This window comes from Oryzias latipes, chromosome 10 (assembly GCF_002234675.1).
Source record: "Oryzias latipes chromosome 10, ASM223467v1".
NCBI classification, from domain to species: domain Eukaryota; kingdom Metazoa; phylum Chordata; class Actinopteri; order Beloniformes; family Adrianichthyidae; genus Oryzias; species Oryzias latipes.
Window position 1 is genome coordinate 16567985 of NC_019868.2, and position 288358 is coordinate 16856342.

General features: G+C 39.0%; 7 protein-coding genes and 1 long non-coding RNA gene across 11 annotated transcripts; 7 read left to right on the forward strand and 1 right to left on the reverse strand.

The window, feature by feature from the left end:
• Positions 1 to 54190: 54190 nt before the first annotated feature.
• LOC101157225 (A disintegrin and metalloproteinase with thrombospondin motifs 2) lies at positions 54191 to 197908 on the forward strand. 3 transcript variants are annotated; one of them, XM_023959231.1, is made up of 22 exons: positions 54191 to 54664; positions 56424 to 56824; positions 122955 to 123132; positions 164127 to 164332; positions 177722 to 177805; positions 179209 to 179365; positions 180045 to 180150; positions 180359 to 180502; positions 182133 to 182265; positions 182952 to 182981; positions 184606 to 184719; positions 184824 to 184969; positions 185513 to 185673; positions 187192 to 187325; positions 187402 to 187525; positions 187912 to 187992; positions 188088 to 188260; positions 188353 to 188645; positions 188728 to 188935; positions 189429 to 189558; positions 190524 to 190610; positions 194432 to 197908. In XM_023959231.1, the coding sequence occupies exons 1-22, from the start codon at positions 54577 to 54579 to the stop codon at positions 196768 to 196770; spliced, it is 5517 nt and encodes a 1838-aa protein (XP_023814999.1). In that variant the 5' UTR covers positions 54191 to 54576; the 3' UTR covers positions 196771 to 197908. The 3 variants fall into 3 exon arrangements, with proteins under 3 accessions (XP_023814999.1, XP_023815000.1, XP_023815001.1); XM_023959232.1 differs by lacking the exon at positions 182952 to 182981; XM_023959233.1 differs by lacking the exon at positions 194432 to 197908 and having other exon boundaries at positions 54198 to 54664; positions 190524 to 191248.
• A 9212-nt stretch (positions 197909 to 207120) lies between these two features.
• LOC101157463 lies at positions 207121 to 208603 on the forward strand. Its single transcript, XM_020706623.2, has 2 exons — positions 207121 to 207139; positions 207602 to 208603. The coding sequence occupies exon 2, from the start codon at positions 207604 to 207606 to the stop codon at positions 208318 to 208320; it is 717 nt and encodes a 238-aa protein (XP_020562282.1). The 5' UTR covers positions 207121 to 207139; positions 207602 to 207603; the 3' UTR covers positions 208321 to 208603.
• Positions 208604 to 217661: 9058 nt separating this feature from the next.
• On the forward strand, positions 217662 to 218506 carry LOC101157707 (C-X-C motif chemokine 6-like). The gene is made up of 4 exons (XM_004073478.4): positions 217662 to 217841; positions 217954 to 218074; positions 218204 to 218281; positions 218374 to 218506. Exons 1-4 carry the CDS (start codon positions 217778 to 217780, stop codon positions 218450 to 218452), a joined length of 342 nt encoding a protein of 113 aa, XP_004073526.1. The 5' UTR covers positions 217662 to 217777; the 3' UTR covers positions 218453 to 218506.
• Positions 218507 to 221049: 2543 nt separating this feature from the next.
• LOC101160668 (putative monooxygenase p33MONOX) lies at positions 221050 to 228120 on the forward strand. Of its 2 annotated transcripts, none has more exons than XM_011480255.3 (8): positions 221050 to 221258; positions 221852 to 221920; positions 222031 to 222215; positions 222347 to 222458; positions 223110 to 223234; positions 226451 to 226605; positions 226697 to 226878; positions 227051 to 228120. In XM_011480255.3, the coding sequence occupies exons 2-8, from the start codon at positions 221893 to 221895 to the stop codon at positions 227236 to 227238; spliced, it is 975 nt and encodes a 324-aa protein (XP_011478557.1). In that variant the 5' UTR covers positions 221050 to 221258; positions 221852 to 221892; the 3' UTR covers positions 227239 to 228120. The 2 variants fall into 2 exon arrangements, with proteins under 2 accessions (XP_011478557.1, XP_004073363.1); XM_004073315.4 differs by having other exon boundaries at positions 221051 to 221258; positions 226454 to 226605.
• Positions 228121 to 236441: 8321 nt separating this feature from the next.
• On the forward strand, positions 236442 to 252526 carry LOC101160918 (glutamine--fructose-6-phosphate aminotransferase [isomerizing] 2). The gene is made up of 19 exons (XM_004073316.3): positions 236442 to 236557; positions 237393 to 237500; positions 238336 to 238443; positions 239311 to 239436; positions 240483 to 240541; positions 241273 to 241407; positions 241851 to 241912; positions 243833 to 243912; positions 245559 to 245670; positions 245808 to 245971; positions 246433 to 246528; positions 246708 to 246805; positions 246938 to 247058; positions 247309 to 247466; positions 247795 to 247909; positions 249050 to 249177; positions 249323 to 249490; positions 249599 to 249760; positions 251515 to 252526. Exons 1-19 carry the CDS (start codon positions 236551 to 236553, stop codon positions 251557 to 251559), a joined length of 2052 nt encoding a protein of 683 aa, XP_004073364.1. The 5' UTR covers positions 236442 to 236550; the 3' UTR covers positions 251560 to 252526.
• Positions 252527 to 254237: 1711 nt separating this feature from the next.
• Positions 254238 to 267819, forward strand: LOC101157952 (mitogen-activated protein kinase 9). The gene is made up of 12 exons (XM_004073479.4): positions 254238 to 254456; positions 257599 to 257745; positions 257831 to 257960; positions 258593 to 258651; positions 258853 to 258991; positions 259377 to 259542; positions 263106 to 263177; positions 263918 to 264100; positions 265095 to 265219; positions 265317 to 265380; positions 265862 to 265933; positions 266190 to 267819. The coding sequence occupies exons 2-12, from the start codon at positions 257630 to 257632 to the stop codon at positions 266324 to 266326; spliced, it is 1263 nt and encodes a 420-aa protein (XP_004073527.1). The 5' UTR covers positions 254238 to 254456; positions 257599 to 257629; the 3' UTR covers positions 266327 to 267819.
• Positions 267622 to 272147, reverse strand: LOC101161317. The gene is made up of 2 exons (XM_004073318.4): positions 270381 to 272147; positions 267622 to 268138 (listed from the first exon to the last, which is right to left on the reverse strand). Exons 1-2 carry the CDS (start codon positions 271283 to 271285, stop codon positions 267901 to 267903), a joined length of 1143 nt encoding a protein of 380 aa, XP_004073366.1. The 5' UTR covers positions 271286 to 272147; the 3' UTR covers positions 267622 to 267900.
• On the forward strand, positions 269271 to 270454 carry LOC110015758. Its single transcript, XR_002291005.2, has 3 exons — positions 269271 to 269520; positions 270147 to 270269; positions 270365 to 270454. It is a non-coding gene; the product is annotated as an uncharacterized LOC110015758 (long non-coding RNA).
• Positions 272148 to 288358: the final 16211 nt, after the last annotated feature.

Below are 288358 nucleotides of genomic sequence, written 5' to 3' on the forward strand. Positions count from 1 at the left end.
GAAAAACAGTTTGGATTTGCGAGATCGTGTCAGCCAGGAAAAAGCAACATAAACTTATCTGAAGAATAAAATAACACGTGATAAAAGTTATGAATAGGCAGAGGAGAGTGCTGCGATAGCTCTGAACTTGCTGGGCATGTAAGAAGAATTGGGGCAGGCGTAAAGACCTTATTAAATAAAAAGAAAAGAAAGAGGATGCACCGACAGACGAGCACACCTGCTCGCAAAAGCACACATGCATGACAACTTGAGCGGTAACAACCCTGCCACCGCCGTATATCCTTCACAGACAGCACAGGAGAACAAGGCTGCTCGTCTGTAAAGCCATGCCAGGAATTCACAGCAGGAATTTCATGCAGAGAAGCAAGAACTATCTGTAAAAACCAACAAGAAGAACAACAATTGCTGCGTGATAACAGCACATTTTTCCCCTTTATCTGGTAAAAAAAAAGTGTTTTCCCTACAGTGTATGTTTGTTCAACTCCAGTGATTTATTGAAAACCCTAAGAGTTAACGACAGTCGCCTTACATTGCCCGACAGCCTTGCTGACTTTTTGTTGTTATTTTCTCCTCACCATCTTGTCGTGAGTCACAGAGCACTGAGCACATGGTGACTGAAACTCTGCAGCCGAGCAGGGTTGCTGTCCCTCATCTCTTCCAGTGAGCTGTCGCCCAGCAAGTTAATTATTTTGTGTTGCGATCTGGCTCAGGTGCTATCTGTGCTAATTGTTGTGAGACTGAACAGCATTTGCCTGTTGCTCCAGGTGTCACGTGTCTGGGTCAGAGGGCTTCTGGGGAGGCTGTTTTACGAGGGTCCTTTTGCAAATTTTTGTCATTTTAGTCAAAAGCCATGAAGAAGTTTCTGCAGCATTATGGAAAGTTTTATCATAACAATTTCTAGCCTGACTACTGTTGGGCAAAGGCAGGGCACACCCTGGACACACAATCCCACACAACTAGGGACAATTTGGAGAACTCAATCAACCTATGAAGCATGTCTTTGGACTTAAGAGGAAGCTGGGGTGTCTGGTGAAAGCCCACATGAGAACATGCAAACTCCACACAGAAATGTCCCAGCTGGGATTTGAACCAGGGCTTTGTCGAGTGACGCAAAGGCGCCAACCACTGCTCACTGCATAGCCAAATAGCGTTTTGGAAGGCAAAAAAAGAAAAGAAAAACAGAGACGACTTTGGTGGGCAAATAGGTAATTTTAAAATCTGAGGTTTTTGAAGGAGTTCAAGACTGATTGTTGAAACTTTCATGCAGCCTCACTCTTCTGCATGACAGGCTGCGGTATCTCCTGCCTGAAAGTAGAATCCATGGGGTGGGTGAGGGGGGGTCCCTGGTGATCTGTGTTGCCCTCGTTAGGGTTTTGCCGGGTTCCTGAATCCTACTGAATTTTCTTTTGCTCCTAACGTGACAAACAGTAAGAAATCCTTCGGGGGTTGACAAACATTTTAAGCATCACTCATTTGTAATTTGCAAAACTGTTGGGTGCAATGTAAGTCCCTCGTTTTTCATCCTCTTACTGCAGCTGCGTTTGGCTACCATGGGCTGTGTTGCAGTGGGCCATGGATGTGCAATCAGCTGCTGGTTTGAGTTGAGGTTTAGTTACAGTTAGATGGAGGATCCTGTGTTAAGCTTCTGCCAGTTCCTCGTGCAAAATACTCTGCTGAACTGTTGAATTGCAAAGAATTTTTTGTTGCAGCATCGAGACCCTATGAAACTGCTTTTTCCTCGATTCTGTTCTCTGGTTTTTGGCCAGCACCAGCCAGTAATGCAGCTTGAAATCACAAACCATGAGGTTAATATTCCTGCATGCTGGTGTGGTCTTTACAACGTTTTGCACAAACTAATCCACATTTCCAAAACTAAGCCAGGCTTTAGATCAGCTTCTCATTGTTTTTTTGAGGCCACGATAGTAAAATAAATATTTGGTTGATCCAGAATGAGGCAGGCAGCATGGAGCCTTCTTAATGAGCACTGTCGCTTGTCAGGTTGTGATTTGAATGTTATTTTCTTCATTTACCTGGTCTTCAGTGTGCCTGCGTGGTTTCTTTCTTCCCACATCTTCCACATCATGCACCTTAGGTTGAATCTAACTGTCTGTAGGCGTTTGTCATGTTTTTTTCGGATGTCGGTTTTGACTGAGGCATGTTTTTTGGTTTTTGTTTGAGGTGGTCCGAAACTTTATAATACAGAAAAGTTATCAAACATAGTCACATTCACCTCAATGTCTTTATTAACTCTATGGAAACATAGGCTTGCAGGGATGTGCAAGTCCCAGTCTCGAGGGCTGGTGTGTCTGCATGCTTTCCAGATATCCAAGCTCTGCTTATGACTGATAACCTGGCTCAAGTGCTCAGCCAATTAGAAAATGCCAGAGCAGGGTGTGTTGGAAAACATGCTAGAATGCGGCCCTCTAGGCCTGGAGTGGCCCAACCTTGGCTGCACAGTTGCGCATTGGTTAGCGTTCTCACCCCACACTGAGAAGTCCAAATGCTTCAGGTTAAATGATTTCTCCAAATTGTCCCAAGATGGGAGTGGGTGGCTGTGCGACAGGCTGGCGATCTGTCTGGGGTGTACCCTCCCTTTAGCCTGGTGAGGCTCTGGCAGCCCTGTAACCCCAGAAGTGGACTAAGAAAACGGATGGATGCATGAAGAAAATATAGGCTAGACATGTGGCTATTTATCTTTATATTAAACCTATTTTAAACTGATTTTAGTTTCACAATTTTTCACTTTAAAGGAGCTTCCCAACCTGCACTCTATCCTGAGTAAAGGACCCTCATTTGGGTTTTTTATTTTCCTCCATTCATTCAGGCCGCAAAAACATTGGAAAGTTGTTAGTGTTTAAGCAGAAATTGAATACTAACAATATTAATGTCATTAAGATCTGTATTGCAAGTAAAAAACAAAAAATAACAGGCATTTAATCACAAAGTGCATTATTGCAGACAGGTTTTCTGTTAGGCCTGATGAAGCTGTTCATTAATGTTGCAGACTGCATGGCGTGATGTGCCTGCCATCTCCAACCTCATCACCCTTTTGGTCTCTCAGAAAAAGTGCAGTATTGCTTTGGCATCCAAAAAAATGAACATGTTGCGACTTGAAGTTAGGTAGTTGGGGGAGAGAGAACTTCTGAAATTCATTGTGCAGCTTTTTAGCGACACTGAACCGTGAACATCTGATTGTTCAATTATTTTGCTGCTGTCACTGAAGCCGTTTGTTGCAGTTGATGCTGCTGCTGTTTGGGTTTGTGGGAGAGAACTGAAGTCCAATGTGAGAGGTTACTGGTTGCGGTTGTCCCTTTGTTTACTGTTGTTGAGTCTGTTATATTTATAGACACAGCAGTGCCTGTTTCCTCTAATTATACCATGGATACCATAGGGACAATTGCAGATATGACTGGCTGGCTTTCCATTGCATTTGCAGCTGTTTTCTTCGCTGTTTGATAACAGACTTTTGGTGCATCTTTTTCTTTTCTGCAGAGGCTGGTTAAGTATCTGAAACATGTAAACATACAAAGTATTATTCCTTCAAAATAAAATAATATTCAGATAGAATTAAAAGCAAGCCACTCAAATAATTACCCAAGTAATAGTTTAACCAATTTTATGGTTTTAAACTTAAAATGAAATATTATTACACAAAACTAAAGTTCTTTTTTAAATTCTGGTATTTCTAAACATTTAAATTTATATATACAAAACAAATGATTCTTTTTTTTTTGTTGATGACCTACATGGTGGTGTTGTGGTCAGGGCTCTTGCCTCACAATGAGAAGAGTCTGTGAAAATCGCATCTGGGTTCTTTTTGTGGGGAGTTTACATGTTCTCACTGTGCATGCCTGGGTTTTCTCTAGGTTCATAGGTTAATGGTGATTCTAAATTATTGTTTTACATCCTTAGATTAATGGTAACTAAACAGACACAGCTCATTAAAGCCAATTAAGAGTGCAATCAATGTTGTTAAATTGTGCTTTAAAACTATTCAAAAGTGTTCCCAGTGGTCTTTTAATTATGGGGATGCCGTTTTTTTTTTTTTTTTTTTTTTTTTTTTTGCCAAAATCAAAAACCTGCAGGTGTTTTCTAAAATACATTTTCTGCAGAGCGGCAGTAGTTTATTAAAAAATTCAAGTAATGAGATTGGATGAGATGAATGAGATAGTTAGCACGAAGAAACCCCCCTTCCCCTCCCTATTGCTGAGAGCTCTCTGTTTACATGCTGTCCTGTTTACAGTCCTTCACTCCTTCAACCTAACAATATTGGTGCAACAAAAATGGCGAGCAATATTGGAGCTATCCAGTTATATGTTTAAAGCCAGATAGCAGCTCAGACGAGGAATGAAAGATGTCCATGGATCTACAGTGGTTGTCAAAAGTTTCCATACAATTGTAAAGTACATAATGTCATGGGTGTCTTGAGTTTCCAGTTATTTCTTAGACTCTGATTTTTCTCTGATAGAGTGATAGGAACAGGCTTGACTGTGGACACTGACACCTGTGTTCCATCAGCTTCTAATTCTTGGCAGATCTGCTTTTTGGTGGTTCTTGATTGACTCTTCACACTTCTGACCAATTTTCTCTCAGCAGCAGGTAATAGTTTGCATTTTCTTTCCTATCATGGTGGTGATAAAACAGTGCATTTTATACTTAACAAATATTTGCACTGTTGCTCTTGGGACCTAGGCTGCTTTCTAATGGCTCCTGGTGACTTTCCTGACTTGTTCAAGTCAATGACTCGCTTTTTCAGATCCATCCTGATCTCCTTTAACTTTCCCATTGTAGTGTTTCTGGGCATTTTTATCTATTGAGCCCCATTTAACAGTGTGAGAGAAGTCACCAGCTGTAGTCACTCATAATTACAGGCAAAAGGTTAAGAGGCTATGCTATGAAGCTCATTTTCATTGAGACAACTCTCTGAGTAACCAAAATTGCTAATTCATGTTGCTGTATGTATATTTTTGACCCAGCAGATTTGGTTGCATTTTCAATTGACTCATAACAAAATCGTAAAAGAACCAAACTTCATGAATGTGTTTCGTGACCTAAAAGTATCTGTTCCAATCACCGTATCAGAAAAAAATCCGAGTTGCAGAAATAACTGGAAAACCAAGACAACCCTGACTTTGTGTACTTTACAAGTGTATGTAAACATTTGACCACCACTGTCTGCAAGTGGATGCATCAGAATGGAGCTGAGCAGGGAGCTTGAGGCCCACCCAGTGTATTTTCTACATCACAAATAAGCCATTTTTCCAGCTGCTTTTTTTCCATTTGCTCCTGATTCACAACAGATTTAAACAAAGAAATACTCAGAAATGTTAATCTTAATTTTCTTTATATATGTCCTCTATCATGACAAATGCCACAAGCACAATTTTCATTTTAGTGGGTCTTTAAGAAGTACAGGTTTCAGAAAAACAACGTAACCTTTTAAGAACCGAGCTAATATGTGAGCTCACCCTCTACGCATGCAGTCACAGGGCCCTAGTTAAGCAGAATTAACTATAATAATTTATAACCCAAAACGGGATGTCAATGCATGTGGACGCCAGGTCTTAAGAGGTTAAGTAGTATAAATGAGATAATGTTACTTGTCACTACCAACCTCAGCTTTTCTAAACACTAACATTTGAGTGTTTTTAACAGTTTACACGTATTGCTGTGTTTTTCATAAAGACACATATCTGAAATGTTCATGCAATTCAGGAGTGAAAGCCTCCATTATCTTCCAATTCTCAGCTACAGACTCTGGAATGTTCTCTAATCAACCTTAATTATAGTTTCCCAGACTCTACTGCTCTCAGGTCTGTTCCCATCCAGGCTCCAAGCTCAGCAGCTCCTGAAACACCTTATCATATTTATCTCAATGTACAAACCTGCACACAAATACCAAAATGCACAAACTTTTGCAATTGCTTTTCAAGCTCCAGAAACCTAGACACATTTAAGCATTTTGTTGTGTGTTTTACAACTGTTGGCAACAAATGCTGCAAGGCACCAACAGAAACCATGGCCAGATGTCATTTATACATCTCAATTTGACATTGCTGTCTGTGGTGTAAAACTGTTGACCTCACACTAGCATGTAAACAACCGTTTTTTGATCTGGTCAAAAGCCTGAAAGATAATTCAGTCCAGATCAGGCCAAAGCACACATATGTGCAGCACGGATGTTATTGACGCACTTTGGAAGCCCAGCTGACATGTTTTTCAAATAATGCATGCGTTCTGAAGGGGTCCTGGAGGGGTCAGGGAGATCTGACAGGAGGGAAAAAAAAATAGCCTGACATGACTTTAAGATGTACATCAGATCTGTGTCTGTCCACAAACTGACACCCACACGAGGTTTCATGTTCATGCATGATCAATTTGGCTCAGAAAGTCTTTGTTGGAAAAGGGATGAATGCAGTTCAGCAGCTGTAGATAAACAATGCTTCCATATAAGCGCTTAATCGTTTTTTTTTTTGCTGCGTTGGGTTAGATGTGTGATAAATCTTTTGTTAGCAGCCTTCCGCACATCAGGTTCAGAAAGCTCTTTCTTCGCTGTACCTTTCTGCAGCTCTGACAGCTGGCTCACTCCTCTCTATGTTGCCTTGATCTTGGCTTCCAGCCTTCTTCTCCATGGGGGGCACCTCCTTATGTTCTGAGCAGTTCATCTTGTAGCCGAGCATTTCTGGGAGAACTCCTCCAGCAATGCAGATTAACTTTTACAATTCAACAATGGTCCCAGTAGGTTTGTATGTACAATATGTTAACATTTGCAAACTGTCTTTAACAATTTGGGTGTCATTCTTCTGCAGTCACTTGAAAACAGACTAATCTGAGTGGAACAAAAACACTAAATGAACAGGAAAGGGCAGCAGGAAACACATCTTAATGATCAAGATGTGAGAAACTACTGCTCTAACCATATTTAAAAGTTTAAAATCTGGAAAAAAAATTATTTTTATGGGTAAAAAAACAAAAATGTGGCTTTAAAAATGTGGAAAAAATTACATTTTTTGTCTTGTGTATAGGTGTGTTTTTCCCAATCAAACCAAAAGGTTGGAGTTTTGTGCCTTTCATGCTGGCAAATAGACTAACAATTTAGGAGTTACAAGCAATGATTTCTAATTAGCCTAATATGACTCAATGAGTTATGTCAGACACACTGCTGAGCATTAACAAACAGAACAAAAAGCTATTTTAAAGAGAGACAACCATGATATACAAGGCTTACAAGCTCAGAAAAATGTAAAATAGTCCCACAGATCTCAACTTGTGTTTCAACCTTTGGATGGCTTGGTTGGATCCACATGGAAACCAATATTCATCCAGCATTTTAAAAACATTTCATTTCGGTCCTGATACAGTACAGACCAAACGTTTGGACACACCTTCCCATTCATTTGAATGAGAAAGTGTGTGCAAACTTTTGGTCTGTGCTGTACTTCTGGTGTCAGTACAAACACAATATATGTTGATTGCTGGTGTGATTGACACAAATTTGAGTCACACACAAGCTGGTGACAAAGGTTAAGTCATAGCATATTGAAAATTGTCCTATGCCAAAATATGAGCCTATTTTGTAAAATACAAATGACACGATCTGATTCATCTTAACTTGCATAACAAGCCATCTAGTGGTTACCTGGTGAACTGACCAGGTTTCATTTAGTTTTTGTCTTGAAAAACTTCAAACAGGATGAGCAAAAGTTGACTTCAAAGTGTTTAAACTGCTAGGTAGTTGTTCTTGATGTACCAAAGCCTGGTCACAGATGTCTGTTTTGGTGCAGACACTGCACTTTGGGGGGGCTTAGACAGGCAAGAAATGTACATCTTTGGTGTCTTGGTAATGCACGGCAATGCCAGTTGATGTGTGTTGTTTCTTTGCCAGCATCATCCTCCTAGGCTTTTCAGTCGTTTTTTTCTCATAGTGGTTGTTAGAGTTAAATAATTATCATTTGCTTGCACACTATATCTCCATAATATGATTGTCTCATTTCTATCTTTCAGTAAGAAAACAATGACCTGAAAAGTTGTGATTATACGAGAATATGATGTTCTTGTTGTTTCTGATTAAATGACCCACATTCATGTCTGCAACCTTCAGTTTTCAATAAAAGAAGGCTCCATGCACTAGGATGGCAGAACTCCTCTGTGACAGTTCGCGCTGTCACAGACCGATTCTCCTTCTGCAGAAGTCTAGCAAAAGTTCTCATCTCCTGTGTGGTTCTTCTCTTTATTAAGGAAAAAGTCAGAACCCTGACAGTGGTCTAACAATTAAATGAAACTAATGTAACATTTATAAACATTACTTCACTTTAATTGTAGTTGGTGGCCAACCATGATTACTTACTTATTGTAGAACTACAAAAAAATCAAGTTATTGAGTGCATACAGATTATTTAAAATGTGCAACATCTGCTTGTTTTGGTTTAAAATCTATGAGGCGCACTGAAGTGGACTTCAGTTCATAGGCTTCTTCAGAAAAAGCAAATAAAATGGGCTCAATCTACTTCATGCAGATGGAACATTTTGCGTTTGCATTTGGTGGGAGTTTGACTTAAATGCTGCTTTCATGTTTCTTACTGACCAAGGAGTTTCTGACTCTGTCAACAATGGCCAGCCGATGTATCAATATAGTGTCACAAAAACATACCCCCCCCCCACACACACAAAATGACAAAAGCTTGTCAAAAACGTGAAAGAGTTAAACATATTACAATAGGTCTTCAGACTGATGTATGAGTGGTTCACATTGACAGCGTTTACACTCAAAAGCCATAATTACTGTTTTATTTTCTGTTAGGTGCTGCTTCATTACTTAAAATCATAATTACTTTCTGATTCATGGTCCTTATGTTTTAATTCCTTATAGTTCTGTATTTGAATGGGAACAATTTTTCCCAGATAGACATCTATGACAACCCTGAAACAATTGTGACTTAAAATAACATTTCCCCTGCCTTCTGCTACAAGATAGGTCAGATTAGATAACTGCTTTACTGATTATTCCGTCTGTCACACATGCTTAAACTGATAGAGTTTGCTGGCAAGGATCCTGCTCCTGCTCTAGTTATAGTTGACAGGCCTTGAGCATCCTACCTGCGTGTTCCTGCCAGTTCTCTGACTGATGATGTATGGCATCCTAGCAGATGAAGCTGCCAAGTGAGCTTCTCACAATCCTCCTTCGGGACTCTGGCGCTGTGCTGGTAAATTCAGGCATAGAAAGCGGCACCTTTGCCGTTATGAGGCGACTGTGTTTGGCTGAGGACATGGATGCCAGCTGTTGTTTCACAACTGCACTTTCGGTGACTCTAAACCAAACGGTATCCTTTCTTTTTTTAAGCAGGAATTGACAAATTATTTGCTGAGACAGGGAGCTGCAGTAAAAACAAAAAAAAAGTAGCAGAGTAGCTGAGGTGAGAAGAAATAATGATGCAGCTGGCGTGTGAACCTCAGAGAATTCTGGGAAAAGCGCATTTGTGTCCTGTGACAGAGATCAAATGTTGACTCTGCTGTCACGAGAGCAGGGAAAGGGCTTTGACTGCACAAAAAATGCCACTATCGATCACTTATTGCAGCTTCATCTTCCTTTGTTTTGAGGCCGACATTGTCTCCATTCAGCTCATTCAGCTCATTGATCTTTCTTCTCAGCTTTCATGTGTTTGCTGAGTGTAGACGGCTGTTTTGGGGATTTTCTTTGAGTCTGTGTGTGAACAGCTCTGTATTTTCTTATACCCCAGTTGATAAACAGAACAGTAGATTATAGCTTGGGTAAAGGATTACCTAATAGGGTGGCAGGAAAAATCAGTACTTTGACACATCTGGATGATTCTGAATCAACGATTAAAGACCGAATATTAAAATTGAAAAATATTAGAAAAAACAGAAGCAAAAAAAGAGAAAGTTAAATATGCTGAACAGAAGAAATTTGGCTTCAATAAAATTGGTGGTGTGAGTAACTTGGGCATAAGTCATGCTGTATGTAAGATGCAGCACACAAAGATAAAATATGTAGAAAATGCCAACAAAAAAATCATCAATGTCATTTTTGGAGTGATTCTGTCAACTACAGGTCTAATGAAAAAGTATTAGTGAAACTTTCACTCTTTTCATAAATGATCAAACAAATTAAAGCTGTGAGTGGTGTTGTTTGGTCCTCAAGAGCTACCTGCCCCCCTCCTGACCTGGCCTCGCTGGATACACGGCCCTCATTCTCCCCCTGTGTCGCTGCCACCCTAGTAAGCGCTGCATGTGACAAATTCATGGAAAAAAAAACACTTTCTTCCATACTGCAACTTTTCTGTTGGTTTTATTTCCATAGCAACCCGTTTATTTTTGGATCGTCTGGGGGTGAATAACAGGTCAATGTAACTTTTTGAAGAATCTGCTAAATTACATTTTTGGATTTCTCTGGCAACTGAGGTCTTTTTGTTAACCATGTTATGTCATATCATTTTGTTCAGCTCAAGCCAATAATTCATCTTTTAGATTTAAACAATATTCCAAGTCCAAAATGTGCAAACAACATTGAAACTCCATTCTTGGAAGCTCCCCACGCAAACACCATTCTAGATAGATAAATATTTATTTACTGTCATTATCACCAGAACAATGAAACTCAAAATACAACTTTTAAAGCAAAACATTTTCCGAAGTAGCTTCCCAGTAATACTTGAGGAGTTATGATGTTATACATCGAAATTCCTTGGAGGGGTTTAAATTTATAGCTGATACCAAAGGCGATTTAAAAAAAAAAAAACATATCAAGGTTGCAGCATCTTCCTGAGGTCAAAGTTCAATGAAAAACTTCTGTTGTGGTTGTAGACTTGACCTTGTGGCATGCGTGAGAATTCTTTTTAAGATCGCTCCAACTAAAGTTATCTTTTTCATATTGTGTGAAAAGGTGAAAACTGACAAATTTCACACTTTGCCAAAGACTTCCGTCTGTTGGCCATCCTATAATAATTTTTAAACTTCCTTTGGATATTCCATACATCCAACCCTTACATCCATACAACCCTTACATCCAATCCATACTTGTTTTTCAAATGTATTTTTTGAACGTTCACTATGCTTAATCCTACAGCACTATCGCTGAGTGATTTTCCCCCGAGCAAGGAATGGGTGGACCAAAGACCAAGTTTCATTTTATAATTTGTTGGGAATTTTTTGTTCTCAAATTCCAAAATTTTCAGTCATTTTTGAGCATGTTTTTAGGAACTCCCTATGTTTATCTTTTACATTTTGTTACACATACCACAGTTGAAAATGAGAGAAAACCAATCTAGTTTATCCCGTGTTGTCATGTTATGATCTATTTTTTATGGCAAGTACTTTTTGTGGGCATATTATATCTGGTAAAAATTACCTGGCAAAAGTGATGGTGTGACTTTTTATAGCAAAAGTTTTCTAGGGTTAAAATTAATTTTCACAATGTAATAGGTGCATGGATTTTGGTGAGTTTATGACTTTGTGGCAGGGGTGAAATTTTCACTCAAACCCACAGTAGGATAGAAGAATTGCAAAAAATTCTGGTCTTTGTTCTCCATGACTGCTTTGGACCTTAATGAATTCAAGCCAATATAGTGAAGTCAAATTCTGTGAAGGGAAATGAAAGGACCGACAGCTCTTCTGTCTTCAACACGGAAACCAGCAGGGCGTCATTCCTTTTTGTCCGTTCACACGGCTGTCCCGACACTTTCTTTTGACACAAACGAAAGTCATGACATCAGTGGTGACGCAGGTGGCACAGTTGCGTGGCGCTTAGATATTTAGCACCAGCATCTTACATCACTTTACCCAAATTTCAGAGGATTGGCAGCTACAGTGAAATGAGTTTGAAACAAGAGTCAGAGCAAAAATAAACTTAATTCAATCGGGTTTCAGAATTTTCATTGCTCAAAATTGTCTCCTAAATCCAAAAAGTTGCAAATCGGTCATCGGTCAGGATGGATAACTTATTTTTAGATTAATGAGCACTTTTCAATAAGGAAAACGCATTTAAAATCCAGAACTTTTGCAACGTAGCTTTTGTTGCTGTGAAGCACATATTTTTTACCGTCCTGTAACGGCACAGGGAAACTCTGCTGTTTGAGAGAAGATGATTAACCATTCTTCTCTGACCTGTTCAACCAAACACGCAGCTCAGGTCAGCCGATTAGCTGCTTCTTTCCTTCCAGCTCAGAGAAGTGTTTGCGATTGTTTCTAACACAATTTTTTTGTATCAGTTGCATTAACTTTTTGGATAATTTACATCAATAAATAACCTAAAACAAATAAAAGTTTTACCCCTGACTTACTGATGCTGTGAACAGACAGTTTCTTTGTGCTTGTTTTCTTTTAATAACGACATTTACCTTTCTTTTTTTACAGTTTTCTTGTGATAACGGCATTCACTATTGCATTATAACGATAGCAAATTGCATTTTTCCCTCACAATGCTGATTTCCGCATTCTTTTCAACAAGCAATGAAACACTATATGAATTTGAAAAAGCAAAAAGATGGACACTGCAGCCATTTAAAAATGCATAATCCCTGTAGGCAGGAGACAGTTTTCCAACTTTCCAGAAAAACATCCCATAGTACAGTGCACTGAGGCGGAGTGAAACGGGGACAGATCACAGAGAGGTTTAAATGTCTGTTGTGTAAGCAATGGGAGCCTTTGAACTGCCTCTTCCTGCCACACAAAGACTGAGGATACCTGAACACACTCCCCTGCCATCTATTTAACCCACGCTGAGTGACACCAAAGTGTCGTCACAAACCCGTCTATTAGCTTGACCTTGCATGTGTTCTTGCAAAAATTGCCAATCAGCCTCTAAGGTCCCACCTGCCAGTGCAAAGCAGAAATGCCAGAAAACAGTAAGATGGCATCCTCTGGTCCAATTGACCTCCAAAAAAGTTGAAAGGGAGATGTTACTGTGCCTGGATTTAGAATGGATGGTGAACACCAAGCCATGGGATAACGAAGCACAAGGCTTTGTGATGGTTGGTCCCTGCTCACGCCACACGATGTACCTGGTTCTTCTCATCTGGCCCTCCCCAGATTGAGCTGTAGCTGCAGACAGCGGGTCACACAGACAAACATACCGACAAAGACGGATGAAACACTTGAGAGGAGGAATGAAATGAGACGACAAGAAAAAGTGCAAGAGGGACTAAGGAGGGATGGTGTGACATTGGCAGAGAATAGAGATCTCAGCACTGTCAGTCTCCTTGTCCTCTCTCAGGGCTGATAGATGCTCCAGAGCTCTTCTGAGGTCTAATGATCCCCCTGCAGGTGTCAAAGCCTTATTTCCTCACATGTGTGACAGCAGGTGAGCTCACATTTTCATGAATCCTTTGCTCTTCATAGGTTTGTATGATTTCAGAACAGTAAAATATTTGTTAAGATTTGACTTCTGCAAAACTAGCAAGATTTTGTCTTTTTGGGTTGTTTTTTTTTGCCACAACATTCTCTTAATCGAACCCTCTGCACAGCCTTTGATCTATATTTCAGACACCCAGAGTTCATGTTCAGAATAGAAAAAGGTATCACAAACTTGACACTACTGTCTCATTAAAACCGGCAATGCTGTTCATAAATTATTTCAAGCCGAGGAGAGCTGCGGCCCGGAGGGTTTTGGAGGAGACTTTAAGCCAAGCAGAGACCAGTTCACACCTTAAATAAAGATTAAGTGAGGGAAGAGGAAGGATGGATACCTGAAGCTTACCGCAGGAGCTGCAGTCTGGTGTTCAGGATTCATGATTTATTTCTGCCGATCTGCAAAGTAAGATATTGATCCTGAAATTTGCCTTTGTCACTATGTGGACATTTTAAACTGGCAAACTGTCATTTTATATACAAACCAACGCTACACATCTGACCTTGGCTTTGCACACCTGGAAACACCCTTGAGACTGAATTTAATAAGGTGTAGTCCCTACATGTAGAAACAACAGACTTTGGACCCCTTGCTCGTGGCGTCACAGGGCCAGCATAAAAAAAAAAAAAACTCTCTGCCATTTGAGGAGTCTAACAGTGGGAGTCGACCAAAGAGTGTCATTGACAAGGATCTTTGTCATGTCGATTTTTTTTTTTTTGCCATGTTCACCCGACTGCCTGCCTTTGATCAGATCTCTCTCTCTCTCTATTGTTAAGCATTGGTACCAGATAAAACCCAAACGGCATCCATTCCTAAATATGTATTGCTTTAAGAAAAATAAAATGTGTAACCAAAAGCCTACATGATACATTATGTTCACAACAGAGTCTGGTCGCAACTCTTGGCTTCTGTCCTTCCTGTTTGACTGGTTTTCTGTCTTCATCCTGCGGAAAATAGTAAAAAGAGACACTTGAATTTGGAGTTTTTCTGTTGTGACAACCGACAGCAATGCCTTTGATCAATGATGAGATTATTGAGTTAGTTTATAACTTGAATAACCTGCACTACAGCAAAACTATCATGAAAAAAAAAATCAAGGCCATGTTAATTAAAGGCAGTCGAGCAAGTAATAGCTGCTCTACTGTAACAGCACTGAGTAATTGCTGCTTAGTTCTCAAAAGAAGTCTATGGGATTTTGGAACCTGCAGGTACCCCCTGTTTAGAGTGCAAGGGGGGAAGGGTTGCTCAGTCCAGTTCTCATATTCATTTGATGGTTGAAACATGTAGCCTACATTTCTATACAAAGAAGACTAAACACATAAGATTTATTCCACTTTCTAAGCGCCCCCTAGTGGGATTTGTAGTTGCTCTGCAGATGGATTGTAATTGCTCTCCCTCACTTAATCATGAAAAGTGAGTCCTGGTTCCAGCAAACATTTGCCTGGATGACCCATTACACCAAACTGGTTGTTTTTATCAACCCTTACTTGCTTTACAAAACTAACTGTTCCTGCTTGCTTTTTTAACAACAAACATCATAACAATTGTCAAATGTACATTTTGGTGAACAAGTGCTCACAAATGTGTTTTGGACTGACCTGCATAGTCTCTATATAAGTTAAAACAAATTCTTTGTTTCCACATCTATTTTGGCAAGATAAGAAAACTCCAATTGCATGTAACTGTATTTCTAAATCTCAGCTCCCATAGAGGACATTGCTGTGTCTGAAGCTCAGAGAGCAGAAAACCTTTCAAAATGTTGGGACTTTTCCTAAAGTAGAGGCCAGACCTGCCAAAGTTGGATAAAGTGCTATAAACGAGGAAAAAAGAAGCTTTAAAGAAAGTCCGAGCTCCGTCTGGCGACCGGTGTTGATTGAACCACCGTCAGGACGGGGTTTTGCTTTCTTAGAGCGTGTGACGGAAATAAGATGGGCAAAAGGAGACAAAACTTGTATAGTGGTGATTAGCCACTAACTCATACTGTGAGGAACAATTATATATTCCAGAGGCTTCCACAGGGGCCATTAATAAAATATGTGTCTATTTGAGCTTGTATGAAATTTCAAACAGAGCTCTCATTAAAAATTGACAGGAACTTTTTAAATTTCAGTTGTAAATACATCAGTTGTATTGCTGCTCCTGAAAAGTTTTGCAGCTTCACCTTTGGTGTCAAGGGTCAAATTTGTCCTTGTTGAGATTATTTCATTTAAGGGAATGTAATTTGAAAGCAGCCCAATCTGACTTTAATGAGAACAGATAAAAACAAGATGAGGTCTACAAGGTGTGAACACCTTCTTTAGAAACTCCTCTTCTCGTTGCTCACAAAAGCACTTTCGCGCCAAACCCCCTGCTTTCCTCGCATTTCCATGGAAACCTGTGTTGCAGGAGCGGAGAACTCAAGGACAGCTGTTTGGCGAGCCAATCCTCTTGTGTCACATGTCCTATCATCCCTCCTCCTTTAAGTCAGCCGTCGCTACCCAGAAAAGTCTTTGAAATGTGAAGTATGTGGGACAGAACACGACACATGTCGGTATTTGTCTTTTGGCCTGCTCTAGATTTGGTAAATCTGCAGAGCATGCTGTGTTTGCATGTTTACTTGGGTGTGTGTCAGTGTGCAAGTACCACATGTTTGGCTGCTTTGTGTAGAAGAACAGACACAAACACAGGCATACACCAATATGGTCTCCGGACGAGGAGAACAGAGTGTCCTGACTTCTTTTTTCCGACACTAAGCTTCACAAACGACGGAAGGAAGAGGTTGCACAGAGTTTTCAGTAGAAGGCTGTAGATCAATTTTACAAAAGAGATTTGATGTTTTCTCTTTTATGAAACTGGCGCAGTAAGAGTTTTGATTAACAGTATCACGCTTTTCACATCAGGAAGGATCAGAGAATTTATATTTCTTTGTGAAAAATAAACAGTTAGATTTTTATTACAGGCTGTTGTTGCATCAAACCAAAGACATGCAACAGAAGGAACATACAAAGTTCCATATTTTCCGCAGTAGGGTCGTATAGGATTGTAAGGCACACCGTTAATGATTGGTCTATTTTTGAACTTTTGTCATATTTAAGATGCACCAAACTATAAGGCACTTTGAGCTCAAAAAAATGAGACCATCAGTCATTCAGACTTTATTATCTGTGTTCACAGTAACTCTATAACTTGTTTGTAACACGCTAAACGTTAGCTACGTTTGAAGCAAAAGCCAAGCTAGCATATTCACAAAATATTATTTCCAACTCTTTCTGATAAAACAAATGTTACTGTGACTAAACGCTAACTCCCAATCTTGTTAGAAAAATGTAAAACAAACAAAAAAACAGTTTGACACTGCTACACGTTAGACACTTTGACTTATTCACACTAAAACTCAACTTTGTTTGCAACTGGTGAAAGAAAACCGACAGACAGCAGTGTATCTCTGAAAAAAAATCTTTAACATCAATAAGAACAACAACCAGAATTCAGTTTACAAAGCTCTCTGAATTATAGAGCCCACTGTTATTTTCGGAAAAAAAATTCAGATTTTTAAATGCACCCTATAGTGCAGTAAATACTGTGGTACTTTATTTTATTACTTTAAAATGTTTTTTTATTTTATTTTATTGTGGTTATGTAGAGGTGGTTGCACTGAAATACTCAGATAAGAGTCTGGGAAGCAGATGGACAATGGAATTTTTTTAATAAAACCCAAACAAGAGAATACCAAGACGAAGCTGCTGAGACACAATGAAAAACTGACTGATTAATGACAGACAACTAATGACCGGGGAGATACTGAAAGAAACCAACTGCTTTGGAGCTAAATTCCTCTGTGTGGAAACAATACCTATCGAAAAACACGGCTATTTTTTTAAATTCATTTTATTCTTTTTAGCTTTTATTAGGAATTCATTTGCTTTTCTAAATATTTTACACATTACTTATAAAACTTTTTCAACTTTTTTTCCTTACACTTTAAGTAAAAACTTTGATCCTTATGGTTTCAAAGTACTGTACAAATAAAGAAGTCAGTTATCTGCTGCATCGTGGTTTTAATGTGCTGCAGTGTCCTAAATAAAGTGCTTTTACATCCTAAAAAAATGATCGGATAGTGTGGATGCAAGACTTCAATTTGAAAAAAAAGGGTGTAATAATTCAATCTGATTCACTGACCTTAAGCGGATTTAAGACATCTTTAGCCAAAAATTCAATGTGTGTCTCAGAGATAAATGCTGAACAGTGCAAATTATTGTTTTTGATGTAAGATAATCCAGGCGAGTCAGTTTAGCTCGTGCTGGTTTGTGGCGCCTTCCGTCTATGAAACCTGGGTTCAAATCCGGGCTGCTCCCTATTCCCTTCTCTGCTGCTGTGCCGGTCCCCAGCCCGGTTAAATTGAGAGGGTTGCGTCAGGAAGGGCATCTGGCGTAAAACATTGCCAAGTTCACCATGCAACTCATCCTCAACAGGGAGGTTGTTTCACTGTGGCAACCCCTGATGGGAAAAATCCAAAAGAGAAGGCAGAAGATGTAAGATAATCAAGTGGAAAAACAATTTCTACAAACAAGAATAAATGTCAAATCCATTCACATTTCAGTTTCCTTTTGGCAAAAACTTTGAATTTTGCAAATATATGTAACCATACAGTATGGTAGAAAGTTCAATGTTGTTTCCACATATTTGACTGTTATGGCTTGATCATTTGTTGCTGCCATCACATGTGTTGTTCGATGTGATGCACTTGATCGTAAAATACAACTTCCATGTCTTATTCCAAATAGTATTTTCCAAAATTGATATAATTAATTAATTTTATTTTGAAGTTATTTTATAATTTCAATAGGTTGATTTGATTAACAACTTGCCTCAGACAGATTGATCTGGTTGGACCGTAGGAATAAAAATCAGTTCATTGATTTGGTCAATTAATAGTTACACCGTAATTGGAAAATGTAATTATTTGAGAAAAGTTCTGAGTGTAGACTTAGGTTCATGTTGGGTTTATCACACGCTTAGCAGCGTGGTCCTCTACAGTTTCAGATACTTGCGTGACTTTTTGCACCAACCCAGCAATGTTGTTGTTGTTTTTTTTCTATCTTTCTTTGACAATTATATTTGTTACTAAAGCTTAAACTTATTAGAGATGAGAAAAGAAAAAAAAACCTAAGCATTACCCTTATCATTTGTTTGGATGTGACATTATATGCATCTCCTTATGTTCTACATATTATGAGCTGCATGGGTCCAGATACACATACATGCATACTCAAGCTGTTGTGGCCCCCTATGGTACTTATACCATATGTTACCCCTAGAAGAAGCTGCTTCAGATGGTTGCTATGTAAAGGGATGTGTCTCATGTCATGCTACAGGAATCAGAAAAGTGCACTCTCAGCTATCCCCTCCCCCTGTTATTTACATGCTTTTGCGCGCCCATAGCACTCATCACCATCACATGTGTATTTTCATTAAATTTCAACTCGTAAAACTATAATTAATTCATAAGATTCTGGTGTAAATTCTGGCATTTTGATGTTGTCTTGGTAATAGACTGATTAGAGGAATGGAGAGTTCTAATAAGATCCATGCACATCTGCATGGCAACCAACCCTTGTCTGCAATGCTCTTATGTCACTTTTCTAACTTCAGGCATCACAATCTTATTCTCCTTTAGAATTTCCCCTGAAGCAGCCAGCACCTAGAGACTTTCAGACTAAACAAAAATACAATACACGAAATGAAAAAGACGGAAATTTTGAGAGGAAAGGGTGATATAGCACTTTGTGTTATGCTTTTATATGAAAAGTGCTATACAAATAAATGCCATATGAATAAAGTTTGACTGATTGATTGCTTTTTATTTTTTGCTGTGGTTTATAAAATATAAAACGGTAAAAAAAAATGTTTTACAAAATTCTCCAACAGTGTTGGATGGTTCCATGTTCCCACTTTGCAAGCTGTTAAAAAAATCAGAAAGGTCACAAAAGAATTGTTTTTTTTTACTGATAATTCTCTAGAGTGGGAATGTATTGCTTTGAATTAGTGTTGAAAATGTGTCGTTTAGTTCAGTTTTTCAAGTTGGACATCATTGATGCATGAAATCTGAAGAGTAAAAAACTTTCAAAACAAAGGCAGATAAACTAAAAGTAAGAGAGTGAAGATCTTTTGTTTGGCAGGACTTTCAAAATAAATGCATCCTCATCTGACCAGATGATCTCTAATGTAGATTTGCATGTAAGCCACGGTGTGGGTACCGGATATTCTTGGGTTGCTGGATGTTCTCAGGGTCCTTCGGGGTCCTTCCAATGAGTTATTTCACTAGAGGAGACATCATGTGGTTCCTCATGGGAGGAGAGCACCGCCATCTTGGTGAGGTCAAGTTTTGAAGACCAAACCACTTTTTATAACATTTAATAAAGAGCTCTGTTTTTACTTTCAATCACTTCATTATATTAAAAAGAAGAATGGCTTGAAATTGCTTAGTTTTGTTCAGAAATACAAACTTCACGAGTACCCCTAACTTAGACTATTTAGATTTTTTCTATGTTCCTTTATTTTATTTTACTTATGTTTTTATTTATTTGCGTGTTATGTTCATTGTTTCTTTTTTTTCCCTCTATTCTTTATTTTCTATGTTAATATGTTATGTTTGGCAATGGTGACTGATCTTCGAAGCAATATTCATTACATTGTTATTGTTCGTTGTTAACATTAATGTTATTGTTAATGTATGATACCGCAATTGTCAATAAAGTTTTAAAAAAACTTAGCGACGTTAACTCATTGGTCGTGGCAACTTACAGCCAATCAAATGGTGTGATGTCATCATTGGTCGAAGGGCCCCGAAGGACCCCGAGAATATCCGGCAACCCGAGAACATCTGGTACACACAACGGAACACCCTTATTTTACCCAGAAACCCTCTGTTTTCATGCCCGGTAAACTTCAAGTTTGTAAAAATCCTGCTAGATTCTTTTCGAATAAAAAAAAAAAAGCAAGAGAAAATTGAAAAACACACAACAGGTCACACACTTGGCTTAGTGGAATGTTACTTCGTGTAAAAGCTGTAAGACTACAACTGAGCTCCAATTACCTAGTTCAGTTAATGAGTTATAAAACGCAAAGAGCCTCTTAAAAAGGGATAAAATGTCTTTGAAAAATCCTAAATAGTTTTACCTGAAGGGAAAAATTCAAAACTTTTTTTATTTTTTTATTATTGATTGGTTCTCATTATATCATATACGAGGACTATTGCTACCATATAAATTTCCTTACAGGATACAAGATTTAATGGAAAACATTTTTTTTTAAAGAGTTGCATCTGTCATGCTTTATCACTGTCTACTTTGACCCTGTCTGTGTGCACACGACAATGAAAAAACATGGATTGTGAGTGGACCACATTAAAAAAACACTTTTTTTTATGACAGATTTTCTCCCAGAGTCAAAACTATCATTATAAATATGATTAAGATGATAATTACAGTAACATTTAAAAAAAAAAAAGTTTAACATTAAAACCACACAGATTTGAATTTCGGGGCCAAAAATGCATAAATATACGCTTTTTACAGTGGAATATTTAAAAAAATGTAACTGTCCTGAGAGTAGAGTTTCCTCACAGTAAACACACGGGATGAGCTAATGCTGCAAGTCACTAAGGATTGAGATGACTTCAACAACAATGTTTATCTATTCAAACTGTGTAAATATGCTCAGACTGAAAATAGGGCAGCCACTGGACAGAAAAAACAAGCTAGTAAAACAAACGTCTTGCTCTGCACCTGTATATTCATCTAATTTACTCTCCGCTATGACACCAAACTTGTGACATTTCATGCTGTGCTGCACAGTTTCTGACATGATACATGGGTCCCTCCAAAATTATATGATGCACACGTGGTAAAGTCAGAGACAAACATTTCCAGGCACAGAAGAGAAAAAAAAAAGTCTGATGGGAAAAAAATTCTGTACCTCACTGAATGTCCAAAACAGGTTCAAAGATATAAATAAATCACAGCACAACACCTTGAGTTGTGTCTCTGCTGTATATTTAATGACCAGCTGCTGTGTCCTGGGCTGAAGTGTGACCCAGAAATCTAGACACAACATGACACACAACTCCAGACACTTCCCAGTCCTAAGAAAGACTGACTGCACAACTTCTTACACTGAAGTTTAAAGTCTTTTCAAACCAAGGATTAATGCCAACGTTACTTTCACCATCACACAGAGCCAATTGTCTTGAAACTTCTTGAAGTTTATTGTCTTTTTAAATTAGATTATTTTGGTTTTCCTCCCACAACATTTTATGAACCCCATGTTTAAAAACAGTTATTAATGTGATCAAAATAAAGCTTTGAATATAGCTTGACCCCCATTGTGCAGTTTTATTTAAAAAATCTTTATAGATTTTTCTCTTTTCAGCAGTAATAACAAATAGTACTTGACTAAATTGATTTATCCCCCCAAAAATGTTTTCAAATCTATTGCAAAACTGCCATTTTTCTTTCTTAGAACTGAACAGATTCTGTGAATCTTAGCCTTTTGTAAACAACATTTCAGGTCAGCCTTGATGTCATCACACTCAGGAGATTTATATTTGATTTAAAAAAACATAAAATTGAGTAAAATCAAATGTGCAAGTATAAATCTCCTGAAGTGGCTGCATGTTTTGACATCAGAGAGGCTTCAACCCCTGAATTTTTGCTGAGGATTCTATAAGATTAAAAAAAAGGGTTGTATAAACCAAAAAAGGATCACAATTGTTTAAATTTTGCATTAGGATTCACAAAGTCAAAGCAAAACTGCAAAAATATCGACATCCCTTTAAGCTATGCAATTAAAATCATTTCCTGGAAAAACAAACCTCTTGGACTTGGGCCCCTTTTGAACTAACCGATTCAATTGTAACTGTGTCCATCCTTCTCATTGTGTATTCCTTATTGTTTAATGCCTAACCCACTTGCTCCTCATCTCTCCCGCTCTTCATGGCACTTTGTTTGTGTTGGGTTCTTGGCATGAATGGCATTGCCTCCATATGGAAGTGTTCAGGAGATGATATAGAACATATGTGACCCTGGCTCACTGGCTGCACTCTGTGGTGATCACACGGTGCCATTAATGGTAGGGAGGAGAAACAAGAAGGGCATGTATAATTGCTCTAAGCTAGGGAGACATTGTGAAAGGAGGCAAAAGAAGAGGAGATGGTGTTGGGTACATTGTGTCCTGCCGGAGCTCAGTGTGTGTTTGTGTGTGTTCACACCACCTACCTGGTTACTTCTCAGCAGTAATTTCCGCTGAACTGAAACAGAAAGGCCAGGTAACCTCAGACTTCAACATGCTCACACTGTTTGCTTTGATTCTTACACCAGTGGGCACAATTTTCACAAATTAATTTGGTTTAAGCCATTACATAATGAGATCTGTCAAGAACTATTAACTTGCTGCTCCAACGAGAAATACTGCCCGATTGAAGGCAGTGATTACGTAATGTTCAGCCACCTCAACAACAGCTTGCTAAAGCCTGAGTTTGAGGTTTTTAAGGCTGTGAAGACATGCGCTGATGTCATGCAGCCTGAATGAAATACAAGACTCCATTTTCCACACACGGTCTCCCAGAGTTTGACTCTGTTTTCGCGATTGCTAGTCTTCCACCTTGGCTGGTGGAAGGATTTGGCCATGCTGCAGTTATTTCGGTTCAGCTTGTGAAAGTCAGCAGAGCTCAGCTTTATTTCTCACAAAACGCTAACTTTAAAGAGGACGGCTCCCATTAAGCTATTTCATTGGAACCGCTGGGCCGAGCAACATTGTCAGCTTACATTCCAGTAATGTAGATTTATCTTTTTACGAAAAAGTGGTACCATTTGAACTTGAACATCAATGTTTTCTAAATTAAAAGTTGTCAAATCAGATTTCCGGCTGGCTGTGGTGCAGAGGTAGAGCGGTCGATCTCTGATCGGAAGATCGCAGGTGTGGTTTTTGCTTTGCTCGCCCATGTGTCCTTGGGCAAAACACTGAACCCCACATTGTTCCTGGTGGTTATAGGTTGGCGCCAGTGTTTGGCAGTGTGTGAATGTTTTTGTGCATGTTTGAATGGGACTGTGACTGTAAAGCACTTTGGGTCTTCAAGGAGGGTAAAGAAGCACTAGTTACTGTAAGTATTCACCATTTACTGTTGTTAATGTTCACAACATGTCACAAAAACTATTATATAGAGAAAAATGATTATTACAGTTGTTCACATCCATCATTGGTTGTAAAGCAGCCCTCCATTGAGCCAAACTGAGCTTTCAAACTGAGCACATACTGTATTTTACCACACTAAAAAACACACTTTAAGACACACTTTAATGAAAATTGTGTTTTTGGTGTTTTTTTACATGTTTTGTGACATTTTTCTCATGATGGATGACATGTAAAAAGAAAATTAACTGAAATAGGCGGTCTAAAGTCTTACAGCTCCTTCCCATTCTGATGCGTCCACTTGCAGAAAATTACATCCATTAACGTCTCCATTTTCCTCCTCCAAGATGGCATCTGGCTCAAAACTGTACAGCTGGATAGCTCCAATATGGGTCGCTGTTTTTGTTGCCCTGCTAATGTTAGCTTGGGGTTACAATGGGTTGTAAGCTATAGCAGGGTTAGGGTGGGATATCAGCGGAGGCTTTCTTCCGCGCCAGTGGTCCCACCCACAACTCAGAGGTGAATTTCTAATGAACTACTGCTGCTCTGCAGAAAACGTCTTATGAAACGACATAGGTTATTAGATCTTGGCTAAAAATGGTATAATAATCACAATCAGAAGACTACTGGGAATACTTTTAAAATAGATACAAATATAGTTGGAACGAGACTTTAAATGATGTCTGGCTAGAAAGTCAGCACTCAAAGGGATTCGCCTCGTTAAGTGTTTTACATAAATTTCCTGCCATGTTTGAAAATGTTTTACATTCATTCTCATTCCTTTTTCTGTTCGCAGGTGTCTTTCTATTAATTAATGGTTTTACAGCAGACTGCACTTGAGCTGTACAGATTATTGTCAGAAGTGTGGACAGACCTGCAGCTTCCCAAGTGTGTGCCTACATGCTTGAAGAAATGAAAGGGGCATACCAAAAATAAGATGGATTTTCTGCATTTTTTGTCTATATCTTCACAGCATTTGCTCAAATAAAAATGCTTAAGTGAATGAACACTTAAGGACCAGTTCATAGATGTTAAAACAATAATTCTAACCATGAATCAGTCATTTTTCAAGTTAGTAGAGACCTGTGTGAAGTATGTTACATAAACTAACAAATAATACAAAAGCTTACTGTCCAAAGAAAAGAGTATTTTGGGCAATTATGACACCTTTATTGTTGTTTATCTCCTAATTTATTCATCTTTACAGTGACCCCCCCCCCCCCCCCAAAAAAAAAAAAAAAAAAAAAAACTTTCAGAAAATAGGACATTTTTTCATTTAAATCTTCTTGCTGTAATTTATTAAAGTGTGATAATGAAAATTATTTAAAGAAATTCAATTGTTCATGCAGAATCCATACTTTTGGGGGAAACACAACCCAAGATTAATGTAAGGAAATATTAATGAAATAAATATTATAACAAAACATTGTAAAAGCAATGCTTCGGAGAAAAAGGCAGCGTGATAAGCTGGAGAAACATTGGGTGAGGGGAAAGATGGCAGCCAGCAGAAAGAGACAGACAGTGCTTGTTTGCTCAGGCATTGATTCGGGGCCCCTTGAGGCAGCATTTTCCATTTACCGATTTGTGTCTTTCCTGCACATCCTCACCTCCGCCCATCTTCCCTCAGATCATTCGCAGGGAACAAACAACGTCGCTCGGGAACACCAGACCCTTGGTTGCCAGGCAACCACACACTGACTTGATGGAGTGGAGGTAACTTCAGAGGCCTGTGTAAGAACATTATCAAGGTTGTTATTAAACTTGAGTCCCAATAACCCCCCAATCCCTCTAAGCACACACACACACCCAACACACAAACATCCCAAATAAACTGGTGACACACTATTATTACTTATATTTACTGAACTGATTAAACTGGTAAACTTTTCTTCTTTACCTGAATAACTACTAACAGATGGCCATTAAAGTTCATGAGACTTGTATTTGAGTCTTTTACTATATTTGCTAAACTTCTCTTGAACCACTTTTTCTGGTTTCTAATGGGCTAAAGAGGATGCAGTTCCGCTTTCCACCCCGTAAAAGTGTGGGTTTGAAAATAACAGTGCCATTTATTGATTAAAGGGAGATGATAATTGCCGCTGCTGCCTTTAATTTACTTCTGTGTCACATGAAGCTAGGCTATTGAAGCAAAAGTTTGCATAGGTTCCACTCTCCTCAAGTCATTCATTTCAGTTTTTGCTTTAAGACTAACTATTTTCGGTCCAGGTTAGGATTTTTCTTCCCTTTGGTTTTCCACTTGTCCCAAGTGTGTCCAAACGGTGACTGTTGGTTTATTTCAATAAGTCCTTTATTGTTGTCATTGCAGTTGTTTACCTTCCATCTATTATAATACTCTTATCCAAGTTTGGACCACAAGGGCTTATTCAAAGCATTAAATCCAAGACTTCCGTCACATGTGACCATTTATTTCAGCTAAAAAAACGTCTCCAATGTGACTAGAGTATGCCACAGGACCTCCACCGGGTTGGCCAAGCCCACAGTATCTCCAAAGTGAGGGGTCAAGGGGAATTTTTACCAGATGAACACATTATTTATTCCTGTTCCACTGTGGATGTGGAAAATGAAAGGCTCTATTTGAGCCCCTACTTGATGACTTTCTTTAAATAGGATACTCCTTCAAGAGTTGTAGAGCTCATCATAACTCTGATGCAGACAAAACAATAGTCTTAGTCTTTTCATGACAAGAAGGATCTCTGTTCACTTATTGTACAAAAGTCGGTGTGATTTAGTATGCTCTGCAAGGACCTTGTACATTGTAAGTAGAAAATATGGTGTAGTAAGAAGGTATAGGTCCTTGTAAGTCCATGAAAGAGGTCTTGTGATTCATATTTTTTTTCAGATTTGTTTAATGTTGAAGCTTGATGTTTATATAATCTTTTAAAAAAATATTGTTACTTGTGAAATTACTTTTTTTTCTAAAAACCTTAAAGTCCACAGAGAAAATAAAGAATATACAGCATTTGCTGCAAATACACACCAAATGTTTTTTTTTTTTTTGCGTGAAGTACAGTAAAAGATACTTCAGTCTTTACAAAAAAACACCTAAAAAGAGAGACACATTTTCCAATTTGGTTTCTGTACATTAGCACAGTGAATTTTAAAAAGCCACCTGACTGGAACTTTTGGGGAGGATCAGATTTCCAATTCCTCTTGGCCTTGCTTTTGCTCCTCTACCTAAATGGGCTCTAAAGCAATTCAACAGGGTCGCCATGGCAAAACAAGCCCTGACCAATGGCTTAAGTGTTGCAGGCGTTCTAGCAGCTGACTTGATTCAATATATGTGAGGCTGAACGTTCAATAAAGAACAAATCACACTGTTATTAGCTTTATGTCTGTCACCATGAAATAACCGTAGTGATTTAGAACAGTTGGTCACAAACAGAAATATTTTAAAATAATGAAATAAATACAACGGCTGGTGAGATCCTTTGTTTGAGGAATAGGTGAAAAGTGTGAGATGAGATTGTGGCAAATGGAAAGGCTCTCACTCTCGTGTTTTGTGTGAAGTGGTGGCAGTTTTTTAGCACTTCCTCATCGCAGCTTCATTCACACGTTGGCCCCTTTTTCAAAACTGCTGTCGACAAAGACGTAACCCCGTTTGAGGAGATGTAGGGAGGAGTCTGCAGGCTTTCTTCCTGAGAAGTTCTTCTCAAGCTTAAATACATACAGTCAGGACCATAAATATTTGGACAGAGACACATTCTTTCTAATCTATTTTCTGTACATTACCACAGTGAATTTTAAATAAAACAACTCAGATGCCATTGAAGTGCAGACTTTCAGCTTTTATTCCATGGGTTAAACAAAAAGATTGCATGAAAATGTGAAAAACGTTTAAACACAATCCCTTCATTTCATGGGCTCGTAAGTAATTGGACAAATGAAATAACTGAAAACAAAATGGTCATTACTAATATTTTGTTGAAAGCCCTTTGTTGGCAATAACAGCCTGAAGTCTTGAACTCATGGACATCACCAGATGCTGGGTTTTCTCCTTCTGAATGCTCTGCCAGGCCTTTACTGCAGCGGCTTTCAGTTGCTGTTTGTTTGTGGGCCTTTCTGTCTGAAGTTTAGTCTTCAACAAGTGAAATGCATGCTCAATTGGGTTAAGATCAGGTGACTGACTTGGCCATTCAAGAATATTCCACTTCTTTGCTTTAATACACTCCTGAGTAGCTTTGGCTGTATGTTTTGGGTCGTTGTCCATCTGTATTATGAAACGCCGCCCAATCAGTTTTGCTGTATTCACCTGGATCTGCGCAGACAGTCTGTCTCTGAACACCTCAGAATTCATTGGGCTGCTTCTGTCCTGTGTCACGTCATCAATAAACACTAGTGTCCCAGTGCCACTAGCAGCCATGCACGCCCAGACCATCACACTGCCTCCACAGCGTTTTACTGATGATGTAGTGTGCTTTGGATCATGAGCCTCTCCACGCCTTCTCCATACTTTTCTCTTGCCATCATTCTGGTAGAGGTTGATTTTGGTTTCATCTGTCCAAAGAATGTTTTTCCAGAACTGTACTGGCTTTTTTAGATGCTTTTTAGCAAAGTCCAACCTACCTTTCCTATCCTTGAGGCTTATGAGTGGCTTGGATCTTGCAGTGTACCCTCTGGATCTACTTTCATGCCGTCTTCTTTTTATGGTAGACTTGGATATTGATACGCCTACCTCCTGGAGAGTGTTGTTCACTTAGTTGGTTGTTGTGAACGGGTTCCTCTTCACCATGGAAATGATTCTGCCATCATCCACCAATGTTGTCTTCCGTAGACGTCCAGGTCTTTTTGCGTTGCTGAGTTCACCAGTGCATTCTTTCTTTCTCAGGATGTACCACACTGTTGATTTTGCCACTCCTAATACTGTAGCAATTTCTCACATGTTTTTTTGTTTTGTTTTCTCAGCTTAATAATGGCTCCTTTCACCTGCATGGAGAGCTCCTTTGACCGCATGTTGCCTGTTCACAGCAAAATCTTAAAAATGCAAGAACGGGTCCTCTAATCAACTCCAGGCCTTTTCTCTGCTTCACTCCTAATGACATAACAAGGGAATTGCCCACACCTGCCCACGCAATAGCATGGAAGTCAATTGTCCAATTACTTAGGAGTCCATGAAATGAAGGGATTGTGTTTAAAAAATGCTTTAGTTTTTCCCATTTTTATGCAATCTTTTTGTTCAACCCATTGAATAAAAACTGAAAGTCTGCACTTCATTGGCATCTGAGTTGTTTTATTTAACCCTCCTGTTATGTTCGTTTGTGAGGAACAGAGATGATGTTCCTGGGTCAATTTGACCCGGTGACGGTTTTATCAATTAAAAGATGTCTGAAACCCAAAAAATCCTAACAAGCAGTGTGAATATGTCATTACAAACTTCATTACTAATTATTGTATCAAAACTTAGTGAAATGGTGTTCCTTACCTCTAACAGCTAGTGGTTGAATTTTAAGATAATTCACTCGTTTTTCTTAATAACCTTGGTCCTGCCTCACAGATTGGCCTGGGGCCAAAATATGCATGTTTGCATTTTGTTTCTTTTTAACACACTGTGTGTGGGCTGACTATTGACTATTGAAGGCTAATATTAAGCAATTACAGGTCACTGGTCTTTCCTTAAAGGCTATTTTTAACCACAGAGGTAAGAAAAAAAACAGAAAAAACAGTCAAAAATTTTTAAATATGAATTTTTTTTTTAAATAACCAGAACATCTGTCAATGGGTTGAGAAAAATGGTCTTAAAATTATTATTTTAAGACAAAAAACATCATTAAGACATGATGAGATTATTTTGCTATTGAAAACTTTCTTGATACACTTGTTTCCTTGCAAGACAGAAAATATGACTTTTATATATATATATATATATACATACAATGTATATTGAAAAAATAAATAAAATTGTTGTAAATTGATAATATTTTGAACATTTTCTCTTAATTACAAGTAGTTTAGACACACTTTCTTGGGTTAAAGAGTATTTTCTTCCATTCATCAAGTTTTTTATACCCACTGATTCCTTTAGGGTCCCATCAGATGAAGGCCAGGTACACCCAATTTGCCAGTCCATCGCAAGGCCACACAGAGACAGACAGCCACACACATACTCACAGTCACACCCAAAGGAGAATTTAGAATATCCAATTAACCTATCAAGTATGTTTTTGGACTGTGGGAGGAAGCTAGAGTACCTGGAGAAAACCCACGCATGCATGAGGAGAATCTCCACACAGAAAGGATCCTGCCGGGATTCAAACAAGGGCCTTCTTGTTGTGAGGTGAGAGTGCAAACCACTACACCACCCTGCAGCTCATATTCTTCTACATTTACACTTGTTTAGAATAGAATTCGTAGCATCTAGTTGTCTTCTCAAACCAAAAAGAGTACAGATTTAATGTACTGTAGTTTATGCTGACAATCCTTTCAGGATTCTCCTCCAGCCACAGTAGCATCTAAGACTTGGTGAAGTTTATTGAGAAGAATTGCTTAAAGGGAGCTATGCTGAATGAGAACATGGATGTTTGTGTACTTTGTTGGTTTGGAGTTTTTCTCTGTGTACCTTGGCAGCAGCTGGATGATGATAAATGAGCATCAGCATCGGGTCAGTGTTTCAACAGCTGGAGAGTATTTCTTTCCGAGAATGAGTAGTGTCTGTCTTCATCATACCACTACACATTTTTGATTTCCAGAAGCTTTCAAGTCATTGGTAAATTTTCACAGACAATATAATTTCATGGTACAATGTTGATATGCTTACAGCAGTTGTTCTCTGCCCCAACTCAGAAATGTTTCATGTTGACTTTCAAATTGGTATGTTTCTTCTGGAGGACATTCTGGACTCCTGATGTGAGAAAATCTCAGGACTTTCACACAGTTTTCCTTTCAGCAAACGTTTTTTTACTTTGTGTGCTGTGGTGTGGACCGAACAAGAAACCCTGTCCAGTATCAAAGCAAGAAATTCTGCTCACTGAATTAGGAAGTTGGATGGGTAAGTGTGTTTGCTGTGCTATTTTAATAATATGAAGACTCTGACTTAGTAGATTTATCAAGACGTTCTTGAAGTGTGAATTTTGGTCTTTAAGTGCTCTTTTAATACATTTTAAAAGTATTCCCTTTTAATTATGATGATGAATTTATGTACAAAAATATTCTAGGCGAAGGCCCTAAAATCTCTCCATCCATTTTCTGAACCCACTTGATTCTTTTTATTTCTTTGTGGCTTCACAGGGTTGCTGGAGCCTATCCCAGCTACTATTGGGCGAAGGCAGGGTACATCCTTGACTGATTACCAGTCCATCACATGGGAACATGGTCACACACATTCACATTCACACCTAGGACCAAATTACAATCAGCAATTAACCTCTGAAGCATGTTTTTGGACTGAAGGGGGAACCAGAGTGCCCAGAGGAAACCCACAACAACAAGGAGAACATGCAAATGGAACCTTCTTGCTGTGAGGTAAGAGTGCTAACCACAACACCATCATGCAGCCCTGGCCCCCAAAATGCTCAAATGTTTTTTAAAAATTCATTATAGTCAATTAAGAACCTTGTTTTTTTTTTCAGTTTCTTGTCATGTTTTCACACCACACGGTAACCAAGCAATTATTTTTCAAACTTTTTACAGTTTTTTAACGTGTAAGAGGCTAAATTAATTATATGTTCAAAGCCTATTGTCCTTATTTTTTTAAATCAGAAAAGTGTAACAGAAAGTGAAAGTTGTGAGGAAAGACTGATTTAGGCATTTTTCTAGGTTTGAAGTTATGTCACCATCATCATAACAGTAAAAATACAAGTTCAAAGTTGATTATTTAAAGTAATCCTAAAAAATAAATATTAATAACAGGGATCATGTAGTTTGATGTATTTAATAACCTAATTGGAACTTATTTGATAGTCTATTTATAAAGTAAGCAGTGTCTGTGGGAGTGGGGCTGCGTTGGTGGGGGTAAAATACCTGAAGGCATGACCTTTTGGAAAAATGTTATCATTTCTCAGAAAAAGCCTTTGAATAAAAGGCACTAAAGACATAAAGATTCTTCAGCTGTCTGCAGTATGTTCTTCTACTCTGTATGGAAGACAGATGTTTTAGTAAACAGCACCAAGGGTGTCTCTGAGTGTGTATTTTCTGCTGCAAAGCTGTGCTTTAATTCCACAAAAACACAGAGATCTCGATCTAGAGATAATGTGAGACACACTTATACTGTTTCACCTCTAAAGCATCTCAATTAATGAGGAAGAGGTGTCCATCCTGGCAGCGGTGACGTGATTGTCCTGAGTAAAGTTACTTCTGGAGAATTAAAGACAGATATAGCTGAGGACTCTGCTAAGATGAAAGGTATGCCTGATGCGTTCTGGTCTGTTTTTAAGTCTGAAGTACTCACTGAACTCCGTTTGAACTCACATATTGTCTCTCGAGGAGCATGTTTTTCTGTTCTTGTGAGGACCAGGAACCCTGCATGCTTGTGTGGTCGGAGTTTTAAGGGGAATCAATCGCTCAAAGGGGAGGTTTAAAGCCAAAGTATGGATTTTTATTCCTATGAGATTAAAGAGAATAACAATTATGTCATTTTACATAGGGGTGCAGGTTATACTAAGGTGGAACATGTTAGTAATATTTTTCTTCTTTATTATGCATTTTTTGGCTGCTGCGACTTGTACTATGCGGCAGCAACTTTCTCTGGGCTTTTATTCTGATAGTCTTGTCTCTGCCACTTTTTGGCCCTGCAATGCAATGTACCCCTGTTCAATCCTGACCTCACACCACATTTTCTGATCTGCTTCCTTGCTTCCTTCCTAGTGTTTTCTGTCTATGCTCAAAGTAAGTAATCTTTTAAATTCAAGTTGGTCCCATCTGCTCAGTGGTTTCTTAAATGGGTGTACTAACAGATCTTTTCCATAAAGGGCAGCATGCAAGTCATCTGTCAAAACAGCTTACAGCACACATGTAGAGCGAAAACGGACATTTTCCTTTCAAAAGGATCCAATTCTCTTCCAGCAGTTGTAAATAGTTTTGATGTGTCACCAACTTAAGTACTGTAGGTAAACCAGATAACAGCATAAGATGAATACATTTTAATGTTGAGAAAGCCAAGCCTATTTAAAGCTATAATTTTCCTAAAAACGGGTGTGGTTAAGCTCTGAGTGATACTTGAAATATGGTATAATATTGAAAATCTTACTTAAAATCTGGAGGGGAATGTTTCCAGATGTGTAACTCATGCTGTTCTGCCTTTTTTCTCAATTAAATCTAAAACTGCAAGTAAAAAAAAAAAAAAAAAAAAAAAAAAAAAAAAACATCTGCCGATGCTTTACAGAGGCTTTAACTAGTAATCGTTGAGCGCTTTCATCATAAATCCTCTCAAACTGTGACAGAAATTTGACCAGGCCATTAACAAAATGTTCCAAAAGTTTGATTTTCTTCTGAATGTCTAAAAGGACAGAATAACGCTCTGTTGAGAAACTTAATCTAAAGGTGCATCTAAACACACATTTAAAGATTGTGCAACTGACAGAACAACCCCTCCCACAGCCTACAAACACACTTGAGTTGCAGCCATGGCAATAGTTTTTTTCCCTCCTGTTTTAATTAGAGGAAAAGATCAGAGAAATGCCAAGTGTCAATACTGCAGAGAAGGAGAATATGGCAACAGCGACCTTTTAGAGCTCCCTGATCTTTTATAATGTCAGGAATGGAGCATCTTGTTCTTTTTTGCCATAAGTTTATGCCCTCTGCCACACCCCCACATGGAAATATCGAGAACTGCAGAAAATAACAAAGCGCCATCGTATTCCCTTAGCTTTGATAAATGTTATATTTTATTGTTTTTGAAAACTGCTACAATAGACTTTAACATTAATGTATTCATTCAAACAAAAATGAATAAAAAAATTTTTTTCATATGGCATAGGTTTATTTTTTTCTTTGTTTTCTTTTATTTAGTTGGATCCAGTTTTACATTAGGAGCTGCGCTTTGTTGCAAAATGTTCCAGGTTTCATGCTCTTTATATTTTTTTATTTTCCCAAAAGCTGCAAGGAGGAGAGGAAATAACCCGCCCAGGGCCAAAAGGCCCAATCTCTGCAGGAGTAGCCCTTTCCTGTGTTTGCCACAAGATGGCTAGCAGAAGCGTTTGCCTCAGGCTGTGGGTCAAGGGAGGATTGAGTCCAGGTCAAATTGAAGGTGGACTCGCCTGCAAATCTTAAATTATAGTTAAAAGATTGAATTTCAATTGTGAGTAAAATGAAAAAAAAAAACATTGTTGTTGTGTTTGTTCTGCAGTTTTTGCTTCAAGAAGTACATCCACACTGTGAAATGGGATTATCTCTCTGCTGTTGCTGTTGATTTTTCGGTGCAACACGATAAGAGTTTTAACAGCCTTTTGGCGACAAACAGAACAGTTATGGCAAAAGGCCACATCTATGCAATCAGAGATGAGAAGCATAAAAGAAAAATACAGTTTGAGGAAAAAGACATCGAAGTGGACAAGTAGTAGAAGTTGATATCTTTAGATTCTTGGATACATGTGTGTGTGTTATCATATTCCTGTTTGACTGCCATCTGAGTGAGTTGTCCTGGCTGGTAACTTATGTTTGTTTAGCTGTGAATTCTTCCTTCAGATTCAGTAAATCACATTCTGGTTATCTGGCCAGAACCACCAGTTATATCATTGATTTCACCAGACATCAAATACCGAGCACAATTACTATAACTACTGTTACTTTAACTATTTTAGTTGATGTTTTTTTTAATGTATATATATATAAGCATATAACCTAATTTCCCATGAAAAAAAGCAAAACACAGTATTGCAATGATAGAAAATATACAATACGCATACATATATATTTTAGTATATTTATTAAAGATCTATGTACCGGTACATATATCTTTATACATCTATATTTTAGTTGTGATTTGCTGATGCTGCATTCACACCGCCCTCGCCAAACCGCATTCAAGCGTCCACTTCTAATATAAAGTCTATATAAAATGCTTCGCGGGTTTTCGCGTTGCTACGTAAGTTCTCAAGACCATTTTCAGGCTCTAAGTACAGAACATGTGACCATTAAACACTCATTCCAGTTAAAGCAGATCCACCTTTGATCAATCGGGGACTTGGAATTGGTCATGACTTTTGAATGAAATCCAATTTGTGACGGATATCCCAACCATTTGAAAATTGATCATTTAGCATAAATTAGTAATTGTGGTTTGTGTCCTGCTGGAATTCTATTCCAAGTCTTTTATATGTTGGAATAGAGCAGTGAAAGAAAAAGTCTGGAGAAAGGTTCACGAGATTTGCACTGCTTTGACATTTCACACCAAGCCTCTTACAACTGAAGGTGACGGACATGCGTTAGTAAACAAAAGAAGAAGAAGAGAATCCCCTCCCTGCTTATCCAATGTGAACAACAAGGGCTTTCTACCATTCAGAATCCTACGTTTCCTGCTTTTTTGATAGCATGTCACATGTCCGCTGTGAACGTAACTTTAGATAGATCAAAATCATTGACAAGGGTTTTAGCATCTTGTATGTGAAGTTATCATTCCTGTCAAAAAGGAAAAAAAAATGTTTGAGATGTTTTCTTTTACTCTGTTGGAGGTTTCTTTCAGCACGACTTTGAAACCTTGGTCCTAAAAACACAAGATTTTTCTTTTCCTGAAAGCACAGTCCTCCAGGACAACACCCGTGTTATCAGTGTGTCAAAAAAAGGGATACACCTCCCTGAAAAGCGTTTCTTCCTTTCTTTGCATCTCTTATCAACCGAGGGAATGTTTTGAGCTCCTAGACATACCTTTATGCTAAAGCTGTCCTTTCTTTTGAAACCTAAGTGATGATGAATCAAAGTCTGAAACAATGCCTCAAATAATCTTTTTTAGGTTTAGAAAAATAGTCTTTAACCATTTTTTTTCAAGGAAAATATGATTATCAGTCAGTTTGTGATGGTCACACACAGACAAAGACGACAGCAAGAAAAGAGGTTTTATAAATAGCGTTGCCGTGTGAGAAACAGACTTTGCGAGGCCAAAGGGACACGAAGGGGGTGTTTGGATCAGCACTGGCAGTACACTCTGTAATTGTGTGTGTAAGCTCATGCATATTCGGGGCCCAGATGGACTATAATAAGGTTACTTGGAAAGAAGAAAAGACTCGTGTTGTTTGGGAAATAGACTTTCATGCATGACACATTGAAAAGTGTGACATGTATGTAGGAAAAGCACAGGAAAACCTTCTTTACAAGATGTTTTATACTTTTATGCATCTGCCAAATATCAAATAAAAAAATGCAAATAAAGACACATGACCTTTAAGTAGTGTAGATACAAATAGACGTTTTGTTCACAATTGTGCTGGAACTCCCTGTACATGTTTCAGAAGTGGGCAGGTGGATAGAAATCAATCAGGTAAACTAGGTCAGGTGAGAAGGACGGAAGACTCTGGAAGTCTCTAAGGAGCAGGCCTTCCTTCAATATTGAAAATGGCTTCAGAAAGATCCATCAACAAAATGCCAGTGGCTTTTCCCCGAGCTGCAGAAAACACACCAGGTATCCACTAGGTTTTTGATGCACAAACAAATGTTGACCCGTCTTTATTGTTAGAGGTGCCTGGTAGTCAAAACAAGTTACACAACATGGGATCCAGGGTCCCATAATCTCTCATCTCGCATCCTCAGTGATGGAGCCTGGCATCACAGTGGAGTTACTGGAATTTCCCATCTGGCTTATAATCACCCAGATTTACAGATGACCATCTTTGTGCTCAAAAACTTAAAGCAGCATCAAAAGTAAGACAGCAGGGAGCAGGGACAACTTTCCGTCCTACTCCCAATACCTTAATCAACAACGTCTTATAATACAACGAGGAATAATGAAGCACACAATTAAATCAATGAAATCCACCTCTCTGTGATGAAAACAAACATTTTCACTTGTGCACCATTATTAGATCTTAAGACTTAAAATCACAAGCTCCGTCGTGGTTTGATTGCACATCAGCACAGATTATTTTGTATCCTTGGCTTTTGCAAGTCAGAGTGTGAGACAATGTGTTGTTCTGCATGAGCTGCAGGGCAGCTCCATAAAGTTTAATTACATGTTGCATTCCCTGTGGAAGGGCTGAGATTACATTAAATTAAATTATGTTGGGATGAATAAAATGTTTCTGCGCTGTGGAGAATTTACACCCACTGTCGTTTAAATATATATGTAAGAGCACAGCTGCACACACAAGCAGTAGGATGCGGTGCTACTAAAGGCATGGAAACAGTTTCAACTGCAGTTTGCTCAAAGGGACAAAAGCTTTTTCACTGCATCTTGTCAGATTCAATTTTTAGTCTGCACTTTTTTAAGGGACTGAACAAACTGCTCTAACACAAACCTGCACAAAAAACTTTTTATTTTATTGTTTGAAAGGATTTTTTTCTCCATCATTTCACTGCTTTTACCTAAACTGATAGAACAGAAATTTCTCCTCCTTCTTTGAAAATCCAACCTTTGCAGCTCATAAATACAGGTTCAGTAGTTGCTGATTTTCTTTGGTCATATTGTCATTTCCTCCACTATAAGGCCCCTCAATTTTCTTTTTCAAAAAACACCAGTGCACCTTACAATCTATGACACCACCCTGACATCGACGTGTTCTCCCTACCATGACAAAGGTGGATGAAGGTGGAAAGATTTCATGTAATCCCTGGACACCAGTGAAGATCACAAATCATTGAAGAAAAAAGGTTCAGAGCACTGTCTAGTGGGTCTAGATGACCCAACTCCCAATGTTAAAGTGCCCAGGATAGCACAAGGGTTAAAAATTAAGTCTAGTTGTGCTTACTGATGTTATGATGATCTTATGATTTTGAAAAGTACACGATGCTCTGTCATTGTTCAATCAGGGACTCTGATGTGGTAGTGATCTATGGATGGCATACCGTTTAATTCACTGAAGTGCCAACCGTTTGCAAATTGATCATGAAGGATAAATTAATAGTTGTGGTTTGTGTCCAGAGGGGCACCAAGTCTTCTATATATTGGAATAGAGCTCTGAAAGAAAAAGCCTGGAGTAAGATTCACAAGATTTGCACTGATTCGACATTTCGCACCAAGCCTCTTCCACCTGTAGGTGGCGGATGTGCGCTGATCGGGAGGCCACAGTGTGAACACTATATTTAAAACGTTAGTTCACGAACATGCATCACATGGCCGATGTAAATGTAGCGTAACGTTTGTTTTAGCGGTATCAGTCTGTTTCCTTACAAAGAGGTACAGGGTAACTCCTAACAATTTTGGGAGTTACATGTGTTTTAAATATGCTAACAATGTATAGCGTGTTACGTAAAAGTTTTACAGTTACTGAGAAAGTAGTTAAATAAAGTACTGACAGACCTATCTCTGACTCTTTTGCCCTTGTTTAACACACTTTATAATTCTGTGCACCTTATATGACATAAGTTTGAAAATAGGTCATTCATTGACGTTTCGCCTTATCATGGGGAAAATACTGTAGATTGCGGGACTGATGGTAGCTTAGCCTACATTTAGTATTTTTTTCTATTTAAAATACGTCTTCCTCCTTGGATCTAAAGGAAAATGAGCATAACATTTCTCCTTCCTCCTGGAATTTGTCAGCTACTTTATCAGCTCCTAAAGAAATGTCCACAAGCAAGGCAATGATTTTTTTATGTTTTTATTTGTTGTGTTATATGAGACTGACAGCAGCTGTATAAAGTTGGAAAAGGAACTGATGTGAGATGAAGCCAAAACACATTCCTGCATGCTGCAGAAATGCAAAACAATGAGCCAAAAGAAAATCTCCGAGGCTCAAAGGGGAGAAAGCTGCACCGTTAAACTGAAACCGGGGTGTGTCATTTTAACATTGCTTCTTTCACATTTGATCAGCGCTTTGTCAAAAGAAAAACACCAAAACTTCAAAAAGGAAAACAGGTTACAGTAACTACAAGTATTAGGTTTGAAAACCAGAAGGCAGGTGATGCAGTGACCTCAACACAACCCTCCTGCTCCCTCATATGAACTCCTCTTTTTGCATAAACACAATCTGCTGCTCCTGCTTGGACCAATTACAACGAGGGATTCAAAATAATGCATTTGTCAGTCCCTGTTCTCCTCTCCTTCAGTGGCACAAATGGCAATAATATTAAGCAGATCGTGCTCAAAACAGACACTTTCTTAATTTGCCTTGTTTATGATGTGTGTTCATATCCTGTTAGGAATACATTTAAAAAAGAGAGAAAATCTGTTATCCCGTGTGATGAACGCTACGGATAAAAATGTTGGATCTTCTTTAAAAAAAGGCTGTTTCTGGCTCTGAGAGCAATTTCTGGCTATTTATAAATGATTACAAGACGTAAGCTTAATTGGGATTAGAGCAGTAATTATGTTTTATTGTCATAGTCATAAAGTACGACACATTTTACTCTTAGCTGCGTTAATCTGAGGATAAGTGTTTAGACAAATTTAGGTTGGAACATTGAGCCTAAAAGAAACTCAAAGAGCTTTTCCACTCCTTATGTGTTTGGGCTTGATGTGACGTGTTCTTTGGAGCATTCTTGTCATATTTCTAGCACCCATAGAAAAGCAGGAAAAAAAGAGCAGTTTTGTCAGAGCAGATAGTGTTTCCATATGTTTCTTTTTTCAATCTGTTTTTTTTGTGACTGCATTTTTTCCTTTTTGCAAGGAAACGGGGATAGAGTTTGGATATCAGAATCAGCCCACGTGTGATCTTTGTGTCCAGGCGGAAGTTACCAGCTGTGACCGATTTAAATGACATCCACGGACTAAAAAAAGGAAGGGACACTTTCTTTCTTTGCAACTTCAGCTTTTGCATGCTGCTCATGAAGTCCTTGTGGTTTAGGAGAAACATCCCCTTTGGATTTATTTCATTAAGAATAATTTATGAATCTTTTGTGATTTTAGTTCATTACATATACACTACAGTTCATAGGGTTGGGGTCACCCAAACAATTTTGTGTTTTCAATGAAAAGTTGCACATTTATTTACCAAATGAGATGTGCAAAGAATAGAAAATATAGTTAAGACATTGACAAGGTTAGAAATAATGATATTTACTTGATCTTTTTTCCTTCCGTTCCTTTGGCATTGTGACAGAGCACACGTCTGTCATGGTGTGAGAGCTTAATAAAGTGAATTTGTTTTTGACAGTGTCAGTGGGTGCACACACTGTTCAGCTGTAAGGTTCCAACAGCTATAGCAATTCACTTTGTTTAGTTTTTTGTAGTCACCTGATTTTGGTTGTTCTTAGTGTTTTATTTGTTTACTTCCTGGTTTCTTAGGAGCACTTCCTGTATCCAGGAAGTCCTTTAGACCCACCTATTGTTTTGGTTTTCTTTGACAGGCCTATTTTAAATTCAAAATATTGTCTTTTTATTTTGCATTATTGTTTAAAGATCTTTGTTAAATTGAAGACATATTTTTGTTAATTTATGTTGCATTTGTTACAAGTAAAATGCATGAATATGAATGGTCTTTTGTTTCTTAGGATGTGTTTGATTAATAATTGGGTTGGTTTGGTAAGGCAACCACCTATAAAAGAGGACGTCTTTTCAAAATGGAGGTCTCCTTTTTGTTGTCTGGCTTCCGTGGTGCTGCATTGTAGGGTGCTTCCCTGCCTTAGTGTTCTGAATGGATGCATGTTTCTCACTTTTAAATAAGAGCACCTTGACTTTTTGTGTTTGTTCATTTAGCTGTTAGTTTGTTGAGGTAATCTGGAGCAGTGTCACCTCACTCTACTAGAATCCCAAATAGCTGGATGGGCACTTCCTTGGGATCGTATGGTCAAGCTGCTCCCACAAGAACTAAATGGGGTTCAGATCTGGTGACTGCGCTGGCCACTCTATTGTAGATAGAGCAGCTGCCTTCTTCTCTAAATAGTTCTTGCACAATTTGGAGGAGTGGTTTGGGTCATTGTCCTGTTGTAGGATGAAATTGCTCCAATCAAGCGCAGTCCACTGGGTGTGACTAACGTTGCAAAACAGAGTCATAGCCTTCATCATTCAAAGTCCTTTTTACCCTGGACAAATCTCAACCTTACCAGCACTAATGCAACCCCGGACCATCGTTTTACCCCCACCTTGCTTGACAGATGGTGTCAGGCACTGTTCCAGCATCTTTCCAGTTGTTCTGCGTCTCACAAAAGTTCTTCTGTGTGATCTAAACACTTCAAACTTTGATGTGTCCGTCCATAACAATTTTTTCCAATCTTCCTCTCTCTAAGTGTCACAGGGGGATTTTAAATAAAGCTGTGTTTCTGTTGGATTGCATGCCTATCTTTAAATGGTCTTCAAAGCAGCTATTTACATGGAAAAAAACATGTTTTCCTTTGACAACTGTACTTTGCCAAACAACCAAATAGCTTGATATGTAGATGACAGTGATGGGCCGTCAGGGCCCTCAAGGCCTTCTCTGAAGGCCTGAAAGAAATATCTGAATCGTGTGTTAATCATGTTTTGTCCATGCATACTCATTAAATCATTCCAAATTGTCTGTCCATTCCCTTTTATTGTGTTTATGATGGCTATGCTGCTTCCAGACAGACATATTTTTATATTGAAGCATTTAACCAATCGCATTTCAGCTGTCTTCTGTTGCCAGGGTCAGAGCTAAAGAGGCCTTCACCATAAGTTCTGAAGGCCCTGCAATGCAAAATCAATGTTGGTCATCCATTACTTTTAACCAATCAGAATTTGAGTTGGTATCAGCAGGGCCTTCTAGCAGGCTTAGGCAACATCACAGTATTCAGACCTTCTGATTGGATACAAGTTTCAGGAAGACAGGAAAAATTTCCCACGTGCAGCCTTGTCCAACTTGACACAGAGCCACGGAGAACTTTTTGATCCGTCTCGGTTAAAAACAGAGTTGACAGTGATGTACTCCATGGACGATTTTGCAGGAAAATCTTTTCTTAAAATAACCTTATTTTTTATGAGTGAAATGATAATATCTTAATAAATGATATTCCAAATTTATGTGGTCATTGTCAATAATTTTTTTTGCTGGCTGTAGTTGCAAAACGAGATTTGTTTACTGTTTTGTTTATTCAGTTTATCTAGAGGCATAAAAATAGTTAATGAGGGGTTGAGTGATTCTGACGTAGCACTACTGAAGGCCCAGGTGTGTAATGCATGGTCCACCACTTGTTTTTAATAGTACAATCATAAAAAGTCATTAGTACAAATAAATCAGGTTTACAACAGCCTTAGAAATGAGTGTTGGGTATTCCATACACACACAAAAAAATCCTCCAGCAAAGAGGTGACATTTAGTCAACTTTAATTTGAATAAAGATGACAGTTTGTGAATTGGGAATTAGCTGGTCTCTTGGAAAATCAATTGATTCTTAATTTACATCCTCCCTCTCTTTCTTTCTTTTTTCTCTTTTCATATTGTTCTTTTCCTCCACCTGTTGTACTCTCTGAATCTATGTGGCTCTGAACTCCCCTCATTCATCATCTTCCATCTTTGCAGATGCCCCAATTTGTCAAGCATTGACCTCAGGAGCTCACCCTGATCACGTCAATCAGTTGACCTTTCCCCTCTGACACCAGGACCTGCTGTAAATGCAGCCCGAGCAAAGATCCAGGAACACCCACCACTGTTGCTACTTTCACGTCCACAGCAAAGGTTCACCTTCGACATTGCATGTTAAGGAATTCCATTTTTAGGTTTTCACCTCTATTAAGAACAGTTTGAAATGTTCAAACACAGAAAAATGGGTTCTTGGCGCTGACAGCTGGAACAATGTCTTTCTTTGGATGTCATCAGTCATGAAAGATCAGGAGTGTCTCTAATACGAAACTAACAAATTTTCAATTTTTTTACAAAAAATTGAAAGAAAAAAATTTCCACTGAGATTAATAAAAAATAAAGTGATGCAATTGCAGCAAGCATTAATTTGAAAATAAAATTGCCATTGCACCAGGAGCCTATAGTGAAGGCCTTAAACAGGGAATGAAGGTGGTTTTCAGCTAAGCCAGGGCAAGGCTACATGGAACAATATTGCCTCCAATTTATTATAAAGCCGGTATAATAAAGCAGAACAGGTAGAGTCTCTCAATTCATATAAGGCCAGGAAGGCAAACAAAGACAGAGAATCACACAGAGTGGGAGAAAAATAAACAGACGTATATAAAAAAAAGTCAGTAAAAGATAATGAAGGAATATTAGAATATGATGTTGAAGAGCTGGGGCAACCAGCTGTCACATCTTATGTGATGAAGAGCCAATGATATTACTGAAGAGAGACACCTCCTGCAGGGAGCAACTGTGAAAAAAGGAATACAATAATTTGTGGGTAACAAACAAAAAAAAAACATGAGTTTTGTGACATTTGATGATGGAAAACAATTCAAAACACACACAAATTTGGAACTCAGATGCTCTTCCAATAGGAATTCTTGTGCTGAATAGACTATTATATTCATGTTCCGTACTTTTTGTAGTTTGTCCGGGGGTGCGTATTTTCTTTTAAATTACAATCATGCATTCCCTTTTTTTACAACTAACAACCACTGGAGGGCACTAAAGGCACAACCGACAAACACAGAAGAAGAGCCAGCCTCAGCGGAATTGTTTAAAACCCTTGTGCTATCTTAGATGACCCCACCCTTACATCGACGTGTTCTCCCTACCATGACAAAGGTGGATGAAGGTGGAAAGATTTCATGTAATCCATGGACACCAGTGAAGATCACAAATCATTGAAGAAAAAAGGTTCAGAGCACTGTCTAGTGGGTCTAGATGACCCAACTCCCAATGTTAAAGTGCCAAGGATAGCACAAGGGTTACAAGTGACACAGGCGATGAAGAGTTCAGTGGATTTAATCATTCAAAGTGATACAAAGGGTTTCATTGACTTGTTAGTATTTATGCTATTGTTGTCTGAATGATTATTCATATGCTGCACATGCGTCAATACTTATTCCAATCCTCCTATATTTCATGAAGCTAAATACGGTTATGATGTTGAAGCATGCCAATATTCAGACAATAATAACATAACAACAACAATAGTATAGCAATACAAAACATATTTGAAAAAGAGCACCAACCATCTATGCCAGGGAAGGTTCTCATTCATCCAGGTGACGGTGTCGTGAAGTTGAGTCATAGCAACTGGAAGATTTTAAGTCCAGTTTTTGTCATGTTCCTGTTAATGTTGGAAACTTACACAATACTAAACATTTCTAGAGTGTTTTGGAGTACTGGGGTTTCTGGGGTGGATAATCAATTTGTCATGTCTTATAGGGTTGCAATGTTTCCTCTTTCACATGCTGTTTTCACTTTGGGCATCAGTTTCTTTCTTTTTTTTCTCGTTTGTTTAGTCCTACAGCATCTGTAAAGTCTTCATTTATGTTTCATTTGTGTTTGTTCCTGTAAGATTTTTGACTTCTGTAAAACCCTTGACTTGTCTTTGAACTGCAGAAATTTCATCACAATCGACCTTGGTTTGTTGTGGCTGCTTTCAGTCTTTCCAGTACGGTGTACTTTTTCCAACTCAACATCACATGAAAACTGCGACTTTTTCTCAATGAATTGTTTGACTTTTTCCTCTGAATCAGCCCATGGTTCTCCTGGTGTCTTAACAACTGCCTCAAAGATACAATTACTCCTCCTTGGTTGACCTTCAAAATATTCTAGTTGGTCTGAGACTGTTAAACAACTGTCACAAAGGTTCATAATATTATCTTGCATAGTTTTGCTACAGTCCCCATGTTTCTGCATGTTTAATTTTATTTCATCGACTTCCTTTTGCATGAATTGAAGGTTTGTTTTAATGCCTTGTACATCATTAGTGATCACATCGAGTCTAGCATAGGATATTTCCATAATTCATTTTTCAAACCCTATGAAGTTTTCTTTCTGCTGTTGTAGCAGTGATGTAATGATATATTTTTGTTCCTGCAAGAGTTTTTGTACCTGCTCAAGAGACACATAGTCATCCTAAGCTTCTGGTTTCTTTGGTGGCATTGTGTCAAGTTGTGGGTCAGTCTATCCCAGCTGTGTAATCCTTATAGTTCAGGGGTCACCAACCCTGTGCCCGCGGGCGCCAGTGCGCCCGCGAGCACCCCTTGTGGCGCCCGCAGGGAATGCACCCAAAAAAAATCTTTTTTTTTTTTTTTTATTGAAGCAAATATTCAACAAACAACCACGGCATGTCTGTCAATGACAACAATATCAATTCTGAGATAAAGGTAGACAAAGAAAACCCAAATATGTAAACAAATATAACTTAAAAAATAATCACTAAAAGTAAGGGTCTATTACAAAAGTTTAAATAGATCAAATAAATTACACAATTTCTGGACATTCTTATGATTCATGTAATGTAAAGATTTTGAGAATAGGTTGAGGTGGTTGAGTAATCCATTAATGTGAGGATTAATATTCCTGTCTGTTTTTATTTACATTTATGTTTAAAAAGTTAAAATTAAGTTAAAGTTTTAAAGGTTTAAAAGTTTAGCTTTAGTGTGTTCAATAAATATTTATCTTGTCCGGCTGCAACCTAAAGTCTGTTTTGAAATTAGGCTCCCTCTGCAACTGAGTTTGACCCCCCCCCCCCCCCCCCCCCCCCCCCCCCCCCTGTAATACGAGTCTAGAAAATTCATGCAAGTTTTTGTGTGTAAAATGAGCAAATAAAAATAGGGCACACAAAAGGAAGTCCTCAAATTGTGTTGTTTTTTTTTGGGGGGGGGCTAGGAGGTTTTTAGTGGCGCCCTTCATACCACTTGGTGCCCATGAAATAGCCCTCGGTCTCAAAAAGGTTGGTGAACCCTGTTATAGTTGATAAGTTCTACGGTAGATACTTAGTGGTAAATTGGACGCTTGCCGGGTTTGGTGATGGGCCACGCCGGGCTGTGATGGGTCGCCCCAGCCTCAGTGAAGGCCACATGTGGCTCAGTGATTGGCTGCACCGAGCTCGGGGGTGGGCGATGCCGGTCTCAGTGATCGGCCATGTCAGGTTAAGTGGTAGAATGCCCCAAGCTTGGTGAAGGCTGCATTGAGGTAGGTAAAAGCCGCAATACGCTCAGTAATGGGCTGCACCAGCCACGTGGGCTCAGTGTTAGGTCAAGCCGGGCTCAGTGAAGGCCTGGTTGGGCTCAGTGATCGGCCGCGTTGGGCTTAGCAATAGGCCGCCCCAGACTGGTGGAAGGTAGCTCGGTGGTTAGCTGTGCCTATCTCTGTGAAGGGCCGTCATTGGGCTCAGTGAAGGAACATTAACTGACACGAACGCTAAATTCTTCCATGAATAGCAATTCTTCAGGCTATTGTTGACATTTAACACATTTAGCTCCATCATTTAGCTCCAATTTTTTTTCAAAACCTTAAGTCGTAAACGTATAATCTCTGACATTTTCTGCTTGCCATACTTTGAAACTCCAAGCACTCTTAGGCACACATTTCTACTCTTGTTTAAACAGTCATGAGTGCTTAAAGTGCAGAAACAAGGCAAAACATAATTATTTATCAAAGTTGAGGAAAAAAAATCAGATGCCTAAAACATACATGTATTAATGCAAAGTTTCCAATTTAATATTTTTACATTTTTTTCCCGTAATCCCTGGATTTACGTTGACCTTCCCACAGTGGAGCAGCTTAAATTTAGGGAGATGACTCTGCTCTCTGCTGGCATGTTCTTGGTGGGATGGAGGTGCTGAGGGAATTACAGGGCAACACCGCTCTCAATCACCCACACTGATTTCTTCTGGTCTCTTGCTGTGGTCAGTGACACAATATTCTCATCAAGACAATGATTCAAAGCATAAGGCAAAAACAAATCCTTATAATCTTCTTACCGAGACGAAAATAAAAAGTAATAATTTATACTTGGTCCCGGAAAGAGTATAACAAAATGGCTTCATTCCCACAACAGCTGGTAGGGGTTTTTCTATTTCCTTTTTATTTAATTTGGAAATCTGATAGAAAAAAACCCACACACCTTCATGCACCAGATTCACTATAATCCCTCTTCAGAGAGGGCACAGAGCCCGATCAGATCAGTTTAGTGAATAAACGGAGGCGTGACACAGGCACTCCATCTGAGCTGTGATAACATTTTGACCCTAAACAGCCATCCGTGTACAACGCTTAGTGTATCAGTGAAACCACCAGGAAAACACTTGGTGGCTTAAATTCAGATACATATGAAAAGTGGTTACATTATCCAAACATAACGTAAAGAGAATCACATATGTACTGAATAGCATTTGGCCACATGTGATCAGATAAAAACCATAAATTAACTAAACCGTAAAGGAAAAAGAAGATAATATAAACATGAGTCAAGTCTCTAATCACAGCTATGCTTTGGGTGTAAAATAGCAAACAAATGTTTTGATTTAGACTATAGAAAACGTGATATATGTATGTGCAGACATGAAATAATAACAGTGTGGTTTGAGGTTCGATTTTGACTCACTGAGTTGATCTCCTCTGCGGGTCACTGTTGTTGACGGGAGTCTTAAGCCCAGCTTTACAATAAACCCTGAGCTGGGAAGTAATAATTGTTTGCACCATAGGCAGATTGGATAATCTCTGACGTCACCAAAAGAATTTTGAAAATCAGAAATTAAGCCTATGCTAGAAGCGCCTTGACTAGAAGTTACTTCGTCCAAATGATTACAGCAATGCCACAAGTGTATACTGCAGCACCACAAAACACACTCTGGCCAGCGCAGCAACTAGTCCAGGGGAACAGATCTCGGACAAGCCCCCAAACGTGTCATGACCTTAGGCCCAACACCTCCAACTTCCTTTGCAAGCAAGAAAGACCATAACACATGAGCAAGAGGAGACTGTGCATGACATTTGGTTATGAGGGATTAAGTTAATCTGTGTCCTGCAGAAAAAGTTAAGAAAAGGAAAGAAAAGTTAGAAAACCAAAAAGAGGTATGTACGGAGCCCGTGTCCTGACATTAAGATATAAAAATATATCTTGTTCCCACAGATTAATATCTTGTTCCCACAGGTTATTATGTCGTTCGCACGAAATACTATTCCGTTCCCACAAGATACTATTCCGTTCCCACAAGATACTATTGCGTTCCCTCAAAATACTATTCCGTTCCCTCGAAATGATTAACTCGTGCGAACGCAATAATTATGTCGTTCGAACGCAATAATTAATCCGTTCGAACGCAATAATTATTCACGTCATAAGTCATTCACGCGGATATGCTCTCTGTACGCCGGCAAAAGCCGCTTTCAGCGGTAACTTCCGTGTCTCTGTGACCCATATTCGTTCAAAAAAGGAACATGAAAAACAAAAATGATCACTTTATTACCGTCTCAATGAATATAAGAAAAATATCAAAAGATTTATGATAACTAGGCTGCTTTGTCATACGATAGCTCCTGCTAGGCTACTACTAGCTCCGCCGCAGAGCTCTCTGATCATGTATGCCGGCATTTGGGCAACTGGCTGGTCTGTTGTCAGACAGCTGATATTGTAGTTTAGGGTCGAATAGGAATAATAATATTCAGGACTTGTCTTTTATTAACTTTAGCAGTCAGTATCTTTACATTCGAAGGCTATTAGGCTACATGCTAACTGACTAGCCGATCATTTCCTGTTATTAATTTACGTCATAGATTTACAGCAGATACCTTCACATTTCTGTCTGTGTGTGTCTCATTACATTGCATTGAAGACACGGAGGATGTTTAGAGAACAGATTTATTTATTTCAAAAAGCACAGAAGCATCCGATGTAAATCTATGACGTAAATTAATAACAGGAAATGATCGGCTAGTCAGTTAGCATGTAGCCTAATAGCCTTCGAATGTAAAGATACTGACTGCTAAAGTTAATAAAAGACAAGTCCTGAATATTATTATTCCTATTCGACCCTAAACTACAATATCAGCTGTCTGACAACAGACCAGCCAGTTGCCCAAATGCCGGCATACATGATCAGAGAGCTCTGCGGCGGAGCTAGTAGTAGCCTAGCAGGAGCTATCGTATGACAAAGCAGCCTAGTTATCATAAATCTTTTGATATTTTTCTTATATTCATTGAGACGGTAATAAAGTGATCATTTTTGTTTTTCATGTTCCTTTTTTGAACGAATATGGGTCACAGAGACACGGAAGTTACCGCTGAAAGCGGCTTTTGCCGGCGTACAGAGAGCATATCCGCGTGAATGACTTATGACGTGAATAATTATTGCGTTCGAACGGATTAATTATTGCGTTCGAACGACATAATTATTGCGTTCGCACGAGTTAATCATTTCGAGGGAACGGAATAGTATTTTGAGGGAACGCAATAGTATCTTGTGGGAACGGAATAGTATTTCGTGCGAACTACATAATAACATGTGGGAACAAGATATTAATCTGTGGGAACAAGATATAGTTTTTATATCTTAATGTCAGGACACGGGCTCCGTAGGTATGAAATAAAATAACCAAAGAAAAACCAGGACCTTGGCCAAAAAAAAACAAAAGTGGCAAAGTGACCGACGGTGACTGATCATCAGAGTCAGTACCTCCGCCCTAAAAAAATACAATTAATCAAATAAAAACAAGCAAACAGAGTTACCAGATTCACTGGCAAACCAAAATAAAAAAACAATACTCTTATCAGTACTGAAGATGAGAGAAGTAACGACGAGACAACTTGCCTGACATGTTGACTGAATCTGTTGTCATATCACACCCCTCTCCAGCTGACACTCTCACTAGCTAAAAAACAGATGAGCTTATTAAACACACATGTGCTTGGTACAAGCGCACCTGTTCCAGGAGCAGCAGGAAGGGAAGAGAAGCTCAGGTAGCCAGGTAACATCATTAATTCCTTTATGTTACTCCTTCTACTATTTATCTTCTATTTTGATTTAACTGAACATTTTGATACACAAATGCTTTAAGCATCAATTTAAACCAATATTTTCTAAGCTCCTCAGTCCTTGAAGTTACCAGTGCCTTAGCTACAAACACTGAATCGAGTGATTTTGATCTTTTATAAAACACAGGAATTCAGCTGTCTCTGATTATAGACATTTTCATATTGAAATAGGGCTTAACCCTAGTTGATTCATTGAAAAACTCCAAGTGAGAGACTATAAATGCAGTAGATTTGTATGTGTGTCTCATTGTTTGCAAACCTTCAGTTTTGCTCCCTGGGCACTGATGTTTGTGCAAAGTTAGTTGGACTGACTTTCAGCAGCCACCTGTGTCAGGGCTCATGATTTATGCCTGATGCACTGTCACAGGCCTTTGATGCCTCATCATGTAACCTCTCAGAGACACAGGCCACACCTGTCCTTGTGCTTCTAAGGTATGCTAATGCATGCAGACACATGGTGGCCGGCTGCCTGACCTTGGTAGGACAGTAGATGTCATTGGAGAGACTGGTCATGGCCGCCCTGCAGGACACTTTCTGGCATATGCTCACTCAGCATATCCCTGAACACGAGCACTTCGACAAATCTGTCGGTGTGTCAGTTATCCGATGCTCAGTCGGATCACACCAGCATCTAGTATGTGAAAAAAGCTAAATATTTGTCTTAATTTCAAGTCTTTAGAGCTTGTCTTGATCATAAAAGGATAAAAATGATAAGGGCAGTTTTCATTATTTTTTCTGGGTACCTGTCTGTACTAGTGTTGTGACTTGTTGCTGACTGACAAATCACAGAAGTAGAAGTGAGTAAACTAAAAGTTGTAAATAAAGTCAGTTTTAAAAACATTTGTCATGAAAAAAGAATCACTGGCAACATGTAGAAAGCAGAACAGATTTGCTCCACTTCTCTAAGCATGGAGCTCTTTTTCTACTCACAATCTGTTTGCACATGCACAGGCAGTGGACATTTGAACACCCACCTCCCAGACATACACGCGGACATGTGCCGGCTCAAACAGCCCCCTTCTCTGCCAAAGCCACCATGATAACCTCCACAAACACAAGACTTTGCATGTCTGTTAGTCTAGGAAGAGGGATATTATTGTCTGCCTCTCCGCTACGCCTTCCAAGTGCACTTTTCAAGGTGCAGGGCTTGGCATCTCCATAGCAACAGTGAAGCCACCAGAAACAGAAAGAGGGAGGGAAAGGTGGGTGTGGGGGTTTGAAGCGATGGAGGAAGAAGAAATGGGCGACAACAGTGTTGTTCGCGGAGTGTGTGGTTGAGGTGTGTGTTTGTGTGTGTGTGTGAAGGGGGGGGTACTTCATAGCTTCTGACAGCCACTGAGGGCACACAGACTCGGGAACACGCTGACATCTGTGTGTCGTGACGGCGGCGAGAGCTAAAAGCAAAGAGGGAGTGGCCTTTTTTTTTTTTTTTTTCTGGAAACGTTTGTGTTTGTATCTGAAGTGACATCTTTTCTACTGTGTTCCAGAACAAATTTCACAACAGTCAGTGGGAAAGCCCAGCTGCTGTAATCTTGATGCTTGATGAAGGATGACCTCTCACTTTCAGTGAAAGGGTCACTCTCTGGGTTTGTGAGGAACAGACCTCCAGGTATTGCTGGAGCGTGTTTACACGATCATGCTGGCTCAGATATGTCCACCTTTGTAGATTCTCCCCTACTTCCTCTGTTTTTTTTATGTGACCTTCTGTCCACTATGGCCACTTTTGCCTGTCTGCTCTCCTTAGTGCTTTTAGCTCATAATATTTAAATTGCTGTTTTTAAGTGTTAACTTATTTTGTGTTCTGGAGTTTTATTGTTGTATGTTTGTTTTTACTTACTTTTGTACTGTGAGGCGACCTTGAGTGCCCAGGAAGGCGCCATATAAATAACATTTATTATTACTATTATTATTATTAAAATCATGTGAAATGACTAAATAACAATAAAGATATAACAAAATTTACTTAACCCTGTAAAGCCCATTCCATCAAACAATTAACAAAAAATGTAGGTTCTTCTTCTAAAACAATAAAACATGTTTAACCCTTTGGGGAAATTCACAAAACAAAATTTGCAATACAATTTTTAAATGAGATGTATCACTTACGATACATTAATAATTTGTTAAGTTTTTACTCACAACAATGTAAGATTAAAATTCAAAAATATTGACATCGGGTTCAGGACACAAGCACCTTATTTACCCACTGTCTCACACATTTTTGACTTGGTGTAGCTGTTTTATAAAAGGGCTAACTATAAACGAACTTTGCATTCTTTAAATCCAGCAAGTAGTTCTTTTAAAAATGATTAGCAATTGATGAGTTATTGTTACCAAAAAGTTTGGAAAATCAGCACAACTTTTCCCACCAAAAGTCTTTTTTAAATTTCATGGAAGCAAATATTTTGAAATAAGCAGGAAAAGCCATTCTACTGCCCCTAGTGGAATGATGATGAACTACAGGGCAGAAAAAAAAGGAAAAACAAATAAATTGAGATACAATGTGTGCCTCTTTTAATTTAAACTTAACACAAAAAAAAAAGGATTCATGAAACCCAAAATTCCTTTACTTGTTTGATGTTTTTAATTTTGAGTCTCATATTTGCAGTCATGAAATAATTTTATTTTTCACATCCACTCATGTGAAAAATGAAATTATTTCATGACTGCAAATATGGGAATCAAAACAAATAAATAAAAACTGTTATTTTTGGCAAATTAGATAATTAATTTTGTTTGAAAAAAGGGTATATTTGCTTAAATTGACACTTTTTTTAGATACAAATTCAAAATTGAGCTTTTTATTGACATTACTTTCAGCTGCAGCTTAAGATAAGATTAAAGATTAAATTATACAAATTGTGTTTTTATTTATTTATTTTTTACTTTTTTTGATTAGCATTGAGGATTTTTTTTAAAGCAGAATCTTTTATCTTGTGGTTTAAAAGTTCCTTTAAAAAATTCCTAATATGTAAACATGTCTAAAAACTTTGGATGTTTCCCACGATTGTTGAAGATAAAAGATAAAGCAGTTTTTGCTAAATTCATGGGCAGCAGACTGCAGACATTTTCGTGCCATGAAGGTCATGTGCCACAGAAACGGGATAAAACTGAGCCCCGAAGACAATAATTGAACAAAATGAGAAGATTGACTTTAGAGTGACTTTGAAAATGAAACTATAATACTCATTTCTAAAAGGCAATGTGTGCTTTTTATATAGTGTTCAAAAAGGCTACTGTTTGAAACCTTTTTAAGAGTAGAGGAGTTTGATAAAACATAAAGACCAATAATCCAAAACCATCTGAACAAAATCAAATGCAGCAATTTGGTGAAATTGTCCTTGAAAAAAGACATTTTAGTCTTCTGCATAGCAAAAAAAATATATATTTAAAAAAAAGTTCAGGTTAGATGAAGACAAATATTGAAATTTGCACAACCAATAAACCACAATTCATATTAGGGATATGTTGCATGTGTGGTTTTAAGAATGAAATTGAGAAATAATTTTACCAAAAAGATTGATATTTTTATGTAGGATTGATTCTATAAATTTATCACCTTTATGTTAAATTTATGTTGCTTATGTTTATTGAATGTCACTTTTAAACGTTTTTATTTCTCGCTCACCAAAGAAGAGATTTGTTTGTGAGAATCACTTTAAATCACTGTTGACCTCTTAGGTCTCTTAAAGTTAAGAATGGTCTGTTAAGGATTAATATCCATGTATGATTTGATTAAAAGGTTTGATGTATGTTTTCAGTTTCCCTCAAATAAAAAATAAATAAATAGAAAAAAAAATCAGTTTCAAATTATGTGCTATAAATATGCATGGTTTTTCTCCAATGCTATATGGGGCATGGTGGAAGTCAAGATTTTATTAATTTCTCATAAAAAATAAAAGTATGTGAGGTCAGTCCCATTTTTCTTATGGTTTGATTTTTTTTTTTTTTTAATTTTTCTTTAGATTTTTTTCAGAAGTTATTGTAAGATAGAATAAGAATTATTCATTATTTCAATTTCATTTCAAATATTCCCTGCATTTAGTCCATCCATTTAATTGATTGCAAACTTCAAAATAAAAATAAATAAATAAATGGGGACATTTCTTCATGAATTCAACTGTTGTTTAATTTACACGATTTTGCATTAGAACTGTAATTATTTTAAGTAATTTTATGATTGTTTCGTGGTTAAAAAAATGCTGACTGATCATCAACACTGACATGGTGAGATATGTTCTAAAACTTTGATCGTGATCTTTTGACCTATACTTGTCCCCCTGACATTAGTGGGGATTTTACTCAGAGGAACTTTGTTTTTTCATCTCTGTCTTTTCAAATTAGGTTCATCAAAGCAAGTAAATCCCAAATAGAAAACAACAACAAAAAGTTGATAATTGTGTGTTTAGAAGTTTGCGATGAGCTTCACATTAGTTACTGAGAGCAGAAAATGATGTGCAAATCGAGAGCAGTGTGGGTCGCTGCTTCAGCGGCTTCACTCTTTTCTAACTGCAAATTGGACCCTTGGGTCCTGCAAAGACGGCGTGCGCTTCCAGCAGCAGCCGCGTGGCGCGCTGGTGCTCGGGCAAATCCGGAGTGTTTGGATGGAGCAGTCAAAGTTTATCGTGGGCTTTCTGTCGCGCGGGTGAAGCGTGGGACAGAGAGTTGAGTGGCAGTAGTAACCACAAAGACACATAAAAAAGGACTTGAAGGGGACGTCTAACCCTGAAGGTGAGAAGAAGGCGAGATGCGCTCCCGTCTCACCTCGGAGGCGCATGGGTGGTGGGTGGGAGACAGTCAGATGCCCGGCGCTGTGCGCGTGTGGGGGTGGTGTCAGAGCACCGGTGGGAAAGAATAAGGGGAGCACGCCCACTTTCAGAGAAGAGTTGAGAGGAGAGAGGCGCGGAACGGAAAGAAAAGGAAGAGTTGAGAGAGGAAGAGAGATAGGAAAAAGACCTCGACGGAGAGGAGGAGGAGGAGGAGGAGAGAGGAGGGGGGAGGAGAGCTCCGTCTCTCCCGGTGCACTTGGCAGTCTAGTTGCGGGCTGCTGTGCTGTTGCTGTCGTGGCGTAGCTGGTTGCGCCAGGCGGGGAACTTCACCGCACTGGAGCCCGGAGTCCCACTCTCCCACCCGCGCAGTTCGGAGCTGCCATGGCTCTCCCGCCAGGATTTGCCGTGATCATGATTCTGCCGGCCTTCCTGCTGCACACCAGCGGCCTATACATCGCCAGTAGCGTTGGTGAGTCCAGTGCGCTTCAGCGTGGTCACTGTTTACACTCCGTATCTGCTGATCTCCTTATCAGCGGGGCTCCTGGCGCGCTCCACAAAAAGGCTGCAGCTTCTTGAGGAAGCGCAGCCTCCTCTTTAATGTTTTAACAATAATTTTTCTGTGGGTTTAAAAATAACACTGTTTTGAACTTCTGTCCGTCTTCTACCCACACTTTCCAAGCGGTGCAAGAGGCTTGCTTTCTGTTTCCACCCGTCTCCTCTTCTGCACGGGATACTCCTCTGCGTGGAGTGTAAAGGGCATCTCAGATGCGCCGGTGTGCTGTGCAGGCAAAGCATGTGATCCAGCCGCTGTCGCATCTATCGATCTGTCACTGAACGCTGGAGTCAGATTTCAGGCTGTCGATCAGACTTTTATCGAAGCCTCCCCTCTGACAGATGAGCAGAAAGCTTGGTTTTCATCATTGGATAAACTTTATCCACGGAGAGAGGTCGGCTGTGGCGGTGCAGGTGTCTGATGAGACTGACACCAGAGGATGGCCTTTAGGCTCGGATTGAGTGTGGATGATGGGAGGTTAAAAAAAAAAGATAGAAGCTGTTTCTGTGATGTTCAAATGACAAATGTCGCGCGCTGGTTTTTGTGCGCCATGATCTTTTACACAAATGAAACGCAAACATCTGAAGGAATGTACGTCTTTGTTTTATTCATTCATTCATTCATTCATTCATTCATTCATTCATTCATTCATTCATTCATTCATTCATTCATTCATTCATTCATTCATTCATTCATTCATTCGAGCAGTATTTTTATTCGTTCTTGCATAAATATCCCGGCGGGGTAATCACTGTGCACACTGACGCTGAAGCTGCGGTTTACGCCTCAGTCTTTCCTGTTGACGATGGAAGGGCACAGGAGATGTCAGGAGCGCAGCGCGCACTGCTGAGACTGCTGTTTCCAAACGTACACGCGTGCACACATGGGATGGGGGGGGGGGGGGGTCGCCTCTGGGTTCATGGGTGGGGCTGCGTGCGCCTGGCACAGGCCCGGATTTAGCCACCCCCACTATGGGATGCAGGTAGAATATCAGGTTGGGCAAGTCCGGCTGTGCTGACACTTTGGGGTGTCAAATCCCTCTGAGTCCCTAAAATGAAAGAACTATGTTTTCATCATATCAGTTCATCTATCCTTATATCTATATCATATAGGTTTATACTGAATGCATTTACCAGGCTTGGGATAGGCAAAATCATGACCCCGGTTTATGCCCCGTTGAGGCTGCCTTTATCCTTCTTTTTCATTTGATGTCAGTCTGTCCATGTTTTTGCCATTTATTTATGGAAGTAAAAGAAGAATGAAAGTAAAAAAAAATAGAGACGATTTTATTTGTTGTCATTTTTTTTCCCTTAAATTTGATGTGGATCATTGTAGGCCATCCCAATTGAGGAAAACAATCTGTGAATTTAGGAGAGCACTGCTGCCCCCTTGCCCATGCCTGTGTCTGGGGGGTAGATCTGACAAGGTGTATTTAACCCATTTTGGGCTTCACTTTAGTAAACCCTATAAAGAAACAATATCAAATCTGGTGATTTTGCTCCCGTCTCCTTTTTTTCTATTCTTAAATTCCATCTGTTCCTGTTAATCCATCCTATATCCAACTGATTTTTTTCCCCACATTTCCACTACATGTTTTATTTTCATGTATCTAATAAAAATATACTCTCTCATTTTTCCACTCCCCCCCTTCCCTACCCAACTGCCCCTCTCCCAGACTCCCTGCAGCATGTCCTGGGGGAGTATGGACTGGTGAGGCCAATCAGTGTGGATGCAGAGGGCCGCTTTCTGTCGCACGCCGTTTCATCTAGACGTGCTGCAGCGGGGCAGTCCCGTAGGCGCCGGAGGAGGGAGGTAGGAGAAGGCGACACAGAGTGGGAAGGACCAAAAAGAGCTGAGGAGGAAAAGCTTTACTACAACGTCACAGTCTTTGGCCGGGAGTTCCACCTGCGCTTGCGCCACAATGCCAGGCTGGTGGCTCCTGGAGCTAAGATGGAGTGGCATGATGACAGCGACAACATCCGTTACACCGAGCCGCTGCACGGCGAAGACCTGTATGTGGGCGACATCACGGACACGCCGGGGGCCACTGTAGCTATCAGCAACTATGACGGCCTGGTGAGTGGAAGCTGTGCATTATGTGATCCACTTGTATGCAGGGCTGAAGGAACATCAGGGTCCCAAAGGGAGGAGATCGATTCAAATCCAAGGAATTTTAGCTTTGTTGGCCCTAAAGCTCTTGGGGTCAAATTTTCAATTTGATACTATTTATTTCATTTCTTAGAAAATTAAGGGAGAAAGGCTTAAAATGTTTGAGAGATAAGATCATGCTTGTCACTGTCTTCACTTTCACGTTAAGTGCGGCTGACCCCGGCACTTTTTCCAGTTGAAAATGTTTTGTTCCTTGCACAGCAATGCCCAAAGAGCCTGCAATGCTTTTAATAGAGCTGATGATGGAAAAGGAAAAAGAGGAAGGAGACGGTAAACAGTTGGTGAACGGCTGTCAGTACAAGGGTGAAGTGAGATACAGACAGTGTGAAGACTGCATGGGAACAGAGATGAGAGGATGCAGAGTGATGGAGACGGGTGCTTGAAGAGACACTGTGGAGGGGATAAATGTGAAAGAATAAAAAAAAAGGCAAGAAAATGCAAAGAAATATGCAGGGAAATATTGAGATGTGAATGTAGATGTGGGAGGGGGTTGCTTCATTAGCAAAAAAGTGTTCATTAGTCTGCCAAATCAGTCTTCCACTGAAGCTGAGCAGCAGCAACTGGATCTGTTTAGGTTTGAGGACGCTGGGGACTGCGGTAGCAGCTGAAAGAGCAGGCAAGAAGCCAGGACAGCACATGCCTGACATGCTCACTTAGTCTGACACCAGCCAGCAGCAGCAGCAGCAGCAGCAGCAGCAGCAGCAGCAGCAGCAGCAGCAGCAGCAGCAGCAGCAGCAGCAGCAGCTCACCACGGCTGCTTTCAGCTCCAGACTGTCATTTCAGGACTCAACCCCAATCTGGTGGTGAGGTTGTTGTCAAATTTGACTCGTGGCGGATCACAGGTCAAGTCAGGGCCCATCATTGCTTTGTTGATGGCTCTCCTGCCCCAGATTTTTGAGAGAGGATTCCCGTTTTAAGGTGTGCCTTATGTAGATTGCACACTAAAGCAACAGTCTGCTCTCTGTAATCTTTTCTCTGTCCATATTGGTGATGAAAAGATTAACTTGTGGGTTTGACTTTAAATAATAAAAAAAAAATGAGAACAAAAGCTAAACTCTTACAGAAAGAGTCACTAGACCAGTTATTTCCAAGAGATTCACCAATATTTGAGCAACGAAATGAGATAATCAGAAAATCTAAAAAATAATTCTAAAATGGGGAAAAGAATCTACTAGAAAAACAAACAAAACAGAAATATCTACCTAAGAGCTGGTCTTATAGACAGTGCACTTTCTGTGTAGTAAATAAATGTGTGAAAAAACAGATGAAACACATGAGAAACAGGGTAAATATTTTAAAATCTTTTTATATTCATTCATGTTTTGCTGCCATTACATGTTGTCCGCTGTGATGCACTTGGTCAATTTTATGTTATAGGAAAATAAACCTACCATGCCTCAATCCAAATGGTATTTTCCAATATTGATATGTAATCAATTATTTAGCTTTTAAATGATTTTGTGTTGGTATTGGTCGATTCAATTAGCCACCTGCCTCTGACACATTGATCTGGTTGGATGGTAGGAATATAAATCGATTCAGTGATAAAGTCAATTAATTGTCACACCCCCATTATGTATATACAATTTATGGTCATTATTCTGTTGAACATTTTTTTATTGCTTTTGTGTTCAATCAAGAGGATGAAACTTCAGGCGGCTCAAAAAGAAGAAAATAAATCTCTTTATTAATAAAACTAAATGTAGCTACTATAGTCACTTAGTTCTCTGCATGGCAAGAAGGAGGCATCGCAGTGCACAGCGTGTTAACAGGCCAGCATGTGTGTTCTTGTCTTAAGAGCGGGGCCAAACAAAATTAATCTGCTGCTGAGAGCACGTTTCCATGTTTCTGTGTGTAATGACTGGACTGCAGCATGAATCAACAACACAAAACGCAAAAGCTTACTGGGTTTCATCTTTGTTTGGGTTTGTTTAGCGTTTCTGCAAGTAATAAAATCAATGGTTGGGTTTTGCTTTTTCCATTTTCAACTTTGGGCTTTTATTTTTTGGTTCAAGTTAAAGAAAAAAAAAAACATTGTTTGTGTCTGAATTCCTTCACTACTATATTGTGCGTTCACCATTTTGTAGAGCTGTCCAAATCCACAATTCCAAAATCGAGTGCTCTAGAAATTTCCCAGAAGTCTCTGCGAAATGCATTGCGTTTTAAAGATCCTTCATGTGAAAAAAAAAAAGTGTTTACATTTTTTAAAATAAAACCTGCTATGTTTTTATCATCAGAACACGGTGGATTTACAGTATAAATAGTTTTCGTAAAATGTTCATATTTGTTAGTCTGTGACGTCAAATTTGGCATTTTTTTAATTAAAAAGGAGTGAGCACGGTGTCCGAATTGCTTTTAAAATCCAGGGCATTGAATAGTCCCGCACTATATACCGGTAGTTTTTTTTAGTAGTTAGGAAGTGGGAGGGAATTCGGTCGCAACCGTTAGGGCTGTTATTATTTTTTTAATAGAATTTATTGGCTGATGCTTAAACGTACAAGGACAATGAATTGGAAAAATGAAAACAATTCACCTTAAAATTGACCATAGAATCTTAACTTATCACAAAACTTCAAGGTAAAATCAGAAGGATTTTTTTCAGCATAGTGTTTATGGTATCATGCTACATTACCAAAAAAATGTAATAAAAAAAAAACAGTGCAAGCAAAACAGAAATCCTGCAGATCCCCCCCCCCCCCCCCCCCCCCCAATACCCTGCAGATTCAAGACAAATATAGCATTAAACAAAAGATCTCAGGTCTTGTTGCATCTGTGAGTGTGTCTGTCTTTGTGTATGTCAAAGAGAGCCTTTGGCCATAGCTGCAGGCTCTTCCTTTAGTGTTTGTTCAGAGACTGTTGACTATGATGGCCTGATTTTCGTGCACATGTGGGTGTGAGGTCAGGTGCAGTCATGCATGTGTGCGTTTTTTTGCCATCTCATGGGGAATTTAAAGTGTCAGTAGATCTCCTGGTTTGGGGAAGATGCACAGGCCACAGTGACGGCTGCTCAAGAGTTACAGCGTTATTGCTTTAGAATTGGACAGCATTTTGCAGCTATGAAATTTCAGATGCTTTTTATTCTTTATCAGAAAAAATCATTTTGATTTCTGTGAAGCTTGTTTAGATTTGATGAAGGACAGCCTTTGCACAGTCGTTCTAAGAGCCCACATCCATGTGTGTGTCTCTCATTCACGTCTGTGGATTGACAAGGTGAAGTAGTTTTATCCTTGTAAAAAAAAACAGACTGAAAGTAATGTTGAATGTGATAAGTAGTTCTGCAAAGTGCGGAATGCGACTTATTTCGAGTCTAAATACTCATCGTGTGAGCCAATGACAGAGACGCCTTTTAAAAAGCTGCTTTCACGAGGAAAAGTGGTCAGACAGAAGATGAATCTTCAAATCCCAGACCAAACAGATGCATTAAAAGCTGAATTTCAGAGGTAAAACTTGGCACGACAGCCAGGAGGGTCTGAGAGTAACTTTGGCTAAATAATTAAATTCATCCATTGGTAGGGCTGCATTTCACTGCTATGAAAAGCAGATTTTTCCCAGATTTGATTCAATTTATTGTGGTTCAGTTACAAGTTAATGTTTTTGATAATATTTCTGATCTAAATTTATTATTTTTTGCCTCCAAAATTCAAAATGCACGCAGGGAGTAAATTAAACCAATGAAAGGAAAACTTGAAACAAAAAAATGAAGACATATTTAATGAAAACTACCATACTTCAGACTATTATAAAAGCTGTTTTTGTGAAGAAAAAGCATAGGATAAACAAATCGATTGATTTAATAAATAGATATAGCATTTTTCTAAGTGAAAATCAATTCAAATGGTCGATTTTTAAACCTCTACCCTGCCAGCTGGCTTGGTGGTTTGACACAAATCCATGTTGTGGAATCGCCGGATACACGTTCTCTCACTATAGCACCTCACTTCCAGGTGTCTGCCTCTGGTGTTTGTAGTCTCCAGTTAATCAGCAGGTTCGGAATAATGGTGCGGGAGTAATAGTTTGCGGAGAGAACAAAAGGCAGGACAGGTCAGCGAAGACATGAGACATGCAAATAGGCCAGTGGTCCAGCAGGATGACAAATGATGGTCCTGTCTCTGACAGAGGAAGTGTGTGTCGCCTGTTATCTTTGTTTTATTTATGCTTGCAAACCAGGTGGACGCACACCTGGAAAGCCGCACACAGCTGGAATGCAGGATGCCTGCTGACTCGTATGTATGTGATAAACGCACTACAAATATACATCAAACGGCAAAAACAAAAAGCAGCACAAAGGCTAAGTTTTCTCTAAAGGGTCTTTGCTGCGCTGCACGACAAAAAAAAGGTGGTGTGCACATTTCTTTTCCTGAACCCATCCCTCACTCCGCCTCTCTTGCTCTTCTTGGCCAGCAGCGATGGGAACAAGCAGGAGAGCTCTCCTAATGATGCTAATAAAAGAGTCAAGAAAACGGCAGAGAAGGAAAAAGACAAAGAATGTGGCAGACAGCTTTTTGCTCCCAGACACCCACAATCCAGAACTCTGACAATTTATTTTTTATTTTTGAAGGAGCAGCATTTGTCTGTTTTTAGCAGCAGTTCCAGTCTTGAGCATTTATCACACTAGTAGCTTTATGGAGGTGGATGATTCCCGGTGGCGACCCCCAAAGGGAGCAGTCGAAAGGTAAAGAGGCGTTAAACGTCAAAGGTATCGCCTGCTGTCTGGGCAGAGGGGACGATTAATTAACCCTGGTTCTATATAGGTGTTTAGCTTTCAATGCCTCTCCCTTTGAAGCCCAGTGTTTCATACCATATTTGTACCAAGAAATTCTGCAGGGCAGCAGTTTGACTTAGTGCTTTTTGTGTTCAGTCTGGTTTATTGGTGCATATTTACTTTATTTTCTGTGCTGTCACACTGCTTTTAACCCCCCCCCCCCCCCCCCCCGGGGGAGCAGCTGACAGGTTGTTTTTTTTTAAATGTTTCCAAGTGTGGTTCACTGACCGAAGCACTTGCCTGTTATGAATGTGTCTAAAATGGATGCTTCAACAAATCTGATCAACTTGAAAATTAAACAAAGACTGAGCAACTTTAGATCATGTATTCAATTTTGGATTTACTCATTTACCTACAATGTTAACTTAGACCCAAGAATGTCCATTTTCAATGGCAGAATCCACATTTACAAATAGGTCAGGAGACCATCCATAATAAGAGCTTTGACTGGTTAATTATTTCTACTAAATACTTTAAGTGAGTTTAACAAACAGATGTTTGATTCTGTTTTCTGAAGTATTTTGTGAAAGAATTTTCCCTTTTCCAAGAACTGCAGAGGACCTCCCAGATGGTTCTGGTAAACATACCATCTGATCCATCAGTCACAACAATCACGTTGGATCTTTTTGCTACCTTTTTAAAAAAAAATCTAAAACACTGATTTCACTTATTCAACTGAAGTCTCTCAGAGTTGCTGAAAAGTTGCAACCTCAGATCCACTACAAATTGCTGTTTTATAGTAGAGCATCATCAAACACTTCGACTTCCTGTTTGAAGCTGGCTTAAAATCTAAAGTTACTTTGTCTGAATCAGATCATCACAATATGGCAAGAGCAGGGTAACCAAGAGTGCAAGCGGAAGCTCCCTGATCTGCGCCATCCAGCGTGCACAAGCTCAGATGTGGTAGAAGAGAAGAAGGCATGTTGCTGCGTTGTCCGCACACACTTTAAGTACGTCCAAGGCTGGATTTTTGATGTTGGCTGCACGTATTTAAAATTAAGCTTAAAGTTGAAGTCCCATTTGCTGTCACGTGCGTTTTCCGCAGTTGTGTTCTTTCTCTGTCCGAGATTGAAGGCTCGCTGTTTCGCATTAACCAGTGAGGGTAAAAATGAAATTTAAGGGACCTTTTTTTTTATTATTCTCTTGCTGAAAATAAGAAAAATATCAAGTTCAGGAGTAATCGCGATCACTCCACCTCCATCGGCCCTGCGACAGACTGTCCAGGCTCTACCAGCCTCACATGCGCAAAGTTGAGTCCCTGATTGCCAGAGTTCTGATTTTGTTTTTTTACCCGCTGTGGCTGGTAGCCCAAATTGCGCTGCTCAAATTATGCTCCTGCCATACCTTTGCGCCACACGTTGCTCAAATTGCGCTGCAGGACCTCAAATGGCGTCTGTACCATTGAGTTAACATTGAAACTGGCCGCCACTGCCACACGAATCTCGTGCTGTGAACGCAGCTTTACCCTAACTCATAATCCTAAACTTAACCCTTCCTCTGGGTCATTGAGGCCAAGAAAAAAGTTCAGCACTGGCCGCACGTATTTGGGAAATAAGGTACGAATAGTCAGTTTCTTTCTGGCATTTCATTTTAATTTCTGTGCTAGCATCAATTCAGTTATGAGTGCTGCTTGCTGATGCAATGCAGCATAAATTATAATGAAATTCAAAGCTGCAAAGATAAATGAACAGGATAATCAATTTCACAATACTAAATGCGATCGTGACATTATTTTTCATCTTCATCCATGAAGAACTTTGTCATCTATGTTATCTATTTATAAAAAGCCCTTTAAATTGAACAAAAGAAAAAAGTTGGTAAAGTTAAAAAAGATAGGTCTTCAAACTAAATCACGGTGTTCTGATTATAAAAGCCTGCCTGTTAATTTTTTGTCGTAAAGTAATGACTTAATTTTTGCACAGTTCAGGGTCGGATGAGTGTTTGCTTATGTGAGCAGAGGGGGACACAAATCACAGGGAAACCCCCGGATTCACAGTAAATGTTGGGCGACATGGACGATTGCACCAGTCATGCCCCTGGAATACACTCAGTCATTACTTCCACATTAGGAGTCGATAAAAAAGGCAGCTGAGAGCAGTGCCAACCCGCTGATTCATCCAGCCACCCCGGCAGTAAAACCCGGTCAGGTGGAGCCACTGACTGGGTCCCATCGCCGAGTTATTCCACCCCTTGTTACACGATAAGCAGCTCTCAACGATAATCAGCTCAAATTGAAATGATGACATCAATTACAGCACGAGCGCACAGCTGTTATTGACCCCGGCACTCACTGGCTGTGTGGAGGAGAGTGTGGACAGACGGAAAAATGGTCGAGGAGAGAGGCCTGCAGGAACCACGGGGCTGGAGGGAAGGCCTACACCAAGACGGCGGATGAATGAAGAAGAAAAAAAAGGAAAAATCATTCACAGCAAGAGAAACATGCTCTCAGTGTGTAATTGTAGGTTCCACCCTGCAATGTAGCTCCACTCAAACATACAATTACTCAATCTAGAGCTATTATGAGAATCAGAGGAAGAGAAGCAGAGGGAGAGAGGTACAGTCAGTTAGAGTAAACACATTCTGAGGAATGCTACGAGTGCTTTTACCAGAGCTGTGATTACTGCTGCACTTAACCAGCCCTCTTTGTCTCATTCTCTGTCACTCACAGACTGCTGGCTCAGATTATCTGAGTGGTTAAAAATAATGGGATTATCAAAGGGAAGACAAGGGTATTATGTCTTCAAAAACTGGATAACGCAAAGGCCTCTGTGTCTTTCTGAAGATGAGAATTGATTTTCATGAATGGATATCACGAAAATAAAAAGCACACATTTTTTCCTATTTTTTTGTTTAGTCACTCGTCTTCATTTGTTTAGACTGAAGTGCGCAACCTGAGTCTTCTGAGTCACATCTGGCTCTTTCAGCCCTCCATTGTAGCTCGCAGGTTAAAGAAAAAATAACACGTTTTTAATTTTAAAAATAAATGTAAATAGTAAGTAACTAGTATAGTAAAAACAAGTAATGTAAACTATCTCAAACTTCATTCAACTCAAGCATTCTCAAATGTTCTGACAGATTTCTGCCATGCTGCTTACCACAGAAAATTAATTTGAGGTTAATAAACACAACCCAAAATAAGGTGCAGCGGTAAAATACATTTATTAATTAGTACCCATAATATATAATCAATATATTTTTTATCTAAGAGTTAGATTAAAATTCTACTTGTTGTGAAAAGTCTCATTTCGAGGTATTATTTAAATTTGTCAATCTCACTTTGTGGCACAAAGTGAGATTAAGTTTTTAAAATGGTCAACTTTTTGTAAAAAAATTATAAAAACAATGTCAAAGTACTTATAATAGATACAATGGATACTGTATTTCTTTTGTAAAGGACCATGGTATAAGCGGGGTAATGCCCTTTGAGGTGTGCAGTATAGGAAATTAATAGATGTTGCACAAGCAACCGCCTGACGTAATCGGGCCTCCACGATGTACATGAATTTATGAAAATGAATACTTCATCTGGCATTGTTCCTTATAGTAGTTAAAGATTAAATAGGTGATTATAGTGATGAAAAACACATTGCACTAATATATCTGTAATTAAATAACTGAGATTAACGAAATAAATAAACACCCCTAGTCAGAAGTTGGCATTAAGCTAAAGCTAAACCACAGGGAGAATCAGGACATCCAGCTCAAACAGACAGACTGACCAGTCATGGAACAGCGCTTCTCCCTACACAAAGTGTGTCTGGGTTCACATGAAATTACCCACATTTTTGGCTTTGAAAATTTTAATGTAGCATTTAGGGGTGTATTGATACACATAGTTGAACAGAACCGTTTTGGTACGGCAGTTTCGGTTCGGTACGTTTTTTCTTTTTTTTTCCGCGTATTCATTCTAATGATCCAGCTGCTTTTGGTTCCTGGCAGCTAAAAGTTTTTCTTATTTTATTAAGCAGATCACCTACATAGGCGAATTTTATTTTTTGTTATATAAAACCAATCAATGCATTTTATAAGTAATTTTTTTCTGCCTTAGTTTTTTTGTACCGAAAAAATACGATAGATAGATAGATAGATAGATAGATAGATAGATAGATAGATAGATAGATAGATAGATAGATAGATAGATAGATAGATAGATAGATAGATAGATAGAAACTTTATTAATCTCCCAAGGGAGAAATTCAGGTGTCTGGCAGCAAAACACACACAATAAATAACAATAAAATAATAGTTCATAAAATAGCAGTTCATGTCAGGCAGAGTTGTTAAACAGCAGTACCGAGACCAATCAGGGAACCGAGCCCTAGGAAATTCTGAACCGAGTTACACCCCTAGTAGCATTTGATGTTGTCCCTCAGAAAATCCTGTGGGAGTTGGGCCGCTGTCCTACACGTTTTCCAAAAGACCTGCCATGGTAGATTCTTATCAAACACACCTGATCAGTATGTAGGGACAGGTTTCTGAAAAACCAACAGGATGTCAGCCCTCCAGGCCTAGATTCATGACACCCCTGTGCTATTAGAACACAAGGTCCGGGACCCCCTACTATGTTCTATCCACCCTTTTAGAACAAGAAAAAGGATTTTAATTTGTATTGCCTACAGTAAGTCAAACCAGGATGCTTGATGACCCGCATTCGTTCAATACCTGATGTGTTCATCATGGTGGTCAGAAAGACAAAACTGTAGCATAGAGATGGTGCTCTGTGAGCAGGCTTTAGTCTAGTTAGCATTGAATGCAAAATGACCAGTAGGGAGCAGAAAGGAACAGACAAATGGAAAATAGTTCAAATGTCTGAATGAAATATCAAGTTAAAAAAAGTTATAAGACACATTTTACACTATTTTAGACTATTGCTCTGGCCTTTGAGTATCTTTATGAGCTTAACAAACAATGAAATGAAAAAATATGAAAATCGTCTAAAGATGGAGGGAAGATATGCCAAAGAGGAGAACGAGAATCTGCTTGGTGTGTTTTGCTCTCATGAGATACAAGACTCTACATTTTGTGCTCCTGACTGTAAAAATCCAAAGCTGTTGGCCCTAAACGTTAAAACGTGAAAGAAGTGGATTGAGTTCATTTGGGAAAGTGGCTGTGTCTCATTAGGAGTACCACAGATAGGCAGAGCTGCTGTCTTGATTTTCAGGACGGCTGATTTGCAACTCTGACCCCACTAATCTAATTATGAAGTCTGACACTGTTCTAACCATTTATCTGGGAGACAGTGCAAGCGTGAGCATGCATGTTCTACAGGGTATTTTTTTGTTTTGTTATTTTTTTATAAAAAAACATGTTTCTATGCCTGGCTGATGACTGAGAGTCAGCCCATCAGTTTGTCAGGATTCAGGGTCATGTAGGAAATTGATTGATGCTCGACGCAATAGCATTTCTGTCTGTCCTTCCAGCCTCTGTGGATCTTCTCAGAAGCTAGACGAGAAATCATGCCGCATCTTAACAAGGCTTCTGCATGAACACCCATGACTGAGCTGCGCCGTGTCTCCAGTGGCTGTCTTTCCTCCCATTTACTTGTCAGGAAGTTTTCCCACCCCCTAATAATCCTTAAAAAGCATTATGGGAGACAGAGGAAGAAATGCACTGGAGGGGGAGTTGTCCAGTGCAACATCATAACATCTACACCTGAGCTCTGTCCAGTGATGCTTCTAAAAAATTTCCATCTGGGATCAGATGAAACAAGAAATTTAGGATGACACACCAAACGATTTTTTGGTTTAGCCCAACCATGGCTGGAAATTCAATTATTTCACCCAGATCTGAGAAATCATTTTAAGGAAAGAAAAGCCTTTAAGATTATTTTTAACACACCTTGATTTTATTTCAGAATTTTCTCTTGAATGGAACTAAATAATAAAAAAAACAGACTGTTTTTAAAACAAAATAAATTATTCAAAGCAAAGAAAAAAGTACACGCCTTTCAAAAAAAATGGAGTCTGAAATCAGAATTAGACGCTAACATTTAAATTTTGGACTGTTTTTTACTTCTTGTAACGAGGACATTTTATAAATAAAAAAGACTGAAAAAAGCAGAGCTGAATGAAATGTGTGTTGCAACGAGATTAATAATTAAGCTTTAAAAAAAATACTATTTTGTTTTATTTTATGAAGATTTACAATGACCTGCAAAAGCAATTTTTAGCTAAACTCCTTTGATTATTGAAATGCAAAGTTACATTTCAGGAAACTTGTTAAGGCAATATTTATTTGATTACAGGCATGTCCAAAGTCCGGCCTATGGGCTAAATGCGGCCCACATTTAAATTTATACCGGTTCCTATCATGAAACCAAACATATGCGGCCTTGAGCCTTAAGGGCCAAATTTGTTTGTTTCTAGTATTTCTGAATTATCTCTGTGTGTGTGTGTATGTATGTTTATACAGTACATATATATATAATTTGATGTTGATGAAAGTTCATTTTATTTCTGGTCTACACATTACAATAAACAGTAGTTTTAGTTAAAATGTATTTAGATGTATTTCTGTTTATGTTAAACAAAAAGTATCCCACAGCAAGAACATTTTTATTAAACTTGCTTTGAATATTATTATAAGGGTTCAAACAATGTTTGACCCTCATTAATTTTGACAGCACCAAATCTGTCCCTCTTTGGGTGAGGGGCATGTCCCTTGGGTGATGAGCAGTTTTTTAGAAGATGCCAGGCACCACCGGTTTAAAATATTGCTGGGTGGAAATTCAATGTTTATGCCATCTTTTAAATCCAAGGTTGCTGGTTCAGTTCAAGGGCAGAAACTCCTCAATAAATCAGTCACTAGCTGTGATCTGTTTGGTCGGTGTTGTTCTGTCATGTTTATGTGTTCTGTCATTTAACAAAGCACAGCTTCCCTGTCTTTGTTTCCATATGTGTGTGGATGAAAGTCTTTTTTCTTTTCTTTCTGTTGCATGTGTCAAAGTTGAAACTCACACTTTATCATATTTTACTTGTTTAACTCAATTTTTCAAATTTGTATTTCTTGTTTGAGAAACAAATGTGGGGAATTTTAACAGAGCAGGATATGTAATATATTATATAATAAAATACTGTTTTCTAATAACTGCCTCTGTGGGGGCTGAAGTGAAGCGGCCGAAATAAAGCAAAACATCTAGTGCTTTGATCAGAGTGACTGATTGTCTGCCAACTTGTACATAGAAAGCTTTGGATACTGCAATAATATAACCTCCCAGCCAAGATATAATGTAGATTCTGAGAGGAATTTATCCATGTAAAGCACTGTGTGAGACTTTAAGATGTTTGAAATCCTTTGATTTTAGAGACATTGCCAGGAGAGTCAAAAATAGCTTGGTTAACATTTTTCTTATCTAGCTAAAGGGATGTTTATTGTTGTATAGAAAATGGGGGTGCATCTGTGAAGTCTTCAGCTACACCAGGCATGTGACGTGCATTAAAGAATGCTCTAAATGGGCAACCTTGAAAGTGTGTTTAGCCCATGACGTTCACACTGGACACGCAGGGAGGGGCTTCTACTTCTTTTTCTTTTACTTCTTCTTACCAGTGCATGTCCGCCACCTGCAGTTGAAAGAGGCTTGGTGTAAAATATCAAAGCGGTGCAAATCTTGTGTATGTTGCTCCAGGCTTTTTTCTTTCACAGCTCTATTTCAAAATGAATGACTTGGTGTTATATAATTCTGTCTGAACACAAACCGCAATTATTAATTTCTCATCCAAGATCGGTTGTCAAACGGTTGGCACTTCAGTGAATTAAAAAGTGTAAAATATATGTCACTACCAAATCAGAGACCCTGATTGGTCTAAGTTTCACCTGTTTCAACTTTCAAGTGGCATTCAATGGCCGCATGTTTTGTAAGAAGATTTTGAAAATTGTCTTTAAAATGTGCCTAGCAACACATGAATGCAAGGATTTGGAACGCTGAAGCCCATGCATTTACAAAGACCTTTTATTGTAACTGGGCTCTTGAACACACTTGTGCATGAAGTTTTTAAAATGATGAATGAACAAAAGATTGAGAGAGTAAAACTTGATATGAATAAAAATGAACAATTTTCAGTGAGCAAATCTCCACAAAAGTAAAAGATCATTTGACATAAAAAAAAATTCAATACCATTGTAAAATATGCTAATAGGCTGGATGCTGCTTTACTAAGGGAACTTGGGAACAATCCCATCTGACTTTGCAGGGTTGGTGTGCAGCCTGGTTTGGACATAGCACTTAGAGACAACCTCAATGAGCTCATGTCTTTAGCATGTTGAAGATTTCTAAACTCACATAAACCTTTGTATCTTTCAGTTATTTAGGTGTGATGGATGAAAAGCTGTACAGTCTGTTTTTGAGATAAATGGTGATAAAGGCTGTTATCTTATTTTTTACTACTGTTATTTTATATTGAAAAAATTTCCCCCTTTTTTACTTGTCCCTGTCTCTCATTCACGGTTGCAACATCTGGAAAGAGCATTATTTAATGACTCATAAGAGGAAAGTCCTTAAGGATGAAGTCATTTCTCTATCAAACTTGAAAGTTGATCTTATTATGAATTCTTCCCACTCCCTTTCAGGCATGTTAGGGGTTATAGTATTTATAAAGATATTCCATGAGTGGTTATGGAATGTGAGCTTAAATTTGTGAAATGTAGTCCTATAGACTACTAGAACAGCACATTCACTGACTTGAACTGTTAGAATGCTATTATACCAGTAAGTCTAGTGTGAAAACAACTTTGGATCATCCTGCTACATAGAAAAAATTAAGCAGAAAAGTGTGATGAAGACAACCATGCCTAAGTAGTACAATTAAATGTCCATACCTAAATTGGCTAGCAAAAAACTAGACCCCTTGTCTGGAGTGGTACACTATCAAATTAATGCCATGAGAACAAACTGGATGAGATTCAGTCTCATGGAACAAAGAAACAAATCAACAATGTTCAGAAGCTAGTGGATTTTAGAAGATAACACACTATTAGGACATCCTAAAATAACCTTCACAGTGGCACACATCCAAGAAAGGGTCATAGGTAGAAAGAACAGGACAGCATCTTGGCTGACACGACACACACCTCCCGGCAACAGAAGCTGACAGAACTATAGAAGTGCCTGGATGCATAACTGAAGCACCTGGTTGTGAATGGGACCCACCCTGAAGGGCAGACAGTCCTTATCTCAAAGGATCCCAAAAATGGAACAGCCCCATCCTAAATCGGCCCAACCACCAGCCTCTGCACACCTTGGAAGCCTCTGTCATTTCCAATAAAATGTGAACTTTTGTGATCTCCTGTGTGAATGTGAAATGACCCAGAAGTGACCAGCATGCGCAGAAGAATACTCAACGGTGAACAACGTCACTCGTTGTTTGCGGAAGTAGCTAACATTAACAATAAATGTCAACAACAGTGTTGTCACCCCAAATATGAATCAAATCGGTGACCTCGCTTTCCTTCCACTGACTGGTCTCAGCAGCATCGTCCGCCATTGTTGATGTTCATGTTCTCGATCCTCCCTACTTCTACACAGAATTATGACGTTTGTAGCGTCTCAATGACGTACGGGTCGGATACACGTGGCCTGGCTGTTCAGACGGAGGTCGCATTTCAAAAGATTGGATACGAATCGGATTCAGGACCACACACCCAAGTGGTCTGGGTCACATTTAAAAAGATCGGATTTGTGTCGTTCAGACTGTCATGAAAAGATCAGATACAGGTCGCATAGGGGCAAAAAAATTGGAATTGGGTCGTTTCAGCCTGCAGTGTAAACGTAACCATGGATAACAGACCAGACAGGAAAATGAGGAAGGTGAAGGCACCAGTGCTCCCTGTGACCCCTAAACTTGATGAATGGGTGAGATTCCAGGAACCATGTGCTTTGTCCAGAAGGAACAGCTTAAGTACCGTGCAACACCAGAGGACACAAACTTTAAAAGGAATCAGATTTTTCCAGAATATGGATTGGTATCGTTTTGTGGAAGATGTGGTCTTTCTACTTGATGGTATCTGTTGTCAGGAAACAACAAAAATAACCTCAAGGCTAATAGCTCAACAGTTAACATACCTACATTTTAAAATACAGTGGTTCTAACTTTAGAAAATCTTAAAATGTTTTACTTTCTCCAGCTCTGGAATCAACCTCATAAGATGACAGCTTTATAAACAATTAGTTTTTATACTTTTTTTTGTCTTGTCAGGAACTGGTGGCGGAGGACACAAATGCAGGAGACCTAGCTTGGTGGCGGAATCTCAAACATTTGATAAATAAACTGAAACATGACAAAACTATGGGTGCAGCATAAGGGTGACAAAGCAGAACAGATGACCTGACAATTAGGAACTGAAAAACCAGACTCTTAAATAGACTTAGTGTAATTAACTAACTGAAGACAGCTGTGAATGATTAACCTAAACCTGGAGTGACTGACAAGGGACAACTCAGAACATGACTAAAAACACAACTTAAAAATGTTCCACAGTAAAATGCGCACCTAAAAGCTGTTTCTGTTTTTTAAATGACAATGCGCCTTAAATGGCATATACTTATGCAGCGCTTTACTACATTTTGAGAAGCCTCAACACACTTTACAGCCTCATTCACCATGCACACACTCATTCACAGACTGATTGCGGCTCCGCTGCCGAACGTGGAGTTCAGTGTCTTGCCCAAGAACAATTCGAGGAGAACCGAACCTCTGATCTTCCAATCAGAGGTTACTCTACTTCTTGACCATCGCTGCCATATCGTAAATACGCGAACATTGCTAACGCTTCTAACGTGGCTGACATGTAGCTTATACAAACAAGTTCTAAATTTATGAACACAGTTAAGAAAGTCTGATCGACTCTTTTGTCTCACTTAATGCGCCTTATAGTTCGGTGCGGCTTGTATATGGCACCATTTCAAAAGAAAACCATTCATTGATGGTTATAATCTGGTGCCCTCTATAGTACTGGAATTTGGGTACTTATGATGGAGGCTCAGACATCTTTTCCTCCTTAAATGTTCTGTATCTCCTTCAAGTCAGCCTTTGGGTTGATGAAGCATCATATGAACACTGCAGTTAGTTTTTTCGTCCTGTACAGTTCATGTTTGGCTTTAAGTATTCTTCAAATAAAAACAGATTAGTTTTTATGTCTGAAAGACATGGCATGTGGACTCTATTCATTTGAGAAAAAGAACATTTAAAATTCGATTTTTTCTAATGTTAGTCAAAACTATGGACATGTGTAAACGGCATATGCTTATTCATACGTATATATTCTTACACTGCTTCACTTACAGAGCCCTGATTGACAGCATCAGCACAAAGGGGAAATTAGTTTCTTTTTTTTCTTTTTTTTTAACCACATATGCTAATCCGTGTGTCTGCTCCTTATAAGCGGACACACAGACTCACCAAGGAGATGACACTTATTGTAAGGCCGTGCTCCATCTCCACAGTTTATGTTTATTCCTCTTCCTCACCTGCAACACAATCCCTCCCCTTTCTGAGTGAAGTGGCACAGCTCAATCCAGAGGAGCAACATTACAGGCCCTCACAATGGCTAGATGCATGGGACTCACAGCACGGTGAGAAGGGGAGTGGGAATATCTAATGAGGAGCAGGTTGCATGAGCAGTGAAACACCAGAATTAGGTGGAGAGCAGGGTCTAAAGGGGGCAACTGAGCAGAGAGTATGTTTTTTTCCCCCTCTCTTCAGTTCTTTTTCTCTCCTCTCCTTTCCCAGCATCAGGGATTCTTTAGTCCTGGTTTGAGTCCAGCTGACTCTCAAGTGATGTGATATGACCTCTTCCCTTTTGCTGGTGTGTGGCTGAATCTCATCACTTAACTGTGGTTCTTTTCTCAGTTTTTCACACAGGTTTATAAAACCAGTTTAATGCTTTTTTCCCCTGTTTTTGTCTTCTTTTATTTTTGCAGATAAAAGCAACAAAAAATGGTACAGAAGTTAAATTATATGTATAAAAATTATAATGACCCAATGAGAATCTATTAAGAGACACACAAGTTAACTATGCAGGCAGTATGCAGGCAGTAGTGTGTCCAGCTTCAGAGATAGGTTGGGTGACAAATGCAAAGAAGGTTGAAAGTGCAGATGCAACTGCACTACAGGTTGTTCATCTGCCATGCCTTCTGAATGTCTGTGTTTAGGTCCAAATGACATTTCAGTGTAGAATGTGTAAAAAAAGTAGCATGTTTATTATTAAAATTTGAAATTTGAAAATGTATTATATGAGGTACTTTGAATAAAACAGAAAAATGAAAAAGAAAGAGCACTTTTTATTTCTTTTGTGCACTGCAATTAACTGGAAAACTGTCCAGTATGCACCCTACCATTGCCCATAACTGGATATGCTCCATTCCAAAACTCTGCCTACAAGTATAGACATGAAAACAAAACCCTGCAAACCATAAGGTCAAAACCTAAGAATAAAAGCTGTTAGGTTTTTTCTTTTGGCTGCTTCATGGGTATCCAAATCATGCACTTTGTACATGGCTCGTATCTGGGGTTGGGGTGAGGGGATGCCCAGAACTCCTAGGTAGTGATGAGGTGCTCGTCTGGGGCTGTGGACGCTCTTCTGGGGCGGGGCCCCGCGTTGGGCCCTCCCGGTGCGGCAGGGGGGCTGCTCTCCATGTTGGGCTGGAGCTGCACTCTCTGTCCCCCCCATGCCTCCCTGCTCTTTGGCTTTGGGGGCCCCCGTGGCGGTCCTGCTGGCCCTGGCCTGGGTGGCGGATGTGATCGCCCGGGGGGGGCGGTTGTTCTATATCTGCTACTGTGTGGGTGTTGGGGGGGGGGGGGGGGGGGTCTAGCTGCTGCTGCTGTGGGGGTCTTGGTGTGGGGATGCCTGGGCACTCTCCCTCCTTCTTTTTACATTCCATCATCCATTTTAGAAGAACATAAACACTCACCTGAGCACAGGTGTTAGCTCACCTTTGCACTAATAGTTTGCATGATTGAATGAAATGTTTCACACTAGTTGGTTTGAATGCATAGGTATGCATGTGTGAACATTATTTGTATTGTGTACATGTTGACATGTGAACATTTTTGGAGCCAACAGGTTTGTGTGTGGCATTTGGGTGTGTGTGGACAGACCCCGCCCTTATAGACTTATATTACTTTTGAACCTCACTGTAATGATTATAACCGTCCAGAAACTTGTTGCTTTATGCTCCTTCATGGTCCCCCCCCCCCCCCCCCCCTTCTATAATCACCCTCCTACACCCCCCCCCCCCCCCTTCTCTAACATCCCTCTCTGTTATTCCCTCCTTTCCTTTTGTGTTTGGTCCAACACATTTTCAAATATGATTAAAATCAATAAAGTTTGGCATTGATTACAAAAGGGGTTTATTCAGACATACCTCTGGTCTGTCAGAAGATTCATAACCCCTGTTGTTAAAGTAAAATATGTCCAACACAAGAGGCATTCAGCTCTCATCTGTCTGCCCAGCTGTTGGACAGGACAAGTTAAAAAATAAATAAAAAAAAGACTAAAGTTGCAGGGCTGAACCTGAAAGGGGCCCTTCTACAGTATATTTCACACATTTATGACACAGTTCTGTTTTGTCTTCCTTATTCTTCTGTTTCTCTGTGCATGTTGGCTATGGCTCTCCTGGAGGACTCCCCCCTCTCTCTGGTGGCTCTCCATGGAGTGGCACACAGCTGCCTGCACTTTATGTTAATTTGTTTGAGCTGTATTTAAGTGCTTCTGTTACTGCACTCTGTGTCGGAGTGTAGCTTATGTTTAGTTTCTAGCTCCAGCACATCTTGATTATTTTGTTTTCTGGTGTTGTGTTCTGTTATGTTGTGGGTTTTTCCCACCTAGGGTGGCGCTTTTTGTAATTACCGGTAAATAAGTTCTCACTGTGGCTTGTCACCTGGTCCTGCATCTGGGTCATCCTGATACCCCCATGACAATTTATTATTGCAATTACAAACACGGGCCTAATGTTACGTACACACTGGGCATGTGAACGTGCTGAACGCGGGTTCTTTTAGCACACAGTGTTCCCACTAGACTCGCTATACTCATGCATAAACTCACAGTTAGGAGAGGCTTTGCAAAATGCTGAAGTGGTGCAAATCCTGCTAATCTTGTTCCAGGCTAAAATGAAATGAAATAAATGAAAGACCTGGAGTCACAGAATTCTGTCCGGACACAAACTGCAATTATTAATTTCTCCTCCGTGATCAATTTGAAAATTGGCACTTCCGTGAATTGAAAAGGACGCCATCCACTACCAAATCTGACTCTCAGATTGGTCAAAGTTCAACTAATATCAACATTCAATGTGCATTCAATGGCCGCACGTTTTGATCGTGGGTGTTTTGAACACAAAAGCTTGAAACGGAAGTTTACAAAAACTTTTCATAAGAAGTTGTGGCTTGAATGCGTGTTGCCGAGGCCGGTATGAACGTAGCATGAGGTGTATGAAACTCATTACAATTATAGCATTTTTAAGAACAAACAAAACTAAACCACATGGCACTTGCTCATACTTTTTTTCTCTTAAAAATGCTATGGCAGTTTTGTGTGAAAAGAGTGTCCTGTGAAGATGACAGGAAAAGTTAGGATCGGGGGGAAGGGTGCTCAGATCTTCAGTGTCTGCTGTGTTTTATTCTTCCTGCTGTTCCACAGCACGATTATCTACCTTCTGCCCTTTTCTGAGCTCTTTCCCTTCTTTTCATCCAGCGTGTAGAGGTCATAGCCCCAACTGAGCAGCAAGCTGTTGTTGCCTTAAACGCACTTCTCCTCCTCGGTGACTTGATTGATCATGTTGCTCTGCATATGGATAATCACATAAGGAAGATCACAGACAACATTTAAACACTGCAGTGAAAAGGATTTATTTCATGAGCATTCCTGCTTTTACTTTCTTGTTTTGCAATCTGAACGCAATTACTTCCTGTGATGCAATCATAAATAGAGATATTTAAAAAAAACACTCTGCTTGATCCCAGCCGTGCATTTTGGATAACAGTCAGTTGACATTATCTTAAATGCTTATTAAAATGTAAAAATGTGCTGTAACATCATCTCACGATACCTTTTTGCATCCTTCCTGATGTTTTTAAGATTAAGGAATGCAATATTACTTTTGTGGCAGTTTTACAAAGATTAATAAAAGGCACAGATACAAAGAAAGTCCTAGATTTCACAACTTGTTCATTTATCATTTTTTGAAGGAGTTTTATTTTTACCTTTTGTTAATCTGCGCTGAAAACTAGTTAATACTTAAGTGTATTAACAACACTTTAATTTGAGAACTGAAGCCTGCATTAGGATGAAATCTTTTTTTTTTTTTTTACAAACACATACATTGGTGAGTTACTAATATTCCTGGCAACCTTTTTCTTCAATATAGATAATAAATAAACAAAGTTAAAGTTGCATAACATCCAGACCCATAAGTAGACCCAGATGTTCTTGTTTTGATTCCCCATCTGGGTGTTGATTTATTAAGACATTTTAGAACGTTGAATGATTTATGAATGTGGCCGAAATGTGACTCAAAACTTTCTGTCATTTCAGATTTCTAACCTAGGAAGTATGCTAGTGCTTTTTTTCTTAATTTTAACAATTTTTATTATTAATTTGTTAATGTTAAAGTCTAACTCCGATCTTCTTTTAATATATTTTAAGTGTTCTCAGTGGTTAATTATGATTATGCCGTTTTTGGCCAAAATAAAAAAAAAAAAAACACAAAAATTGTCCTTTTCAAGGATATATTTTCCACAGAGCCAGGAGAACAGAAGATATTTACCTCTGAGTTGTGGGTGGGACTGCTGGTGCAGAGCAGGCCCGCCCCCGTTTCCCATTATCCATCTGTTCAATCAAACTCCGGCTAGCTTACAGTCCTTGACAGTCCCAACCTTACATAACTGTTGCATCACAAATGGCAAGTAATGTTAGTGCTATCCAGCTAAAAAAAAATTCCAGCTGCATTTTTTTGTCTGCTCCTGATTCACAACTTGAATAAAGAAATACTCAGAAATGCAATTTTAAACTTAATCTCCATCAATCATCCGAATATTACTACATGGACATGTTAACACCCAAAACAGGATTTTTTTATTTTTTTTTCAGAGTGGGTCTTTAATGTGTAATTTAATTTAATTGGTAAATGTGACCAACATCTAACCCAAGCCCTGATTTCTATCTGTTAAGGTCTGTGACCAAGTGTTCTTCACAATTTTAACGATTTTTATTTGTTTATGTTTATTGTATGAATTTTTGTTACTACAGTCAAAAATAGGGCATTTTGTAAAGATTTTGAGCAATTTTATGTTTCTACAGTTTGGAAGCGTAAATCTGTGGATTTTTAATTTTTTTTATTGAATGCATTTCACTGTTCAGTAAAAACACGAGCACTGGGAGCTTTGCCTGTGGAATGTAATAGTTTAGTCTCATTTCTTCTCAACTGCTGCTTGACATTGAAGCAGTCTTTTTTTAGACAGCAGCAACTCTGAAGCTCATTTCTTAGTGTCTAGAGAAAGAGGGGTGGGTGAATCAGGGGTTGGGTGGGGTGGGGGGTAATTTGGTTAGAGGAGGTAACTATGAGATATGGCAGAGAGGAAACCAGGCTTTTTGACACAGCCACTCGCTGGGGCTGCGCTGTGATGTATAATAGCAATACAAATAAGCTCGCAAGGAGAGCACGCAGAAACAACACACACATGCACAAATACACACCTGTGCGCGTGCACACACTGAAATTGAAGCGATAGGCTTTCCTTCCACCATGTGAAGCCTGCGTGCTCTCAGAATTGATGTCGGCTTGATCTCTGTGAAAGTATTAACATGAAAAAGAAGAATGTCTTTTTAGCAAAAAAAAAAAAAAACACAACTTTCGCAAAAGACTCTTAGGTCATTTTTTAAACGGTTTTTAAAGTATTGTTGCATTACTTTTTTCAAAACAACCAATAGCATTTGGCTCAAAGCAGACAGGAAAAGAGGCTGGTTGCCTTTTAGACACTGGGAGTCCATTTAAACTGAGTCTTGTTGTCTCTGATTCTAATTGAGGGCAATTGAGGAGTGTGTTGCTCCTTTGTAGATACAATCTCTTCTCTGGATAAGAAAAGGTGTGAATTACAATGTTCGGGGAGGTTTATGTGCATGTGTGTTTGGTAAATTTAGTCAATGTGTGTGCGGTTGCAAATATTTGTTTGTTTTAAAGGAACAGGGTTCCCCCGTGATTGTCGGTTTGATAGCTTGCCACATCTTTTATTTTTCTGGAGGTGAGTTTTGTCAGAGGAAATTTCGTATACATTTTCTACCTGTTTTTTGCTTGTGAAGTGCTGTTTGCAGATCTGGGATTAGAGGTTCTTGCCAAACCCTTTTTGATCAGACATTTGAATGAAAGTGCGTCAGTGGTTTCATCGGCGCCCCCACAAATGTATGCAACATTCTCATGCATGCATTCACAAACTTGTAGGGATTCAGGCTACACACACATATCTAAGTGTGTGTTTGCAATATACTTTGTATTTGCTTTATAGTGGAAAAACCTTGTAAGGATAACAAAAAGAAAAGTCTGCTTTCATTTCGTAATTAGTGTTTTTATTATTCAACAGGATGATGACAGGTAAGTAAAACATTGTAAAAATGTGATGTAAAACAAGATGATGTAACTTCTATGTTCCCACCAAGGTTGAGATTGGGTCCAGCTGTGCTGAACAGCTGTCTAGAGCAACATTTTTATTAGATGGCATTTCTACAAAATCTTGAGGTTGCCCTATGGGAATATAGACTTTTTTTTTGTCATTTTTTTATGTTTGGGGAAAAAAGCCCTAGATTGTGATGTTGTTTTTATTGAAATACAAAAAGTTTTACTAAAAAAGAATTGGCATAAATGTAATTCTATAAAGTTTAAAGACTCATAACGACCATCTTTTGTACGCTCAAAATCGTTCCCAGTGGTCTTTTAATTATGATTATGCTGTTTTTTGACCACAATATTAAAACCTGCGTCATTTTCTAGGACACAGTTCCTGCAGGGCGGCTGTACTTCATTAGAAATATGCCTCTGAGTTTTGGGCAGGACTGTTGGGATGGACTAACTCTACTCTCACTTTCCATCATCCATCTTTTTACACTCAATCCCGCTAGCCAATCATAATCCCTACGCTAACATTAAAAAAATGCTATCCAGCCGTACAGTTTTGACAAGACAAGAAACCAAAGACCCACATAGATCTGCAAATGGATCAGAATGAAACAGAGCAGGGAGCTTGGGGCTCACCCAGCTTATTTTCTCTCTCACAAATGCAATCTTTTTCAAACAATATTTTTTGTCTATTCCCGATTTAGAACAGTTGAATAAAGAAATATTCAGAAATGCAATTTCACTCTTAATTTTCTTAATCATCAGAATAGGCCACAAGAACATGTTAAAAACACTGATTTCAAGCCATTGCTTTTTGTAAACCATTCAGTCTCATCCAACTATATTTTATGACATTTTTTGTGTTTTTTGACAAAATATCTCTTTATAATTTTTAGTATTTACAATAAACACCATGTTTATTGTAAGGTCAAAATCCAAATTTGCTTTGTTTGTGAGTATAACTTTTTTCAGTCAACTAAATAAAAAATAGCTAGGTAAGAAAATTAATAAATCTGGGTTTGTAACAAACAGTGTAATCGAGTTCTGTGTGTAAGAAATGTAGTCTGGAAGAAACATGGCGTTGTTTTGTTTTAGACAACTTCTTTCAAATATGCTGTCTTATTGTAAACATAGCTTTTTAGTGATGTGCAACAGGATTTCAAAGCTACTGTTGCCTATTTAGTTTTTCATCCCCAATGTAGGAAACAGTTTCACATTCTCGTTTGGAACTCTTGTTATTTGCGGTGACATGACTGATAATTTAAATTGAATGACAGGGTTCACAAAGGGGGAATTGTTTCTCCTAAAGCTGTTTGGATTTGATCAAAACCCTAAATTGTGTTTTATTAGTAGAGAGCTTTAGAGATTTGGCCAATGGGTGGTGCCAACAAAACTCCCTTTACTTTTTCCCATCCAATTAGATGGGATAAACATCAGTTAACAGAGCTGCATCAATTCAAGGTGAATTTTAGCTGTTCAGAATCTTGTCGATGACACCAGAGATGATAGGTCCAAATGAAATGTGGCCATGGATCTCATGCGCCTTGACCCAAAAGTCCACTTTTCTTGTCCACGGAGGTTGTTCTGGGCTCTACAGTCACAATTCATGTTATTCATGTCCTGAATTTGTCATAACTTCTCTGTCAGCATTCAGGAAGGTTGTATAGAGACTGTTGAGCTTTGACTTCTGAATTTTCTACTGAATATTCTTATAACAATTAGACTTTACATTCAAAAGTCTAATTATCTACCTTTTTTGATATATGGAAATAATCCATTTCCACTTTACCTTCAAAATATTTGTCTAGAATTTTTTTTTAATATTCCCAGACGACGACCTTTCTCCTACGATTGTCCATGTTTAGCGCTCTGTACACTGCACAGAACACAGTTACTTTGACCCCTTATAAAGACACAGTCCAATGAAAATTGTGTGTCTTACATGTTCTTTTGGGATTTTTCTTTAATGAAAAAGATTTCTTTATAAAAGTCATTGTGAATCAGGAGTAGACTAAAAAAAAGGCAGTTGAAAAAGGCTTGCAGTTGTGACGTAGAAGCTGCCATCGGCAGGCAGCAAGCTCCACTTCATTTGGATACATCTACTTGTAGACAACTACGGTAGATGGACGTGTAAACAAAGGGGTAAAGGGAAGTAGGGGCAGTCTTGCTCCCAGCAAACAGACTTGTCCACAACTCAGAGGCAAATTTCTAATGAACTCCTGCTGCTCTGCAGATAATATGTCCTAGAAAACAACACGCAAGATTTTTTTCATTTATTCATTAAACAACATAATCGTATTTAAAAACCAGTCCAGTTCTGTTTCATCATCTTTTTTCATCATCAAAATAAATGTTTTTAATTTGATTGAAATTTGAATGGTATATAATCATACAATAGATTGGTATGTATGCACACACAATCTACATTGTAAAAATTGCAAAAAAAAAAATCAAATTTTTTCCAGTTTTCTTACAACAAAAATAATTAGAACTTGTGATTTATCAGAGATAAATAATTGGAATGAAAAGTATTTTGAAACAAAAGGCAACAGCAGATAGATTTCATGCGTATAAAAAGACATTTGTGTTTGTGAATGTCTTTCGGTTCCTTGTTTCAGTCCTTGATGAATCCAAAATGGTCTAAGTACTTTTGATAAATTGAAGAGAACAGCAATCTCTGCCCCTGTATCTCTAGCAGAGTTTGGAGCATGTCTAGGAATACTCTCTTTCAATTTGTCTTTGAGTGTCATGAATGCAAGGGTTCTCGAGGCCTTCCTTTGTCATGGAAACACCAATTTTTAATCTGGTGACTTTAAACACATCAAACCAGCTAACTGCCTCAATCACTAATGAATGCAGCATGTCATAACAGATACTCCACTGCTGTCTCATGAAAGAATCAAGTTTTTTTTTGCAATAGATTAAACACAGATTGTTTTGTGATATATTCTCAATGCTAATATTTGTTTAAAAGAAAGGGCTGAGGGTGAAAAAAAAACATACATGAGGTTTTTCAAATAATTGACCTGATGTTAGGATGTGGAACATTTGGGGAAACTCCAGTATGCCTTTATAGAATCACGTGTTCCTGACAACTTAAACTTTTTCATCTACTTCCACCTTTAATACTTGCCTGTGATCTTTCGTGTGTTTGTTTTTATCAAAAAGAATGTAAAAATCAAGACTTTGGCCACACCCTTTTCTCCACAAGCGGCTGTGTTGGTATCCCATGGCTACCGATGGTAACCTTGGTGATACCGGTGGAGATATGCTGCAGTCAGTGGGCGTTGCCAAGGCGTGATAGGAAAGCATAGTTGGAGCGTGTGTGTGGGTGTGTGTGTACATTCATGTTTATGGGCGATATAGTCTAAGATCATGGCAGCAAAGACAGCCAGAGCCTTGAGTTTGACATATCCTTTGATGACGGCAGTGGCATTTGAGCAGCCACACTTGCACACACTCTCACACAAAGACACACACATTTGCAAAAAGGGGAAGAGGTAGAGATTAAAGAAGAAAAAAACTTTTTAATATGAAAGAGCAGCATTCAAGTTCAGGGAAGGTTTTAAAAAAAACGAAAAACAATTAATATTCTAAAGAAGGCAGACTGCAAAACGAGGTGTTCTCTAGGGTTTTTATAGGTTTATTGTCTGCTTGGATGATCTAAAATGGTTATAGTTTTCCTTCTTAACCCGACAGAACCAGAACCAAATTGCCTTATAAATGACTTATAAATGACTTATAAATGACTGTGCTTGATCAACAGTTTTGTTCTCCTACTGCATCTCCACAGAGATTCAGCCACACACTTCTATATCTGACAGGCTATTACGATTGGATAACGCAATAATCAATAGAGAAATTAGCATCTTGAATTGTGTAAAAGAATTGCAGCTTCAGCTTAAAATACTTAATGCACATTTTAGAATGCAGCTGTGAGTTAAATTAAATTAATTTAATTTTCAATATTTTAAATTGGTTTTCAGACTACTTTTAACTGCAAAAAAAGCAGTATAGACCCCAAAGAGGAGCTTTCACTTGCTCAACTCTTCACATTTGGGTACTTTATACTTGTCCCGAACTCCAGGGCTTTTTAATGTCAAATCCCTCTAGGGGGACAAAGTACAAGGAACAGAGGAGTGGAGTGGAGGAGATGCAGTTGTAGAGTGGAGTTAGAAACTTTCCACAGAGGGTTGAGGAGGAGGCCAGTAAAGCTCACTCATCTGTCAAACACTCACAGCGTCTGTCTTCCAGCAGACAGACTCCGTTGGCCGGGGCTTTCTTCATCAACACATTAGCAATATGCCGCAGCCAGCAGTTCTGAGTTACTACACTAACACAACAGACGCTCTCCAGAGACTGGGGTAAAAGTGGGGAGCTCATGTGAACAACTCAAAGACCAGCTGCAGACAAAACCTACAACTGAAGTCTTAAACTCTGCTTCATCTTCGTTTTCCCCTTTCTCACTGATGTCCTTATCTTTTTTTTTTCTTTTCCTCCCGACCTACCACAATAGAAAGAGGTCATTACGAGATTTCCCCCAAGGTTTGTTATAATCAAATATTTGACCTAATGAAGGAATTTAATTACTAGTTGCTTAGCACTGGAGGTGTCAAATTACTTCCCTCCTTTTTTGATTTTCTCAGCAATTTATCACCATTCTGACAGCAAGGTGTGCATACTTCTGTGGTTCTGTGTGCGTGTGTGCTACATGACAGAGTGTAAAAATATTCTTTGAAGCAGCATGGTGAAGGAATGAGCATGGACCTGTGTACAAATGTTTAGTTAGCATGTCATTTGGGACTGAGGAAGCAGACAGGCTTGTTGGGGGGGGGCATCTAAACTATGCTAATGCCCATTCTTTTTTCTGCTGCACTTTGCATTCTTTGTAGGATGTGTCCAGGAAATGCAATGCTGTGCGCTGCTTGCTATTCATCTGAGAAGGTCAAACAGCCCAGACTTTATGTAGTAGATGCATAATTTTATCTGTAGAAATCTGCAAAAAAATTGGTTGCTCATCTTCACACTCTCAAAATTGTGAATGGTTTAACTTAGACCAACTTTCAAACAACAACAACAGTGACTCCTAGCTTATCAAATGAAAAGGAACCAAAAAAGTACAGGATTTTCTACACTATAAGTTGCACAGGACTATATGGGCAGCCGTGGTGCAGTGGTAGAACACTTGACCTCTGATTGAACCTGAATATTGCAGGTTTGATTCCTGACTTCTCCGCCCATGTGTTGAAGTGTCCTTGGGCAAGACACAGAGCCCCACATTGCCTCTGGTGGTTACAGGTTGATGCCAGTGTCCAGCAGTGGCCACAGTGTGTGAAGCTATGTATCTGAATGGGTGAATGGGACTGTGACTGTAAAGCGCTTTGGGCCTTAGAGGAAGGTAGAAAAGCGCTATATAAGTAAACGCCAATTACCATATAAGGAGCAGCGACTGAATGGTCTATTTGTGAATTTATGTAATCTACAGTACAGCGCTCACAAACTACGTTCACACCACCCTCAGTAACGCTTGTTCAAATGACCACTTTGAATGAAAGGTCAATGTAAGTTTGTGTAAATGTGCGTTTCAGGCTTCCACGTTCCAAACACAAGTTTTTAAGTTGGTTTTCGGGTTCTACGTACAAAATGCATGGCCATTGTATGCACATTGAAATTTAAACCAGGTTGAACTTTGACCAATCAGGGACTCAGATTTAGTAGTGATGACGGTGTCCCTTTAAATTGAAAAGAAAAGTGCCAAATGTTAAGAAAAAAGCCTGGAGCAAAAAAGCCAGGTTTGCACCGCTTCCACATGTAGCACCAGGCCTCTTCCAACTGGGGGTGGTGCGCATGTGCCAGTAAACAGTAGAAAAAAAAGAAGAAGCCCCTCCCTGCTTGTTTAGTGTGAACACCATGAGCTAAATGCGTGTTCAAGAACCTGCGTTTAGCGCCTTCTTGAACGCAACTCACATGCCTGTCGTGTCTGTAGCTTCAGAGGAAAATCCATAAGTCAGTCAGACTTTGACTGTATTCACAGTAGAAGCGTTAGCTGTGTTAGCATATTCCCAATAGGCCTAGATGTAACTCCTAAACTCCTAAAACAAAAAGACTGATTCCGCTAAAACGCTCCTGTGACTACGCTAACTTCCAACCATGTTCGTAATGTCAAAAGTGAAGAAAAAAAAAAGACACTCTAACACCGCTACACGATAGCTGCGTTAGCGCATTCATACTTACCCAACCTTGTTTGCAGCAGAATTAATCCACATACAAGGCACATGAGGCGCACTGTCAGGTAAAACCAAAAAGAAGTCCTTTAAGCGTGCCTTATAATGTAATCCATGCAGAGTATGTGGTCATGTGACCCACTGGTTTGTATTCGATTGATTTCAAATCAGTTTCTGTTTTAATTTTTTCTTCTGAAAATGGACAAATATGTGGGACAGGAGAGTTTGACAGCTGTTGGAACAGGCCCAGTAAAAGGCTGACAATTCTCTGTCCAGTCAATCAAAATACCATGCCCCAGTTTATGAAGGATTTTGATTTCATATTAAAAATGAATGAAAACTAAACGTATCATGGATAATAAATTTAATAATAGAAGCAAAACTTTTTTCTTTCTCCTTTCTCGAAAAAGACCAAAGTTGAGCATTTTGACATTTGAATGAGCAGATACTGAATTTAACATTTCAGCAAGTTTAGCTTGATTAAGTGATCTGGAACAGGTTACTTTCATGTTTTAATGGGATCCTCTAACAAAACTTAGTGTTGCTTCTTGAAACTCTCACAATTTTCTCCTTTTCTCCCATTATTCTTTTTTTTCTTTTGTTGGGGAAAGGGGTAGTGAGGAAATGGCCAGAATGATCAAGTGATCATTGCCTTTTCTTTGTCCACTTCCATCCATCTCATCTCCTGACCTCACGCTCTCTCCGCTCTGCAGTCTTGTTCATTAGCGTAATGCATTACATGCCGAACAGTCTCTTATTAAATCTTTTATTTCACGATGTGATGATTATATCATCAGGCCATTTATCATTTAATTTTCCTATCCAGGACAGAAATCCATGCTAACACACAAATGAAGTATTCTGGAATCAGCTCTTCTTGTTGACCTGTTCTCTTTTTGCTGTTGTTTTGTTTGTTTTTAGTTGTTTTCTTCCAATGCTCCTTAAACTTTTATACCTCAAAAGGACTAGCCACTCGACAATGCACTATGCCAACCATGTTGGAGCATGCTATGCCTTCAAAAGTGCTCCATTTTTGGTGCTATTGATTTCTGTTAGGGTTGGTTGGATTTAGCGACATTGATCCACACTGCAAAAAAAGAAAAGTTCGCAGAACTTAAAATTGTAAGGCAACAAACTTCGGTAAAATTTTGAGTTAAGGACCTAAACTCAATATTTTAAGTTTTGTGTTGGAGTTTTCAAACTCATTTATCTAAGTTCTTCTAACTCAGTTGTAAGTTGTATAAACGTAAAAGTTCAAGTTGGATTAACTTTGAATCGTAATTTTGACCAACTCAGATGTAAGTTACAGTTGCCTAAAATGTCACGTAATCCTAACTCTGAATCTTAATTTTTCACAACTCAGGCTTAGTTGTTCAAACTTAATTTTTTAGGCCGTAACAACTGTAAATTCCGATTATTGGTGACTTCACCAAAGGTTGAAACAACTTAACATTGAGTTTTAAGAGCACCTCTGTTCTTGACTTTGAATTCAGCTTTATAATCACACATACTTTTTACCCTGCCACATTTCCATATGCAACCCAGATCTTGTCAAGATCATTGGGGCACAGGTGAGCAGTCACAGCTCACCTGCATGCGTGCAGCAGGACAAATATATAAATTTGCCCACACTCTATAACTGCAATAACATGAGGGTCACTTCTCTTCACAGCTCTCTAACTCAAAGTGTGGGAATCAACACTTCCCATGAGTCTTAGTTGCCATGGGCGGGGCTAAAGCCCGGTTCACCAAAACGTTGTTCACAAAATGGCTGAAGCCCTGGGGGTGTTCCAGAAAGCAGGTTATAGTTATAACGGTAAGTTTGAGGCTAAGGAAGTTGATAACCTCAGCTTTCAGTTCCAGTGTTTCATGATATGCCAAGTTGCCATAGCAACTCATGCTCTGAACATAACCAGGTCTGGAGCAGGTTTAGTTGAAGGTTAGTTTGTTTTCAGAGAGGTGAAGCAGCATGGCGTGTCCATTTGAAGATGATTTAGTGGATGAAGAAGCTCAGATAATACTTTTTCCACCATGAGAGGGTGATAAGACCACGTATGGATGTTGGAAAAATAAACTTTTTTACTTTGATTTAACTTAATTATTTGCTTCAGTTAAGATAAATCATTTTTTTGTTTAGTCATCTTAAAAATAACATGTAGTTATCAGACAGTTATTTTACTTTCATTTAAATTAATTAAATTAAGTAGGTGTAACTTTGATGCTGCTGTTAGATCGGCACCGCAAGGAATTGTGGGATACAACGTACTTAATGTACTTGCTAATACTTATGTCATTAAATAAGAGTTAAAACTTCTACAGACGCTTCTTGACAAACCACTCAATCAGTGGACAATGCCAACTCCAAAAGTTGGAATTCCCGCATTTCACAATTAAAAAAGATAAGTTCACAGAACTTTATCACACTGTAATGAACTGCAACTTAGATATATAAGTACAGACAACTCAATAAATAATGTTGAACTGTACGACTACCTTAACTTGCTGAACTGACTTAAATTGTTGAATTGATTAGTAGAACTTAGATTATATAGTTATTACAACATAAACGATTTTGTTAAGTCAAAAAATTTAAAATGGATTTATTACAGTGCATTTTGATGAGGGTTTCAACAATTTCTTGCCATAATGGATTTTGTTGGCGATAAAAATGAATTGATACCCAATTTTGATCATCAATGTTTATTGTGTAGAAGTTTGTAAAACAAACAGTGGTTGGGACATATGCTGTTTTGTGCAAGATAAATGAGTGGCAATTGTCATTGTATGCAACTTCCAACTCAGCTTCTAAAGTTAAAGTCCCACTATCTGTCACACACCTAGGTGTGCGAAATTTGTTCTCTGCATTTGACCCATCCTCTGGGGGAGCGGTGAGCTGCAGACACAGCTGCACTCGGTACACCATTTGGTGGCTTAACCCCCCAATCCAACCCCTTGATGCTGAGTGTCAAGCAGGGAGGCTTTGGGTCCCATTTTTAAAGTCTTTGGTATGACTCGGCCTGGGTTTGAGACTCTCTTATGACTCTTATGACAAAGAGGTACTGTGGTCTTAGCAAACAATTGCTAACATATTAACATCAGGCAAGCAACATTTTTATAATGGTCGAACTGTAACTTCTTCAAGTTATATTGAATTTCAGTAAAAATTGGATTGTTTTCTACAAGCTGTGAACAGACATGAATGGAAAAGGTGCTGATGCCTATCTGCATTGTAGAGATTATATTTTGACACATTTGGGGACTGGATCTTTGAAAATGATGCACACGAGTTTAAAACTTGACTTGGCTTTGGGAAATTCTATGGCTCTTAAACAATGTTTATTTGTTTTATCTTTGTTTTTAGCTGGAGGACATCAATGTCAGAGCTAATAAACAGTGTCTGTTCTCTGTTTTCATCCTTTAATGTTACTTTTGTGGCTGTGCAAACACAAATGTGCAGAACTGGGTTCTAGCTGCTTGTTTTCGACTACAATTGAGACATTGTAATAATGTTTTGAACTTTCAATTTAAACTGCAAAAATACCTTAGCATGAACTCACAAAAGCAACTATTGAGCACCACTGTATTTTTGCACACCTTAGGTGTGACAGCTACTTATTAGAGACATAATGTCTGTCTAGCAATGCAAACCAGATAGCCATTTTGTTTAATCTCTGACAATCTGATATTTTCTGCACTCCTCTCACTGAAAATTCCTAATTCTTTTGCAAGTCAGTAAAACCCCCAAAGATGGTTGGGCGTAAATCTTTTCTCTTTTACATTCTAATAGGTTGGGAACATCAGTCATTCCCAAACTATCAGAAGTCGTTTTCAGCGAATGGAGGATGTCTAAAAGTATGAGGATGCACTTGGCACAGAGCTTGCACATGCTACGTCTCTATCCCACACTTGGTGGGACTTCAAGTTGCACTGCAGACGCAGCAAAACCGCCACATCCCACCACCTCACCCAGTGAGTCCGGGCCTTCAAGCAGAGCGGCATCCCCAACAGGTTCTCCTCCCTCTTCTGCTGAGCTTCAGAGAAATCTTTAATCAGAGCTGGCATCTCACTCCCTGATGCACTCAGTGAGTGGGCACACTCCTGCTATGGTGCGCTCCAAAACAGACGTTAGTCCATCTTGCAACAATGCTGGGCGTTTTTTGATGCATTGTAAGTTTTCTGGGGTCTTATTTTATATGAAGCACTTTTAAATAAGCACAACGTTTCAGAATTACAGGATTTACATTTGCAGGAGTGTTTCAAACTTTATGCTTTACCTGTAATCCCAAATTGAATTTTAAGATGTAAAAATCCCTGTTGTATATTTAATAAGCATTTCATTGGGGGAATCACCTACTTTTGCTGGATGGTAAAGTCTGCCTCTGGCAATAAACAAACTTGGCAGGAATCACTTACATATGAACATTTATTTTTTGTAAAGATTAGCTACTACCAACTACTTTAAAGAGCTATTTACTCTTTTAAATGAGTAAATCAGAAGATTTATTGAGTGTTCCTTTGGGCATATGATCTTGAAATAGGAAGTCTGCGTATGCTTTAAAAGCACAACTCCTGTGTCAAAACATTAAATAAAAAAAATAAAAAATCTGTAAATGTTGAGATGCACAGTGACTAAGACACAACTTTTCTTTTCTTTTTTTCTTTTTTGTGACACAAACCAATTTAGGATACCGCAATTTAATTTGACCCCTTATTGATTGGTATTTATTGTGAATAAAAACCAAGAAGGAGCCTGTAGTAACTACTTAATCTCAATATATGTTCTCACCTTACATGAAATAAATGGATTCTCCTAAATGTCCAAGATCTGTGCCAATCAACAAAACAGAATTAATTGTTTCACTACTTTAATTTTTGACATTCATGCAAAAAGTGTGCATGCTTTTTTTTAACGAAAAATCTTTATCCAAAAGTAACAAAAAAATTGCATGAGCAGAAAGTGCGCATAAATGAAACAGGACGATAAACACAGACAATTTACAGTGAGTTTACTGGGCAGCATGCATGACCTCAGTCGTGCACTATATGCTGGGAAAAGAGCCGAAACATATAAGCCATGCTCCACTTCTTCTTAACACTGCCATTTTTCCCGTGGTCGCTGTATCCCAACATTTCTCTTTACTATCCACACCAAACCCCTGAGGATTTGTTCTGCCTCTGCAGTCTCAGCCTCCTGACCCTGTGGGGGTTAAGCGAGTGTGAGGAAATTTAAGGGACTGTGGCAGTTTTCCCAGTGTCCCCCTTTGGACCTCCTCAGGAACAGTTAGGCTAATTTCAGCAAAAGGCAGTGCTGAATGTCTAATACATAGAGTGGGTGAGCGTGTGACCTTAATTGCTAAAACCATTAGACTACAGAACTGCACAAACTCGTGACCCGGTGACCCCAGCGGTGCCATCAAAACTAGAAGTGGTGAAACGGTTAGCACCCTGCATGAACTTTCTGGAACTTTTGCTCTGTAACTACACTTTTATGTGCAAGCCCACGTAGCTGAGCTTTGTATTAATGCTGTTTAATTAGTGGTTTCAAACAGGTCAGCTTAATTTAAAATCGGTCCTCTGTAACAGCACAGATTGCAGAAACATCAATAGAAACACTGCTGTGCTTTTCTTGGCACACCTCCACACTGCTTTCTAAAGATTTTTTTTTTTTTACAGGTACATAATGTGATCATTTCTAAAGGACAGATAACTTTGGTGAGCATTCTGTGACATTATCTGTAGTGTTGTGCCTGCTGTGCAGAGTTGTCATGGTTGCTATTCACTGTGCGGTCTGTTGCAAGGTTTCTGGCATAAAGACAAGTTGACCTCTAAAGCTCTTATGTGTTTGTGGGAATAGCTGGCATAAACACACGAGAGTAAAGTAGAAATGTAGTGTAGTGTGTTTGTTTTTGCACATACCGAGTGTTTAATCAGATTAAAATAAGGTCTGCGGCATTCGTTGCTTCTATTAGGCACACAACAGTTTCCTGAACCTTTTATCCTCCTAACAATAAAGTCTCTGTCTGAGATCTGACCTCTGTTATCATACAATAAGATCACATTGGATCGATTCTGCTCAGATTTTCCTGTCAGACCTTTCCAAATTTACATGGACACCATAAAACCTGAATTACTTCAAGTGGAAAATGTTTAGGAAACGTGCAAAGGAAAAAAAAACCGAGGGGAGTAATTTCTTTTGACAAATACAAGTCTAAACGTGTGTTAGATGGTGTGGGTATTGGTTAAAAACAAGCTTCTCATGAGAAATTGTGGTCTAATATAAGTATGAACTTGAGCTGCCAGGCAGAAAAGAGTGACTAGAGTATAAATGAGGACTGAAGAGTTGTAAGTCCCAAAAGAGAAGAGCGCAAAACACTGGAAAAAAAACAAAATTCCTTTAGCTTCCATCATGTTTCTGTTTAAAAATTCAAGTATCAGGAACCAGATGCAAGTCACCGCTGGAGTCTTGCAAAAAAAAGTTATTTTGTCTCTTACAGTGTTTTTCAGATTTATTTTTTGCTGCATCATGAAAAAGTTACCCTCTTGATTCCAATTCATAAACGTTTTTGGCAATACATTTTAAGAAAATAATCTTGCGTGTTTAAGCTACAGTCCGCTATGTGTTTCTCTAAAAAAAACACAAGTGTTTTAACAGCTGATATTTTTTACTTTGTTTTACACATTGGGTTTGCTGGCTTGGATGTTATTATTTTAGATACATTGTGTTTTCAATTTAAAGTCTGCATTGCTAGAGTTCTGAGAGACACATCTGTAAGATATTATGTTTTGCATCACTGCGTCAGAAATGGACATCTATCAGACTGATTAAAGTATTTGTGTGTGGAAAATGGACTAAATGAAGAAAGTGGTTAAAACAACCTGGCTTTGGAATATTTGTTAGCATTTAGTCACCATCTCTATCCTTGAAACCAGAATTTACAATTTGGCCAATAGGATAAGGACAGTCTTATCAAGTGGCTGAACATGTTGAATTAAAAAACAAACATTATTTCAAATGTACATTTCAGTAGAACTGACCTTATAACATTGCAAAAGCATCGGGAAATTAGTTATTAGTGTTGCGTTTCACTAAAAGAATGACCGTCAGTAGTTATTCAAATTTCAGTTTTTTACATATGTGATGTAAAGTTCTCATATCAGGGGTCAAAAATGGAAGAAAACATATAAAGGTTATATTGATATAATCAGTTATGCTTCTATATTTAGAAGAGAAATTACCATTTTAAAATGATCCAACCATTATATCATAACATTTATGAAAAGAGGATATGTAATGGTTCATTACTCAGCTGAATTATAGTGCTTTTAGTCTATAAAATAAATGTATCATAAATAGATATGTCATTACAAATGGTGATTCTTCTCACTTGTAAAGCTGTTCATCCATCCATCAACCATCCCCTCCCGTCATCAGTCCATCTATGCATTCATGTATCCTTCTTCCCTTTCCTCCCTCCATCTATCCATCCATTAACAATCCTTGTTTCCTTCCCTGCATCCATCCATCCATCCATGTATCTTAACGTCCCCCCTCCCTCCATCAACCAACCATTCCATGTAGAAGCCCTTCATTTCTTTCCTCATTCCATCCATCAATCCATTCCTCCATCCATGTTTCAACCCCCCTCCATCATTCTATCCTTCCATTCAACCATTCCTCCATCCACCCATCCATCCATGTTTCCAACCTCCCCTCCTCCAAACTCACCTCCACCATCCTTCTATCCTTCCATCCACCCATCAGTCAAACAATCCATCCATTCCTCTCTACCAATAAACATCATCTTTCCTCCTTCATTCATTCCTGGAAAGACTGGAGTTGTTTTGTTTTAAATGGTCATTTTTGTACTTTATCTGATAATATTTTGAGGAGGACTATGTGTGATGGAGTTGGAGTAGTTAGAACAACAAACGTTCAGCTGTTTTGGAGGGCCCCCAGTTGGACAGTTTTATTTTTTCCCCCCATTTTGGTGCTCTGCCATAGAATCCAGTTCATTACAGCACTTTGTCATTCAGTTTTCCAGCACAGTTCCAGTCAAAATCACATAGTTCTGAGTGGAATGATGTACGGTAGTTTTTTTAGTTTGTTGTTCCTGCCACGGAACCCTGCACATTAAATACCTGAGATAGTTTAGAACGACGGTTGATAGATGTACTTTAAATAGGTAACAGACCTCAAAAGACCCACAAACGGTTTCCCTGTAAACACACTTGTTTGCTTTTGTGAGTAGGTTTACTAGTTACACCCTTTACATCTCCTTGAAACATAGTCAAATGCTCTCATTTCTCATTCTTTGAATTTGTTTTTCTACACAGAAATGTTGACTTTTCCCAAAGCGTGACATGTTTCACAGATACTTGTGAACTCATTAAACAAAGTACTTCCTTATGACTTGGATAACTTCCAAATTTCTGGATTCAGCTTCATCGTAGGATAACTTTTTGTACTCTCTCAACAGGTATGACTACATTGATAACCTTATTTTGGTGCTCAGCTATGGATTCTGACATATATATTTTTATTAGCCTCTTCATACTCTATCACAATCACAAAGCTGCTTCTCTGTCATCCTGATTAGACTTTAGTAATGGACATCTTTACCTGTGCGAAAACCTACTTTAAATGGCCGTCACTCACTATCAATCTTAGCTGAAAAGCAAACTAATTGTGTTGATACTTGGAAACCATACAAGGCAATGGGTGTGAAGAGCCAGGATAAAAAATAAAAATAAAAAAAAATGTTGCATCTTGGGCAGCTTCATGAAGGCAGATGCTCTGATTCTTTTGAAATTATCGTTCTAATGCCTAGAAAGCCCAAACTCTGACTTAATAAGCAAATGGAAGTAATTTGTTGCAAAGGGTTTTACTTCTGGATGTAGAATGAGTCCCTTCAAGCCTGTCTTTTTTGTAGAAAACACTCAAAAATCTATTTTGGTTTGGGGTCATGTTGTTGCATCAGTGGAGGAGTTAGAGTCTATGTTTTGAGGGTCAGTGTGATGGTTTGTGTAAGTGTAATAAAGCCTGACAGACAGAAATACATTGGCAGTCCTTGGTTTGATAAGATCGCTGAGACTGTCTGTTGTAATTTCAGAGGAAATTGTGTCAAAAAGCAACACACTGCTCAATTGACCTCACCAATAATCAGAAAATAGCTGTGTGCACCGACTGAAGGAATTCAATGACTGCAAAAAGCCCAGTAGAGTGTCCTCCAATGGAGATATGGGAGCCATTGGTATTTGAAAGAATGTTGGGGCTTTTACCCTTCTGTATCAAACGCAGCCAGGCAAACTGGTATGATATTCTGGTCAGAACCCCTTCCAAATGACTTACAGTGGTGCCATTTTGGACCAATTAAGAAGAGGGCAGATCAATGACTTGAGTTTTAGAATGTATGTCTTGACTGATGTGGAATGTCTCATCTAGTAGCAATCTGTACTCAGACAGCTGACCGTATACCTAAAATATGTTTTGATCTTTGAAGAAGGATTGCTTTAACTGAAGGCTGACCTGAGATCAGGTTGAGAAAATTGTTTCACACTCTATGTTGTTCACTTTACCTTCTTTCCCCCCTACCACACATTCATGTAACAGCTGACCATTCACATTATAGTTTCACACAGTAGACAAGACAAATTGTGATTTAATCTATGCCTCAATTATACACCTAATATTGAATATATAATGTATAAAGCAGTTTGAAATACTTCAATGTTTTCTGGCAATCATGATCTGTGGTTCATTGACTGAATAAAAGATCAATTTAAAGTTTTAGGAAAAACGTTTTCTGTAGCACCAAGCATTTGCTCGTCTTATCTTTCCTGCTTTAATTCTCCACATCTCTCGTAATTGACAGTAACATACAACTTTATTGATCTGTGGGGGACATTATTCCATCTAACATAACACATAGGTACCAAAAATAAAATTATCCTAGGTGAAAATCTTTAGAGGTACCGAAATGTAAAAAATTGATTAAAAATAGTTTATAGTTCATAGAGAACTTTAATGATAAACGTCTACTAGTGTCCTCTGAAGTACAAAGTAAAACCCCAGTTTTAGCTCATCCCTTTCTCTTATTCCCCCCTCCCTCCTTTACTCTGCAATGGCTTAAGCTGCATTCCCACTGAATAGGATTCGTGTGTCAAATTCGCATCAAATGCCTCTCTTTTGACGTGCCAAATTTTCTGCTGAACGCTTGTTCAAAACTGTGTTTATAAACTTGACGCTCCGGACGTGTGTGGGAGGAGCAACTGCCTAATTGTTTTACCCTTGTCGCTACATGTAAGCACCGATTTACTTCTAATTTATAATACATGGAAGACACAGATGATGTTGAGAGATCAAGTTAATTCATTTTGAAGAGCTCTACAAAAGCATGGGTAATCACGTCTCCATGTCTGGGGTCATGAGATCATTCAGAGACTCTCCCAGTACTTTGATGTTTACCATCTACTGCAGGAGCTGCGTCTGAACGACGGCCGCTTTCAGCTGTACTTCCGTCTCTCTGTGACCCAGTTTGACGACTATTGCCTTTCGGCAATAGTCCAAAAATGGGATAAATTAAAAACAAGGATTATATTAGACGATTTTGTCTCGATTGTCTGGAAAAAAGAAAAATATCTTGAAGTTTAGGAGGAGAATGATCATCTTCTCCACCATGATTGTTTTGGACTCCACCCACTGATCGCGTCAGAAAAAACGTCACAGGCCAAAGTTCCTGATTGGTTGAAGCTTCAAGTCTTTTTTGCCAAGTTCAGTTATTTGAACTCTCAATGTGCCATTATGCCCAAAACATAATGCTGTCAGACTGACCCGCCATGACAGATGCTCATGCTCATGTGACCTCTGATCACATCTGTACATCATTGTGACTGGACGGTATGAATGTAGCCTTAATATTCTATCATCTTGAATTTGCCGAAATTCTAGACATGTTTGCATTGTCACACAGTAAACATTCAAATGTATCTTTGAGGCACTTTCTGTTTAAACTCCCCAGAAGATTAATATCTGACACCAGGCCAAGAATTTTCCAAACCAATTGATGTCAATCCACCACACTACAAAATTTAAGCCCCTCCCTTAAAGTCAGATGTGTCAATAAGAACAACAGTTTTAAAGACTTACCAAAAGAACACATCTACACGTTTACAAACACATGTATTCCCTCTTGGCCAGGTAACCTCCTGGCACCTTACCCAGTTGCTTTGCCGGCAGTTCCAAGGGTGCCAGTCGTCTCTCTATTGTGTTTGAAGTGTAACAAGCCTCCTGGATTCTCACACATGTCGCAGATGGGAAACCTGAGCTTGGCAAAGGGATAAAGAAGGGACATCCCGAAGAGATCAGGGACAGGAAACAGAAATGAGTACAAAAGTATAGAGAATTTGAAAGGAAAAGTGCAAGACACACACATGCACGCACATAAACACACACAAAGGGCTTTAAAGAGGGACAGAACAGGCCAAAGTCTGTTTAAGCATCAGAGTCAAACTCTTCTTAATCGGCACTGTTTGAGTTATGAGTTGGATTCTAATTATCTTCACAAATCTTTTCAAACCCTGTTTTGTACTCATCTGTTGCCATTTTTTTCATCTGTGAGGTTTTGTGCGTCTGTAAACCACGTTAGAATCCTGCAATCCAGTTCTGGACTCAAAACACAAACTTTGAAATGTTGATGTCCATCGTTTAATGAGAACAACTTCATTTTTTAATAATAAAAGTAGTAAAAAACAAAAGAAAAACTTAAATGTCATCTTGGGTGCCTGGAGATTAAAACAAGGAACACAACATTTCCACAGTGCGTTTTTTATGGACCAAAAAAAGATTAATTTCTTGCAGAAGAAAGTGGAAAACTTGATTCAATCAATAACAGTTTTTTATGCTTCACCTTTACTTTACATGGGGAAAAAACATGCAAATATACTGCAGATAAGAACAGCTATTAAACTATCAAACAGAATGGCTTTTATTAAAGTGAGATAAAGGACACTAAGTGGATACACATAGACAGCTTAGAGCAGGCGGTGCCGCTCACATCTCCATTGGTGTCAGGGCCAGGAGAGGAGACATCAGGTAATTAAAAAGAAAAGCGGGAGAAAGAACAGCAGACAGGAGAATGAGGAAGATAGGCGAGGAGCATGGAAGAGGCCAGAAGGCTAAAGAATAATGGACAACCTCATGCGGCTTTGCCTGAAACCATAACTTGTCATTAGCAGAGCCATAAGCAACAAGCATGTTAGGGCCTGTGGGCTCGACTGAATGACACAGTCAGCTGGTCTGGATGAAATCATGTTACAGTGCAACGTTCTGTATGCTTTTATGTATCCAAGCAGGTTGAGAGGAAGAAATGTCACAATGATAACTGACTGCTGCACACACTGGCACCACTACTTTTCCTAATAGTTTTCATGTTTCCCAATCCTGAAAGAAAATATCATCGTTGAACAAGAACCAGATTTTAAACAAATCCTTCTCACTGATCTAACTAAGCGGTGTGGAGCCCAGCTGTTGTCTTTGAGGCAAACTTTCAATATGGTCTGTACTCAAAACTGAAAGTCTCTCTGCTCAAACCTCTTAGGCAATGATGCTGTGTTTAAGTCCCACTCCAATCTATTTTAATGCATATACCCAGTGGTCTTTAAGTTATGATTATGCCATTTTTAGCCAAAAACCAAAAAAACTGTTTCCTTGGACATTTTACGATTTCAATATTTTTTCCCACTTTATTTTTTAAAAGAACTGTTTGTTTTGTTTTCCAAAACTGTCAAACTTTACACATCAACTTCAAGTAGTCACTTAACAGGTGTCTCTGCGGGAGTGCATTTATATGCATGTCCGTGTGCACAGCCGGCCTTGTATATATGTGCGAATATATGTATGTGCAAGGTTGTCTGGTGATTAAATATTAAACTCAGCTGTCAGGTTTGCTCAGGAGAAACCTCCCCTCCAGGCATGTCCATCAGGATGGATCCCAGGATGCAGGAGACCAAAAAGAAGAGGAGAAAAAGGGGAAGACGGTTCAAAACATTTGCAGCTGGGGAAGAAAATAAAAAAAAGAGGAAAACACCACAATGGAGAGATGGGAATTATTTAATGCTGAGCATCCTTTACCTGCACTTTTGTTCAGTTTAAGATGTTGAAGGGTGAGACAGTGAGCCGTCATTACGGAAATAGAGTATGTTTTCATATCTTGTTTGTTTTCTGTTGTCATGGTTGCAGTGAGTGAAGTTAGCTTGTGTCAGGTGGATGTTTGTTTGACCCCTGTCTTTGAAACTGACAAGTGCTTGAAAAACACACTGAGGAGATCGGACGGTTCCTTTTCACACACCCACGCAGGCTCAGATCCTTGTAAAGACAAAGGCGTGCATGTGGGCATATTCAGACACACACTTATCCACAGCCAGATCCCAGGCATCAATATCATAGGGGGGCAGTTTGCATTAAATGTTGACATTTAAGTTGATTGAGACTTCAGCTTAAGCACAATTGGCATATTAAATGACGGAAGGATATGGGTGTGAGGAACAATATGTTCCACTATAAGCTAGTCTAATGCCATGGTGCAAAAAGTAAAATTAAGAAAGGTTTTTTTCTAAATATATTAATTATTTGCATTTTTTAGCCACCCACCCCAATGAAAATGATTTTTTGTGTGTTTTCAACATGTTCCTTTCTAGCATTTTTCTCATGAAGGAGGACATATTTTAAAATTAAGATTAAATCTGCATTTCTGAGTATTTCTATTCAAATCATTGTAAATCATTAGCAGACAAAAAAATACAGTTAAGGCCTGTGTCTGAGATGTAGAGGGCCACAGGATTCCTCCTCTACTCCATCCCGATGCTTCCACCTGCAGACAAATAGATCCAAATACGTCTTTTTTGTCCTTGTCTGAGCTAGCATCTTGCGCAGCTTGATAACTTTTTGTTGTGCCGGTAATGTTATGTTGAGGTGTGAGTGGCTGTAACCTAGCGGGATATAGTGGAAGCAAAGGGATGATGGGAAATGAGGACAGGCTAACTCTGCACCAACAAACCCGCCCACTACCAACCGCTCTTGAGAAACTATGTCCTAGAAAACGACAGTTTTTTTTTTCATTTTTGGCTAAAAACAACATACTCATTAAACGACAACTGGGAACGTTTTTCACAACAGATCAAAAGATGATCGGAGTGTGAATTTAAGTACAATAAGCTAGAAAAAGTGTAAAAAATGTGAGCTTGTAAGGCAAACGACAAAAAAGTTTGTTCCCATACTTCCTCATTTTAGAGCTTTAACAAAATGCAGTTGACATGCGAACACGTTGGGGCACAAAAAAATAAGTAAAGCAAAAAATTCACACAGGCACATAATTCATGTGGTGCTATAAGTTAGAACTGGATGCCGTTACCTCAGTAAGTGAAAAGGTGGAAAAGTGGCCCAGCTTTCTCTCCCCCCCTCACTGCTCCAGCTGATTTGAAGTGAATGAGCCTCTCGTTCTGTAAGCCGTGTAAATATTTCATCAGTTTGGACGCCTGCGCCAAGCCCAGCCACCGCACTATGTCACTGACCATTAGTGCTAACCTGCTGCGTCTCTGTCTTTCCTGGCTTTTGTTTCTCCCGACTCTATTTTCATCTGCTCCCCAGCTCATTTGACCTCATCTTTACCGCGCACGGGCATTTTATTCCCGGTTTGAAGAATTGTGTTGTGTTATCAGGGGACAGTTTGGACGTATTTACACCAAACTGCCTGAATCGCAGCAACCCTGTGTTTGCTAACTGGATTTATAAGGGCGGTCCAAATCAGTCTATTAAACTGCAGCGCCAACCTTCTCCTTGCAATGTGATCTGCCAAATAAGTTCTCAACAACAAAATCAATCCTAAATACAGTATATCATTAAGTTACCATTAAAGCTTGTGCTTACACGAAGACGATTGATGAGGTTTTTTATTTTCTTTTATGTTTTGCTGTAAACCAAGGATCACAGCCTGTACGATCTAAAATAAATTCTTAAAAAAAAAAGGCAAATGTACTTTCTGATCTGAGTTTTTCAAAGTTTTGCTGGAACCCCTTAAGGATATGTAGTTCCAACTGTTTTCTTTGCAACACATGGATGGTATACATACGGGTAAAAATACGTTCATTTCATTAATTTATTTTCAATTTTTCAAATGTATTTGCTAAGACTCTCCAAAAAGTTTGTTCACTTAGTTGTCCTAAATTATAACTTGGTATCAGTTTGTTCCAATTGTTTTAACTACACAATTAGCTGAGGAAGCCATTTTCATCAGTTTTTCTCTTTATTGCCATTAAATTGTTTAATTTTTGTGTTTAACATTTTAAAGCCAGGCGTTTACAGAAGCGCATGTTTGCCTTTTGTTTGAAGATTTTACTTCACTTAGAAATTTGCATTGCTCGGCCTTTGTGAATGTCTTATAATGAAGTTGTAATAAGTTAATGAAGGCTGGTGGCGGTCAGTGTTAATTAGGGACTAATTTGAGTTTCCACACTCAATATGAAGCTAAAAACATAGATGTAGAACGTGCATGGAAGAATCTGAAATTAATTTTGCAATGTATTTTTTTCGTACCATTGACTTTTATTTCTTCACATGCCCAATTAACACAAAAATTAAAAGAATCTAAGAGAGATGAGGTCCCATACTTAGAGATTCTTTTTAAATTCATTAATCAAGATGAATGGAAAGATTACCGCTGGTCTCCAAACAGAAACTGAGCACTGTTACTTGGCATGGAGGGGTTTACTTGATTTATTACAGCAACAAATCAAAGGCAACAAATTTTTAATCTAAAAGCCTCTTAGATAGCTTAAGGTTTGTTTTTCTATTCTGTAAAATGCAGTTGAAGTGTACAGTGGCCCTAAAGTCCAAATCACACCAAATCACTCAAAGCAAAAATGTTTTATTGATCACAACAGCAATTAAAAAAGCCAAATAAATAATACAATGTTACATTTTAGAAATCAAAACAAAATTCCAAAAAATTGAAAAGAAAAGAGATGTTTTGGAAAACAAAATTAATTTCCAGAAATCAAATGAAATGTTAAAAAATGAACGACAAAAAAAATGGAAAAGGTAGGTACTATGGGACTGTGCTGATTGGATGATGATGTTTGAGTTTTTTCAAATTCATCTTTAATGAAAGCATTATTAAAAAAAAGTTTTATGATTACCACAGAGCATATCCACCTGATGGACAAACGTTATACTCCAATCAGCCATGTCCAATAGTACCTACCTTTTTTGGCTTCCCTATTAATGAAAAAACATTTCAGAAAACAAAAGTAATTTCCAGAAATCAAAATGAAATGTTAAAAAATGAAACAAAAGAAGAGGCATTCAGAGCCACCAAATATATGGGATTTTGTACTAAATATATATTAATGGCAGTGACTTTTTTTTCCTCAGGGGGGTTGTCATGGGTTCAGTAATGAATTAAAACCAACCTATAACAGGAGTAGGAGGGCAGTATTTTTCCATATGTTGTTTCTATGTGATTTGGCTTGTTGGACTTCCTGGTGTGGTATTTAAACTCTGACTTTGCAGGCAATTTGTATATCAGATTTCTACCACTTTTATTTTTTCGTTTATGCTGGCTCTGCCACTTTATTCATAGGGAAGCTGAAACAAAGCTCCAATGTGTGGGTGTGTTTGTGTGTTTGGTTCTGTTTGAAGCTTTCCATGTCAATGTTAAAGTGAAGTCCAAACTATCTGGTGTGTCTTCACTAATTAAAGCTGAATTATTGATACTCTAGTGCATTATTTAAGGGAGACAATTAGACATTGGAATAAGGGTAAACAGAGGAAGCTGCAGATTTAAAGAGTGGGAATGAAATGCACCCTTTTCCTCCTTCATTCCCAAGATTCCCCAATTTAAGATGCATCTGTCCTATACTTTGTAATCGTGGATCTCTTTCAGGTTAATTCCTTTATTGTCCTCCGTTCCCTTTGTCATCGTGTCACCTCCTCCTTCCTTTCCACTTTGGAGCCTGTAGCTACTCTTTCCTCCTCTTCTCAGTACCCCACCCATAGACCTTCCTGCTCCTTGTTGCTATGACATTAGCTAGCTGTAGTGGTGTCAGACCGGTTTTAAGGGATAGGACAAGAGAGCTAAATTTTCATCCCTCTAATATATTTATGTTTCCATCCCTCCCCACAGCCACCACCTCTTCCAACAGCCTATTCTTCCTTTACTACTTTTCAATCCTTGCGCTGTTTTGTTTTGTGTATTTCCATGTCGATATAACAGAGAATCATATCCTCCCTCTCAAACTGTTGATTTTGGTTCTATGAAGCACCTCCTACTTACAACTTGTGTTAGTTACAATATTCATTTACTTTTTTTTTTTATTACATCCGTAGATTTTCGTCGTGCATTTGCATGCACATTCTGTCTTCTCGGATTTTGTGTTTTTCTGTCTGTTTTTGTATTTTGGCCCAAGCTTGACCTTGATTACCACATTGATGGTAAAGTTCCTCATTAGTGCCGGACTGGAGGAAACAGGGTAATGAGGGAGCAGCATTGTCTTTACACAAACACACACACACACACCCACACACACACACACCACACATCTACACATCCACACCCAGATGCCAATGCACTGCTTCACATTAGTGCCTGCGTGCACCTGCTGACACCTGCTCTTATGCAAGATCTCTCATAATTCTTCTGTTCACTCGTGCAGTCACACACAGTCACGTGCACGCACGCACACACACCCGCGACACACACGTTCATTTTGAGTATCTCTTCGTCTCATGGCCCCCCACTCAGTTGTCTCGCCTCACCTTCTGTTTAGTGTTTTTCTCTCCCACACACATTCTGCCTCTTCCCCTTGTCTCTGTCTTCTTCTCTCTGTTCTGCCCACCACACAGACCTTGCAGACCTTCCTGCCCACTGACTTCCTGAGGATGTGAACTGCCACAGTGTCGCCCTCTGGTGGCATTTCCCACACCTCAAAATGGCACACTGCCCAAATCTGTCGTTTTGGTTTTATATCCAGTGTAAGGATGGAACTCTGACTCAAAAAAAAAAACAACCCTGAAGGGACAATAGAAAACGAAGCATCCAAAATAAAGCAGAAAATTCAAGGATCTGAGTTTATATCCTATCCAATTCAGTTTAGTCTAAATCAGACCATCTTAGTAGAATTGAATAAAAAAGTAAAATAAAAAGCCTTGGTAAAGTATGACCCAACAGATTCCATTGAAGATTTTTGATAAAAAACAATAGTGGACATATGTGGACAGGCATGTCCAAAGTCTGGCTTGTCCATGGGCCAAAAGAGCCTGCGTTCAAATTTCTATCGTCCTGCAGGCTCCTGTCATAAAATCATTAATATGTGGCCCCCAGCACTGTTTAAGAGCAACGATTTCTTCATTGTGACTGGCTAGATCAGTGCTTCTCAATTATTTTTGCATGGCCCCCCCTGGGAAAAAGAAAATGTTTCGTGCCCCCCTGACCCCCCCCACACACCCACTCTCGCCGCGGTGACAATATATTAGCTAAGTATCTATAAAAATAGTGTAAGTATACCTAAAATTGTATCTTTTAACATTAACAAAAGAAAAAAGCAATATAAATCCACTTTCAACAAATATTACCTTTATTTAGCCACAGAAACCCTGGTAGAGGCTAAAACAGAAAAGAAGCTTAAAGTCCAGTCCTTATTTAAACTAGAAACATTTTGACCAACTGAACCATTTGATGCTGAGAAAAATAATTCAATCAATAAATAGTAATAAATGTAAATTAATCTGAAACATTAACACAGCAGCACCAATATATTTAACGTTTTTAGTCTGAAGAAATAGGTAAAAAACGTGTGGATTTTTTTTTCTAAATGATGGATTGTTTATGATCTCAAAAAGTGCAGCTGTCTTGCTGCAATACCTGCTGTCTTTATGTCAAATACTGCCACCAACTAAATGACAGGCAGACAAAGAATACATTTATGGAAAATAAAAACACGTCATCAAAATGTCTACAATAGTTAATAAAGAATGACATTATTACCATGAGCTGAGTCATCTAAAGGCACACGATGATCCAGGTGTTGCGCAATAGAGGCTGCTTTTTTTTAATGATTTTAGTTAATAGTTTGCTAGGAGGGCTGCACGATAGTGTTGAAGTTATTAGCACTGTTGCTTCTCGCGAGAAGGCCTTGACTGCAGGGTAGGTCCTTCCCTAAAATATCCACAGTGACTGTCCTCCAGACTAAAAACAGGCAATTTTTTGAAGTCTCTCTGGCCAATCAGTAGCCTGGAGTCTGGTTAGAAACACTGAAAGTTAGCCCAAGTCTGCATGGTTGGAACTACAAGGTCAAATGTTTGAACAATGTACAACGCGGCGTGGTTTGGCTCAAAATTGACATGAATCAGAGTGGAGCAAAACCATGTCCGACAAAGTAAGGAAATGCTGTTATTTATCTTTATAGCATATCATAAAGTATTAAGACATTATATTAACTTTGTATTCATCATAAACATTTTCATAAAGAATAAATATATGTACAATCTTTGATCTGTAATTTTTTTATTTATGTCTTGTGAAGTCAAAGATTTCTGCATCATGAATATTAGAATTATTAAGATTTGACTGGTGATTGGTTTTTAAATTACTGGCCTTCACTTTGAAGCCTTCAGCTCATCAGCACACAAACATGCACACACAATGCAAACCACACTCGCAAAGTAAATTTTGACTGTTCAGATACTTGGCAGAATAATTAAAAGCCACAGATTTTTTTTATGTCCTTGAAAGTTTGCTTTACCTGAAATTAAAGTACATCTTTTTTGTAAGAACTTGGGCATTTCTCTGTTTCTTTTTTTCTGATCTCCCCCATCGTGTCTTCTTCCCATCCATCCAACAAGAAGCTGATTAATCCTCACAATTTTCCTGCTTTGATCGCTCCCTTCAGACGCAGTACGACTGGAGCTGTTGACACAGTGAGGGGGAGCTCTAATGATTCAAAGGTAGAGCGCCCCCCCCCCCCCCCACACACACACACACGCTGCATCACCCCCACCTGCTTTCACAGGTTTGGCCAGAAGTAAGAAAAGTAGTAAAAAACTGATATAAGTTAAGGGCACATTAGATTGATGACCAAAAACCCTCTGTTATTTCCTGCAAAAATTAAAATGAACAAAATGTTCCTTTTTTATACATTTTTTTTAAATGTAAAAGGATTTAAGGACACCACCTGACACAAATAAAAACTGAATTTAAGAATTATTTTTTTTTTACAGTTGTGGTAAAAAAAGAAAGGAAAGAAATTCAAAGTGTGGCTAAACTCTGGTAAAAGAGAATTTGCCAAAAAATAAAGATATGCAGTTTGTGCATTACTAAATGTGTAACATAAGTGCATTATTATAGGAATTGGTGATTCATTATTGAAGCAAATATCACTTTTTTAATCCAGTATCAAAATGCTAGAAATTCAATAAAATACAACCAGAGGCTTAATAGAAAAAGGGACTAAAGCTGAAACTTTACAAATCATTTATATTGATAAAAAGAAAGCAACTGACTGAAAGAAACCCTTGTGCACTTTGTTCTTTATGGGTAAAAAGTTGGAATACACAAAAATTGCTATCAGCACATTACACCATTGGATAATCAGAATTTAGAAAAGGCTGAGAAAACTATAGTCGAGGGAATTTAATCCATCGATGGGTCTTTTCCAAGAACTAAGAATGTAAATTATAGAAAGGAAAAGAACTCAGCAGGTTCAATGCTGTTTGGGTGGATAAAAAAAAAAAAACTATACCTGTGCACCGACGTGTTGATTTTTCCACACAACAATAGCACAACAGGAAGCCACTCACACTTTTACCCGTAGAAGTGAAATGCCTCCCAAGATACGGAGAGAAATGAACCAGACTATTCAGGATAGGTCAAGGAGACGTACTAACACATAGCGCATTTCATTAATGTCATGCACTTCTCCAGCTCTTGGTTAATATATGATTTAATGTTATAAGATCCATGGACAGGTCAGCCAATAGAATGATTCCTTAGTGTCTTGCCTATTGTGTAAGTGGCTAAATCCGTGTGCACATTACACACACGTGCTTGTTTTTGCCTGTGTGAAGAGTCAAAGAGGTGGAGAGCAAGGGCGCAACTCCCTGCTATGAGAAACGTTTGATTGGCCCTTGTTGGGGCCTTGACACAGTTTGATTGGATGTTGGGTCCAGCAGTCAGAGCAGGTAGGGGTGGGTCTTCACTCATCTCTGTTGCTAGGTTACAGGTATACCCAATAGATGTGGAGATATGGAGATAGAGTAGAGATAAGGCTGAGGATGGGTGTGGATCCGTGTGTGTGTAGGTGTACAGATGTGACACATGCATACTGCATACGCTGTGTGTATGTGTGAAGAATTTTCAAGCGAGGGGGAGAAACAGTCATGCTCACACTTACATAGCACATTTTAACCTTGTTTAGATTCTGCAAACAGGTTTAGTCTTTTCCTGTCTTCTCCTCATTTGGCAGTTCTTACACACAGACTAACATCCACACACACACACACCCACCCACACACAAATACCTAAACACATTCTATTATAAACAAAGAGTAGATTTTTTCATTTTGCTTCAAAATAACACTGGTGTGGTTAGCATATTAAAATGTGAGATTCTGTCTTCCTCAAGGACGCTTTGACACATGGAAAAGAGATGCAACTGAAGAGGAGACCGCGCTTTTCTCGAATCCATGGTCGCCCTCCAGGGGTTCATAGGTCATGGGGATGGAAAGATAAATGATAGCACAGGCGAGAAATGGTCTGCTTTTCCAAAATGTGAAAGAAACTGGTTCAGTTCAAGGTTAAGTTCATGTACACATACGTGATTCAATCCTTTTTTTGAGGAAAATAGTCAAACTTTGAACCTCATAGGACAACTAGTGTGGATAAAAAATTAAGGAGTTTCATCTTTTTTTCTTTTTTTTACCATTTTAATAATTTTTAAATGTTTGTGAAGCACAAAGATCCCATTGGTTTCCTCATATAATTTGTAACTCAGTACAGTGGTGCTGTATTAAATACACAATGCTCTGAAGTACGTAGCTGTGAGAACAGCTGTTCTGCCGCGCTGAGATTGCAATCATAGAGTGGTCAGTCGACCTTTAATCATGGTCGTTTATCAATCGGTGAGAGCACACAATCAAATGTGAACACACTAAGGTACAGTAACGTGCACACAGAATGATCGATAGCTGGACTGCGCCGATGAAAAGGATTGATGTGTGTATGTGTCCAGCGGTTGATGGTGGGTGTTCGTTACAGCTCTTTTATTCCCTAAATACACAAGACTGATCTCTAAGTTTAAGAGGGCATTAACAATAACAATTGGGGATGTCAAATGATTGCAATAATCGCAATTAATTATTTACAGACAATTATTTACAGACTGTTGTTTTTTTTTAAATGGCATAAATCAAATATTTTATCAATGACTATTATATATTATTTTAACCTAATCAAAAAGCCAAGTGTTAAATTGTACCAGATGTTCCTTTTATTGTCTAAGATTGAAAAATAATTGACAAAGCCTCTTGCATTAGAGGTGAAACGTCTTCTAACCTTAAAACTAAGTCCAGATGACAGCCCCTAAACCTACTACAATGGAACCAACCTGGATGAATGAGAGTCTTCATAGACAAGATTGAGAAAGAAATATCCCTTGGTAGCGTAAAGGTAAAGGTTGGTAGTCTGTTATGACAAAAAGCTTCAAAAAGCCACTTTTTTAGTTGTATTAACTTCGTTATTTCTTTGGTCAAACCCTAATTTGACCATTTTTAGCTTCAATCTGACTTTTGTTTTGTCTTTCCTTTTTAAAGGGGGAAAAAATTACTAACATTTTTGTACACTGGCAATGGTCAGTCCACAAGTTTACAGCTGCAACAAAAGGCGGCGGCACAGAGAAATGAGCACAACACACAGAGGGACTTTCTTATTTTCTTAAGATTGTTGATTTTTTTCGAAGGACTTCATAGGTTTTTCCAAGCTGTGGTCCTGTGTGTTTTTCCTGTGTTTTCCTGTTTGAACACACCTAACTTAACATCATCATCAAGCACTGCAAAGGCCTGATAATGACAGTCATTAAAGGCAGGTGTGTTTGTGCGGGAAAACAGGAAACAGGAGTGCAGGTCTAGACAACCTGCGTTGAGAATTCCTGACCTAACGGACTGTAACCCACCCACACAGTTTTAAAAGTGCACTCTCCCGCTTCTCAAAGTATCTGCATCTCAACGCCTAGCGACTAAAAACTGAAATGCATGTGAGCATCTCTGTGATTGTCCTGAGACTGTAAAACAAGCATCTGCTTGTGATGTGATGTATCATCTCACGACACGGCTTTTGACTGACCATTAGAGCTTGAAACTAGATCAATTAAAATATATAATTTAGTCATTCTATATTTATTTATTTGCAGCACTTTGCTTTCACACTAGAAAAGTCTCGCCGGCTCACTCCAACCATTTGATTTTCTGCAAGAAATGCAAGTGTGAATTCTGACAAGTGAAGCTCATCAGTGAAGATCTATCGGTATTTTCAAGGAAAGTTGAGGAACTTTAATGAATTGTCAAAGTGATTTTCTAATGCTAAATGATAAATATCGCAAAATAAATAATACAGTTTAAAAAGCTTTAGACAAGCAAATGAATTCAAAACCCTACTATGTGCAAAAACTGCAACAATAACATGAAGATTTGCTAAAATGTAAATGTTAAAAATTTTTGATAAATGCATAATTAATTAATGTACTATTCATATATTTTAATAATTAAAAGTATGTAAAAGGCAACCAAAATGTTAATATATATACATATATATATATATATATATATATATATATATATATATATATATATATATATATATATATATATATATATATATATATGTATATATATATATATGTATATATATATATATGTATATATATATGTATATATATATATATGTATATATATATATATGTATATATATATATATATATGTGTATATATATATATATATATATATATATATATATATATATATATATATATATATATATATATATATATATAAAAACGCCCCTCTCACCCTCCGCGGGTGGTTTCTCCTCCAAGCTCGGGTCCTCTACCAGAGGCCTGGGAGCTTGAGGGTCCTGCGCAGTATCTTAGCTGTTCCTAGCACTGCGCTTTTCTGGACTGAGAGGTCTGAGGTCTTTCCAGGTATCTGTTGTAGCCACTCCTCCAGCTTGGGGGTTACTGCCTCGAGTGCTCCAATTACCACAGGCACCACTGTCACCTTCACTTTCCAGGCTTTCTCCAGCTCTTCTCTGAGTCCCTGGTATTTCTCCAGTTTCTCATGTTCCTTCTTCCTGATGTTTCCATCGCTTGGCACTGCCACATCCACCACAACGGCTTTCCTCTGTTCTTTATCCACCACTACAATGTCTGTTTGGTTTGCCATTACCATCCTATCAGTCTGGATCTGGAAGTCCCACAGGATCTTTGCCCTCTCATTCTCTACCACCTTCGGAGGTGTTTCCCATTTTGACCTTGGGGTTTCCAGTTCATATTCTGCACACATGTTCCTGTATATTATTCCAGCCACTTGATTGTGGCGCTCCATGTATGCTTTACCTGCCAGCATCTTACATCCTGCAGTTATGTGCTGGATTGTTTCAGGGGCCTCTTTGCACAGCCTACACCTTGGGTCTTGTCTGGTGTGGTAGATCTGAGCCTCTATCGCTCTGGTGCTCAGGGCTTGTTCCTGAGCTGCCAGGATGAGCGCTTCAGTACTGTCCTGTACGCCAGCCCTTTCTAGCCATTGGTAGGACTTCTTGATATCAGCCACTTCAGTTATGGTCCGGTGGTACATCCCATGCAGGGGTTTGTCCTCCCATGAGGATCTGTCCTCCAGCACTGTGTCCTCTGCTCTCCATTGCCTGAGACATTCACTGAGCACACTGTCATTTGGGGCCTTGAGCTTGATGTACTCATGCATCTTGGATGTTTCATCCTGGATAGTGGCTTCTACACTCACTAGTCCTCGGCCTCCTTCCTTGCGGCTAGCATACAGTGTCAGTGTGCTGGATTTGGGATGGAACCCTCCATGCATGGTGAGGAGCTTTCGTGTTTTAACATCCGTGGTCTGTATCTCTTCCTTTGGCCATCTTATTATTCCTGCAGGGTATCTGATAACTGGCAGTGCGTAGGGTCTTATTTTGTCTTATTTTTGCCATTGAGCTGGCTTCTCAGGACTTGCCTTACTCGTTGGAGGTATTTAGCTGTTGCAGCTTTCCTTGTTGCCTGCTCCAGGTTGCCATTTGCCTGGGGAATTCCAAGGTACTTGTAACTGTCCTCAATGTCTGTTATTGTTCCTTCTGGGAGTGAGAACCCTCCTGTGTGGACTACCTTGCCTCTCTTTGTCACCATCCGGCTGCATTTTTCGAGCCCGAATGACATCCCAATGTCAGTACTGTAGATCCTGGTGGTGTGGATCAGGGAGTCAATGTCACGCTCGCTCTTAGCATATAGCTTGATGTCATCCATGTAGAGGAGGTGACTGATGTTGGCCCCATTTCTGAGTTGGTATCCATAGCCAGTCTTGTTGATTATTTGGCTGAAGGGGTTCAGACCTATGCAGAACAGCAGTGGGGACAGAGCATCACCTTGGTATATCCCACATTTGATGGACACTTGTGCAAGTGGCTTCCCATTGGCTTCAAGGGTGGTTTTCCACAGCTTCATCGAGTTTCCTATGAAGGCTCTTAGAGTCCTGTTGATGTTGTACAGCTCCAAGCATTCAGTGATCCATGTGTGTGGCATTGAGTCATAGGCCTTCTTGTAATCAATCCAGGCTGTGCATAGGTTGGTGTGTCGTGACTTGCAGTCTTGGGCGACTGTTCTGTCGACCAGGAGTTGGTGTTTGACTCCTCTGGAGTCTCTACCAATGCCCTTCTGTGTGTTACTCATGAATTGATCCATGTGCCTGTTTATCTTGGTTGCAATGATGCCTGACATGAGCTTCCATGTTGTGGACAGACAGGTTATTGGCCGGTAGTTGGATGGGATTGCACCCTTTGGGGGATCCTTTTGGATCAGGATCGTTCGCCCTTCCGTTAGCCATTCGGGGTGAGTCCCATCTCTAAGCAGCTGGTTCATTTGTGCTGCCAGGCGCTCGTGGAGTGCGGTAAGCTTCTTTAGCCAGTAGGCATGTATCATGTCAGGGCCCGGTGCTGTCCAGTTCTTCATACCTGAGACTCTTTTTTGGATGTCAGCCACTGTGATGGTTACTGGATTCTGTTCAGGGAGGTTGCTATGTTCTTTTCTCAGAGAGACCAGCCACTGGGCATTGCTGTTATGTGCTGTCTCTTTCTCCCATATACTTTTCCAGTACTGTTCAGTTTCCAGCCTTGGTGGGTCTGCTCGGCTGTTTTGACCCTGCCACTGAGCGTACACTTTTGCAGGTTGAGTTGCGAAGAGCCTGTTTATTCGTCTGGCTTCATTGTCTCTTGTGTACCTCTTTAGGCGGCTTCCCAAGGCTAGGAGCCTTTGTTTGGCAGTTTCCAGTGCTTCAGGTATGGACATCTGGCTGTATCTCTTAGGTACTTGCTTTCTCATTGTACCTCTTTGAGCCTCTGTCAGCTTACTCACATCCTTCCGAGTTGCCTTGATTTTGGCCTCTAACCGTTGCTTCCATGGTGGGTACTGTTTTTTTCCATGGTTGCTCTTATAGCCAAGCATCTCAAGGATCACTGCTGCTGAAGTGTAAACCAGTTCATTGGTTTCTGTGATGGTTGTGGTAGGAATTGCCCTCAATGCTTCATTCACAGTTTCCAGTAGACTTTCAGGCGGTACATCACTTAACCCAGGGGTCGGGAACCTTTTTGGCCAAGAGAGCCATAAATGCCACATATTTTGAAATGTAATTTCGAAAGAGCCATACAATAATGTAGTGTCCCTTCCCCACACTGAGGCACGGAGACTTAACCTCTTTTAAAGTTCTTTATTCCGATTACTGCAGACCGCAACAAACGCCGTTCAATTAATTCAGCAACTCCTGAATCTCTCCTGCCGACACGAGAGCGCTTCTCCCAACTTTATATTCCCCTGCTCCCGCTGCAGCCCTCCCATTTCCCTTATTCGGCCCATAGCTGAACCCCATTGGTCCAAACTACCTAACAACAGGCTGAGCGACAGAACTGAGGGCCAATCAGATCTCTGCTTGACGCGTTCAATGAACTCCAGAACTTTTAACGCGGCCCAACAGCCATCCAACTCAGTCCGCGACAATTTGTTTAAAACTAAATATACAAATGAATGTGTGCATTTGATTTAATTTCAACATTTTTAAAGTACAATAAGTCTGTGGATTCTTTTTTAATAACATTGTTATTCTGTTGCTAATAAATGATGAGTATTTCTCGTGGTAGTTTTGCTGATGGTCTAGTCTGGTTGATACGTGGTGAGTTTCTGCTTCGTTCAGGCGTTGAGACTTTAAACGTCATCGTAGGTCTGAATGTTCTGTAGATGTGAGGCAGACGCTCACATGCAGACGTGGAGACAAACACACACTCACACACTGCAGTGAGTGACGGGAAGCGGGTTTTACGTTTTTACAATCCCTGCGCGATTCACCTGCTGCCTGTCCCCACAACACCTCAGCCCCACCCTCTGCTTTCTTCCTCACACATCACGTCCCCGCATCTGCGCGCTCTTTCTCAGAGACGGGAGCGCGTAGTTTTAGGCACGGCAATTCACAGGTTTACAGCTGGTACAAACTCTGTGAAATAATAGATAATAGTAACTGATAGCGCTGGCGCAGATTTCTCTCTCTAAGCACCGCTACTACTGCGCGCCTCTGGCATCGCATCGCGCCCGAGAAGGACTGGTCTAATGAAAAAAAAAAAACTATAATTAAAGATTTGTCTGCGAGCCACATGTGACCATCAAAAGAGCCATATATGGCTCGCGAGCCATAGGTTCCCGACCCCTGACTTAACCGTTGTAGCTGGTGTCGGGGTTGCCTAGTGTTCATTGTAGACATGATCTTGTCTTTCAGGTCAGTTGCTGCCTCGCTCAGTGTAATTGTGGTTGTTGGGGCTGTGTACCCAATCTCAGGGTGGGAGTGTGGTATAACCTCCTCTCTGACCTGTTGTTCTGGCTCTCCCGTGGCATTGTATTGTATTGCTTCAATCTCAAGTTGTGATAGGAGTTGCCGTTTGTGGATGTAAGAGCACTGGGCTACCAGTTGTTTGGCAGTTAGCCCTGATTGTGGGTTTCGAAGCATCCATTAATTCCACATTCTCTGCATGTAACCCCTCTGGGTGGGATTACTTGTGTAGTAGCATTCTAACAGAACCTTGTTCTCACATCTAGTCCATTTCCGTCTTGTTCCAGTAGCCCACTTTCCATCAGGGTGCTCTGGTTCCTCAGCACCTGACGCAGACCTTGTTTGGCCGGGCGACGTCTGAGCCGGCATGACATGTGGTTCATTGTCTCTCATGTTGTGAGGTAGGCGGTAGCGTTAAGGGTCTTGCCCAAGGACCCTCACTGGGTGATGTTAATTGCCCCTCATTGTTATGGTAATTGCCCCATATATATATATATATATATATATATATATATATATATATATATATATATATATATATATATATATATATATATATATATATATATATATATATATATATATATATATATATATATATTTAAAGTGCAAACAAAAATATGGCTGAAATTTTAAAGGCCACTAATGCAGCTACTAAGGTGAATATTTGATTTTAAATCACTGACGTAACTAACAATTCTTGAAAATCTGATTAAAAATTAAGCCTGACTTCTGCAGGATTTGCTTAAAGTTTGAATGATTTTCTTAGCTGTAGGTGCGCTGAGGTCTTTCTCAATAAATACAGTCTTTAAAGGGTTTGAAGCATTTCTTTTTTATTTTCAATGAGCATGAATAAGTCTCAAAAACCATAAATGAGAACCAAACAAAACCTCCATTCAAAAGAAGATTACTGGTAATGTTTCAATGCCAGAAAGATGGAAATGAGTAAAAATAAAGAAGAGTTTAAATGTGCAGAAACATGTGTGGGAGGGTTAGAAGAGTGAATGCTTCACAGCGTTCACACTAACAGGAGGGATTGTGGATGTTATTCACACAGAGCACATTGAAATTCATTTAGTTTTAGTGCAAAGTTAGATGAGATGATCAAACAGCATTAAAATTTCAAGCCCAATTGCAACAGCTGTATGCTTGCTTTGAGTTAGCACTGACCTGGAATTAAACTGCAAAAACAAAATGATTTGTTTTGCTAGTCACCTCCTCAGACAACAACTTTAATGATAAGACTTTCTTTGATTTGTGTGCCTTTAGATTTGTCCCATGAGTTTATTTATTTAGTTTTTATTTTTTTCAAATTTCAAGTTACATATTTAGTGTCCAGTCTTGTTCATGTTCATGTTTTCTCCTGGTATAAACTAAAGTTTTATAAAACAGATTTTCTAAATTAGTTTCTTCCTGGGTTGTTGCCTCAATATTGTCTGAATGGAACCAGAGAGAAAGTGAGAACAGGAAACGGAGGCAGCCCAAACTGTCTGGCTGTCTCTCAGTCTGCCTGTCAGACCGTTAGCATCTGTGTTTCTGTCTGTCAATGCTCTCACCCTGAACCGAAATGTTCAATTACCGTGCAGCCATGATATTCTGGTTTGGCATTTGCCTGCTCTCTTTGGTGGTTGTAGCTTCCAGAATTTCTTTGTCTTGATTTCTGCGTCTTTTAATTTCCCAAAACCTGAACTTAACCTACTTGTTGCTTATTTAGAAGAGTTGAAACACACAACAGAGAAAAGGCCGAAAAGAGAACAAAAGTGGAAAAACAAGAGCTGACAAATAGAATACACCGTATGGTGTGTAGAGCAGCGTGGTGGTGCTCGAGGTGGTCATCTTCATAAGAAAGGCGGTTTTCTTGATAGATCAAATTAAAAGCTCACTGACAAGCTGCTTCCTTTTCATGCTTGATTTCAAATGTGAATGGCACAGTTTTAGGATCTGTTGGAGACAGTAGAGGGAGTGTTTTGTCTGGCTGCCATGAGATCAAAAATGTTGGTCAAAGAACTTTGCAAAGGAGGCGCAGTTACAGACTAAGTATAAAAAAAAGACTGACTGGGACAGGCTTAAAATGCATCAATTTGTGCATAAAGTTTAGCTTTTTAAGGTTAGCTTAAAATGCAACAGTAATTTTATTTTTTTATCCGGTTTAGGGTCCAGTCAGTGTTACGCTCTGTTGACAGGGATAAAAGTTATAGATGTCATCAGTGTTTTTAACATGTTCTTGTGGAAATGTTCTCATACTAAAGGACTAATATAAAGAAAGTTAATTTAGAAATTGCATTTCTGAGTATTTCTTTATTCAAATTGTGGTGAATCGGGCTGCAAATAAGCAAGAGAGGATGTAAACAGATGAATGGCGGGAGGTTGGGGCGGGCTTATGATCCCAGATCTCAGAGGTTTTATGGACGGCTGTCACTCTGTAGAAAATATATCCCTCAAAACAACAGTTTTTGCCTTTGCTAAAATAATCATAGTTAAATAAAAAAACTCGGAACGCTTTTACAATGGATCAAAGATGATCAGAGTGGGACTCTAAGGTATCCAGCACACGCAGAGAAACTGAGTTTGTTTATTTGCCTTTTATGAATATTTCTGTAACTTTTATTTAATAATTAATTACTCAAATTCACCGGTTTGCGCCTCAAACTAGCCTTTACCCTAGTCTTTGGTAATCTGAGTCAAAACATGAAATGTTTCCCCATAAATCTTAGTGGTGTTTTTCAAGATTAAAGGAAACGTTTAAAAAAAGTTCTTCCATGAGTAATTTTTGAGTCAGAAAATACTTTTTTTTTTTAAATCTTTATTATTTTAATGCACATCTCTGTAAGCCACGAGAGAAATAAATGTCATAATTTCAGAACCGATGAAGCCCAGAGCTGCTGCTACCTTGTCAATTTGTTCTATAGTGGGTAAAGATGAAAGTGTTTGAAAGTCAAGTAACAATCTTTTTCTCTTTAAAGCATCGCATTTTTTCAAGTTTTTCTTACATTGAGAAGAAAGTACAAAAATGCACTGATGATTCTGTTTTGATGCTGCTATGGCTTCGCCGTTGTGTCCTTTTCACAATGCATGAGTTCTGCAAAGCAAAGAGGCGTGACTGGGCGTCATGTATTCTCCTGTTTGCTGTGCCAATTTCCATTGTTTTGCAGGTGCAAGCAAAGGTGAATAGTTTAACCAGCAGCATATTATATATCATTGCAATTGGAAGTACAAGGAACATGCATGTTTCCTTATTTTCAGACCAAAGTTAAAATGAATAGATTTTCAAACCTCTTTCCAAGCCCAGAAAATTGTGGTGGCTTTGTGGGAAATTTTATTATTATATTACTATAATAGTTACATTACAATGCAAGTTATTTAAGTTAGTAGAAATAAGCAGTCTCACGTTCAAATTATTTGACTAACAGATTCTACTGAGCCAGTTTTCAAGTGTAGGGATGTGGACTTCCAGCAAGCTCACTCCTGACTTGCGAAAGTGGTTGCCATAGAAATGATGATGACTCACACTGACTTGGACCAATATTTGCTTACTGGCAATTTCTGGTTCCTACATGGCAGATCTGTTCTATGAAAAAATTGGCGACTGGAATTACTTAGTTTCATTATGCTACATTCACACAGGCAATGTGATGTCCATTCGAGAACGTGTTTTTAGTTACCCGCTGTCTAATACAAGCGCATGTTTGCCACCTACAGCTTGAAGAGGCTTAGTGCGAAATGTTGAATCAGTGCAAATCTTGCTCCAGGCTTTTTCTTTCACAGCTCTATTCCGATAAAAGACTTGGTGTCATAGAATCCCGGCCAGACAAAAACCCCAATAATAAATTTCCCCTTCAAGATCAACTTTCAAACAGCTGGAAATTCCAATCAAGAGGAATTCTAAACATATGTCACATCCGAGTGCCTGATTGGTCATAGTTAAACTGGTTTGACTTTTAACACGTTTTCAATGGGTGCATCTTGTACGTAGAACCAGAAAACGGTCGTAGAAACTAGCGTAACTATGCGCAAAGGCAAGACTACTCATTGGAGGTGGTCGCTTGACGGTGTGTTGCAGAGGGCGGTTGGAAGCAGGTCATATTCTATGGGTGACATCACACTCACTCGGTCCTCTTCTCTTCAAAAGTCAATATTTTTAGCCACATTTTGAAGGTGAAAACGTTGGGTTCTGACTTTTTGAGGACAATTTTTTATGTTGCACAGTACTTTTTTGGTCCATATGTTTCAATGTCATCTGGACACTGGATCTTATCATCACTGCTTGTCCATCTACAAAAATAAAATTGATGCACGTTTTAAAGTGACAGAGATAAAAGCATATGTTTTGCAATTCTGTGACTTTGACAACTGAGTCAGAAGTAAAACAAACAGGCTATTTCAAAGAAAACAAAAGGAAAAAAGTACTTGTCAGAGGATCTTGCATCTAGAATACTACAGTTTCGGCCTTAACTTATGAGCATTGGGTCTTTAAATGTTGTTTATTTGACTAGATTTAGTCTTCTCTTCACCCTCTTACATCCTTAATTGATTCTATCAAATAATAATCTCTGCCTTTCTAATTAAAGACTTTAGCTGTCCTATTCTTCCTGGTTTAAATTCTGTTAATTTTTCAATGATTAATACAACAGAAAATAGGTTTTCTGAGGGTACATTAAGGAAATAATCTGTACATTCTAGCGAGGATCAAACAAAACTGGGATTTTCTGATCACAAACGTGTTGATAGCTGCAGATTAATGCGGTTAAATAAAACCGCATTGATATTTACAGTAACATGTGCTCTTAATCTGCCTCTCTGTATCCCTGAAGTGTGACAAATCAGGCTCACTGCTGAACAAGGCTCATTCTGTTATGACTCAGGGGATGAATGAATGGAGGGTTACGCTGAATGAGTGACTCACCATCAGAGCTTTATTTTGGTGCGGGTGTGTGTTTGTGTTACTGTGCTTGCCCTGCCACGGCTGCCTGCCGATGTGTGTGCACCACTGCGTGTGTGAAGCTATCCAGAAGAAGCAGGGTTACAAATCACAGCAAACACACACACGCACAGCAACACACAGTAACAGCAGATCAAACGTGCATAGACTCCGCCTGGGCTGGACTTGAACTGAGAGGCCCTGACTGGGTGTGACTTTGATCCTGACCGCAACATCCGCTGACCCACACCGACACTGCTCTTCGGCTACTCATCTGCCTCACGTGCCCCTCTGGAATTCATCCCGGACTCAAGTTACTCCTTCAAATAGAGCTCAGTGTGGTTTCAGACAGAGAATCCTCCAGTTGTAACTGGAAACTCTACGTTAAAATCCAAATTTGGAGCACATGCATAACCCCTTGGTTGCAAAAGGAAAGGGTGGGGTCATAAAAAAAAACACAAATAAGAAAATATCTTGAATTTCTAACCTAAAGTAAGAAGCCTTGTTTAATTTTTGAAGATAATGTTTTGCTCTTTTTGACAAAAATTGACTCAAGTATGACATTTAATCCCTTACTAGAGAACACAGGCTGATGCTGCTTAAAAGGTCTAACTGGCTGTCTGGAAAGGGTTTTCCTAAACCCTAATGGGTTTTTGAAAAACAACAAACCCGGCAGCTGTGGATATCTCAAGTGAGTGAAATATTTTTAAATATCAGTCAAAACACAATGGTGGCAAATGTAGCAGGTCTTTCTGCCGTCATTGAAGACTATTTTTATATTTTGCGGACCAGAAGTAGCACTGGAGGAATATTCATGGGAACCAAAAAATGCAGAAAAAGGCAGAAAAAGAAACACATCGATGATGCTCCTGAGTATAAGTTGCGCTTTTTGGAGAAAAGTGCAACGCTTTTGAACAAATCCACCAAGCCCGGGGTTATACTGCGTTCACACTGAACATGATTCCCGGGTCAAATTAGAATCTGCTGCCTCACTTTCACTTCGTATCAAATGCTTGTCCAAAAATGTGTCCATAAACTAGATGCTCCCATCAAAAGATTTTAGCCTCATCACTGGTAGCACTGACTTTAGATCTCATTTACAATGCACGGAAGTCCCTGAAGACGTTGGGAGATCGGGTTCATTCGTTATGAAGAGCTCCACAAAAGCATCGTTTATCACAATCTGCATGTCTGGGTTCAAGGACTCATTCATAGTCAATTTTCTTTAAGGAGATCTTTCCCTTCTACTAAAGGAGCTGCATCTGCGTGACGCCGCTGTCAGCAGTACTTCTGTGTCCTTCTGTGCCCAGCATGATGACTTGCTGTCCTACATTAGTCAGAAGAAGAAAAAAATTAAAACAAGAGTAATATTGTCTCGATGCACATAAGAAAAATATCATCAAGTGCACAAGGAGAATGATCAGATTCTCCTCCATGTTTGTTGTGGATGGCGCTTCTTCTTCTGCGTTGCTATCTGTAGCAAAAACTGATACAAACATCTACAGTGCCCTCTAGAAGCTCTTAATGGGAAAATAATGACTATATTAGCCTATACAAAAATCCCCAAAAAATTGCTCCTGAGTATTAGCCACATCCCTGGCCAAACTATGTAAAAAATGTAACATATTTGTAAAAATAATCTGAATAGTTCTATATCTTCCTAAAGAGCAGGGGCTATGTTTTATTAGGTCATTCTTTTACATCAAAAGTACAATAGCACTTGTTTTTTTGCTTGAGACTATTTAGGTTTTAACCGAAAGACTCAAATTTGGCCAGTGAAGTCATGTGGTGTACTGCTGATGATTGAAAATCTATTGCCCCTGTTCTGGATATGGTGTTTGGACAAGCCTCCCTGTAATTCCCCTGACCACAGGTAGTACTTTGCTCTTCCTGCTTCAGAAGAGACTGAAAACAATAGGCTGTTTTTTTTGTTATTTTTTGTTTTTTTTTTACACTAGAAATATGTACAGGTGCTTAAATGCCTTGTTGACATCAGGATTTTTTTTAAAGTAGTTTTTTGCTTCCTCATGGTACCCGTGTCTCTAAACCTCCATCCCCATTATGCTTGATCTGATCGATCCAGCCCTGTCTCCCTGTCCCACGTGTCATCTTTTTTTTATCCTTAACACTGCTCTCCTCTCCCCACTGCTTGATATGCTGGAAGTGGAATGCATGCATCATTGAAGATCTGTCAGATCCAATCGTAATTCCTCACGATGGCTCTCAAATGTAGTGGGATGAGAAAGGAAGGGAAGAAGGGAAATAAAAGGACAAAAAAGGAGGAGGTGGTAGGAGAGGTCAGGGGCTTGCTGAGATCCCCTGTGGACCAAAGCATCAAAACGGGGAGGAAAAAGGAGAGAGGGGACAAGATGATAAAAACCAATAAACCGCCATAGCATTGCTCTCAAGACTGCCTTCAACACCTTTTCATGGTGAATTTTAATTTGAAATTTTAAACTATGTTGTAATAATTTTTCTACTTTTGCTGCTGTTTCATGAATAGGGTCATTGTGGGGGGGGGTCTAAGACCTACCTGCCCAGCTGTAGCAGAGAGAATATGTGACCTTAAAAGATCATCAATTTATAGAACCTCAAAAGTAGTATTGATGACTGACTTTCAATGCATGCAAACATACATTAAGCAGTGAAGTGGTTTAGCTGTACTGTACTTCATTTTATTGTGAAATGCATGGAAGTTACTGCAGACAACACAACAGCGACAACAAAAAACAAGACAGGAGTTTTAACTTGGAATGTAGACGCAAGTTTAAAATTTCAGAAAACAAGTGTTACAATTAAAATGTAAAACGTCACATTTTTTATTATGCTATTACGTAATTTGAGGTGTATTTTTTGAAGAAGAGTGTTACTATTAAAATACACTTTAAAGCTCAAAAAGGATGATTTTGCATGATATAGGCCTTTTCACAATGCTTATTTTTCAGCCATACTTGCTGCTTCTTTCTGTCTTTCTCTTACTTTAATTTCTTGAATTTGCTTTTTATGTCTCCCTTTCCTGTTCATAGCAATGGGAGCAGGAGAAAAGCAAGTGTTGAATGTGTCCATATTACTCTTATTTTTGGTCCTATCTACCTCTCAATCCGTTGCGTGATCTCCCTCATGGCTTTCCTCTACAACAGTGTGTTGCCTTGGTAATTACCAGTTGTCTTAAACAGACAGATGGAATAAGAGAGAGTGACGGGCAAATTTCCCAGTGCTTGTTTTCCCCATGTATATGTGTGTAACTCCTTTTTTTTGCACATTTGTTCTGTATTCTCACTCCTTTGCTCTTCGTCATTCCCTCCCTCCCAACCCTCCTGTCTAACGCACTTCCTGTGAGTTTGCATCTGTGCACTGCTAATGCGTGTTGTGAAAGTGAGTGTCAAAAGCGGACATGGGAAATTACCTGACAGGATGTGTTAGCTGAGGATTGGAGTGGGACAATCTCATCTCCTGCTCGTGCGCCGGCTATTTTAGATGCCAGGTGTCACTCTGAACCTCTGTGAAGCCTCTGGGATGTAGGGGGGGGGGGTCATTGATTTGCCTTCTTTTGGTTTTCACCCAGCATGTCCCCAAACCACCAAGGGTAAAAAATAAAACAGGGGAAGTCCCGTAGTACAAATCACAATAATAATTACTCAACGCAATACATCACGATGACATTTATAAAAAGCGTAACCGCCAATACAAAAACAACAACACAACATTTTAGAAATCAAAACAAAATTCTATAAAACCAAAACACAATTCAAAAAAAAAAATGAATCGAAAACAAAAGTAATTTCAAGAAATCAAAATGAAGAGTTAAAAAACTAAATACAATAAGAAAACCGGAAAAGGCAGGTACTGTGGGACATCGGTGATTGGATGATGACGTTTGACCATCATTCTACTTAAAGTTATTTGGCATAAAGCAATACTGGATATGCTGTGTGTAATATTAAAAGTTTTATTGTGGACATTGAAGACGCTTTTGAAAAAATGTAAATATCAAAAATGAAATGTCATCATCCAATTAGCGATGTCCCATAGTACCTACCTACCTTTTAAGGTTTCTTGTGTTTCGTTATTTTAACATTTCATTTTGATTTCTGCATTTTTTTGTTTTCTGAAATTTATCATTTTTATTTCGATTTCTATTTTTATTTTTAAAATTGTGTTTTGGTTTCGGGAGTTTTGTTCTGATTTCTAAAATTGTTAAAATTGTTCCTTTGTTTGTTTCGCTTTTTTTAAATTGTGATCTTCAACATGTTACTGCATTGAGTGATTTGTTAGTGTGATTTGCACTTCAGGGCCACTGTGGGGAGGCGCACATGACATGTGAAGGACTAACCCTTGTTACACCGATGTCAAAGTTCACCTATAAATATTTATTCTGTCCAATTAATATTTTTCTTTCAGGCTGGCGTGATCAGGACAGAGCAAGAGGAGTTTTTTATCGAGCCACTAGACAGGGGAGATGGGGTGGTAGAAAAGGAGGAGGAAGAAGCAGGAGGAGGCCGGGTGCACATCGTCTATCGCTCCTCAGCTGTTAAGAAACCCCCCATCAGCAGTGCAGCAGAGGGCTTCCACGCTAGAGGTTGGTGTGCGTTTCCTGTCCTGCAGCTCGATACATCCTTCTTTGAAGCATTCTTTTTCTTCATCCATCCGTCACGTAGACACTTTGACGCACTTGATTTATGCTAAAAACACAAAATTGCATAACCTTGAAAAGAATTTCTCCTTGAGTCAACATTACCCACAGACATTTCTCTCATTTAATTATGCTATCGCAACCTTGACCACATTCTATTTAACTGAACTTCAGAATGTAACTGATGTCAAGAATAACTCACACCTGCGCATTTTCAAGTGCATCCCTGTATCATTGCTCTAATTTCCAGGAGAAAATAAAAATTATGTGACATATGGAGAAATATGGAGACTAACATAGTTAGTTCACACCCACAGCATCTCGAGCAGAATAACATACTCCTACAGTCACATTAAAAATCGACATCTGGCACTCAGAGTCATTGGTATCGGCTTCATTTTTCCTACAAGCTTTTTTTTTTTATTACAAAAATAACTAATTTGAGAGAAAAAACTTTAGAGAGAAAAAAAAACACGTCAGCCTTACTGTTTTGTTGGAAATAAAATGTGTATTAGAGTAGACTGAATGTCATGTGTCTGGCTGCGACAACTCAACCAATGGAGTATTTTTATTGCACATTTGCATTTTCATCTCTGTTTCCTTTTGCTGGCTTGATTTGTTCTTTATTACAGAAACCTTGTATTTTTTGAAGTCTTTTAAGTTCTATTTCGTATGCATTCAATTCATTTAGAATTTAGATAATTTAGTGGGACTGAACAACAGAGACGAAGCACAAGTGACTTCTGACCACAACTGATGAAACAAACAAACAAATACAAAACCTTCACTAACTATTTTGCATTAAGGTGCCTTTTTCATCTGCAAGCATAAAACCAACACACACCTTTGCAGGTGAATAATATAGAAAGACAAAACAGTATTTAAATTGTGAGGATATCAATTTAGTATCAGGTAGTGAGGCAATGGACATCAAATTGTTTTTGATATATGATCAGTTAAAAACAACCAGTACTCAAGGAAAGCCTGTTTGTTTAGAGATCCGCTCTAGTTTTTAACATGTTGTTGAAGCATTTTCCTCATTATGGAGGATATGTTTAAAGAAAAGTGAGATTAAAACTGCATTTCTCAGTTTTTCTTTATTTAAATTGTTAAGGCATGCTGACTGACTGAATGAGGAGCAGATGAAAAAAATGTCGTTTGAAAAATCTCTCGTAAAATCTACAATCGGTGGACCACAAGCTCCCTGCTCCCCTTCACTCTTCTGCATCCCCTCATAGACAAATCCATGTACATCATTGATATTCTCATCTGAACTGGCATCTGGCTCAAAACTGTTCGGCTAGATAGTTCCACTATTGCTTGCCCTTTTTTTGCTCTGGTATTATTAGATTGGGGTTGTGAGGGGCTGTAAGCTATAGCATCAACGTTCCTGCTCACAACTCAAGGGTACATTTCTAATAAACTACTATGCAACTAACAACTATGTTCGAGAAAAATGACACAAGTTTTTGCTTTTGGCTAAAAACGTCAAAACCATAGTTAAAAGACCACTTTTGCAATATCAAAATTAATATTATGAAATAGGACTTTAAACAAGTAATCAAACTGTAAAGATTACATTTAGTGACAGAGAGTAGGACGACGAAGATCGAATTGGCTTTGATTTTTGATCTGTTTAAGGATCAGGTCTTCAAGCAAAGCTGTCTGTTTATAAATATATTAAAAACCCCAAATTTGACAAAACTGCAAAATCAGACAACACCCACTTTACGATAATGGACTTTGGAGCTTAGAAAAACAACGAGTAAAGTTTTTTTTGAATGCCGGTCAAGCTCGTGTAAAGCCCTTAGCAGACCTCATCACCGGCACGGATTGAAACTCTTAATAATATATGGACTGCAATAGATGAGATCTATGTCTTCCTATTCTGAGCAGTTGATTTGAGAATGTCTAATAATATACAGAGAGTTTCCATAGGAACACCCGGTGTGAACAGAATGCATTAGAGTAACAGAGTACTGCTCCCACTGTTACTGATACCTGGCAGTACATCCTCACACAGACACAGGGACTATACAGCGTGAGCACATGCGAAGAAAAAAAAAAAAAACTTAACGGAAGCGCGCTTATACACGATGTAAACCCACAGAGCTTACACAACTTCCTTGATCAGGCATTTCCACTTTCTGAACACAAACATGCTGCTTTTGCACAGACACAAAGACACACACACACTCTCAATGCATCTCGCTGCTCCTTGCTGCCTTTGAATCCTTCCTTCTAATGAAGAGTGGGGTGCAGATCAATAGCGTAGGAAAAGAACAGGCCTTTTTGTGTGTTTGTGTGTGCGTGTCCATGGATGGCGTGGGCATGAGTTCTGTGGTCGTCTGGCTCTGAGTGCTGGGATTTTCAAGGCTAAGCAGACAGACAGACAGACAAGAAAAGCAGGCATGTGCTGCTCCCAGTAGCATTTGAGGCGCAGATCGCTCTCTTATTTCACTTATCACTTTTTTGTTTCTGTGCTATTCTAAAACATGACATTATGTAAACAATGCATTTACCTTCAAGTTGTAACCTTAAATCTTTGCAACATCTCAGCCTCACTGACTCAGTTTGACTCTTCATGACTCTTCACTTTTAAACTCTAAACCCCAAATATTTACATCACTTTTCCCCCCAACTTTTAAATCATCTCTCCTTACTGATGCATTAAGCTGATAAAGTGTTTGTTTTTAAATTCAGTCAATCATTTCTGGAGATTTTCTATATCCGACTTGTTGAATTTGCAGTCCTTTATTAAATGCAGGACTCATTGTGCGGCTAAAGACAGAGGGAAGGAAGCTATATTTAGCGATGTAATGCAGGAGCTGAGGAAGAAAGGGGGAAAAAAAAGGGATGAAGGGAGCCGGATTGATTGGTTTCTTCCACCATACGCCGAGAAAGTGTGAATCAATGTCCAAAATGGAGAGCAAGCTGTATTATTAATGCGGCATATTCGTCAATTAATCGCTTGGCTGATTGAAAATGACAGATTGCCATTCTTTTTACCAGGGCAGGAGGTCGGCCATTTCATCTGCCTCCCACAAAACCTCCACAATTTCCTTTAATCACATTTTATTTGTGCTTTTAGACCTACTGTTTACTAATGCTATTGATTTCATAATCTGTCTGTTTAGGTGGGGTCGGTAAGGTCACTTAATCTTAAGGTCACTTAATTTCCTCCCACACGTGTTGTCATCTTCTTCCAGACACTGAAAGTAGAATTCCTGTTTCCCGTGGGACTTCACGTTCATGTGCTTCCAAATTTACATGCATGCAATCCAGTCCATGGCACTTAGACATCAGACAGCCTGTTATAGTTCCTGTGGCATAAATACTCATTTGGGTTTTTCAGACTGATGTTATTGGTTGCTGGTTTTGTTGCATTGAGCTTCATTTTGCAGACAGGCTAGCACACAAAAATGTGCCGTGGTTAGCAGCCTACTTGTTTTTGTAGATAATTGTCAGATACATATTGTTTGTGCAAAGTGAAAGTTCCACAATAGTTTGGCCAAAAAGACTGCAATTAGTTGGTTGGGAAGTAACAGGGCGGAGCACCACAACCACGATGCAAGATCTAAGCTTCTAGCATTTGTTTTGCGATTTTCTTTCTATTTTCTGATTGTTGTCCATTGTGTTAGGTTGTTTTGTCTAATTCAAACTCTTGTTTTATAAAGTTACTTTGTCCTTTTGGATTTTTGCTGCATTTCAAAACAACACAATTAAACTCCGCCAACAGGAAGTCAGACAGGGTCTTTGAAAGGCCAGCGCTAAAAAGTCTCTGCTGTTTAGCATCTTCCCCCACCAACCTCTGCAAGTCAGGCATAGGATCATAAATGGCAAATGGAGTTTAATTGCCGGTATGTAGCGTTTTTCAACTCAACTCAACTCAACTTTATTTATAAAGCACTTTAAACAGAACAAGGTTCACCAAAGTGCTTTTCAAGACCAAGTCACGTTCAGAGTCACACTCCATTTACACAAACACAAAGTCATACTGCAATGGCAGCCATGCAAGGTGCTAACCAGGCTCTAGGAGCAGTGTGGGGTTCAAAGACACTTCCATTGATGGGGGTGGGGGGTAGAAAGGGATCTCAACAAGTGACAAGAGGTCAACTACTCTGCAACACAGGTACCCTTAACACAACTCCCTCACAGACTCACATTCAATGCTTAACAAGGAGTCTTAGTTGTCTTTGATTTGTGTCTTTGATTTGCTCTTGATACCTTTGAATGTTGTTCACCTTTTGGCACATCCGCTCAAGGGTCGCCACGGTGAATCAGCTTGCACTGACCTGCACATTTGGTTTGGCACAGATTTTTATGCCGGATGCCCTTCCTGGGACAACCCTGTATGTCGACCAGGATGGGGATCGGCACAGGAAGACCCAGAGACCCCTTGTGGATCCATACTGTAGTTAGGCATTAGTGTGAAAGGTCTTGCCTAAGGTCCCACACTGGGATTAACCTCAATGTGCCCCCTGGGAAACAAACCCTGGTTCTCCACCTAGGAAATACCTACTTTTTACCTGACATTTTGACAAGCAGTAGCATGCTAAGTTTGTTTTGTCCTTTAACGAAAACAGTTCATTGTGCCTCTAAGCCAAATAAGACTTTTTATCATTATGGATTAATTTATTGTAAACTGGATCATCTTCATCTTTTGCAAATGCTGTTCTTAACAATGAAATCTGATATTTTTATTTTTATTTTTCAACAAATATTGCTTTATCACAGTTTCAAGCTTTTGGCTGCAGTTCTTTTGGACAATTACAGGATGTCTGCAGCAAATGACAGGCTGTGCATCCATAAGAGAACTTTTTTTTTTTTTTTTTTTGCTTTTCCTGCTCAATTTTAACAGATTTTATCAAATGTCTTTTTTGTTCCTTGTCAGTGATTTTATTTCTGTCTAAACAGCAGATTGGGTTAGAACTATGTTTTTGAGTTGTGTTTATCTTGGTCTCCTTCAACTGAAAAGATGCACTATACTATTTTGGCCATTTGTCTGATGAGACTGAATCAAGGCAGCATTATTACTGCAGCTGGCGTTGTGCAACAGCGGGTGTCTCATGATAAAATGACTTGTAATTCCATGTAAGTAGATGGGTGTTGCACTGTGCTCTGGGGATCCTCTGTGAATAATCTGCGTGCAATTCTGCATAAACACACAAACACTAGTAAAACAAGAGAACAAACTGAAACTGGGGGGGGGGTTGTGTTAGCTTTACATTTTTGCGCTGTGCAGATTCATAAAATGCAAAAACACATATGTGAGAAAAGCCCAGGTGTGCCTTTGGGAGGAAATTACAGTGTTAGGAGGGGAAGTATTTCAGCAGCCAGCTGTTTCCGCTCTCCCTCTTTGTGGCCGCTAGCTCCATCCCTGGAGAGCGCGACTGTTTTTATTACTGTGCAGCACTTTGTGTGTGTTTCCCTGTGTGTCGAAAAGGCTTTTATTTCTTGTGTGTTTAACTCACAGCTGACTCGACAGCGTTAGTGTGTCTGCTGGTGTTCAGGTGCATGTCCGTCTGCGCATATTCCCCCTTTCGGCTTGTGGGACTCCTCACCTTCTTGTAAATGCTCAGCAGGCCTTCCACTGAGCTGTCAGTCAGCATGCCACAGACCTGCCTTTAACTGAACAGGTCCGCAGGGAAAATAACACGATGTGGCCGCCCTCCTCTCCACTCTACAGCCACCGACTCCATGCTGACTCATATATTTGCATATGTGTATGCGGACAGAGCAGGAGGAGTTGAAGTAAAAGGAAAGCCCTAAAGGATGAAGGAGTGTTGTGTTATTACAGCCAAGATGATTGAGAGGGTGTCACTATAATCATGGTGATCATGGTGCTCTGACAAGATTAGCACCTTTGTGCTGCCTCCAATATGACTTTCATATTTCCAGAGCCTGACTCTTGATGTTTCAATCCTTTTAAAGACCACATTTAGCCCCTCTCAGCTGTATTTTGCTGTATTTTCTAAAGAAATACTCAGAAATTTGCATTCCTGTACAGCTGGAGAGCTTCAATATTTCTCACCAATTTTGTTGCACCGGTAATGTTAGGTCCGGGTTGTGAGGGGCTGCAAGCTAGTGAGAGAGTGTAAACAATGGAATCATGGAAAATGGTGAAAGGTGTCCATGTCAATGGTCCAGCCCACTACTCAGGGGTGAAACTCCTGCAGCTCTGCAGAAACTATGTCCAAAAAAACAACACAGGTTTTTTTGTTTTGGCACAATCATCTTTAAAAGGGAACTGGAAATGGTTTTAAAACAGATCAAAAGATGATGGGAGTGTTAACAGACAACATCACTATATATATTTTTTTATCTTCTTTGCTAATTGAAAAAAATAAAACCCACTGTTCTTCAAATTCAAAATTTTTAAAAAGTACATTGTTCTTTAAATAAAATGCCAACACTTTAATCTAAAAAAATCCAGGAAAAGTAAGCAAGCACACCTGTGATCACAAACTCACAAGTCTGAAAACCTGTCAGAAATGAGCCTTTAATGCAGGCAGGCAGACAGTACTTCTGCTTTACATCCTTTATTTAAATCCATTTTTTTCTTAAAGGGAAGAGAACACCCCCTGCAAATATTAGGGCAAAAAATGTCCGAATATCTATCCTACAATTTGTGCACCACAGGTAGCTTCCATCCAGGGTAAGATGATGTATAGTGAAGAAAAAGTAAACTGATTAAGGTTGAAGCATGTATTTTTCAAAAGTTTAGAATACAGTTATCACGGCATTGGTCTATATAATGTGCATTCACCTCTTTTAAAGAAAAGTACAAAAAATTTAAATAAATACTTAAATATATTTAGTTTCAACCTATTGTATATCAGACCCACTCTGATGAAACTTGTGTGTTTGGTGTTTTTAACATGTTCTTGTGGCATTTTTCTCCTGATGGAGGACATTTATAAAGAAAATAAAGCTTAAAATTGCATTTCTCAGTATTGTTTTATACAAATCTATCTGAATCAGAAGCAGACAAACAAATGTTGTTGGAAAAACTTGTGGGTGTGACGTAGAACCTACAACAGCAGGCCACAAGCTTTGTTATTCTCGTCTGAGCTGGAATGGCTCAAAAATGTACGATAGCTCTAATATTGCTCCCCATTTTTGTTGCGGCTGTAATGTTTGGTTGGGGTTTTGAGGAGCAGTAAGCTAGCCCCTCAAAACCCTACCTAACCCATGTAGAGAGATGGATAATAGGAAGTACAGGGGGGCTCACTCTCCACCAACAATCTGCCCACAATTTTTAGGTGACATTCTAATGAACTACTGCTGCTCTGCAGAAACTGTGTCCCAAAAAAGGACAGTTAATTAAAAGACCACTGGGAACCCCTCAAGAGATAGACGAAAAGATGATCGGAGTAGGAAATTTTACATTTGAAGTTAAGTGGTGGTCAGGAAAAATAGAATGGGACTAGTGTTGTAATGACATTTCTCACGTTTAAAATTTATCACACAATAGTAGCTGTTAAAAAACAATGCAATGCTGCTTTCATACCATTGTGGTCATGTCACCTTGAAATCAGTTATTCTCATATGATCATTTATGATTGAGAAACAAGTTTTTTATGTGTGAAAGCTGATGTGATCATCAGTTATGCAGTGTATCACCCCGCCTCCCCAAAAAAGTGGTCGGTGCTCCATCTTCAGATCGGTTATGCAATAAGCCAACCCAAGGGACAGAAACTCAAGGAAGATGAGATGCCGTGTGACTTCCATCCTCCCACTACTGTCACAGTGCTGCAAACACACTCGACACATAAACACATTCACACTCACGCACACACACACACACACACACACGCTCTGTGTTAAATCTGGCACTCCTCAGAGAAGTGCAGCAGAGACAGCCAATGCTAAATAAGCTTCCATGATGTGCTTCTGCAACAAAACTTATTTTTGAATTCTGAGTTAAAAACTCATGCTGATGAAAATGTCTTTTTTGGTATTTTTTAAATGTTCTGGTGGCATTTATTTCTCATTAGGGAGGGCATATACATATAAAGAAAATTAAGCTTAAAATTGCATTTCTGAGTTTGTATGTAATCAAATCGTTGTAAATGAGGAGCAGATGCTGTTGGATAACCTTGTAGGTGACATAAAACCTACACAAGCTTCTTTCTCTTCCCCATTCTGATGCATCCATTTGCAGGCGTCCAGATCCATGGAGGTTGGAATCTGGCCCAAAACTGTATGGCTGGATGGCTGCGTTACTGCTCACCATTTTTTTTTACATGTGGCACAGAGTTTTTGATGGCAGTTTGAAGTCAGAAGTCTGCATCCTGCATACAAATATACTGAAAAAAATTACCTGTCATTTCTGTTGCTAATAATGTCAAAATCACTTCAAATAAATGCAGTCCATTTTCAAAGATGACATATTTTATGAAATATGATTCATCCAACAAGTGAGACAAACCTCCTCATCAGTCCATTCACATTTTCATTAAGTCAGTAACACTGAAAATGAATAATATGAATTAAAACCTTGTCATTTTAATAGAATAGTCAAGTTTTTATCAAATTTCAGTGCAAATTTCAATTGAAGCTGATGTGGCTATACTTCATAGACAAATCAACTTTTGTTTAATAATCACACAGCATGATGTGATTTAAAAAAAACTCTGCTCCCCACTTGCGCGTCAGAGCGTTACTTTATTGTGCGAGTGCGCGCCTCGTTGCCGCTGTCTGATTAGTGGAGTGATGTGTGGCGGTAGGAGTTTGTTAGGCTGCAGTTAATTTGCTGCTGTGCCCTCTTGGGACTTTAATTTAATAAAACACAGCTCTGTGGCTCTTTATTCAACAAAGGCAGTAACACAGGACAGAGGCACGCATGTTCACAGCTGTGAAAAACGGCGCAGGTTAAGAATGGTTGACGCATCAAATTGCTTTTCCAGGGATTTATATAGAAAATCTATTTGGGAATTTGGTTCCAGTCAGAATCATTTAGTCCCCTTTAAACTGGCTGATTTATGTTGTTACATAAGGATGAGATTCAGATCAAATTAAAGGGAAATTGGCTGTTTAGTGAAGCAGAGAAATAAAACTAGGGCAATTCAGTAAAAAAAAAAAAAAAAAAAAAAAAAACCTAATGGCATTAACTCAACATAAAAAAAAAAAAAAACTTCAAAAAATCTATTTGTCTGCTTCGTCTGCTCAGACAGAGGTTTGAGCTTATTTTGATTAGTTTCTGCTAAATTTGAATAAATTAGGAAATCAATTTCAAAATGGCTCTAAAATTAAAACAAATCCTGATCAAGGGGCCTTTGAAGTGCTGGAAAAGAGTTTCCTTTGCTGTATTTGATGGCCTAATTGAGCCTCAGGTTTGAACTGTTAGTAGAAAGTAAAAACTGGAAGAATTAGGCACTTGCAATGTGTCTTTGCTGCTGTGGTCACAATCACGCTGAGACAATTACAGAGAGTGCTGGCAGGCCTTCACTGGAGAGCTTATGTGCAGATTCTTCCCCTGCTGCCATATGTGTCATCCTGTAGCAACGAGAGGGAGATAGATAGTCCTCTGTAACAGATATGCTGATGCCAGAGAAAACTTAGTTCTCTTCTTTGGCATATAACCAATATTAGCTCTGTGATCCCTCTCTTTCTCCAGGCTTTCACTGCTCATAACTCTTGGAGATTTCTGAAAGGATTTCTGATCAAGCTGTTAAACCCCGGTTTCCTGGCTTGCGATCATCTGTGTGTGTGTTTTCTCTTCATTCTCCTCCCATACACTGTTGCTAACTTTTCTTTTCAAGTGTCTGCATTCCTTTCTTCATCTCTGGTCTTCCTGTCTCCACGCTGTTTCTTTGGAGAGTACTATCATGCCTGTAGAGGTGGAAAACAAGGAAAAATGTAAGAAGCTTTGACAACAAATGAGAAGTGTTTCAAAAATGGTAATTAAAAAGTGTTTATTGTGCTTAAATAGGACTAAAATAAATTTTGGATAGTTTGTTTTCATCTACTTTTAAAAAATGTGTGTATGTATATAGATATATATATATATATTTTTAAAACATATACAGAATTCCAAGCCTAACTATTTAAAAGACATAGAACCAAAGAATTGGCCCTTAAAGCTACGTAAACACGCTAAGCACGCATTCTTGAACATGCCTTTAGCCCGGGGTGTTAACACTCTCGTGAATCTTGCTTCAGACTTTTTCTTTCACAGATCCATTTCAAAATATGAAAGTCTTGTAATTGAATCATAATTCTGGCGGGCACAAACCACAATTCTTAATTTCTTTTTCATGATCAGTTTTCAAATGACTGGCCCTTCCGCGACTTAAAAATGACAGCATCCATACATCACTACCACATACGAGGCCCTGATTGGTCAAAGTTCAACCTGGTTTAACTTTTAATGCGGAATTGATGGCCACGTTTTGTACGTAAAGCCCGAAAAAGGTTGTAGAAAATTGCGTAGTTTTGAATATATAGGCAAGAGTTTTGAATATGGAAGCCCGCAACACTTGTTTACATGCTTCTACATAGACTTTTCAATGGAAGCGGTCGCTTGACCCTCCGTTTGAGAGGTCAGTGTAAATGTAGTTTAACAATCAATTGTTCCTGCTGTCATCTCAACTTTTTAATGTTACATAAACTTAAAAGAATTATGCACAAGGATGCAATTTCATTTAATTTGATTCCTCTTATTTGTAAATTTATCAACATAACAGCTGAACACGTTGAAAACAATGTTATTTTACAAAAATTAGCACCTTTTCAAAAATCACAGTTTGTTTTTTCAGTTTTGTGGCTCTGTAATTATTTTTGCAGAGAAAGATAGTCTCTCAGAGGAGACTGGAGCTTTTTTCCTCCCAAATTGGAGTCTGCAACCTGCTTAGCCAGGGATATTTACCTCCTGCTTGTTCCCACTGGCCAACAACACCTGAATCAGGAAAGTAGTAGGTGGGGCAGGAATGTCCCAAAAAACATGCAGGACACTTGGTTTAAAGGGTTAGGGTGAACACAGTGTACACAAAGAGGTGTTTTCTGGATAGTCAAAATTTTTTGTTTTAAAAGTTGATAATTAAATATTTGTACATGCAGTGGGATTTTTTTGTTGTTGCTGTTGTTTCTCGAATTACATAATCAAATTGAAAAGAAAAACACAAAAAAAACCATAAAACATCCTAAAATAATTTTCTTACTCAGGAGGTACAGTAAACTCAAAAAGACAAATAAAGCACCAAAAAAAATTTCTTTCAAACCTGAAAAACATATGGATTACCATCTAATCAGAGAGCAAAGTCCAAGTAATTTATCCAGATTTCAAGGGGTAATTTTTGAGTTAGGGTTCTGGTGAATTTTAGGAGGTTCTCTGGCTTTAATGCTTGAGCCCTTAGTATCCTCATCATAAAACCACACCCACGCAGTCTTAAAATGAGGAGATTCCTGGGTGTATCTCGCACTTCTTTTTGTGTGTCATTTCATTATGCTTGTGGGATGTAATTTATTATCTGCTTGCCATCACATTTCCTGCTCAGCACATGAAAAACACACACAGAGGCAGACGCGGTGGTGATGTCTGCCTGTGGAAATCGTGTGGCTCTCCCTGTCTGGGTAGTTAGGACTGAGATTGCCAATAAATAGTGACCGGTGGCCTTCACCGCCAGTTGGGAGAGATTTGTGTCCTCGAGGCTGATTGGCTCATGCCTGAGGAAGAGAACAAACCATCTCGTTTATCAGGGAACACTGTGTGTTTTTCTGTGGCCATCACATGCTTGTTGTGGCGCACAGCTAACCCGTCAACATGCGCTATGTTTGCCACAGAGGAAGAGAGCAAGAGAGAAAGTGTTGTCTGTGCTGTGTTTTGCCAGCTGATTGAGACGCCAGCAGTCAAAATTGCAATCAACGACAGATGGGTGTGAAAGGTCACAGAAGCTGCCACGATTTACATACGCACATATTTGTGCACAAACTTCAGACTACAGAATCCTACCTGATTTCAGTGCCCCTTTCTTGCCAACTTAGAGTTTTTCTAACAGGAATTTCATTGAATTTTGAATTTTCCAGTCAGTACTTGAATTGGTGATATTTTCCCCAAAAAACTATCAAATGAATATGTTAAGATGGTAAAATCCCATTTCATCATTTATGCCTATAAGGACCAATGAGGAGCTTACACACCCAGCTTTGGGTTTTTACCACTTTTGCATCTTGATATAATTTCAGAACTGAAGGTATAAGATCCAGATGATTTTTACAATGTCTCCGTGTTCTATTTTTTAAAAAGAGAAAGAACAATATGTAATGACACTGGAAGTTTTGCTGTTTTGTGTCGCAATCCGGCTAAACCCCGGCACGTTATAACAGATAGAGGAAATCCGCCCACCAGGCAATCCAGCTAGACACCAGGGCTACCAGGTCTGCCGCAGGGGCCTCCAATGCCAGACAGCAGGGAGGCACAGGAGCACAAAGAGTGCAGACCCCAGCCCAGCCAGAAGGATAGCCCTTCACTGTGCCAGGGGGCCCAGCACAAGACCTCACCCCGGGGAGCCCCCCTAGCCTCAGACGAGCAGCCCACCAACACCCGCGAATTCCGGCCCTCCCCCCTCCCCAACCCCAGGCAAGATAGGGGCTGCCCACCTCAGCTTATGAAGAGGACGCCCAAGAAAGGTGGGGGTCCCTGAAGAGTGTAGTAAACATTGCCCAACAAGGCTCACTCACTGTTAGAATTTTGAAGGGGGCCAATGCTCAATTTTTAAAAAGCCAACCCAGAAAGGTCTTGCTGGATGCAAGGTTCTTTGTCTATAAATGAGCTGCCACTGGAGCTGGGTGTTGTCAGCTATTTTAAGGCCCCCCAGGACTGAAGTGAAGTAAAGGAAACCTCAACCAAAGGTGCAAGAGGTGTGGTCAGGCAGCTTACAGTGTGTTGCTGGGCCATCTGCAGAACATGCTTATGCACACACATTCAAACACAAACACCAAAGGAGGGCCACAAAACCTTGTCTTTACCCTGATATTTAGTTGTGTTTTAGGTTTTCTATTTGTCACAATTTATTTTGCATGTGACTAAGGCTTTACTTTTTAGCAGAGTTGAACTTGTATTTGCTTATTTGTTTTGATGCCTCCTGGATGTTTTAAGTTTGGCTGCTGTTTTCATTCAGATCAAATTTATTTCTAACTAATAGTTAACTACCTCAAGGAGAAATGCAGTATTTCGGTGTTTAATGATAAAAAATGTGAATAAAAAAGGGGACAACCTAGATCTGTTTATTTTGCATTTGTTCATTTTTAATGTGTTACAAAGGTGTTGTATCTGGACTTGGCGTTGGCAAATAAGCAAAATCCAATGGCTCAGAATCAGATCTTGGTAAAAAAAAAAAAAAGACAACGGATGAGGACATACCTGGTTGTCATCTACAAGACCATAGATCCTCCATTGATGCCCTCCACAATCACAATCATTGTTGTTATAATTAATAGTTGTTCCTAAAAAATGGAACATTTTTTCTTTTAGGTCAACACATTACAAAGATTAAAAAGAGATTGACTCTGAGTTCTCCATTTTATGTAGTTTTAACATTAAGTACATTAATGGGAATGACACTTTAATGGCTTTGTTATTTACATTTAAGGCTTATAGGTAAGGGTTAGTGGCAGATGAAGTGTGCATTATCACTTTTTAACGCACGCCGTGGAAGCCTGAACCGTCCGACGTGAAGCGGAGGTTGAAGCGGTTGCTTCCGCAAAGTGCGTTAAAAAGTAATAATGCACACTTCGAAGGCCATTAACCTGCTTAGACCATGGTCACTTACAAAAGAAATAAATAGTAACCAGTTTTTAGTCCTTAATTCTTGTTTTTTTTTCCGATTTGGATCGCTTTTCTCACAAAAAGCGGCACCGCACCGCCGCTACAGTCAAGATTCGGCAATATAAAGTGATATATATATGCTGATCTTTCTGATAGGTTGAATAAAGCATCAGTTCAGAGAGAAAGGTTACCTCTTACCGCTTGTGTTTGTCCAAATGATGAAGTAAAAGGTTTTTTCAAAGAAGCCAGCGCAGTGATACAAAACATTTAAGCTAGATGACCGGAACTTCTTTTTTCACCGTGCGCTTATCCTTGGTATATCACTTTTTAACGCACACCCAGCAGCCAATCAGAATAGAGTATTCACCCGGACCATGGTATAATGAGTGATATCCACTGACAAAACTCGGCTTTTGAACTTAAGAATAGACCTCCATTTTTTTTTAATGTCTAAGCTTAAAAAAAATAAAGGGCGGAATAGAGCTTCAGTGTTTACCAATTACTATAAATTCTCAATAAAACTAGCATAACTAAAACAGGATCTTAGACCCACCAGTGACCAAACTAAATGATGGCAGAACATTTATGAGCAAAGCCGGATGAAATTATATCGGCTTGTTTCTCCTTCATGTCAGCCTTCTGGATTTATTCCAGTCACTGCACCTTTCCTTCTTCCTGCTTCCTCATGTGTTCTGTCCTCGAGGTGGCCTCAGGGCTGAAGGGCCTGTGTGCTTCTGAGCGCGTACGTGTATAGCTGTGCATTCCTGGCTGAGCAACATACCCACTGTACAGCTAAAGCACTGTGCATGAACATTTCTGTTGAATGCTTTTGACAGTATAAAGCCCATATTCAAGTGGAATTGTTCTTTTGCAAATCTTTGAGTCAACAGTGGCTAATGGAGTCCAGTCTGACCACTGGCAGTCAGTGATAGGTAAATTACTGTTGAAGAGTAATTGATTACTTTACTTTAATTATTGGATGAAATTGTAATTAAATTACTTTACTCATTCCTCAATTTAAAAAGTAATTCACTACTCTTTACTTAAATTTTTTTCCACTCATAAACACTCTCAAGGGAATAAAGCTAGGACAAACAAGATCCTTTAGTAAAATCCTTAAAATAAAAACATAGAGGTTGTATAAGGGCAATCATGTACATTTTACAGTAATCTACATTGTATATAGACAGGTTGCTCATTGACACAAAGGCAATGGAAAGCATTTCCTCTTCAGGACAAAACTTGCACTTAACTGAAATGTTTTGCCTTTGTTTTCAACAAATTGGAAACAATTTAAATATCTCCAGTTGCCAAATGCCTCTACAAATGGACCCATGTCCATATTTCCTGTCTTTGACCAATCTCCAACTCTTCATTACCATGCATGTGTCAGTAACTGTTCTTTTTATTAGTATCCATTTTGTTTCATTTAACCAAGTGACAATGTCAGAAACGTATGTTTGATTAGTCAGTCACCTATGGTTTTACTGCATGCAGTTGGGATTAATGAAGTAATGAGCACTTATGTAGTCTAGTAATTGCAATTTATTTACAGAAAATTGAACTGTAATTTGTTACGTTACTCCATTTACTCACAAAAGTAATTAAATTACAGTAAATAATTACATTATAATTCATTACCCCAACACTGTTGATAGGGTTTCATTACATGTGTTACACTTTCTGTTACTCTTTCTTTTTTTGTAAAATCTGGTCATTCTTAATGGGAAAGAATCATATCATTAACCCTTCATAACCATTTGAATCATATTTGATATCTGAGACCCCTATCTCATTAGCATGATCAAACTCCTTAAAAATTAATTGTATATAACTTGGTCTATCGTGTATAATTTGGTCAATAGTTTATAGTGCGAATAACTTACCTATTGTTATTCACATTTTAAACAACAACTTGCTGTAATAAAAAATGTTAAATTTGTAAAAAATTTGAGGCAGTAAATAATTACAGCATGGCACTAGCTATATCTCATTAAAAATGATGTTGCAATGTTTTTTAGGTTTTATCAAAGGATTTTTTAAAAATTTGATTACTTTTCTTTTTTTCTGACAATTTTTTAATGTAGTGGGTTTTATGGGGTTACATTGCTAAATGCTTACTGATTAGCTAAAAAGGTTGGTAAACACTTTACTTGTTGTTCTGTCGAATAAACAGCAGGGCTTTACAACAGCCAACGAAAGCAATAAGAGTAACAGCGCCACCAAGTCAGAGACAATCGCAATCGGTATGGAAAATAGAAAACGTGAGAGTATATAGGTTGGTGTTAGCAATAAAATGCTAAAAGAATAAAGGCAAAGTCCCCACTTTTACTCATTCTTTGTCTACTGTTTTTCTAGTGGGATTAAAATTTGAGGACAGTAGTCGTGCAGAGCTCCTATCCACCAAGATTAACAGTTTTCTTTAATCTGTTCAGGTTCCAACATTATGTAAAGATAAACCAATGCTTCTACCAGTAATACTATGTTTTTACTTTGAAGGTATGAAAAAATTTGATTTCCTGTTTGTGAATTACTTTGACATTTTTTATATTGCCAGTTCAAAGTAAAAAGAAAATCTGGTTATTTAGAAAAAAAGACAATTTCAATGATTTTTTCTTCGCCCCTAAAAGTTGTAGATTGTCCGATTATTTATGATGTTTCACTTTCCCTCTCTATTAGTCTTCTAAAAAAGTAGTGATCTCCCTGAGTTTAGAACAAATCTGAAAAAGGTGTTTTGTTTTACCTTTTAAACCATTTTAAAATGTATAATGATTTGCAACAGCAACAAAAGTCATGTTTATTTAGCTGAAAATGCAAAACAATTAATCATTTTTAAGCCATTACTTCATGCATGTTATGTTTTAATATATGTATTTTCATTATGGCCTCAAAGCATGCAGACATTTTTAAGCATGCCTCAGTTTCACCCAGACATTTTACCAGACATACTTCTGATGTTTCACGCAGAACAGAATCCAGTGAAATCCTGTGGTGCATCACAACCAATGTTTTTTTCCTGATCTTCATCAATCTCCAGTGTGACGCCCTGAGCTACCGCTGCAGGGTCAGAGTGAGCAAAGGCAAAGGTGATGTTCGGTATTCAAATATATTAAATATTAATAGAGGCAGCCAATTAAAATAAGGGCAGGCACGGTGTCCACAGAGGGCATTAGCATAGCCCTAATAAGATGATTTCCATCAGTAGGCCCACATTTCAGGTAATGGCAGTCAGACATAAAGAATCTTGGCTTCGGGTGGATTTTGATGGTGAGAATGGGTGATTGAAATAAAACAAGAAAGATACTTGAAAGCATGTATAAACGCAGTGTGATAAAAACCTGTGCTGCTTTTTTCAAATTTATCTGGATAACTATGTTTGAGTGAGTGATTACTAAAATAAGAAAGACTGCTTCTCTGCAATCTGAAAAGCAGGCTCAGACAGCAAAACTGATTACCTTCTCTGGTTTTATAGTTCTTACTTCCTCGAAGTCTTCACCTGTCTCAACAAACTTCTTTGTAATTCATCAGGAACAATGGGAATTTTGGTAAGGTTGTTAACAACTAAAACACATGCATATGTGGGCCGGATCTATATACATTTGCAGTGTTTATGGGAAATGCAAAGAGCAGCTATCTTTTTATATAATCACCTAATCAATTAACCCCCTACAACCTATGTTTATTTGCCTTTAGCTTATTGGAGGTTTGTGGCCACACAGTTCCTTGTTATGGCTCGATGTGTGTTAGTGTGCTCCTCTTTTTTTTCCCTGACTCATCACTACTAAAGGACACACAGCTTGCCCTGTCACACTTCTCTTTCTACCTGCTTCCTCTCTTTCACTTTTTTTATACTATGCGGAGATATTCTTAGCATGTGGATGCAAACTTCTTCATTACAACCTTCTGGATAATGATATTAAAGCATGATCTCTGGTTGCTCCCAAAAGGTGTGTGTGCAAGTACCGGTAAATGTGTTGTTGTTTTTTTTTTTTTACATTAGGCATATACCGGTACATGTTTGAGATCACATTTTATTTTTAATTTTTTATTCTTTATCTCCAAAAGTATTTTTTCCTCGTGATGTTTTTGACTGTCTTAAGGAGCCCCTTAAATGAATGCTATATACTGTAGCTGTATAGGTTTAGTGATCACTACAATAAAAAACATGTTTTTGGTGTTTTTAACAAGGAGGAGGGAGGACATAGATCTAAACATTTTTGCATTTCTGAGTATTTCTTTAATCAAATCGCTGTGAATCAGGAACAGCAAAAAATGCTGTTGGGAAAAGCTTTTAGGTGTGATGTAGAACACAAACCAGCACGCTACAAGCTCCCTGCTCCACTCCATTCTGATGCATCCACTAGACAAATAAAACTTCCAAGTCTTTCTTTTTGTCGTCTGAACTGGAATCTGCCTCAAAACTATACAGCTGAATTGCTCCAATATTGCTCTTCACGAGTGACACAGGTTTTTCGATTTTGTCTAAAAAGGGCGTACTCATAATTAAAAGACCACTAGGAACGTGTTGAGATGATCGGAGTGGGTTTTTAAGCACCAAACCTTACTTTTGGCCTCAGTCGGGCATGTTGCTGCATTGCGAGCCACACAGAATAGTAAAACAGCAAGAAAGAAATTATTTTTTGTCCTTTATTGTTTGTCCTTTACTTGAATACATTTCCTCAATGTCAGCTCACGATTATCTAGATGAGCTGAAAATTTACCATGAAACCTGCAGACAACAGTTGTAACTACCCAGGGCTTGGACTTACTTTCTACATTCTCCATCGCACACCACAATCCATAGTTAACTTGTAACCCACAGGTCCTAGTTGTGCTTTGGAGATCTTAATAAGTCTCTGAAATTTCACTCCCATAATAATATGAAAATGGGACATTCACTTATGACAAACACATTCAATCGCCACCAGTTGAATGGAAACAGCTGTTAATGTGCAGTTTATCAGACACGTATATTAACCCTTCGTATTCACACTGGCATATCATTCTGCAGAGTCTAATTTGTATGCCCCCTCCACCACAACACATCACAGCAATCACAGACTTATCAGCAATGCAACTATTATTAATGAGAGAGAATGAGGTCATTCATATTTAAACAGTGTCACTAAGGCCACTACCATGAGAGTATGTGCTGTCTGTTTGTGCGTCTGTGTGCCCACATGGAGAAGCACTATAAGGCAAAGCAAAGTCAGACCCACTTAATTATAATGGGGTGCTGTGGAGAGACATTACTTCCTTAAACGGAGAAGAGAGGAAAGACGGAAGAAGAGGAATCTGATATCCCTCCCTGTCCTTAAGTTCCTGTCCTTCCCTCTGCTCACATCCCCATCGGTTGTTTCTGCTCTGCGGAGGATGAAGAGGCTCGAATAGGAAGCGGCAGATATCTCATTACATTGCATTGGACAGGATTGGATCCTATGTGTGTGAGGGAGTGTGTGTGTGCGGTCAGTGTCTAAATGAACACTGTTGGGAATTGCAACTATTTGCTCTGTGTCTAGTCCTCCATAGTACATGCTCCTATGACAAACTTACACAGCATTAAAAATGCAGTTTTTATTAATAGAAAAACATCATGGACTCTTAGGTTGATGGTGTTTTCCCCTAAATATGATTTCCAAATACCAATAAACTTAAATCTTTCATTAGGTGTCCCTTTCTGTTGGCGACGTTGACCGTGAGTGATGCGCGTTCAGGTACACGTCAAACACACATTCTTGAATGCAGTTTAGCCCATGAACTGTCAGTACCTGATGCTAGCGCATGTCTGCCACCGACAAATGGAGGAGGCTTGGTGTGAAAATTCAAAGTGGTGAAAACCTCAAGAATCTTGCTCGAGGCTTTTTTCTTCCACGGTTCTAGAATGTGTCATAATTCCAGCCAGGTACAAACCGCAATTAGAAATTTCTCCTCCATTATCAATGCATTAAAAAGGATGCCTTCGAAACGTTACTTCCAAATCCAAGTCTCTGATTGGTCAAAATTCAATTTGGTTTAACCTGCAATGCGCATTAATAACCATCCATTTTGTAGGTAGAGCCCAAAAAGGGCCTTAAAAATGTGAACGTGGAAGCTTGAGATGCGCATTTTCATAGAGTTTTCATTGGTTGTGTCCGCTTGAACGCATGTTGCCAACGGCAGTGTGAACAAAGCTTAATTCCAAAGCCTTTCCTTGACTGAATTGATGGATGCTATCTGATCTGCAAAATAAGGAGGCCAGTGTGCCCAGTTTTAGAGTCAAACAGTTGGGAAAATGAACATTTAATAATACGTACTTACGAAAAACGGCAAATATCCAAATGTTTGTAAATGTAAAGAGCATCTATTTGTGTTGGTGAAGTGATTTCTAACTCCAAAATAATAAAAAAAAAAAGCTAATAAACTAAATCTTAGAAGTGTGTCCAAGAGCACTTAGAGACAATAATTCTGTCATTCAGGGACCAGTCCTCTGTTTACAAGCTCATGTTGCACCACAGACCTAGTTTAAAGTTTGATTTAAAGTGTACTGCATTGGCTGTACAGTGGGAATTGGAACTTTTTAATGATCAACCCCCTCCAGCATCTGTTTTAATTAACCACACTTCCTCCTGATAGGTCACCCGTCAGAGTTCGACCCGGCACGTCCACATTTTTAAAGTCTGATCTGTCGAGAACTGCTTGATCTCAACAAATGCAAAGAGAAATCTTCTTGCTTAGGCTCCAGCATGAGTGTGTGCATTTATAAGGCGAAGTACATGAGTACTAGAACATGAGAAATGTTTGTGTAAAAAATGACATGCCGCATTATAGTTGATTATGTATCTGTGAGCTAATCAAAAACTGCCTTTATTTATTTCTTTATTTTGTTTCTTTGTGTAGATATCCATACACCTAATGTTGCCTGTTTGCTATTTCTTTCTAATATTAATTTAATTATTTGTGTGTTGTAACTTCTGTATGCGTAAAACACGTCTTCTGTTTCACAAGCCCAGCGGCCATGCGTGCTCTGAAGGCTCACTCTCTGCACACGGTCACAGTGGTGGGTCTTAACATGAGTGGCTAGAAACCGGAAATGTCCATCTCTCTAAACTAAGAAAGTTTACTTACCTGCAGCAGGTGCTGTGGTGTTTAGTTTGCATATGACAGAACAGACAGCAGTTTTCTACATGTTTGAAATGTGTGCAGGATCTGAACAAAACTATTACATTTAGGCATCTTCTTAGGAGACTCTTCCTAACCATGGAGTTGCAGAGAGGAGCAATCAAACTCCTGAAATACCACTGATACTTTGACTTTTTGTAGTGTGGGCTAGGACCTTGCTGGTTACACAGTTTTTCCCAGTGAATTACAGATCCCCCTTAGACTAACACCTGTTTGCTGCCTTCAACATGGCAGGTATATGGTGACAGTTGTGCTGGGAAATTTGCGAAGCTGACTTGATTGTTTTTCCAACCTTTACCAGTTGTGACGCTTTATATATACCGTATTTTTTATTTTATTTTTTATTTAAGATGCAGGTGAGTTCATAAGAAAAAAAAAGATTATTTTTCCTCTGGAGACTTTTAAAAAGGAATCATAGAGCGACATGACTCAGAAAGTTGTGGTATTTGGAATTAGTATACTGACCTCTGCAAGATGTTTAAGAAGCAAAGCTTGACAGTTAGCAGAACTTGTTTTTGGCACATGATCTTTTTTTTCTTTTTGAGGTATGCATTGGTGTGCATTTTGTTTCCTATCTTATTTGAATTGGAGAGAAACTGAGAAAAATATCTACTATCATATTTTTTGGACCATAAAACGCAATTAAAATACTTTATTTTCTAAAAAACCAACAATTATACGAGTAAAAAACAAAATCAAAAGATCAATTACAGCTGCTCAGTGCAAAAACTTTGATGTCATGTAAATAACCTTCAAAAAGAGGAAATCCAGCTAGCCATGGTTTTGGGGGTTTCTGGGCCCATGGAGGGTGGTAGAGAAGCGCGACTCAATCTTAAGGTTTGTCTTGCAGTTCCTTTGAGGCTTTTAAGTGATGTCATGAAAATGGAACATGCCATTGTCATGCGCGCAAATGCTGCATTCATGGTGTGTGCAGGTGATACCCTATATAACCAAAAGTATTCACTCACCTGCCTTGACTCACATGTGAATTGAAGTTCCATCTCATTCTTAACCCATATTCATTATTCAGTTAAATATGATGTCAGTCCACCTTTTACAGTGATTACAGCTTCAACTCTTCTGGGAAGACTGTCCACCAGGTTGAGGAGTGTGTTTACAGGAATTTTTGAGCATTCTTCCAAAAGCACATTGGTGAGGTCACACACTGATGTTGGTGCAGAAGGCCTGACTCTCAGTCTCCACTCTAATTCATCCCAAATATGTTCTTATCACATCAGGACTCTGTGCAGGCCAGTCAAGTTCATCCACACCAGACTCTATCATCCATGTCCTTATGGACCTTGCTTTGTGCTCTGGTGCACAGTAATGTTGGAAGAGGAAGAGGCCTGCTCCAAACTGTTCCCACAAGGTTGAGAACATGGAATCGTCCAAAATGTTTTGGTGTCCTGAAGCATTCAGAGTTCCTTTCACTGGAACTAAGGGGCCAAGCCCAAGTCCTGAACAACAACCCCACACCATAGTTCCTCCTTTACCAAATTTCATACTCTGCACAATGCAGTGTAGTGATTAGGACACCTGATTCTGATCATTTGGACAGGTGAGCAAATATTGGTAATAGTGTATGTAAGTGCCTGTAGGATGCTCACACAAACTGCACTCTGATTGTCTAATTTTCTAATATCTACCGGTCAAGGTGCAAGGACTGCAGAATTGTCACTTGGCACTAATGGGTTTGGGGGTGGGGTTGAAAAAGGAAAAATCTGTGCGACGTGCCTGCATTCCGCCTACTTCACCCTTACGGGTCATAAAAGTGTTTGCTATCATCTGTTGGCCGCAGGCCGGGGCCCGGAGAAACCTATTGTGCATGAACATTTTCCCTCACCGAGTGGTCTATAAATAGGATTTTTCGTTCAGGTGACCTGCACTGCACGCCCTGTACAGGTGTGCCTATTTTTCCAGCGTAGACAGCCCGTATCCCCCCGTAAGGGCAGTTGTGACAAAGTCTATAATTTGATTACAAAACACCAGTTCACAACATGAAAGAAAAAATTCACAACACGATCAGCATGTTCTCACCTTTAACTGTGAATGGTCAATTATTGCTTCGCTAACCATGTTGCTTTAATCTTAAATGTGTTGTTTTGTCTTAGATCTCTACATTCAGTGACTGAACAATAGATACACATTGTAAACGCTTTGAGTGTCTGCAAAAGCTCAGAAAAATCCAAACCCATTATGATTTTTACATTCATCTTGATAATTCAAGGCCAAAAATTCAATAACCTTCAGTTGTGGTTTATGCAGTTGTGGCAGCTGTGTTCAAAGGCACTGTGCAATAAACTGCTTTCAAACAGCAACATTCCTACACTGTTCAAACTAATAATAATAAAAAAAGATAATGATGAATACAATTTGTAACTAATCAACTAATCAAAAAAAAAAATAATCAACTCACGGTCAAATCCTGTTAAATGGTACAACGGGGAGCTTGCTTATGTAAATTGGTACTTGCATTTAGTGAAAATGCAATTATTTTCCGAGTATAAACACTTAAATAAACAATGAACAAACTGTTGGCTTAAAATATCTATTTAATTAGGGCACTATTGAAAGAGAAATCAAGCATTAAAATGTTAGCATCCCGTAATGCTTTTGTGACATAGCACCAAGATGCAGAGGATGAGAAGATTATTTTAAGCCATTACTTTGAAAACATTAATCATACACTTGTTAATGTATTTAGCAGTCAAAAGCTTCCTAAGAATCATCTCAGCATAATATTCTGTGTAAGCTTTTTTTTTATCTTTATGCAACTAAAGGCTGTTGATTACCTCCACTAAACCTTTGACCTTTGTTATTTCCACACCAAATGTGAAGATTAGATGGTACAAATAAGCAGCAACATTTAATTCATTTATGTAGACACCTTTACAGGTATAACAGCTTCAAAGAAAATTGTATTTTTGCTGTTCTAACATGTCCTTGTGGCGTATTTCTCATGATGGAGGACAAATAAATTAGAATTTAAGCTTAAAATTAGATTTCTGAGTATTTCCTTATTCAAATCGTAAACCAGGGGCAAACAAAAAACATGTTTGAAAAAGCTTGGAGCTCTGATGTAACTTCCCTGCTCCGTTCCATTCCAATGCTTTTAATAAAACCAATAAAAAAATCATACTGGACAATATTTTATACTTCAACAATGTCTGTAATGTTTGTGGATAAAGTAAGTAGGAGGAACAGAACAGTCTGGCGATATCATGACGAGTACATAAACTAAACAGATGTGTCTCTGACACGGACACATTGTGGCTTTGCTGCTTGTAACTGCAGGTCATCCTGTAGTTGTCATGAGCAGACAGGTTAGTGCCCTGCCTGTCATTTTAGAGTTGGTAAAAAATGACAAACAAAGATCACCTCTTTTTTTTTTTGTTAAATGTAATATGCTTCCACACCTTTTTGATGAGACACGACGCTATAAAAACTGACGACCTGACTTTCTTTGCTCTCAGTGCTGCAATGATCCCACTCTTTTCTATCATTGTTTGCAGTTTTGTTGCCACTTTTAAATACTCACACTTAGTTACAGTTTGCACCATCACAACCACATGATACTACAGAATGTTCCAGCACTGCTTTCATGCAGATTCAGTCTATAAGAAATGAAGAAAAGTTCGAACAGATTACTTTTCAGGTTGGATCAACCATTAGTAAATAAAGAGCTTTAAATTTTTTTGTGTTCCTTAAATGTAGTTTTAAGGTAACCTTATCTTTTTTTGTTTTTAAAACTCTGACAGTCACTTGTTACAACTGTACTTTACAAGCTATGTTTTTGGACTTTACAACGTAAACTGTCTTTGATACCTGGAGTGTTGATGTGTGTCCATGTTTGTGAGAAAATTCTTTAATTTAATGATAAACAAGTAAAAGAAACTTTGATAACAACAGTTTGATTAGATCATTTTGTTTTCCTCCATGTATAATTCTGGTGGTTCAGTTGCTTGGCATTGCTAATCTGTACCCTCCCTCCTTATTGGAAAACCCTGATCCAGATTGGACATTACTTTTTAACTCTGGATAATAAAGGAAATTTCTTCTTCGTCTTGTCAACTCAACAAAAAAGGGTTTCCAAGTACTATGTCCCAAGTCTGAATACAATTCATCCTTGAAGCAGAACAACTGAACAACATTTTCTGCCCACTTTTAGACCATATGGGGCCCACTTGGCCTTGCTGGCTGGGTTGTAGTTTCCTTAACAGAATTCTCTTAAAAGCAATGCCTCAACACCACTACAATGCAATTCATTGAAATGTGGTCGCATGAATGCAGGCTCATTAAAACAACTTTCATTCTCATTGCTTCTCACACAAAGGATTTTATCAGTGTGAATATACCCTAAGACTCGCTTTCAGATGAATTTAGCAGAAATCAGCATGTTGGATTTCAACCATCCAGAAGGGGCTTACTCACAGATGAACAATATGTTGGCCATATGGAACCAAAGGAGCCACATGTTCAGTCCTTTTTGCTTGATGATAACTAACACTGAAGGAAGAAGAAGAAACCCGTTGGTGATTTTCAAACTTAGTTATGCTCCCATTAAGAGCCCTGATGATCATCCCTTTATTGGCCATCTGCCTGTGTGTACAGTGATTTGATTACCTGGTAGCTTCATTAGGATAAAGAGACAGGGGAGGCCGCCACGGAAGCTCCTCTATCCTCCCCACCTGAGTATAGAGTTACCTTTACACGGAAGAAGCTGCATTGATTAGTCAGGAGGCAGGAGAGCTCGGAGTTTCACCCCAAGCTATTAGGACTTACGCCAGGACACAGCCGACTGAGAAATCTGTATGTATGGAGACGATGGAGCCTATTTCCTTTTCCTCTTGTAGATGCTTAGATTCACTTCAAACAAAGCTATCATCATCTGGACAGAAGCCTTGGCAATGTTTTGGAAATGGGGCTAAAAAAATCAATGGATCTGTCCATTCTGAGCATCTGCTGTCCTGATATCCCCTGGAGAGCTCAGGGTTGAACTTGTTTCTCTGACTTTGATGGTAGTTTTATGTCTTTATATATATATATCCTGCGTTGTTGTGCTCACTCTGCTTCAGTGGCCATGTGTTTTTTGACAGACATGCAGGGAGTTCAGTCCAGTGCACCTGGTGTGAGGTGTGGGCTTCACATAAACAAATCTCAGCTCAGGCACCAGTAACCTTTCTGAGAGGACTGGAAGTGTTGTACTTTTTAAGCTTCTCTGCAAGAATGGTGAGCAGTTATTTCGCATTTGTATGTCATTTATAGCTAATCTAAATGATTGTGTTAGGAAACAGTCAATGTAGTCCCACTAATACACTGTAGTGTCATTAAACCAGCCTCTTCTGGCTCCAGCAGAGTGCGACTAAAAAGCTATGCTTGTAATGTTTACGGGTGACAGAACACGCCTGTTTGCGAATGCCAGAACCTCTAAATTTGCATTCTTGCTCTTCAAGTTTGCTGTGTGTTCAAATGCTGCTTAATTACTGAAAACAGTTTGAGAGTAATCTCTGCTGATTTACCTCTCTGTTTAGGGACTTGGGTTAGAGATGATGTGTAGCTATTTTACAGTCTGGTAAATGTGTTTACTATTATAATTTCTGATGTGATTACATACATCTTCATTCTGCTTCTCCGCAGCAGGTGTGTGGGTTTGGCCCCCACCCTCGCTTCACATGGTTTTTTTTTCTTGCCCATCCGAGCGCCACAGCCGATCCCTCAGAAAGACTTTCTGTGAGCCTTTTCTCTGCTCAAATTCAAATTCATCATTCAGGTCTGCCCCAAAATTACAATCTTCCCTTTCCAGCAAGTTTAATGAAATCCGCCTGGTAACGTCTCTGTAAACTTGTTAACCAACAGAAAAATATTCATAAGTTCATTCATCTCTGCCTCGATTTATGGCATTACTGGGAAAACAATAAAGCAGAGGGATGCAAATGGAGGAAAACGAGATGAAGCATTTACAGAACAGATGGTTGACAAGACGCAGGGCGAGTGAAGTTGAGAAATTGAGGACCTCCAACTGCTGGGGTCAATTTCAGTCACCTTGGAGGGTTTTGGCACTGGGATGGTGTAGTTAACATAAATCTTTTTTTTGTTTAAATCCCACTCCAATCATCTTTTAATCTTGTGTAAAAATATTCCTAGTGGTCTTTTAATTATAATTTGGGAGTTTTTAACCAAAATCAAAAACCTTTGTTGTTTTCTAGAACAAAGTTTCTGCTGAGCGGCAGTAGGTTATTAGAAATTCACCATTTGTTCACACTCTCCTGCTAGCTAACAGCTCCTCAAAATGCCAACCTAACATTAGCGGTGCAGCAACAATGGAGAGCAATATTGGAGCCATCCAGACGCCAGCTTGGATGAGGAAAACAAAGACGTACACGGATCTATTTGTCTGAAAGTGGATGCATCAGAATGGAGCAGAGCAGGAAGCTTGTGGTTTGCTGACTGTAGCACCTAAAATCAAAGTTAAAAGCTTTTTTAAACTGCTCTTGATTTAAAAAAGGAAATACTCAGAAATGCAAATTTAATCTTAATTTCTTGTAATTTAGCATCTACTTGAAAGCAAAAATGTAAATTATTATTAGTTTTGCTAGCTGGAAATAAATTCAGGCTTCAAGGGGTCGTATTGCAGTGCGAACCCTTATTTGTGGACATCATAGATCAGATTAAAATAAATGTATTGTTATTCAAGGACAGGATCGCCCCTTAACCTCTGGCTAAAGATAATTATCTGAAGTCACACACTCACATATCTGCACATAATATGTTTTATTATTGCGAATAAAAGTATTATTTCTTTGTCTGCCGGTGACCACAGACGTTTTTTTTTTTTTTGGAACACAGATCCTTCGTCAGAATGTAAAGGGCTTTGCTCTTCTCTCTTGGTTCAACCCCACCCCCCACCCAGGACAGAAAGCTGTGAAATGTAAAAAAAATGAGGACAATAAAAAGGCGCCGGGGTCTCCCGTATTCCAGCAAGGACCCTGTTTATTGTGATGGATAATCTGCTGGTTATTAAATCAGCTCTGGAGCAGCATTCTTAGCTGCTTTTTTGTCTATTTAGTGTTTAAAGATTTTTTATGTTGTTCCTAACGATAAGAACCACACTAGATGTGTTTATCTTATAATTTTAGATCTGTATTGGTCTTATACTTCACCAGAAATGTATTTTTCCATGCATTCAGAGAAATTACACACACTTTTCTTTTTTATACTCTTTGTTTCTCTATATATTTTTTATGTTTTTACTTTTTTCTGAAGGAATGTACAGTGTTTTGATTGATTGATTGATTGATTGATTGATTGATTGATTGATTGATTGATTGATTGATTGATTGATTGATTGATTGATTGATTGATTGATTGATTGATTGATTGATTGATTGATTGATTGATTGATTGATTGATTGAGTGACTTATACCTGGTGTCTCAAATAACTGTATGATCAAAATCAATTGTTGAAAATAAACATGCTGTTCTGTTAAAACCAATAAGATAATATAACAACAGGCCAATTCGATAGCCTAATTTCCCTCAAGAAGAGACAATTATCCTGAAAAAACAGAAACATGAGTTTGTGACCAAAAATGTATTCTCACCAGGAAAGCTGTTGGTCCGCCTCTTTGGTCAGAATTGAATGTAGACTTTACTTTTCTTTGTCACATTTTGCACGTGCACTAAAACCTATAAACAGAAGCATGTTTATGACAAATGCTGTGTCCATTGGCCAGAAATCTCAGAGGTGCTGTGTGCTGCACTTTTTGTCATTATTTCCTGGTTACAAATTTTGGAAAACACCTTTAATTTTCAAGATCAGCTGATCCAACGTCAGCTTGATGACATTCTGGTGACTTTTTTCTCAGTTTCACCAGTTTGATCAAACCTCGAGCCTTTTTCTAAATACGAACTTTTACTCTTGCCTAAAGCTTTTATTTAGCTCCAAACTCTTAGATTTATTTATTGATTGATTTGATACAGTGACAGTGCATATTAATAAACATTTCTGTCTATGTGACAGAGTTAGCCAAAGGGCTATTTTTCCTCTGCAGTCCCTAGGTAGATGTAAAAATCACCCTAAAAGATTACCCTTTTTTATAATATATATACATATATTATATATACACACATAAAAGACAAGATGGCAGTGAGGATGGGTGGGAGGAGATTTACTTAGTGTTAACAGCTCTGATTGTCAATGATCCATTTCTTTAATTGTCTTCAATGAATTAAATATGTTTATATTTCTAATAGTTATGGTTCCACTCAGTAGTAGCTCTAACAAAAAAAGCAGTCTGACCAAAAATACTTCTTCTAAAGGGAATGAAAAAGTCTCCTCTGACTTCACTCCGAGTTCTGTTGTGACTTGCTGTCTGGACATTAACAAAGTGGTGAAAACTGGTCATCTAAAGATGCTCCACCATCTTTACATTAAAGATAAAAATTATCACAATATTCTTTATCTGTTCTCTATCAGCAGTGTTATAAAGGTGTCTATCCAAAATCAGGGAGGTTTGCCATCTGCTCATTGCTCTAGGTTTGTCCACGCCTTGTGGCTTTTAGCAAAACTTCCACAGCTGTTTATTCACTTCAGATCCGGCTGTGGAAGCCTGTTAGTACCAAAAAGGCTGACGATTGAAGTTACAAATGGGCATATTTGGCTCTAGGGGTGTAACAATTGATCAATGAATCCAACAATCCAACCATATCGATCTGTCTGAGGCAAGTTGTCAATGGAATTGAACTATACCAGTATGAAATTTTTTTAAAATGAAATAACTTAATTAAATTGATCCTGCAAAATAGAGCAGACAACACACGTGATGGCAGCAAAAAGTGATCAGTCCATCATTCAAGTCCAGTGTGTGGAAACACTGAATTTGGCAAAGACATGTGACCATACAGTGTGGTAGAACATTCTAATAATGTTCCCTCTGGATTCTTTTGATGTGGTAAAACCACAGTGAACTTCATGAAACTGAAATGTAAATGGATTTGCCATCACGACATTCTTGCTTACTTGTTTTTTTGTAATGTTACAGTTGGGCAGACAGCTTGAAAACCAGATGCAGGAGGGGGTAGACATGGTCAAAATCCTTCAAAAGCTTTCAATCTTCCAAGAAAAACAACCTCAGAGCAGAACACAGAGAACGCACCAGTGCAGAACACAGAGAGACCCTTTATAAAATACAGAAACCCTTAATTAGTGATTACAGGCAGCTGTCACCAACTTAGGACGAAGTCACAGCTAACCTGCAAGACAAAACCAAGGGTCCTTGACATTTTTAATTTAAACTTGATCAAATACAAGAAATCTGGTCATTTCTCCAAGTCACAGTGGTTGAAGTTTTGGCTAAAGATGTCCTGGATCGATTTTAGGTCAGTGAATCGGATTGTTCTAAATGAATCAATATCGACTATGAATCTTGTCGGCAACCACAAATTATGATATGAATGGAATCATTAAAATATATCGTTGCACGTCTAATCAGGACAAATTTACCCCCATAGGTAACTGAAGATGGACGTGGATCAAAGGCTCCTATTCATTAGATGCTTGGTCCAAACCAGACTTTGCATGAGTGTATTCACACCCAAACACTTAATGTGGTTCTGAATATAATGGAAAATAATCTAAATAGTTGTGAATGCACCCTAAGAAACCTGGTTGTGTTGTTCCATAAACGTTCCATCCACTTTAAATTTTACTAAGGAAAAATGTCTCCTCTGTGAGATAAAGTTAAATTCAATTCAATGAATCCATGTCGGGGTCATGGGGATGCTGGAGCTTATCCCAGCCACCGAGGGGTTGGATGGTTTGCCAGTCCATCGCAGGACGACACAGATATAAAATAACCACACATCCAATGGGTAATTCTGAGTCACCAGTTAACTGGATGTTTTTGGCCCTTGCTTAAACTGTCATTGATAAAAAATACATTTTAACTTCTGTCACCTCAGGTTTTTTTCTTTTTTGGGTCTTATTTTTCCTTAAGTTTATTCCTCTCATTCTTTCATCCTTCTCTCCTGTGCCTCTCCTCCGTACAGCCTGCAGCACCCCCTACACTCTTACAGTGCTGTGGGTGACAGATGGCTGGACTGTCATAATAACTGGAGCTGCAGGTCTCAGGTGGTGGTTACTCTTTAAGCATTTCACAGCCAGAAAAAAAAAACAGGACACGGCCACGAGCTGTGAGCTTAGCAGGGAAATATAAGGATGGGAATACGGATGACAGGTTGAAAAAAAAGTTTTATTTTTAGTGGACTACATAGATTTTTTTACAATTTTAAGCCTTTCAGTTATGAATTTGTTTAAAAAAAAGAAGCAGACAGTCTACATCAACCAGTTTAACTTATTTAATGACTCACTGAAGGACTAATGAATATGTTTTATGTGCAACAAAACCGGAATGGCCACATGAGAAAAACCGAAGTGGGTGTCAGTGAAGATGGATGTTATACATTACGTCATTATAATCTTGTATTTTGTCTGGATTTTACATAGATTATCTAAACGTAAAATTCATGAAGTGCTTCATTATTTGTATCCTCAAGCCAAACTAATTCTGGCTCTGCTTTTATCCTTTGTTAAATGTAGCAAGCGTCTGAAATAAACATGGAATATCATGGTCCTCATGACCAAAGCCAGATTCTGACTAACTCCTCATGTATTGATAGGTTGCAACCAGGAAAAGCAATAATTTATTTGATAGAGATTTTCCTTGTTAGGAAAAGGTGCAGATATAGATTCAAATAAGTTTAAATGAACAATAAAGAACAAAGCACTCAAAAATCCCCCAAACTATCAATTGAAAAGCGGTCGAAATGAAAAAAAAAAAAAAAAAAAAACTGTGAAAATTAGAATTAAGAACTGCTCAGGTGTCACACAAAGTTGGGTGGAGTTTGGGTATGTGTGTATGTGTGTGTGTGTGTGTGTGAGGGGAGGGGATGGGGGGGGGGGGGGTTGTCAAATGAGAAATTTACCATAATAAAAATTTTAAAAAAATTAGAGGTAAATGCTGAAATATTCTTTTTGTGTGTGTGTGTTTTATATTTTTCCCCCCGTGTTGCAAGATGCAAATATCCAAATTGGAAACATCCCTGACAGAAAGAGTTGCAAAGAAACTGATTAAAATTGTTCCAAACGGTTCTACTTTAGATTCAATTTATTTTGCATTCTTGTTTGTGGTTAATTGATCAAAAGTCTCCTTTAACTTTGCCACTAATGACATATAATGTAAGTTGTTTGATGGTTTGAAACTTTATGCCAGCCGATTGTCACACCTTGGTCAGCTGTGATGCTTTGTCAAATACATGAAAATAATAAATATGTTCATTGGAAAGGTAGTTCAGTATTTTTCATTAAATTAAAAAAAAGTAGATTTTGATCATTTCACACAAAATTAAACAAAAAAAATTTGATATATGAAAGTATTTACTCCAGTTTACACTATCCATAAGGTCTCTTCTCTCTTTTCTCTGAAATGCAGAGGTATGTCTTTTGCAAGATTTTATTGATCACTTGCATACGTTTCTAAATCGACTTCTTGATATCAGCCTTATTCACGACCCTGTATGAGCCCAAATGTGGAATTAGAGCCTCAGGTAGAGCCCTGGAGGTTAAAATCTAAAAGAGATTGATTTACTGTCAGAGCCATCTTAGCTTTGGAGCTTTGGAGCTGCCTGCCTAAGGAAATATGACATTCAGGGCCAGTGTCTTCCTGTAAATCTCTTTTAAAATACACATTTGGACTTGCTTTTATGTGATATAGCCTATTGGTCATTTTTAGAAAATGTTCAAAACCTCAAAATCGGCTGGATATTGGATTTTTTTAAATTTAGGTGATTTTTTTTTTCTTAGTCAGGTCTGGTTTGGATCACCCTTGTGTAACAACCTAGTAAATGCAGAATTTTAGAACACTTCTTAAGATAAAGTTAGTTAGTTTTAGTTCTAATTAGACCAGGGGTCTGCAACCTGAGGCTCTGGAGCCACATGTGGCTCCTTGACCCCTCCTTTGTTGCTGTCTAGTTGAAGAAGAATAAAAATGTTTTTCATTTCAAAAACTGAGGCATTTTTTCGGAAAATGCAGCGCATCAAGCAAAACAAGAGTTGGATAAATCAAACTGTATTCAACTCATTCACAAACAGTTGAAGCACTGTGGGTTTCACTCTTTACTACAGGACCCATAATGCTCCAACAATCCATCAGTGTGTGCAGCTTTTGTAGTTTACCAAAACGGAAAATTTTGACAGATTTTTGACTGCTGTGTACCACAATAAATCAGTTTGAGGTCAGTAAATAGAATTATAAGATATTTATAATATTTAACGAAATTTAAGGATTTTAAGGAAATGGTGAAAAAACTATGGTAAGGGGTCACATAGTTAGTTCTATATGTAATTTTAGTTTGTTAGATTTACAAATTTTATAGCTGAGATGCATCAACAATGATAAAATAAACTTTTAATCTTTTAACCACTGCCAACATCACACTACCAACTCTCATGTCTGCTGCATGGAGATGATTCTTTATAGTAAAGGGTACATGGTGTCTTTTATTTTGAAAGGAAGTCATATGAACCTTTGTCAAAAGTTCTAAACCATTTCATTAAAAAAAACTCTTTATGATAATGTTTTATTTATGCTTATAAAAAATAGTTAATTTATATTTATCTTAACAGTAAGTGTAAGTCTGTTTTCTTTTTCTAAAGAGTGAATTAAATCTTTTATGGCTCCTATTGGCTTTTGTGGTCAGTAAGAAATAGTCCTGAAAGGCTCTTTAAGTCTTGAAGGTTGCAGACCCCTGAACTAGAGGGAACCTCTATTTTCAGGTAATGGCACCACATTTGTGTCCCCGCTATCCATGCACTTTACTGCTGACTTTGAAAAAGAAAAACAGGTTCAGTCTCACTCTAGTGGGTTGTCTTTTGTTACATATACATGTTTTAGTCTGTTTTTTCATCTAACCGTGTCGTTTAGTTGTTAGATCAATTTATATTTGTTTCTGTGGAAGGAGCTACAGAAATAAGGTTTATCTTATCATGCTTATCATTATTTTATCATTTTTTTTGGGGGGGGGGGTTGTAGTGCAGATGTAACTGTGCATGCAGTACTGAAGTAGATACACTTGCCGCGATGCTTCAGACAGTGGGAAGAAATGTCATTGTTTTAGCAGTCTTGAAAGCCGCCGTCTGCATACCTGTTCTCTCAGGTTCCTTTCTTCCCTTTTGAGCTGCCCTGCTTTTTCCCTCAGATTTCATAAGAGACCTTTAGAAATGTCCCACGGCTGATATAAACAGACACGGAGGAGGACAGGTAGACAGGCCAGTGTCAGACTGCCACACCTGCAGTAAGCCTCATATCAGCCTGACTTTACTGCCTTATTGAACACTAAGGCTCTTCAGTTTACACTGAGCTCCACAAATCTAACCACAGTGGGAGGGGTGGAGAGGCTGCAAAGAGAAGGCCTGTCAGTCTCTGCAATATTTCTCGTCAATGGAAGAATAATAAAATTGTGTTTAGAGGTTTGCACTACTGACATAGTTCAGAAGTAATGAATGCATCTTGGTAGAAATGCAGTGATTGATTTAAATTTTGGTATAAAAAAAATACAAGAAGAAGGCATTCATGACGTAAAATGGCTTTAGTTTTAAATTTCAGCAGAATCGGTTTCCTTTCAAAGTAGGTGCCCGCATCCATAAAGGGCTTTCTGAAAGAATGGCTGATGTCGGCTAATGAATCTGTGGTAAAGAGGGCCACAGGAAGAATCGATGTGCACCGCCTCACCTCCCTGGCAGCCAACAGCCCTGTGGGCTTCTGACAGACAGACAGTTATGTAAGAAGTGAGAGTTAAAGGTTGCCTTGTCTCCTGAACCATTAGAAATCCGCACAGACAGACGGGCAGCGGTGCAGATAGGTGGCCGGCTCACCTGCTGATTTTAAAGGCTACTTTGTGCAAAAATAATCATAAAAAAATGTTCTCCGCTTCACTTCAGGGAGCACATATGTAATGCAACAATCTCAATATTATTGATATTCGAGCGAGCTGAAACTCAACAACTCAAAGTCTCTAATCAGCATTATAGGAGGTCCCGGTAGAAAATAAACAGCCCTAACCTAAAGCTGTTATTAATTAATAGGCTAAGTTCAGTGCTTGATGTTTGAATAATTATTGTAGTCTTTAGGGAGCTGTCCATGTAAAATTAGACTGCTGATTGCCAACCTAAATAATTAACACAAATTTGATTACAGGGACCATAGTTCACTATGTGATCCGCAGTCTGCAGCCTCTACAGCTGTTATATAGCAGCTTAGGAAATAATGAGTCTTCATTATGGGGACATTGTGTTGGACAGCATGGCATATCCCTACCTGCCAAGATACTCAGGGCAGCATTAACAATCCACTGACCAAGCTTCACATCACCTTGACAACCCAGTCACTGAGGAGACAAAATGTTCAGCCGCGTAATGGAGACGTGTCTGGCCCTGACCCGAATACAAGTATTGACTCGGATGGGGACCAAACTGTGCACAAATTAGCAGTTTGGGATAGAGTAACAACAATAAATCAGAGTGAATCATGAATTCTGTTCAAAGACCAAGGACCAAATCGTCACCTTCAGCCAGCTGGTTGGTCACAAAGTGTTGCTTGACCTGAATTATCATAGCTCTCCTCCCCTCTCTTGTAAGGCAATCCATACTATCTTGAACCCTCCCTTTTCCCCTCCTCGTATTCAGTGGGCAACCAGACATTCTTGACATTTTGCAAAGGTTGAAAGACAAAGAACCTTTGTCTCCTAATAAGGCCATGCTCCAAACCCCACCTGAATGAAAACAGGGCGAGCAACAGATATGTGTGTGGGAAAAGTGAGTGTAGTGCTGAGAGTTTTTATGAGGTGGTTTGGGATATAGATGGAAATGTAAAAGGATGTTGAGAGTGAGTACAAGGGATGCCCAGTTTAGCTTAGTTTGTTAAGCTTTGTTTAGCCATGACCTATTGAATTCTATGACTTCATGTTCCTTCTGATTTCATATTTATTATACTATTACTGGTATGAAGCCTATTGAGATGACTATTGTTGTAATATTGGGCTATATAAATAAAATTGAATTGAACTGAATAGAAAGAGGAGTGGGAAAAATGAAGCAAAAAGTAAAGTTAAGCATGAAGGAAGAGGAGGAGGGAGGCCAAAAATGACAGGAGCGGATAAAGGTATCATGATCAGCTTTCTACAAACACTGAGTCTCAGATAGTTTTTCAGTTTTGTCAGAAATGTTTTAAATTAACTTGTGCTGACCAAAAATACAAAATTTAAATGTGGCAAAACTGTATACCAAGAGACAAAGAAAACGGTGACAACAGATGGCCTCACAAGAATGAACTGAAAACCAAGTTAAATAGCCTGAGGGGTAGTCAACAAAAATTAAAATATTAGTCATTCAAAATGTGACCAGACTGCAGTAAGAGGGGGAAAACAGGACATAAGATAAACAAAACATGACCAATGACCTCAAATAAAAGGGCACCAACTCCTTACAAGTTAAAAAACCCACACCAACAAAAATCGGGTTTTTGGACATAAATACAGAAAATGAAAGTTGTATTTCTAAGTATTTCTTTATTCAAATGATTGAGAATCAGGAGCAGATGAAAAATGCAGTTTAAAAAATCTTACAGTTACTACAAACAAACTACAATTGGCGGGCCATAAGTTCCATACTCCTCTCCATTCTGATGCATCCACTTGCAGACAACTAGATCCATGTACCTCTTAGTTGTCCTTGTCTGAGCTGGCATCTGGCTCAAAACTGAACATCTGGATAGCTCCAGTAATGCTCGCCGTTTTTGTTGCACTGCTAATGTCACGCTGGGGTTGTGAGGGGCTGTAAGCTAGCAAGAGAGCGTAAGCAAAGAGATGATGGGATATGAGCACAGGCTTGCTGGGCACCAACAGTCCCGCCGACAGCTCAGAGGTGAATTTCTAATAAACTCCTGCTGCTCTGCAGAAACTATGTCCTAGAAAATGATTCAGGTTTTTTTGATTTTTCCTAAAGAAAAAACAGCATAATCATGATTAAAAGACCACTGGGAAGGCTTTTTTTTATTAAATAAAAAGATGATTGGAGTGGGACTTCAACTGTTTAGGGCTATTGAAGGTGTTCTCGCTGCAAAAAGTAAAAATAATTATTCCTGGTGTTTTACTCTTACTAAAAGAGGACATCTCATTACTCACAGTCTTTATGGTCTTGTCTTATCCTATGTATTCATCAGTCATACCCCTTCTTCCTTTGAAAGAATGTCCGGCGTGAGACTAGGCGTTTGTCATAGGATATACCGGTACTTATTTGGACCATACAAAGCAGCCATAATGTACATTATTTCTAATAGAAGCAAGAAAGTTCTGAAATTTTTCAAGTAGTGACATTTTGAATTTTCATTTGAAAGCTTAGTTTAAAAATTAAAAACACAAAAAACCCTCAGAAAAAGTAAAATTTATGCCTGATTATGTGCATTTTGAAGGAAAAAAAAAAACAGACCAAGCCCATCATATAAAACTAAAAATTTGCTATTTAAAAAATGAATCATAAAATAAGACATGTAACTATTAGTTTTGGTGTGGTCCATCCTCAAAAGTGCACTGTGAAACCAAACAGAATCCACTCTGCTCTCGTGGTCTGAATGTGCGCCTAGCCTGCTGCACAAAGACTTGATTAAACCCCCTTTAACCTCTGCTTCAGTGGGGTCATCTTTTTGTAACTAAATTTTTATCACCTTGAATGATCGTTTCCACAGCTGTGACTGTGTTGTGCTTTATTGCCACATCGTCTCATTTGTCCTGTTCCGGTATAAAATTTCAAAAGTACAAATTAATTTTGTACGTGTTTTTTGCCTTTATGTTACATAAGTAAAAGGTAAAAAGTCTCTCCAGCAGATGGGGTGGTTATAACATCCGTGTAGTTGGCTATACTTGGAAAAGCCAATGGACGGTGTGAAGTCTGCTGCCTTTAATACTGATTCTTCTGCTAACATTTAGAGGAATCATTTCGTATCTGTATCTGATGAGTTGCGAAATAGTTTAAATCTTAGTATTTTTACCCCCTTTGTCCCTGTGCTTGTACTCTGTTGCTGTAAAATGTGGGTCAGTAACAGCAATATGTTCACATTAACTCTGCCACACGCTCAGGAAACAGTGCTAAACACATCTTTGTTGACACACCCATGTGTTGGTTGTCTTGGCAACATTAAGAAGGGAGTGTAAAGTGGGAGACCCCTTGCTGGTTGGAAGACAATTTGGCAAATGTGTTTTCCAAATTCTACCCTGGTGTATGTTTTTTGCCTCTTGTTGTTTTCCTTTAGCGAACACTTGAACAGAGCGGATGTGTCACTGGAGCTCCAAACTGTATCCTTCATTGTGATTTACGTGTTGAATCGACTCAGCAGGCAAGCACCTCTAAATAAAGCTCTACAGCAAAAACAGCGGGGTTGGTCGGCCCTGCAAGCAAGCTTCAGCTAAATTAAAACTCCCTTTGGAATGATGATTTATGGCCCAATCGGAAATATTTGTGCACGGAGTCCTCACACACTAACACCTATGCACACATTCCCAGTGCACCTCTTGAGCAGCTTTTTATGTGTTATCCTTGGCTGCAGGGAGGCCTTGAAGGTTCTGAGAAAAGTGCTATGTTAAATCCACTGGGGCAGCATGTTCACGACTGCATGACTTGGCCTTATGTGGCTTCTCTACCAGTATTGAGAAGAGCATGTAAGGGTAGGATGGCCTTGACTGTCAAGAAAGGCCCATTTATCTCTTGTGTCCATACCGACACCAGCTCATTGCTTCTTTATTGAGGAAGAAGCACCATCAAACACTCAAAATCTGAGCAAGTGCTGTTCATCCAAAATGTCACAAAGCTGGGCGTAATCTGTGATATCTCTATAGATTAATACATTTTCAGAGCAAAGCGGTTGTTTTCCAAAGGATTTCCCCCTAATTTGATAATTTAGGAGGCCAGTCTGTTCATTTTTTAGTTGAATAGGAGTTAAAGTATTTGGTTAGTGAGGAGAAGATCATGAAAGGATGGTGGGTAATACTGGTACATTCTCACCTGATTAGTCAGAAATAATTGTTCATAATTTCCTTTATAGAATTCTTCTTTATTATTGCGGTTTGGTAATTACTTTGTCCTGCCTGCTTTTGTATTTTCCCCAACATTTTGCTATTCAGATCATACATCCTGAGTTTGGAGCAAACCTATAAGTACCACGGGTTGCAGTTCCTTAAAAGTATGCACAGCCTTGTGTAATTTTTTTTTTAATGTAAATTGCTTTTTTTTATAATTATTGAAAACTGGGTGTTTGTGTGTGTTTGAGGGGTGTTAAGTCATCATTTGTACTATTAATACATCTGAAATGTATCTATATGTTTGGGGGGAGGAACCAATTGTTGGGGACAAATTAATATTATTGACATTTTGGTTTTGTTTGCAATTCTCATAGCTGCTACTTGGTTTGTAGCTTCTTTCAGTTCTAAGATACAAATTACTTGTTATATTTAGTCTTTTCAAATGGAAGGATTACTCACTGTGTTTGCTAGATTTAACCAGGGACTTTTAATTTCACATTTTTATGCTCATGTAGTAAAAATTTACTTTTGGAATTATGTCCTGTCAGTTTCTACGTAAAACATTACATACATTTTTTACTCTAAAGGGATTTAATTTATAAATTAAATTCCCAAAAATAAAATTGTAATTGTTTTTTTTTTTTAAATAGTGGGTTGGATTAGCAGGAAATCCGTTTTTAAGTGCAGTCTGTGGTTCTTAGATAGCACAACTTTTGCTAAACAGTTTGTAAACCTCTGGACTTTGTAATTTATAAACTCCCAAAGTGCATCCGCTTTTTAAAAATGGTGGAATGTGAGAATCAGTTGTGCATCAAAGTCACTTTTTTTGTCCAACATATGGATCTTCTTTTGCTCTCTCTTGCACTTTTTAGCGGTGCTCTTTTTTCTGCCTCTTTTGCTATTTTCTGCATTTCTTCTCGTCAACTTTGATTATTTTAAACTTTATTGTTTTTGAATAAAACTAATCAGACAGTCCTGTAAAAAAAATCAAATATTTGAATCAGTTCATTCCTGTTAGCCTTCATTTTTGTCAGCAGTTTCTTTTTATTTCTTAAATATTGACAATCCTTCTACCCACACGGAATTACGTTTGCGTAGTAATCAGAAACCCTCTAAGAGAAACGTGACCAATGAGATAAAGGTCTGAAGATGCAATGAAGCCCTTAATCTGTTACTTTTGTCCCAATAAGATGTGCAATAAAGGGAATCTGAGAAGCTCATAAGACTCCAGGTTATAACCAGACAGAACCAGGAAGTGCCAAAATATGAGCTGACATTAGGTCAACAGGTTAGAAAGGCTAACAGGAGTGCAGCAAAAAATATACATGTAGGGACCAAAATAAGAAGAAAATTCAGATAGGTAAGATAATCATGATCTTAAAGGTAACACACCATGAAGATGTTTCTCCTGCCTCATCGTACAGTTTGACTTGACCTTTCCTTGCTCTCACTTTTAGCACCAATACAACAATCTATGATAGTTCACACTTTAAAAGTTAAAACGACAAAACATGGTGAGATCCTACCACTGACACGATTTAACTTGACGGTGCAAACGGAATACACACTTTCATAAATCTCCAGGCCAAAAGTGTCAACTGTGATTACACTAAGTCGAGTCTGTTTTGTTGGGATACATGAATGTATTCTTAGTATATTCCTGTGTGCATGATAGTATAAGGTTTTATTGAATCATTGAGTCACTTTACTGATCAATATCAATGAATGCAACAAAACTATGATATTGGAATATTCCTCAACCCTCATTTTATTTAAGATTGTTAAACAAGAATAGTTTAATTATCTTTAGGATGAGCTTTCAATCATGTTTTTTTCTTGCCATACTTTCTGGTGAAATGATTCATCAGTTTTTTATCAATTCAGGGGCAGATCTGGGTGGCTTGATGGACCTGGAGTCTCTGTATCGGGGTGTGGAGCAGAGCATCAACCACACCCGAGCAGGGCGAGTGCGGAGACAGAGCCCGGACCGATCTTACAACATCGAGGTGCTGCTGGGCGTCGATGACTCCGTGGTCCAGTTCCACGGCAAGGAGGATGTCCAGAAGTACCTGCTCACACTCATGAACATAGTAAGTGTGTGGTTGAGTGTTTGTTTCTTCGTGAAAGTAAGGCAGAGTTTTGTGTTGCCATTAAAAGTGAATCCATGGTGATGGATATTTTTTCAGACACGAAACTCAGGCTTTCTCTCTTGTTAGAAAAAAGGTGATTACGTTAGAAAATCCTTCCTTTTGAGTCGAACAGAAAGTCACAGTGAGGTCAGGGAAGGATTGTAACACACACCCTCACCCGCACACCAGCTGAATTAGGATTCAATTCCCTCCCTACATGCCCTCATCCTGCAATCAGAAAGAGGTAATCCTTTCTTCTCCATCTGAATATGATGAGATTTTATTTGTGGAGGTGTGTGTGTGTGTGTAAGGTGAAGGGGCTCATGCATGTCGTTCAATCAGGTTTTGTGTCATGTCATCATTGTGTGAGTATGTGTGGAAGAAAGGTTTCAGAAACCAGCAGGTAGTGAGCCCCAACAGGCTCACAGTCCCAGGTGCTGTGCTTGCATTGTGTGCCAAACTGCACACTCCAGACTTTAATCTTTGCAAATGAAACCTGCGTTGGGTGTGGCCCTTTTTTTCCGTTGTTTTTAGCAGGCGTTTGCGCATCCGTCGGTGTGTGTCCTGGTGTTTGCCGTCGCCTGTGTTGCGACCCACTGTGTAGGGAAGTAATCTCCGACTGTTAAGCAGGTGCGAGCACAGAGCAGCAAATCCGAGCGCACGTCTTTGTCTCAGTTCAGCGCTTGAGAAAGAACAATAGCCGGCGTGCTCCCTGCCTCCCCTTTTAGATATTTGTTAGACTATATAGGAGAAGGGAATACACAGCCCTGTCACCGCTCTCCTTTAATCTGTGGGAAAAAGATGGAGGGAAAGAGGGAGAAGAAGTATTTTAAACAGCACATTCGGAATAAATTACTGGCAGACGGATAAACAGAAATAAATAAATAAGGGTTTCCTCCCACGCGTGGCATCTGGGCGACTTTCTACTTGAAAGTTTGCTTTGCTCACTTTAGGATGGGTGTGCAACGTCTGACTGTCTTCCTCTCCCTCTTTCAGGCTCTCTGCAGTGCTGCTCGCACTGTTGCTCCTCCCTTGATGGAGACAGTTTGAAGCAACAGTCTCCAGTTATGTGAAGACATTTAAAAAAAAAGTATGAATGAGTGATAAGTATGAGAAAGCACACTTTGGAAGATATCAATTCAAAGAAAGAACAGATTCTTGAATGTCTGCTGTAGAAGAAAATATGAGTTATTATAGAAAAGTACTAGAGAGTAAAAATTGTAATCTACTTCAAATGAGACTAACTGGTATATAAAACAAATATATACTGGAGTTTCAAAGATGATACAAGTGAGTCTTTAAGATAAAATTGAATTAAACGCATTTTTCCCTCTAACGTATTTTTTTAATTGAACTTTGTTTTGTGGTTCAATAATGAAAGGAGCAACAAAACTACTTCTGTGCTGCTTAGTTTTGTACCTTGGGACTTGAAATCTTTTCCTAGAGGGGAGAGGCTTAACATCCCTTTTTAAAAGGTGGAAGTCATTGTTTAAGATAGAAAAGCCATTCTCTGTGCTGTCTGGTGTGCAGGGATGCCAAATAAAGCTGTGACTCACTCCATTAATTGAGTCTTCCCTCTTTCAGGGATGTGAGACCAAACCATGACAACAAGGGACGAATACCTTAAGTAAAGTAAAAGTGTCCAGTCAAAGTGAGAGAAAAAACAAGAGTTTTCTGTGCAAATATAAGCTTCTAAAGTCCTATATTTAATCAAAATCTGTCCAAATATGATTAAAAAAAAACTGAAAATATCCTATCTCAGATTAGAATTTTTTTTTTCTAGGGTTTTTCCTCAAATTGATCAGTATATGTTGACTTTTCATGAGACTGCTAACTCTTGTGTGCTAAACTGAAGCCACAGACGCACCAGGCATGTGACGCGCATTCAAGAACACACTAAATGCGCATTCTGAAATGTGCATTTAGCCTATGGTGTTCACACTAGACAAGCAGGGAGGGTCTTCTTCTTTCTTTTACCACTAGCGCATCTTTGCCACCTACAGTTGGAAGAGACATCGAGACAAATCTGGCCAATCTTGCTTCAGGCTTTTTCTTTCACAGTACTATTCCGATGTATGAACGACTTGGTGTCATATAATTCAAAGTTAATTTCTCCCCCATAAAACACTTTTCAAAAGGTTGGCACTTCCATGAATTAAATGGGACGTCATCTATACGGCACTGCCAAATGAGAGTCGCGATTGGTCAAAGTTCAGCCTGATTTAACTTTCAGTGTTTGTTTAACAGCCACACGTTTTGTTTGTAGAGTTCAAAAAAGGTCGTAAAAACTTGCATAGCTACATTGTTTGTGCACGTTTTGATGGGTGAAGTCCAAAACACACATTTACATCAACTTAATAGGTTGTGGTCGCTTGAACGCACATTGCTGAGGGGGGATGGAACTTATTTTAGAGCTGAGTCCCATCAGCATAACAGAAATGTAAGCCCATCCTTGATAACAAATCTGTATATTAAATATTTATCTTAATAAGTAGGAATAATGAGCCTCTCACCCTGCTTAAACGAAATTCTTAAGTGGCATTTAAATATAAATATTTTTCACTTTGAAACACATGTTAGCTTATTTAAAAAGAAGAAAAGGTTGTGCGGTAGAACATAAAAAATTTGCTTCAGCTAACCCTCAGTTGGTTCGTTTACACCACATTTTTGCCAGAGGGGTATTTTTTGACCTGCGGTCATTAGAAATAAGTTTGGAGATGCTAAGTGGATTTAAAATCAGCAGCTCAATTATTGAAGATGCTGTGTAGTGTCTGCCATAAACCACCTCATATTTCTGAAAAGGTTTGTCGAAACACTACCTTTCAAGGAAGATGTACAAGTTCCTGAAGGGTCCTGTTCTTTCTGTGGTTTGATTCTAACACATATGAGTTGGGTAGAAAAGTATATCAAATAAAAAGTTTCATGCTAACCATAAACATTTTCCTGAATCTATCACCTCAGATGAAAAAAGACAAGCAGAGATAAGCACCAGTAGCCAAAACCTCACACATCTAAACAGCAGCCGAGAAAAGACATTGGGAGCAGAATACAATCAATTTGGCATCGGCGCCTTATCTGTCTGAAGGTTTAATTTAAAAAATTTAAATGAACTCTCTGCCACATTAGAAGAACTAAGTCAAGAGCCTAAAAATATTCATTTTTATTGTAAATATGTGAATAAAGGTAAACTGTGTTTTAAGAAAGCCATTTTTTTTTTTTTTTTTTTTTTACTTGTCCTGTCCAACAGCTAGGCAGGCAGATGAGAGCTGAGGGCCTCTTGTGTTGGACATATTTTACTTTAACAAGAGGGGTTATTAATCTTCTGACAAACCAAAAGTGTGACTGAACAAACCCCTTTTGTAATTGAGGCCAAACTTTATTCATTTCAACCATGATTGAAAATCTTCGGTGTTGGACCGGACGGAAAAGGAAATAAGGTAAGAAGAGGGAGCGATGTCAGGGGGGGGGGTGATAGTGAAAGGGGGGGGTAAGACCATGAAGCAGCATAGAGCAGACAGGTTTACTGGTTGTTTATCGTTACGGTACAGTTCAAATGTAGTACAAAAAGGGCGGGGCCTGTTCACACACACTCAAATATTATCAACACACCTGCTAGCTGCAAAAAATGTTCACATGTCAACATGTACACAAAACAGATAGTGTTTACGAACGCATACCTATGCCTTTAAACCAACTAGTGTGAAATCTTTCATTCATTCAATCATGCAAACTATAAGTGCAAAGGTGAGCTAACACCTGTGCTCAGGTGAGTGTTTATGTTCTTCTAAAATGGATGGTGGAATGTGAAAAGAAGGAGGAGGAGCGCCCAGCCACCCCCACACCCAGACCCCCGCCGCAGCAGCAGCGGCAGCCGGAATTCCCCCAACGCCACACAGGAACAGGCAGGGAACAACCGCCCCCCGGGCGACCAAGACCGCCACCCAGGCCAGGGCCAGCAGGACCGCCGCGAGGCCCCCAGAGCCAGAGAGCAGGGAGGCGCGGAGGGAAAGAGAGCGCCGCCCCAGCCCAGCCAGGAAAGCAGCCCCCCCGCCGCGCCGGAAGAGCCCAACACAGGGCCCCACCGGAGAAGGACGCCCACAGCCCCAGACGAGCACCCCACCACCACCCAGGAGTTCCGGGCATCCCCCCGCCCCAACCCTAGGTACGAGCCAGGACCCCCCAAGGGAGACCCGCTCCGCACTCCAGGCAGCCACCCACCCGGTCCACGGTTGGTCCAGGGAGGAGCAAGGCAGGGGCCTGCCGCCCCCGCCCAGGAAGGGGGAACCCCGGGGGAAAAAGGGTGGCCCACAAGGGGTGTTATAAATATGGCCCGACCAGGCTCGGCCATGTTGGAAGTTTGGCGGGGCCCAGCGCTCAGGGGCAAGGACCAGGACCCACCCCCCAGGGACACGAACACCCCCGGCTCAGGTGTAATATGAACCCCCCCACCGTGCGGAGAGAGCACCGCCGGGCCCAGGGAGCCGGCACCCAAGGGACACGGCCGCCATCGCCAAGGGGCCCGCACCCCCCACCAGGGAAGGGGTAGGGGACAGATGGACCCAAGTCCCACCTTCCTTGCAAAATGTGTGTGCGTGTATGTGTGTTTGAGAGGGTGTGTGTGTGCATGTGTGTGTGTTTATGTTGGAATGTATATATTGAAGGGGGAGGGGTGTGTGTACTAAGGGGGGTGCAGTTAAAATTGGCGAGTAGGGCACTAAGGGGACATCTCCTGATTACTCACAGTGATGTCCCCTCACCCTCCCCACCAAGGGGCCCTAAATGTCTAAGGTGCGGTTAAAATTGGCGGGTAGGGTGCCAGGAGGACATCTGCTGCTTGCTTGCAGTGATGTCCAAGCACCCCCCCTACCAAGGACCCTACATGTCTAAGGTGCAAATAAAACCGAAAGAGGGGGGGCCCACTCCATACGGCAACCATAGGAGGGGGGCCACTGCCAAGTAGCCCCCCCCCAAGGCGCATCGCAGGCTAGACCCCCCACCCCCTCACCCTAATATGAGGTTATATGAGGAAGGGGGTAAGTTGGGGACAGCTGGTAGACTGTCCCCCGGTGGTCAAACAGCTGTCCCCCAGCCCCCAAAGGGGCCAGGGCCACCCAGCCCAGGGGCCCCACCCCCGGAGGCGCCGACACCCCAGGCCCGGCACCACCCACCCCACACAGAGAGAGAGGAGCCAGAAAGCGTCGCCCCCTCCCCCCCAGAACGCCCCCCCACAGGACAGGGCCGACAAGCCCCCCACCCCACCCCACCCCAGACCCCGCAGCCGAAGCGGATGACACCCAGAGCGACCGGGGGCCCCGAGAGGGTTGTCCCGTCCCAGAGCCAGAGAAGGGCCGATCCCAGCCCCAGGTGCAGATGGGCAGCCCATCCGGCGCCGCTGCCCCCCCCCCCCCCCCCGAGCAGGGCCCCCCACCAACCCCCCCCAGCGCAGGCAAAGGGACCACCCCCCCAAGCCAAGCCAGACCACCACCCCACCCCACCCCACCCGCCCACCACCACGCACCCCCACACCCAAGCCCAGAGGACCACGCAGCGCCCCAGCCCGCCCCACCCAGGCACCGGACCCGACCACCCGACCAACGGAGCCCCCACCGCCCCCGCCAGGCACCGGAGGCCCCGACCCCCACCCCAAACCACGGCAGAAGGGCAAGGAGCAGCGACGACCAAGCCCCCCACCCCCTAAGTCATGGAGTCAACCACAGGAGACCAGAGAGACTGAATTATTTCAAAGTTACTTGAGCTTTGGGCTGACATTTTTTCCAAGCTGATATGATCAAACAGCAGATTTCTGTGTTGACTTATGTTTATATTTTTCTGCTTTTTCCAATTTATTAAAATAGTTTTTTTGGCAATACAAAGAGTTATGAAAATGATAGATGCTAATCCTTCTTCTATATCGTTGGCACTCATGTCACCAAGCACACAAAGTGACGGTGAGGCAGTGATTGAAACCTTAAGCCAGACTGATAAATCGGCACATACCTGCTGCCAGAGAGCCTGGACAGGTGCGCAGAACCACAGTGCGTGCATGTAGCTGTCGGGTAGATTATTATCACAGTGCTCCCAAATGTCTGAGTTACTGAGACCCATCTTGAACATCCTCTGTCCAGTGTAGTAAATTCTGTGAAGAGTTTTGAGATGGATTAGCTGCAGATTTGGACTTTTTGTCAGTTTAAAGGTGTTTAGACAGAGTTCTGACCATAAGCTTTCATCTGTGCTGATGCTCAAATCTGCATCCCATTTTTTTGTTGGAAGGGCAATATTGTTATCTAAATTACATAAAAGAAGTACATAAGAAAACCAGTTTTTATGCACTCAGAAAGAGTTGACTAAAACCTCTAGGGAAACTGAGAAGAGCAGGACGTTAGACCAAGATTGCACCTGACCCGAAAGAACTAACCTTTGGTTTGAGGAACTGACCTTTGGTTGGTCAGATTTCACTTTGAGGCTTTGCCTGTGACATGCTGCTGTCAGTCCAGACATCAGGGCAAGGCTGCTATCTCGCTCAGCATGATGTGGAAGATGTTAGCATGCAAACCACAAACTGTAAATTTTAAGGAAGACCCAAGTGTTTTCACTACTGACTGTAGGAGAACTGGACTGAGTGACTGCTCCCCTCTTGCTTTCCTAGTAGGAAATACCTGCTGGTTTGAAGAAGCCGAAATGCCATAGACCTCTCTTGAGAAATAGCCAGCTATTACTCAGTCAACATATTTGGCGGAATAACCATTCTTGCTCTGATACCTTCTTTTTTTTAACATGTTCTTGCTAATCATATTTGTTTGTCTTTACATGTTTTTTTCTGTATTACAAGTTATTCAAATTATAAACTGACCAATCAAATGCCTTAATAACAGCTTGTTTGAAACGTTTGAGGGACAGATTCTCCTTAGCCTGCTTTTAGTCAAAAGGGTGCTGACTTCCAACAAGCTCACTTCAGATTGGCTAGTGATTGCTATAGAAACAGCTCCGACTGACTCAGACCGATCACTGCTTACTAACGTTATCTGGCTCCAACCTGGGGATGTCCATCTCGCAAAGAAATGGGGACTGAATTGACATCATTAGGTTCTAAGGTGGAAGTAAAGCTTTTTTAGGGGGGGCGTCGCACTCACTCGGTCCATTTCTCATATACAGTCAATGGAGGGTTTGCACTGACCAACTTTATCAGTTTTTTGGCTTGTTTTTTCCAGTCTAATATAAAACCCACATTGCCAAAAGTCAACTGTGGTGATCACGTGTGCCCAACTGTTTAAATCTGATCGGAAAATGATCAGAGCAGGTGCTTTATTCTGGTGTTGACAGACCTCAGGGAAGACCAGATAGAAATGATCAGCTAGTGAAAGCTTGGTGATAGAAACTCATGAGGTTGAATACTGAGGGTTTCAAGCATGATTCTTTTGTGCACTTCTGTTGTTGCTTGGAAGATATCAAAATACCTAATCAGTACAGGATTACTCTTCATTATAATACTTTTATAATACTTTTTCGGTTACATGTTTTTTTTCTGTATTACAATTTATTCAAATTAGTATACCTAATCTTGTGAAACAAGGGTCATGGTGAAGATCCTGTGTTAAAAGCGCGGTGTGCTGAAGCCGCAGTGCTGTAATCTTGCTTTGCACCACATCATGTTGAGGGACTTTGTTACTTGTGGTGATTTGTCTGCCTACGCATCTTTCCCACCATTATAGGAGACCTTTAGATGAGTGTCACAAAGTGTTAATTACTTTCTCAGTGTATATTAATAGTTGTTGCTGAAAATGATGCCGTGTGTGTGTGAGTGAGAGAGTGAGAGAACACTTGTTTAATGTTGATTTCCCCTTTTGGTACATTATCGTAATTTCATCAGCATCTTTAGTGCCTGTATAGTATTACAGTTATCATTTGTATAAAAGGTCACGGAGGAGGTGCAGATGGTTCGGGCTTGTCTTTGTAGTGCCAAGGTTTCAAGTGCTTCAAAAAAATGCAGTGAAAAATCCGGAAGATATGTGGAAAGGAGAAAGTCCAAGGAAATATAGACCTCTTCTTAAATAAAGTCAACCAATCAATTAATCTTTATTTAAATGGCACTTTTCATTTTTGATAACACAAATTGCTTTAAACCAAGATAAATAATAAAACAAGCAAATTAATTTAAAAATTGGGACATAGGGTGGAACACAGTGGAACATTTATCTAATTGTCGAATTGTGTATTTCATAGATGCCAAAGGTAGCAGTCAACCTGCGGATGATCTCAGATTTTTCTCTTTATATCTCATAGAACTCATAGAACTCTGAATTTCCATCACCATCCTGCTGCATTACATAGAGAATGGCTTTGCAGAACTTTCAAAACGTGTAGTTAGATCCAGACACTGACTGGTAATAAACCTAGAACTCACTAAAAGCTCGCTAAAAGTTCATAATGCATTATATACCTGTACAATGACGTCAATTCTAATCAATCTATTGCAATAGTATGTTAATAGGTGTAATTTCATATTTATATCACCAACTTAACCAGCATTTTCTGTTGATAGTATGGGACGGACAGGTTGTGAAAATGTTATTTGTAAGTTTGTACCAGTCTGATTTAATGTCAGTTTCTCAGCTGCATAGTCAATCAATCGACAAACCCACCAACCAACCACCAACCAACCAACCGATCTCCTTACTACATCTACTCCAGCAGTGTTATTTCCTTTTGCCGCCGACAGCTCTGGTGTTTAAGGGTTAACTTTCCATATAGTTGTCCTCCCGGTTATTGCTTGTTTTTAAATATTGCAAGTTCTCTTTCCGCCTTGCCTGCCCAGTTGGTCAAAATGTTCTTGGACAAAACAGTGAGCCCCATCCATGTAGCCCCTGCTAGTCTGGCTTGCACCGTGCCTGAAAACTCTGCCATCATCAGTGCGTGTGTATGTATGGGTGAATTATGACTGTAAAGCACTTAACCCTTGTGCTATCCTAGGCACTTTGACATTGGGAGTTGTGTCATCAAGACCCCACTAGACAGTGAGCTGAACCTTTTTTCTTCAATTATTTGTGATCTTCACTGGTGTCCATGGATTACATGAAATCCTCTTCACCTTTATCCACCTTTGTCATGGTAGGGAGAACACGTCAATGTAAGGGTGGGGTCATAGGATAGCACAAGGGTTAACGAAGCAACAAAAAGTACACGCCATTTACCATGTTTAGCCTTCATCTGTGAAAGTTGCTCTGAGAAATGGTAAGTTTCCATATAAAGCTGATTGTCCAGAAGTCCCAAGAATCCTCACAGTCTAAACAACACAACTTTTGTATAGCACTTTCACTTTGAATGCATGAAGACTGTTCAAAGGGCTCAATAAGAACAATAGCGAACAAATAAAAGAAAACATTGTGCTTCTTTAAAAAAATGTTCTAAAAAGGATCAGAGACAGGAAAACAGTGGCTGAGAGCAGATAGTACAGCATGCAAAGAAATACATCAAATGAGGAGCCAATTTGGACCACGCAATGCTAATAAATCAAGTTTTTTGTCTAGAATGTTGGAAAAAGTTTAGCTCTTTACAGACGCGTACACGCTGATGTAATGAACTTATTTGTTCCAGACAGTTTGTGGTTAACCAGTAAAGACGTAAAACTCTGCTCCACTCACTTCCAGAGTGGAAAGAATTTCTTAATTTGCATCATGTTTAAAAGTAGCTTATACTTTGATTGGATATTTTTTCTTCTTCTTGTCTTCTCACTGTCCCTCTGCCTCTTTGTGTCTCATACCTTTGTCTGTGCAGTTTACTTCCCTGATTTGTAGCTCTTTGTGTACAGTCTGCATTTGTCTTTCTCTGCAGTGTGTCCATCAGCTGTCTCATTATAGCTGTCTGTCTCTGCATCCATTTGCCTCATTAAGCACCAAATACAGTCACTGAGGACAGCGGGACTCAACTTCCATGCCACTTCAGCACTCACTCTTTGGTTTTTGTGTGCACGCATGTGTCTGCGTGATCTGTCTGTGTTCTGCAACCCCCCCTCTGTCACTCATTACCCTGTTTCTTTGCTTACATGTGTTTTGTGCTTTGCATCATCCTCATCTCCTTTTCATCTGGCACTAATGGGAAATTGAGTTCCTTGCACTCGCCTTAGTATCCTTAAGTTCCTTCTCATCTTTTATGTGCGGTGCTTAAGGGAGACTTCACTCCAGCCCTTGACTCATGCTTTTTGTTAGGTCACTTTACATAAAAATCTATAAATGTTTGCAAATTTTTTTCAACCTCTTTTTGTAAAAAATAATGTTTAAGATTGTTTTGCTGACTTTAAAACCTCAGAATATCTTTCAACAAACATCATTTATGGCTTTGTTTTTCTTTGCCTCAGTTAAAATCCTGCGGAAATAAGAAATAAAAAAGCATATTTATGATGTGTTTGTAACTAACCTGAAAAAAAGAGTTAAAGAAAAGTGAAATCAAAGTAACAGTGCTTAACAACCCTGACAGACTCAAGGGATGGAGTGATTTAACCACAGACATTTGAGTTAAATTTCTCATGAATTTGAAGATCAAAGTTGTTTTCACACTTTCACATACGTCAGTACATCTCCTGATCCAGCTAATTCATGTAAAAACATCTAGTTTTTCCATGATTCTGAGACAAATCTTTCTATAACACAATAGATCCCTTAAGTTGGTTTACCACTAAATGTCTACGTATCAAACGTGTCCCCTTAAAGGACGTTTCAGTCTTACATTTAGGATTATACTGAATATAGTATCTACTTTTAACCTTATTTGGATCCAAGCTACAATTTTTTCCTTCATGAAAATCACAAGAAACACCACGGCCGATAAAACAAAAAAAATGGATAACACTTTACAATAAGGGTTCATTGATAATTTTTTTTCATTTCATTTATTTATTTCTTCCTTTCATTAAAAAATTATTGATTGTCCAATATGTTTACATGTTTGTCTCACAATATTGAAAATTTTCATGATTGGAAGGGAGTAGAATTGAAGAAAACAATTTTTATAATTGTCTGCTCCCTTTTAAACATTGCATCATATTTACATTTCTCACACCATCACCTGTGCTCATATTTCACCAAAGACAGTTCAAATAAACACAGTACCATTCATTTAGTACATACATTCTAAACATTCCACTCAACAATCAAGTTTGTACAAACTAATTTGTTTAGCTTTATACATCCATTTAAATTGAATAATGTTTTGACAACTTTTTAACTGATTCTCCTGGAAAATCCACATGTTTTCCCCTGCTATAGACAAACACTTTTGCTTTAATGTTGTTCGAGCAATCTGTAGTTTGAAATCAAATTTTCTCCCATGATTTTCATCTTCTGTGGTAAAAATAAAAAGCTGTTTGTAAGTCTTTAGGTTTTAGGTCTTCTGTTTCTGGCTTTAAACATAACTAATAAGGTCTGCAATTAGATTACATCTTTTAGTTTTAATAAACCTGACTTAATGAAAAGATCATTTGTGTGCTCTCTAAATTTAGCTTTGTGAATAATTCGAATAGCTCTCTTTTGTAATAGAATTAAGAGCATTATATTAGTTTCATATGTATTTCCCCACACTTCAATAAAATACGTAAAATAAGGTAAAACCAAAGAGCAATATAACATGTGCATAATATGACATGGTAAAATTAGTTTGGATTTGTTCAAAACAAAAAAGCTCTGGGCTACTTTATTTTTTACATAAAATATATGAGATTTCCATGTTAATAATCCCTAAAAATTTAAATTCAGACACCTGTTCTATGTTTCTGTTGTCAATGGACAAAGTCAATTCTGTTTTTTTCTTTATTACCAAACATCATAAACTTTGTTTTTGTTAGATTCAAAGATAGTTTATTGTAATCAAACCACATTTTGAGTTTTATCATTTCCGTTTCAATACTTTTAGCTAAAGTTTTCAGATTATCCCCTGAACAGAAAAAGTTAGTATCGTTTGCTAATAAAACAAACTGTAACAACTTAGAAATATCACAAATATCATTTATATATAAAATAAAAAGTTTAGCTCCTATAATTGAGCCTTGTGGAAGTCCACAAATGACATTCATGAGATCAGACTTATTACCTCCAAACAGCACATATTGTTGTTTGTTTTGTAAATAACTGGTGAGCCAGTTCAGGGCGATTCCTCTAACCCCATATGCATATAATTTAGAAATCAGGATAGAATGATTTATCGTGTCAAAAGCCTTCTTTGACCCTTGTGCTATCCTAGGCACTTTAACATTGGGAGTGGGTCATCTAGACCCACTAGACAGTGAGCTGAACCTTTTTTCTTCAATGATTTGTGATCTTCACTGGTGTCCATGGATTACATGAAATCTTTCCACCTTTATCCACCTTTGTCATGGTAGGGAGAACACGTCAATGTAAGGGTGGGGTCATTTAAGATAGCACAAGGGTTAAATCAATAAAAACTCCTGTTGTGTATTCCTTTTTGTCAATTGCTGTTGAAATTTCTTCAACTATTTTCATTATAGCCAAATCTGTAGACCTATTAGAACGAAACCCAAACTGATTCTTACTTAACAATTTTTTTTCTTTCAATAAAGCTGTCTAATTTGTTAACAAACAACTTTTTTAAAACTTTTGAAAATTGGGAAAGTATTGATACTGGTCTGTAATTATCAAAAGTATGTCTGTCTCCATTTTTAAAAAAAGGAATAACTTTAGCTATTTTCATCCTCTCAGGAAAAATTCCCATTTAAGTGATAGATTAAAGATATGATGTAGTGGTTTAAAAATGCAATCTATTGTCATTTTGATTATTTTCAAGTCAATCCGGTCACTGTCCTTTGAGGTCTTGTTTTTCAGTTTGTATACTGTAGTCAAAATGTCATTTTCAGTCACATCAGATAAATACATAGATTGGGAAATCCAATTTTTGTTTTTACTAACATATTTTGATTGTATATTGCATGTAATATTTTCTGCTAGGTTGGGTCCTATATTTCCAAAAAAAATAGTTTAATTCATTTGCTATGTCCTGTTGCTTTTTAATGACCACATTGTCTTTAAGAAAGAAATTAGGTAGTTCTATTGATTCAGACTTATTTCCTATGACCTTATTCAGAATATTCCACGTAGCCTAATAAGAACTAATAATGCTTAACAATGCATTAATTAACTATGAAGGAAACTCTATGGTCTATATCAACCATATTACAATAGCACACTAGTTGTAAAATAATTGAATGTGATTGTCAGAAAAACCTGAAGAAGAAACATTTATGGTGTTTCCAAAGTAATGAATTTAAACTGAATGGCAAAAGTCAAAAAAAGCCTTACTAATGTATTCCAATGTAAATTTTCTTTCCTTTTCTGTGTATCACATCAGGTAAATGAGATCTATCATGACGAGTCTTTAGGAGCAAAAATCAACGTGGTTCTGGTCCGGATAATCATGCTGGGCTATGGCAAGGTAAGGACACGGTACCGGTTAAAAGCCGACTGACCGGAAGCCCTTAAAATCTTAACTCACCGTCACTCTGTCAGCACTTTCCACTGTGCTAAGATTCTGCTGTGATCGCTCTTAGCCCCACTGGCTAACCCATGGACACAAATTCATAAACAAACGCATAGAAACACACGCACAATCATCAGCACACGCTGGTGCCCGAAGCCCGTTATTCCAGTGGGCTGAGCAAAAGAGCAACTAAAAGCTTGCAGCTTCCCAGGGGACTGTTTCCAAGTGGCAAGCCTGCACAGTTCAGCACCAAAGCAAAGAGGAACTCTGCCTGTTATGCAATCAGGTTTTTCCCCGCATGTTGATGCAAAAAATCACAGACAAAGATAAACAATCAATTACAGCCCTCCTCATCAATATCTTTCCCCTTATGACTGTAACTCTATCTGGAAGTCTGTGATGAAAGCAGGAAAGAAAGATATGATAAGAACAGGGGAGGGCTGGGATTACCCCTTTGGATGAAGTGAAAGATTTTATTGCAGGATTGGTGTGCTGTGATGGGCTTGTGCTGCTTCAGCCATCTCTACAATCCTTGGGGAACTCTCGAAACACACACACTCCACACAACATTGATCATTCCGGGCCGGCCCTTATGCAGCTTCAGCCAAAGCCCGACTGTCCATCAGTCCCAATTACCGTGGCAACAGAGCTGCGCCCAGACATCCTGGAGATCGACTGTGTGACCCTGAATGCAGACGTGCTCACACGCCCACACGCAGCACACACAGTCCAGCTCAACATTTACACACGGCGGAATCATTAAAATTAACCTGCACAAAAGGCGACCAATGGAGCTGAGAATTCACACATGCGTACGGTTCCACTCCCTTTATGTGTGCAGCAGGTCGCATTAATTACAAACTGTTTGATCCACGTAAAGAGTTAAAAAGGTAGAAAAAAAATCAGAACTATGTGAAGAATAAAGTAGAGATTAGCAAGGATGTTAGATAGACAAGTTAAATGGAAAGAATTGTAGGCATCTGGTTGTTCATGGAAGTGTTAGATCATAGATTCATTGGTCAATGTTTTGGACTTGTCCTTTTACATCGTGTTCATGGCTTATTGAAAGGCCATGCTTTATTCCAGGTTGCACTTATTAGTGAAAGTGTTTATTTAAAGAGCGCTGGTTATTTTTGTACATCTGTCTGAGACCATATCTGTTTGTGTAGGTGATAAAGTGTTATATGCACCCAGACAGCTTGCAGCATCCCACAACCTGATGCAAAAATACAGTGACACCGCCCCCTACAGGGTTTTGGGGGAAATACTATACAAAAAATTGAAATGAGAATCTGTCTTTATCAGCCTTTCTACTTTTTATTTTCTAAATTTTTACATTTTGTATCTTTTTGTCTCAGTCCATGAGTTTGATTGAACTGGGAAACCCCTCTCAGAGTCTGGAGAACGTGTGTCGCTGGGCCTTTCTGCAGCAGAAGCAGGACACGGGAGATGCCGAGTACCACGATCACGCCATTTTTCTCACAAGACAGGAATTTGGCCCCACTGGCATGCAGGGTATTAAAGGATATGTCCTTGTTTTTTTCTTTCATTTTTTTTTTTAACGGCTATTGTCTTGGTTCCTTTGCCTGGTGGAGCTGCAGAGTGTGCTGTGGCTTTGGTGGTTTTCTGTGCAGGGGAGGACAGGCAAACTGTCAGGCTCAGGGGATAGGCCTCGAGAGGCAGTGGCCTAGCTATGCAGAAGTTCTTCATCTGCCCTTGGGCGCAGCCATCAGCAGCAGGAAATCAATATAAAGAAAAGCCACAGCTCCACAATGAAAGGCAGTACAGGACAGTCAAACACACATGAAACCAAGGATTGGCATGCTAGGAGTTCAAGTCTTAAATGATTAAATATATTTTCTTATAGGCAAAGCTGTGTATTTTTAGAAGTGTACATAAGCTGAAGAATTGAGTAAGATCAAACCTTGATTTATCAATCAGTGTATTAGATATAGTGACAATTATGAAAAATGGTTTGTCGTTCCAGCAAACAGTCTACTGTGTTACGTCCTTAGAAAAACAACAGTTTTAACCTCAAAGTCTGCTTTAAATTCAAGAAAAGGAAGTATTAGTTTGCAATTTACTGGTTGAAAAGTGAATCCTGGCATCCAATGCCTAATAAATTCCTCTCTCTTTGAGCCTTTCTGCACAAGTAACAATCTTTGACTTTGTATATCCCCTCCCGGTTGCTCAGGTTACGCTCCAGTGACAGGGATGTGCCACCCGGTGAGGAGCTGCACTTTGAACCACGAGGATGGGTTTTCCTCTGCTTTTGTGGTGGCACATGAGACTGGACATGTGTAAGTGATCATTTGTTGAAGCCTGTCGGCACTAAGGAGTCAATAAAGCAGTCTCTTCAGTGGTGGTGTCAATTCATTACAGTTTTAGCCAAGTGATCGATCTCTCAGTGAATGGCTGCTGTTCTTTGCAGCCTTCACACCAGATTTTCATTTGACCCAGTTCGATGCTGAATTTTGTGTTTTGGTCTGTCTGTTGAATTTGTTGCAGGTTGGGGATGGAGCATGATGGTCAGGGAAACCGCTGTGGAGATGAGGTGCACATGGGCAGCATCATGGCTCCTCTGGTCCAAGCTGCCTTCCACCGCTTTCACTGGTCCATTTGTAGCAAGCAGGAGCTGGGACGCTACCTTCAGTGAGAAACACACTCACACACCACTGCGTTCACATAGAATACAAACTATCTTGTTTCCAAACAAGACATAAAGCTTGGTTTTAGTTTGAGAAATAAAATCTCAGTTTAAAGAGCAACACGCTACTAATTTGTTAACAAAACTGATTCCAGTGACATGAGATATAAACTAACATCCCTTTAAAACATATTTCATCTTTTTTTCTTTTTTTATTTAATTAAATCAAATAAAAGCATTAAGGGTATTGTAAAAGAGTCATGAGCATCTGGGATGTTGACTGATGATTAATTATAACCTAATATAACAATACTTCTAAAATTGTTGACTTACATTTCAAAATAAAATACCTACATTTAGAAAATAAATGAAAATAAAAGGCTGTTTTAAATTCAGTTTAAAAACAATACACACATATTGCACAAGTCATTTTTTTTGTTTTATTGTTTTTTTATTAATTCATTTATTTGAATTGGGACAGTGCATATTAATCCACGTTTCTGCAGCTGCTTCAAGATAAATGTGCCAAAGTTAGCACAGGAGCTCCATTTCATCCGTTGTCCTAAGGCAGGATAAAAGGCTCAACAATTACATTTACAACAGAATACAATAGCAGAATTTTGTGATAAAGATGTTTACAAAGGTTATTTACAGTAAAACATGAGTCTGAAAAACCAATAATAACATCACTGTCTGCAGGACTATTATGATTCTACCTCCCAGCTTAACTTGAAGGCTTGGCACCACATGAGCAAACAGAAATGATGGTTGTCTTTTTCTGCTCACAAGTTTGATGTGAGAGATATTTTCTAAGTGCACCAAAAAAAATGCTATGAGTGAAAAGGGATTTCAAGCAGAAATCTTTCTGAACGTTTTTAAGCAGGATCTAAGTGAAACAATCAAATAAAATAAAAAATACGAGACATTTAGGAAGCTTTAAGTTGACCTGGAATCATTTATGGTTCAGCTTCCTGTATGTTGGAAAATAAATATAACATTAGATCATTTACATTTTTCATTTTTACATCATCAAAATTTGCCAGATTCCCTAGCTACAGTAAAGCAGAAGCTGATGTTGAAAAGCTCATCAGCTTCTGCTTCTGAATGCATCAATCTTGTCTGTGAAAAAAATTGAGAGCGACCAAATTTAGTATCAATATTAAAGACTCAGTCAAAACATGGTTGTAAACTTTTTGGTAATTTTGTAACAAATATGATGCACTCGAGTCCCACTTCATACCGTAAAACTTTCCAAAATATACATTTTTAACACCTGGACCGAAAGTCATTCACTTCCTTTGTAATTATATTATTATTTGGACTGAAAAACATCATGAGCCTCATCTTCAAACACAAACTTATCGTTTCTGAGAGCTTGCTGATAGAAAGGGTTTCTTACCAAAAATATCCTATGTATCTTATCAAAAGCCATAAAGATGAAGATTTTAATATTGATTAAAGTTTGACAAAGCCGTTTTGTCTTCATCATTTTTAGATCTTACCACTTGACACCTTTTTCCCCCAGATTCACTAGTGACAGATTTATTACAGAATGTATGGGTAACTCCAATTCCAACCAGGCTTGAATGTATAAAAATGAATACTCAAATAATGTCTTTTTCCATCCTTCTGCAGTTCATATGACTGTCTTCGTGATGACCCATTTGACCACAACTGGCCATCTCTGCCTCAACTTCCTGGATTGCACTACTCCATGAATGAACAGTGTCGCTTTGACTTTGGCGTTGGCTACACAATGTGCACAGCGGTAAGCGATGCTGGCGATCATTCTACCCTTTAGATACCGCACTGACAGCACAAGCTTTCTTGCACTCGTTGGGTTTTGCTCGAGTTCTCCATTTTTTGAGATCCAATAAAATTCCCCAAGAAATCCAGTAAATTTAAGCAAAAAAAATATTGGTGTAATTATAGGTTTCCCTGGTCAGAATGTGACTTTTCTCTTGCTCCAACCCCATGTTATTACACACATCTCAGATTTAAATTAGACAGACAAAAGGCACACAGCTATTCATGTTCTTGTGATGTCTTGTGTTTCTTCTCCCGGCCTCTGGTGCGATGTGACATCTTGCTTAAAAGCAGGTAAATCTGTTTTGTAAGCTGTTTCTTTTCCTGATTTTATTTGTTTAAGTAATTTTTATAAATTACGTTTTTGTGATTTTGATCCATTTGCCTTAAAGTTACAATTTCTTCGAGTAAAAAAGAATTGTATCAACACATGCACACTTTAGTCAAGTCAGTCCCTGCTGCATCATGTCTTTGCATCTTTGCACTCCACCCCAGTCAAAATCACATTTCTCTGTGATTGTGAAGCCACTGCAGCACACTGCTGCAAAGCTATTGCTTCATTTATTTTTATTTTTTTAAACATTTTTTGAGGCTTTGCACAGATTGCTAGATTACCCTCTATTCTCTTGTCAAACTCATTCCCCTCAGCTACAAAAGGCGGGCCAGGCAGGAACACAGGTAAGGTAATCCAAGCTCCAGGAAGAAAACTTGTGGCCCATCATTGATCCGATCAGGTTTTCATTTTTGTCCTTTAAAGTGTTGTAAAGTTGCTTTTTGCTGTCCTCCCCCCCCTCCTTACTCATCGTCTTATCTTGGATAACGGTCTGCAGGATTCTAAAACGCTCAGACTAAAACCTCTATCAGAAATGTATTATGCTAAAATAGTTATGGTGGCGTGCTTCACCCTCCCCAGCAACTCTGTGTTAAAGACCCACTCCGATCATCTTTTAATCTATTGTAAAAGTGTTCCCAGTGGTCTTTTAATCATGATTATGCCATTTTTAGGCAGAATCCAATTTTCTAGGACATCGTTTCTACAGAGCGGCAGAAGTTCTTTAGAAATTTTACCGCCGATTTTTGGGTCGGAATGTTGGCGCAGAAGTACATCCTCAGCTGATATCCCATCATTCCTTTGTTTACACTCTCTCCCGCTAACTTCCAGCCCCCCACAACCCCAACCTGCAACCCCAACGGTGCAACAGAGTTGTCGAGCAATATCAGAGCTATCCAGCTGTGAGGTTCTGAGCCAGATATCAGCTCAGATGAGGAAATCAAAAACGTGCATGGATCTAGTCATCTATAAGTGGATGCATCAGAATTAAGCGGAGCAGGAAGCTTGCGGCTTGCCGATTGTAGGTTCCACATCACACCTACAAGCTGAAACAATTGCCGTTTTTTTGTTGTTGTTTTTTTGTCTGCGCTGTTTCTTTTTACAACAATTTGAATAAAGAAATACTCAGAAATACAAATTTAAGCATAACTTTTTTTATAAATGTCCTACATCATGAGAAAGATGCCCAAAGAACGTGTTAAAAATACCAAAAACCCAATTTTCATTGAAGTGGGTCTTTAAATCAAATAAGTGTTGGCAGGAGGAGCCTCAATACATTGGAACTTTCCAGAACACGAACAAATGGAAAAGGTTGAGTGATAGTCTTTTGAATTTTTTTGCCAAAACAGAAGGTGTTTTTTCATTAATACACATCAGCTTTTAGGATCCTTCAGGCTGATGTAAGGTGAATTGCTTACCACAGTCAGAGCATCTAAATTATGATTTCCTTTCTGAGCGTTTAGGGTACTTCAGGATCATTTGGCAGGAAAGTCTTTGAAAAGGAGGGAAGAGGGCTTGCCCTTTAGAAACTCAGCTGCTTTCCTGGTTTCTTCTTTTGTTTTTTGACTGACAAGAAAAAGCATTTCATTCTCCAGCGGTGTCCAAAAGTATCAGTGAGAGAAAGTTGACCTTTTGGTTTGAAAACACGTGCCCTCTGACCTCCCTCATGGTGCAAATAAACCACAGTGTTTATCTCCGTGTCATATGTCGGCTGTGTTTGCATGAATGGCTGTTTGTTTTCTCAGTGACGCACAGTGTTCAGTGCAGTGGCTCAGTACAGGTTTGATGTTTTTATCATCGGGTATACTACTGTGACAATAAAATGTTGGTGTACTACTTCCCATCTTTGCTTTTGTTCCTTGTATTTGTTTCTTTTTTATATCATCGCAGCCTTCTCCATTACCTGTTGTACGCTAAAAGCCGGTTTTCTGACTTCTGACTGGTAAGGAGCCTTTTCTTTGTGCTCCACAGTATCGAACTTTTGATCCATGTAAGCAGCTGTGGTGCAGCCACCCAGACAATCCATTCTTCTGCAAGACCAAAAAAGGCCCACCCATTGATGGAACCATGTGTGGAAGTGGAAAGGTATTGAAACACAGCTTTGTAAAATAACAGAATGTGGAAGCAAAGTCCTTTGATCCGTATTTTTCCAAATGCTAACGTTGCTGTGCATTGTTACTGTGTTAAAGCACTGCTTTAAAGGTAAATGCGTCTGGTTGACTCCTGACATCATGAGGCAAGATGGAAACTGGGGCTTGTGGAGCGAATTTGGACAATGTTCACTTACCTGTGGTGGAGGGGTACAGTTTCGTACACGCACCTGTGACAATCCAAGGTACGTAGATGCACATGTATGTAAGCATTTATATTTGTCTCCTCTTTTTCTATCTTGGTTCAAATCCTGGCCTTTAATGGTGTGTATTACCACCTTGATTGCCCTCTTTATGCTGTCCCTGAAACTGTCTAAATAAAAGACTACTGGAGATCCATATATCTTTTCATTAATTCATTCATCCTCTAAACCCGTTTTGTCCCTTTCGGGGTCAAGGGGCTGCCGGAGCCTATCCTGGCCACTCGTGGGCGAAGGCAATCCATATATCTTTAAAAATAGATACGATAAAAATGGTAACTCTTTGCTTTGATAGACATGTGCAGGTATTCCAAACAAGTCTCAATGGAAATCAGAATCTTAAAGTAAAATGTGATCCTGCTCCCCCAGTATCATATCAACGTTTTGAGGCCACAGCCTGCTGGTTGCTAGCCCAGTGGAATCCCCATTTTTACCAAAATCCATCGGGCTAAATAAAAGTCAATAAGAGATGAAAACCACATTTTTTGAGTGTGGAAAATGCATTTATTCTGTTCTGATCTTTCCCAGACCCGCAAATGGAGGGAGAACCTGTGTGGGGGCAACTTTTCAATTCCAGATGTGCAACTTAGAAGAGTGTGAAGACATCTACAGTGACATCAGAGAAAAGCAGTGCCAAGAATGGGACCACAGCGACAAGCAAAACTGGCTGCCTTATGAACACAAAGAGTGTAAGTACAGCCAATTCAGTAATGTGTCAAAACAAATGAAGGAGACCAAAATCAATTTCATAAAAAAGAAAAACGTTTTAGTTTTTTTAAATAAAATCAGAAAAATTATTATAAAAAAACATCATTCAAAACTAAACTAAATTGGATAAAAATATTATGACCAGAAGAAAATGCAAAAAGGAATAAAAAAATCTTTAAAAAAAAGACAAATGAACAACAGTATAGTTAATGTGCTGAGAGATTGAATTATGAACAGTTGTGATTAAAAAAAATGGATCAAATCCTCATGCAATGGAATAAAACTAGAAAGAAACTATCATAGGAACTAAGATGTAAAACTGACCAGAATGAATGTAGAACAACTAAAAGGAGCCAGTCTTCTGCATGGAATGATCTCTATCTGTACTTCTATAAAGTTTAAGAATGGTGGGATTTAGGTTCCACTTTGTTCATCCAACTTTGAACATATATAGGTAACCCAGCATGCAGTACTGTACTACGGCAACTACAGTGAGACAAAAACCAAGTGGGCTCAACAGCACATAAACAGAGGAATTAGAACAATTTCACTCATTCATTTAGTCTTCAGTATCATAGAAAACAATAAAAATGTGCATTTTGTCGAGGCCATCGCGTAGGTTTGCTGGGAATGGAAGAATATGTTCTAGTGGTACAAGAAAAACTGATTCTTCTTCTGCAGCTCTCCTCACTTCTGTGACACTCATCATATGTCACAGAGGTTTCATTCAGATGACTAAAGGCAGGAACCTTATATTAATAGTCTGCTTTTTCACTTTAACTTGTCAGCGTTTTCCCTTTGTAAAGTAAATGTTTCATGGTGTGTCTGCCACCTTTTTGCAGGTGTCAAAGTTTGAAAAAAATGACAGTGATCAGACGCATGAAAACCTATGAACCTTATGCAAGCTCAGGCCTTCAGGCCTCATATGTGCTTTCACAGGAGCAGAAAAACACGCAGATGTTGTAGATTGTACATTTGTGTTGACATCTCAACTAGTGTAAGTGGTTAAGTAGTTGGGGTGTTAGGAAAGGGTGCTAAGCACACTTGTGTTTTCCAGCTTCTGTCCATCTTCTGGATCCCTTTCGGGATCACGGGACTGCTGAAGCCAACCCAGCTACTGTTGTGTGAAGGCAGGGTATACCCTGAACAGGTCACCAGTCCCAAAAATAATGAGATATTATGTTGCAAAAACCAAAAGGAAAAAAAATCTTCCATCTTGCCAAAACATGCGAATGACTTACAGTAATATAGTAGTTTTATCGTTTTGTGTACATACCAGTTGTATTTCTCACTCATGGTTTTTTGACAAAGTAGAAGCTCAAGTTCTTGTTTGAGGGATGCTGATGTGGAAAAGTCTCAAGAACACACAGTCTCAAGCCAAAAGCCAAGAATTCGTTTGGAACAATATAACTAGTAGAGCTGGTTTTTGAAATTAAGCGACCTACGTTGATGACTGACATTTTATTGACCAGGTCTTTGCCTTTGTGTTTGCTTTCTAGCTAACAAGCGCTGCCAACTGTACTGTCAGTCCAGGGAGACACAAGATGTGGTCTTCATGCAGAAAACAGTCCTGGATGGCACGCGCTGCTCGTACAAGGATCCACACAGTGTGTGTGTGCGTGGCGAGTGTAAGGTGAGGGGTGCTCAGAGTGAGACAGCTGTGTTCGATCTCCTCCGTACGACTGAATCCTTTCTCATGTCGTTTACAGAAAGTGGGCTGTGATGGCGTGGTTGGCTCCTCTAAGCAGGAAGACAAGTGTGGGATATGTGGAGGTGACAGCTCCACCTGTAAAATCAAGAAAGACATAATCACACGAACAGCAAAGAAACAAGGTAAACAGTCCAAATGATCAAACTGGCACCAGCAGTGGGATTTTGAAAGAAATAGCAAACTCAGCTCTGCCTCTATGATTATTTTTATACTATCTAAAGGACAATTGGAAGATACCTATCTTTTTTTTGCTAAACATTGTGTATGTGTTTTAAACACATTGTGTATGTGTCTAAACCAGTAAAACTAACAAGTTAATTTTACTGGTTTTTACCACCTGACAGACTTACATTCTTCTTTTGGTAGGAAATCCCTGCAGTGGTTTTACTTTTTAGCACAATATGTACAGTATGGCTGAAATATGTTGTAAAGACACATAATTGTTTTGTTTGGTTTTTGATGAAGTTGGTGCTAACAAGAACAAATGTTGTTGGGGGTTTTGTTTTAGGTTTGCTCAAACTTCTTGAAATCCCCAGAGGAGCGAGGCACATTATGATTCAGGAACTGAAAGCGACCCCACACATTCTTGGTATGTGACTGATCACTAACTGCTTGTATCTTACTCGAATGGCTGTCCATGTTTTGTTTTTTTTTAAACGGTATTTATTCTCCATTTATGTGAAGTTGTAAAGAATGTGGCGTCTGGGCTTTTTTTCCTAAACGGGGACGCCAAAGACGCCAAAGACCCCAAATCTCGCTCTGTCATTGAGAAAGGTGTGGAGTGGGAATACGATAATGAAAACGACAAGGAAAGCCTTCAGAGCACAGGGCCTCTCAGACATGGAATTTTAATAATGGTGAACACGAAGGACTTGATATTTATTTGGTTCACATTTTGTCCTGAGCTGGGCCTATAAATAACTGCGCTTCTTGCCAATTGTTTTTGCAGATGAAAGTAATCGGGGATGAAGATGTGAATTTGTCCTATAAGTTCATGACGAATGAGAGCAGTGATTCCTTCATTCAAGACAACATGTTAGTAGAGGACAATGCGTATGAGTGGGCATCAAAGGGATGGTCCTACTGTTCCAAGTCCTGTGGGGGAGGAAAGCAGTACCAGCGATATGTCTGCAGAAGAAAAGTAGACAGCAAAACGGTTCGTAAAAGTTTCTGTAACAAGTCTAAACTGAAACCAAGAGGAGACATTGGAGACTGCAACCAGAAGCCCTGCCCCCCACCTCTGTAAGTGCTGATGAACATGGCTTCAGCTGAACAATTAAAGGAATGTATTTTGGTATGTCTTATTCTGTCCTGTTTCTTTCAGCTGGGTGACCGGAGAGTGGCAGAACTGCAGTAAACCCTGCGGAAAGACAGGGATGCAAATCCGCTCTGTCAGCTGCATTCAGCCTGACGAAGACAACACGACGCGCTCCATCCATAACAAATACTGCAATGACAACCGCCCCGAAGCTCGGAGACCGTGCAATCGATATCCCTGCCCCACCCAATGGAGAGTGGGGCCGTGGTCTCAGGTGCGCAAAATTGACTGGGCTTAAGCAGCAATCTATTGAGGGACTCAGCTACAGACAAGATGGTAGCTGAAATCATCAACCGAAAGCAGAAATTACACAATTTACCCTAATCCTAACTCAAAGTGTTCAGACTTGTAGGAATAACTTTTATGCTAAACTTAAAATGGGAAAAACCTAACTGTTAGGGCAGGTTTTCTCAGAGCCCAACCAACCATTGAAGCTCCTTATTGGCTAAACACACCTGATCCAGGTAATAAACAGCATAAAAAGCCGGATTTCTGGAAAACCAGCAGGGGGCCTGCCCTCAAGGCCTCAAGTTTGACACCCCTGTGTATGGGTCACCAGTTAAAATCAATTTTTTTTCTCATTGCGGTCCAGGACTTTAATGTCTGTAGCCATGTCCTCTTAAAGAAAATTGGTGCTGTGGTTCTAAGTTTACAGATTTTGTAGGTAGGTTAATCGTTTTTTTAAATTGTACCTATTGTAATGGCAGTGCTCAGTAAGTTGCGGTAACGGGACCCAGCAGAGGCAGGCGCTGTGCCACACCAGGGACAACACCATCGGCCTGTGTCTGGACAGTAGACCGGACACCATAAGAGTTTGTCGCCTGGATCCATGTCCCAGTGAGTGTTGAGCAAATTCCATTTGAGAAGTAACCTTCATAATAAATCATTTTAGGGACAGCAATTTTTTTTTAAGTTTTATATATTTCAAACCGTAGTGCAAAATCTGACTGCACTGTTGCAAAGGTTAGAACATTGGGGTGCCTCTTAATTCTCGTTGATACTTTTCTTTTTACTGCTATAAAATATTCTGTTTTTATATCATTTCTTTTCATTCAAGCAGGTAGAGTAAGCTGTAAAAATGAGTCTTTTCTTTTACAAATGTCCTGAATTGAACAGCCTTAGCAGCGGTTATGAAAGAGCATAGAAATGTTAATTTTACACATCATCAGCAAATGATTTCATGCCCAGGAAACACTGCAGACTATAGTTCAACAGAAGGAAAATGACCCACATCCGCCCCAAAAAATTGCCCTTATCTTCAAGGCTTTGTAAAATTAAAAAAAAAAGAAATAGTCATTAAATTTGAAGTCAGATGTTGCTGACCCAAAATGATATAAATTTTGTTTTATTTTTTTAAAGAAAATAGAGCCGATCTTTAGTTCCAGCGGTCTTGGAGCTAGTCTAAGTAAAGAAATGATTATAATCTGACATTTGCTTCCCAGAGGCACAGATTCTGGACACTTTAACAAAGGTCTGGTTGCTCTATACCGATTTGTTTCCTTGAATTGTCAGTTTTTCTCTTGGTAGGTAAAGTCACTGTAAGTCTTGGTTACATGCAGATAGACTTTGGTGTGTTTCAGGGACAGAGAGCATGTTTACATTTACAAAACCTTAAGATTGTAATTTGATATCTTACAGACCTATTTTTCTATGTTACACGTAGATTTAAAAAATCTGACATTTCTTCTCCAATGGCAGTTTCTGATAAGCCAGTGGCCTCCTGGCAGTAACGCAGTTTGTGTCCCATGTACAGAGTGTGTTTAACTTGCCGGATTTACATAAATCTTCTATTGTCTCTGCAGAGGGCTCATCAGACCTCAACAAAAATGGCAACATTCTGATCCAGTGGCTCTCTCGTCCAAACTCCAACTACCCAAGGATCTCCTCACGTAAAACCTCCCTCTATAGCTCCCAGCCTGGCCTCTACAGCGGCAGTTGCAGCTGCCTGTCTATCCTCTGCTGGGCCCTGCCCATCTCTGTCCTCCTGTCTCTACAGGGCTGGCCCCGGCTGGCCCCCTGACCCACCTCCCCAATGCCTTGTGCCTGTGCCCACGCCCGTGAGCGAGCGGCAAAGCTTTCGCTTCTCTTTTGGGGGGATATTGTCTCTCTCTGTGTCTGAGACGGCTCTGACCGGGGGAGGTCTCTGGCTCCTGTGTGTGCTGGTTGGTTCTCTCTTGCTCTGTCTCCTTCTATCTCTCTATCCTCTCCTGTGTGGAGCATTGTGTTGTAACCGCTGGCCAGTCGAAAACTCAACAAAAAAAATTGATGTTCAAAAATTAAAGTGGCAAGAAAAGTGGGCTGTCACCGGCACCTGCTGCAAGTTAGCCCATAACCTGTGGGGGACTCCATCTGCGTTTGGAGGCTGTGTTTTGCGTGAGCTAGCAGCGTGTTTTCATTGGTTACCACTCCTGAAATGCAGCTGCACTTTTCTCTTTTTGTAGCGCATTGTCAGTGTGGTGTGAAGGAGGTGTGAAAATAAACACTAGAGGTTTATAAAGTATTAAAATATATTATATATATATATATATATATATATATATATATATATATATATATATATATATATATATATATATATAAATATAAAAATATGAAAGCTTTATTGTGAATGTGATCTGAGGACATCTTCGCTAAAATGCTCATCTGACATCCTGGCTCTTTATGGGAATGAGAGCGGCGTCTCATTCTACGTTCCACTCTCAGATTTACAGGAACTCAGCACGGGCAGGAAGTAGTATGAGTAAGCAGTGTGACTTTTTTGGGGTAGGGTGGGGGGAGTGTATGGTGAAAAAACTGAAGGAGAACAAAAAAAAAACAAAAAAAACAGGGTAGTCTGACCACTTGAGGTTGCTTCCCATTTCACCTCATAATCAGCCATCCTCTCTTTGACTGTTATACAAAAAAGATTAATAAATGCAGCTTATTTGTGCTTGCAGACTTTGAACAAATACATCTACAAGTATATTTGTTTTTTATATAAACCTATCAAAATCTATATGAGTAACAATAACATTAATAATGTTTTACCATGAATAAGCTGTAGCTTATTTGCCTAAAACCTTTGGACTGCTATTGATCGCTTAGATCCTTGACTGTTATGTGTATTTTTTTATTGGTTTTACATAAATACAGATTAATATTTATCAGAAGTGTTCCTGGGGAGGGGGTTAGATCTATAGAGCGCAGGACTCGTTCAATTAGTTGCCTCTCCATTCTTCTCAGATGGATCAGGAGTTTATCGTTTGCTTCTCGTTTTGTTTTTTTTCATTAAAAATAGGATCACACTTTGTCACGCATATTTGCATTCATTGCTAGGAAGTTTGTAGATGCAGGTGCGCTTAAGGGTGCGGCTGTGTGTCCATGTGTATATTTGGACGTGGTGGGAGGCAAGGCAAGTTGTGTATGTTTGTTCAAGTGTGTGTGTGTGTGTTTGTGAGACTTTGTGGGTAAGGATGCTTCACCATCCAGGCTTTCACACATTGCGATCAGATACAGAAATACCTCATAAACTTTGATTTGAGAGCGTCCAGTGATCTCACTTTCTTTTGATGAACATTAACCGCATGAACAATGCCTTATCTTGGATTGAATGTAATGGCGTTTATCTGTGAAAGAGATGGCTTTATTCATTCAAAGTTTCACTCTAAATGGAGGCAGCTTCAAACCAACGTAACAAACTCACACCCGCCAACCATCGAACCTAAACTAGGCGATGTCGGACCATTGTCCGACAGCAGGAAAAAAGGGTTTTCAAAGGGCCTAGGGTATTAACACATGTAACATTGAAAAGAAAAAAAGAAAAACACTTCAGATTTGTCATTGTATTGTGATCACATATTTTTGTTGTGACTATGTAGCGAGCTATCCAAGGTTTCCTTCTGCTAAAGCTGGACTGTGTGAATCCAAGCCAGACTAAGCAGTGCGATACTGTATATAACATTGGTGTTGACTGTATTTAATAATGTTCATGACTGTTATCTTCTTCTATAATATTCTATACTATGGGTAACTGTTTTGTGGCTTCACTGGCCTGCTGCGTGGGGCTGGCTAACGTTCGGCTAACGTTGAAGAAACATTCTGATGGACTACGTGCACTGCGTCTATATGCACTTTGATTTATCAGGGAAAATTTTATTAATGTTTTGTAAATGTTTCATATGACACTTAATGTGCCATTCCAGTTTTTACATCATCATGAAAAATTATGTATTTTATTTAAAAAAGCAAGTATAATTTATGTACTTCATGGTTTTGTTTAGTTTTTTTTTTTGTTTGTTTTTTTGCTTTTCTTTTCAATCAATGAACAGATTGAGTGGTTGATTTCCAAGTAATCAAGTGTTTTACCAAAGTGACTGTGAACTTGTAACTTTCGATACAGTTGAATTATTTTTTTTAAGAAAAAAAAACTATATATTGAGCAGAAGTGAGGGAGGGGCGGACATTTCATGGTTTCAGTTCCTGTCATTCTCAACAGCAGAGTTGTATCAATAAAAAATGTTTTAAAAATGTGTCATCTTTCTCTCAACAGGAATTTTCACTCGCTTGGTTGGTAGTGGTGGAAAATGTCTAGTGTGAGACAGTCCTGTGCGAATGTGGTTATGTTTTACACAATGGGGAAAAGGAGAAACAACTGGTTGAATTTTGACATTTAGCTAAAAATTCTGCACCAGAAAAGTCAGACTGTTTTTAATTAGGGGGTGTAACGATTAATCAAATAACTGATTAATTCATTTATATTCCTACGATCCAACAAGATTGATCTGTCTGTAGCAAGTTGTAAATCGAATTGAACAATACCATTGAAAAATCGTTTCAAAATTAAATAAATCAATTATATCGACACTGAAAGATACCCTATAAAAACAATCAAGTGCCAACACAGCAGAGAGCACACGTGATGTGATGTTAGCAAAAAATTATCAAGCCTTCAATACAGTCCAGTGTGTGGAAACACTTTGAATTTTGCAAAGACATCAGACTGTACAGTGTGGTAGAATGTCCTGGATTATTCTGATGTGGAAAACAATTTAAGAAACTAAAATGTAAATGGATGTGCCATTAATTCGTGTTTACTAGTTTGTACACATTCAATTTATACTTGATTATCTTGCATGAAATGCAAGGAATGTGGAAAACTTCGCCCGCACTGTTCAGTTCCCAGGTATTTATTGCTGAGTCTCACTGGTTGAATTTTTGGCTAAAGATTGACTTTAGTTCAGTGAATTGGGAATGAATTGGATCCTTCAAAATGAACCAATATCGACCAAGAATCGTATTGTCAACCACAAATTATGATACGAATGAAATCGTTGTTAAATTGAATCGTTACATCCCTATTTTTCTCACTTATTCAAACAAAAATGTTTCTAGTACAAAGAAAAAGAAAACTGGCAGCTATTCTTTTCCTTTTCAGTTGCTCAGGACTGATCTAATGACTGCTCTTCTTGGGGTTTCTCTTCATCCTTCCTGCATCTTCTGCTAATGGTCTGGCTTTACTTCTGTTCTTTGCACAGTGTGGAACTAACAAAAACACACACAAATATGTGAGCATTTTATATTTATGTTTACACTAACAAGCAAACAAAGATCATGGTAATGTAACACCAATATCCTACTGTGTTGTGAGTTTACAAAGCATTCACACATTGCTTGGTAGTCTCTTGCGACCGGTGGCACATCTGAGCACTTTTTTTTTCTCTTTCTTCCCCAGGCCAGCGTTGTCATGGAGACCGCTCTGTGTTCTGCCGCATGGATTTGCTGAAGCGGTACTGCACTCTACCGGAGTACCGGCGCATTTGCTGCAAGACATGCAGTAGCATCGGCATCGTCACATCTGTATCTAACAACAATACCAGATCCACCCCTGTCACATCTGTCCCACCCAGAGTTACAGTGTCTTCATCTGCCAGCATACTGATGTCAGATATTCCCAACCCTCAGCCTACCAACGTCGTAACCACAATTTTACCTTCTGCAGTCTCTTCCTGGTCATCTACCCATCCGTCGTCTACCTCCACCACAGAATTCATCTCTACCTATCCAACACCTACAGCCAGCATTTACCCTTCATCTTCCTCCATTCCATTCACTACCAACACACTTTACACCACTTTTCCCACAGATCCAATGTTGGAGAGTTCCTCAAACTCTCCAACAACAGCTGGAACCGAAATGCCCACAGACTCCTCAACAACCACCAGTAACGTAACAAATCCAACAGAATTGTTCTTTAAATCTACGACAGATGACAAGAGTAGGTCAAAACCCAACCCATCAACAACAGACCCGAATAAGAAAACCACACAACCAAAAACCACAGAAAAAGTCCTTCTGGAGAAAACAAATACTAGTGCAGAAGATGTAACTCCACCAAACACAAAGGCAGAGAGAGCCAGTCCAGAAAACCAAATGCATAAAAATAAAACTCCACCAAAACTCACCATAAAAAAGACAGCTCCACCCACAAGTACAGATAAAAAGACTGATTTACCTAAAATTACAATAAAAAAGATAACTCCACCCAAAACTATCAATAAAAAGACACCCACGCCAAAAATGAAAGTTAAAAAAACAACTCCACCACCTACGACAGTAAAAAAGACAACTCCACTAAAAACTACAGTTAAAAATACAGCCATGCACAAAATGACAGTAAAAAAGACAACTCCACCTAAGGTTGCTGTAAAAAAGACAACTCCACCCAAAACTGTTGTAAAAAAAACTCCACCAACCTCAACAGTAAAAAAGACAACTCCACCCAAAACTGTTGTAAACAAAACTTCACCAACCTCAACAGTGAAAAAGACAACTCCTCCTAAAACTGCTGTAAAAAAGGCAACTCCATCAAAAGTCAAAGTAAAAAAGACAACTCCACCAACAACAGTAAAAAAGACAATGTCACCTAAAATTCAAATTAAAAAGACAACTCCGCCAAAAGCTACAGTTAAAAAGACAACTCCGCCAAAAGATACCGTTAAAAAGACAACTCAGCCAAAAGATACCGTTAAAAAGACAACTCCAGTAAGATCTCCAGAGAAAACAAACAAACCCGTGTTCAAAAAGGAGGTTTCTCCAAAGCCCAGTACCAAAAAGAGTCTTGGAACAAAAGCAGAAGACAAAAAAACTGCAAAGACTAAACTTCTTCAAAAGATACCAACGGTAGGACCCAATGGTTCTTCTATTTTACAGAATAATGATAATCCTAATAAAACTATAAACAAAATTACTAATTTCAAAAAGAAAACCCAGCTTCCTTTGAGCTCAAGTCCCACTCCTAATGCAAACAAAGAATCAACGCAAGTAGAGTTTTCTTCCACTGTATCTTCTAGTGTGAATGCAACAGTGGAAAGTATCATCAATTCTGAGTCAGGGACCAGCACCACATACATCAATAATGACCATGCTTCTACAGTTGAAACTTTATTGTGGAACAATGTACACACAGTGACTGAAGCCACCACACCCAGCACCTTTAGTGATTTTGTAACCACCACAGGAAGCATGCCGTACAGTGAGCTCACAGTAACAAGCAGTGGGAATGCTATAGAGAGCAGCGGGACTTTCTCAAGTGGTTATGAGAGCCCAGAGTTTGACAGTAGCTCAGGAGTAATCAGTGGTGTAGGTGTGCTGGATGAAGACATTTCTGTAATAATTCCAACTGTGAATGGAGAGGACACAGCAGAGTACTCCTCGTCACCAGGGTTGAATTTGTTTGAGGACATTGTCATTACCATTCCCACTACCCCAACAACCTCCAGTACAGTTGTAACTGAGGCCCCTTCTGTAATCCCACAAACAAAGGAGGAACTGACAACAAGCTCTGTGGCACCTACCTTATGGTCTGACAAAACAACGACAAAGGACAATGAGAATAACTTGATTGATGTTTTTAACCACGGAGTCATCAGTTCGGACAGCGAAATCTCTAAGAACAACTTAATCCTAAAGCGGTGGGTCAACCTCAGAGAAAGAACCAGGAACAAACGGATTCAAGAGCTTTTAGAAGAAAAGAGAAACTTTCTTCTCCAGATGAAAAGAGGACAGACCTAAAAATACAGTCATTTTATCAACTCTCATTTCTCTTATAGAGATAAAGATTTTTCTCTTCAACTTCTGTCAATGCTTTTCCCATGCCCTTCCCCAAAAGATAAAAAGGGAATAAAAAAAAAAATCCTTATTTTATGAGCTTTGCTGCAGGGAAAAAATATAGAATAGATGGAACAAAAAGCACAAGACCAGAAGTCCATCCCACTATTCCACATACTGTTGGGTATACCCACACCAGGCAATAGGTATTGAACCCAAGTAAACCCAACACATTTGAGTTGTACTTCACTCCGTACTTTGTTGTGACTAACCAAACCATTTTAGGTTTAAGGTCCCACTCCAAACTTCTTTGATCTATGTGTTCCCAATGATCTTTTGGTTATGGTTATGGCGTTTTAGCCAAAATAAACATAAATCTGTGTCATGTTCTAGAACATAGTCAATGCAGAGAGACAGTAGTTCATTAGAAATTCACCTCTAAGTTCTGGGGGGGACTGTTGGCATGGAGTTAGTCCTCTTTCATTCGCCATGATCCTTTTGTTTACAGTGTTTCGCACTAGCTTACAGCTCCCCACAACCCCAACCTAACATTAACAAAAATGGCAAGCAAAATTTGAGCTATCCAGCCGTACAGGTTTGAGCCAGATGCCAGTTCAGACGAGGAAAACAAAGACGTACATGGATTTAGTTGTCTACACGTGGATGTATCAGAAGGGAGCGGTGCAGGTAACTTGTGGCCCACCCATTGTAGCTTCTACTTCATTGCAATGAAAAAATTTTTTGACAATGATTTGAATAAAGAAAAACTTGTCTTTATATATGTCCATATAGACCACTTATCTATGACATTACATCCACGTTGTATGCAATTCTCTTTACTGCCTCTTTCTATTCACTCTTAATGCACGTCGAGACATTTTCCTCCATCATGTGACAAATCCCACCTAAGGGGCCGTTTTAGCCACTGAAACAAAATGGATTGGCAATAAATTAAAACATTCAAGCTGGCAACTTTGACAGAAGTTAAAAGATTTGTCAAAGTTTCTTTGTCCAGAAAAGTTAATGAGTAAACAAGAAAGAGCCTACAACTTCAAAACAAAGAAAGCTGCATTCAACAGACCCCAGAGTCCTACTGAAAAAATTGATTAATTGTGGTTCCCACACACCAAGCATGCTATGCTGTAACCCTTGTGCTATCCTAGGCACTTTAACATTGGGAATTGGGTCATCTAGACCCACTAGACAGTGCGCTGAACCTTTTTTTTCAATGATTTGTGATCTTCACTGGTGTCCATGAATTACATGAAATCTTTCCACCTTTATCCACCTTTGTCATGGTAGGGAGAACACGTCAATGCAATCCAAAATGGCACAAGGGTGAAATGCCACAACCAGCTGTCAAACTTTACAAGGATGCTGCTAATAAGGTGGATTCATGGTGGTGGACATGGTGGATTTATATTTTTAGAAAATACCCATTGGTAGATGCTTATATTATTTGATGTAGTTGTATTTATTTTCACAACCAAAAAGTCAGACGAGGCTGATTTTATTGGTTTCCTCCTTGATGATTAACCCTTGTACTATCTTAGATGACCCCACCCTTTCATTGACGTGTTCTCAGTACCATTACAAAGGTGGATAAGGGTGGAAAGATTTCATGTAATCCATGGACACCAGTGCGGTTCACAAATCATTGAAGAAAAAAGGTTCAGAGCACTGTCTAGTGGGTCTAGATGACCCAACTCCCAATGTTAAAATGCCCAGGATAGCGCAAGGGTCAAGTGTCAAGTTAAGGAAAAATCTATGTCTCATTAAAAAACAAAATCTAGAGTGCAAATACAGTTTAAACCATCATAAATCTAATGTCGTATTTGCATACAAACAGTAAGTGTATACTATTGTTTAAAATGAGGCACAAACCTTTTAGATAGGTGAAAGCTAAGCCAAATAATGACAATTTTTTGTTTGAAATGTTGTAAGCAGTTGAATATTATTTTACATTTACTCAAAATACCCTCAGAAATTTAAAATAAAAACAAGGGAAAGTGCCAAATATTTATGTCTAAATTGTGATAAATCTTCATTTTAAGGGAAAGTTGTGATTGCAATAATTAAGTGGGAAAACTAAACAATTTTTTCTTGCATTTGCAAGTTTGGTGCTTTTTTTTTTCTAAGTGTGGCAGAAAGCCTCTCACTCATGTATTCATGTAGGCATAAATAACAAATCATTATACCTGAGCTAGAGCTGTAGGATTAAAACTACTCTATATTCTGAGAGGTTCAGTATTTGTGCATCTCAAACCTGCAGCAGAAGCAAAGCCATTTCTCTCTCTCTGTACGATACTTGTACATATGAAATAAAAGTTCATGTTTAGTATTTATTAAAGCTCTTATGGTGTTTGGCATTTCATCTGTGTTGTGTGATTTTTGTTTAGTCTTGATAAATACAGTAGAAACTGTTTTACGGTGCTGCCACCTGAGTTTCAGCACATAGGGGGAGACAGTGGAACTGTTTGTTCCTCTCATGTGGTCAGCAATGCTTTCCTTGAGATTATCAAATCAACTAGGCCATCTGTTAGTTTGTTTGTTTTTTTTGGCTTTTTGCTTTTATCATTTTGTCTTTTCTTGTAAAACAAAAGAAGGCATGGTGTTTTTCAAAGATGATTAAATCCAATATATGATATAAGTTAAAAAAAACAACAACACTATCTTAGAATCAAAGTTACAGGCCCTTAACCCATCCATGTATTCTGTTGTTGCTTGGTGGATTCATATTTAAGAATTGGTCTCATTGGTGTTGCAGTTGGAGTCAAAAGTGTTACCTGGCGATTTCCTTCCCTCTACTATCTTTCCTAGGTGGAACATAGTCTATTATCTAAAGGGGGGGGGGGGTTACCTTTGAAAGTTTCTCATAGAGTCCATATCAGAACACTGGAAATAATCAGTTATTTGACATTAACTATGCAAGTTTGATCTTAAGAAAACCTGATCTATATGTGGGTATGGGTACAGATTTTGAAGAACAGCGTAGGTACATAATGACATAACATCCTGTTACTTTGTCTTTGTGAACATGCTGTGAACATCCAGGCACTCAGTCACTGCACTACCTTTACTAATGTAAAAACTAAGGTGTCTAAGGAAAAAAAACACATTCTTGTAGACTGCAAGGAAGAAATGGCGGCTGCCTTGGTTACAGAACCCTACTCTTGGGACTTTATGTATGTTGTTCTCTTGGGTCACAAGGTCAACACATAAATAGAGTGCAATGCAGCAACTTCTGTGTCTTACTGTTTGTCTAAAGGCCCGTTCACACTGGGACGAATTTCGCCGGCGATTTTCGCCGACGTTTAACGCCTCGTGACTAAACAAAGGGCACCAATGAGAGTGTGCACACCGAGGCGAAAAAACGCCACGCGCCAAAGCGTCGAAAAAAAAAAACTCCTCGGGTTCGTTTTTTTTTTTCGACGCGTCGCGTCGAAATCTATTCGACCAATGAGAATGGCGCTTTTGCACACGTGCCTGGAGCTTCTGAAGTTACAGTAAAACACAACTTGGGGGCGCTCAAACACAAAACTGCCTTGCTGAGCACACATACCAGCGAAGAAGTTAGACGCCAAGTAGCATCTACACTGCCACAAAGAAATAATGACGGACATTCTTAAATATCCCCTTACCAAGTACCAGTTGGAGCTACTGATGCTTGAAATATTCATGTTTTCTTTGTATGATTCTGACAAGCGCGTAAATACTTGCTCTCTTCTTCTGAGTGAAAAGCGACTTTAAGAATCGTAAAGTTGTGCAGCGCCACCTTGTGTACAGGAGTATTTCTGTTTACATTAAGCGCCATCTAATGTCAGGGAATGAAATTGCATGTTCGCTCGGCTCACCGTCAGCGAAAATCGCCTGGGTGTGAACACAAAAGACGTGGCGAAAAACGCTGGCGAATAACGCCTGGCGAATATTCGTCCCGGTGTGTACGGGCCTTAATGCTCAAGTGTAGATGCTCTTAAGCGTCAACCCAACATAAAGCCATTTTTAAAATGTCTTGTGGGACTTCTTTGTGCATGTGCCTTCTTTGTCAGGGTCATTTTAAATGTCTTTAAACTTCTTTGTCAGGGTCATTTTTAAATTTCTTTAAACTGAGTTTCTGGTGTACTTCCAGAGATTTTTTAAGGAGTAGGTTTTTTTTTTTTTTATTTGTACTCCTTCCAGACACTTACACTAACATTTATCCCTATAGAATTCAAAAGAAGTTATTTCAATTAGGAGAGATCTGTAGGTATGGTCTCATGCACTCATATTAAAGTTGACCGGTGCAGGTTTTTGGGTTTTCCGAGCCCGTGGCAGTCGTAAAGGAGCAGTTGTTTGAAGGTGCATCTTAAGGCAACCTCAGGTATATCTTGCTGTTCACTTAAGGCCCGTTGAAAATGGACCATATAATTATCGTGCATGTGGTAAGAGTATTATGAGGTAGTCATGAGGCTAATGAAAGTTGCATGCCCTGTGTCAGTCTTCTAGTCATTAATAAAGCATTAGTCACTCTGATGCAATCTGCAGGATTTTGGGAGGTTGAAAAAATGAAAAATCCGTACTATGTGCCTGCGTCTCACCTACTTCACCCATGCATGTGTCACATGCAATAGATCGCAGAGTTCACTGCAACCTATTGCTTGCAGCATGCCCATAGAAAAAAATGTCAGTAAACGTACAACATTGATATTTCATGCGAGTCACCTGCGTGCCTTGTACAGGCACCACCCATTTTTTCCCAGGAGACAGCACGTATCAAGCACAAATGAATGAACCATTAGGAATGTGAGTGACAATTCATTTTTGATACAAAAAAAATGTGCATGAAATAAGTCCATAATCTTCGGTGGCCAGGCTCTGAGCCAAAAACTTTTGCTTATTTGGAATGAGCTCAGACCATAAACCTCCAAAATAAAGGAAAGACTTACTTTAATGAGTCTTTCCTCAAATCAATGCAGACTGGAAACTGCAAAAACAACATGCAAACACTTTGAAAGAAATTGTGACATTTTATCTCTCTTACAGTATTGAGATATTAAATGCCATGTCTATCCTAATACACATCATACCGCTGGACTCTTGTCAATACACAGCCCTAATCTAACCAGAGTTAGCTTTAAAAAAAAGATGTCTCACATGCTTTGCTCTTAGCTGTTTACTGCGGGAAGATGTTTTTAGTGAACTGTCAAAATGTTGCACAGCTGAAGTCACACTGACAGCAGATTTATTTGCTTTTTTACGTAATTAATGGCTTTAAATTGGCCGTCAGCAAAAAGTCAAAACAACCTTGGAGCTGAGGCGGGAGAGCAGAAGGAAGCCGTTGTATATGAAAATGTTTACAGCTGTGCCCATCTTACAGAAACACAGCATGTTCTTGTTTTTTTTGGGTTAATCTAGTTAAAAAAATCACAGAATTTATTTCGCACAATTTCTCAAAACGAAGTGATTATCTGAAGCAGTCTTGTTACCAGTCAATGTCAGCTCTATAGCTTCTAAAGAAACAAAGAAACCTACTTGTTAGAACACACAATGGACAGAGTTAGATATTGGACAGCTTTTTCTTTTCTTTTATTAAAATCAGAGAATTATGTTTGGTAAAGGTTGCTATGTAAGCAAAGCAAAATGAACACTTTGAATTGAAAGGTCTGTCTGTTCATCCTGATATTGCGCCTGTCAAGGATTCTGAGAAAGGATCATAGATATTATCTGAAAGTCAAAAACTAGAAGTTCCCTGAAAACATCCTCTCTTCCAAGAATCTGTTGTTCTTTCGAAATGCCTCAAGCAGAAAATAAAGTGCAGAGACTTGAATCTAAAAAGAAAAACATTTCCTCAAATTTCCGCCTGGTATTTATGTAAGATGTAAAAGAATTATAACACTAAGAGCAGTTTCCATTGATTTTAAATACAAATTCTGAGGCACAGCAATCCTTATGCAAACTGTACTTTCAAAAAACGTTTTGTTCAGATTAATAGTAATTCAAAAAACATTATTTTTTCACTTACATATTTGATTCTAACGCTTTCGGCAAAGGAGGGCAGGGATGCCCAGAGTAGTGTAGTCTTTTTAGTTAGTGTATGGTAAGAATTTACCTATTGAATTGTACAACTTTATGACCCTTACGGTTTTATGCTTACTATACAATTACCAGTATGAAGCGGGTTGAGATTACTATTGTTGTGATTTTGGGCTATAGAAATAAATATGAATTGAATTGGAGCTGAACTCTCAGGCATTATTGGGAGACTGAGAATCTGAGCATTTGGGGAAATTAGGAATTCATCCCAACTAGACTCCCAGATACAGTATAACTGCTGAATAAAACGATCCTAAATGTCTGTTTCTTCAACTTTGGTGTTGTGCTGGTGCTTACCTGATTTTTAACAGGCTGGTTAGAACTTTGGTCAAAGGGTTCATTCTTTGGCTCATCAGATCAAAGACTGTTGCTTATTGTGGTTGAGAGTTACCGTAGTCAAATGTGACATTCCCAGCAGGCTGTCATGTGCCTTCAGATTAATGATTTTATGTCAGATTAAAGCTTTCAATCCTCAATTTGTTAGTTATCTATGTTCAACAAGACTGCTACCTGATTGTTTTAGCCTTTTAAATAATGTCTGATACTGTTGTGCTGTTTGACATGAAGACATGGAAGGCGAGATGCTATTTTTTATTAGCTTTTCCTTCTTTTTTTTTTTTAATTCTACTGCAGTGGTGGTCAGAACTGCAAACTGAATCCTATCAGAAACTGTTGCTGAGGGAAAATTCAAAGGCTTCGTTAAAAAAAAAAAAAAAAAAAAAAAACATGGACAAACTGTGAAACAAGAAGAAAATAATCTGTCTCTTTCAGCTTTTTCCCATCATGGGGTCGCCACAGTGAAACAACCGCTCTTTCGAGGACGAGTCGTATGGTTAATTTGGCAATGTTTTACACCGGTTGCCCTCTAAATTTATCCGGGCTTGGGACAGGCACAGAAGCAGAGAAGGGAATAGGGAGCAGCCCTGATTCGAACCCTGGTTTCACGGACGGAAGGCGCCGCATACCAGCACGAGCTAAACTGGCTCCATAAACAAGAAGAAAATAATAATTTACAAAAATGGCAACACAGATGACACGTCAGGCATGAACTGAAAACCAGAGACTTAAATATGCTGAGGATGATTATCATAAATAAGAACAGCTGTGGGTGATTAGGAACTAGAAACTGGTGACTGACAGGGAGAACACACAAAAAAAACATTACAAATTCAAGAAAACCCATCTAAAAGTCAAATAATGCAAACTAAAGGGCACAACCCTCAGCGTAAAACACATTATGCTGTTCAGTTTAATAGTCATGTGTGACGTTTTAACGTTGACAAGAAGCCAAAAAGGCCAAAAATTAAGTTAAAAAACATTGAATCAGCTCCAAAAAGCAATAAGGTTGGAATTGAAGAGTGTAGATCAAATAAAATCTGAATGAATCATAGAAAGTTCTAAATAAAACCCAAGTCAAATTTGAAAAAAAATATAATTTTATGCAAAAATGCATTTGTGAGTGATGTTTCTGCAGTTTTTGCCATTGTCTGCTTTCCTCGTCTGTCTCGTCAGGCTAAAGAGGATCATCCACAGCTGTACTCATTTAGTTAATTCCCCTTAGTCAATTTAAGGATCTACTTTTCCTTTATTCAGTCAGGTCGTGTAATTTGCCACCCATTTGTCTTTTGTTTTGTTTTTTCGCTGTTATTTTTGTCTTTCATGTTTAAGTCTGTTTCTTAGATGTTTATGTTTCTGCCAAATCTCCTGCATTTTAGCTCCTACGCCCCCAGTGAAAACAGTCAGCTTTAGCTGCTAGCTAAAGTTTTAAACATTGCTTGAAGAGTTTTAAAAAGCTAATATTATTTGTTCAACATTCATGTAACCTGTTCTACCGCTGCACCATGTCCACTCTCAATGAAGGGAAATACTCGATTTTCCATAAACTATAAGTGCTCAAAGCTATTTCAAACACTGAATGGATTGAGTAAAATTAATAACTTTTGGCAATTCTAAAGTCTAAATGCTAAGTAGGCATAAATGAACTGTTTTTATTTTTTTCACTGTAATTAAAGTTAAAATCAAAAAAGTACCAAAGGGGAATATTTCTTTATACTTAAAAATATAATCTATCAGAAATTCGTTTTTTTTTTTTTTAAACATTTTTAAGAAAAAAAAAAAAACATGCATGCAGAATTGTTAAAGCAGCAACTGCCCTTCCACATGAAGGATATGGGTTGTTTGCAGGCCAACAATGAGCAATCCTATGTGAGGCACACAGTTGTCTTACACAAAGTAACATCGTTAGTGAGCTCATAAAGCGAGAATATGCAAGGCCAAGTAAGGGTAAAGTAGGTGAGATGGAGATGTATCGTCTGCATTCTTAATTTTTCGATCTACCCCCAAAATCTTGCGGACTGCTTTTTTTAGCCAAATTAAAAAAAAACTCTGTTGTTTTTAGGACATAGCGGCAGGAGTTCTTTTGAACTTTGCCTCAGAGTTGTGGACAGGATCGTTGACATGGAGTAATCCTGCCCCTACTTCCCAACATCTATCTATTTACTCTCTCTCCTGCTAGCTCACAGCCCCTCGCATCCCCAGTTTAACATTTCCGGTGCAACAAAAATGGCGAGCAATATTGGAGCTATTACCGTAAAGTTTTGAGTTAGAAACCCACTCAGACCAGGAAAACAAAGACAGACATTGATCTATTTGTCTACAAGTGGATAAGACTGGAGCGGAACAGGGAGCTGGGGGTCTTCTGATTGTAGCTTTTACGGCACAACTACAAGCTTTTCCAAGAACAATTTTAAAAATACTCCTAGTTCAGATTAACCCACATTAAAAATGCAATTCCAAAAAGAACTTGAATTTAAAATTTGAGTTTTTTTGAATCTCTAACAATAAAGCATCCGATTACAGACCCTAATTGTTGCCCATCTGACCATCATCAGTTAGTCATTTGTAAGGTTGAGTGAGGCATTGTTCTTCCACACACAGACATTTGCTGCACATCTACCACAAACACGCAGATCTACGAATACAATTAAAATGGGGTCTCAAAACGATCCTGTTTGCTGATTTTCACATTAACGTTCATCCAGCAACCTCTTGTAGAATCTTCTGTCGCCGACCTGATGTTGTGCTTGGTCTGTGTCATTAGTAGAAGCATGATTGTGAGAGCAGTCATTGTGTGTCTAACTGAAACATGTTGGTTTAAAGATTCTTTTATCTACGGTAATTTAACACAGGAATAGTTTGGGCTGTTTTTACCTTTAAATCATTACTCTGATGCACGTTAAAGTAAAATGAACCCACCGTGTCTCAATCCAGATGATATTTTCAAAATTAAGATTATTATCAATTTATTTAAACTTGAAAAGATTTTCTTATGGTTCATTGCTTAAGTTGATTAATTGTGACACCCAAATGACCTTTATTTGTCCCTAATGGGAAAATTGCTTAACGAGCATGATTGGAGACCTGTGTCATTTTTGCATCATTCTTGCTTTATGCACCACAAAATAGTATGTATGTGTTAATCTGTCACATGCACATGAACCAGTCTGCACACAACTGTAGGATGCACCAAGTAGCTTTCCCCCTTATTTCTTCATTCCATGTCCTCCTCTATTTTCGCCTCTCCATCAGTGCAGTCGACCACAGACCGTGCTGGAGCTGAGGAAATGGATGGGGAGTCTATTTATAGAATGAGGGAAGGAGGGCAAACCAAAAGTAAGCTGGAGAGAGAGAGGGTAGGGTGGGAGGCGGAGGAGAGATGTGAGGAGAAGATAAATCTCCATTCCACCTCTGGTCAGAGACAGCTGAAGTGACAGCGTCAGAATACAGGACCGGGAAAAACAACAAAAAAGAGCAAGACTGATGGAGAGCGGCGTCTGAAGTTCCAGGAGAGCAGATATAAACACGAACAAGAAAACAAGTGGACACCACAGATCTGGAAGTAGGTGAGTGTGAATGCAAAGATCCTCCATGATTCCTGGAAATGCATCAGATGAAGCCCAACTGTTTGTCCTCCAGCTGCTGCCATGCAGCCATTTTTAGATGCATGCTGACGGGTGATCTAAATTTAGCTATGGCTACACCTTGAAGGAAACTGGTTTAGACTGGCATTTTTGGTTCACTCTCATTCTGACGCGGCGGCGGTGCATGCTTCACTCGGGGTTACAACAATGTGAGGTGGGCAGGAGAAAACACACAGGCTCACATGTTCTGTGGCTTCACGTGACTGAGGTGTTTTTCAAAATACTCATCTATTTTTGGAGACTCCTTTTGGGATTGTTTGTATTCTGGGTTGCACTCCAAAGTAAGCAGTTCACGGAGCCTGAAAGGAGGAAGACGAGAGTCAGGAGGAGCAGAGGGAGGCTTTATTTTTCATTTGATTAATACCCTTTTTTTTATTTTTTCTGGTGGGGGGGTTGTTTTTCCAAACCTGCTGTTGTGCATCATGTGAGCAACATTCAGATTATATCACAGGAAAAACATAATCAGTGCATTTTAAGGAAAAACTTCTGAAAAACCGAAAATTCTCTACATTTTTTTCAGTCTGTTGGACTCAGGTCACACTTTTAAGCTTCATTTACTGATTAAAAATCCTTGTCAATCACATGTTTGTTTGTTTTCTTAAGTAGAGATATGTGTGTTTTGTACATCATGATATATTTTGGAAAAAAATGAAACTCAAAAAGCAAAGGCTTATGAAGTTTCGTGGAATAACCTCCGGGTTGTTTTGCAGGAAAAGTGACATCTACCTCCTGCTGTCTTCCAGCTATGCGGCCACGGTCCAAACTGCTGTCCAAGAGAAGACTCATGCTGCCCACCATCACGGAGGGCAACGAGGAGACAGTTAAGGAGCTGAATGGAGTCAACGCACTTCACAACGGCGATCAGAGCCAGGCTGTTTCCTCAGAGGACTACCTCCTTTCCATCTGCCACCTGGCCTGCCCAACCAGAGACGTTTCCCCCGACAATCTCCACACACAGCAGCCCAACGCGGTCCTGCGGAAGCTGAGGCCATCCCAGCTCATCAGGACCACGTTAACAACTTTTGATTTTAACCTGAAAGAGGAGGCTCAGGTGACTCTGGAGGAGCAGGCATCTTTGATGGGCGGCAACTCCGACCCTCTGGAGTATCTTTACGGACACCAGAACAACATTTCAATGCTCTCAGGAAGTGTGAGGAGGAGGTTTGGAAGGCAGCATGGAGGAGCAAACGTCGCTGAGTCAGGTTCAGATTTCCCCTGCCAGCACAGAAGCAGCCACTCCGAGACACAGGCAAATGCTTCTGCCCTAAATGTCCCCCCAAAACACAATATATCCATGTCAGAGGTTGGGAAAGTTTGCCAAGAAGGCCAAGGAGCAGAAGGGGAGAGACAGAATCCGGAAATCAAACAGTCTCTTATTTCCCAGTGGATTTCTGACTGCAGGTCAGCTTGGAGGGAGGCTCGTGCAAGAGCGTGTGTGCTGCCGGCCATCGCTGAGGTTTAGGCGTGGCCAAGTCCGCCAATCAGACATTCTCCTAAACATTTTCTTTACCATCAATGTATGACACATGGATTAGAAAATGCAGAAAACATACAGCGTACCTACTTGTATGATTGAGTTTTATCAGGGCTCATTTTTTCTATAATGTTCTTGTTGTTCTTCATGTTTGCTGTTGATCCTATTGAGCCAAAAAAAAAAAAAACTGGGCAAATTTGCAGCAACTGTTTTAGAGCTTCTAGTGATTTGTGACTCGTGCAAGCACTAATAAATCCATCTTTTGATACATGCTGGGCACCATCAGTGTTTTCTTTTTGGCTTCAAACTGTGTTTTCTTGCCAGTGGAAATCCCTGGAAACCGAAGCCCACTCTCCACTGTGCTGGTGCCAGGTGATGGAGTTACCATGGAAACTGCCGTGGGATCTTTCTCTGGTAAACACGCACGTGTGGAAGAACACCGCCTGAGAAAAGATGACGCTGTTGAGCCCACACATGCAAGATGCAAGTTGTTTGTTTTGGTTTGTTTTTGCGAGAAATTGCCTAAATGGCACAACCAAGAACAAAGAAATGCATACTAAGAAGCTGCAGAGGCCAGTGACTCACACTGTTTCTGATTAGCACCAGAATAACAAGAAGGCTCACATTTCAATTGTAGAATAATTCAATTAAATATGATCTCATCAAATGCTTTTGACTTTGTAAACACATTTTTATTCCAATCTACACCAGCAGAGGGCGTGCTAGCAGCATCAACCAACCTGGAAAGTGTTTTGCACAACGACCCTGTTATAAAATCAAATCCCCTGTAAGCTGTTCTTACCCTTTCCTTTTATACCAGAGATGTTATTACTTTTAATAAATTCAACAAAGGATTTTGAGACCTTTTTGTCATAACTGTGGCTGTGTGTGAATAATTGGATAACCAGCATGGCCTGCAAATCAAAAATACACATTACATACTTATTGAAGTCTATTCATTTAAACATTTAAAGCAAGTATGCTGAAGGATCAACTGCACTTGATTTTATTGGCAAAAACTAAGCCAAGGACAGTTTTGAAGCCATTCTCTAAATAGAAAAGGTTCCACTTTGTTACTTAATGATAAATTAAGTTTGAATACAATTGCACAAGAATAAAGTTATCTTACTTTAGTCCAGGATGCAAAATGTTTACAAAATTTCAAAAAAAAAAGCAAAGACTTCATGTCATTGAGACTGACAGCCGATGGAGGGGTAAATGCTGCGACCCCTTAGAGAAACAAACAGGTTACACTCACATACCAAGACACACACCTATCAAAACTCAAAATAAAAAAGTTTTTATTTTGTTTTAGCTTTTCTAAACAGGTTATGAGTTCAAATGTCAATCAGTTAAAGCAAAGAAAATTCCATAATTATGAAAAATATGGTGCCAAAGGAAAATGGTTAGCCATAGAAGAGCAGATATTTTGGTTTTAGAGCTTTTATTTTAAAGTAGAGCATATGTTTAAGTTAAATATTTTAATTAAAACCTGGAAAAATCTGGGCTTGTTAAAACCTTTGGGTTTGCATTTGTACCCACTAACATTTTCCTACTAGAGTAAAAGCGTCTTCTTTATGGTCCTGATGCATACCTCTGGTGAAGGTGTTGCATCTCTAAACTGGAAACAGGAAGACGGTAAGAGACTTATGGTTAGAAATCTTAGCGTGGTGTGAAAAGAGCATCCTGCCTCCATCCTGAAGTCTGGTAGGCACCAAAATTATTCAGGTCATGAAATGAAATATCAGACAATCTTTCAGTCGAACAAGCAAACCCATGCGAAAAAGGGATTGCCACCTAAAACTATTAGTGATCACATTGCCTTTTAGCGGTAACAATTGCCAAAACTGATATTAACTTAGCAACAGTGAAAAAACCCAAAACACATAACTCCATTTGAAGGTTTTATGGAAACAAGACAATAAAGGACATTCTCCTCTATCATTTTTTTTGTTAGAAAGCAGATCAAGGTTCCATTTACTGCAACAAGTATTACTTGTACTGAAGCAGCAAATTCAGCCCATACCACTAAACTACTACCACCACATCAGACATTTGATTATTTTTGTGAAATTATGTTTTACTTTTACACTTTTATTGTGACAGACACTTTTCAAAAGGTTCCCCTGTTGTCTTGTTAGTTGCCAGACGTTGGCTGCACTCTCGAATCTCAGATGGGACCTTTCTGTGTAGAGTTTGCATGTTCTCCCCGGGAATGAGCGAGTCTTCTCTAAGCACTCCGGTTCCCTTCCATAGTTCAAAAACATGCTTCATTGGTTAAATAATGATTTCTAAATTGTCCCTGGGTAAAAATATGAGTGTGTGATAGTTTGGCCCTGCGATGGATGGCGACCTGTCCAGGAAGAATCTCACCTTTTCCCAACAGTGAGCTTGTAAAACCAAAAGAGATTCTGCAGGTTTGGATAGAGGAAGGATGATTCACAGACATGTTTTTTTTATCTTTTAAAGTGACTCTTTCATCCAGTCTCTTGTGATGGTGGAGTCACATAAACTGACTTTAACTGATATTCTTGTTTTTATACGTTTGAATTAAATGAACTAAACTAAAACTAAACTGGGGTAAAAGATGCCTTCAGTTGTCTGGATGTTGTTCTGAGACTTCAGGTCTTTTTGACCTCTTAGATGAGTCATTATTGCGCCTTTAGTATGGTTCACCTTTGTTCCACGTATTCTCTATTTGTGAATAATTGCTGCCTCAATGCAGTTCTTCTCAATTATTTTTTGCAAGGCCCCCCTAGAAAAAAGAAAATGCCCCCTCACACACAAACACACACACAACCCCACATACACACACTCGCCGCGGTGACTATAAATAAGATCAGTATCAATAAAAATTGTATAAGTGTACCTAAAATTGTATCTTTTAAGATTAACAAAAGAAAAAACGCAATATAAATCCACTTTCAACATATAATTACTTTATTTTGCCACACAGAAACCCTGTCATAGTCTAAAACAGAGAAGAAACTTAAAGTGCCTGAAATAAAAAAAATCTGTCAGTCCCTATTTAAACTAGAGTAAAATAGTTCAATCAAGAAAATAATAATAAATGTAAAGTAATCTGAAACATTAACACAGCAGCACCAATATATATCAACGTTTTTACTCTGAAGAAATAGGTAAAAGACATTGTGCTGATTTTTTTTTCTAAATGATGGATGGTTTGTTTATGATCTCAAAAAAGTGCAGCTGTTTTGCTGCATTACCTGCTGTCTTTATGTCAAATACTGACACCAACTAAACGACAGGCAGACAAAGAATACATTTATGGAAAATAAAAACACATCATCAAAATGTCTACAATAGTTAATAAAGAAGGACATGATCAGCATGAGCTCAGTTATCTAAATGCACACGAGGATCCAGGTGTCGCGCAATCCAGGCAGCGCTCTGTGTGCGCCGTTCTACCTCGTTCTACCTCAGGCTGTTACAAACTCTGTGATAGAACAGATAATAGGAAATCAATAGAGGCGCAGATTTTTTTTCCAAGCACTGAGCTGCTGTCGTGAGGTACATTGGTCAGATACAGGTCCTCGGATGTGCCAACTGGAATCTGGAAGCACTCCCAACCCCCTCATGGTTCTCCTTTTTTTTTTTTTTTTTGCTAAAACTGCATAAATTTAATTAAAAGAACACTGGGAACGCTTTACAATAGATCAAAACATGATTAGAGTGGGACTCTGACAATTTTAGAGGACCAAACAGAAAGATAAAAATGATCCCTGCAGTGAAGAATGTTATCGCTTGATTGTGGATTCAGTTGTAAATAAAATTGTTTTACAGTGCAGAGATGTTTCCACACATTAAAGTGGTCTTGTCTTCAGCTAGCTAGATGGATCTTTTATATTTTGACTGCATGACCATTTTATAGTATTTTACACAAAACAGCTTGAAAAAGCTTTAAATTGATCGAGATTTTCCTTTACCAAGAAAAAAAAAGCAGATTTCACGTTTAAAAAAAAAATTCGACTATTTTTCTCTTTGAAATTTAGTCAGTATTCACCATGACAGCCAATAATGTTAACAGTTCTGTCATTTAACTTAGTTTAGCTTTGAAATCTGTACATTGGTGTATTAAAAAAAAGTGTTCAACCCTTTGAAAGAAGCCTAACTCTGCTGAAAGTTTGTAGAAAAGAAACGCTCATAAATGAATCCTTTCAGACTAAAAGAGCAAACGAGTGGGCCTGAATTCCATCCGATGACTCATATGTCAAGTCAAACTGTATGTTTTTTGTCATAGGATTACACATAAATTGGCATTCATTCAACCCCCTCTGAATACAGGATGGGAAATAAACTATTAAAAATACATATCAGTTTTTTTTTTAGACACAGTTTGCTTTCATAAAATGTTTAAACAAACGTTCTGTGTCTCTGTAATTCTGGTCAACTCTAAAGTGGAAATATAGAATTCAAAAGATTGTTTTAATACATTTTGCACTAAAAATACATTTATTAGCATAGGTGGGTATTCAAAAAAATAGACATTTTTTCTTGAAAATGAAAGCACTTTCTGTGGAACAGGAAAACACATGAAGACTTTGAGCGATTGCGCAGTCGAGGAGACTTGGTTTTCACACTTATCTCAGCAAAAAGTCAGGGGAAAGTTTGCTCTTACAAGCCTTACTGCTTTGCTTGAAAGGTTAAAACTGTAGGCTGAATACAGCGTGAACTTTGAATGTATGCAACACCACACGTGTTTTGTGCCCTAAACTTTCAGCGGCATTGTGACCTAACAAAATGAAGAACTGAAAAGTCACTTCATGCCTACATGCGGACTGGATTGACCACACATGAAGACACTCTTTTAACCAAAAAGTCACAAGTTCATTTGCGCTTTGACCCAGACTTTTTCTTTCACAGCTCTATCCTGATATGTGACAGACTTGGTGTCATAGAGTTCCGGGCAGAAACCACAATTATTGATTTCTCCTCCTTGATCACCTTTAAATGGTTGGCACTTCAGTGTACTAAAAAGGAAGCCATCCATATGTCACTAGAAAATCGGAGTGATTAGTTAAAGTTCAACCTGGTTTAACTTTCAATTCGTGTTCAAAGGCCGTGCGTTTTTTACGCAGAGACTGAAAACAAAGGATTTAAAAGGGTTTCTTGTCATATGTACAGTAAGGAAACAGGTTTCCCTGTTCAATTATATCCTTACAGGATATCTGAAGCATTCACAACAATGTTATAGAAAATATAACTGTGCGTCATTAAATGGCTAAACCTATATATATATATATATATCAGCTGTTGTGCAAATTCAGCTGAGAACTGTGCAAAAGAGACTTTCACGAAAAAACAACAAAGAGCCGGCATTCTAGAGCAACACAAGCAAACACGTTCGTCTCGGGGGGCATCGTGGTGAACAAGAGTTTTGAACACGGAAAGGGGGAAAACATGTTTACATAGACTTCTAATTGGAAGTGGTTGAAAATGCAGCACAAAGGGTGGTGTGAATGTACCATGACTGTCATACTGTCAAAGTGCACAATTTAACCAGATTTTTATTTCCCAGTTAACGGAGATTCGTTCTGCGCACCACATGCTTCCTGCCCTGTTCCTTTCAGATGCATCCACTTGCACACAAATAGATCCATGTATGTTTTTGTTTGCTGGCATCTGACTCAAAACTGTACAGCTTGAAACAGTAGCTCCAATATTGCCCACCATTTTTGTTGCACCAATGATGTCAGATTGGGGTTTTGAAGGGCTGTAAGCTAGCGGGAGAGAGTGTAAACAAAGGGATCATGGGAAATAACCAGTGGCTTACTTCTGCCCGTGATAAATAATTTAACATTTTAACATCTGCATTCACAGAAAGGTATATTTCTAATGAACTACTGCCATTATGTAGAAATTATGTCCTATAAAACCACACAGGTTTTTTGATTTAGGCTGAAAACAACACAATCATGGTTGAAAGACCGCTGGGACTGATTTTACAATGGATCAAAAGATGCTAAGAGTGGAACTTTAGTTAAAAGATGATTTCCCCCATTGTGTACATTTCATATCAGTGCGGCTCACCAATAAGACAGCAACAGGTGCTGCAGAGGGTTCACTCTCAACAATGTCCTGGAGTGCTGGAAGGTGATGCTTACATGTTAGCTAGGCGCTGGTTTTTCCTCTGTCAAGGATGGAGACTTGTGGTGAACGCAAAAGCAGGAAACAAAACTCAGTGGAAGAAACCGAAGTACTTCAATAAATCAACGCAAAAAATAACCAAAAAAACCCACAGATTTAACTGTGACATAAAAAAACCAGGGATCTTTGAAAAGAAGGGGGTGAAGATCATTTGAAAACCCAATTCTTAAACCCACTAATGGAAAACAACAGAAGCAGCTGTGGATGACTAATCTGAAACCTGGTGTTTCAGTGCTTGGAGGTAAAACAAAGAGTCTGACTAAAACACAAAGCTAATTATGAAAATGAATCTAAAAATGTGCGAATCTTTGCTGCATTGAATAGGTCTTGAGAGCTCTTACACATCATTTTTCTGCTGTTCAGTCTGGTGTCTTAGGCCTTCTTCTTAAAGTTCTTTTCCCTCTCGGTTTCATTGAAGCATGAAAACTTGTTTATAGTGAAATGAGAAGTGCAACTGCACAAGTTTGCAGAGTCAAAGTCTGAAAGGGAGTCTGCAAGCTGATGTAATCTGTACCTCGAGGCCTACATCACATGTTGAAGGGTTTGTGTTTATATTAAAGAAAAGAAAAAAAAATGCTGATATGTTAAGGTACAGGCTTGAATGGCAAGAAAAAAAGTCTGTCTGGTCGCAGACAAAACAACATTAAAACTTCCAAAAACCTGAGGTTTAAAGATTTTATCTTCCTTTTTGTTTTTTTCACACTGTCGTAAAACGCCGGCAGAAGAGAAACTGCAACATAAAAATGGAACTGAAACTGATGTGATAGCTCCATGTCCTCAAAAGTAGAAAATAAAAGAAGGAAATAAAAGGATTTTTCATAAAGTCAAGTGTTTCTTATAATGAGTCTATGAGAGCTTGTGAGATGGATTAGTTTCTGCGCGGTCACGCTTGCTGATTGCTTGATCACCTTATTGTTCTGTATTTGTTCAGGTGAAACACCCCCCCCCCCTTCTCCTGGCATTCTAATCTGCCCGTTTCCTCACATTTCTTCTTTCAGATCTGCTGTCAAGATTTTTATTTTATTTTTTATTTTTTTACTTTAGAAAAAAACTGCATACTTCAAAAAAACATATCCCAGTCTTTAGATTCAGTATTTGACAAACACAATCTGTAGTTTTCAATGGTTTTGATTTTTGGTTCATTTGAGATGCTTATCTCAAAGACTTGAACCTACATCCTTTCAAAGAGGAGGGAAAACCACAGCGAGTGATAGCACAGTTAACTCTGTGCCAAATGAAATCTTTCATTTTACATTATACTCAAATAAACCTACCTCAATCCAAATGGTATCTTCCAATATTAATTAATGAGTTTTCTGATTTTGAAACAGATTTTTAATGGTACAGAGCTATTTGATTAACAACTTTCCTCAGACAAGTTGATCTTGTTGGATCGCAGGAATATAAACTAAAAAATCAATACAGCATGCAGTGCTTCATCAGAGCTAATGTTAAACACAAAGAGGATGAGGAGGAGCTTCTTTGGGACCTTAACCAGAACACCTTCTTGTTAGCACGCCATTCTACCTATACTGTCTCTTAACAGAAAACTCACTTCTCTACACAATCCCTGCAAAGTATTTCACTATATACGCTTTGAACACTTTGCAGCATGTTACGAATATTAACTACAGACCAGTAGAGTTTAATTTATTGCTTGAAATGGAGTAAAAAATAAGTGAATTTATACAATCTATTAACCCTATTATGTTATTACATTTAATATTTTTGCATAGTTGTCATGATCCTATCAGTGCATTGAAAAGCCTCTCTGCTGATGTACCAGTTAGCCAAAAGGATATTTTTCATGTGTCGTCCATGGACATGTGGTACTTTTGTCTCGCCAAAAACTGTAAAATTAACAACAAAATTACAGAATTTATTAACATTGTAAAAAGAAAATATAAATGAGAAAAAGAAACAATAATAACAAGTAAAACCGTAATGTCAGCATAACAGAACAGTAGTAATCATAAAAATATCATGTAAATCTAAAAGCAGAAGAGATCAACTTTGTAAAATCACTTTTGTGGTCTAAACACAAAAAAAAGAGAACATGATGCCAAAAACAGAAGGAAATAAAAAACTGTGACTTTTCATTCTTGTCCACAAAAAGGAAAGAGGATATAAAAAGTGAAACTTGTAGCAGCTCTTCCTTCAACTGAAATCAATGGGTTTTCCGAAATACTACACACGTGGCCCGATGGCAGATGGTGGGAGATTAATGGGGTCTGATGACCATAACATTTCTTTTAAGGAAATGGATCATGAACTGCCACAAAAGCAACTGCAGTGGAAAAAAAAGGCTACCCGTTGAGCATGTACAATGGAAGGAAACTAAAGCTGGCTTTTTTTTTTTTTGTTTCGGAGAACTTGCACATTTCAATTGTTACCCCAAATTGTTAGAGGTGTTAACCACCAGTGCAGGCTCCATGCACGAGACACCTGCATTGCAAAGTTCATCATCCCACACGTTCAGCTTAACAAAATGCACTCGTAAATTTCTAAAACATTACAGTCTGTTTATAAATAATATTTAATAAGAGCTAAATCCTTTGAACTCTTTCTCATTTAACTTTTTATGACTATGAAATAAAGAGATAGTGATGTGAATCAAAAACATTAAATATATCAACAAAATTATTTATTTAAATAACGTTTTTATTGTTTTGTTCATTTATACAATTTATTTGGCAAAATAAGTCTAATTCTTTAAAGATCGTTATGGGATTTCAATGTGCCGCCGAACATGCTGACAAAACCACACTTCCTGTGTGTGACCTAGATAAAATCAAAACATTAAATATGAAATAATTTTTTTTTATATCCATAAAAATTCAAGACAAACCATGAAATTACTTGTAAAATCACAATTTAGGCATCATTTTTATTCATATGAACGTACAAGCTTCAATAAGTTAATTTCCATCTGAAAAATGTCACTTTTTGTTCTTATATGTTAATTGTACGCACAGTTTTGTTTGTTTAAACATTACTACAGTTATCTTTTGAGAAACTGGTACCAGAGGGAGAGTGGGATTGAAGTGCTTTTTTTTTTTTCTCTGGTGGTTTTTTACTTCCACTTTCCAGTCTGAACGAAAATCCCCTTTGACACAGGAAAGATGGGGGTTTCAGCCTTGGAGGAAGGTATTTAAGGCGACCCCAAAGCCTCTAGACCTCACAGCGCTCCTGACAAACATCTGACCTCCAGCTCAGATTGTCTGCTTTACTGCCTCAAGACTTCTTCTGTCATCTCAACTGAGAGGAGAAACCAACAATGTCTGGCATGATTCCAGCACTTCTCCTCCTGGCCGCCATTGCGTGCTTCACACAAGCTCAGTGTAAGTTCTTGACACTTTTATTTTTGTATTTTTTCAGAAGAACAGATTCCTAAAAACAATAAATTTGTGTCCGAAAATTCATTCTTTTTCTTCTCTTTTGGCTTCCTTTTAGTCAACGAGGCTGGACAGCAGTGCCTTTGTCAGCGTGTCAGGAAGGGCATCATGGGAAAGAATGAAATAAAAGACATCCAGATCTACCAGGCAACTGCTTTCTGCAGAAAAGTTGAGATTGTGTAAGTAATGAAAGCAGGAAATATCAAGAATTTATTTTAAAAAGGGAATGCTGCTTTTGAAGTTTTGGGAATCTCTAAATTATTTTGTTAATGTTTCAGAAGCTAAGTTCTTTCCATTTTTTTCAACAGAGTGACCTACAAAAACGGCCTTCGCGTTTGCCTGGACCCGGAGCTGAAAATTATGAAGAGGGCCATGGCTGCCTTCATGTAAGTATCATGGGAGGGAATCTTTTCCCAGAATAATCCCTTCACAATGTCTAATAGTTGTTCTTTTTTATTTTTTATTTCGTCACCTGTAGGAAGAAGCAGAATAATGTCAAAGCCAAGCCCACAAACTCCTCTTCCACTCCCGGCAGCACCCTGACAACTTCCAACTGAATCTATTTCTCCACTCTTTTCACCAAACTAGGACTTTTTGTGACCACTGATCCCAAAAAAACAAAAGCACTTTCTGTGAATGCAGATGTTAAAATGTTAAATTATTTATCGTGTATTTATGGTAATGATGTCTTGTAATACTTTCATCAGAGCTAAATGTGTTTTCGGGCTGTTTTGTTGTTCTCTGTATTTTTGGATACATCACTTTTTGTAATAAAAATGAAAAAAGAAATCCAGAGCTGTTCAGTGTTTTTTTTTACTATTTCAACACAGTTTGTGTTCAAAACAACTGTAGTATCCTGTGGAGCGAAGATGCGGGGGCTTTATACTGTCCAGAGTTTCCATTGTTGGGACGAGGTCTCTGAAAGAGGTCATACTATACTGCTTTAGGCTAAAATTATGGTCAAGTAAACCTGAAAACGGGTTGGTGAGCAGGTTAGTAAGTAGGTAGAAAGAGAGATTGGCAAACAGACTAAACCAGAGAAGCTCAATAATCAAAATCAAGTCCTAAAAGTGGAACTGGTGTTTGAATGCCTGTCACTATTATAATGTAATTGATCCTCTTGCTTTACCTTTATTCTGACAACGATTTTGGGTGATGTCCAACAATCGCAACCGGCCTCTGTCTTCTAGCTGGCTTGGTGGTGGAAAGTTCACCAGAATGCAGAATAGGAAAAGAGTAAATATGCTTGGACTACAGAGATCATCCATTTTGCCGCCCTCAGCCAAACTATTCCTGCTTTGTGATCCCTGCCATTTATGCATATTTACGCACATTTACCGTTAAACATAATCAGACCGAGGCAGAACATTAACGCTGCAAAAGAGAGAACTACGGAGCCCTGGACAATTAACCCTTGTGCTATCTTAGATGACCCCACCCTTACATTGACATGTTCTCCCTACCATGACAAATGTAGATAAAGGTGGAAAGATTTCATGTAATCCATGGACACCAGTGAAGATCACAAATCATTGAAGAAAAAAGGTTCAACGGACAAATATGTATTTTGTGGAGCACATATATAAGAATTTTATTATCTTCAGTGCTTATTATTTTTGGCATAAATACTGATTTGTAGTGTCAAAATACCAATTAGTGCACACAAAATATTAACTTGTGGCCACGAAATTTTAATTTGACTGCTTATTAGATTGAGGTAATAATTAATTGTTTATATATGTATATATATATATATATATATATGTACATATATATATATATATATATATATATATATATATATATATATATATATATATATATATATATATATATATATATATATATATATATATATATGAATGTTTAGCGCATATATATATAAAAATATATATATAATAATAATTGATTAATAATTGCTTTAATGTTTAAATTAAGCTTAAGTGGTTTCTGAAGACAAAGACCTTTGGCTCGGTTCTATGAGACTATTGCTCTCATTTTAAGTTTTACTGTAAATCCAGCTGCAAACACTCCAGCTCCAATATGTTGAGTAAGGAAGATATATATCCCTTGTGCCCTATGACCCCACCCTCACATTGACGTGTTATCCCTATGACAAAGGTGGATAAAGGTGAAGAGGATTTCCTGTAATCCATGGACACCAGTGAAGATCACAAATCATTGAAGAAAAAATGTTTAGCGCATGAATATGTGGGGTCTAGATGACCCAACTGGGATAGCACAAGGGTTAAATATGATGTCCTGGGTTCCGTAGAGAACAGTAAGAACAAATTGTTTTTTCTGTTGACCAGTTTCATTCTCAAACGACAACCAGGTCTACTGTGTTATGTCGCTCCCTGGTGGACTACTTGGCCTAACACCGCTCGGTTTTCTTCTTTTGGAAGAAATGTACCAGATCAAAATGACGTCATTTCAGGGTGACGGGGGAGAAAAACTTTAACAAATTCATACTCAAAAGTCGATCACACAAGGATCTGACCTTTAGAACATGTTTAATGTAAATCTAACACATTTCAGAAGAATGTTTAGCTACAACATAAACATTCCAGTACATTCCTTAAAAAATATCAGATGTTTCGACATCTACAGAGCATGGATGACATGAAGTCAGTTTAGAAATATCGAACTTTACCGGTTAATTATCAACCAATTCCAGGTTTTCTGACTCTGCACTTACATAAGAGTGGGCCAACAGCCATGGCGTCCTATAGGCTGAGATCTTCTACGCCCACAGACATACTAGGAAACGTTGGCATAAGTGCCATTTACCTAAAAACATATTGCTATAAACAAGACTACAATTGATTGACTAAATTAAGCAAATGTAAACTTTTAAAGAAATGTTTTAAACAACATCAGCAGAATTATGTACAAATTAATCATTTATAAATATATAAAAAATGTATGTATAAATGTTCATAAATGTGGAAATGCACAATTTATAAAGTACAGAATGATGCCTAAAAGAAAAGATTGAATCAAATGGGACTGTGTTGTGTGCTTTATCATTACATTTAGGTCTAAGTGTACAGTTCTAAGGTTGCACATTGGGAACAGTCATCCCCTCCTGTTCCTCCTCCTCCTCAGCCAGAACACACAAACACATGCAGCCATTTACACTTTAGAGTTTAAGGTTCCTGTGGGGCGGTCCCAGTGCTGCGTTCATGGCCCCAGCCGCGCTCCGGCTACTATTGCGTCACCAAAAGTCATGGATGAAGTCTCAGCTGTGAGCAAACACGCTGCTGTCTCTTTTTTGTCTGCCAGATCGTCGCCCCAGCAGTAAACTCATCCTTGAATCTGTGAAGGGATCCAGCCGGGAGAGGAAAAGGAAAGCATCGGCAGGTTAGTGTTTCTGCTCAGCTTTAAAAAAGGCTGTTTTCCTGCTCGTGAACACCACAGCAGCTGACCAGACTGAAGCTAGGAATGTCTGATGTCAAATCCAAAGATGAAAACGTTTAAAGATCACTATTACACTTCATTTGTTGTTGTAGCAAAGGGGGCAGTTGCAAACTAAATCTAAAACATGAATTTAGACTAAATCAATCTATTTGATTGAACAGTGTTGGTTTTTTACTGAATATGAATCACTGCTGTCCTCATTACACATCTTTGAGTTTTACTCAGAAAAGAAGTGTCAAAAAAACAAACACAGATTCTCAGATGTTGCCTTCAGGAAAAATAAATACAAATAGCCCTTTTAGATGGGCTCTGCAGTGGGCAGAGGCTGATATGCAAGCTGTCATATTTACGACAGTAACCAGATACTCGTGTTCTATTTAAGGCGGAACAGGAAAGATGAAGGAGTTTGCCGTTGAAAACACAAGTCTGAAGGGTCTATTCTTTAAGGTTTTGTGAGCCTAAGCAGCCGATTTTTTCTTTCGTGTTTGGTTTAACCTGAATAATGATTTAAATCTGGATCTTGTGGTGTGATGTAGATTTAAATCCGGCTGATCGCCACCTCCTGATTTCTGTCAAAATGGACCCAGGGCCGGGAGATTTTCCAGGTGAGGCTGAAAATCAAATGTAAAAACTAATAGTCTCCCTAGAATGGAGTATTTCTTGTGTTTTTTCAGCAAAAAAAAAAGCTAATCGTCACCTTTTTCTCTTTACTCAGCCATTGAATCAGGCATGCCCTCTGGTTTTTGCACGCCCTTATCACCAGCCATCGGTCTCCGACACAGTATCCGGTATGACGAGCACATGGACATTCCCATGCATTCACCCCCTCCTGACATCAATGTAAACACCCAATGGAAAGACCCCATCATCCCACAGCACAGGTTCAGAGGCAGAGAAGAGGTGGGTCTCAGTCTGTTTGTTTTTTTAACCCCTATTGTTGGTACTGTACATGACCTTGCAATTCACTGCAAAGTAGCTTTGATTATGTAACTTTGTAACATGATGCTATTGCTGCAAACCTGTGTGACTAGGAAGGTCAGAAAGACAAGAAGGCGTTGATGTTTGAGGGATTTGCACCGCCAAAGTCACCAGTGCCAGTCGTGAAAGCCAAAGCCACCTCTTTCATGAGCTCACTTATGACCAGTAAGTTAACCAAATGAAAGCATCATGGATTAATCATGTTTATGTTTTTTGTTGCAGAATTATGGTGCATTTTTGCAAAGAGAGGTTGACATAACACCAAACCACTAACAGTTTAGAACAGCTGCTTTCTTGAAATTGTATTTTTCAGAATGGGTTCTAATCAAGAAGAGAGAAAAAACACGGGAAAGCAAATCAACTAGACCTTGGATTATCGCGCTTAGATAAGCACCACCACCTCCGCACTAAACTGTGTTTACGGACCAGATATTTTCCAACTTTTTGTACATAGCTTTTGCCAGTATCTGTTATCTGCTGGACAGTTTTCACTTTCGCCACCTTAATATGGTGGAGAGGTTTGACAGCTTAGGGGGTCCTAGGAGCTAAGTTAGTTGTCTGGGACAACGCGCCTGGTAGGGTCTCCCTACAGGCAGACAGGCCCTAAGTAACACACTAGACAAAGAGCAGTCCAGAATTCCTTCATGCGTAATGACAATGTAGATCTCTTGGGTTGACCCCACTGCACCTGGTGGCTGGGGCTTTTACCACAAGCCCTGGTTGGGCCCAGCCCGAAGTGATGATGTGGGATCATTCCCCCTAGGGCCAACCATCTGCAGGAGAGCTCAAAAGTTGTTGTGCTTGTGTTCCCTTTAGAGCAAACCCAGGAGAATCTAGATATGTTTGAGCACAAGGCAGGCCTAACAGACGACGCTTATTCACCACACAAGGGCCTCTCTGCTGAAGAGACCCATTTCCATCGACGAGCAGATGCAGTTTCTGTGAGTATAGGGAAAAATAAAGAACTCGGTAACCCAAAAGACGACTGCTCAAAAAACTGTTTTGTGCCTGGATTGTTCTCTGCTGTTTTGATGTTCACCAAGGCAAGTATGACATCACAGATTTCCTGAAGTAAAAACCTGATAAAAACAACCATTTTACAAAGACTATTTATACATGCACTTTATTCTGCAGATGAAACTTGGATGGTTTATAAAAACAAAAAACAAAAAAACACGTTTTTTAAATGAAAATGTGTTTTAACGCAATGCATTGTGGTCTATTTTTTTTCCCGGGATTTCTGTGAAATTTCTAGGGCACTGTAGATTCAGGCAAAATGACAAAGGCACTGTATAGTTCACTTAGTAGTGAGCAGTAAAGGAATTCAGACAATATGTGTTTATTAGACAAAGAAATGTCACCCATAAGTAACGTCCTACACTGTCAGAAAGAAATATTGCCACAGATCCTCAATCCAAATGACTACTTCCAGTTAAAGCTCAACAAATTATGTTTTATATAAAACAACATTTGTTGAAACTTTATTTATTTACACTTTTTAAGCGCGTAAACCGCATTTAGCATTGTATCACTTGAGAAGCTTCTTGGTAAACACATTATGTAATGAGCTATGTACTTTCTAGCTTTATCAGCACTGTTGCCAAGCAACGCCCTTACAAGAACAGCCCCTCCCTGTTTTCTCAAACGGACCAATCAGCGTGGTCCCCACTGTAAAGGCCTTCTGCCCTCTACACGGTTTGAGGTTTATCCGAAAGGAAAAAGAATTGTCTATAAAAAAAACGAAATATGGACAAAATGAAAGAATCCATCCAACTGAGGCGTCAAAGAAAGCTTTTCATAAAAAGGTATGGATAAAAAAATGGTTGTTTGTTGGCTGTACTACGGTCGAGGTCGTTAGCAACCTAGCCTAGCTAGCTAACAGCTTTGGAGATGTTTTTCGAACACAAACTGCTTATAATATGATGTGTTTTCTTTATTCAAGCTCTGTTAAATGTCGTTACTGGAAAATTAAAAATGATTGAGTCGTTACAAGTGAATGATATTTACGTGGAGGTCAATGGCTTCGTAGTTACTGTAGCCGCATAATATGTCGCTTAGCTGCACGAAGTGTTGAGGCGAAAAGCTATAGATAAGGATGTATAGGAAGTGTGTTTATATTCAGGTGAAAGGCCGTTTGTTGCCACACAAGTTTGGCTCAAAGTCGTGCTACTTACTTACTGCCTGAACTCAATGACACTGCTGTTATTGGCTTGGTAAACCCAACGCTAAATGTCATTAGGTCAGGAGACGGACATAGACTCTTTGTTCTAGAAAACGTGTCATTCCTAGAATGGTTGGAATTTTATGTTCTTTCCCTTAAGCGATCCTTTTTTTATTTTTGTTTTGTTTAGATTGGTTTATTCAATTAGTTTTGAGGAGAAAACAGCGTTAGAAATAAGAGGGGGGGGGGGGGCAACCTGGCAAGTAATATTTGGTTGTCCTTCGATACCAATATTCAACAGCAATGAAACCTATTCAGATGTCAGTACTTGCATCTTTCTTTATTTCTTCTATACATCTAATATCAACTGCCTCTTATGATGGACATTTAAAAAACTCTTTAAATATTAAAAACAAACATTTGACTAAATCATCTGGTTACACAATTTACATTTCCATGTAAATCAAATACTGTTATGGTCAAGTGAATATACTTTATCTTACCCTATAATATATCAGAAAATTGATTACATTAACCAACACTGTAAACTAATGGGTATTTTTAAAATTTAGAACCTGTGAATGGACTGGGACTAGTACTGCATTCCAAATATAAAGTAATATTTATATGTGATGAAAAGTTATAATATGATATAACATCTATTTCAAATAAACACATGTGTAAATGATGCCATGTTTACATTGTCCGCTTCAGTAGCAGTAAAGACTAATATCCCTGATCTTTTAAACAAGACATGCAGGTGCAATGTTGTCCTTTTGTGATGTCTTCGGGCGTACTCGGTTCGTTCGGAAGTCACGTGACATCGTTCGTGTACAATCAGTTTTATCTTAAAAAGTCGGATGTCGGTTTCCCAAAAATAAAAAGTAGAAAATACCAAAATGTTGAATAAAAGACCAGGTTGTTACACGGACAACCATCAGGTTCATTTTTGGTTGTCCTCCGTGAAATCTAGTTGTCTCGGACAACAGGATAACCGCCTAGTTCGAACGCTGGAAAATATTCCATCAAAATATGTATTACTTGTGTGTGTGTTTTATAGGATTGAATACAAACTATGTACGATGTAAACTTTTTATTTATTATTATTATGCTCTTTATTTAGTGTGGTTATCTGGCTTATCTGGTCATGTGCTTTTGTTTGGTCACTTTGTCAAATGTTTTTCTAAGTGGTTCCACACTTTCTTCCTCTTTTTTGTCCTTTAAAGCACATTTTTAAATACACACAAAGATCTCAGACGGTTTATGGTTTCTTAAGCTTCATCTATGTTTGTTTGTGTAGATTTCTGATCTGCAGCTTGAGAAAAAACATTTGGAGAAACTTACAAAGTGTCCAAAGATTTCATAATTGTTTTTGTGTGTGTTCTGGCTGAGATCCAGCTGCAACAATGGATTCTTAACAGTTTTCTAACCTACATAATAAAAGCCAATAAAGGCACTTTGTGTGATCATTTGCATGATGCACACTGGACTGAGTCGAGAGCAGAATGTCCTGTATTATTATGGAATGCATTTGGTTCAATATATGGATGGGAACATAGCTGCATGACATGGAAACTAAACTTTAAAAATCCCTCTCCAGAAGCGGTTAGTATCCTAAACTAGAATGCTAGGCTGGCTTTATTTTGTTTCTAGGTTGTTGTTGTTTTTTTTTAGGGTTTTCTTTGTGTTTTTCTTTTAGAGATTGTTTCCTGTTTAGTCCTGGTTAAATCTCTATTGTTCAGCTTTTTTCTCCCCATGACGCAGGAACAGCCTAAAAGCACAGATGGCCTGTGATGCAATGTGCTGTCTTCGTTTATAGTCTGCAGAACAGTCTTTTATATCAGGGACCAACAAATATTTTAGGGCTATTGTTAACACACACAAAAAACACATTTTCTGACTTTCTTTTTTGAAGTACTCCTAAATTTAATGGAATTTTTTTGTGCAAGTGTTTTATTATGTTGTTTACATATATTTTTGTGTCTTTTTCTCTAAGCAGAAGTTGAGAATGCCAAGTGGGGACTTCAAGGAGGACAGGCTTACAACATCAGCACAATCCACTGCGAGGGGCACCCCTCCAGTCACCCCTTCTGTTACCCCCAGTGTCACCCCCACTGTCAGTCCCCTCTCATCGCCAGTTGTTCATCGAAGGTCAGCAAAATAATTTAAAATACTTGATCAATATCTATGAATGTATTTTTTTTTAAACATTGTTTATATTCTCTTCTGAATGTTGATGCAGGAACTGGTTCCACCTCAGTTCGGCGCCTTTTCTCGCTCTTCCAGAGCCTGACAGACGCCATCCGAACACAGACATGGGGGGAAACGAGGGAGGAGGTGGAGGCTTAGACAAGTGGAGCTTTTTCGGAACTCGGTCGGTGGTGCACAAGTCCCCCACTGATCCGGGCTCCGAAACCAGCACAGGTGAGGGACTAGCGTATAGCATAAGACCTCTTTTTAAACAATCTGGTTAATCTTTCAAACGGAGTCCTTTTAGCAGTTAAAATACTGTTTAAAGTTGAAGCAGATGTTTATTTTTTAATATTAATCATCTGGTTTTGGGTAAAAACTCGCCTGTCACCCTCCTCTCTTGCAGGCTTCTCACTGCAGTCGTACTTTGGCCTTCAGAAGTCCTCCACCATGGACGGCACCAACAGCCAAATCACTCTCAAGGTCGACGAACCCCCCAAGCCTGAAATACCAGGCTCTGATAAGCGAGTCCCCCAGCGGCCGCACAAGCTCAAGCCTCGGGACATGAATGTTTTAACACCATCAGGCTTTTAAAGTGCGACCAAGAGCCCAGATATTCTTCCATCTAGAGTTCAGCTCATTCCATCCATGGGGTTAATCATTTCCAGTTCTGTTGTCTTGGGCTTCATCTACCTTCCTAAGAACTCCCTATGACTGAGAGGGAACCATCCTCGGTGTTAGTCGGCCTCAACGATGCCACTTGGTCATTGGTCCAAAAGAAAAGTAAAAAAAAAAAAAAAAAATCTGTTTGTCCCTTTTGAAGAGGAATTACCAGTATTTTCTGTTCACTTCACTGATGAACATTTCTCTCCTTCGTCACAGTACGTGACGTGAAATACGTCGTCAGTGGCTGGAAAACTAAAGCTGACCACATATTTCACAGTGCCATTCATTTTCTGAGTTTTACCATTTCATATAAGCTAACTCATTTACTGTTGACTTGTGCTTTTCAGTCAGCATGCAGCGTAGTGTGTGACTGATTTTGTGCCTGGTCTCGCAGGGTGAAGTGTTTGGGTTTTTTCTTTTACGCCATCGAAAGTTTTGCTCATGTTTTGATAATGTGAAAGAACATCCTTAATTATTCTTGTTAGCAAGGCCTGACTTCCTGACATATATTTTTTAAAAGCGTTGCATTAGCTGTTTTCATATTTGTCTACTTTCTAATGAGCTTTGTGTTCCAAATAGCAGGTTAAACAGTTTATGTTTACTATTCCAGAGCATTACAGTGTTGGTTCAGCTGTGACAGAATCAGAGAGCGTATTTTCCTTTTTCTTTATAGATATTGTTTTATTGTTATTGAGGGATCCAAGGACTGAACTATGCTTTTTCTCTGGTGAAAAATGATTTTCATTAAATTATTGCACAAGGGACTTTCCCCAGTTTTTTCATCTTAAATAAATCTGTCAACAACTACAATTTGTTTTGTTGTTTTTTAATATTTGTTGCATAATGCAAAGAGAAATGTATTTAATCTTTTAAATACATATTTTTTAAATCATATTTTACAATAGTTATTGAAGAGGCATGTAAAATAGTTGATTTTTGTCATTCCATTAACAAAATCTAGTAGTAGTTGTCACAGCAAAGTTTGAAAAAAGTAATTCCCAACATGACCAGAAGATGGCACTGTTTATCCAGTACATGTTTGCATTCATCCTCACTGCTGCTGCACACAAGTCTACAAATTCTAACAGTAATATATTGGACTATACCTTTTAGACTTCATCTATCAGATTAGATTAATATGTTTAACATCTACAATAGATCCATTTTCAGAATTTTAAAGAATTTGAGATGTCACATCTATCACTTTTTTTCAAAGATGCAGTCATAACGTTTGCGGTTTAAAATGCTTTATTAAAATTATTTAGTTATATCCTTCTGACTATCAGAAAATCATAACTACAATTCCCAGAGCTTTACTCCTTCAGATTTGGTGTCATTCAAAAGCCCCAAATGCTTCATGTTAATAGTAAAATAGTATGCAATGGTTAGGAGACATTAAGGTTTAGAAAAAGTCGTCCACAGAGGACAAATTTGCACTGCTGGTAATCAGGAGGATAAGGAAACGTGTTTGTTTCAGGTAATTTCATATCTAACCAGCGGGACTCACTAATGGGAAGGCAGCGTCCTGTTTGATGGCCAGTGTCCTCTTTACACTCACCCGCCACTTTATTATGTACACTTTATGTACACGAGTTGGACCCCCTTTTGTCTTCAGAACTGCCGTAATCCTTTGTGGTAGATTCAACAAGGTACCGGAAACATTCAGAGAGTTTGGTCCAAATAGACTTGACAGCATCACACAGTTAGATTTGTTGGCTGCACATCCATGATGCCAATCTCCCGTTCCACCACATCCCAAAGGTTCTCTAATGGGTTGAGATCTGGTGACTGTGGAGAACATTTGAGTCCAGTGAACTCATTGTCATGTTCAAGAAACCAGTCTGACATGATTCCAGCTTTATGACATGGCGTATTTCCTACTCGAAGCAGCCATCAGAAGATGGTACACTGTGATCAGAAAGGGAAGGACATGGTCAGAAACAATACTCTGGTAGGCTGTGGTGTTGGAACCATTCTCAATTGGTATTAAGGGGCCCAAGTGTGTAAAGAAGAAATTCCCCCACACTATTATACCACCACCAGTCAGTCATCAGACCAGACAAGGTTTTTCCAATCCTCTAATGTCCAATTGTGGTGATCCTGTGGGAATTGTAGCCTCAGTTTCCTGTTCTTAGCTGACTGATGCGGCACCCGGTGGGGTCTTCTGCTGCTGTGGATCATCTTTCAGTTTCTGAAATACTCAGACCAGCCCGTCTGGCACTAACAATCACGACACGAGGTCAAAGTCACTTCAATCACCTTTCTTCCCCATTCTGATGCTCGGCTGGAGCTGCAGCAGATCATCTTGATCCTAAATGAGTTGCTGCCATGTGATTGGCTGATTAGATATTTGGATTAATGAGCAGTTGGACAGGTGTGCCTGCATAAGTGACCAGTGAGTGTTTATGAAAGAAGTAACAGAAGAATTTCGTATCAGACTATACATGATTAAATCTTTAAGTTATCTGAATCTTGTTTTTTAATGAAAAAAAGTCTCTGTATTTAACATCATTTTCATTAATTATATTTTTATGTCAAGGAGCATCCCAAATGTAGGTAACACTATTAAAATGATTAATGTTCGCTTCACTCTTCATTTTCAGGCATGTTCTAAAAAAGAAGTTAAAGGGGGGATTCAGGACAAGGAGAAGAAAAATGAACACAAAATTGAGGAAAAGGATTAATGCTGGAAATAAAAGAGTCAAATTGAAACAAGCAAAGAAATCTGGTAAACTGACAGAAAAAAACCTTTAAGTTGTGGTTCATTTATTCACAGTATACTCAGTTTCAGCTTTGCATTGATAAGACTGTTCTGCTGCAGAAAACAGCAGCACAGCAACACCAACTAGACTGTGGCTGAGTAAGTCTGGCTGGGAGGGTAGGGCACACCAAGGGAAAATTAGAGAGCTAAGGGTGGAGTTCCTGAGCAGTCTGGGCGTTCCACCCATGCTTCTCTCTGCAGACTGGATGTGACGACATCGTGCGTCTCCTGCCCCCGCTCTACTGTGAATCCACAAAAATCATCTCAGCTTACTCACATTTCTTTTTTCTTTTTCTTTTCGCAATCTAAAGCACCACCCAGCCAAAGGGACCAGAGCCAAACCAAAAACCCCAAAGTCTGTGTCAAACCTTCTATCTCAGTCATTTTTGTTTTTATGAACCCGTCCGGCCGGATTCTTTTAAACTTTTATTCCTCATGGTCCTAAAATGACACCATGCAGATTCGTCAAACTGCCAACTCTTTAACTGGAAGCAGCCCTATTGTTCCTGGATGAGTTTACTCCCCAGAATCACTCTCAGGTATGCTGGTGATAAGGTGTCTGCAAAAAACTGTTAATCATTTTCAATAGTTTAAGGAAGAATTTTATTGAGTCTTTGAAGGAGTTGGAGAATCACTTTATGTCAGGGTCACACCAGGAGCGCCCCGTGGGGCGGCCTGCCTGACCCCAACACAGTTTTTTTGCTGCAGATATGGATTTTTTTTAATGTTTCTTGTCATTATCCAGTCCATGGAAGTTTCTTGATCTTTGTGTCTGAAGGCAACCAGGATGGACTTCCTTCAACAAAGTGATAAGATAAGTCTAAAAGCCCCATCAGACCATCAGTATTTATTAGGATAATACCCTTCATTTTTAGCTCTCAGGCCATGCAGGCTTATCTCTGAAATTATTAATGATGATGCACGCAGAGAAGTCATGGGGCGGGCTTGAAGGGGGTAAATGCTGCGTTTGACTCATGAGCACTAAGACCACATCTGGTACTGGTTCTGAGACATCTGGGACAGTGTTGAACCGAAAGTACGTGAATCTGGAATAAAACAGCATAGTGAGCTTTTTCAAAAGGAGGGTTGCTGCAAATCCAAGAGCTTCCAAAACACAAACAATTTAAAACCTAAAACTCCATGCTATGGTTTAAATGCTAAATTGACCAGAAACACAGTCCGGCATGGTGGCGGATGTGTGATGATTAGTCCTTATTCTACAGTCCACTGGGTCTGGAAATCTTTGAGTTCTCCACAAGAATGTCAAAATTAATTTAAGTTAACTAAAACAGTCTGAGCTGGATAGAATTCGGGTCAAGCCATAAGAGTTTATAACACTGACTTAAAAAATATAAAACAATCGAGATAAAGCAACGACGCAGTCAAAGTCCAGAGTTACGCTGAAACAATTCCTGTAAACCTTGATGAAGGTTTTAGGACGGAAGGAGGGCCAAACCCCAGTGATAATGTCCACAAAAACTGATTGACTGAGTTGTAAAGTAACGCAAACCAAAAGAGGAGATTTTTCAGTTTTTTGGTAAAAGTTGTGCTTCAAGGTCAAAGGTCTTCAAGTGCACTGATCTTTGGCACGGTCTAAGGGAAAAGGGGGGGATCAGTTTTCAAAGAACCTAAGAATATCATCTGTTTCAGACAGTTATCCAGCCTCAGACCAACAACCCACTGGTGTCCCAAACTTCCCTGTGCTGGCTGCCTCCCCCCCTTGTGGTCGCCCTAACACAAAGCAGATGTGTTTGAGGAGAATCCCTCACAACGGTATGTGAGCAGTCCTCTAAAGCCACATCCGATCCACGGACATACTCTTTCCAAGACTCCACACGCCTGGAGAGCTGCTGATGTCTGACCCTTAAGAAAAGCAAACACACAAAAACACAGTTTAAACGTGCGTCTGCGCGGGCCAAACCCAGTTTGTTTCTCGGATTTGCTTCCATTGGGGATCAATTAAAGATTGTGCAACTGATCAAAGTGCATCATGTTTTTCTAATCTAACCAATCCACATTGGTCAACACGATCTTGTTTTGGTGGAACATTTGTGCGGTGTAGACATCATTTGGTGGTTCATTTGGATGACTTCACCCACCACCAAACTCTAGCTCAGAGAATAAAGGTTTACATTTCAAAAGATAATGGATGAATCCACGAAAAGAATGAAAGCAAGAATTTCGATTTCCCCATTATTTGAAATCATCTTAGTCATTACGCAACCTTTGATCTCAAGAGTGTATATTGTTATATAACTGTGTCACCACTGATGTTAATCTCTTTTGCTGGATGGGAGGGTTAGTTTTTTTCCGTTTTTTGTTTTTGGGGGGTCTCAAGTCAAGGCTCACATTTTCATCTCCACAAATGAATGAAAGAAAGAACACTGGTCATACAGGTGTTGATAATAGGAAATGTCTCCAGCTGCAAGGGCAAAGGAACCATCAGCAGTCAGGGGAAGCTCAGGAGCGGTGGTCCAAGTCCCACTTCAAGAGATTGTTCATCAATTAAACTGGTTAACAACTCAACACCTGATCCTCTGAGAACTGACTCCTCCCTCGTCAGGAACTTTTGGTAGTCAAGAGACAGAAACTCAGATAAGCAGTGCCAGGAGTTACCTTTCACCGAAATTCTGATTTCTCTTTTTTGCAAACCACAACTTTGAGGTCATTTCAATAAATAATAAACCATAGTTTACGTAAGCATTACACCCCCCCTCAGTGTTTCTCTCATAAAAGTCCAATCAGACTATCAGAGTTATGTAGGATGGTAGTTATTGCTCTGATTGTTTCTTTGGCATGAAATCAAAGCTTTGGCAGGACCTTTGCACTTAGTAGAGGCAGACGGAACTGGAGCAATGATAAGACTGAGAAAATACTTAAAGTGGACAACTTGGAAGGAAAGGAAACCTGTTTGTTCTATGGAGTCAACAAATCAGTTTGGTCATGTTGGGTCATTAGAATAGTTTGTTTTCTAAAAATGTGATTTTTTTTTTATGTAGATATTTTGTTTATTGCAGATAAAGATTGTGTCTCATTAATTGAAAAAAAACCAAGATTAATGCAGAATTCAAATATCTTCACATATTCTGGTGTAAAAAATGCAAATATAATATAATTTTGATTATAAATTTGAATTATTTTTAAATGTAAAAAGAAATTTCTTGTACAAGAACAATTAAAATTTAGAAAATGCATTGATGTGATGGTGTGAAAGAAACCTATCTGGGGTTTTTTACATGGTCACACACCAATACAAATTTACAGAAAGTGTTTTAATAAAATGTAATTGAAACTAAACAAAAGACGACCCACTCTGATGAAAATGGCGTTTTTGGTGTTATTAACATGTTCTTGTGGAATTTTTCTACTGATGAAGGACTTACATGAAGACAATTAAGCTTAAGCTTCATTCGAACTTCTAATGAACTCCTGCCGCTCTGCAGAAACTATGTCAGAAAAACATAGTTTTCTCTGATTTTAGCACAAAAAAACCGGCATAGACATGATTAAAAGACAACTGGGAACGCTTTTATAATAGATCAAAAGATGATCAAAGTGGGTCTTTAAATCATCAAGATCAAATAGAAGTTTAGCTTAGTAAACAATTATATATATATATATATATGTAATTGAACAATTATGCATTGTTCAACAATATTGACTTGCCTTATAACATTTATAACATTGTAAAAACGACTCTATCAAAAAAAACAACAGCAATAAAAGATTAAATGATCAGTTCGATACACAGTTCAACACAACCAGTAAAACGTAGCAAACAGAAATTTTCAATAAAACAAACAACCTTTTCAAAATAAAACTTTGTTTAGATTTCTTTGGAAAGGCTTCTTTGTTTTTTTTCAATGAGCAAGGAAACTTAATTTGTCTTGAAAACATTATTTTTACTTATTAAAATGGAGAAAAAAAACAATCACGTGCAAAATGAGCCAAATCTGTAACAGCAATAAAGAAAGCTGCTCCATTCCAGTGATATTAAACATCATATCGCCTGTCCGTCCTGGGGGAGGATGACTCCTTCATGTGGGCACCCCTGAGGTTTCTTCGTTTTTTCCTGTATCCGTTTGTTTTAGGAGTTTTTCTTTACCGCAAAGTTAGTTCAATCTAGTATTTTCCTATTGAATTCTTTGTATTTATGATCCTTTTGATTTTATGTTGAACTTTTTCAATTACCTATACAAAGCCCATTTGACGACTGTTGGTGTGAATTTGGGCTATACAAATAAAATTGAATTGAATTGAATTGAATATCATAAAACCTCAGTCTATGGTTGATTATTAACCAGTTTCTGGTATCCAGTCAGTTCACTTTAACAAGGTATCGTTCCCTCACCCCCCCACCACCTAGCGCTCCAGGAGCTGGAATACCTTATTTGATTTGATTTATAAAAAGCGTGAGGGACGTCTACAACGTTTTTCTCTGGAAACAATCCATCCATCCAGCAATCCATCTTGTGTAGCGGTTGCATCCTGTGTGGGGTCACAGGGGCTGCAGGAGCTGATTCCTGTGACTTTAGGGGGAAAACGGAGAACAACATGGATGGTTCTCCAGTCCATCCCAGGGCCAGGCTCAAATCATTCCAAGGAACCCACCTTTTCATGAGCTACTATGATCTTTGTAAGGATTCAGCAAGATTACCTTGAAAAAAAGGAGATTTGATGGTCAAACTGATGATTTTGAACAACAACAGAGAAAAACTCTCCCAAAAACTGTTGTAGAGAGAGGAAATGTCCTTTCAGGCATCTGTATCCCTTTTTTATTTCTTTCACAGTGTTGCTCTGGGATGTCACTAAATCCACACAGCTGCAATCAATTTATATTTTGATTACATTCACAAGAGAAAAAAGGTAAAATATTTTTGTGAAAAACTCTAAAAATAACCATCTATCTTCATCTCTGGGGTTTTTGGAGCCTATCGCAGATATTTTAAAAATAATTGAAATAAGATGCTTGCAAAATTCATGCATAACAGTATGAATAGAATGAAAAAAACCATGTTGTTAGTCAGAGATCTTAATTCCAAAGAACTGAACAGATTTTCCTAGTAGTGTCCTGATAATGTTGTTCGTGTAGAAACTGTCCAATCAGAAGACTTCGTTAAGGTTGTCAATTATTTGCTCATATTTTATCAAGAAAAACCTGCAGCCGTTCTTGGTAAACACGTGTCAACCCAGATTAAATTGAGGATTCTCATCATCCAGCTACCTTGATGACCGAAAGGAAAAAAAACAGTTCGATTGTCCTCTTTTTTATTTCATTAAAAGAGCAAAAATTTCTGTTTCAATTTGTGTAATCATAGCCAACAGTTCAAATGAAGGAAAGAGTGTCTGCAAACAAAAACATCAGAACAAACCAAAACTAAAATAATAACTGACAGGGTCATTACAGTCATCTGTCTGCATGTTTTTTCAGCAAATCTCTGTGAGAATCTGGATTATTTCTTCAAAAACACATATGAACTTTCATAAAAATGAAGAATTCTTGCATTAATTCTTTGTTCTGGTTTAACTTGACATCAAAAGTTTCCATGCGTTGAGTTAATCCTTCATTTGACATGTTCCCAACAAATTTTACGTATTATAAAGGATTCATGCAGAACCAAAGAAAAACAGCTGTCTTAACCTTTCTTCTTTATAGATAATAAAAAAAAAACACATAAATAAGGCATAAAGTCACTACCTGCCCAGTTTTAGCTCAACTCATTTCAGGAAGGCGAAGGTCGTGCTACTGGATTTATTTTAGCGACTGTATGAAACACTTTTTTTGTGTTTCTCTATATGGAAAATAAGTTTTCATAACTTTGTAAAAAAAAATAACATTTTCTCATGATATGACAATGATGAAAAAGCCTATATGTGGTGGGATCAGTGAGGGAAAAAAAGAGATACATTAAAACAAAACAAAACTTGCTTTATTCTTTATCATATTTTTAAATTGCAAATCTCACATCTTAAAATACAAAAGATATATATATATATAGAGAGAGAGAGAGAGAGAGAGAGAGAGAGAGAGATCTATATATCTATATATCTATATCTATATCTATATAGATATAGATATAGATATATATTCTCTTTAATAATTGCTTTACTGTTTAAATTAAGCTTAAGTGGTTTCTGAAGACAAAGACCTTTTGGCTCCGGCTCTATGAGACTATTGCTCTCATTTGAAGCATTACTGTAAATCCAGCTGCAAACACTCCAGCTCCAATATGTTGAGTAAGGAAGATAAGGTGTGGAACAGTTGTAAGTACGCATGACGTGGGCAGGAGAAGGTTGGAGGGAGGTGCTGAAGGAGGAGGTGGAGCAGCTCCCTCCTCAGGACGCACGGCTTAAAGGCTTGGTGGGAGTGTGCCAGGGCTCGCACTTCATCCAGATCTAACAGAAACGAGCCTGACGCATCTCTCTAACCCGGTATTTTCTCTAGGAAGCACCGTGAACAGGGACGGAACGCGGCAATCATGTGCGGTAAGAGGCGTTTTGAAACTTTTTGTTTTTCCTTTTGCAAGCTTACATTTAAATTTAAGAACAATTTACTACCTCTACCAGAAAAATATTACTTAACGAAGGGATACTTAACTGAAACCTTTTTAACATAAAAACAGCCTGAAAAGACGCATTTTGTCGTGTTTGGATTTCTGCGGATCTTTGCGCACAGTTGAACGCGTCAATGTGTTTGCGGACGCAAAGTCCAAGCAGCTGAAATAAGACTTTTGTCAGCCTCACGTCTGTGGAAGACGCCGTTGCCTGGGTGTGTTGCGCCGGAGTGTCTCCAACACTGCAACACTGCAACACTGTGCGCAGTGTGCGCGCCCGTCAATGGCCAGCTGTGTGCCTGCTGGAGCAACAGCGGGGGCCCAGTGGAGTTTCCAACAAGCTGGGGGCCATTCTTGACCCACAGCACTGGTTTATGTGTGACTAAGTAAACTGATAATAATAATAATAATCAGCAATAAAAAGGAGGGACCTTTATCTAATTGTTTACACTGGAACAAGTCATATACTGTAATCTATAAAAAATGTGTAACCCACATGCAAAAACTTTTATTTGAACTAAATGGAAACATTTGCTGATTCACTTGGACAAAGTTTAAGATATAAAAGAATACAGGAATAATAAAACTAATATATACAACGACTTCCCAATATCAGCAGAACCATAAAGTTAACCCGTGATTGCACCAATAACTGTGTTTACGCTGTGAGATTTATAATCCAAAAACATATTGATAGGTAAAAATAAAAAGGTAAAACACTGCACTCCAACATGTCATTTATGTTTCCATTGTTCCTCCTTTCAAAGGGATCTTTGCTTACCTAAACCACCAAGTGCCACGAACCAGAAAGGAGATATTTGAGACGCTGGTGAAGGGACTGCAGAGACTGGAGTACAGAGGGTACGATTCAGCAGGTGAGGCTCATGGACCCACGCATGTTTGCTGTTCAATCTCAGATTGCTTAAAAGCTGGCAGTTCTCTCCAGTAGCTTTTGCCCCTCATGCTCTTGTTATTGTGTAAAGCATTACAAAAATACAGAATTAAAGCCCTTTAGACTGAAATACACACAGGACAGGTAAGTGCTTGCCTCCACTGTGGCAGAACAGGTGTGACAGAAAAAAAAAGGCTTTGATGAAGCAGTGCTGCAAAACCAGAAACACACAGTCAGCAGTCGAACATTTTTGTATTGTTAAAAGTGTAGAAAAATAAGATGAATGCCTTACCTCGCATAAAACAGGTGTAACAGGTGACACTGGTTTGGTCTCATTCACGGATGTGAGAAGTCATAAATCTGGGCGGGGTTTACTTCAGACTAAAGGTCCTGCGGCTTGTTGGGATAAAAATACTTTAAGAGAAACTTTAAAGATCCCACTCTGTGGAAAAGGATTCTATTTTTTAAGGTTCCTCACAAACCAAAGCGATGAAGTATTACAGCTGCTGAATATGGCAGAACACACCCATACACGTGCTTTATGTTTTTTATCCTGTTTGAACAGGATAGTCCTAAACACACACCACGTCCTCAGGACACGTCACAGTGCTTTAATTTAATTTAGAAAGTCAGCTTTAGCCACATCTAACACCTGTAGAGTACTCTTGAAATGAAGAAAACTCAGCTTAACAAGTAGGAACCTGCTTCTTGTTCATAAACACAACAAAGGAGATTCATGGGACTTTCATTTGGGGGGTTATATTTAAAAAAAAAACGAATGGAAACATGTCTTGTGACACCCCCCTGGCTTCCCGCAGGAGTGGCTGTGGATGGTCCAAATAAGACAAGCACCGACTCCAACAACAACTACATCCGTTTGATTAAGAAGAAGGGGAAGGTGAAGGCTCTGGATGAAGAGCTCCACAGTAAGTTCATGCGTTTTTAACCATGAAGTCTTTAGGATTTTTCGTTTTTCTTGTTTACTGCCCCCCCCCCCTTTCAAATGTAATTTTTTTGAGAACTGAAGGAATTTAATAATAATAATAATAATCCATTTTATTTAAAGCGCCTTTCAAGAAACCCAAGGACACTTTACAAAACAGAGGTTAAAAATAGACATTAAAAGCACAATAAAAATAGTAGAAAAAATAAAAAGTGAATCAGGATGGGAAGGCAGAAATGAACAGATGGGTTTTGAGTTTAGACCTGAAAGTAGGCAGAGAGTCTATGTTACGGAGGTCAGGAGGGAGGGAATTCCAGAGTTTGGGAGCAGAGCAGCTGAAGGCTCTGCTTCCCATTGTGACGAGTCGGACGGGAGGGACAGAGAGCTGAACAGAGGAGGAGGATCGAAGATAACGAGAGGGGGTTTTGAGATGAAGGAGGTCGGAGAGATAAGGAGGAGCCAGGTTATGGAGGGCCTTAAAGGTGAACAGGAGGAGTTTGAATTGGATCCTGGAGGTTATGGGGAGCCAGTGCAGCTGGTGGAGAATTGGAGTGATGTGACTGAAGGAGGGGGTTCTGGAGATGATGCGGGCAGCTGAGTTCTGGACCAGTTGAAGCTTATTGAGGGTTTTTTGTGGGAGACCAAAGAGGAGAGAATTACAATAATCTAAACGGGAAGTGACCAGACTGTGAACCAGGATAGAAGCAGAGGGGACAGTGAGGGAGGGGCGTAGACGATTAATGTTGCGTAGATGGATTTAATTGCATGATTTCCTTGTCAAAGGTATTTCTGGAATAAATCGCTGTAGGTTGAAGTTTTTTTAGTAAAAGGACTGTGTTTCCCACTCCAGAAAACAACTCCCTGGACCTTGAGGAGGAGCTGTCCACACACTTTGGCCTGGCTCACACGCGCTGGGCCACGCACGGAGAACCCAGCGCCCTCAACAGCCACCCTCAGCGCTCTGACAAGAACAACGGTAAATGTGCTTCCATACAATACTCCAACTTCCCTTTTTAACTTATTTGAAATGTGTCTTAATATGTCTGAAAGACCGACTCCGATACAAAAATCTTTTTGATGTTTTTAACATTTTCTTGTGGCATTTTAATGAGGATGGAGGACATATATAGGAAAAAATAAAACTTAAAACCACATTTCAGAGTATTTATTTATTCAAATCAAATCAGTCAAATCATGACTTAGGAGCAGACAAAAAAAAATGCGATTTGAAAAAGCTGGTAGGTGTGACGTGGAAGCTACTGTCGGTAGGCCACAATCTTCCTGCTCTGCTACATTCTGATGCATCTACTTGCAGACGAATCGATCCATGTATGTTTTTGTTTACCGCGTCTAAACTGGAATCTGGTTCAAAACTGTACGGCTGGATAGCTCCAATATTGCTCACGTTTTGCACAACTGATGTTAGATTTGGGGTGTGAGGGGCTGTAAACTAGCGAAAAAGAGAGTTAATAGGTGGATGATGGGAAGGGGGGAATTAATTCACGGCAACATTCCTGCCCAGAACTCAGAGGCAAATTTCTAATGAACTACTGCCGCACTGCAGGAACAACCGGTATGTCCTAGAAAATGACAGTTTTATTTATTTTGGCTAAAAACGACATAATAATATTTAAATTACCTCTGAGAACGCTTTGAAAATAGATTAAAGATTATCGGAGGGGAACTTTAACAATAATAATTATGCAGATGTAAACATTTTTGGATAATTTTGTAAAAATTACACTGTTTATGCTTAAAAGCAGTAACTATAACTGTACAGACATAAAGTCAAATATTTTAAAGTCTAATAAGGCTTTTACTATTTTCCAACTTTTTTAGTTGTAATCTCTCCACTTTTTCTAAAGTTATATAAAGTTTTATACCTATAACCTTTTGCTAAAGTCATCTGTCAACCATTGAATTTTAAAATCAGGAGATGTGGCAACTTTAATGTACTAAACTTTAGGTTCTTCGGTCATTTTTTTCCCTCATCATTTAATTTTCCCTTCTCTATATTTTTAGAGTTTGTTGTCATCCACAATGGCATCATAACCAACTACAAAGAGCTGAAAGAGTACCTGGTAAGTGTATTTTTATTACGATGAGCATCAGCACTGACAGTACTTCTGCTGCACTCTATATAAGCTTCATTTCTGCTTTCATCTCTGATGAAGATTTTGCACATATGAGTCAACTCATGTGCTGCGATTTTATTTAGGCTCCTGATTAGCAATCAAACGCAGCGGCACGGGCGTGGTGTCGGGAGGCAAATGTGACTTTACACGTGGCCTGAGTTTGTTTTTCTGAGCCAGCATCTTTACTCTGCGGGGAAAGAAAACAAAACATGGGAGAAAAACAACAGCAACATTCTATTCTTAAGGGAATATTTGCAAAAATGCAAAGATGGCAATCAAATTCAAAACTGATGAACGCTTAATACCAACAGAGATTTGTAGCACGAATAAAGTTCGTGACATTTTTGTGTAAGATATCACAATTTTTAAATCCAATTTAGTTGGATTTGTCAAAACAAAAATGCAAGGTTTTGTTAAATCTACTTTATTAGAAACAATGCATATTAATTACCTTTTTAAGATAAATAGTTAGACTGAAGGCTTTCATTTCAGATATATATCTGTTACACTGATGTCACCTTGGGTTACTGAAACATAACTAATAGATTATTAACGCTTAGACTGTCAACGTGATTCTATTTCTCTTCATCTATTGGCAACAAAGACTCAACATGTGATTGGTGAATGTTTACAGCGATGTTCAGCATCATTTATATTGCATTCTCCATGTTTCTCAGATCACCAAAGGGTATGAGTTTGAGTCAGAGACAGACACAGAGGTGATCCCCAAGCTGCTGAAATATGTCTATGACAACCGAGAGAATGACAAAGTCACCTTCTCCACGCTGGTAGAGAGGGTTATTCAGCAACTGGTGAGTTGATCACACATGACTTTATTTTTTTCCTTTAATTTAATTTAAAGCCTTTTTTTTCCCATCATTTACTGCTATTTACAATGAAACTCTGTGAACTAAGTTCACTTTTACAACAAAACATTTCCATGGCAACAGCCCCCACATCACCACAAAACGATGTCAGCAAACAGATTTTTGGGGTGAGGTAGGGTCCAGCTTTTTTTTTTTTTTCCATTGTATGAGTAATCTTTGCAGCTTCACACTTTCTGTTCAAAACATACAGTGTCCTTTCTAGACCGGCTATAATGGGAAGCAGATTTTCCAGCTTTCGACACAGCTGATGTTACGCAATCCATGTCCCAACATTGGCCCCGAACATCCCCCAGATCTTAAAAGTTCGCAGAAAATTGTCACACAGAGCGACTTTTGTAAAAACCCTTTCTGTTTTCTGTGTGTGTTAGGAAGGCGCCTTTGCTCTGGTGTTTAAAAGTCAGCATTACCCCGGAGATGCTGTGGCTACGAGGTTAGTAAGCACACACTGACACAAACCCAGACACACTCTGCCTCTGATTTCACTGATCCTCCATACACGTCAGCCCTGCTGCAGATGCGTCACAGCTGTTGTTCCCCCTATGAAGCAAGCCAGACATGATTTCAGGAGATTTGTTTGATTTTGGGGTGTCTTGATGATAAGTAAATGACTCTGTGGTTTCAGATATCTTTAGTTTTAGCTACTTTTAAGTTGAAATGAGTCAAATTTGCTGTCTGGAGGTGCGGCTTAGATTCTTTTTTTCCCTCTCGGTTCCCGGGCCTCCTGGTTTCTCAGCTCAATTTATTCGGTTTCTCTGTGACTCATTAACAGGCAGACTGGAGAGTTTCCGGTCAGCTCTTGCTGCGTAGGATTGTAATTTAATTGCTTTTATCATTTACTTTTACTTTGCAGTTTTCCTGGTTGAATGAACTGTCACGTATCACGGGAAGAGGAGATTGTTAGTACGCAGGAGGGAGCTAATAAGAGGCAGCAGGGGGAGGAGGGTAGGGAGGAAGTCACTAAAGAAAGATTAAGGGTACCTGGTTATTTATGCAAACAAGTCATCATGACAGCTTCTGCTGTTCAGGCTCTCTCTGGATATATCTATTCTCTGCAAACAAAAATGGACATATGCATTCTGGAAAAAATGTATTTAAATTCTAGACTCTAAAAAAAATAGCTATGCTAAATTATAAGGCTACACTGCTTTGGTGGCTGAGGAAAAAAGTAATACAACTTTAAAACTAGTTTTGTTACAATTATACATTAGACTGCGGTGAAGGTGAAATTAGCTTTATAATCTTAAATGATATGTGTATGCTAAATGCTAAAAATACAAAGAGTAAATAGTACATTTTATTCAAAAAAAAAGTTCCATATTGAAAAATGCTTTTATAATTGCTGAAAATGCTGAAATGATTAGAAAAATATGTGTAGGTTAATGGAAAAAAAATCGAAACAAAATTGCTAAATAGACTGGTTAAATATTCTTGAAAAATACACTGTATGTATGCTAAATGCTATATGGGAGAGCAGTGGTTAGAAGAATCAAAATTTGCTTAATGTCATTGAGCGATGAAAATGCATGGTCTAACAGCAGAGAGTGTAGAGAAGCAGTAATTACCACATTCATATATTATGGAGAGGAAATAAAACAACAACAACAAAAACGCCCCTCTCACCCTTCCACGGGTGGTTTCTCCTCCAAGCTCGGGTCCTCTACCAGAGGCCTGGGAGCTTGAGGGTCCTGCAGGATCTTAGCTGGTCCTACCACTGCACTTTCTGGACTGAGAGGTCTGAGGTCTTTCCAGGTATCTGTTGTAGCCACTCCTCCAGCTTGGGGGTTACTGCCACCGAGTGCTCCAATTACCACAGGCACCACTGTCACCTTTACTTTTCAGGCTTTCTCCAGTTCTTTTCTGAGTCCCTGGTATTTCTACAATTTCATATACGTATATATATATATTTTTTTTTTTGAACGATTTGAATAATAATTTTGTCCTCGATCATGAGAAAATTGCCACAATGACATGTTAAAAACACCAAAAACCTGATTTTTATTGTAGTGGGCATTTAAAAGTTAGGGCTACTATCATTTTATTTTTCTTCTACTAGAGAGCCACAATGGAGGGGTAAAAGAGTCACATGTTGCCCCAGAGCTTCAGACTCCTTGTCTAAAGAACCTAAAAAGGAGTAGAACTTCAAATGAAAGTTTTTTTTAGCAGAACAAGCTCCAGCTAAAGATGAAAGAGGAATGGATGGAGAAGTTGGACCTGTATTATTCACAATGACATGTTAGGTTTAGATGTTGGGCTGCAAAGCAGCATGTGATGATGTCTGGCGCTGTTGTGTCTTGGAATCCTCGTTCCCATTCTTCCCCCTCCTCACGTGAGTCCTTTTTGTTTTCGGCAGGAGAGGAAGTCCGCTGCTCATCGGTGTGCGAAGCGAGCACGAGCTTTTGACCGAGCAAATCCCCATCCAGTACAACTCTGGTGAGTTGCGTTCCTCCCCTCGTCTGCTGCCCCATTCTCTGCATGAATGCTTGATTTCAGCGCTCACATGCACAGCAACACGTAGAGCTCCAAGTCTTTCGCCTGAAGTCCAATTTTCAACAAGTGCTTCTAAAAGATTTGCTGTTAAAAAAGATCAGTGCTGAGCAAGCTGTGAAATACTCATTATGATGGTGTACCCTAAAAGCATCTGTAAAAGACATGAATTCATTCACCAGGACTAAAATCCACCACCATCTAACATTTGTCTCCTTTATGACCATTCTAAATTTATAATTCTAGTGCTACTGAAGTTATAAACTTAAAAATGGGGGAATATGAAGGACAGATGCAGAGAGGTACATCAGTTTAACCCCAGTGAATGGTAAATGTTTACTTGGTTGTATTTTTAGCACATAAGGCAACTGCAAATGTTTGCAGCAGCTTGGATGATCTTAAAGGTGAAAATGAGTTTTTTTTAAGAAACATTTTGCAGAAATTACATGGTCCCTTTAATGACATTTATCTAAAACGTTTTGCTCATAAAGGGTATATATGCCTTTATTTTGACATAATTAGATTTTGAAATAATAGTACACTTATTAGTGTGTTATTGATGCCCAATCATACAGAAAGCTAATAATTACAAACTAAGTTTATCCTAAAAGAGACATTTCCGTTTTGTTTTTACATGTGTTTAAATCTTCTGAAAGCTCCTCTGGTTTCCTCAATACTTCAGAGTACAAAGCAACACACACTGCTGCATGGTTTTCTTACTCCTGAAGTAACCTGAGATGTTTTGAATTGCTCCCACATACACTGCATTTATTTATTTTTTGCTTTCTTAGAAGGAAGATATTCCTGAAAAGTCACAATGGGACACCTGGGTGTTTTTACATGTGGGGAGTTTTAAGGAAATCGGAATCTGGGTGAAATTCAAAGAATCCTCGCTCACAGAGACACCTGTCAAAGGTGTCAACAAACCTCACACTTCAACAAAGTGATCCGCACTAAGGATTGCTGGTTTTTGTACGAGCTGCCCGTTCCGTTTTACTCCTTTATTGTGCATTGGAATGCGTTATCAGTTAAAGGAATTGCTAGTAGAATATACCAGACTGGTGCAAAGCTCAAGGAAGAGGAAAAAAAAGATGTCATGAAAGACTTACCTGCACAGAAGGACAGCGTAAAAGTGATGCCTTTTGCAAACAAAGAAGTCATTTTTTCGACATTTTGATAAGAGATCCAATCTAGCTTGAAAAGCAACTGTGTGGGGGGAAAAACTGCAGTGGGGAAAAGAAATATATGCCACTCGGACAAAGACAGAGAGACTTGTTTGAATCCAGGAACACTTGCAATGCTGTTTGTCTGGTTCTGGTAATGAGAAGCGGTCATCAAAAGCAATCTTTGAGGTGCGCTGTGAATGTGAAGTCACAGTTAACTTAAAACATACATAACACTCACCTTCAGCTGACCTGTTATCTGTTACCTCTGTAAAGCATGTCAGTTGTAAAGCCCTGTGGCTGACATTGCAACACCAGGGCCATCTGTTAGCTCTGCTGCAGGAGCCGGAGAAGCTCCAATAGTCATGTATGACTTTGGTTTAACTAGATGTTAAAAAAAATGTTTTGTCTCCATTTTTAACTCTGCAGGTCAGTTTAAAGAAGGAGTTCAAGAGAAGAACAGTCATAACCGGTCTGACAGCTCCATCAACTCTGTGGGGGACGGCAGGGCCGTGGAGTATTACTTTGCCTCCGATGCAAGGTTTGGAAGCAGCTTTATGTGCAGCCAATGTTTTTAATCTCTTCATTTCATATCTTATCCATGAATTTGAATGGCTAAGTTGTGTTTCCCTGCTGTTTTATTGTTTCTCTGACTCTGTCCTGTGTTTCTGTCCACAGCGCCATCATTGAGCACACCAACAAGGTGCTGTACCTGGAGGACGACGACGTTGCAGTCGTGACCGGGGGCAAGCTCTCAATCCACAGAATCAACAGGCAGGCCGGTGAAGACCCAGTGAGGGCGATTCAGACCCTGCAGATGGAGATGCAGCAAATCATGAAAGGTCAGATGATTACTGACATTAAGTTCATGAAGTACTCTTATTGGTTTTAGTGGCACTTTATCAAAACTAAATAAAAACGTTCCAAGCTTGAGCAAGACATTTAACCCTTGTGCCATCTTAAATGACCCCACCCTTACATTGACGTGTTATTCCTACCATGACAAAGGTGAATAAAGGTGGAAAGATTTCATGTAATCAATGGACACCGGTGAGGTTCACAAATCATTGAAGAAAAAAGGTTCAGACCACTGTCTAGTGGGTCTAGATGACCCAACGTAAAAGTGCCAAGGATAGCACAAGGGTTACAAAAATAGCATGTTTGCCCTCTACTGGCCTTATGAAGGAATGGCCATTGTGACTTTCCATTCATATTTCAGACAGGAAACGTATTTAGCATGTCAAAATAAAGCTTAAGAAATATCAGCCAGATGAGCTAATGTTATCCTTTTTTATTTTTTCAGGAAACTTTGACGCCTTCATGCAAAAGGAGATCTTTGAGCAGCCAGAGTCGGTGGTCAACACCATGAGAGGCCGCATTTGTTTTGAGACCAACAGAGGTGATTGATGATCAGACTTGAAGCTGAACGTTTTGTTTTCTCAAACCAAAGCAGACAAGAACCGGAAGCTTTGGCTTTAACCTATTTTTCACCTTCAAGTACTGTCAATTCACCGGACAAGCTTCTGTAAAAATGTTCTAAGACGTGCTAAATTGGTAATGTCGTGTCTGCTTGGTCAGTGCTTCTTGGGGGACTGAAGGACCACCTGAAGGAGATCAAACGATGCAGACGGCTCATTGTGATTGGATGTGGCACAAGTTTCCACGCTGCTGTCGCTGTGAGTAGAACAACGGAGGCTTGAACTTCCTGTGTGCTTGATGACTTTTACTATAACCCACAATAATCTTAATTTTCAGTTAGCTACAGTAATGATTTCATGGCTGTATTTGTTCCGTTTTGTGTTTTTTAGACAAGACAAATGCTTGAGGAGCTAACAGAACTGCCTGTCATGGTGGAGCTGGCAAGTGACTTCCTGGACCGTAACACGCCAGTGTTCAGAGATGACGTTTGCTTCTTCATCAGCCAGTCAGGTGAAGGGAAAAAAAAAAAAAATAGCTTCAACCCTTTTATGCCGTATGTTACTAATCTGTTACGTACCATACAAGCCAGAACTCCTGCTAATCTAGCATCACCTTGAACGGGAAGAACGTTGAAAAATGTTTTTTTTAAATACCTGAATATAAATTCAAGCATAAAGAGATTAAAACTTTACATTTTGACACATTTGTCTTTATTTTTTATGCACATAGTATTAAGTTGGTATATTATCCGCATTCTCAGGCGAGACAGCAGACACTCTGATGGCGCTGCGCTACTGCAAAGAGCGCGGGGCTTTAACAGCTGGGATCACCAACACTGTGGGCAGCTCCATTTGCAGGGAAACAGACTGCGGAGTCCACGTCAACGCTGGGCCGGAGATAGGAGTGGCTAGCACTAAGGTACCATTTACACTGCATTTTGATGAGCAGCTTTACAGAAAAAAATCTGTTCTACTTTTGGGGAGCCGCTGAACATGCAAATGTGGATGATTTGACTCAAAACCATGGCATTAAAGAGAGCAATATCCCCACTTTTATGAAAATAACCTTTTTGTAATCTTAGAATTGAATATTTTTGCTGTCAAAAAACTGAAGATAAATAAATTAGTTTTTTGTGTTAAATAACATTTTACATGCATTGTTTTTGTTGCTTTTGTTGCTCTGTTCTCTGTTGCAAACCACAATCAGTTCAACTTAAGGATCAACGTGAGTGTTTTCTGTGTTCTAGGCTTACACTAGTCAGTTTGTGGCTCTCATCATGTTTGGCCTGATGATGAGTGAGGACAGACTGTCTCTGCAGAAAAGAAGACTGGAGATCATTGAAGGCCTCAAGGTGCTACCCGGTCAGTACTCCCACCAACTATGAAACATTAAATACAGAGCTGAGGGTTCTAGATGAAAGTTTCAAATGTATCAAATGTTATTTTCATACCTTTTATAAAACGGAAGCCTTTGAGGTGTTGTCCTAATTTTTAATGAAGAGTTTCTTTATTTTACAACACATTTATGTAGAGTGAGCTTTACAAATCTACATCTTTAAAGTGGAAAAAGGCACTCACCTCTCCTTTTTTTTTACCTGTCTTTACTTGCATCAGACCTTACACTCTCTCACCCTGGTCTGAGCTGCACGTTACAAATTCATTAAAAAACCACTTATTTCATAATGACTGCTTTTCTTTTGGTTTTATCTGCATAGCAACCATCTTACGTTTTGGCCACTTGGTGGTGACGAACAGGTCTATGTCATTTTTAGAAGAATCTGCAAAAAGAAACTTTAGGGTTGTCTTGGCAACCGATGTTTTTTGCTAACCACGCCTATATTCATAACATGTTCATACATCGTTTCGTTCCTCTATTACATTTTCACAATCCGGAAATAATCCGGTGAAGAAAAACTTTTATGAGCTCACCATGCTAACTCTATTCCAAATCTACAACTTTTATTCCAACGTTTCGATTCAAGTAAGGCAAGACAAGTTTATTTGTGTAGCACAATTCATACAGAAAGTAATTCAAAGTGCTTCACAGAACAGGAAAATGCATTAAAATCACAATACAAGTAGCTTCCCATATGGTGTGAAAAATGTGAAAATCGCCAAATTTCACCATTTTCCTCCTACAAGCCATAGGCTGTGTGGCCATCCCATAATAACTTTAAAACATCCACAGTCCGGGACTGCTGCATGACATAAATGGACTACAAAATGAATGCACTCAAGAGAGGAAGGAGACAGTGGTTCACCTTGATTCATGGAAAGGTGTGTGGTTAAACAAAAATGCAGAGTCTACATTTAATTACCGGTAAATATAAATAAATTTAATTAAAAGTTGAAACTTTCCCCATAACTGCACCAGTTTATGATCAGTACAACACTCTCATGTGAGCCATCACTTCAGGACGGATTATTCCTTCACTTAACTTTGTGTTTGACCTTCATTGTTTTAAACTCTCATCATGATTTTTTGTTATCCCACTCTCATAGATCTGATAAAGAATGTGCTGTCACTGGATAAGAAGATTAAGGACATTGCACAGGAACTCTATGAGCAAAGATCTCTTTTGGTGATGGGACGAGGTTACAACTATGCTACCTGCCTTGAGGGGGCGCTGGTGAGCTAAGATTCATTACAGATTTGTTTGTCCTTTACTTTTAGATCCTAAAAAATAGACAAAAGTTGAACATTTTATTAATTCTGTGGGTTTTTTCAGTGACGATCTGACTTGTTTGGGGGGAACTGTCTTTGTCCTTTTCAAGAAAATCAAGGAGATCACTTACATGCACTCAGAGGGCATCCTGGCAGGAGAGCTGAAGCACGGCCCCCTGGCACTCATAGACAAGCACATGCCTGTGATCATGATCATCATGCGTGATGCCTGCTACATCAAGTGTCAGAATGCTCTGCAGCAAGTCACTGCTCGATCAGTACGTCTGGAAGAGACACAAATTGCTCAAGCATACCCAGAAATGGAAGCACGAGTGCAAAAATCCATCCACAAATCTCAACGCTCCCTTTGCTTTTGTTTTCCAAAGGGTCGGCCTATCATTATCTGTAGCCAGGACGATTCGGATGTGATGAAGAATGCCTACCAGACCATTGAGCTTCCACACACCGTGGACTGTCTGCAGGGCATCCTCAGTGTCATCCCCTTGCAGCTGCTCTCATTCCACTTGGCCGTCATGCGAGGATATGATGTAAGTGCTGGGGAACAACCCACAATCTATAGGAGATAGACAGCAATTGGTATCATTCACCGGTTCCAAACTTTGAGGGAAAAGAAGATAGTAAAATAGTAACATTTGTGGCAGTTGTTTAAACTCATTTACGTTTAATCTTATCAGGGTAAATCTCTTATTCATATATGTTGTCAAATGTAAGTACGATTTTAGCTGACGCAGCAGGAATAGTCCCTGGGTGTGTTTATATGCATTGAAGTGGCCTGGTTTCTGGAGATAAGCAAAGAAATCCCTTAAATGGTTTTCAAGCACAGGAGAATCCAGATTGCAAAACCTGCTCTCTGTAATCTGGGCATGGGGTTACGAAATTCCTATGATGCATTTCTGTCAGGGATATCAGCTTTCATAAAATGTAAATTTGCATAACATATTTGAGGTGTTGAAATCTTGTTACTAAGATGGTTTCTCTAATAGCTATTCTTCGTGAAGGTACTTAAGTGCATGAAAATCCACATGGTGGTATAAAATTGAACTTGGAAAACATATACATATACATCTCCATCCAGATCCTCAGCAAAAGGAATCGTGAAGTCCTCTAGAACATTCTGGTAGACTGTTGCAGTGATTTTGAATAGAAGAAAGCTGAGTTTACTAACACCAGTGCTGGACACTGCAGCCCAAATCCTGACTGACTGTAGAGATTTCACACTGGACCCGAAGCAGCATGGGTTCTGCTCCTTAACAGTCCTTCTCCAAACCCTTGGACCTTGACTCACAAATGAAAGGCACATCTTACTTTTATCAGAAAACAGGATCTCGGACCACTCGCCAACAGTCCAGTCCTTCTCCTTGGTCCAGTTGAGACATTTCCTCTGTTGGTCCAGGCTCAGAAGTGGTTTGACTTGAGGAAACCAACAGTTGTAGTCCATTTCCTTAATGTGTCTGAATGTGGGTTTTTTTTAAGCTGTTCCTCCACCTCATTCCACCCTTTCTGGATCTCTGCAGTTTCTGAATCTTGTCCTTTTGATAATCTGCTAAAGTTCATGGTCGTCTCTTTTGCTGGTGCATCTTCTCCTTCCATTAGACTTTCCTGATTCTGCTTGGGCACAGCGCTCTATGAACAGCCAGCCTCCTTAGCTAGGAACGTCTGTGGCTTATCCAGACTATGGAGGGGATCAATGGCGGTCTTCTGGCTGCTTGTTGAGTCTGAAGTCTTCTCTGATGAATTGAACTGAGACAATTGAACCAAACTGAACCAAGGTTATGACATGTGGGGAACTCGTGCAAGTGCTATGAGTTTAGCAGATGATTAGTTGGTGAAGATCACTTTGAAACAGTCCTGTCCTTTAGAATTAAGGTAAATTTCTTTTTTTTTTTTTTGGTTTAATTAGCTGAAACCCCAATTTAGGTTAAAAAAAAACAGTGGGCCCTTAATCTATATTCTATACATAGTTTAATTCTTTGAATGGAATTATCAGTATACTTCCTTTACATGATATCCTAATCTTTTGAAATAGTTTATATTATATTTCTGCTCAAATTACAACAAATATCTTGTCTCTCTGTGTAATTAAATGTTTTTAGCAGCTTTTCTCTCCCTGACTGACTGCAACGTTTGTCTTTCGATTAAGGCTGATGTGATTAGGCAACTACAGGAGAGAGCAAAACCAACAAACCAGACCCACCTGCTGCCGTCTGCAATCTCAAATATGTTTTTTTTTTTTTTACCAGTGCTGTAAAGTTCATTTAACAAAAGAACTTTTGTTTTTCAGGTGGACTGTCCCAGAAACTTGGCCAAATCTGTGACAGTGGAATAATTACAACTCATGGAAGTCAATAAGATGAAAAAGTGAGAGCTTCACAAGGATTCCAGTGCAATTGTGTGATCAGTTTGTGTATGCTGCAGAATCAATATAATGCTTAGAGACTCTGCTCGAGTGTGTGAATGGGACTGACAGTAACAGGTAAAGGGTTGTATTTTATAAAAGCAAAATGTGAAATCTGGACAATAGGCTGCTGAGGAATGAATTGTTCCAGAACAAAATCTGGGAACAGCAGAACACACAGCCCATATGAACCTGTTGTGCCTTTGTATTCATCATTAAAGACAACAAACACGTGTCATACATCACAGAAAAAGACCAGAAATACTTTGAAGTGTTTTTGAGTGTGCAATACAGGCACCAAAGGTGCGTCAAGAATGTATTTAATCACTTGATGATCGAACTTGCTCCTATTTTAGAGGTTTAAATGTTGGTCGGGCTTCAGAACCCTCTTTGTATTGAAGGAAAGCAGAAGGAATTTCAGCTTTTATTGATTTTTAAGTCAAATTTTGTACACTTCTTTGTAAATGTCTATAGAAATTATGTGCCTTGAAAGTCAAGTTGTCCTTGATATTATTTTTAGTTGCTTTAATTTAAAATGTGTTATGAAGAGAACGTTTCTAAACTCTGCACTTCATGCTGTTTATCAAATTGTGCTTTACTGATTAATAGAGCACTTACAAAAGTAAATTAATAATTTCTGTTTACAATTTTTGTCACCCATTTGTAAGGATTTGGTAAAAGAAAACAATGTATTTAACTGATTATTTTCTGTTTATTGTTTTTTTTTTTTTTTAGGGAAAAAATATCTTTGGTTGCATTTTAAACTGTTGCGGCGAAGGCAATCAATTACATTTGATGAAGCATTCTTTTTCAAATGTGCACTTTTCTCATGCAACTTCTTTTCTATTTATGCATTAAGTTTATTAAAAATGGTTCTTGGACTTTAAAGCTACAAGTCTTATTACTTTGTGTCCATTTCTTTGTTATATTTGTGTGCTAATTCATTGTATAGTCACTAGATCTTATAATAATAATAAAAATATAAAAATATATAAGCATGTTTTCATATAAAGGCCAAAAGATGGAAAACAATACATTGTATGCTCCTGGTTTGGTGTAGAGCTCCACAGTTACAGTTAGGTTAAAGACGCAAATAGGACAGGTTGTATAACTGAAATTTGATCATATAAACAAAATCTGAGTTATTTAGTTTCAATAATTCTAAAGTTATGTTGCTTTTTAACTATAGAGTAAATATTGCTATCAATTAATGAACTACAGCAACAGTAAAACATAAAAATTATAAATGTGGACTTTGATCTTAAATTATTTTTTACTTTTTTTCTGCCCTAAAAAGTGAATGTATTCACTGTATGCATACACATTAAGGTCAAATCCATTGCACACACTCACACACAAAAGTTTGATAAAGACAAACATACCTGCTGCCATGTTTTAAAAATAAATTAAAAAATGTGTCTGCTGCAAAGCATTTTAAAATATTTGGTATTACAAATTTAAAAATCGGTTTCCTTCTCACAGGTGGGCTTTTCTGTTCATTTGGAATTGCTAACTTTTTTTTCAACAAACTTTATGAAGAACTACGTAGAACACAATAGGTAATAGAAAACACTCACCATCCTGTACAACCTGCACATCAACAATCAAAAAAATATAACAAAAACAGGATTTTGGAACTCAAGTGTTCTTCTCAGAGGGATCCTCCACATCAGTGACTGAACTTTCTCAGTGAACGGGGTCGCTGCAATGGGATGCTTTATGTAAAGCACTTTAGGAAGCACAAGTTGGAAAAGTGCTATAAAAACAAAATTAGATTTTGAAAAACTTAGTCTAGGGGTTTGAATATAGAATATATTTTATAAAATGTGCAGTTCCTTTAAAAGGCGGAAATGCTCTTGTCTTGTTATTCTTCCTGTTTTGCATTTGTTTGAGTGTTTTGGAATATGATTTAATGTCTAGATGGAATACGTTACAACAAGGTTGTGAATTGGACCATTTACATTTGTGAATGTGGAATTTCTCGAAAAAAATAAACAACTGAATAATACAAATGTAAAAATAATGTAATTCAAAATAAAGCAACAGTAATTCGGGTATTTACATTCAATTATGTCATTATAGTTATTAACTCAGACCAAACTTTCTTTGTGTACGTAAAACAAATGAAAAATTGTTTCATAACTTGATTGGGGGGAAAAACACAAGACTCATCTGTGTTTAATTTAACTATTTTTAGCTTATTTTTAACTGGATAAATTTGATTGAACTTTTTTAATGTATTTCTTTATCATTAAAACAGTATTTATGAACAGCTTTTTCCCCAACTTAAATCACTCATGGTTGAATGCCAATATAACAAGAAATTAAATAACAAGAAGAAGTTTGATATTGGTTGAATCTTACAATCTTGTAATGTCCATATCTCCAATATTTTTTTTTTATAATTTCAGCATTACTATCTGTATATATTTCTATACATGTCTTAAAAACTGAAGAGAGCCTGCACATTCTTTTTGTGTCACTGGAGATCGTACTGGAGAGCTAAAAGTCTGAAGAAATTACTGAATATGACTCTGTGCTCTAACTCTGAAGTTCACTTCTGAAAGGAAGTTGCGACGCAAACACTTGCTTTGCGTGATGACGTCAGCCTGACGTTTGGTCTCTGCTTGTTGTGGCTGCGCAGCCGATCCTCCGAGCAGCCGCTGGAGTTAGCAAGGAGCCGGGACGACGACTGTCAGCGGTGACAGTCTTGTCGGTCTTTCATCTAAACTTTTCCCGGTCGCAGAGGCAGCTGACAGACGGGGGGAGTGCTTTGTCGTGGTTTGTGGACGTATGGGAGCTCCCTCAGGAGCGGCGAAAGGGAGAAGGTAGGCTTCGCTGCAGCCAGGGTCTGCCGCCTCCTGCCGTCTTTTGGTCGGTCAGAGCTCTCAGTCTAGTCCCTCGGCCCCGACTACCGCAGTGCTGCCGAGAGAAAAGGACCGGTCGCGTGGGGCCTGCTAACTTCAGAGTGGGGTTCGGGCGTTTCAAATGAGGCTTCCGCGATGGTTTCTTGGTGTTTTAGCAGCAGTAACTCTGTGCTGCCACGGTGTGTCATACAGGGTGACTTCATACCTTCTACCGAGTCTGCGTGCATCAGACCGGCTGTCATTGTTGTACTCAGCAAATACCAGAGCTGCTGCTCTGAACCCCAACCCACCTGTAGTTTGAGGCGCACGTGCACAGGTGGGATCCTATATATATATATATATATATATATATAGATAGATATATAGATAGATAGATAGATAGATAGACATAACCCACTAAGTTGCAGATATTTTAATTAATGATGTAACAGAATAGGCTAAAAACAAAATTTCTATTAAAAAAAAGGAAAAACTCACATTTTCAATAGGAAATTTACTTGATTTAATTAAAGAATCCTTTTTTGCAGTTGGATTAAACTTAGACTTTCATTTTTCTATGTATTGCAGCTTTTTGAATGTAACCACCTTCAAGTTCATAGATAGCTAAATGTGGTTTAGTCATTTTCCAAACCTTTGCGATTTTCAACTCAGTAGATGAGAGCTTTATTGTCATTTGAAAACACTAAAGATTTACATGGCTGTTTTTTAAAAGACCCACTCCAATGAAAATCGTGTTTTCAGCATGTTTTTTTTAGCATTTTTCTCATGATAGAGGACATCTTTAAAGAATATTAAAATGGTGTTTCTGAGGATTTCAAATTGGTGTAAATCAGGAGCAGATGAAAAAATTGCCATTTGAAAAAAAATTTTAGTAGTTACATACAAACTAAAATCCTTAGGAACATAATAATTTCTGCATTTTCTTTAGACTAACACTGCTTATAGTCAGTTTTTAATGTCAGAATTGATCACATTTCCTCTCACATTTTTTCAGTTTATGTCACTCCTGATGTAAAAACATGTTCTAGCTAAAACATTGCTTTTATTGAGATAAATTCATGTTGACTAGAATAGAAATGGAATTGATCTAGTGTTTTGGCAGTGATGCCCAGCTCCACGGGTTCATCTGCCATCAAGTCAAAAATAATACAGGAAGCCTGTTACGTGCTCCATAGGGTGCTGTGTTGTAGGAGGATGAGTCTGTTTTTCTTGTAATCAGCTAGATAAATGTTCTGCTGTTGGCCTCTTTTCAAAACCGCTGTTTTTCATGGTTGTTGAAGCATCATTTGCCCCGCCGGGCAGCAGCAGCAGCGCCATGTTTTTGGTGTTTTTGAACCCCACTGCATGAAGATTAGACATTCATTCTTCAGGCTATGATGGTCTGATGTCATGGCCAGCCAAATCCCAGTGCGGTGGATTCATGTACAGCAGAAAATGTGATTTGGAGGATGGAGACTGTTGTGTGAAGGGCACACACATCCTTCAGCTGCTTTCACAGCCCTGAAGCCCAACAGAAAGAAATGTTCTCGCTGTCCCACAATTACAATCAATGTGTCTTTCATTGTTGTCCTCTTTGACACTCGTTCTTTTTGATTAGCGTGAAAATAAAAAGTTCATTGTGTGTAAGATTTAAGCATTAGTAGACCTCTCGATGTTATGACGCATACCCCCCCCCTAAAAAAAAAGATTAGAGGTGTCAAACTTTAATTTTGAAATGTACTTAAAATGTCTCTTTACGCTTAAAGATCTATTCGAGGACAAACAATATATTAGCTCCGTTTTATTTGAATGGTTTAATATTTTCATTTTGCTTTTCAGAATAAAAAAATCAATCCAAACGTTTTAGCCTAAAATGTTCCTGTTTTCTGCTGATCCCTGCTCGTTTTTTCCATTTAAATATAAACTAAAAGTGATCTGTACCGTTAACTGAAGGAAAGCAACTCTGTCCTGTAAAATGTTGAGCACATCTTTCATGATGTTGGAGAGAAAACAGGATCTTGTACTCAAATCGAAGCAGGAAGAAAAATTCATGGCAATCTCCTTCCATTTGCTTTTCATTGTGTGTGTCTAAGAGCAGCTGGGTCAGGATGCTGTCATCACTGAGGGTGGGACATGTGATAGCTGGCTGGTGGTTGGTGCTGTGACTCATCCATCCTCCCAGGTTTTCAATTGACTCTTGTCTGCATTGGAAGTATTTTTATCTTTGTTTTCTGCCCAAAACGTTTTGAAAAGCTCTTTTCACCGGCCACTTAAATAGCTCCGTTTTCGTGTAGTTTCCCATTGGAGGGATGTAGCAGATAACCATGAGCAGAGGAAGGACGGGGGTGTTGCTTCCTCGCAAAATCAAGTAAAAGTCAAAAGAGAGGACAGGACATTGGTGAAGGTTATTTTAATGTAAAATATCTGAAATATTTTAATTTGTTTTTTAATACATTTTTAAAAATATTTCTCATCTTCTGTCTAAAAAAATCATTTTTTTCCCAGAATCCAATGCCAGCCAATGTCCTCAGCACATGTATTAATTACATGTAGTAGTTAAATGCAGTGAAAACAATGTCATGTGTCGCTGTCTGGAGAAATTAGAGCATTTCTTCCTCTGTTTGAATTTTTTTTTGTTTTATTCAACCCGGTTGATGAAGGGATAAAACATTGCAAAGAAAGTTTGTTTTATTTAGGAACTTAATGAAAGTTGTGGTTATTTCCTCAGGGAAGACATACAGATGCTTTGCTGCTGCAAATCTACGCAATTCATCCACCTACACACAAACACACAAAATTTCACAAAGAAGAATAATGCCCCCCCCCCCCGTGTCCAACTCCAGGAGTCTGCCATGTTTGTTATGAATTCTCAAACAAATACTGTGCTCTGCTAACGTCTGTGGACGAGTCTGAGTGCAGATCATCGTCCTATAAACACACTCAAACCTAACAAAGTGTGTTTATTGTGCACACAATAAGTTATTAACAGCTTGAGTGTTGAGTTCATGTTGCCGACGGTTACTGCAGCCTGATGAACGACACGGACAGAGTTGGTGTTAGCACAAACGTGTGCAGCTCCTCGACCTCATTTGGGGTTTTACCTGGTTTCCTTTGTGTCCTGCAGACACTGCTGCTGGTCCTGACCGCCGGGCAGAATGAGTGAGGCAGAGGGGCAGTTCTACAGTGTGCAGGTGGGAGACTCCACCTTCACTGTGCTCAAGCGCTACCAGCAGCTCCGTCCCATTGGCTCTGGGGCTCAAGGCATCGTCTGGTGAGAGGATCACCTGTGCGTTGCTGTATATTTTCAGTAGCGAAAGCTGTCACATCCGTGTTTATCTGGTCTCCTTTTAACACAGCTCTGCTCTGGATACAGTCTTTGGTATCCCCGTGGCCGTAAAGAAGCTCTGTCGACCCTTTCAGAATCAAACCCATGCCAAACGAGCCTACCGAGAGCTGGTGCTACTAAAATGTGTCAACCACAAAAATGTAAGTAATGTAAGCCCCGTGACCCCGAAAGGGAACAGAAGATGAATATGACGTCTCTCATTTGCCAGAGTAAAAACCTAATAAATATAAACATTTTACTAAGACGATTTATTTATGAATGCGCTTTGATCTGATGATGGAAATGTGGATGGTTTATAAAAAAAATATTAAAATACACTTTTTCCACATGAAAAATCATTCCATCCCAATGCATTGTGGTCTTTTTCACCAAACCAGTGAGGACCAATGCACACTGGTTTTTCTCAGACTTCTGGGAAATTTCCAGGGCACTGGATTTGGGAATTGTAGGTACGGACACCCCGACAAAATGGCAAAAGCCCAATATAGTGCACTAAGTAGTGAGGGAATTTTGACACAACCAATGTCGGCTTTCCTTAAAGAAAAAGGAGCTGGAAGACGAAGCCTGACTGCATTTCATTAGAAATATAAAAAGTTAAGCAGAGAAGAGAGGCGACTTTCTGCAATGCTAAAGAAGTTTCTCGCTTGGAGGGAAAGCATCCAGACGAAACCCTCTCACTGCTCCGTGCAGAATTGACAAGCCCTTCACCATGGAGAGGCTGGAGACGGGGGGACTTACAGAGTGAACTAATGGGCTGTCTTCCTGCTTTCAGATCATCCGTCTGATCAATGTTTTTACGCCTCAGAAGTCTCTGGAGGAGTTCCAGGATCTGTGAGTGGCAGAGCTGGCTTTTCCTTTTAGTTTCACCCGTGGTTGAGTTCCTTCATTGTTTACCTCCTAACTTTTTCTGCTACGGTTCAACTCTTTAAGTTTGTATCCTCTAATCCGTTGTAACTTTCTGTAACTGCATTTTGTCACCACACTTTTTGTCTTGTTTGCCTGTCCAGTCTTAACTCTCCGTCTCATCTGTAGGTATCTGGTGATGGAGCTGATGGATGCCAGCCTCTGCCAGGTGATCCACATGGACCTCGATCATGAGAGGATGTCTTACCTGCTCTACCAGATTCTCTGTGGCATCAGACACCTGCATTCGGCAGGTATCATTCACAGGGTAAGCATAGGAAATACATTTCTCATCTGCATAAATACATTTCTTTATATTTGTCCTCCATCATCAGAAAAATGCCAGAAGAATATGTTAAAAACTCCAAAAACACTGTTTTCATTGGAGTGGGTCTTTAAGGAAACACTGATCCTTCATCAATCAATGCTTCTTTGAAACCCTTTTCTAGATAAACTGTTGTCCAAATTTCAGTGAGAGTCTATAGTTTTTCCACTAATGTCCTAATTTGAACATTTTTAACTTTTGATTGAAAATGATTCAAACAGTGATTCTGGACGTTTACCATCATCAACATAAAAGTCTTCCAGCCGTCTCGTGTCTCATGTCTAACTGCAGGGATTTTTCTGTAGACTGATAGTTTCTGTGCCCTCAGGACCTGAAGCCCAGCAACATTGTGGTGAAGTCCGACTGCACCCTGAAGATCTTGGACTTTGGGCTGGCAAGGACAGCCTGCACTAACTTCATGATGACGCCTTATGTGGTGACCAGATACTACCGCGCCCCAGAGGTCATTCTGGGCATGAAGTATAAGGAGAATGGTGAGGAAAGTCCCACTGTAACAAAAGTCTATCATAACGTGACACAGAAAAGGGACTTTTTTTTTCATTTGAAAGAGTAAAAGTATGCTGAGATTGATCATTTATACAGATATTACAGAACACATAAATTAGCATCCCAGTTAAGTGTGAAAAACAGCAACACAAACATTGTGCTATCACCTCAAAGTTATTCTAAGTTACCTGAAGTGTCCAGAAATACCAGTTCCTTAAAGCTGCTGTTGGTAGATCTTTGTTTAAGTAAAGCTGTGTGTCAAGCTAGGTACAAATCAAAAAGGTACTAAACGTGTATATTTTTATTTTTTTAACTTGTCCTGTCCAACAGCTGGACAGACAGATGAGAGCTGAAGGCCTCTTGTGTTGGACATATTTTACTTTAAGAACAGGGGTTATGAATCTTCAGACAAACCAGAGGTATGTCTGAATAAACCCCTTTTGTAATCAAGGCCAAACTTTATTCATTTTAATCATATTTGAAAATCTTTTGTGTTGGACCGGACGGAAAAGGAAAGGAGGGAAGAAGAGAGAGGGATGTTAGAGAGGGCGGGGTAGGAGGGGGGGTGGGAGGGTGATTATAGAAAGGGGGGGGGGGGGTAAAACCATGAAGCAGCATAAAGCAACAAGTTTCTGGATGGTTATAATTAGGGCTGCACGATATGAGGAAAACTCGCGATATGCGATATTGGTGATTAATATTGCGATAACGATATAATTTGCGGTATATAAACAAATAGCAAAACAACCAAAAACATAATTTCCATTTCACTGCAACAGTTTAAAAATTCTACTCTTAATGACCCTTGTCAAGGAGGCAAACATTAAACATAAAAGGGCTCATCTGATTGATCAACAACGTAAACGGGTCCTTTTGATTGGTTGAATGCATAAAAGAATTTATTTCATTTGTTCATATATTTCAAGCTGCCATGAGTTTGTTTTAGCACATTTAAGGTAACCATTTATTGCGATTTTCGCCGTCTTTTGCGGTATGCATATTGCACAGCTTGATGTCGCGATAACGATTAATTTGCGGTATATTGTGCAGGCCTATTTATAATCATTACGGTGAGGTTCAGATGTATTACAGATACAGGTCTATAAATGCGGGGTCTGTCCACACACACACTCAAATGTTGTAAACATACCTGTTGGCTCCAAAAAATGTTCACATGTCAACATGCACACAATACAGAAATACAGATAGTGTTCACACACGCATACCTATGCCTTCAAACCAACTAGTGTGAAACATTTCATTCAATCATGCAAACTATTAGAGCAAAGGTGAGCTAACACCTGTGTTTATGTTCTTCTAAAGTGGATGATGGAATGTAAAAAGGAGGAGGGAGAGTGCCCAGCCATCCCCACACCAAGACCCCCGCAGCAGCAGGAGCTAGGACCCCCCCAACACCCACACAGTAGCGATCACAAACGTGCCTTTTTGAGTGTGCATTGAGCCCATGGCATTCACACTGAACTAGCAGGGAGGGGCCTCTTCCCTTTCTACCGTTTACTGTCGCATGAGGACCCCCTATAGTTGGAAGAGGCTCGGTGCAAAATGTAGAAGTGGTGCTCCTGAATTTTGCTCCAGGCTTTTTCTTTCACACCTCTGTTCTGAGAGATAAAATACTTGGTGTCTTTGCCAGACACAAGCCACAATTATTCGTTTCTCCTCCATGATCATTTTCAAATGGTTGGAATTTCCATGAATTGAAGGGAACGCTATCCGAAAAGCCGAAAACGGACTTAAAAACTTGCGTAGCTAGATGTGAACGCGAGAGTTTGGAACTGGAAGCCTGAAATGCACGCACACAGGGGAGCATAAACTCTCCGTTGAAAGTTGCTGCCTGAACATGTCTTGCCGTTGTGAACGTAGCTTCAGAGTTCAGAAAATGCGACTTCCCTAACATCCCCTTTGTTTAAGTCCGTTTTTAAAAAGTGTTAGCATTGCATGTTTTTCAAAGCACATTTCCTGTAGGATTTGAAAACGCTTTGACTTGAGTGTAAAAGGAACAGTGGGAGAAATGATTCTCGACTGCTGCCTCTCACTCAGCTGACGTGGCTCTGCAGCAGTGTTGCTAAAAAAAAAGTCTATGAATGACTTTTCTTATTGTCTTCTTTCCAACTATTTTAGATACAGTAATAAAATGGTTCTGGTGCGGGCGTTGGGCCACTCACAGATGCTGCAGGGTTTTTGTTTTTTTTCTTTTCCGTGCTGCATTTCTGGGTTCGCTCAGAGCCAGAGCTTAACATAGAAGCGGCTACTTTCTATTTCAAAACACTGGCGCGGGGCCAAAAGCAAGCAACTGCACCAAGCAACTCTTATGTGGACCAGAGCAAGCAGGAAAGAAATCCAACTTGCAAGTTCGACAAGTCTGTGCTTCTGTGCCGTTTTTAAATCTACCGTTCTTTCCTTCTAATGACTGCTCCTGCTTTCCTCTTCCCTCCACTCCTTCAGTGGCTTCCTGCTGACCTGATTCTGTGGCTGTCTTGACAGGTTATTATTTAAAGCTCCTAAAGGACTGTGAGGTGATGCAGCCTGGAGATGCTTCAGAAGCACAACACTTTGTTCACAATGATGGATTCTTTAGTGGCAACCCCAAGATTAGCTCTTCTTTTTATGGAGCCAGAAGGAGCAGATCCTTCCTTAGGCTTTAAAAACCCCTTACCTACATTGTATCCAGTACTGTCCGCAGAGAGAAAAACACAACCCACATGTTTTCTCTTTTATTCATAAACTGATTCTAAAAGTAGTTTTATTTTGGAAGAGTAGTGTTATTTGGGAACTGATTCTTCCCACCACATCCAACTCTTTCTTCACGCATGTCAAGTTTCTCAGTGGCGTGTCCAAAATACATTTGTTTCTTTCTCAAAGCAGCTGTGAGACCTGCCGCTGTGAGCCTTCAGCTTCCAAATCAAAGAAAGCTGCTTTTAACAGACAAACCAGGCGTCTTTACTCCACATATGGATTTATTGTGACAGTTGTTCCCACACACCATCATCATAATAATGCATCATATTCAGGAGCCAGCTGTCTAATGTTACAAGGATGCTGCTAATAAAGTTGCTCAAATGGTAAATTCACATTTAGGATTATATTTAAAAAATACCAGTTTTAGTGACTTCCATCGCACCTTAAAAGTCGGAAAAGTCAATTTTGTAGCGTTCACTTTGACAGTAGTGGGTTAACGGAAAGTCTGTATCGCATTTGAATGGTTCTTACATGATGTCAGGTGTACGAATAAAGTTTCAAGTAGCTACAGACATTTAAACTTTATCCCGGAGAGTTAAGGGAAACTTAAAATCGAACATCCACCGCATTCTCGTACGGCCTGTACTGTCTGACATTAAACCGGTCCGCGGCCTGAAAACAGTTGGAGGACCACGGTGCCAGAAGATGCTGCTGATGAAAGCGTCACGCACATGAACGTTCGTCAGCCTCCACTTCACATTTCACAGCACACACAGTCAGGACTCTACTAGGAGGTTTGGAGTTCACTTTGATTTAATATCTGCCTGGTTTTGTTTGTGTTCTCTGTTCCCAGTGGACATCTGGTCAGTAGGATGCATCATGGGAGAGATGGTAAAGGGCAGCGTCATCTTCCAGGGCACAGATCGTATCCTTCGCCTCTCTCATCAGCTCTGTTTTTCTTTTCTTTTTTTAAACCATCCTAAAATCTGTGCATTTTATTCATTACATGTCCAAACACACAACTTTTTTTTCTCTTACCTTTATTAGTTATTCCTACGTTACAACCGATTTGCCCACCTTTCACTCCATTCTTCACGCTCAGATTAGGAAGAGATTAACAGCACAGGTGGGATTAAAGGTGGATTTGCTCTTCATTCATGGAGGTAATTGCCTCCTTCGTTTGTAGACCATCTATGAAGGTGGGAAGGAGGGGGGGGGGGGGGGTCCTATATTTAGCTCTGCTAAAATGGCTTAGCTCATTGCCAGGACACTGCATTGATTCTGACTCCTGCTGGTTCCTCGATAAAGTGGGCTTTTAGTTTTGCACATGTTCTTCCTTTTTTATTCGACACACAAAATTTGTGTTGTTTTTTTGTGGATTTTGCAGCATTTTCACGACTTTTTATTGAATTGAATATGTGGATTATCCTTCCTGTGTCTTTTGGTGTATCACTAAACACATGGGATGATGTCATCATGCTTAGTCTATACTATGATGAGGAATACATTTTGTAAACATTTAAAATTTTACTCTTAAATGCTTAAAGCAACTTCCCTTGTTTATAGTCAGAAAAAGCTGATTGAAATATTTCTTTTTTCTGATTTGGCTATGAGTTTTTGTTCTTGAAATCTTTCTGGTGTTTTCCTTAATTGGAGTGCTGTCAGACATCGATCAGTGGAATAAAGTGATTGAGATCCTGGGAACTCCCAGTCTGGAGTTTATGAACCGACTGATGGAGACGGTGAGGAACTACGTGATGAACAAGCCTCAGTACCCGGGCGTCAGCTTCGGCGAGCTGTTCCCAGACTGGGCTTTTCCTTCTGAGTCGGAGCATGACAAAGTGAAGAGTAAGAACCCCACTGCACTTCACCACTGCAGAACCTCACATTTCCATGGAAACGGCAAGAAATCACTGTTCATTTGGTGTCCAAAGAGCAAATACAAAATCAGTGCTCAGGTTTGAGCCTTTAATAAATTGTTTATTAGCATTCGATAATCAGATTTTTTTATTTTTCTGTAAAAGTCTGTTAAATTATTAAAAAAAAAAAGATTTTTAAACGATGGAAAAGCATTAACTGCTATTTATCAGGTACTATTCTGTTTTTTCAATTGTCACTTTCATCAGTGGGTTATAGAAGACACCAGCACCACTTCCTGAGGGGACACAAGGATCAGAAATCTCTATAACACTTGTGCCCAGCATGGAGCTAAAGTACACACTATGTAGTATTTTCCCTTAAGATGTGTAATATTTGAATTCCAAGCCATTTTACTTACTAATTGTGAGTGTGTAAAAAAAATACCAGTCTCTTTTTTGGGTTTTTCTAATCCTTCTTTTAAACGATGATTGATTTGTAATAATTTGGAATTTAAGGAGAAAAAACCTTTTTAAAATCTTTGACGTTTTAATTTATCCAGTTTTCTACTTCAATTTTTGTCACCGATTATTCCAAAAAGATGAATTGATGTATGATACAGTTTTTGGACATTTTGTACAAGGAAAACTTCATATTGCCTTAGTTTAACGCCGTCCACAAATACATGTTTTGTTGTTGAGAAGTCAAAGTAGTTAATTAAAATGTTCAATAGTTTTTTCTTGAGGACAAGACACTGCATTAGTGTTTTCTTTCATGCTAATTTAAAACAATTCTTGCTTTGGCTATAGATGGATAAATAATTTATCATTTTGTACACTAGACAACAATCATTTGTCTTAACCTTGTTAAAAAGTTTTATTTCTTGCTCTGCAGGAAAAAGTCATTCTACAATGCTCTAAAATGAAATGATGTCATTCACTCGTTTCCATAGTAACCCTTCTCCTTCCGCTTGTTGCCAAAACAGCCGCTCAAGCTCGGGACTTGCTGTCCAAAATGCTGGTCATCGATCCCGAGTGCCGCATCTCAGTAGAAGACGCTCTCAATCACCCCTACATTCACATGTGGTACGACCCGTCAGAGGCAGACGCGGTGAGGAGGCGGGTTCAGCTGCCGCTTTTCCTTTCCTAAATACATGAAAGAAATTGATGACATGTCTGTGATTAATCTGCTTCCTTTGGTTTCACAGCCGCCTCCCCAGATTTCAGATAAGCAGCTTGAAGAAAGAGAGCACACCATTGAGCAATGGAAAGGTGAGATATACTGCCCCCAAGGGGCAACAGGCAGCACTGCACCTTCACCTCTTTTCATTTTTTTTTTAAACAGCTTTAAACTAAACACATTGTTTTTACTTGAAAATTGTTGAAAATTTAGTGGAAAAAATTGTAAATTTGAAAATATTTATTTTAAATTTCAAGAAATACGGAAAACTTGAAACAAATTGTACATCTGAAGCTGTTGCCAAATGAAAAAATGCTGCAGCTATAACAGGTTTAGGTTTCTGTTTTATTATTTAGGTTTATTCATTCAAACTTTTGGTGTTTTTTCAAATGTATTTATTTTTTCAAATTCATTTCCTTTTTTTGAATTTTCAGGTTCACAATGTGGACTTTAAGTATAAAACTGTTTTTAAATGTTCTTTTTTTTTTTTTCTAATTTACATTCTGGTTTTTCGTCCCAATTTGACCCTATGCCCCAGCCTTTCTCCAAGTGTCATGTTTTGTTTCTCCACAGAACTTATTTATGAAGAAGTGATCGACTGGGAAGAGAGGAACAAGAACGGTTTGATGAAAGAAGACTGCTCAGGTACACGAGTTTACCAAGCTAGACCAGCCTGCAGTGAATGTGCTGTTCAAGTCCCACTCCAAGAATCTTTAAATCTAGTGGTCTTTTAATTATGATAATGTCGTTTTTAGGCAAAATCCCCAAAACTGTTGTTTTTTAGGACATAGTTTCTGCAGAGTGGCAGGAGTTCTGGGCCTTCAACTCTTCTACAGACACTGAAATGCTCCACTCGACCCCTTAGTTATGTTTTTGCCTGAATTCATCTTTTCCCATTCAGATCCGGTGTCAGGCTCCGCCTCCCAGTCATCCTCGGCCAACGACATCTCGTCCATGTCCACGGAGCACACGTTGGCGTCAGACACAGACAGCAGCAGCATCGACACGCTGACTGGACCACTGGAGGAGAGTCAATGAACGCAGCCTGCTGCCTCTCATGTCCATCTGTCTGCCCACCTTAGTCTGGTCTCCTTTACAAAATCCAAAAGTCTTGTCAACCCTCGCCTGTCATTTTGCCTTCAGTCCCACAACCATAACGTCCTTTTTAGTCTTTACTTTTACATTTTTATCCCATTTCTAACCGATGTTTTTTTTCCCCCCTCTTCCTTGCAAAATCATGGTTTTTCTCCTTGTGTGATCCATTCACTTCTATTTATTTTGATGACAGCAGAAGTCATGTGGAGGGAGGGAGCATGATTTGATTTATAATACTTGACTGATTTGTTTTAATTTTTTAAATAAATATTAAAGTAAGCCGTTACGTCATCAAAGTAAAGCGCAGTAGACCTAAGTTCCAGCTTCTCTCGTGCATGAAAGCCAAACAGAACAGAGGCGTGTCGTCGATCGGACATCCTGCTGCCGATTTCTACTTTGAATGAATCTCGCACACGCTCAGACTCTCTGCACTCTGACGTAAGATCAGTTGCATGAGTGATGTGAATTTTCTCTTCTTACTGCTGGAAAGACGCTGCGGTTGCAGTGATGGCGTCATGTTTCCTTACAGTGTTACATTTGTGAAGTCGTCCTAGTTTGAATCGAACAAATCAAAAGTGTGCCTGTTCTGTTGAGACGTTCAACATTACTGTAGAAAACACGAAACACAATCATCTGATGACTTACATGCAAACTTTGATGCTGTTGATCACAATCAGATCCCTATGCCTAAAAGAGGCATAATGATAAATAATGTATTTTTTGTTGTTCTTGCAAAGTGTTGCACATAAACCACACAGAAGTCCTAATGTGGGAACTTAAGTTTCCACACGGGCGGATTTTTCTCCAAACCATTCCATTAATGCTGGAAAACAGACAAACAATCATCCTGTAGAAGACTCGTCAGACTACATGAATCACGTTGCATGAAGGCGTCAGGCCAAGGCGGTGCTTGTTCTTAAGACTTCAGCTCTCCTCTCTGCTACTGTAATTAGAAGCTCTTGATTTTGAGGAATGCACTTTTTCTTTTTGTTGCCTTGTACATCTAAAGAAGTGATATCGACATGACCTGCTCACTCTTCTTGTAGTTCTCTGTTTTATGAAAAGAAAAAGTCAGCGGGGAAAGTTTACCGGTCCACCAAAAGCCCTGAAGGTGCGTTTCCATGACGATGGAGGTGGCAGAGCCCAGAACCAGCATGTAGGTCTCACATGCTGAGGATGAACTTGAGCTGCTGGTCGGACAGAGCTATGGACGTGGAAATAAAGATACTATGGAGGACTTTCTGTACACAACCAGGACTTTATTCTTTCTGTCATGCCTTAATGACCTACGGTGGGCAGAAACTGATGTAAAACGTAGACAGATGTGGACTGAGCTCTGGAGACCAGGGATGTCCCGTGTGATATGTCTTGACCACCACGTTATAACTCGGCCAACATCTTTTATCCATCAAAGCTAATAAAGTGGATATCAGTGATTCTCGTTTCCTGTGCTTCTCAGAACATTCTTCTGAGCATACCTCAGAAAATAAAAGTTCTACTCCCAGACATTCGACTGCTCAAAAGCTCTTGACAATGTATTCCGTTTTCTTTGCCTCATTGTTGAGCTCGCCAAAGGTGTCGAAGAACTGCTCCATCTCCCTCTGCAGCGTGGCGTTGCGAAGCTCCGCAGCAGCCCGGGCCTTCTCCGACTCCTCGATCTTGGCCTGAACCACCTGGTACCATTGCCGCTGCTGTGAGAGGTTGGTTTTCAAATGGACCACTTCCAGTTGCAGCTCTTCGTTTCGCTGCTCCAGACTAAATAAAAAATGAAGGAGGAAAGTCATATCTTGGAAAGAACAGGCAGTATACAGTATAAGTATTTGATCCATTACTGATTTTGTAGGTTTGCCCAGTAAAATGAAATTGACAGTCTGTCATTACAGTACCGGTAGGTTTAATTGATCAGTGAGAGATAAAATATCAGGAGATTGACTTTAAATAATTTATTTAAAGTTATCCATGACCTTTTACAGCCATTTTTTGTTTGCCTTGACTGTTTGTTTTGGGTCATCATCCTGTTGGAAAATCCACCCACAACCCATTTTAAGCCTCCTGGCTTAAGGGGGGGGAAGGAGGTTCTTACTCTGGATTTGATGGTTTAATTTGATGGCTCCATCCATCCTCCCATCAATAGGGGGAAGTAGCCCTGTACAGAAAAACATATCCCCAAATTGATGTCTCACTGTTTTCATGATCATGGAAACCCAACCAGGTCAGATGGTGTTTGGAGCGCCAGACCTACAGGTGGATTGATGGTCACGTTGTGACAGTTGCACCGACAGTTGTCGCTTTAACCCCTCAGCTTCTTGCTGATGGTTTTGTAGTCCATTCTAGGTCTACAATTAAATCCACTGAAAGCTCTTAAGTCTATGCCATGTCGGAGAGTTTGGAGTCTGACTGACTGATTCTGTGGACAGGTGTCTTTTCTACAGGTGATTAGTTCAAACAGGTGTCTGCAATTCAGGCGACAGGTTGATTAGGTGAGTCTGACTGGTCTGTGTGAACCAGAGCTCTAACTGTTAACCAGGGGTTCAAATCCTTATTTCACCCAATGAAATGCGAACAAGTATATACAAATTCTTTCAAATCAATTTCTTTTTTATCTTTTTCTATCTTTCACTGTTCAAATGAACCTACCATCATGAGGACATACTATCTATTTCTTTTTAAGTGGGCAAACCTACAAAATCAGCAAGGGATCAAAAAACCAAGAGGCAGAGGCTTCTCAACATGATCAATCTCTCTCAAGCCTTCAACTATTTTAACCTGTTTGGTATCAAATGTTCATCTCAGAAAGTAGATGGACGCTGGGTTATTTTAGTTTTGGTCATTTAAAACTTATATATATATATATATATATATATATATATATATATATATAGTTTTTACTGTAGAAAAAGAAAAAAGCTTCACCAAATACATTAAAACGGATGTTTTCTTTGTAGATTTTAGCACACTTTCAGGAAGAAAGAACGTTTACACAAACCAATCTTTTGGATTTTTAAAATTCCCTATTTTTTATTGAATTGCAGTTAAAAATAGTAAACATTTAGAGCATTTTGAGTTTTTAATAGTGTCTTATGTCTGAAATATTGAGGATCGCAGAGCTACTGGCATCCAACAAAGAAATCAAACGGGTAAGAATTGAGTTTTCTGTTTTAGTTTTGGTCCTCTGAAGGACTGTTCAACAATTTTCTGTGTTTTTCCAAAAATGTTGGATTTATTTTTCTTTATCCACCATTAGCTTTGCAGCTAGTCCACTTTATTTTTTTCCGATCCTTCAGTATTTATGAAATAACTTAAAAATGTGGTGCCCTTTAACATTTTCAGCTCCTTCAGCAAGCCTCTTCCCAGGATTCAGCTCTGCATGATTGTAGGGAGGGAAGAAATTTGCTTTCAAAATAAAATCAGCTGAACTTTTTTCTCCTTTAAAGTTCATCTAACCTTTACTGTTTATGTTCAGCTAAATAAGTCGTCATTTCCCTCTTATTCCCTCTTTCATGACAACTGGCACCAAAGTGTGATGTTGCACTGAGACGAGCTCTATCTATATCAGTAATAAATGAGGAATGTGTTGTGTCTAGGTCAGCAGCATGGCCCCTTAAATTAGCTCTCTTTCCAGTGTGGTGAGCTGTTTTCTATATGTCAGCCATGTGCTTGTTTTCCACCTCCAGCTGTTTGCTCAGAAAAAAAAAATCTGTGCATAAAATCTAGAAAAACATTTTTTTTCTGTTTAGATTGTTTATGTTAATTTCCACTGTAGATTTCAGTGATTGTCTTTCTGTGGGAAACCCAAAGGGATTTCTTTCACTGGCGGTCCTCTGTGAGCTAAACCGGATGAGGGGTGAGGCTTTGGGTCAGCGCTTACTGGATGTGGGAACATCATGTATGTGAAAATGCCGCACAAGCTGCAACATTTTTGAACTTAACGTTACATCAAAGGAAATGTTGTGTGAGATTCATTTTTCTGTTTAATTCAAGGCAAATTTGGAATTACCTGAGGATTTGCGCCTCATAATCCTCCTGCTGTCTCAGTATTTGCTGCTGGAGGCTGGTGAGGAGGCTCCGGAGTGCACTCGCCGAGGGGTCAGCCAGTGGGGGAGGAGGGGGCTCCTTTGGAGACAAAGATGGCAGCCTGTGGTGCTGGTCTGCAGCAGGTGGCCACTTGACCTGGAGCTTAGTTTGGAGTAGTTTAGGGGAGTTTTCAAGGTCCAGTTTGGAATCCTGCTGCGCTGACATACAAGACCCAGAGTCCAACTCAGGATCCTGTTGTTGCTCCCCTTTCCCTGGATTCTGGATGAGATCGCAAGACCACTTGTTCTTGTCTTCCTTCTCAGCCTCTGCCTGCATCAGTTCCTGCATCTCCTCTGGAGCCCACGCTTGGTACATGTGCTCCTGCCAGTCCTGCACGCTTGTTTCCACGTCAAAGAGCGGCCGATGGCTGCCAGTCGTGTCAGCATCCAGAAGATTGTCGTATAGAGACAAAGCACTCCGATGTTCCTCGCTTAATGATGGACAGGGGCTTTGCTTCAGGAAAACGCCGTCCTTTGCCCCCCAGCCACGTCCCTGTTCTTTTGGTTTTTCCCTGCCTCCTCTTGGCTCCTCTTTCCAGGCCGGACGTCCCAGACCTCTTCTGCAGCTGGAGGAGCAGCTTTCTGGCAAGGCGCCAGCCTCTCCTCCGCAAACCAGCAGATGAACCCCAGCCAAAGCCGGGACCACACCAGGTGGGGGGCTGCCAGTGCCTTGAAACCTGCTCACACTAGCACACGAAATTCCACTCTGCATTCCCTTCTCTCTGGGTTTGACTCGCTGAGCAAAAGGCGGGCAGTTGTCGTACAGGGGGTCCATGGAGCAGGTGCTGGCCGTGGTGGGGGACTCTATAGGAAGGCAGCGCAGCTCCATCGTCCAAGCAGGCACATGGGGGCGCTGAGAGATGACCCTCTTGTATTTAGTCTTCTGTAACTTGGGATTAAAGTCTGGGGTTGTGGATTTGGAAGCGTGGTTTGGAGCCTCCTTTTAGCCAAACGTGACGTGTGGGGGGGTCGAGGGGGTGGGGGCTGCAGGAGCCCTTCTGTCTTCAAGCTTGCAGCCTGCTGTGCCTTTGACTGTACTGTTGCACAGGTTGTAGTGCGGTTGTAGCTGGGACCGTGTGTGTCTTTAAGCAGAACTGACATCAGCTGTTTCTTCAGCGGGCCGTCTGGGGGAGGGCCCAGGGTGTAACATGGTCCGGTTCATTCCTAAAGACAGTCATACATAACTGGAACCACAGAAATAGATTGTGGCCGTGGGCACAAAGTGTGAAACTCACAATGAATCTGCTGCAGACATCTGCTTCAGTCACAGCCACTTCTACAGAGGTTAGGTCACATTTACAGACTACAAAAACAGTTTCCACCACAACATTTTTCCTCAAAAAGTTATTTGGTCAGTATTTATTATGCCATTTTGTCAGCTAACAGAAAAAAAAAATCTGCGATTTCATTAAAAGGATAAATATGAACATGATCTCACAAGAAGTAGGATATTTTTAACCTGCAAAACTAGAAAAAGCCGCAAATGTTTACCTTGTTTACAACGGAGAAGTCGTCATTTCTAATTTTCATTTTTGTCTGACATATTTTATTTTCATATTTGAAGAAAACAATGTTGCACTCAGTGACACATCAAGAAGGAAAGGTTGTTCCATTATTCCACGACTTTCTTGGAGTCAGCCAGTCATCCTTGGATCAGAACGCTGAAGTAGGGATACTTATACTTTTTATCTTAAATTGATTTAACCTTTTGGCTGTCGTTTTCATTGTTTTTGCCCTTTTAATGCACAGCGCTTTGTTTGACTCATTTTAAGGCACCATATTAATTACGGTAATAAAACTCGGAAACATGGAAACATCTTAAAGCAGACATGTCCAAAGTCCAGCCAATGGGTCAAATGCGGTTCAAATTTCCATCAACCTGTAGGCTCCTTTCATAAAATTAATGTTAATGCTTTCTAAAAGCTGTTTGTACGATTTTCTTGATTGTGGTTGGCTGAATTACGTCATTGTAAACCAGTGGCTACATCGTTGTGGGATCCTTCAGTGTCACTTTCTAGCTCATTTCTAAAATGTTAACAGTTAATAAAAATAAAAGTTGAGAGGGAGGGACACCACTGGAAATCGACATTTCTTGTGAAATATGAAACGTGACACAAATGTCTGCCTAATATTGTGCCAAGAGACTGTAGCTGTTTTCAACATGTTGAATCTAAAGAGCCACTGGACAAAACATTAACTACAACAAGCAAACTAAGAGAGAATGGTGATAAAAATTGGCTGTAAATTTAGTTTAAAGAAAATTTAATGTTGAAAGCATGCCAACACATCACCAAATCTGGCCCTCTTTGCAGAAAAAGTAGTAAAACTCAGTGTGGAGCAATTTGAACCACAAGGTGGAACAGCTGATCACAGATGGATCAGTTTGGTTTTATCTTTTACATGGAATTTATATGTAATATCTCACTTTCTATGTACATCACCATAATCTGTGATTAGAAATAAGTGACTGAAGGAGACTTCAGAAATCACCCATATGTGTCATCAGTAGAAAAATGTTTTTGAAATATTTATTTTATGCTTAAACTACAATTGTTCTAATCATGGGAACATTTTGTTTCTGCACTCAAGCAACGACACAACGTGAATTCCCCAAGACAGAAAGAAAATTTTACATTAAAATAGTGAATGAAACAGAAGGCTCAATCTATGTCTTTGTTCGCCTTCACAGGCGGGTCCACTTCAATGTTTTCCCTTTGAAAAAGCTGAGCTTCCTCCCAGACCCTCGTCCTTCCTCCTCTCCACTTCTGTACGTCTGCTCAGCTGTTTTTAGCCAGGATCTAGAAGTCCATGGCAACAGTTTCCCACGTTGCAAAGATGCGCGGGCGCTTTATTTAGCAGCCATCTGAAGGGACGGTAACTGAGTGAAATCACAAAATACAACATTTCCATCAGAGAAGACAAATAACGCAAATTAGCAGGCACATCCTGAAGACTGAAACATGCTGCAGCAGTGAAACGGGTAGATGCAAAGAGGGAAGAAATTGGATTTTTGAAGAACAAGGACAGAAACATAAGCATTTCCGGTTGATCTGGTTGAACAACAAATGTGTGATCTGGAAGAAAAAAACAATTAGCGGAAGCCAAAACACACACACAGCAAAATAGAAGAACAACATCCATTACAGAAAAGAGATGTGAATCAGAAGATGAAGATGATAGTTTTGATTTAACTTTAAGGATACAAAGATGATTTAAGCAAAACAAGAAAACTATTTGGAGATTTGATTTGATTTAATGAAGGGTTAATTTCAAGAAAACATAAAACAACAAAATCACACAGACATATCAAGTTCATTACAGAAGTAATTAAAAGCATTAATTTAAAAAAAAACAGGAAAAAATTACTTTAATGTGAAAAGAAAATAACTGTGTCTCAAAATCAGAAAAGGTAACTTTAATGTTAAAGGGCGGGAAAGTGATCTCCCAGGAAAAATCACAAGTATTATAATAGACCTGTCACAGGGTATTGACAGAATTAATGCCTCACACATTAACATCTTAAAACATGCACATAATAAACAGGAACAAACCCAAAACAGAAATGATTTTAGGTGTCACAGTATCTAAACTGCACTATTTCACCTCTATTTAAAGCAGCATACATGCAAAAGACCTTCAAGCAAAATGTGACAGAGAGCTCCAAGAAATAAACATTTAAACCTTTAATCAAGCAAAACATGGGTTTACTGAGTGATTTCTATCGAGGAATGTTGAGATGTTCTTTTGCGTTCAAACAGGAACCGCCTGTTGTTTGAGGAACAAACCACAAGGTGGCAGAAAAGCCATTAGAAACAGTTTTTGTTTTCAACTTTGCAACCATCCTTCTACCAAACAAAAAGAAAGAATTCTGGTGAACTTTCATCTTCTGCCTTGCAAATATGTTTTATTCCTAGACAAAGATTGCTGAAAAGAAAACTTTCAATTTTGGTTGAACTGGAAATGTACATGAAATTGTTAAAATATCTCGAAGCACAAATGGAAAATAGAGACAGTATATCAACAGATGTGACCTCAGATTTATGGGAAAAATATATTTATATATGTGCATATTAAACTTTGTAAATAGTTTATCTCTTAAGCATGTTATATTGATATTGTTTTGCTTTTCTTGAATCTTAGTTTTATTTAAATTTATTTTTTTCTTTTATATCCATTAAAACCCATTTAAAAACAGGATGTTCATGGTTGCATTGAACAAAGACATAAAGGTAGCTGGTCTTAGAGTGGAGGATCCAGAAGACGGGTTAGATGGAGGAAGCGAATTCGCTGTGGCAACCCCTGAAGGGAAAAGCCGAAGAAAAGAAAAGAACAAGAAGATAAACCCTAAAAAAGTTTCACATCACTAAGTTTGTGATTATTTTGTTTCTCCATTATCTGTTGCTTTGTATTTGTCACTGCGAAAGCCAATTGTTTTTTTTTATTATTCATTGCGCATAAGGCTAAGTTCTGTCATTCTCAATTGTTCAATAAAAAACCTTTACTGCAGCTCTTTTTTTTCCTCAGGTGCTGATTCAAGAGTGAGCGCATACATATGCTCTAAAGGAAGAACAGATTGCACAGCTCCTTATGACTTAATTCATATGAAATAATGTTCAGAATAGAAAAGCTTCCATAGTTTTGGAGGTTTGTAGAAATTTCCCCTTTGGATCAGAACTAAAAAAATGAGTAAAGAAAGTAAAAGCTTTCATCTTAGAGGATTTAATCGTTGCTTTAAGCTCAATGAGCTGTTCTTTTTGCATCAGACTAAACTTAAATTTGGGTCAGTTTCTATGGTTTACCTGGCAGACATTGTGCAGCATTATTATAAATGTTTTTAATTTATTCAACATGTATGAGCTTTATGAAGTACTGAAAAAACTACTTTTCATGAAAACTTGCATCAAACAACAGAAAAACAAAGTGGAGAGGACAATTTTGGACAAAATGTTTCTTCATTTTCAAGTTTCTCCCTCAAGGTGTATCATAGTTATGATATAGTTATGTGTCCCCTGCAAAACAAAAGAAAATGGCTTTTTTATTTCAAGAGACGTCAAATGTAGGTATGATTTGAAAACTCTTGAACAAATGTAAAATGTGGGGCCAAAGTGATCTTTTTTTTTTTGTTAAAATGCTTTAGGTGGGTGCTTTGTTTGAAATCTAAAGTTGTTTTGATGAATGTGCACTTTGGTTTGGACTTTTAGGAATTTTGTAATGTTGTTTTCTTTTAGTTTTATGTTGGGTCGTCTGCTTTGTCACCTTTATTTTGGTTCTGTATGGGTTTTTGTCATGTTTAAGTTTATGAAGCCTTTTAGCTTTTGCCACCAAGCCTGGTCTCCTGCATATTGAGTCCTACCATTTGACAATTGGATCATTGATCCCATATTCAGTTAACTGTTAAAAAATCTGTTGTGATTGTAGTCTCTGCTGTCAATTATTTTACTGACACCAACCTGAGTGTATCAAACTCAGATTATGTCGAATAAATGTGTTGCGATCTCTGGGCAACAAGACACTTGGTTTAATATCAACACTTAAGAACCTGGCTTGTTTTTTTGTCTTAACGCCACCTTCAGGATATTTATTTCTGTGTCATGTGCGTCACAGCTTTACACGTAGGTGGTTTGTTTCTCTGAAAGCAGACTGAAGTTAATTACGTCGCATCCTTTGACACCGATCCTGACTAAAACCAACTCCTCTTGAGTTCTGTTCACGCCTCCGCTGCGAACCACCACTGACTCTTCATCACCTCATGTGTCCCGGAGCTGATGTGTCACGTTATTATCAACCCATTAATTAAAAAAGGTTTTGAATTGAGCAAATCGCTAAACTGACAGGGTTACCATGGAAACAGATTATTTTAGAATATAAAGAACAGCAGCAGTAGGTGGCAACAACCTTGGTGTGTGGTGCCCTCAAATGTATCTGTTATCGATAGTCAGACTAAATGGTAAAGCCTTTTTAAAGTCAAATGTCAATGAAAGGCATAAATCTGATGCGTACCTTTTTGCATAAATGCTGAAACTTGGTGTCTGAAATATTTTTTGTGCAACTTGTATATAGATGTTAAATACCAACTTTAAACCTGTGGACAGGAAGTAAAAAAAGGCTCAAGCAAGAACTGTTGTTTCTATTTTGACAATTGCACAAAGAAAACTATTGTATATATTCATCAAACATCATCCAAAAGTGATCCTTTTGGAGTCTCCAAACAAATTAGTTTAGATTAAAACTGGGAGATGTTGGGGGATGTCCATATGCTAACAGAAACAAAACTGCCTTCTCATTGGTCAATACAGAAACATGGGGCTAACTTGAGGACTTATTCAAAACTTCTCTAGTAAATCAGAGCTTGATGTTGGTTCCATAATGTGTCAAGGTTTTTTTGAGCAAACGGTGTCTAAACTATCAAAGCCCTGCCTTTTCTGCACTATAAGGTACACCTACATTTTTTTCAAAAACGCCAGAATTAATGCTGGTTGTGTTTACTGATGTCAAAGCGATTTAGAGAGCTACTCTGTCAAAATGTCAGTCTGTTTTTGTGTGTTTCCAAACAATGTCAATGTTATTGTGAATACGCTAACGTGTTTTTTTTAAAGTGTTACTAACAAGGTTTGGAATTAGCGTAGTCATGGTAACACTTGTTTTAGCTAAATCAGTCTGTGCTTTTTCATGTATTTGCAAACGAGTTAACGGTGTTGTAAATTCGCTTATGCAGCTAATGTGTAGCTGTGTGGGAGTGTGCTTTTTTATGTGTTACTAACAAGGTTAGGAGTCACAATAATGATTCTTTTAGCGGTATCAGTCTGTTTTTTACGAATTCCTCCACAAGGGGGCCCAAGTCAGGGTCTCTCTGTGCCAGTCCCAAGCCTGGATAAATAGAGGAAGGGCATCCGACCTAAAATCTTTGCCAAATCAAATACGCGAATCAGACCTATGAAGCTGAATCACTGCAGCGAAACCGAAAGGAGAAGAAAAAGAAGTAGACTGTTTTTTTACGAGTTAACAAAAAGGTTGGGAGTTACAGGTGTTGTGAATAAACATGTATGTCACAAACATGTTGTAGAGTTATTGTGAACAAAGTTAACAAAGCCTCACTGACTGACAGACTTATCTCTGCTCTTGACTCGTTTAATGCGCCTTATAGTATGTTGCGTTTTACTAGAGTTCAAAAGTAGACCATTCATTGAAAGTGCGGCTTATAGTGCAGAAAATACAGTAGTTGGTAAACAGGAGTCTATTGGCCTTGGTTTATTTTTGATTTTAAAAGATGTTTTACCTTTTCTCTGAGAGGCTTTCTCAACTCTTAAGATAAACCAAGTCCAGTCGACTGCTTCTGCCAACCTTGATGGTATCTACCTGGATGAATGAAAATTCACACAGATAGTAGCAGAACATTTAGCTTATTAAAGGGCAGGTCCATGTGAATATAATACTAAAGGTGGGAGTTTGAATAAGTGGGCAAAAAATACAAAGATTATTGGAGAGTGTGAAGGTGTTAAAGTGGCTTGAATTTCTTTTTTAATGGTCTATAGGCTTTACAGCGAAAACAAACCACAATCATTATAGCAAAACCAGATTTAGGAATTGAAGAATCCATAAAGACACAGTTTTTTTTAATAAGTTTTGTCTTATAAAATTAGCCACATATGGAAAATAATACAACTATATCTCTCCGAAGCATGATTCACTTCCCATGTGGAGGCTTGCTTTTTACTGTAGCAGGCACTGTACATAACAACTGTGCCATTCTTCCAGAGCTTCAAAGAGTGACAGTGTCTCATCAGAGTGTTGCAAAGAGTCAACATTTCCACACTATTGTGAGAAACAGGAAAATGGCCAAGGTTCTTGCTGGGAATCTGGCAAACAGAGGCCTGATAGATTGTCTGTTCAGCAGGACAACGTTGGCTCTCAGACACCTACGTGTGTTTGTCTGAATACACACTTTCTGAAACGTGTCCAGCTTGCACCAAACCCACGGAAAACTGTATTCACTGTCTGCTGTTGCTGTGGGAAACAGCTGATTTGGTCTGGGAAGGTAAACATCAGGATGATGGGAAAAACAAATGTGAGGATCAAATGTTATCAAAGTTGGATTGTACTTGAACTCCAGTGCTCTAGAACACAGCTGGAACACAAAGGTCCTTACAAAAAAAAAGTTCTGTACTTTGCTGCAGTGGTCATGTCTCCATTGACACATTATTGCATACATTTTCCATCTTAGCATTGGGTCTAGGTTTTTTTGGTGTGACAACCATTTTGTTTGATTTTCAAAGTCCTTCTGCATTGGCGTTTTGCATGTTTGTGCATTACTGTCTGCCACTGCAATGCTTATAGTTATAGGAGTGGATTCGAGGTTAAGAAGTTCTACCTAAAAAAAACTTGTTTTTAAGTTATGAGGAAGTTTTGCAGTCTCAATGTTAATGCCACTTTAGACAGAAACCAGGGTGGCTGTGGATCCTTAAAAGGTCTCAAAGCCCTCAAAAAGCATTCAATTGCTTTAAATTCTGGTGAGTGGGTCTTACCTTTTTTATCGTCAACGTGATGTGACATCTGGTGACTAAAAAACATTTCTAGGATACATTTCGTTGTGAGGTCATGAATCGTTCAACCTCAGATAGCTAACGTAGCTCATGCTCATAGGTGCGGGAAAATGGAAAAGTATAAAATTCATGGAGAAAATACTTGAAAATAGGGATTACTCGTGTTAAAGCCAGTCTTGATTAAGCGAACTGCATGATTTGCTGAAAGACATTTAAACTTGGCACAATGTTTGAATCGCATGTGTTGAGCAAGGAACAGCTGGCTCTGGCTGTTTGGTTCATTTTCTTTGTAAATACAGTTTTGAATTGTTCTTATAAAGGTCTTAAAAATCCTCAAATTTAACGTCTGTATACCTGTAGACATCCTGAGAAACTGGCAGACATGTTTAACTCCATTTGCATGACGCTAGTGCAAAAGTACTGATTTTAGCTATGTAAATTAGGGAAATTTTAAAAATAATTCTTGTTTAATTTTTGTTCCTGCTTTCCCATTGTGCAAAAATTGCATCAGGTTTGTGTTTGACCACATCTGCGTTTTACTAGCTGTTGAAGGCCACGGTTTGCTGTTTATAAGTCTCGGGTTGTGTACTTGTCTCTTTTTTGCTTTTGTTTTGCACCATTTAAGTTCAGGTTTTGCATTTTGTCAATTCATGTTTTAGTTTGCATTCTGAACTGAGTTCATTAAAAATCAAATGGGAACCCTTTCTAGTGCCTGTCCAAGTAAGGGTGAATGCAGGTGGTTGGGTCAGGAAGACCATCCGCTATCACAACTGAAGCTGAATAACTTGGGAATTGTAAAATAATTCCCTGAAATGATAAGACGGAGGGAAAAACGAGCAGTAATTGGAAGTGACACACCTTGGCAAACCACAAATAATTACAAATTACAAAGATGAAAAACATCTCCCATAAGCTATTGCAGGAAATCTGAATTTCCTTACTATCTATAAGGTCAACTGCACCACTGGGATCCAAGCGGCATCACTAACCTTCATGTATGAGGCTGGTTGAAAAATGAAAGTGAATGAAACTAGATCTGTTAACCAGAAAACCACCAGGTGGGTTAAAAACAAGCAAGCCAAACCCAATTCGCTGTAAAATGTGAATTTAGCCTTTATTTATAACATCTTTTCGTGTCCATGTGTTTGGATATATGTGTGTAACAGATGCCCTGCAGGTAATTTTGATAACTTTTAATAGCATTTTCTTTGTGTCTACAACAAAATGTTGGGTGTAGTCGTTTGATTTACTTGTGATGATCAAATCTTCCTGTTCACAGACTGGGAGTGTCCAAAATGACTGTGAGACCTCGCTCCACCTATAGTGCTGGGAAAGGTCAGGTTTCGGTGATGTCATAAATTCCTGAGATGACATCAGCAGAGAAGCTGAAAAACTGGCTTTCAAATCCATCCAATACAATCCCTTATTTATTATGTCAACATCCCAGTATTTTAGTGTGTTCATAACTTCTGTATTACTTCTGGTTCCTTATAATCCCTGAAGAGGTAATACATCTCAAGACATGTTACATTTAGATGAGTGACAATATGGCTTAGTGACGATCACTGACGAGATAGTTCATTTTTGATCAAGTAAAAAAAGATAGTTTATGCAGAGCAGCAGGAATTTCTTGATTTACCTTAACTTTCTTTATATTTGTCTTCCATTATGAGAAGAGGCTACAAGATGTTAAAAAGGCTTCAAGAACATGCTGAAAACACCAAAAATACAACTTTCATCGGAGTGAATCCTAGAAAAAGATTTATTTTTGGTAAGTTTTCATAAACCTCATGGCATTCTTTCTTTGAAGTGATAAAGTCCACTTGGATAAGTGTTGAAACGTTTCAAGAAAGAAGACTTTAAGTTACGGTGCATCCGCCATGACTCAACTGCAAGTCTTCTGAACAAATGAAAATCAGTTAAATCAGTCAAAAAGAATCACTTGGATAATCGGCGAAAAGTTTTCAGGAAGAATTTCAGTCCAGTTGCTGTTACTCAACTTCAAGACATGTTGAGTACAGGGATTGTACTGAAACTCTTCGGTGTAATCTGATTGTGTAAACCATTGAGACAATCTGGTTTAATAAAATAATGATTTGACAGAGTCGAAAAACCTTTTTGGACTGTACGGAATTATTACAATCATGTATAATAAAGCTGGGTTAGATGTTTTTTTGCCTTTTGTGTTGCACCTTTGAACAGTCTTGGTTGTGATTTGATACTGAGTGTCAGAAGCCTTTGCTGTGCTAATGTAACCTTTAGGAAAATGGATTCCCTGAGGGAAAATCCACCCAGGAAATCTAGGATTCCCCCTTACCCCCTCCACAGCAATCACATTTGAAAGACAGTTCCACAAGATGGTTTGAACAAGCCAACCTTAGACGTACCTTAAACTTTCCAATTTGACAAACCTGTGGTTATGGTCATGTGTGCTCATGCAATATCGAGGACAACACCTGTGTGACTAGGTGATCATGAACCCAGAATGTCTCACTTCTTCACTGTCTGCCTTATTTCCATTCCACTTCCATGTGTCTGGAGGAGGAGGAGGAGGGGTGATCAAACTGAAGAGGAGCAGTGAAGTGAAGATGAAGATGTGTTAAAATAATACAAAAAAAATAGCCAGCGGCATGGTGACTGTCTGTTTTACACAACCGTCTCTCCCAGAGGGAGAGCTAATGATCACATGCAGGACTGTCTGCTTCTGTGTGACTGTGCACACCTACATCTTTCAGCCCTGCAGGCACAGACATTTGCTATCTTTAGAACTATTGCACCGTGTTCACCGGAGACTCGGTTCAAACTCCAATTACAATGGCTTCCCGGAGCAATCATCTCTTTTGTCAGATTCTTTGAAGTTTTTGGTTTTTTTGGTACACTTTCAATAAAAACACCTGGATTGTCATCTTAATGGAAATACAGTCTAAACATAGACCAATAGATGGATTGTAAAGTCCTGCTTTCAGCCAGCTGGGTCACATAACTTTCTTTCTTTTTTCCCTGCTTCCTGAAATCATGTCTCATCAGTCTCACCTGTTCATCTCCACACCTACGCCTCTTCGTCTGCTCTCTGCGGTGCCAGTTTGTTCTGGTGTCTTCATCAGACTTGCTGTTATTGTGATTGGATACCAGGATTTCATTACCGTTTAGCCACAGATTGGAATTTCTTTTTTATTGGATATGTTTTGTTATATTGAGTTTGTGGATTTCTTTTTGAATTAATGGTGCTGCTTATAACTGAAGGGAGTTAAGAGGATTCTATTTTCCTTGGAACTTTACCTGTTTGTGGATTAATTTCTTTGGCTGCCTGCGAACCCTCCCACTCCCCCTGAGGACAGCTTCTGAGGCATCTCCATCCCACTAAGACTCTCCTGTCTGCTCTCGCAGTAAGCAGAACTCCATATTTTTAGACATGTCATTTCAACTCTGAAGCATTAATTCTGTCTTATGCTTTTAGGCACTGAGCTGACAGCAGAGTTTTTGGTGGTTATTGGACTTCCTCTTCCCTCTTACTTTTGGAAACTTGATCCAATTATTGTTTACGTTTCCTCCTGTGTTTGGATTGTTTTGGGTTGTCCTCATCATCACATAAAATACATTTACCACCTTAACCATTGCCTCAATTACCCATCAGAACTGTCAGTTTCTGAAGCCTTTAATCACATGATCAATTTGCAAGCGATTGGCACATCTGTGAATTAAAGGGGACGCCATCCATACATCACTGCCAAATCCAAGTCACTGATAGGGCAAGGTTTGACCTGTTTTGAGTGTGTGTTCAATGGCCATGCATTTTGATCATAGCTATGCTTGACCACAAAATCCTAAAATGTGCTTTTGCATCTACTTTTCATTGGAAGTTGCCACTTAAATGAAAATTAAAATTAAAAATTACGTTGCTATCACACAAGCACAATTTGGCAACAATTAAGGGCCAGATGTACCATTGGATCTGTATAAATGCTAGTTGCTCCATTCTGAAATCGGCACACAGAGGTCATTTGAGGAATTGCAATATTTGGATCTTCTGGTTTGGATTCCATTTTAGGAATGGGATGTGGGGGGTTTAGTCACACAGACACTGTAGGGTGTGAGGTGGTTAAGAAGCAACACTGAAGCTAGAGTGGATATGATTGAGTGAACAAGACTTCTTCTGTGTTGTATGAAACAAAAGTGACATATTTTTGGGTGCTGCAGTGCTGTGGATTCAACACTAACCAGTCAATGAAGAAACTATGTCTTCATTTAGAATAAAATTATGAAATTGGTAAATGGGGTATACCTTTTAAGCAGTTTACTACCTTCTTAGAAGGCCCAAAGTGCCTTATAGTCACAGTCCCATTCACCCATCCACACTCACATTCACCGCTGCCGAACACTGGCGCCAACCTATAACCACCAGAAGGAAAATGAAATAAAGGAGGTAAATAGATATTGGAAAATACCATTAGGATTGAGACATAGTAGTTTATGCATCACATTTGACAACACACATGTGACTGCAGCAAAAGATTATCAAGCCATCACTACAGTCCAATGTGTGGAAACACTTTGAATTTTGCAAAAACGTGATTGAATTTGTGAATGGATGTGCCATTCATTTGTATTTACTTGTTTGTTTAATTTAAAATTGATTATCTCGCAAGAAATACAAGGAATCTGGAAATCTTTACCTGCACTGTTCTGTACCAGTTATTTATCACACTGGTTGAATTTTTGGTTAAAGGTCGATTTTTAAAACAGAGGTAAAATATATAATTTAAGATGCACGAAATAAACATGTTTCTATATAGAACTCAGAGATATGAGTTAAAAACAGTATGAACATTAGCAAAATGGTTATTTATTTTTGTATTTCTCTATTTTTAAATCAGTACTTCATAGTTTTACCGTAAATAAATATTTGCTGTTTGAACAAAGCATTTCTGCGGATTTCGCTTCTCTGCTGTTTTTTCCTTTTTTTCTTTTTTTACAGACGAAAGAGAAACCCAAGACAGAACCCCCCCACCACCACCACCACCACCTCCCCATCATTCCTCCTTATTCCCCCTCCTCCATGCCCCTTCCTCCCCCCACCGCCCAAATGTCATTTCTCCACCATCCATTAGGTTCACCAAATAGATGCCTGGAGGATGAGACGGAGAGAGCTTCACTCTGTTAAAGAGATTTTCTGAGATTGAGAGGACAGGAAGGTAGGAGTGAATAGGGGAGAAATATTAAAGAAAGAAGTGCCGGAGAAAGAAATTGCATTAGAATAGTGAAGCTAGAAAAAAGAAAAGGAAAACGGAAGAATGGAGATGGATGACATTCATGGATGAATAAAAGGCTGAAAATACTGTGACCTACTTTTGTATTGTCTGTCGTTACCTTCCTTTAGGCCATCTCCCTGTCACTGATCTGTGGTCAACTTACTGTAAAGTGCTCCATTTGAGGGAGACCTCTTTCTTAAGAATTTCCGCTCTTTGGCTACAGAAGAAAAGACAAAAAACACACAAACAGGTTTATTTAAGGACGCCAATCCTCATCATCGACTCACATTTATTTCAAAAAAGTGAAAAATTATGCTCATGAGGGAGTTTAGCAGCTGACTGTAGTGTATTTAGTGGGATAAATTAGTCATATTTTACCGAATTAAATAGTCAGACCACACAAAGAAAACAGAGCACACTGGAATTGGGTTTTATGTTTTCTCAAGCAAATATGATAAATATTAGAACCCATAGGCTTCTTTAAAAAAAAAACATACTAACTAGTAAGACTTAAAGCAACACATTTAAGTTTGAGCTTGAGTAGCAACATTTTTAAGATACTTTGTCTGTTTAAAGCAGTCCAAAATACCAAAATTCAAAGATGCCAAATAAATATTGGCCTCAAAAAGTGCTTACAGTTGCAGAGAAAATATAAACCAAAAGGATTTGCATATTAAAAGTATGGAGTTAATTCAGTCTCAATAATCAGAAATGCACACAACCGGTTTTACAAATGCACACGCTCCGATTCACAAATGTCATTTTATGCAAACGTGAAAAATAAATTCGGAAATACACACCCTGTGTTTCACAAACACACAGATTGTGTTTCACACATGCACACTAAATGTTTTACAAATGCACAATAAGTGTTTCTCACAAATGTGCACACTGTTTTTCACAAAAACATTTTAGAAATTCACAATAAATGTATCAGAAATACACAGTAAGTGCTTCACAAACATGATTTTTAGGTACACATGTGGTGTGAACTCACAGATCATTCGAACTGCAGACTGTGCATTCAAAATCCCGTTCTCGTTTGTGAATCTCCCCGTGTGTGTGAGAGATTTTTCTACGGTGAATATTGAGACTCATCTGACGGAGCGGGTCGACTAATCTCACCATTGGCTAGTGAATCTGTCAATCAAACTCATCGGGAAAGCAGGCGGGTTCGCTTTTAGCCAATCGAATGGCCCCTTACACTCCTCACTTTCAAAGTGACGAGGGAGGGAGCTGTTCAGCACAGCAGTTGGGAGGACGCGGGCGGCAAACATGGCGGAGAGGTCTTCTGAACGGGATCAGTCTCAGCCCGTAAGTAATGCATTTATTTGATCATTCCCTCGTTGTACGTCCTGTAATGTTATTGAATACTAAGTTGAAGCGTTCTCCTTTGCCAAGTGACATGTGTGAATGCTTTATGAACACTGCAGCCGAGTCGTTTGCAGAGTACCCCCACCGCAAATTAGCTTAGCTTTGTTTTGCTTAGCCTGTGCAAGTTGTGTCTGCCTGTGAGTGTGAGTGAAGTTCAAGCCGGTGTCGGTTCAAGCTAGCGTCTATAGCCAATGATCTGTAGGTTCTTAACATGATTCAGATAGAACTAAGGGGAAAAGCATGCCGGATTTACAGCAGCAAAGAAAGTTTAATAAAAAGTATTGATTTGGAGACGGCGATTTGTTTAAACACTGATGCTATGCTATGCTAACTAGCTAGTGGTTCAATGTGCTGCCTTTATGTAAACGCGATCCGCCGGGTTAAAGTTAGACACAGCATTTTCACAACCCAGACTTTAAGACGGGGTGGACTGTGCAACAAAGTTAATTCATATGACATTCATGAAAACGGCATTTTTTAAATATAACATATATGAATCCACTGTTGAATGAAAGAAGCATCATTAAGTTTCTAACGTTAGAACCCGTATTCATTGTGATGACCAGCCCTGTGAGATTGTGTCAGAGTGACAGCCACTAAATTCCCCGTATCTTTACTTCCAATGACATAATGACAAGAATCCCAAACATTATGTTTTTAGGCTGTTTTGTAGTCGATAAGTAGTCACAGAAAGGGTGGATGGGAGAAATCAGCTGTCAACAGTGATTAGAGTAGAAGTTACTGTAAGTATTACACACAGGCTTCCTGTGATCAGTGTCTTGTCTCTGATTTTTTTTAAAGGTGTTCTTTACTACAAGCTCAAGTAATCATAGCAAGAGTGTTTTAAAAAAATTCCCCTTTCATATATTTGAAAATTATGTAATTTAAGATCAGACAGCTAAATTATCTAATCCATGTTTGTTGTGTTTTTATTTATTCTCTAGGAATTACTGAAGCGTGACAGCGTGACAATCTTTTGTTCCTCGTGCCATCAGGCAATACAACTCTCTGGCAGGGCATCTTACAAGTAATTTCTTTTAATTTTACACACTGATTTTCCAATTATTTACCTTTTTTTTATCAATCTTTTTATTTTGTGATATTTCTATTTGTAATGCATGTGTGTTTATGTGTTTTTTTAAGATGGCCATTTAAAAAAATTTTCCTCAGGGATTATTAAATACCTTTCTATTCTATTCTATTTCATATTTTATCATCCTATTGTATTACTGTTTTACCTGTCAATTGGGAATTTAGCATTCTTGCCCCTGTAAATATCTGTCAGTTGAAAGTATTTGTACTTGTATTCCATAGATCTTGTACCTGAGAAGATGGCAGACAACAACTGTGCAGACACCCACTTGGCCTTCTTCAGTGACGCTGTGAACGTTTATGGCTTTCCTCTGAGGTATTCATGTTATTCATAAAGAAATATTTTATTCACATATCAGGCAGGATAAGTACTTGGTTATTTGTACAAAAATAAAATTACTTTTTTTAGACTCCTCTCCATAAACAAAGGCAACTCTAAAACTTTCCCCTCATGAATAACATTTTACCCCCCCTTAACAGTCTCTCTCACCTCATTTTTTTCCCCAGTGATACATGTAACCCACTCCTGCAATTTATCTAACCTAGAAATTCTACTTATTGGCATCAGATGGTAAATGGTAAATGGCGTATACTTATATAGCGCCTTTCTTCCTACAAGGACAAAGCACTTTACAGTCACAGACCCATTCACCCAGTCACACACACATTCACACACACAGTCACACACTGGTGGTTGCTCCGCTGCCAAACACAGGTGCCCGCCTACCACCAGAGGCAAAGTGGGGTTCAGTGTCTTGCCCAAGGACACTTCGACTCATGGGCGTGCAAGGCGGGAATCGAACCTGCAACCTTACGATCATGGGACGACCGCCCTACCGCTGCACCACGCTGCATACATAAGAACATTACATTTTAAACTGATGTGTACCGTATTGCCGATGCATTTGTAATTATGTGTTTGAGACATGATTTTCATGTTATTGTCAGGGTGAGAGGAGATCACGGAGGAGAAAATGTGGGCATAGCCGAGTTAATGCTCACAGTACGTACAACTGACACAAACGGCTTCATTGTGGGAAAAGTGTACACACAATCAACGGTGAGTTGAACCTAGTTTTAGAAGCTTTAATATATACACAGGGCTCCAGACTGCGTCCATTTGGTCGCATTTTGCGACCAAAATTTGAGAGTGTGCAACTGAATTTTACACCCAGTCGCACATGTGCTACCAGTAAATTTGCCTCCTCCACCCTCCGTATTTTTTATACATTAAACATGAAAGGAGCACGTCAATGATCGATGAAATGAGAGATGAAATCATCAATGAGACGCGAGCGCACACGCACGCAGGCAGACACACACACTCGCGCGGATACTCATGAGACTGGAGCACACGCGAGCACACACTCGCGTTTCATTGAGTGATGCCTGAGGCGGCCAATGCGTGTGAGAAGAATAGGGAAAGTCACTGCAAGTGGCTAAAATATGTGGAGGGGCGGGGCCTAGAGACAATCGAGCGCGCGTAAACATCTGTGGGAAGGAAACGGAGACAAATATCATCACAACCTGATATGTGCGTCTGAGCTATGGGTAAGCGAACTATTGATTCGTTCTTCTGACCTGCAGCTAGTGTACCAGTGACAGTGTACAGCAGGGGTCTCAAACTCGAATGAAATCGAAGCTGCA

Excerpts from the sequence above, each read along its gene's own strand:
- LOC101157463 (XM_020706623.2), top strand. The coding sequence starts at position 207,604 with ATGCGGCCACGGTCCAAACTGCTGTCCAAGAGAAGACTCATGCTGCCC.
- LOC101160668 (XM_011480255.3), top strand. The coding sequence starts at position 221,893 with ATGGACCCAGGGCCGGGAGATTTTCCAG. Across the intron at positions 221,921-222,030 it reads AGGGCCGGGAGATTTTCCAG|CCATTGAATCAGGCATGCCC; the intron begins GTGAGGCTGAAA and ends CTCTTTACTCAG. Across the intron at positions 222,216-222,346 it reads GGTTCAGAGGCAGAGAAGAG|GAAGGTCAGAAAGACAAGAA; the intron begins GTGGGTCTCAGT and ends CTGTGTGACTAG.
- LOC101157952 (XM_004073479.4), top strand. The coding sequence starts at position 257,630 with ATGAGTGAGGCAGAGGGGCAGTTCTACAGTGTGCAGGTGGGAGACTCC. Across the intron at positions 258,652-258,852 it reads CTGGAGGAGTTCCAGGATCT|GTATCTGGTGATGGAGCTGA; the intron begins GTGAGTGGCAGA and ends TCTCATCTGTAG. Across the intron at positions 259,543-263,105 it reads CATGAAGTATAAGGAGAATG|TGGACATCTGGTCAGTAGGA; the intron begins GTGAGGAAAGTC and ends CTCTGTTCCCAG.
- LOC101161317 (XM_004073318.4), bottom strand. The coding sequence starts at position 271,285 with ATGGAGCTGCGCTGCCTTCCTATAGAGTCCCCCACCACGGCCAGCACC. Across the intron at positions 268,139-270,380 it reads TATGAGGCGCAAATCCTCAG|TCTGGAGCAGCGAAACGAAG; the intron begins GTAATTCCAAAT and ends TTTTTTATTTAG.
- LOC101157225 (XM_023959231.1), top strand. The coding sequence starts at position 54,577 with ATGGCTCTCCCGCCAGGATTTGCCGTGATCATGATTCTGCCGGCCTTC. Across the intron at positions 182,982-184,605 it reads CGGGCCAGGCAGGAACACAG|TATCGAACTTTTGATCCATG; the intron begins GTAAGGTAATCC and ends TGTGCTCCACAG. Across the intron at positions 187,526-187,911 it reads ACGAACAGCAAAGAAACAAG|GTTTGCTCAAACTTCTTGAA; the intron begins GTAAACAGTCCA and ends GTTTTGTTTTAG.
- LOC101160918 (XM_004073316.3), top strand. Across the intron at positions 241,913-243,832 it reads GGAGATGCTGTGGCTACGAG|GAGAGGAAGTCCGCTGCTCA; the intron begins GTTAGTAAGCAC and ends TGTTTTCGGCAG. Across the intron at positions 245,972-246,432 it reads GATGCAGCAAATCATGAAAG|GAAACTTTGACGCCTTCATG; the intron begins GTCAGATGATTA and ends TTATTTTTTCAG.
- LOC101157707 (XM_004073478.4), top strand. The coding sequence starts at position 217,778 with ATGTCTGGCATGATTCCAGCACTTCTCCTCCTGGCCGCCATTGCGTGC. Across the intron at positions 217,842-217,953 it reads GTGCTTCACACAAGCTCAGT|TCAACGAGGCTGGACAGCAG; the intron begins GTAAGTTCTTGA and ends GCTTCCTTTTAG. Across the intron at positions 218,282-218,373 it reads AGGGCCATGGCTGCCTTCAT|GAAGAAGCAGAATAATGTCA; the intron begins GTAAGTATCATG and ends CGTCACCTGTAG.